This window comes from Bufo gargarizans, chromosome 3 (assembly GCF_014858855.1).
Source record: "Bufo gargarizans isolate SCDJY-AF-19 chromosome 3, ASM1485885v1, whole genome shotgun sequence".
NCBI lineage: Eukaryota > Metazoa > Chordata > Amphibia > Anura > Bufonidae > Bufo > Bufo gargarizans.
The window spans coordinates 236,285,034-236,573,391 of NC_058082.1; the positions used below are offsets into that span (position 1 = coordinate 236,285,034).

General features: G+C 42.7%; 1 protein-coding gene across 15 annotated transcripts; it reads right to left on the reverse strand.

Moving 5' to 3' along the window:
- Positions 1-22,630: 22,630 nt before the first annotated feature.
- On the reverse strand, positions 22,631-205,258 carry MBNL2 (muscleblind like splicing regulator 2). 15 transcript variants are annotated; one of them, XM_044284668.1, is made up of 11 exons: positions 205,131-205,258; positions 108,084-108,875; positions 78,773-78,937; positions 60,180-60,380; positions 59,421-59,684; positions 52,394-52,447; positions 51,602-51,755; positions 43,805-43,840; positions 42,165-42,259; positions 41,979-42,026; positions 26,060-26,164 (listed from the first exon to the last, which is right to left on the reverse strand). In XM_044284668.1, the coding sequence occupies exons 2-10, from the start codon at positions 108,255-108,257 to the stop codon at positions 42,015-42,017; spliced, it is 1,155 nt and encodes a 384-aa protein (XP_044140603.1). In that variant the 5' UTR covers positions 108,258-108,875; positions 205,131-205,258; the 3' UTR covers positions 26,060-26,164; positions 41,979-42,014. The 15 variants fall into 15 exon arrangements, with proteins under 15 accessions (XP_044140602.1, XP_044140598.1, XP_044140608.1 ...); XM_044284667.1 differs by lacking the exon at positions 41,979-42,026 and having other exon boundaries at positions 22,631-26,164; XM_044284663.1 differs by lacking the exons at positions 41,979-42,026; positions 42,165-42,259 and adding an exon at positions 159,006-159,093 and having other exon boundaries at positions 22,631-26,164; positions 205,131-205,148.
- Between the last annotated feature and the right edge of the window lie 83,100 nt (positions 205,259-288,358).

The window sequence follows — 288,358 nt, forward strand, 5'->3', positions numbered from 1 at the left end:
ATACTCTTTCTTCTAAGTGTGTTTTAGTAGTTGAATTGCTACGGCATTTTGTGCTTTGTTGTTTGAAGCTTAATATTTGGGTTAAGGCGAAGTATGTTCAAGGTAAATTTAATAATTTGGCGGATTCTCTGTCTCGTTTTCAGTTTGCCAGATTTCGGGAGCTAGCGCCAGAAGCGGAGTTGGAGGGATTGCCATGCCCTCAACATCTTTGGGACCTATTATGGGAGTGATTTCAGAATCAATCAGACAGTCAGTGGCTAATAAAACATGGGCTGCGTACGCAGCCGCATGGAGGGACTGGGTTTTATTCTCTAATGCGTTGCTCAATGATGTGGATGACCTTGCTTCTGGTATGTTATTTGTAGCAAGTTTATTTAATAGGAACTTGTCATTTTCGTCAGTCGCTAGAACAATAGCAGGGATTTCCTTTTTTCTTAAGATGGCAGGCAAGAAGCCGTTAGCAGCTTATTTTCCAATTAAACAGATGATGAAAGGTTACCGTAAGAAATTTTCAGGTATTGATACTAGGAGGCCAATTTCAGTGGAGTTATTAGGGAGTTTATATGATATTTTGCCGGTGGTTTGTTTTGATGGTTTTGAAGTTTTACTTTTTAGGACAAGCTTTATTTTAGCATTTTTTGCAGCATTAAGGATAAGTGAATTGGTGTCTGCTAGCCGTTTAGTATGTTCTGGTTTGAAAATGGAGGAGGTTGTGTTAAATGCCGGTTTTGTTGAAATTTTGTTGAGACGTTCAAAAACGGATCAGTATGGGAGGGGTAGAATTATAAGGTTGAATGAGTGGGCGGGTTCTTCTTGTGTCCAGTTGGTATAGTTCGCGCTTGGCTTGGAACTCGCCCGTCTGGTCATCCTTCCTTTTTAATTCATAAGGATGGGTCCCCCTTAACTAAATTTCAATTTAGTGCTGTACTTAAAAAATGCATGGCTGCACTTGGGCTGAGTTCTTTAAAAATTACTTCACATTCCTTTAGAATAGGGGCAGCAACTGAGGCGGCCAGGTTTGGCTTAGATGAGGCCGTCATCAAAAGGATAGGTCGTTGGGATTCGGATAGAGCTAGATTGTATGTTAGGCCTGAGTTATTATGACCAGACTAAATTATTTTCTATTTTTTCAGGGAGTCAGATAATTGTTTGGATTTTGGGCCATTCGTATATATTCTGGGCCCAGAAGAGAGCAGAAAGGAGAACTTACACTGAGAACTTATCATTTGATGGCTCATCCTTGCAGGTTTTGTGGCAGGGTATTAGAGGAATGGGATGGAGCAGTGTTTTACGGGAGATTCAAAAGCTACGCAATAATCTCCCTCATCCTAATATTTTAATTATTCATGCGGGTGGGAATGATTTGGGTAAAACGAAGACGTGTACGTTATTATGGGAAATGAAGAGGGATTTGTCACTGTTGAGATACATATTGCCAGACACTGTTTTGGTTTTTTTCTGAAATAGTGCCTCGCTTAGTCTGGTCTTTTAAAGAGCAGTCATTCTGCGAAAAGATTCGTAAAAGAGTCAATAGAGCCATGTGCAAATTCATGCCCCTGCTGGGTGGTTTCTCTTACAGGCATATTGATCTGGAAGGATGGGAGATAGGTCTGTTTAGGTCAGACAATGTGCACCTATCCGAAATTGGAATTGATATTTTTAATTTAGGTTTGCAGGGCGCTATTGAGAAAGGGCTGCAATGCTTGTGGGGGGCCTCGCCTTGTTAAGGCGTGGCATGTGGGATTTATCGCTCAGCTACAGCTGAGTGGATTGTGGTTTTTAATGATTATTGGACGGAATTTTAATGGTTAAATTATTTATTTATTTATGCTAATTTATTGAGTAATAATTTATGGTAATTTTTGGTAACCCATAATAAAGCATTGCGGCCTTTTCATCCAACTTTTGTGTTTGTGTGTTTTATTTATGTTAGGTATTGTTAGTTTATATTGGGGACTATTGTGTGTAGTGTGCCTCCATGGATGAGCCCCCCCAGAGCGTTTAGCTTGGGGGAGACATGGGGGCACATACACATAAAGGGTTAAATGTAGTTATAGGGGTATTTGGCGCCTTTTCTCTCCCCCCCCCCCCCCTTTCTTATTTCCTCAGGTGAATTTTACCTCAAGTTAAGCTTACCTGGAAACCGGTTTTGGCAGGTTGGAAGCAGTTTTGGACAAGTTGGCCAGATCTCTCCTGATTGGCTATGGCGGTTGCTGGGGGAGAAATCCATCACTCTGATTTGACAGGGAGCAAAACGGCGGGAAGCTGGCACCTTTATATTGCGGTGTTCCGCTGTATTGAGGTGCCAGTTTAAGAAGATTGTGACCTGCGCCCGCCCTCACTCCCTTTAAATTATTGTTCCCTGTTTATGTCGCGTGCTTTATTAGTGGGATTTATCGCTCAGCTACAGCTGAGTGGATTGTGGTTTTTAATGATTATTGGACGGAATTTTAATGGTTAAATTATTTATTTATTTATGCTAATTTATTGAGTAATAATTTATGGTAATTTTTGGTAACCCATAATAAAGCATTGCGGCCTTTTCATCCAACTTTTGTGTTTGTGTGTTTTATTTATGTTAGGTATTGTTAGTTTATATTGGGGACTATTGTGTGTAGTGTGCCTCCATGCCTATTGCCAAATTTTTGGGGCCTGTACTGGCCGACAGTTACATTTTTATCCTGTGACCGCCTAATGTACCTCCAGCCACAGAATCCAAAGTTCTGTGCTGTCAGGTGAATGCCTATTGGCTAATTTTTAGGGCCTGTACTGGCCGACAGTTACATTTTTATCCTGTGACCGCCTAATGTACCTCCAGCAACAGAATCCAAAGTTCTGTGCTGTTAGGCGAATGCCTATTGCCTAATTTTTAGGGCCTGTACTGGCTGACAGTTACATATTTATCCTGTGACCGCCTAATGTACCTCCAGCCACAGAATCCAAAGTTCTGCGCTGTCAGGTGAATGCCTATTGCCAAATTTTTGGGGCCTGTACTAGCCAACAGTTACATTTTTATCCTGTGACCGTCTAATGTACCTCCAGCCACAGAATCCAAAGTTCTTTGCTGTCAGGTGAATGCCTATTGCCTATTTTTTGGGGCCTGTACTGGCCGACAGTTACATATTTATCCTGTGACCCCCTAATGTACCTCCAGCCACAGAATCCAAAGTTCTGCGCTGTCAGGTGAATGCCTATTGCCAAATTTTTGGGGCCTGTACTAGCCAACAGTTACATTTTTATCCTGTGACTGTCTAATGTACCTCCAGCCACAGAATCCAAAGTTCTTTGCTGTCAGGTGAATGCCTATTGCCTATTTTTTGGGGCCTGTACTGGCCGACAGTTACATATTTATCCTGTGACCGCCTAATGTACCTCCAGCCACAGAATCCAAAGTTCTGTGCTGTCAGGTGAATGCCTATTGGCTAATTTTTAGGGCCTGTACTGGCCGACAGTTACATTTTTATCCTGTGACCGTCTAATGTACCTCCAGCCACAGAATCCAAAGTTCTTTGATGTCAGGTGAATGCCTATTGCCTATTTTTTGGGGCCTGTACTGGCCGACAGTTACATATTTATCCTGTGACCGCCTAATGTACAAACCGGATTCCAAAAAAGTTGGGACACTATACGAATCGTGAAAAAAAGACTGAATGCAATGATGTGGAGATGCCAACTTCTAATATTTTATTCAGAATAGAACATAAATCACGGAACAAAAGTTTAAACTGAGAAAATGTACAATTTTAAGGGAAAAATATGTTGAATCAGAATTTCATGGTGTCAACAAATCCCCAAAAAGTTGGGACAAGGCCATTTTCACCACTGTGTGGCATCTCCCCTTCTTCTTACAACACTCAACAGACGTCTAGGGACCGAGGAGACCAGTTTCTCAAGTTTAGAAATAGGAATGCTCTTCGATTCTTGTCTAATACAGGCCTCTAACTGTTCAATCGTCTTGGGCCTTCTTTGTTGCACCTTCCTCTTTATGATGTGCCAAATGTTCTCTATAGGTGAAAGATCTGGACCGCAGAATGGCCATTTCAGTACCCGGATCCTTCTCCTACGCAGCCATGATGTTGTGATTGATGCAGAATGTGGTCTTGTTAAAAAAATGCAGGGTCTTCCCTGAAAGAGATGACGTCTGGATGGGAGCATATGTTGTTCTAGAACCTGAATATATTTTTCTGCATTGATGGTGCCTTTCCAGACATGCAAGCTGCCCATGCCACACGCATTCATGCAACCCCATACCATCAGAGATGCAGGCTTCTGAACTGAGCGTTGATAACAACTTGGGTTGTCCTTGTCCTCTTTGGTCCGGATGACATGGCGTCCCAGATTTCCAAAAAGAACTTTGAATCGTGACTCGTCTGACCACAGAACAGTCTTCCATTTTGCCACACTCCATTTTAAATGATCCCTGGCCCAGTGAAAATGCCTGAGTTTGTGGATCTTGCTTAGAAATGGCTTCTTCTTTGCACTGTAGAGTTTCAGCTGGCAACGGCAGATGGCACGGTGGATTGTGTTCACTGACAATGGTTTCTGGAAGTATTCCTGAGCCCATTCTGTGATTTCCTTTAGAGTAGCATTCCTGTTTGTGGTGCAGTGTCGTTTAAGGGCCCGGAGATCACAGGCATCCAGTATGGTTTTACGGCCTTGACCCTTACGCACAGAGATTGTTCCAGATTCTCTGCATCTTCGGATAATGTTATGCACAGTTGATGATGATAGATGCAAAGTCTTTGCAATTGTTCGCTGGGTAACACCTTTCTGATATTGCTCCACTATCTTTCTGCGCAACATTGTGGGAATTGGTGATCCTCTACACATCTTGGCTTCTGAGAGACACTGCCACTCTGAGAAGCTCTTTTTATACCCAATCATGTTGCCAATTGACCTAATTTGTGTTAATTGGTCTTCCAGCTCTTCGTTATGCTCAAATTTACCTTTTCCAGCCTCTTATTGCTACTTGTCCCAACTTTTTGGGGATTTGCTGACACCGTGAAAATTTGAATCAACGTATTTTTCCTTTAAAATGATACATTTACTCGGATTAAACGTTTGATCTGTCATCTACGTTCTATTACAAATAAAATATTGACATTTTCCATCTCCACATCATTGCATTCAGTTTTCAGAGATCAAAAGGGCCTTGAGACACAATACCATCCATGTGTTAACCTGAAAAATAAAATATTTAATCTTTGTGACACTTAAATAGAATTTGCATAATAATTTAGAACAGGGTATATACTGTGCCCTGTATTTCCCAGTAGAAAATGATCCTTGGGAAACATAGTCCTCATCCCTGACCACCAGGACCAGGTAGCATGCTGTCAGTACATGGCGGCCAACCCTCTTCGCCATGCTGCTCCGCTGTGTACTGGTGCTTATTCTGACACTAGGGCTGGGTTCACATCCTATTTTTGCCATCCATTTAATGCATACCAAAAATGTATGTGTTAGCAGATGCCTTAGACTGATGCCGTACAGTGGCGTCCGTTTACCATACAGTTACAAGGTAGAAAATAAAATTATGTTAATGTATGCATTTTTTTTATGGACTCTGCAGGATACAAAAACATGGAGTGCTGCACATTTGTATACATCAAACCGATAGGAAATAAAAAATTTCTAGGCTCCAGCAGGGTACATTTTTGAGTTTCCCTTTAAGACATAAAAATGGCCCCTGATTATAATCCTTTTTTTTTGTGGGAATTTTTGCCAATGATCCCCCTCTGGTATCGCTGTCCATGTTGTTGGACTGTTTGTGTACTTCTGTGCTTGCTGACTGCAAATATGACCTGAAGGTTTTTCATGTTCGCCTGACATTACAGTGAATGGGGCCTGTGACGCTTTGTGATCTCGGCAATACGAAGAAATCGCGAATGCATCATGTCCTAAAAACACCAGAGCCCTCTCCTGCACACAAAGAGTTGAAACTTTCCATTTTAGCTCACAGAGCAAAGGTTAATTAGCAAACCCTGGCCAAAGATTCCTACTGACCCCCTGTAAGGTTATACATCCATCAATCTGATATCATCATGACAAAACCTCATAAACGTGCTTTCTCTCTAGTCTGAGCGGCCCCAACACAGCATGAGTTTTCTCACTCCTTAAGCCTGGTCAGACCTTCAAAAGAGAAGGACAGATCCTTATCACACATCTGGTTGGCACAAGAAGGAAGATGACCTTAAGGTCACCTCCAATCTATAGACTTCATACACAGGGCTGGGCTTGTACGTGTCATAGCCACTCCCAGCTACAGAGTGGTTAAAACACAGTGACCCACTCAGGTCCTGGCGCTTCACCTACCATCTGAAGTCGATTAACATCATGACCAGGTTGCAGATAACCGTTTTGTCCCTTTAGGATTAGCTATCCGGGGTCTCTTTGTCCGATTCAATATGAAGAGCGGTGGCAGAAAATTTATTTGATTTCCAGCACAAAATCGATTATTTTATTTTACCGATTGTATCAAGTATGGGCACACCAACCAATCTTAAACGTCTACTGTGCTCCCAGTGGATTTGCCTCCAGAAGTCTCTAGTAGACGAAACCTATATAGCAACTGTGGCATAGTATGGCGGGATTGGCCAGTGGATGTCACAGGGCCTGCCATGAACATGCAGTTTGCAAACATTTGATTGCAAATGTGCATTCGCGTATCTTTCCGGACAAGGTTCGTCCATCACTACTAGCAAGCAGAAAAAAATCATTGCTGGCTACTAGGGCAGTCCTGCGTACTCCCTCAACCTGTGGTGCGTACCTTTTGGTTTGTGTACTGCAGGTTGAGAGCCACTGGGTTATAGAAATGTAATTTGTGCATGAAATAGATGGAAATGGGTATACAATTAGATATAAGACTTTTTCAAACGTAAACATTTTTTTTAAACGCTTTATATTTGAAAATATGTATTTTTGTATATGTTAGTATACTTTTTTAAATTTTCTTATTACTATTGTATATATAATGATATCTATTTACATATATTTTTCACTATACTATTAACCTCATAGCTCCATCTTTTTTTTATTTTTATTTTTTATTATCTTTTTATTGTTATTTTCTTTAGAGAACAGGGGGATAACATGGCACCAAGGTACAGGCACGCAGGCCACTGTGTTATACTGGTAAGCACATTGTGAGTACATTTCAAATACATGGCTCATACAAGGTAGGTACAAGGAAATAAGTATGCGAATAGATGAAAAAATGAGTAAGTAAGTAAAGCATCCATAGGTAGCAATATTGAGGGAATGTAGTACAAGGGGGGTACATATTAACATCTTAGTGGGGGCCATCTTCATGTAGAAATGCCAATTATCAATAATGGAGAAGTGGGGTGAGAAACTTTCATTCTGCTAGTTGATAATGTCCTTGGAAGGACGGGATGTCATGTTTTATAATGGAGCTAATCTGGACTGCTGCTGTCCAACAGCTAACTCATGATATATGAAGGCTAGGTGCGGTTTTTGGGGGCTCTATAGGTTGACCACGGGAGCCATTTTTTAAGGAATGTAACGTGTGTGCGAGTCTCCCATGAGGACAGCTCCTCAAACCTATGGAGTTGGTCTATTTTGTTCCATTGGGGGGGGTTAGGATCTGCAACCAGAATCTAGGAAGCAAGAGGCGAGCAGCTATTAGCATCTGTGAGAAGATATAGGGTGGTTGGGTATGGCCCTTTTCTGAAGTGAGAGACAACAGGACCAATTGTGGGACGGTTGGATGGATGTGTGACAAATCTTGTTAGCGAGGGAAAATATCTCGGACCACCATTTAGCGATAAGGGGACAGGTCCACCAGATGTGGAGGAAGGTCCCTTTCTCCCGTAGGCACCTCCAGCAGATGTCCGAAGCTGTCTCAGAGAAAAGAGATGTCTTATCTGGTGTGTTATACCATCGAGTGAGAATTTTGTATCCATTCTCTTGGATTCGGACACAGCGGGAGGCCCTATGAGGGGATTCAAGGAGTCTGTGGAGGGAGGCAAAGGGAACTTTAATATTTAAGTCAAGTTCCCATTGTTTTATGAAAGATGGTTTGGCTAGAATAGGTGGAAGTCGTAGTCTGCTATATATTTGTGAGATGAGTCTTTTAGGGGTTGAGGGATAGGATATTATGGACTCGAGCCAAACCAGGGGACATTGGAGGTCACCTAGTTGGACATGTTGTCTTATGTAGGCTCTGAGGTATGAAACTGCGAAGAGGTCACACTGGTGAGGGCTGAGTTGAAGCGTTTGTAGCTTCTAAATCTATCATATCTCCGGTAGGGCTCGTCAGCGAGATAAAGGAAGTTAATGAGGATTTTAGCCCTTGAGAAGCAGACGCTCTCAAGGTAAGGGGGGCCGTGCCTATTACATCTTTTACTGTTAGAAATGGGGAGGGAAAGGGGATGGAACAATGAGATGTGGAGAGCCACTTCCATGCATCTAGGGTGGCTTTGACAATTGGATAGTGGGTTAACGGACCAGGCAGAACGTTTTGATGACCCAGCAAAAGTGCTCTGGCTGGTCTGTTTAGTATATCCAGTTCAATTTCTACTGCAGTAGATTGCGGTGAGGGGCGTAGCCAGGCTACAGCTCGGGAAAGGAGTATAGCCTTGCCATAAAGTTCTGGGTTCAGAAGACCTATACCCCCAGCTTGTCGAGGTTTAGCGAGAAGGGAGAGTGAGAGTCTCGCTTTGTTCCCATTCCAGACAAAGGTCAAACTTTTTTTGCATTGAGGCATAATAGTGCTTGTGTATGGGGATAGGGAGAACTTGCTGTAAGTGAGGCGGGGAGGATTAGAGATGAAAGCAAGTTTTTGCGGCCAAACCAAGACATTGTGGGATTGGATCGGGCAAGGTTGTTTATAGCATTAAAAATTGAGGATCTTAGTGGGATGTAGTTAAGAGAAAAGAGGTCTGTTATTTTGGGGCTTATTTTAACTCCCAGGTAGGTGATGATGGGAGAGGACCAATTGAAGGGTGAGTTCTCCATTAACTGTCGCTTGGTGGAGAGGGAAATTCCGGAGCATAGAACTAGGGATTTGTTGGCATTGATCTTAAAGTCTGAAACTGTGCTGTAAAGGTCGAGGTGAGTCTGAATGTGGGGCAGGGAGACTGTCGGGTTCACAGTCATCATCAGGACGTCATCAAAAAAATGCTGCAATTTTCTGTTCCCTACCTCCCAAACATAGACCTTCAATCTTTTGATCCATCCTTATAATGGATAAAAGTGGTTCCAAAGCTAATATGAATAGAAGTGGGGAGAGGGGACAGCCCTGGCGAGTTCCATTGCTTATAGTAAATGGGGAGGAAAGGTTCCCGTTGACTAGAACCAGGGCTGTTGCCTGCTCATACATGGCAAAGGTAGCTTGCACAAAGGGACCAGGAAGGCCAAACCCCAACAAGACATGCTTCAGATAAGTCCAATTGACCCTATCTAATGCTTTCTCAGCATCTGTGCTGAGGAGGAGTAGAGGGGAGGAGATATGTCTGGCATGACAAAGTGCATTAATCACTCTAGTTGTGTTATCTTTGCCCTCTCTGTTGCAGATAAAGCCAACCTGATCTCTGTGAACAAGATGGGGGAGAAGATTTGCCAGCCTGTTTGAGGTCTATGTTTAGGAGGGATATGGGCGTATAGTTGGAGCATTGTTTGGAATCTTTCCCTTCTTTAGGGATGAGTGTGATATGGGCCACTGTCGTGTCTCTAGATAGCGGGACTCCTTGAAGAGCAAGGTTACAGACTTTAAGAAGATGTGGGAGGAGGAGTTCATGAAAGGTTTTATAATATGAGACCGGGAGGCCGTCTGGACCTGGACTCTTCCCTTGGGGCATTTGTCGTAAGGCTTTGTTAAGTTCGGTTAAGGAGGAGGGGGCTTCCAATTTTGTATTTTGGTCAGGAGAGATGGAAGGTATATTGGTTGAGTCTAGAAAGGCTGAAATAATGGGGGCACGTGTTTCTGGAGTTGTGTTGGAGGGAAGGTTGTAGAGGATTTCATAAAAGGAGCGGAACTGAGCGGCAATCTGGAGGGCAGAGAAAACTGGTTTACCTTCAGGTGAGGTCAGCTGATGTATGTAGTTTGCGTCTCTCCTCCCCTTTATCCTGTGCATTAGGAATTTGGTGGCCTTGTCGCCATGGGCGAAAAATTTGTGCTGGGAGTTCATATAGTATTTTGCAGTTTTAGCTAATAAAAGGAGCTTAGGTTCTGCTCTAAGGTTTGAGAGTTCCTGCAAGTGGGAATCGTGGGGTTCTTTTTATGGCTGGATTCTAGTCTTTGAATGTTTTTGAGGGCTTCATCTATTGCTTTTTCCCTCAACTTTTTTTGGTAAGATCCAATATTAATGAATTGGCCTCTGATGAAGGGTTTGTGTGCATCCCATAGTGTGTTGGCAGAGAGATCGGGGGACTCGTTCAGGGAGAAATATTCCTTAATGTGCTTGGTGACTAAATCAATCGTGGTTTTGTGTCCCAATAGGGATTCATTTAGTCGCCAGTTATAGCCTGAGGGGTTACCATTTGGGGCCGCTACTGAGAGGAAAATTGGGGAATGGTCAGAGAGGTGTATGGAGCCAATCGAGACCTCTCTACAAAGATGTAGGTGGTCTTTGGAGATAAACAAGTAGTCTAGGCGATGATAGCTACCATGCACTGAGGAATAAAACGTATAGTCTAATGTATTGGGATGATAAGATCGCCAAACATCTATCTAAAAACTGTCGCGTATGGCTTTAAGAGACTTGCAGGAATGGGATGATTTATGGGATGACGTGTCTACTAGTGGATTTAAGGCAATGTTCAAATCTCCTCCCAGAATCACTATCCCTTCTTTGAAGGAGTCGATGAGCGGGTAAATCTTTGAAAACCAAAGGGATTGGTTAGAGTTGGGGGCATATCAATTTATGAAGGTGTAGGTTTGTGGGCCTATGGTACCTTTGACCAAAATAAATCTTCCATCTGGGTCTTGAGTGTGGTCTACATATTTAAAGGGAATTTTCCTCTGAAATCCTATACTAACTCTACCTGAGGCTGAAGTACTTCCCCCACAGTGATACCAATGGGAGTAGTGGGAAAATTGCATATTGGGCTAGTGGTTGAAACAAAAGTGCGTCTCCTGGAGGAACACAACACCGGTTCCAATTTTTCTTAGGACCGTAAAGATTTGACTCAGTTTTGAAGGAGAGTGGAAGCCTTTTACATTATAAGGGGCTACGTGTAAATAAGCCATTGCAAGCAGTGTGTGTGGGGGAACCTTGTGGCCATTGAAGTGTCCTCCAGGAGAGTGCACTAACAGTAGGGAACTCTGCCGTCTGACTCTGGATGTGGACCGAAGTACAAGGGATCTCACATTGTACTGAGATGGGGGTCAAGTACCTTGGGAAAAGGATAGGGTAGAAAACAAATACATAACAGGTTAAAACAACAGAACAAAAATAAACATGCATACAAGAATATGCTTTAGACATTTGGGGGATAATTGGTCAGTTGACCGGATAGGAGACCGTATAGCACCCTAATGAGAGATATAGGGTAAAGGGCAAGGATGGGTCTAGCAATTTGTAATCTATGGTTAGGGAAACCAATAGGCTAAACACATATTATGTCAAGTCCAGAAGCACCAGTAGATGACTGAGGCATGGAACTTTCACTTAAGGATCCTGAGAAAGGCTCCTGGGAGTGAGTTGATGGCCCCTTTTCTTGGATCTTGATGATTTCGGGGTTTGCTGGATTTCAAATGGAGCCACTTTGGGTAGGTCTGGTAATTCTCCTAGGTCTTGGTAAAGTTCCCAATTATCTATCTGCATAGGGGAAACGTCCAGGTGTTCAAAAATAGGCGCTAGTTCATAGTAGGTCGAGACATTGAGCCGCTTGCCTGCATATGAGAATGAGAGTCCCAATGGGTAGGACCAGTGGTAAAGAACCTTATTGGACGGAGCCAATCGGTCAGTGGTTTTAATGCTCTGCGTTTCTTGAGAGTAGAAGGGGCCAGATCCTGGTAGATCTCTAACCTGGAGTTCTCATAGGAGAGGTCAGAGTGATTACGTGCTGCATCCAAGATGGCCGCTTTAACTGGGAAATTTAGAAACTTGCAGATGATATCGCGGGGTGGCTCAGTTGGCTTAGGTTTGGGGCGTAACGCCCTGTAAGCGCGTTCAATGATTTCTTGGGGGAAATCGGGCCCCAACAGAGAGCCGCATATGGTGAGGATAGCTGCGGTAATCTCATCCGGTGGAACTGATTCTGGGATCCCCCTGAACCTTAAATTTTTGCAGCACCCTCTATTCTCCTGGTCTTCCAGGGCATTTTGCAGCTCGTTTAGGTTCGCTGTGCAGCGACGGAGGGAGACTGACACAGCTGATTGATGGTTCAAAGCTGCGATCTGGTGGGTTTCCACCCGTTCCCCAATTTGCCTCACCTCTTGTCTGAAGGCAGAGAATTCAACGAGAATTGGCTCCATGACTCTGCTAAGGGCTAAATCCAAGTATCGTCTGGTGAGCGGTAAGTCAGAGCTGGGTTGGTGTTCTTCTGAATCGCTGTCTCCCTCGGACTGTGCAGGGCCGCACTTTAGGGCCTTGGGCTGTTGAGCCGGCGCCATCTTTGGTTCTCGTGGCGCAATCGTTGCGGCTGCTTTTTTAAGGAATTTTTCCATGTCGCCGCTTGGAATCTGGCCTTTGGGGTTCGCAGGGAGTTCTCCTAGCTTGGGGTTCCCAATTTTCACCATCCTCGCTGGTTGGGGCTGATTATAGCTGGTGCTAGGGAAGATCTTCTGTGCAGAGCAGTGAACTAAGCGTCCATCTCAGTCCGGCGCTAGCTCCGCCCCCCATAGCTCCATCTTTTGTTGACTGCTTTAAATGTCACTTTATTATAAATTTTGTATAGATTTTATGATGAACTGGCTAGTTTTGACTGCAAAAAATTAAAACCTTGTTTCTGTTCACTATTTGGTATTTTTTATGTGTTTGACATTATATAGATTTACCAGTAAATACATTTTTTTTCATTTTGGATTCTAGGGATTTTTGCAATACATACATGCAAGTAACTACTGAAAAATGTATTGCATGGATAGGTTTGTATGTACTGGTTTCCATACTTAGGCCTCATGCACACGGCCATTGTTTGGGTCCGCATCCGAACCGTCGTTTTGGCAGCTCGGATGCGGACCTATTCACTTCAATGGGGCCTCAAAAGTTGCGGACAGCACTCCATGTGCTGTCGGCATCCGTGGCTCCATTCCGCGGCCCCGCAAAAAAATAAAATAACATGTCCTATTCTTGTCCGCGCTTTGCGGACAATAATAGGCATTTATATTGCTGGCGCCCCCGTATTGTTCCGCAAATTGAGGAAGGCAACATGGGCGGCTTCTGTTTTTTGCGGATCCGCGGTTTGTGAACTGCAAAAAACGGAACGGCCCTGTGCATGAGGCCTTAGCATCATCCTCAGATGACTTTATGAATTTCCATGTTTCTGAGCACTATAGAAGAAATTTAATCTTTCCAGACATACATGGTTTGTTTGTACTTACTTACTCGTCTCATATTTGTCTTGGTGAACATATGCTGATAAATGATCACACGTTATTATGTTCATAGGAAATTTAACAGCATGTAGGGTTATTTGTTAGACAGTGAAAAATTCTGGCTATTACAGCAAAGAAAATACAACGGAGTCTGTTCCATTTAGCTATTTAAACCCACCTCTGAAACCAATAAGCAATTAACTAGAAGTGGAATTCTGCTTTTGCTGTTAGATATGCAGAAAAAGAGCCTTCCATGTAAATGAGAGGAAGCTTGAAGAGTGCCTTTTAACATCATGCTTTCTGCAATAAAATAGCTCTCTTTAGATCTAATTGTTTTAAAGGTGTGCATGCATCATCTCATAAAAGTGCACTGCTGTGTACATGAAATAATAATGTGCCTGTAAAGGGGAACTGGCAACGCACGCTCTCCATGCAGTGCCGCCGGCATCCTGCTTGTGGGGAGCGAAGACGTGGCTGGCGTCCTCGTCTCCATGGTGACAGCGGGGAGGACCTGGCCTCACACACCTTCTCAGTGCGGCCAGCATCCTCCATACCCTGCCTAGACAATGAGCAGCAGGGGAGCTGAGCACCGATAGTGATGAATTGGCACTCAGCTGCATTGAGGTGCCTGATGCGAGTCACGTGACTCATCAGTTGGGGCTATTTAACAGACAGCCTGCTGGCCACAGGTTGCCTGTGATTGGTCTTCCCACGCTAGCGTATTGTATATCGTGACTACTGTGCTTTTGACTTTGGCTTGTTTTGGACTTCATCTCTGCGACTTCCCTGGTACTTACATGACCTCTTGGCTTCTGACCCTGTCTGGTATTTGACTTCGTTATTGTTATTTCTCTAGTAAGTACTGTTGTTACCTCTTGGTTCCTGGCTTGTGTTGACTTGGGTTTAGTATTTTCCTGTGTCCCTGCGTTCCTCCTGGCTTAGACCTTGGTTCCATTGATTCTTCCTTAGGCCCCTGTACGTTTTTAAGATAGGGACTGCCACCCAGTTGTACACCGTCGGGTAGGACGGACCGCGCAAGTAGGTTCTCCAAGTGGAGAATCATCCAGAGGAGCCCATGCAGCTCGGAATGACCAGGAGGGATTTGAGATGTCAAAAGGGTGCCTGCTTTTATTGCAGGGAATCGGATCATTGGTTATGGCAATGTCCTAAAGTTCCTCCTTCCAGGAGATCTTCACGTCCTGATGCCCAGAAGGATAAGGTACTTCCCAATGTGGTTAAAGATATTAGATAAATAGGGGTTGAAATGTGATTCTTGTTGTCTACCTGTTAATCAGGCTGGAGTCTCTGCACAGTCAAACTCTCTTTCCACATACATCAGCGACTTTTCTATGTTCGAGGATCATTTCCTTCCCCCTCATACACCTTATGACTGTGCCATCGACCTGTGCCAGGATCCAAGTACACTAGGGGTCGTATTTATAATTTGTCCGGTCCGGCAGTCTATGAGGGATTACCTGAAGGAAAGCGTACTAAAAGGGCATATTAGACCCTCGGTGTCTCCTGTGGGGCTGTGTTTTTCTTTGTTGCAAAAAAAGAACGGTGGATTGAGGCCATGCAATGATTATAGAGAATTAACTAAAATTACCATTAAGAATCAGTACTCTTTGCCCTTGATTCCAGACCTGTTTAACCAAATTCTTGGGGCTCATTGGTTCACTAAACTCTATCTCAGGGGGAGCTATAATCTTATTCGAATAAAGGAGGGGGATGACTCAAAAATGGCCTTTAATACCCCTGAGGGTCATTTTAAATATTTGGTGATGCCATTTGGTTTAAACAATGCTCTAGCGGTTTTCCAAAATTTTGTCAACAATATTTTTAGACAATTTATTGGAAAGTTCATGATTGTTTATTTGGATGATATTTTAATTTATTCACCTGACTGGGACTCTGACATTAGCCACACTAGACAGGTACTGGAAGTTTTTCGAGAGAACCAATATTCGCTAAGAGTGAAAAGTGTATCTTTGGAGTACAGGAAATTTCATTTTTGGGATATATTCTCACACCCCAATCCTTTAAGATGGATCCGGGGAAAGTGCAGACTATTCTGGAATGGATGAGGCCCTCCTCTCTTAAAGAATTATGTTTTCTGGGGTTTTCTAATTATTATCGAAAATTTATCAAAAATGTTTCTATTATTGCTAAGCCTCTCACCGACCTAACCAAGAAGGGGGCGGATCTAGCAAATTGGTCACCAGAGGGCATAGAGGCTTTTGAAACCCTCAAGTGGTGTTTTATTAACGCTCCAGCGTTAGTCCAACCAGACCAAGAAAGGCCTTTTGTGGTTGATGCCTCCGAGAATGGAGTTGGAGCTGTACTCTACCAGGGGTCATCAACTCTCACTAAACTGAGAACCAATTTTGCCGGCAGGTGTCATTGTGGCCTCCTCCGATTTGACGACCAAAATTACTATGGGACATTTGGCTCCGGTAGAGTCCCCTAAAAATAAATTGTTTTTCCATGGTCATTTGGATCTCGACTGTTGGGTGAGTGCCATAATTCTGTTTTTAGTGGACATCTGGGTATTAATGCCACCAAGGAGCTAATCTCCAGATATTACTGGTGGCCCACCCTGTCTAGAGATGTACACTCATATGTATCCTCATGTGAGGTTTGTGCCAGGTCCAAGACTCCTAGGTCCCGTACGGTGGGTGAATTACGACCATTGCCCATCCCTAGTAGACATTGGTCCCATATTTCCATGGATTTTATCACCGATCTACCGGTTTTGGATGTAAAGTCTTCTGTGTGGGTAATCGTTGACAAGTTTAGCAAAATGGTTCATTTAATTCCTCTGTCAAAATTTCACAGTGCTAAGACTTTGTCTTCTCTGTTTGTAGATCATGTAATACGTTTGCACGGGATTCCGGAGAATGTCATTTCGGATAGAGGCGTTTAATTCGTCTCAAGGTTTTGGAGGGCTTTTTGTCATAAATGTAATATCTCGTTTAAACTAATCTTTGGAACAGTATTTGAGGTGTTATGTCTCTGACAACCAGCATCTTTGGGTCAAATATCTGTCCTTCTGACCTGTTCTGGGTCTACCTTGGCTCCAGGTTCATAATCCAGTCATTAACTGGTCTAGTCTTGAGGTCACGTTGAGGCACTTAGTAACATCTGAAAAGCCACATCTGCACACTGCATTTTGATAACACTTTGTAAAATCAAAATCATGGTTGTGCCAAGTCTGCCAGAGTAAAAGCCGTTCCTGCAGCTCTTCTCTCTGGTTAATATAGGACTCCCCTCTATAACAGTGGTACTCAACCGTACTTCTTGTACCCTATATTTTGATTGCTGGTTGCTAGGGCCTCTCGATATTCAACTGTTTCGGCATCCTAAGGATGGCAATACTGTTAAATTCTGCAGCGGACCGATGTCTTTGTGCCCTTTGTTCACTCTGACAGGCTCCAGGCATAGTGTCTGTAGTCTATCAAAGGCCGATGCAGGCAAGCAGCTATGGGGACTTTGGTTCTCCTGGGGGGCAGTATAAGGGGACACTTATTCTACTGTCACGCCTTATAAGAGGGCTCTTATTTTTTTCTACTGGCACACATAAGGAGGCATTTTTTCTTCTGGCACACATTAAAAGGATGCATTAGTACTACTGGTAGTATTATTAGGGGACATTTTTTCTACAGGCACACATTATAGGGGGGATTTTTTTCTACTGGCTCATTATAAGGGGGTATTGTTTTTCTACTGGCACAGATTTTAACGGCTCATGCACACGACCGAATGCATCTTGCAGTCCGCAAAAAATACGGATGATGTCCGTGTGCATTGCATATTTTGTGGATCGGAACAGTTGGCCCCTAATAGAACAGTACTATGCTTGTCCGTAATGCGGACAATAATAGGACGTTTTATCTGCTTGTGGAACGGACATACAGAAACGCAATGCACACAAAGTAACTTCAGTTTTTTTGCAGACCCATTGAAAATACGTATGCATGAGCCCCAAGGGGGGATTTTTTTACTGGTACACATAAGGGGCATTTTTTCTACTGGCACATATAAGTGGACATTTTTCTCTACTGGCAAACATTATAAGGTGCCATTTTTTTCTATTGTCACACACTATATGGGAGCATTTTTTCTACTGCCACACATTTTAGGGGCATTTTTTTCTACTGGCACACATTATAAAGGGGATTTTTTCTCTACTGGCACACATTAAAAGGGGCATTAGTACTACTGGTGGTACTATAACCGGCATTAGTACTACTGGCAGCACTATAAGCTGGCTTCTTTTTTTTTTTTTTTTTTACTAGTACACATTATGGAGGCTTTATTACTACTGAGGCACTATAGCTGGGCATTGTTACCTCTGGAGCACATTAACATTAGTACTACTTGGGCATTACAAGCAGGCATTTTGGTGGGCTCTGCTACAACTGGTGGCACTACAGGGGGAATTACGATGAGCTTTATTACTACTGAGGGACCATGAGGTACATTATTACTTCTGGGGCACAATGGAGGACATTATTACTATTAGGGCACTGTAAGGGAACTATTACTTCTAAAGGCACTCTGGGAGAGAAGTATTACTATTGGTGGGTTTTTTGTGAGCATAGTATCAGCTTTGAACAATTTTGGGGGACATAGTGCTCCTGACAGAAATACTGCTGCTAAATTTGCTGGATACAATTATTTTTGAGCGCACTATGTGTCAATAGTTATTAAAAGAGGCACTATCTGTGTGGTACTAGGTCTTTTAAGGGGACAGTCTGTTTGTGCAGTACAGTATTGGCAAGAAAATCTGGCACAGTATTGGGAATGGCAGGATGGGATTTTCAGGAGAAGGGAGGATAATGGAGAAGTAGGAACCTAAGATGTCTGTGTGGGAAACTATGCGGAGACAAGATATGGCTGAAAAAAGTCATCATGGGAGTCTGGTCCGAATGGAGAAAGTGAGAAAGAGAACATGTACATAAGAGTAGACATTAATGGATGTAAGAGCAGGCTGCAACACCAATTAGGCAAGGTTAGGCACCTCAGACGGCGCGACCCTGGAGAAAGAAGGGGTGGCAACAGAGCCGTGGGAAATTAGCTCTTTCATTGTGGAAGCGCCTATCTCTCTATATTTAACCGTATCACCATCCTTAGGATGGCAATACAGTTTGATGCTGCACCGGGGCGCGGGAGCAACTGGGGGAACTAAGAGGGGGCAGAATTACTATTGGTAGGAGCACTATTACTGTGGGGGAACCTTGGCACAGTATTAGCTTAGCACAATTATTTTTGGGGGACATTATGTTTACAACACTATTAATGCCAGGGATTGGCTGAGCACAATTATCTTTTAGGGCACTATGTGCCAATAATTATTGAAGGGTGCACTCTGCATGGTACTAGTATTTTCAGGTGGACTGTTTCTGCAGTATACTATTGCGGAGCACAGCAGGCACAGTATTGGGAGTGGCAAAGACAAGAGAATTTGGCATTTGGGGGGGTTGTTTCAATTTTCGCCTCAAGTAGCAGAAAGGCTAGGTGCACCAATGTGTGAGCGGTATGTGGTTCTGTATCCTCCTGTATATTTGGTGGTGGTAAATGTAATTTCAAATGTAATAGTCACCCATCATGGCTGCTGCGATATTCTTTCAGCGAAAACTGAAAAAACTGCTGACAGAAGATTGCAACAGAGCCTAAGACTGGTGCGAGAATAACCTTATTTTGTTACCATTTATCAGTTCTCGCTTCTGGGGTACTCAGTTTGAAATTCATGTTACTAGGGGTTGAAAACCACTGCTCTATAACATCCATATATCCTAATAGGCCATACGGAAATGAATTGTCCAATTGAGTGAAACAGTTTACAGAAAATAGCAGCAATATTCTCCTGTAAACAGCTGCCTTTTTCTTGTTACCAGTCATTACGTTACTCATACACACACTGCAGAACTATTTTGAAACAATAACCACACATAATGTGACATTTGTTGCAGATTTGAAATCCAAAGCATGTCAATTTATGTTATTTATCTGCTGTAGATCTCACCCTTTGTAATGCAGAGTGTAAAATCTGTGTCAAACCTGCAGCATTTCCACAACAGTGTTCTCCAACAAAATCGGCACCATCTGCTGCAGAAAATCTACAGTGGACATGCCAGGTATGGCCGTACCCTTACAATGTAATGTAAAAAGTTAATGAAATACTTTACTAAAGATGGGTGGAAAAATAGTAAAAAGGCTCAACTTCGTAATTTTTAATGTGAACTAAAAGGGGGCACTCACTGTGCAAGAATATGGAACCCCTTAACCTACAAAAAATATCTTAGTGACCTCAGGCTTGCAGCATACTGTAAGGAATACAAATCCACATTCTTGCTAAGATTTCAAACCCCCAGAAATAAGGGGAGTAGGCTTGTGTCATGTAAAATTTGAAATCCACTAGTATTTGTGTCAGGTACACTGTCCCAGTTACACACTAACAGAAACTCTGGATTCATTACATCTTTAGTTAGTACAGAAAATGCATCACTGTTTTTTGTTAAGGGCAGGTTAGAATAGTATGATACACTGATAAGCAAAAGGGTAACAATGTTTTGAACTTTTGACTTTCGAGCTCCATATCTCACCATTGACTATAGCTTCAAACATGAGACTACCATTATTTTAAAGACAATCATCTTGGCTATGTCATACATAAATTGGATTTGCAGCTATTTAGCGTTGATTAGTTGTCATATAACTGCATTGTTACTGTTTTGCTCCTAAAATGCCAAATTTTAGGAGCAATATTAATATTTTGTTAATCCACCTTTAGCTTTCAACACTGCCTGAATCCTTCTGGGCATGCTCTTGATCAGATTGAAGCATCTCTCAACTGTAATTTGTTCCCAGGTTTCTTCTATACGTTTCCAAAGTCGGTGCATACTAGTCAACTCACTTGAGTACGAATACAGCTTTTTCTTCAACTCTATACACAACTGTTTGATTGGGTTAAGGTGTGGAGACTGTGGGGGCCGATCCAGCACCTCAACTTCAACTTCATTAAAACAATTCTTTGACAATCTCGATGTATGCTTTGGGTCATTGTCCTGCTAGAACACTTTGTTGTCCTTTTCATACCCATAGTACTGGAGTGTACGAAGTAACTAGTTTTGTAGGATACTTACATATAGCTCAGCATTGAGCCCACCATTGATCCTGGTCAAGTATCCAATGCCTTTGGCTGTGAAACAACCCCATATCATCATATCTTCTAATGAACTTGACAATTCCTTCAATTTTTTGATCCGTTAGCCCCATTTTCCCTGGTTTATTCCAGACCCTTTTGCATCCATCAGAGCCCAGTCTATTGACTCTTGTTTCCTCACTCCAAAACCCCCCTTTCCAATCTTCTACTGTCCACTGTTCATACTTTTTTGCAAACTCGAGCTGACGCTTCTTAGGACTATATTGTAGTCAAGGCTTCTTTGTCTTTTTACAGACCACCATTGCAGACTTGCAATGTATCGCATGGATGTCTATGATATCACTATTATGAAACATATGAGTCAGATCTTGCGATGAGCGGACTTGTTCACTCAGATATTTTGCATGACGTCCACCTCTTGGCTTTGGAATGGATGGACAGACTTAATTTCATATTCTTTCAACTGTCATGATGCAGTTTGGCAATTTTCTTAGCGGAGATACTGAGATACCACTATTGACGAGCTGGATGTCACTGTTTCTATTTTCTTGGGAAATCTTCTTTATGGCTTATTTTGGATTCGAACCAGTGACGTTTCACTTGGGAATCAACCTAATAACACACTGAGCTATTAGGGAATGTGAGAACAGGTTGTAATTTGTAGTATACAGGAAGAAAAAGATTATTCCACCACCACTAGCAAAACAGTAACAATGCAGTTACATGACAAGAATCTGCATAACTAATTATATGCTAAATAGTTGCAAGTCCAATTTATGTATTAGATAGACTACCATCATTTTATAGACAATCATCTTGGCTAACGGTCAAAGCTGTAGTGGATGATGAGCTATGGAGTCTGAAAGTCAAATGTTCAAAACTTTGTTACCCTTTTGTTCGTCAGTGTATATACTGAAATTAGGAGACCTCGCAATGATGGAAGCTTTGACTTGTGACATCATTATATGGTCACTTACTGGTGGCAGAAAATTACTAAATGAGTTTCCAGAATTGAAACAATGCAAGGAATAAACAGGCACCTGAGCTCAGATATATTCTATAACGTATGGTTTTCAGTCATGAACGCATGACAAAAATATTTAAGATCTGGATTAATGTCTAAAATAACTTGGCATACAGCAAATGCATTTTCTCCAAAGTCAGTACTTACCACAATCCAATAACAATGTGGGAAAACATCCATGTCTCCCTCTCTAGTAATTGCTGCAGATCATTGATTTGGCTGGCTAGCTGCAGCAGACCCTTTACACTGTGCTGGCTGTATGAGGAGAATAGGTATGCAAAGTCCTGCTCTTTACTGAAATTCCAGCTGAAAATGAAGAGAACTAGGATTTGAAGGGTCCTTGTTTCCAGTCTGAAGTCTTGTAGGCTGACAACGGGTTTAGTGTCCTTTTAAATGTAGGTCTCTACAGGTATGGGTTTCAAAGTTTGTTGGCAAATAAAGTATTTAAACACAAATCCAGAACAAATTAAGAAATTATTTTATCAACACTTACCAAGTAGTGTTTTTTTTATTTTCGGTGTGAATGTGGCTTATTATATTAGAACATCATAAGTCTGTGGTTCTGGGTGTCAGACCCCCACTGATCTTACAGTTTACCTTTTTCCCCTGCTGCTGGTAACATTTCACTGAAATAAATCTGTCAATTAGGATAAGTGGGTGAAGACTGGGTTTAGCTTCTGAATAGACTTGACTCTCACTCTTTAGCTTGACTCATAAAATACTTATTTTAATATCAAGCAGGAAAACTTTCATAAAGAATTATTCAGCCATTCTAACATGGATTTTCAAAGTAAGAACACCAGTCTCGTCAGGTCAAAGAGATCTATTTAATAATGTATGTTTTTTTGTTTATATTAGTATGTCATTTGTATTGTGAAATCTTTAGCTGCATTATGGCTGTAATTTCCATACTGGAAAAATATAAACAAGAAAAAAACTCCTGCACCAAAATAATTTATTCAACTTTGCAATATTTTACATCCCCATACAAAGAGAAGACCTTGAAGTAGGACAGTGCAGATGCAAAATGTTGTCTATTCTTCTTAACTTGCACAAGTAGCAACCTCTTGAAGTGTCAGAGGATTTTAGTGCTGGTCTTGGTATCATGTCATAAAATATAAATGCTTTGTCTTCAATAATTCTTTACCAATTGCCTTTAGAAGGTTCTGCAGTGGTGTGAAGAACTTAAAGAGCATCTGTGCAACGTAAATACCAGGGTGAACCAATAGAGATAATAATAGAGATAATAACAGGCAACCTTATTGATTATAATCATACGGCAGTTGGTTTCTAAATTTGATAGCACTTACATGGGATTAGAAAGCCATGACTGCTTTCTTCAAGAAACAGTACTACGGTGTCTTTTATTGAAGCTCAACCCAATTCATGTCAATGATGCTGGCTACAATACACACATCCCATAGACAAGAGTGGTGCTGTTTCTGGATGAATGCAGCCATATTTTTCTAATCTTTTACAAGCCCTCTAAAAATGTGTTGTGGTAAAAAAGCGGGTTGTAATTTATTTTCTTTACATATTTACCTGCGTCTTAACTGTTGCTAATATTATTTTTAACTGGTTGCAGATAGAATCAGGTTTCTATTAGTTATGGCACATTTAATTCAGTTTCTTGTGCACCACAAATATTCCTTTATGAACGGATATTACATAGTCTAGTGCAATGAAAATTATCTATATTAACCACAAAACTGTTGCTCTTAAAAAGCTCAAAGATGCTAAATGTAATCCAATTGACCAGAAAAGGTTAAAGCACAGATTTTCTTTGCACTAGTTTATTATGTGTCTAAACAGAACCATTGTCTATATTTTACAGGGGTGTTCCTGCTAGAATCTTCTCATCTTTGAGCTTTTAAGTGCATTTTTTGCATCAGTTTTCTAGAGAGTGTACATTGGACAACAAAAGATGCTAGTGTGAACATGCCATAGGGCTTGCTGTACTTTAACAAAAGCATTACATACCTTATGCTTTATTTAAGAGGATACTTTAATTATTGGACATTACAAAAACAAAAATACAAAAACAGAAATGTCATCCAAAATTAAATCTCCTTTAAAAATAATAAAATATAGGTATAAGTAAAAATTGAAACACAGGCCAGCCATTTACATCCTTACAATTTTAGACCCCATTTGCATTTTGGAGGGAACTGATATACTGTATAAGGATGAGTATGATGCTGTAACCTAAAAGTTGTTGATGAAAATATATTGCATGACAAATTTACATTCTTAAAATGATTACTATAAATATGTAAGTTGATCTTGTTACATTTAAAGCAATTTCCATTTTCAGTGAACTGATTTGGTACATGAGAAAGCTATATTTGCCAATACAGGGGCTATTATGAATCGCAAAATATTGGTATATTATATAACACACTCTAAAATGGTACTTCCTGTATTTTAAATATATATATGTGACAGGCTGCATTTGATTAAATGGCTGAAGTGACAAAAAATGATGGCTGGTCACTGCTCCCAAAAGTAATAAGAATAAAAAAACTCAGTATAGATTAGAGTATAGATTTGATTAGGTCACTTTTGCCTTTGAAGACACAGTGATATAAGCAATATTAAAATACGGTACTCACTTTCAAGTGGATTTCGATTTAGTTCTGCTTAGTAATCAGACCTGCTTCTTCAATATAAGAGCAGAAATCAAACATTGTACATATATTACAAAATAAAATAGAAATAAAGGCAGAATTTTTTTTCCTGATTACCGATTAAAGAATTACAGCGCCTTCTTTTAGAAGAGGCTGCCCACATTAAAAATAGCTTACATTCAACTCTTGAAATTGTTTTCTTAAAATACTGCAATCACTAATATTGTCTTTTTACAAGAGAAAAAAAATAACATATTTCTAACACTTAAGTATACTATTCATGTATAACAGCTGTTCTGTTTTCATATCCATAATTCAGCAACAACATACTTTGTGTGACAAATGTGCAACACAGAAACATGAAGTATTTGGTACAATAGTGCTTGAAATAAACTTTAACTAAATTACACATTATTGGTACAGACAATTACCATGTAAATCAACAGCCTACCATAAAAGTAAACATCAAAAATCTGCTTTATCCATAGTTTTTTTTTGTCTTCAATATTTCTCATATATGCAACAACTCTTCATTACTTTCAGACATAAAATATGCTTTTAAACACAATATTCTTTAATCTTGTGCTGTAATCCTGTTACAACTCTCTAAATCCAATTATAAAAATGTATAACATTATAGACCCTGCAGCTAACCATTTTCCTAAGAATTTTCCCCACTGCCTGCTGTTGTCACAAGATTCAGCATTGAAGGCCTGTAATGCATTGCTCTGCAGTGTTTTGCAGGCCTCTTGAGCACTGAACAGGGTCAAAATAAAACTTTTACTACATTTCAAAAATGTAATATGTTCTATAGATTAGAGTCACCTTTATGTCGTGACTGGCCAATATATATATATTTATATATATTTATATATATATACGTTTGTACATTCGATTATCTAAGAAAACTCCTCCTCCGATGCCTTGCTAACCTGTAATAACCTAGTACCCAACCTGCTATATTTCTTAACCTTGCACTTGCTGGTAACTGGGAGGTTGGCAGCAGTCATATACTTTTTGCGTTTGTTGTACTGTGGTGAAATTTAGGCACTTCTGCAAAGTCTTGGTTAAAAAACACTATATGCTCACAACTAAAATAAAGATATTCAAGACTTTCTTGTGTATGACAGTCATACTGTGCAAATGATCACTTTTTTTTCGCCCTTTTTGCTCTTTTGAATATACATCTATTTTAATACAAGTGTTTCTGTATCTCTTTTGTACACTGGGTGTGAAGCCGGTTTTATGCTTTGAATTTGTGCTTTAAAATAAGCCTTGTTTCCACATTTGAGAAAGTACTTTATCTTCTTGGTCTTCTATTCAAAGGGGAAGTTAATAAATCCCTATAATTATGGCTAAAATAATCTCTAATGTATTACTTATATTCACAATCCAATATTGCATGTTTGCCATCAGAACACAAAAATATTGATACATTTTAAATGTTTCCCAGCATTTACAATATACAGTAGGGTGGGGGATAAACTCTTGGTTTTGGATGTGATGGGAGATAAGACAGTTTTATCAAGTGGGAGCCAGGTATACAAATATTAAAAAGTAAACTTTACCCACTAACATCACAGCTGGTATCAGGTAGTTAACTATTTTATGTTGGAATATATTACGCATACCATATATATTATCAATTTAGAATATAGCAGCACTAGCTTTCTAAGAGTTTGTAGTTTGTCCATAAAGAGAACAAGATCCTTTTGTTTAGCATGCAGTTTGTGGCAACTCTATAGAGGAGGAGACTGGATAGTATGTACAATATGAATGCTTTGCTATCTTCTGTGAATCTTCTTGATGCTCTACTCCAGTCTTGGTTATTATTTCAGTATGATCTGGTAAAAAAAGACAAGATGAAAGTCAGTTCTTAAATCAGGATTTTAGGTTAAAAAATTGTAAAAAAAATATTACCGACAATGGTATTACAATCTCACATTTCTGTAATTTTTCTAAAGAGACGTCAAATAACACTGCACAATTTAATATTCATAGAATTAATCCACCTTGAATACTTTTAAGGAAGAAAAAGACAAGGTTATGGAGAATGGAAACACTAGTCTTTAAGACAATGACAACAAAAGTTTGCCAATGTGACTCATTTTTTATCAAAATGCCCAGTTGTTCACCAGAAACTAGGGCAATGTTGATCATGGTAATGGGTGACTCGATAAAATGAAAACATATAAAGATTCCCATGAAGTCTTGAAGCCAGTTTAACTCTTTAGTGTGAGAATACTTACTTATATGCTTAAATACAACATAATATTAATAACGTAATACAATACAAATGAATATACTTGCATAGTCTAACATTTTACCAGTATACAAATGTAACTAGCATCAAACAATGTTTATAATGCACTATGCTGTTAATGTAGCACACCTATGCTGTTTATGATGCACAGGATACATACACTTAATACTAAAATGGACAGCATAAAGAGCTGTGGTACTCTGCATTAAAGAGGTTATACCATGATTAATGTAAAAAAATTAAAATAAAATCAGACATTGTATAGTAAATAACAATCTCTTTCTAACAAAGCTAGAACCAGAACTGTCATAGCTTCTAAAAGAAGATCTAGTGGGTGGCAGTTGAAGGATGGAACTGAGAACGTGCGTCCACCTTAGCAATGTAAGTGAGGTGGACAGAGAAATAAGGAAAACAAACAACAGATGGCAGTATACAGATACATTTTAACTTGGCTATACTAAGTTTTAGCTACATGCAATTGTAAAAATATTTAGATCCTGGTTTAAAAAAGGCTGAATATTTTTCATGGGACAACCCTTTTTATAGCACCAAACATTCATTTGGCACTTGCTACATCTATACTTCAAAGCATTCAAAAGAAGGCTAACTCAAGTAAAATGATTGGGTAGTTTAGAATGCATGCTAGATTTGGTCAGCAAAAATAACCTACACAATACTGTCTTCCTGTACTCAGATTTAAGGCACTATTACATTACCCAATTTTTAGCCCAATTATCAGGAACAAGCATTCATAGAAATACTAGTTCAGGATAACTGGCCTGTATAGTTGTGCTGCAGATCAGCTGACAAACATGCAAACGTTCATTTGTAGGCTGATTGCCTCTTTAATAAAACATAAAAGATGTGCTGCCGGTAATCAATACAACCTGATACTTTTCATAAGATATGTTTATTGTCAATGAGTGCTTGTCCTTCCTGAACATTGTACACTTATGTACTGATTGAAGTCATCTTATGTAAATGTATCCCAGCTAGTGATGAACAAAGCGAGCTTCGGATGCTACGAGATCCGTCTTCGTACAGTATTAAAATGTATGGGCTCCGATGAACCGAAGTCAGTTATTCGCGAAGTCGTGCAAGACTTCATTGAATAACTCCTGTAGTTGATTTTTAAAGAGGAAAATGACTTGGAACTAAACTGTACTCGGAGACGAATCTCCGCACAGTATTAATCCAAAGTTTTGAAAGAAGCGACTTCGGATACAGCACCACAAGTATTCACAGCAATACCATTAATAACTTTTTTTTGCCTACTTTTTATTAACCCTTCAAGGACACAGCCAATTTTCACCTTAAAGACAGCACCTAATTTTGCAAATCTGACATGTCACTTACTTTATGTTAGTGGCAAATTTGGGTAAAAATGTTTTACCTTTTTTATTTAAAAAAATCTCACATTTATGGAAAATGTTCTGCTTTTAAGACACAAAATTCACCACATGTGTACTTTATATTGACACCATGTACATTTTATTTTATTTTTTAACATGTTAGAAGGCTTAGAATTTTAGAACCAATTTCAAATTTTCAAGAAAATTTCCAAAACCTACTTTTTAAAGGACCACTTCAGTTTTTAAGAGACGTTGAAGGGCTTACATAACAGAAACCACTCATAACCCATAAATGACCCCATGTTATAAACTATACTCCATAAATTCTTGAAAACTGACTTTAGAAACTATGCTAACCCTTTACGTGGTCCACAGGAATTAAAGCAAAAATGAAAGTGAAATAGAAAAATTTCTTTTTTTTGGGTGATTTTCCATTTTAATCCATATCTCCTGTAACACAGCAAGGGTTAACAGCAAAAAAAATAAAAAAAATGGGCCAGGCATTGTGTGTTATCATTGCAATGTAAATACTTCAGAATTGATTCAAATTGATTCTGGGCCATGGCATTATTGTAAACTCCAGTGTGGTACAAAACACCTGCACTTCAATAATTTCTAATATGTCTTTTTTTAACAAGACCCATATGCAGATACAAGCCCCCAAACGTCATAATCTATGCTGCATTTACTGGGGTCAACGTCTGGGATTGAGCAAATATCGATGTGGGATTCTGGCCAATAAATTGCTGTTTGGGCCACCATTTAATTTACAAAATCTTCAGAGAAAAATAATTTGTGTGAATTGCTGAGCTTATCACAAACTCAGGAATTTGAGGCTGATGATCCTCAGTGGGTGAGGTCCATAGGGGATCACTTTGGGGGGGCTGCCTCAGCTGTTGTCCTGGGACGCCATCTTGAGGGTCCCTCATCACTTGATGACGAGGAAGAGGAATAGAGGCTGTCTCAGTTGCAGAGGCAAGAATGCAGTATGCCCCCTCAGCTGAATACATTCTTTGGGATTAATGGTACATTTTTTTTATTGGAGTGTGTAAAGATTGTGATTGTAAACATGTGTTAAGTAGATATTAATTTTATTTATTCTCAAGGATGTGTATATTGTGCTTTCACATGTAAAGGGACTTGTAATAAATTAAGACAAAAATTTAGTAGCAAAAAAGGTCTTAATTACACCAAAAAAAAATCTTGCATGGAAAACTGAAGACAGATGCAATCAGTAAAGGATGGTACTGATTGGCGCTCAGCGGTTGCAGGATGTAAGCAAGCAAATGTCTGCATGCAAAAATGCTGTTTTTCTTTTGATGATCTGAGGCTCCATTTCTGAGTTATAAAACTTTTTCTTAATATGCATGTCTTAATATGGTAAAATCAGAATGTCATCATTGCTCTTGTTGCACCCAGGCTCCATTCCTTTCTGTGGTCAGCCCCTCCCTTGCTGCTTTACCACTGCCTGGCCCTGTCAATCAAAGCAGTGAGGAAGGGGCTGGCCATGTAAACGTGTGGAGCATGGGTACCACATGGGCAATGGTGACGCCCTCCATGCATCAAAAACCTAGCTTGCATATTAAGAAAAAGTTAAATAACTAGCGAACGGAGTCTCAGATCAACATACGAAAAACCACAGCTATGTGTCTACGCAAACAGATGGATAGGGATGTCGCTTGTGACAGATTCCCTTTAGGTAACTTTTCCTCAGCTCCTCTGAGTGTACAGAAGTCCATGATAGGAACAAAGAAAATAATTATTTAGTGTGCGGCATACAGAGCAAAGTCCACACAAACAGATTCACCTATGTCAGGGCATGTACCTTTTCTGGAATCCTTTAAACAGATGATAAGGGTCAGGGCTAAAATTAGGTCAGACAAGTGTCCGAAAGTTTATTCGTAATAATTTGCACTAAAAGAAGCTCTCAGATATGAATGAAATTAGCCATCCATATTAGATAAAAGTCAGTCAAACCAACCAATTTTGGCAGGATGGGCCAACTATATTATATGTGTAAGCTTCTCCCCAGAGATTTACCAAACCTTTCTGCTGCCTGAGGCAAAAAGTGAAATGTGCCCAACTTCTCCCCCGTCCCCAACAGCTTTAAAAAATATTACACATTCCCAATGTTGCAGATCTGGCCTTAGATTTTACACTTTATTAGTCAGTGCTTCCATCACGGAAGCGCTTACTAGTATGCAATAGGGGCAGGGAGCGGGGAGTGAAGCACTTTGAGTACTCACTCTTCCTGGTCTCCTTCCCTAGAGCCGCTCTGCACTGTCCTGACCGTGCACAGCGTCAGGACGTTGTGCGTGCACGATGACCTGACACTGTACGCAGTCAGGTCACAGACCAGTGCTGGCCCAGAGAAGATCAGGGAGCATGACTGCTGAAGACCGCTGGACCTGGAGAGGAGCAGCGGAGCAGGAAAGGTAAGTGAAGTTATTTATTTTAAGGTCCGATCTGGGGCCTGATGGGGGTCTGGCATGGGAGTCTTATCTGAGGTCTGCTGGGGGTCTGACATGGAGGTCTGATCTGAGGTCTAATGGGGGTCTGCATGGAGGTCTGAAATATAGGCCTGATCTAAGATCTGATGGGGGTCTGGCAGGGACATCTGACATGTAGGTCTGATGGGGGTCTGACATGGAGGTCTGTAAGGTCCTGATATAGGGGTATAATCTGATGTCCTGATATTGGGGTCTGATCTGAGTTCCTGATATGGGGTCTCATGTGAGGTCTTGATATGTGGGTCTGATCTGATATGGAGATCTGATCTGAGGATTTGATATGGGGGTTTGATCTGATATAATGTCTGATGAAAAATATTCTCCTCCTCTAAAACCATATTTTTCACTTATAAAGTTAAAAATACGGTATCTATCTATCTGCGTTGCACAGCACTGTTACTCATGTCATGTATGCATGGTGTAATGCTGTATATTGGCACACACCACTACTACTCATGTCCAGATACTGAGAATTAAAGCAGTGGGACATGATTAGTTGTGATGTGCAGTTCCCCTATTACAGAATAAGAGCAAATGTTGACACACATACACACAGATAGACTCCCCCCCGCAACACACAGATGCACACACTTATTTACTTACAGGCTGCTGCAGGTTCGCCTTCTTTTCCTCCACAGAGGTTCAAGGACCTCTGAACTTTGAGAATACGGTCATGTGACATGCACACATGATCCCAAAGGTTGTTTCCCTCTCCTACACACATATGCCTTGGGGTTATTGTACATCACAGTTTTGGTGTGAATCATAGCAAAAACCGCAATAAAACCGTGGTGTACAATAATCATCAAAGACCAAGTTGTGTGCAGGGATGTTCAGGAGTTACAGGGTTGGAGGCTAAACTGCCGCCCCGACAGTCCTAACACAGGGCCGCCTGAGGCCAGAGGCTGGGTTTGCCTTATAAATTGTGCATCCCTACTCTCCTCCAATGGAAGATGTCAGAAGAAAGAAAGATTGAGCATGCTCAATTTCAAATTGCCTGTTCCTTGTGAGTGAGGAGGAATAGTTGTTGGCTGAGCAAATGTCTACGCGACATTTTGAGTGCAACACAAACGTCATTTTCACATCTGCATCAGAGGCTCTGTTCGGGGTTTCCATTGCAGATTCTGTGAAAAATATGGGACAAAAGAGTGCAGAAAGCTGCACTATTTTATCTGGTAAAATGCTGGGACACATTATGTAAAACTCAACAGAGTCCATTATAGTCAATGAGATCCGTTTGTGTCTGTCATGTAATGGATCTGACGTGACTGTTATTCTCGTTATTCTACTCCCATAAAGTCCACTGGTGTGAATGCAGCCTTAGTTATCATGGCATACAACAGTCTGATGTTTAGTCCATTATAAAGAATTTGTTCTAGCTATTGTGGACCTTTAATATATATAATTCATAGATATTAACATGGATTATAAGATAAGTTTTTTTGATGCAAGCAATATAATCATATAAAATATAGATAGCAGCCATGCTTACTTCCATTGATACACCCATTAAAGGGTTTGTGCTACAAAGAATATTCTACAGTTTTCAAACCATTACCTGGATCTGAATACATTTGTATTTGCATGGAATTAAAAATTTAGCATAGCCACTGAGCTATCCAATAAAATGTATCTGTCTAGCACCACATGAAGTTTGCTTTTTTCTTATTTCTTTGTCCTGCTCACTGAGAAGGCCGCACATGCTCAGTTCCATCCTTCAACTGCCTCCTGAGCTGTGATAGGGAGAGCTGAAACACGCCCCCCTAGCTTCAGCAGAAAAGACACACCCCTTGAGCTTTTAGCTTGATATAATCTCGCAGAGCAATGAATGAGGAGATATCTGGATGCATGTGAGGCACAGGGCTGGTTCTAGCTTTGTTAGATAGAGATTGTCATGTACTGTATGATGTCTGATTTTAAATTTTTTACATTAGTCATAGGATAACCCCTGTAAGTACAATGCTGGAAAATTACAGGATGGTGTCTCAAAATGTGAACACAACCATAGCCAGAGAGTATGGTACCCATATTTACATCCTATCTTCATTCAGCCTGCTGGTAATAATACATAATAAGATTATGTATTATTATCATTAAGTAATGATACTCCCCTTATGACATCTTTCTCAACTAGTAGAGAATGCAAGCGGAGAAATTGAATAGCAGGATGTTTTTAAGACAAAGGGATTGAAAGCACATATAAAGCAGAGGCTTGTTAGCAAGTATGGTGTATGTTTCCATTGAGACATGTGACATCTACAGAAGGATGGGTTAACAGTAGAAATGTGGGGAATATATCCTGGTGAGATTTTTTGAAGTCACTTTTGCTTTGAGTTTGAGAAGGCAAAATGTAGGCCAAATTTATCAATCTGCCGATTTTGTTTGATAAACTTGGTGCATCTTTAAACTTAACACTTTTGTTTAGAAATGCCATTCCAATTATTACACCCTCCAATAAGGGTAATAAGAATAAAATGCAATACTCACATTATGGGTTTGTATTTATGGCATTGATTGGATGGTAAAATGACCTTTTTTTGACATTTCTGTCTACACAGCTTTGTGTCTTTTATTGCGGGGTGAGCTGTAGTTTTTATTGATAACATTTTTAGATGCGGCAATACGATTCTTTATATATATATATATTTAAAAATTTCTTTTTATTTGCCCTAGGGTACTTGAACACGTGGTCTTATATAGCTTATACAGTAGACTATAATCAAATAGTATTGCCGTTAGAGTCATTTTTATATCTTTTTGTGACTTTTTTTTTAAGTTGAAAAGTGAATTTCATGTGAGAATAATTAACATTCAGAGCTGTGTGAGCTAAGTTCTGCTGACTTCTCATGTGACTGAACTCACTTCAACCTGCAGCCCCCTGCTGGTTCTTTCTGTAAACAGCATGCTCTGCTAGAGTGCACCAAATACTCAATAGTATTTTACATACACTAAATTTCCATAATGAATTACAAATGAGAGGATTTTGGCGTGCTATCTCAACTAGTATCTCCTCAACATAATGATGGATTCAAAGAGGCAAGCAGTAGAATTCTGAATGCCTTGGATGTGCCTTGACAATGAGGTTCAATTTAACTCAAAATCGATAACAAATAATGAAACCAAAGTCTTTGTATTTTATTTTTAGTAGATTTAAACTAAAATAATGTATGTAGGAATTAAGTTTCAAATGTAAAATATTTTACTTGAAAATAACCTATAGTTTCTGGAACAACTCCATATCTCAGACAAGAGTCAGACTGAATTTCCCTGGGCCCACTGGAGAAAATTATTCTGAGTGCCCACCTTCTATGTATACAGGACATATGCACGCTCATGTCTAAGAAAAGTTTGTTATCATTGCACATTCAGGAATTACGGTATCATCAATAATGTTTAATATATTATCTGGTGGTTATTAGTTCCAATGGCAGTTCCAAATTATCTTCTGCTAGCCCTGGGGACTGTTTTATAAGGGGCCCATTATTATGGCAGAGTTTGGGCCCACTGCAGGATCCTCTGGTGTGAACTAAAACACACTGGTTTACCAGATTTACTAATCCTTTTGAAGATTGAGGCAGTGTAAGCTTAGCCTAAGCTGTCTAAAGATGCTCTACATTTATCACAATAGATGATGGTGGATAATAAATCTTACACACCCTTACATTTATATCGCCATTAGGTGGTTTACTTTTAGTGGTGAGAATTTTGTGCTAAAATTCAGGACCAATTCTTCAGCCATACGACTTTCACTCTAAACCAAGAGCTGGAGAACTGGAAAAAATGGCTAAAACCCTTAATAAATTAGATGTATAGCATGCGTGCCAGATTTATGGCTCAACCTGAGCTAGAATTTGGGTGAATTTGCAATAGTAAATCTGCCCAATCACTGCTGGGTCATGTGTCGCTTGGAGACATGTCACCACTTAGGCCAGTCATTGGCTCCAGCTGGAAGTAAAGAGGCCAAAGACCGTGAGATCAGGAACAAAGGCATGGAGAGCAGGCGAGTATTATTTTTAAGTTAGGTATCCCTTGCTTTTGGGCTAATTAAAAAGGGCCACAATCCTGTAAGTTCTCTAGGTTGCTCTCTAACTACAGACTGTCACGTTATTCTGCCATTTTATTAGTAACTCTGTAAGCTATATATGTCAGTGGCAGTCTGCAATCTACTACTAAGAGCAGCCTCCTAAAGTAGGCCTAATTGCAAACTATTAGAGAAAATGATTACTTTAGGAAAAAATTTGTGGGATACTAAAATTCGGCAGGATGGTTTAATCACTCTATAGCTGCAATAAACTAAAATATAAATATAAGTGTCTATTCTAAGAATTTTAACTCCTCGCTGCCATAAACATTTTTCTTTTTTTCTTTATCTCCTTCCATAATTTTTCCACTTTTCTGTTCATAAAGCCGTATGGTGGATTATTTATCATGGAACAAGCTGTCATTTCTAATTGCACTTTTAATATTCCATACAAGGAATTGGAATCTGAAAAAAAAAATACTAATGGAATGGAATAAGAATAAAATGCAATTCTCACATGGATGGGTTTGTATTTATGGCATTGACTGGTTGGTAAAATGACCTTTTTCTTTATTCTGAAGGTCGGAATGATTACAGTGATACCAAATTTAAACATTCACACCAATAATTTTTTTACATTTCTGTCTACAAAGCTTTGTGTCTTTAATTGCGGGGTGAGCTGTAGTTTTTATTGATAACATTTTTAGATGCGGCGATACGATTTTTTATATATATATTTAAAAAAACATTATTTTACTTTAGTATGAATATCTTTTTAGTCGCCCTAGGGTACTTGAACACGTCGTCTTATATAGCTTATACAGTAGACTATAATCAAATAGTATTGCAGTCTAAGGTAAACTCCTAATATCCTCCCTGTCTACTTTCAGAAGGCCCCAGGCTGCCATAGCAACCAAACTTCTCCTGTCATCCCATTACAGGGGTGACTAGGGGCTTTCAGTCTCCAGAGGGAGCACCCTCTCTCTAAATGACCACTCAGATGACTTTAAAGGGGTTACAGGCACTAATGCCTGTAATGGAATTTATTTGGGATGTATTTGATCATGGACACTGCCAGTGAATGTCTGCTTTGTAAAATAGCAAGCACCTGTTCAACTCCTGAGTGGGTGCCATGTTTAAAGTCTTGACATCCATTGTACATGTATGCCAGATTATGCAAAAGGATTAAATACTTTGTTAAATAATACCTATACTGTGTGTATAATTTATTAAAATACAATTTGATATATGTAGGCTATCATATGACATGTCTGTATACCTCGCACACAGCTGCAGCCAATTACTGGCCTCAGTGGTATATAATACAGCTGCAGTGGTCATTTGGAATATACAGGCCGGTCATTGCTGCAGGTAAATAAACGATGTTCGGTGGGGAGGATCGGTATAGCAGTGGTCGAAGTGTATGTTATTTTTTTTATTTTATGTCTTTTCCTGTCTAGGGGGACCTTATATCTCTGAAAAACCCTTTTTAAAGGGGTTCTGCAGTTTTTTTAAACTGATGATCTATCCTCTGGATACATCATCAGCATCTGATCGTAGGGAGTCACTGGGCCTGCGGTAAACAGCGAGAAGGCCGCGGCGCTACTGCCAGCGCCACTGCCTTCTCAAACAGCTGATCGGCAGGGGTGCCGGGTGTCGGACCCCCGCCGATCAGATGCTGATGATCTATCCAGAGGATAGATCATCAGTTTAAAAAAACTGCAGAACCCCTTTAAGATACACAAACCAAAGATAAACTGAGAATAAACTGGGTTTGGTAGAAAAATATAGATACAGTTGCAAGAAAAAGTATGTGAACCCTTTGGAATGTTATGGATTTCTGCACAAATTGGTCATAAAATGTGATCGGATCTTCATCTAAGTCACAACAATAGACAATCACAGTCTGCCTAAACTAATAACACACAAAGAATTAAATGTTACCATGTTTTTATTGAACACACCATGTAAACATTTACAGTGCAGGTGGAAAAAGTATGTGAACCCCTAGACTAATGACATCTCCAAGAGCTAATAGGAGTGAGGTGTCAGCCAACTGGAGTCTAATCAATGAGATGAGATTGGAGGTGTTGGTTACAGCTGCCCTGCCCTATAAAAAAAACACACACCAGTTCTGGGTGTGCTTTTCACAAGAAGCATTGCCTGATGTGGATGATGCCTCGCACAAAAGAGCTCTCAGAAGACCTACGATTAAGAATTGTTGACTTGCATAAAGCTGGTAAGGGTTATAAAAGTATCTCCAAAAGCCTTGCTGTTCATCAGTCCACAGTAAGACAAATTGTCTATAAATGGAGAAAGTTCAGCACTGCTGCTACTCTCCCTAGGAGTGGCCGTCCTGTAAAGATGACTGCAAGAGCACAGCGCAGAGTGCTCAATGAGGTGAAGAAGAATACTAGAGTGTCAGTAAAAACTTACAAAAGTCTCTGGCATATGCCAACATCCCTGTTAGCGAATCTACGATACGTAAAACACTAAACAAGAATGGAATTCATGGGAGGATACCACAGAGGAAGCCACTGCTGTCCAAAAAAAAAAACATTGCTGCACATTTACAGTTTGCACAAGAGCACCTGGATGTTCCACAGCAGTACTGGCGTTCTCTGGACAGATGAAATCAAAGTTGAGTTGTTTGGAAGAAACGCACAACACTATGTGTGGAGAAAAAGAGGCACAGCACACAAACATAAAAACCTCACCCCAACTGTGAAGTATGGTGGTGGGGGCATCATGGTTTGGGGCTGATTTGCTGCATCAGGGCCTGGAAGAACTGCTATCATCGAAGGAAAAATTAATTCCCAAGTTTATCAAGACATTTTGCAGGAGAACTTCAGGCTATCTGTCCACCAGCTGAAGCTCAACAGAAGACGGGTGTTGCAACAGGACAGCGACCCAAAGCATAGAAGTAAATCAACAACAGAATGGCTTAAACAGAAGAAAATACGCCTTCTGGAGTTGCCCAGTCAGAGTCCTGACCTCAACCCGATTGAGATGCTGTGGCATGACCTCAAAAAAAGCGATTCACACCAGACATCCCAAGAATATTTCTGAACTGAAACAGTTCTGTAAAGAGGAATGGTCAAGAATTACTCCTGACCGTAGTGCACATCTGATCTGCAACTACAGGAAACGTTTGGTTGAAGTTATTGCTGCAAAAAGAGGTTCAACCAGTTATTAAAGGGACACTGACATGCAAAATCAGCATATTTAGTTATATATATATGACATTACAGGTCTTATGCAGTCTATTAAAAGCATCTAAGTATCCCCCCTGTCCACCTTATAAATACCGAAAAATAACGTTTTATAACCTGCCTGTCTCATCACCAATCTGCCCAAGGGGCAGCATTTCATCTCAAAATGCGCCCAGCCAGCCGCTCCCAACGGCAGTTCTGAAGCCCCGCCCAGCTCATCAATATTCACTTCGCTGGGCGGCGGCTACAACTCCCCCCAATCACGATCCTGCGCATGGGCAATTGAATCCTGCTGGTATCGTTCACGTCTAATCTTCTGCGCTTGCGCCCGGCCGTGGTTACATCGCGCATGCGTACAGACTCAGGTAAAACTGATGTAACCACGGCCGGGCGCAAGCGCAGAATATTAGACGTGAACGATGCCAGGAGGATTCAATTGCCCATGCGCAGGATCGTGACTGGGGAGAATTGTAGCCGCCGCCCAGCAAAATGAATATTGATGAGCTGGGCGGGGCTTCAGAACGGCAGTTAGGAGCGGCTGGCTGGGCGCATTTTGAGACGAAACGCCGCCCCTTGGGCAGATTGGAGACGAGACAGGCAGGTTATAAAACTTTATTTTTCGGTATTTATAAGGTGGACAGGGGGGATACTTAGATGCTTTTAATAGACTGTATAAGACCTGTAATGTCATATATATAACTAAATATGCTGATTTTGCCTGTCAGTGTCCCTTTAAATCCAAGGGTTCACATACTTTTTCCACCTGCACTGTGAATGTTTACATGGTGTGTTCAATAAAAACATGGTAACAATTAATTCTTTGTGTGTTATTAGCTTAAGCAGACTGTGATTGTCTATTGTTGTGACTTATATGAAGATCAAATCACATTTTATGACCAATTTGTGCAGAAATCCATATAATTCCAAAGGGTTCACATACTTTTAATTGCAACTGTATACTTTATTCAATAAATATTATAAAATATTAGATGTAATACATCAGATAAAAAAGTGGACTACACCTGAGGGGACATAACACAATAGACCAGTAGGTGGAGGACAATAAAAAACAACCACAATTGGCTGGAATTCACACTAGGTACACTGACGTATACAAAAATCACACAAATACCCAACCACTTATACAAAAGCTTGGGGAACATCCCCCAGAGGAAGGCATTTTAGCCGAAACGAGCGTCGGTGTACGTGGCTCTCCTGAGGCAGACACTACTGATTTATGGGTATGTTACTCCATGGTGTGAGGCTTTTGTATAAGTGGTTGGTGCCTGCATATACTATATGTTTCTAGTACACTTGGCCATTTGCTTTATGTGATAGAGGGATTGGCCATTTGCTATATGTGATAGAGGGATTACTTGTTGCATTTACTTGTTGCGATCCCTTTCTTATAGAGTTTGTGTTCACTAACAGTGGACACGGCCATTTAAGTAACCAACTTATATGTATGTCTACATCTCTGCTTACGGCCCAATTCTAGGGTATTGATGGTCATTTCCTTCATGCTCACATTGATATGCACTTGCACTTTCATACGACTTGGATATTTGTGTGATTTTTGTATACATCAGTGTACCTAGTGTGAATTCCAGCCAATTGTGGTTGTTTTTTTTATTGTCCTCCACCTACTGGTCTATTGTGTTATGTCCCCTCAGGTGTAGTCCACTTTTTTATCCGATGTATTACATCTAATATTTTATGATAATTATTGAATAAAGTATATCTATATTTTGCTACCAAAACCTGTTTAGTTTCAGTTTATCTTTGGTTCGTGTATGTTGATGTACACTGAGTGGGTATGTTATTTTAGGGTACTCTTTTCACATAGGATCACTATATGTGAACGTAAATCTCTGTGTATTTTGCGACCGATATTGTTTAATTAAAAACCCCTTTAAGGAAGAATTGCATCCAAACTGATGGCAGAGTTGGTTTTAGGAGGCATAGCAAAATTACATTGTTCTCTATTTCTAACTGCCACATTTATCATGATAACCACCAGAGAAAAAATATGAACTGCAACATGCTCTTAAATCATGTACAGTCCCTTTAAACCTTGGAGATTTGTGCTACAGACCTCTCTTTCCTAATTCTCTAAATCAAGAAGCTATTATTATCTGCCTTGGTACAGAACCAGTGGAGTTGCAGCTCGGTATCGGTCACTTTTTCTACGGGACTGCTAGCTCACATTACAGTTCCTCCTCCTCCCCTCTCATGCTGCAGAGAAAGAGACTGCCTGGTTGGATCAGTGCCAATGCTGCTGTGATCAGATGGCTTTATTAGCATGTAAAGGCCCCTTTAGACTGTTTGATGGAGCATACGATTGTTGAGAAGGATGCGTTCCGCTTGTTCATCGGGTAATTGGTGGAACCTTTACATCGGCAGATTATCCCTTGTATGAATGCCTGTTAGCAATAATTTTCCCAAATATTGGGTAGCGTAAAGGGACCTTAAGTTACCTCTACAACACACACACAGCTTTTAATTTCCTGTTATGGTAAGATAAGCTAATTATTTTAACTGTATGTCTGTCTCTCAGAGTTTGTGGTGTGTCTTCACCTGCACAGGCAACCTACAAGTGAATTAGGGTTGCTGGAGGTCAGAAGTTATGTGCTGATCGATTCCAAAAGGTAAGCATAAAATGTCAACATTAAAGGGAACCTGTCACCGGGATTTTGGGTATAGAGCTGAGGACATGGGTTGCTAGATGGCCGCCAGCACATTCGCAATACCTCATAGCTCTGTGTGCTTTTATTGTGTATAAAAACCGATTTGGTACATATGCAAATTAACCTGAGATCAGAGCTTGAAAATATGACTCTTCTCTGGTCACACAAGTAAGATATGACTCTTTTATGTTAATTTGCATATGTATCAAATAGGTTTTTTTTACACAATAAAAGCACACAGTACTATGGGGACTGGGTATTGCGGATGTGCTAGCGGCCATCTAGCAACCCATGTCCTCAGCTCTATACCCAAAATACTGGTGACAGGTTCCGTTTAAACCAGCAGTACTTGTTTACACCGTATGAACTAATAGCCTTGGACAGAAACCTATATCGGTAGGCTTTCTGGAAACAAGTGTGTCATTGTCTATGCCATGGACTCATGGGAAAGTTAAAGGGATTATCCCATCATAGACAATGGGGGCCTATCGCTAGGATATGCCCCCATTGTCTGATAGGTGCGGGTCCCACCGCTGGGACCCGCACCTACAAGCAGAACGGAGCGGAGAAACTTGAGGAGGGCGCAGTGCGCATGTGCAGCCGCCCTCCATTCATTTCTATGGAGCCGCCGAAAATAGCCGAGCGCTGGCTCGGCTATTTCCGTCGGCCCCATAAAAATGAATGGAGAGCGGTGGCCGCGCAAGCGCGGTGCGCTCCCATTCACTTCAATGGGAGAGGCGGGGATCTGCGCCTGGTGGTGGACGGACCCCGGTAAACCCGGGGTCCTCCAGCCACAACTCTCCCCGGCTCCGTTCTCCTTGTAGGTGCGGGTCCCAGCGGTGGGACCCGCACCTATCAGACAATGGGGGCATATCCTAGCGATAGGCCCCCATTGTCTATGATGGGATAACCCCTTTAATTAGCTGACAGCCATGGAAGACAAAAAATTGTATTTAAAAAGGTAAACAGTTAAAGGGTAATGGTTATTTCAAGGCAAATATTACATTAGACGCATCATAAGACCTATAGGTCAATGTTCAAAAGCAGTCCAGAATCTACGCCTCCTGCTTTAGTGAAAAACCATATGAATAATTCTAAAGCTTCATTAAATTACGCATACCGTATGCATTTAAAGAAATATGATACTCGTGGGAGTGTCACAACATTTATTTTGCAGTAGACTGAGGACTGGGAATGATAATATTTGACTCAAATAATATATGATCAGAGACAGGAGTCACAAAAATTATATTGTGTTTTGTGGCCCTGCAATAAGAACTGGCGGAATACCAGGTAGCATATTTCTAGATGCAGTGGCTACCTGGCTTCAGTCCTGTAGAAAAGTAACATACACATCTAATCTAGGGAATCCTGCAATAGGTTCCATCACTTCGGCATGTCTTGTCTAGTCCCCTAGGCATGTGGTAGTAAATATTGTGATACTGAGGTTTACTACTGCTTTAAGGTCTTAAATGGCAAACCCGTATAATGCAGAGTACTCTTTATTACACATAGACAGAGGGTGTAGCTGGAGATGGATTATAATGCCTCTGGAGTAAGATTGTCAATCACTGCAAAACATTCAAGGAAACATAAAACAGAAAGACCAATACTTGCAAAAATGTTAACTCTGAATAAGTGCAAACTGCTCATGAACACATCTGTAAAAATAAAAATAACAAAATAAAAATTTGATGGGTAGACATTTATAAAAAAAATTCTTTAAAGAATTTTTTTTAACATATTAGCACTCATTTAGAGTTTGGGATTTGTGAAAGAAAGCTTTAAAAGGAGCAAACCTGATTGGCTGTGGCTGTTGCGGCGAAGGGGACACTTGTTGCAGGAGTTGTTGCTGCAGAGACAGTGGCGGACGTAGCGCTGTGCATCATGGGTACTTTCAGGAGGGGAACCATGGAAGCAATGAACAGGAGGGTGTAGCATTATGGTAATAGAAGTGGTTTGGCATGGTGAATATCACATAGCAGCAAGCCATCATGGGTTAAACCAGCAGATGGCATGCAATCACAATGCAAAGCAAGGAAGCGTGGGAGAGAAATAAAAAAGGGAAAATAAGCTTATTACAGGTACAATTAAAGGAAGTTTGTAAAAAAATATATTATCAGTGATTCCCAGAAAAAAGATTAAGGCCTCATGCACACGGCCATTGCCCGGCCGTGGCCGTATTGCGGACTAAATTCGGTGGTTCTGCAATACACGGGGCACTGGCAGTGTGCACCCCGCACCACAGATGCGGACCCATTCAAGTTGAATGGGTCTCAATCTGTCCTGGCCGCCGCACGGACATTGCCGTTCATTGGGGATTGCAAATTGTGGTCCCCAATGCACGGAACCGCCACACAACGGCCGTGTGCATGAGGCCTAAGGCTGTAGGCAGGTTACAATTGTATATGCCAATCTAAATTAATTACACTAGAAAATAATACCCAGTGAACAATAGACTGCATATTTTGTGTGTACCATTTAGTTTGTTATTTTCATCTATCCTATAAAAACACTACCACGTTACAGAAGATCTAAAGCTGGCCATACACATTAATGTTGGGTGAACCCGCCAATTTCAGCAGGACTAGCCAACCATGTCACATGTATGGGGGTGCCATAGACTTTCCCCTGGTGGCAGATAATGTGCATTTCAACAAGCCTGATCTTTTTGTTCTCTAGGAGACAAGCTGGTGCCAGTGCTGTCTGGTAGTGGCTTTCTTCTCTCTCCCAATTCAGAACACATGCACACTCGGCTGAGCCAAGTGTGGATGTGTATGGGAGGGTCTGAAGGAATAGATGTCAGCCATACGGGTGTTTGAACAACAGCCGTATAAAGTGCATGACCAGCTAAAGCTATGCAAAATGGTAGCATGCCAATAAGACGTGATTATGCAATAAGCTGCACAGTTGTAGATATGCCAATTGAATGAGTACACAGCATTGTCTTACAAGAATGTGTTGCAAGCTTGGATTTAATAGGTTACCTATTAAATCGTCCCACCCATTATTGGGATTGTGCTGCCTACTTTAAGTACTGGATGTGAGCACATTATATACTGTTATAGGTTTCTGGGAAACTCTGATGAAATATTCTACACATAGCAAAAAGGAGAAAAAAAGCACAACACTATGACACGTTAAGACACAGGTGATACTACTGTACTTACACTTCAATTTCATTAAACTCAACAGACATCATGAAATATAATAAAAGCACATTTCTTGTTCTCAACACAATATGTCATAGGTAAAAGTATAAAGCCACAGAGCAATAGAAGACATCTGCGATCTTATAGGTGAGTATTACAGACTGAATATTCTAAGCATTGAGTACTACAGTAACACATAATAGTTGGATATAGGCTATAACATTTTAGAAAACACTGAGAACCACAGAAGAAAAACTTAAGTAGCAAAAAAGTAGATAGAAACCTACCAATACTGGTAGCTGGTGTCATGCACAAAACTGACCCTGCACGGCATGCAACGAGAGGGGGAAAAATGAATAAAGGGAAAGAAACAGGTTAGGAACACAGAGTTAACAATTGGAGTGAAATTCAGGCACAGCTTTAGATCAGTAGCAGTTAGTACAAACATCATTGACTGAGGCCATTCATGGTTTCACACCCTGCATGTCAGTCTCACTGCCATAGTGATATTATCGGGAGCATCAAATCTGTTTCCATCATGTCTCTACAGCTTTGAATACACCGCTACATCTTGATGATGTTTTTTTTTTTTTTTAAACTAAGCCTTCAGCTTTTATGTCTTTGCTTTTTTTTACATATTTTAAATACATTTTTTTTTTTTTACAGAGATGGATACCTTTATGGAAACGAAATGTCATGCCTTGTTACATTCACCTGTACTATTTATTTATGCAAAGTTTGTTGAAATGACAGTGACCATTTAAGATAGCTGATGAACAAACAATCGGTTGGCCATCAGCTATTTGTTCTGACTTCAACATGAACAGCAAACTACTGCCAGACTGCTCTGGCAGCGACTTATGTCTCGCAGAAACAAATAATCAGACATGTTGAAACCAACATGCTCAATAGTTTGCAATTCCTAGATTACCTACACATATTAGATAAGTCAGGCAATTCCACCAAAAATGGTGGCTTTAGCCCGCATTCATCTAAAGTATATAGTCACCGTTACACTCTGTTCTGAAAAGTATAGTGATCATAAACACAGCAACCTCAAAGGACCACATGAAAGTCAATGGGGTCTGTCAATGTACGGTCGATCCTTAGAAAAACAGAAGTGTGTATTAAGAAGCTAGTGTGTATTAAGCTTTAAACTAAAAAAAAAAAAAAATTCTGATTACACACAGCTATTGCTACAACTGGGGTTGTTCTTTAGATTTTTTCACATGAGTTTGAGAGATGTTTAGGAATGCTTTTTTTTATTATAATGTAGTATTGTAAGTCTGGCTAAAAAAAACTTTTGGACTCTACACCTGCTGAATAGGGAGTATTATGATGGTCTTCTCAATATATAGATTTTAATGTTTTTCCAGTGTGGATTTTATTAAAGTGACTTTTAAATTGCTGACCTATTTATTGGTGGATGAGCACGTTACTATAGTGACACTCTTCTTTTAATTTGGTGTATCACAGCAATTCTTGTCAATTACAACACAGAATTTCAGGTTTCCTATGCATAGTAGTTATTGAAATCGCAGTGTGCACACGTAACCAATCTTATTAATGGGGGTGGTGAAGGAACACAAATTTGTTTTACAATTTCTAATTACAAAGTATATATTTAGGTTATTCTTTTTTAAAGAGGACCTATCATCAAACTAAAAAACTGTGCTGTAATTATCCACATTTCCCAGAGCATGGCATACTTTATTCTATGTGCCTGCAACACCTGGTCTTCAGTTATGTCCTCCTAAAGTTATGCCACCACATATATAAATCTGAAATGGTGAGCCACAGAGGTGTGGGTAACCACTTTGCAAGGGGAGGTTTATTCTCCTCTGTGACGATCTCCATCACTTACCCTTTAGCTGCAGTATGATCCTGCAAGACCTACCTATTCTCACGAGACTTTCTGATGGGACAGCATCTCACTCAGACAGGAGTCTCCTCTTGTTTGGTGCTGGCTCTGGTCTTCTCTTGGCAGTGACGTCTCACTCCAGGCTGTGTGAGATGCTGTGTCGGTGGAAGGTAGTATGTAGCACACTGCAGCTGAAGGGTGTGTGACAGAGATTGTCATGGCAGGGAGCAAAGTGGTTAACCACACCCCATGGCTAACTACTTTAGATTTACATATGTGCTGGCAGAACTTTAGAGGGACATAATTGAAGAACGAGGGGGAGGGAGAGCAGGAACATAAAATATGCCATGCTCAGGGAAGAGTGACTAGTTTGGTGACAAGTCCTCTTTAAACTGCAGGGAAATGGGTCTGTAAATTATCTGTAGGTGTAGAGATAGACCCTTATAATGTTTGAATAAGTTGGCCCTGGGGGCGTTGGTTATCTATGCTTTTCAGTATGGTTGCATGAAGTAGGCAGTAAGTACATGAAGAAGTCTACCAGTCGTCTACCACAGGCTAATACCCTGTAAATATGTATTTTCATGATACTGTTAGGATTAACATTTGCTGAGGAAACTGATGAATGGCCTCAAAGCTAAGGGCAACACATAGAAAATACATCACATTCACAGAGGAGCTGCTAAGACATTCTTTAAATAAACAGCTGCAAAGCGGAAAAATTCCAGCTAGCTGAAACACCGCGGCAGAGCAAATCAGTACCAGAACTGAACAGCCTGAATTCTGCATGTCACTTATGTGTAGGAGATCAAGAAAGCACTAGATCCTAGATCCTACAGAGATGAGAACAGAGTCAGTTTGGTGGCTGGTTTATTGGTTTGGAAAGCCACTAATTATTTGAGCGATTTTGATATACTAGACCTAATTATCTAGGCAGCCATTAATAAAGTATTTTGCCAACCAAAGAGCTGACCTGACAGAAAAGCCAGGTTATAAATGGTAGCTTGCCTTTCCAAACCGCACAAAGGAGACTCAAGACAGGCTGATTTAGTGAAAGAGAATCATTCTTGATATCCTGTGTTTTCCCTCTGATCCATCACTATAAAAACTCTTCTAATCTATGTCAATTTCAAATGAAGCTATCTACATGAAACTGCTGTATAGCAGTGCTCCTATGGGTCTGTATTACCGAGCTGTGAGCCATATTCTCCACTAGAAGCACTAGTACAATACCTGCGTAATATGGCATTTTATGGAACATGCCAGGATGATTTCCTCACAGATTCTATGATAATTCATGAAAAAAAATGTTTCTCCTTATAAAACCAGAGGCACACAGAGTTCCAGTATAGGCACGATATTACAGATCCATACCACAAAGATCTGTAATCCATGTGCATGAATCCATGTGCAGGAGTAGTAGACTTTCACAAGTTTGTCCATGCAACAAAATCATAACATGCGGCATGCAAAATCTCATATAAGACTCCATTGCTGTAACTTCAACAGCCACACTATGACCTGTCAATGCAGCTTTCACCTACTGTACTGAAACTCCTGATATAAAACATGTGCATATGGTGTGGCAAAGGGTCTGCCTCATAGCCTTAAGAAGCACCTGTCACCTCTCCTGGCATGTCTGTTTTAGTAACGACTTTCATTCAATGGCAATGACCATTCTGAACCATCTATTTTTATTACTGTATGTTGTAACCTGGATGTTACCAGTTGGGGTCTGCAAAGTATGACACTGGATAGTGTCAATGTTCATTCATAAACCAGTAGGAATAACAGGGGAATGGTTAGATTGTGAGCCCCATTGGGGACAGTTGGATGCTAACGTCTGTAAAGCGCTGCGGAATATAGTAGCGCTATATAAGTGCATAAAATAAAATAAATAAATGGAACAACATACAGTCATAACAATAGTTGCTCCAAAATTGTTATTATGTGTGGATTGCAAGTAATTACTGAAATAGACATGTTAGTAGAGGCGATAGGCCCTCCTTAAAGGGGTTATCTGGGAATTAGATATTGATGGCCTATCCTCAGGATAAGACATCAATTTCAGATCGGTGGGGGTCTGACTCCCAGCACCCCTGCCGATCAGCTCTTTGAAGAGGCTGCTGCACTAACCAGAGCTCCAGTGAGCGCTATGGCCTCAGCACTGCTTACCAAGCACAGTGCCATACATTGTATAGCAGCTGTGCTTGGCATTGCAGCTCAGACTCATTCACTTGAATGGGACTGGGCTGCTCCTGGGCCACAGAATGATATATGGTGACTTCATTGACCTAGGAAGAGGTCTAAATGCTCAAGGAGCGCCTGGCCTCTTCTAACAGCTGATCGTCAGGAGCGCTGTGAGTTAGACCACTGCCGATCTGATATTGATGAACTATCCTGAGGATAGGCTATCAATATCAAATTCCTGGATAACCCCTTTAACTCAAGCAAAGCCTCGCCTCAGACAATGTTGCTGTACAATAGGATCATTGCTCCCTAACTCTTCAGTGTAGGCATATAATGTACTTAGTCGCAATTCCGCTTTATAATGATGATAATAACATGCTTTATTTGAAAGTTTTTATGTGCGTGACTTTTATCTAGCATCATTTCTAACTATACCAAATGTCTCACAAAAATGTCCTGAGCGAAAAATTTAATTAGCATCTGTATATTACAACCAAGGGTATTTTACTTGATCCTTCTATTTAGGCCTCATGCACACGACCGTATGTATTTTGTGGTCGGCAAAAATAAACGGATGACGTCCGTGTGCATTCCTTATTTTGCAGAATGTAACAGCTGGCCCCTAATTGAACAGTACTATCATTATCCGTAATGTGGACAATAATAGGAAATGTTCTATTTTTTTGCGGAACGGAAATACAGACATACGCAAATGGAATGCGCACAGAATACCTTTAGTTTTTTTTGCGGATCCATTGAAATGAATGGTTCCGCGTACGGTCCGCAAAAAAACGGAACGGATACAGACACAAAATACGTTTGTGTGCATGAGCCTTTACAACCAAGGTTGCATTTTACTGCTTATGAATATCATATGTGTGTTAGACAGTACTGTCAACGGAAAACTAGATCTACGGTATGTAAAATCGCACGGACAACACTTGTTGTGCCTGCTCTCTGAATGTTCACTATTCTCATTCAGCTTCCTGGTAAACCATCAAAATCAACATTCATTTTTCAAGCATAAGCCAGGCCTTGCTCATTCAAAATGAGGCCACGTTTTAGCATCCATATTATCGCCCCAAGACCTGGATCACCTGCAGTTGAAGTGAATCATATGGAACCTTTTTTTTTTTTTTCATGCGGATTACACGCAGTTAAGTTTTTCTTAATGTTTAGCATCTGTAGGATGACCTAAACCATCTGATGTCCTGCCACATTGTATGAACACCAGTGTAACATCAGGCTATTACAGTAAAGTACTGTAGCAAACAAGCTACAGAAAAACAAGCAAATGTGAATGTGTCCTTTACTACAAATCATCTATTGGTTTCCATTTTATCTACTTATTTATCTTGGTGAATGTGTCGGTTAAGGCTACTTTCACACTTGCGCTTGATCGGATCCGCTCTGAACGGATCCGATCATATTAATGCAGACGGAGGCTCCGTTCAGTACGGATCCGTCTGCATTAATAACTTAGAAAAATTTCTAAGTGCGCAAGTAGCCTGAGCGGATCCGTTCAGACTTTCAATGTAAAGTCAATGGGGGACGGATCCGCTTGAAGATTGAGCCATATGGTGTCATCTTCAAGTGGATCCGTTCCCATTGACTTACATTGTAAGTCTGGACGGATCCGCACGCCTCCGCACGGCCAGGCGGACAGCTGAACGCTGCAAGCAGCGTTCAGCTGTCCGCCTGGCCGTGCGGAGGCGAGCGGAGAGGAGGCTGAACGCCGCCAGACTGATGCAGTCTGAGCGGATCCGCATCCATTCAGACTGCATCAGGGCTGGACGGAAGCGTTCTGCTCCGCTCGTGAGCCCCTTCAAACGGAGCTCACGAGCGGACAGCAGAACGCTAGTGTGAAAGTAGCCTTAAGCTGCTTTGTAATAAAACATCCTATATTTCAGCTATGCATGCAGGATAGTTAATAGTGTATGTGGCCTATTTTTTTTCCAGTGGGCGCACCAAACAGAAAGTCCATGCATGTATCCAGTTTCCATCCAGTGAGTCAGGAATCAATACACATGCTTGCTTTCCTTTAGTTTCTAAAATGTAATCTCACTTTAAAGAGGACCTTTCACTACTCTACAAACGAAAAACTAACTATACCTGTGGGCAGAGTGGCGCCCAGGGGTCCCCCTGCACTTACTAGTAAGTCTGGGCGCCGCTCCGTTCGCCCGGTATAGGCTCCGGTGTCTGCGCTCCCTCTGACTGTTTTCTTGTAGGAGGCGTGTCCCTTGCTGCACTGCTGGCCAATCGCAGCGCACAGCTCATAGCCTGGCTATGAGCTGTGCGCTGCGATTGGCCAGCAGTGCAGCAAGGGACACGCCTCCTACAAGAAAACAGTCAGAGGGAGCGCAGACACCGGAGCCTATACCGGGCGAACGGAGCGGCGCCCAGACTTACTAGTAAGTGCAGGGGGACCCCTGGGCGCCACTCTGCCCACAGGTATAGTTAGTTTTTCGTTTGTAGAGTAGTGAAAGGTCCTCTTTAATTCTGTTTTATTGCAATAGGCATACCGTATATGCGATATCTCTGTAAACCATGCCCGCCAAAGCAAAAATACTGTATGCAACTATATGCCTACAGAGTTACACACACTTGCCGCTGACTTTTATTAGATAAAAAATATACAAACTTTAAAGTGAGTATCCTCCCTTCAACACCATTTTGTGTTTATTTTTTATTTTTTTATCCAAGGTAGAAAATACTGCGTTAAATATATTTTTAATATATCTTTATAGAGATGATTTATTTTCTGATACATATCTCTTAATTCACTACATAGTTACAGAGTTAATAATAGATTCTGTCTCCCTGCAGCCATCACTAAGGGGAGCACAGGAGCTAAGTGCATACTGCTTATGTTAGGCACCTAAGCAGCGTGGTGGCTGCAGGCAGAATGATCTTTACTTTATGCAAGGAATTTGGAGCTTAGTATCAGAAAATGGAGTTCCAAAGACTATAAAGATATATTATAAAATAAATCATATTAGGAAATGTTGTTCACAACAGGTCGTTCAAATGTGAACATGCACTTTAGCAATGCTTTGTCACCTCTCCTGACAGATCTGTAAAAAATTGTGTTCCACAGGAGAGGACAATTCTGGAGCATCTCTTCCTCTGATCCCAAGTTGTGCCACTCCTCTACTAGAAGTTGACGAACAAAGGTACAATTAGATGTTACCAGTGTGTCCCTACACATGGTCATACTGTCCATTCGGAACTGCCAATGTGAGACTCTGCAGGGACACCCTCCCCCAACAGTTGTACCTTTATTAATAAACTTCTAGTAGATATAATAGAGTTAAAAGAAAACATGTTTCAGAATTCTTTTTGCACGGAGAGTGTGAGTAGTTACAAAAAAACAGACAAGTCGGCAGGGGCGACAGATCCTCTTCATGTTTCAGGTTACTTTATAGTAAGCTGTTGTGATGGAAACTTCGAAATTTCCCTGCCAAGCATATGCCAAACACAATGTGAACAGAACCTAAGACATGAATATTAACTAAAATGGCCTGCTCAGCTTGGAAGATTCTCATGACTTCCTTCAACTGATGAGTTGTTATAGGTAACAGGATATTACGTATTTATGTAAGTAAAATCTGACACTGGTTTGTGCGTAACATACAACATAGATAGGCAGACAGATAGGCTGATAGGTAGATAGACAGATCTAAACACTGCATAGAAGGGCTTTGAAATACTGCTGTTATCTGCATACAGTGGACGGTTTTTGTGAAAGGAACAATTTTCCAGTCCAACTAGTAAGATCATTGAGGCCTGATACACAATAACCTCATGCCTCAGCAATTTCCCTAAGCCAGATGACTACTGCTTTGACTGTGCACAACTTCTATACAATAGATATACGGTAAGTTGACTACAACATACAAGTATGCCTTACGACATAGAGTTTTTGAGCTTCTACAGAAATACATTTTAAATAGGTTTAAATAAATCATTTACATTTGTCAAGAAAATGGAAGAATTGATATTGTACTTTCAGCAGTGGAAAGATTATGAAACATACCTGCTGGAAAAAATGCCGTAGGCTGCTGCAACTGTGCATTTGCAAGGGCCTGTTGGTAGTGCAAGACACTAGGATTAAAAAATGCGCTGGCACCATTGCTTTTTTCTAGAGCTTGTCTCTTTGGTAAAGGGTGAAGGACGCCATGTGGAAAAGCCTGTCAACAGAGAATTAGACGACACTTGTAGAGGTCAGAAAGTCTATGCAAACCTGGAAACACACGTAAACATCAAATTACGGGGTGTGATAAAATTTAAAGAAAAATGTAACTAAAATAATGATGCCTTGCCATGCACCTTAACCCAAACTGAGGCAATGCAGAATGAGTGAGATTTGGTTATTGGTAGCAAAAGCATGGTTACCATAACATTAAGCCTGTAGTCACAAGACTACAGAAGTGACATCATTATAGCGTCTGTGCAGATCACAGTCTAGTCTTCATTTTAGATACAGACAAATATGCTATCAGATACGATTTGCTACTTTCAATATAAATTTGTAATTTTGCCAAACTTCTCCACTACTGTAATGAATGACACAGAACATGGGTTCAGCTATATCTTGTATACAAGTACTTCAAAATGAAGTCATGATAACGGCAATCTTAATTTGTAACGTATGAAAAAAATGAAGATGGCTAATTATGACTTTGATCATTTCCATACATTAGCTATATGCATTGGTTGTCTCAGATGATGTTTTAAAAAAAAATAATAAAGAAATAAAAAATATTAGTTGCTTCATAAAAAATAAAAAAAAGCTACATGCAAAGCAAAAGGTGAAAGGTCAAAGTACCAGATCTACAGTTGCTTCGAGAGGTCGCTTCATTGCTTTGGCAGTCGACTGCGTCTTTTAATAACAGGCAGCGAGCACATGATGGCAGTGGGCCAATGGGATTCAAGCGAATTAACATACAGGTAAACAGCAAGCAGAGGTGCATCATGGGAACGGCATTGCATTGTGGATAGGTGAGAAGGAAAAAAATATTCTGAATGCAATATACAACATATAAAACACTAGGCATGCACAACAACAAAAATGTTTCTTTAAAGAAATGAACATTACATCTTGAATTAGTACTAAAGCAAAATGCATCTACTGTACCTTAGTTAAAGCAGATAAGAGAGTAAAATACAGATGTTTCAGGTAAATCAAATTAATATAGCATCTCTAAAACTCCAGTAAGCATTTGCAAATTAAAGATCAATTCATAGCAAGATTAAATAGCTTCCACCATGGCAGACAAGAAGTTAGTCGCTTTTTAATATGTGCTGCCACCTGAGCACTGTCATTGTATTTTACTGCTCTTAAAAGTATATTGATGCCTAGTTACTTTAAAGCAAATGAAATAATAGATTATTTTTTGGGGATCATTTTAAGTTCTTGTATTGCAAGATGGGTTTAACCATTGTCTATTACAAAGATATTTCCAGCTAATGTCATCTGACACAGATACGTGATCAAATAGAAATACCAGCTAGCATAATGGCTCACTTATCAAAGTCTTCAGGCTGCGCATTAACAGTGAAGCCCCTCATTAATGATATCGGAGTAACACCGTAAATTCAGCTTCAAATAAGATACAACTGAATGAACGAAATGAATCATAATGCTGGGGGTACATATTGGAGAATCCAGAACCACAGCGGATAAAATCGCATCTTAGCATATAGGTTTTGATGCAATTTTTGGGTTGTCTATATGCTTCTAGAAAAATAAAAATATATCTTTGGTGCCACTTATAAAACAGTTTCTGTCTCATCACAGACGACCCATTTAAAGGTGTTTTCTCACAACAGAAATGTAAAACCTATTCAGTGATAAATATCTAATCAATGGCGGTCCTACTGTTGGGACTCCCACCAACCACAAGAATGGAGGTCTCAAGCCCCCCATACGTCCTCACTGCATAACCACAATGTGGAGAACTCTGAATAGAGTACGGTCAAGCATGCGTAGTGCCACTACTAAATTCAAACACCTCCTCACTGCATGACCACAGGGGTTACGCTGTACACTGCTGTCTCTTGGGGCATTAAACTCCCACTCTAGTGATTGGTGGGGGACCCAATGGTGGTCCTTTATCCTTAATCCTATGGATAGGTCATAAATGTCAGTTGTGGGAAAGCCCCTTTAATATGTAATGGGTTGACCTGATGGGATAACTATTGTCACAAAAATGTGACACACACACACAAAAATGAGGAAAAATTGTCTTAAAAAACAGGTCTGAAATAAACCAATATAGTAGTTAAACCGAATTAAAGTAAACCCCTTACAATCACTGTTAAGTCTGAAGCCCAGAGACTTTAATAAGTAGTATCTAAACACTGCAGATTAAAATACAGAAATATTGCAGCAACAGTGAGGCATACAGAAGTAGTTTTTCCTATAATGGAAAGCAAAAAAATGACTGAAATCACCCAGTTACATGACTTCACTCTGTTGCCAATCAGTTTAAGGCCCCACACACACAACCGGATCCGTTCTGCGGGCAAAATACGGATGCTCTCCATGTTGCATCCGTGTTTCTTGCAGACCCATTGACATGTCCACATTTTGGACATGTTCTATTTTGTGGACAAGTAAAGGACATGTTTTATCCTTTTGCAGAACGGACATACAGATGCGGAAAGCACACGGATCATCCTGAACCCAGATGCACCTGGACAGCATCTGTATTTAGTGGACCGCAAAATGGATACTGTCATGTGCATGGGTCCTAATGGATAGATATCTTTGTTCACATCTAACAGAGAAAACACTGCGCTGTTAATGTGAACATGATAAACCTTTTTAAAAAATAGCACCACGTATGTCACAAGTGCAGTCATTGCATGAAAATAAATGCATCATGAATGTGTATTTTACAAGTATTACAATCTATTAGACTAGAAACAACCACAAAGTGGTTAGACAATAAGCTTTTTTAGCAGACCCTCAGTCACGGCCCCGTCTATTAGGATGGAGAGTCCTACTGTCTGCAAGCGTCACTGTAGCTATAGCATTAACAAGTTCTTCACAAACAATAACGATGAGATTCGGAACTAACCATTGCATAGAAAGACAACTGATAACTAGGCAAAACAAATTCTATCTAGACTTTCATGTTACCCAAGTGATCTCATATGTTAAATGTCATGTTTGGAGGGAATGGATCTAGCAGGGAACTCAATGAAAAATGAAAAGCAACCTAAACAATGTTGTATTGTAATGTGTCTCCAACGCACATATAGAGCCTCATGAATAAAGTGCCTTTGTTTCTATTATAATTAGCATATCATATATTGTATGATCATCACAATCTGCTCGGCAGAACGGGTACGTAACAGCATAGTTACAGCTCTGCATCTATTATGTCACCACTTTTAATCCATTTGAATTCATGCTCATCAGCATCGCTATTATATATTCCATTTATAATCCACACCTTCCAATTGTACTTGAATGTGTTGCTTTCTTATTATTAATAAGAATGTGCACGTTGGTCAGAATAATTGAAAATCAACCCTCATGTACCCTCATAATAGCTTTAAAGGGGTTGTCCGCTTTATTTATATTGATGGCCTATTCTATCCTTCTCAATGAGGCCTCAGTGAGCCTTTCTTCAAACAGCTGATCGGTGGGGGTGCCAGGAATCGGCCCCCCACCAAGCTGATATTGATTACCTAAACTGAGGATATGTTATCAATATAAATAAAGCGGACAACCCCTTTAAGGCCCCATACACATTGGTATATTGTTGGCTGAACCTGCCAGTATTGGTGGGACCTGCTGATAACCTAATGTGTATGGGAGCTCCTGGCTCTCCCCTGAGAGATGAGAAGGATCAAGTGAGTTGAATTTTGTCACCCAATCTATTTGTTCTCCTGTGAGATAAGAAGCCGCCAGAGGTGACCAGCAGCAGCTCTCTCCCTATTGACAACACATACATGCTCGGCTGAAACGTGTAATGTGACTAGGGGAGCTGAGAGAGATAGCTGTCAAACAAACCATTGACCGACAGCTATTGAAGGTCTATGGGCACCTTTAGGCTTCTGTTCACCTCACACCATTGGTTTATATACATTATGTCATATGGATGCATACTTCCCCCATAGGCTCCTACGTTAAATAAGTGTTTACTGTATGGTACATGGATTTGGGGTGCTACAATTTTCAGTACAGCAAAAAAAAAAAAAAAGGTTTACCGCCTTAAAGGGGTTCTTACTTACCTGCTTCAGGCTCCTTCTCCTGGCCTGCGATGCTCCGCTGCGCTCCCTCTCTGTAAAGATCTGGTTTGACATCTCCTGCAGCCAATCACTGGCCGCGGTACTGACCAGCTCCCCTTACATCATGACAAACGGTCACATGATGTAAGGGGTTCTAGTCTCCTTTGCGGCCAGTGATTGGCTGAGGTGATGTCAAACCAGATGTTTTCAGAGAGGGAGCCCAGTGGAGCGGCCCAGGCCTGGAGGAGAAGGGGCAGGGAGACAGCGCCAGGAAGCAAGTATGTAAGCTTTCCTTTACAGGTCCGGCTAAGTCAGAGGGTTTGCCAAAACACCTGTTCAACCCATTAAGGTAAGCCAAATAGACTCTCCTTGGGCACACACTGGGTCAAAGGGTGCCTATGGCTGCGTTTGGTTTATGCTCCTGGAGCATTGATACTTGATCTATATGCTGACTGTAAACAAGATGTGACATGAACATATGCTAACGTACCTTTTAAAGAATAATTGGGTTTGGTTGTGGTGTTCATTTTTTTGACAGGAAAAATAGCGATATCTTATAGATACATGGGAGAGGCATGCAGTACACAGCTGCATCCGTCACCTGCAATATTCATCTAAACTAGAAAATACACGTCTGACGTGGAACACGTGAATACACCCTTGTTTTTATAAAATGTGCCCAATAATCCCCCTGACTGACAGCGAGGCATGTTCCTATTTAGGATTTGGAGTTCACTTGCTGTATTTTTTACATTCTTGTGGGCTTAAAATGTTCCATGTTATCCAGAAAAGAAATGTTTTCTTTAGCATGACTCAGAAACTGGCAGCCGCATGAGCAGAACAGCTTTACTCCTTCAGAGCTATGGGGACATGTGGTGTACTTTAAAGATCAAATCCTTTTCAAGAGTAGGAAAAGAATAATATGGATGTGTATGAAAACAAGATTAGAACACTGACTGGTGTACACCTACAGAAAAACTGCATTCACTAGAGACACATTATCCCACCAGGGTGTGCTCTTGAAGGTGCAGGATTACAGTGTACAGCTCAAGGTAATCCAGATACTTATGCACGATTAAGGATTAATTGATTTAACTCAATACTATCACATTCTATTATTTGTGCTCTCGTATTTAAATTGATAACCTTTTACTGTTCATATTCCAGTTTGTAAGGTAGTATAACCCGGGGCACTACCTGCTGTATCTACAATATATAATATCAAGAATAGGAATTATGTTCCCAAATCACTGCACCTTTATGCAAACACTAGCCATCATGAAATTATCCTAGGCCCTGCCATGGCAGCCTGTTCATCGTAAATCACAGATGGGTGCTCAGAAGCTTGTGAGTCGGTCTTTAGTTACTGCAGCGTAAAGTTGAATTCATAGCATTAAACTCATGCTAATAGAAAGCCACAGAACTGCCAATCTCCTACTGTCCCGGCACCTCATCTCAAGCAAGTACGTTTCTGCTGAGAGGTAGTAGGGTCACTCTGATGGGAGTGCTAATGAAGGTACATTAGTGGCACTGTAAATGGGGGCACTCTGATAGGTCTGCAATAGGACTGGTACGCACTTGATAACTATTGAGTCATGTAGTGCAATCTACAATGCAATGACCTCTAAGTAAAAGAAGTTATAAATAAAATAACAAACGTAGGAAAAAGCAGTGCAGTGCTACTTCTCAATGTCAGGAACGAAAGAGTTAATGTTTGCATTAGCTGATATGACAATGGACTGTATTCATCTCCCTCATTACAATGTGAGTGACAGCTTTGTGCTGATTACTTTCGTACAGTAGTACTTGTTGGGGTCGAATGCTTCTATTATTCACACATGTGATTCACTATGACAAGTTGCACTTATGTAAAATGTATTATTTGTCATTGTCTCTCACTACCAGTTTGGACAATGGCCCTTTCTATGCTAACAAAAGGCTATTTGACTATAAGGTACAATGGATCCATTGAAATGTATAACTGCTGATGAAGGCCTTGGCGCTTGGACTGACTGTACCAATCTTGCATTGAAATAACAAGGTAAAGATTATTCCTACAATTAAGGTGCATTTGCATGCGCCGAGGAGCAGACAATTGTCGGGAAGGAGGTGCTTCTTCCTGATAGCTGGCTGCTTGTTCAGTGGAGGCCACCTCCACAATATGGGGATGAGTAGTCACTATTGCTATCGCTCTTCCTCATACAGCTGCATTGCATTTACACGGGCAGATAGTCGGGAACCACCGCCAGCACAAGGGGTTGTTAAGGCGTTTAAAACGTCGGTCTTAATAAATGACCCCCTTAGCCTATGGATTTGCATATTCTAGCGATATCCATCCTTCTCAGTTTAGATTTAATTTTATCATTTTCTAATGACAAATAATTACTCCTACTGGATTAGGAAGGAGAAGTCTAAGTTAGGCTATTTTCACACTGGGTATGCAGTGCCAGTCCAAGGTTCCCGTTGGTAGGATTTCCCACCAAAAATTTCAGACGTATGCGTTTAACGCATGCCACTGACATCCGTCACCCTTATGTACACATGGTAAAAAACATAAACCATGCGCTATATGGTTCTTTACTGGATGCATAGGTATGGAATACAGCAGTTTATCGCGCTGTTCCTTACAGTAGAAATGGTATCCCTAACAGATACCAGCCCAATAGTGGCCAAAAGAGTGCCCTTTTGGCCTCTGTTGGATGAATGGGGGCCTATGGGTCCGTTTAGCATATGTGCCTGGAGCTTTCTTTGCACATTTGGAAAGTATGGAAAGACTTTAATGCACATGATTATTGGGAAGTTCGGGGAAACTCAGGTAAGCTTTAAAGGGAACCTGTCATCAACTTTATGCTGCCCATACTAACAGCAGAATAAAGAAGAGACAGGTAAGCTGATTTCATAGGTCTGTCATTTATAACTTAAAAGTAAGTGGTTCCCGAGAACCAACATCACAGTCATTGCAGACTGGGCCTGGAAAAGAGTCACGGCCACATGAGAAGAGTCATGGTTATTCATGAATTCCTGCTCTCCTGCCCACCTGCTGATGACTGACCGTCTCCTACCGAGTTTTCTCCCTTTGTCTCTAGGAGAGAACTGCCAACCATCAGCAGATGGGTGAGAGAGCAGGAGATTATGAATAACCAGGACTCTTCTCAGGTAGTTTTGACTCTTTTCCAGGACTGGGCTGCAATGATTATGATGCTGGTTCTCGGCAACCACTTACTTTTAGCTGATGAGTAACACACCGCTGAGATCAGCATTTCTGTCACTATTTTATGCTGCCCTCAGTGAGGTCAGTATAAAGTTGATAACAGGTTCCCTTTAAAATGGAATTACCAAATCAAAGCTAGCTGGATCAAAACCCTCTGTCTGTAACACAAAACAGAACATAGTAAATAGGTGGATATAAAATAAAGGATGTAAAAGTTGGTGACATCTTTAACATAAAGAGCTTCAATCAGATTACAGTACCTTTTCTGCTGAGTGTTGTACAGAACAAGAAGGCACCCTATAATATATAGCTGTGTGTATGATATAAAATCCTACATCATGTAAAATAAGCTTAACTGACAACCATACTGAAGGTGGGTGAACACTTTTCTTGCACTTACCATTACGGTTGCAGCTGCAGCAGCTGCTTGTGCTGCTACTGCAGCCTGGTTGACTTGATGTTGTGCAGCTTTGATTTTGGCCTGCAAATGTGCAGGAGGGTGAAAATATTTGCATTTCTCCCTCATGCAGCGACCCTTAATGTAATCCATACAAACGGTTACAGTGTTATCATTTGTATCAATCATCGTGCTGTCTGCCGGGTGTGCAAAGCGGCAATCAGTTTCTCCCCGTGCACAGTTTCCTCTCTGAAACTCCCTGCATACCTACATAAGACATACAAGGATATATCAGTGATGGTCTGCACATCTTATATAGCTGCAATAATAAATACAACGCTAGTAAAACAATGAAGTCCAGTTTGACATCCGTTGGACGCACAGCAAATTAATGTTTCATAATAACAGTGAGAAAAGCAATGTAATTAAATGTTATCTGTGTACAGCTAATTCCATATGGGCCTCTGGGTCTCAAATGTTACCAAAGGATCATCATGGCGGCCTTCACTGAGCTGCCAGCTAGAAAGCATGCATGAATTTGCTATGTACGTACAATGTTCAATGCAACTCCGGTTAGAGTTTTTACCTACACCCCATTCAGCTGATTTTGGGTGGATGACCAATGGAAGTAACTATCCCATCTAAGGGGCGTATAAATTCTAACAGGAAAGGCACAAATTAAACATTTAGTGACAAGGACTGTTGACTGACTTCCGCAACACCAGATGTAGTCATGAACATTTCAGGGTTATTAAACTGTACCTCCAATTTATCCGTCCTGAGAAGTTTCTGAGTAGCAGTAGAATTGGTGACTGATACAGGTGGACTTCCTGGAACAATGACAGGTGTAGAGGGCAGGATTTCTGTTGGGACTAATCCAACACCTGGTGTCATCGGAGTAAGATATGGAGCAAAACTAATAGCTGTATTAGTTCCTAATCCTGGGCCTACAGGAAAAGTGGGCTGAAAAAAAAGTACATTAGTAAGTGCATCAGATAAAGATATGTTTACTGAATTATGAAAACATGAGTAAAATCCAGCACTGAAATTGAGTGATATCAGAAAAAAATGCTTCTTTCTGTTATACATAGACTGTTTGGGCCATACAAGTACAGATTTAGGCTCACTAACGAATATAACAGTTTGTGTGTTATATATATATATATATATATATATATATACACAGTGGATATAAAAAGTCTACACACCCCTGTTAAAATGTCAGGTTTCTGTGATGTAAAAAAATTAGACAAAGATAAATAATTTCAGAACTTTGTCCACCTTTAATATGACCTATAAACTGTACCACTCAATTGAAAAACAAACTGAAATATTTTAGGTGGAGGGACGAAAACAGAAAAAAACTAAAATAATGTGGATGCATAAGTGTGCACACACTCTTATAACTGGGGATGTAGCTGTGTTCAGAATTAAGCAATCACATTCAAAATCATGTTAAATAAGGGTCAGCATACACCTGCCATCATTTAACCACCTCCGGACCGCCTAACGCGCCGATGCGTCCGGAAGGTGGTTGCTTTTCTCCTCCTGGACGCATCGGCGCGTCATCTCGCGAGACGCGAGATTTCCTGTGAACGCGCGCACACAGGCGCGCGCGCACACAGGAACGGAAGGTAAGCGAGTGGATCTCCAGCCTGCCAGCGGCGATCGCTCGCTGGCAGGCTGGAGATCCGAATTTTTTAACCCCTAACAGGTATATTAGACGCTGTTTTCATAACAGCGTCTAATATACCTCCTACCTGGTCCTCTGGTGGTCCCTTTTGTTAGGATCGACCACCAGAGGACTCAGGTAGGTCAGTACAGTCCCACCAAACACCACACCACACTACACTACACCCCCCCCCCCGGTCACTTATTAACCCCTTATAAACCCCTGATCACCCCATATAAACTCCCTGATCACCCCCCTGTCATTGATCACCGCCCTGTCATTGATCACCCCCCTGTCAGGCTCCGTTCAGACGTCCGCATGATTTTTACGGATCCGATCCATGTATCCATGGATCCGTAAAAATCATGCGGACGTCTGAATGGAGCCTTACAGGGGGGGTGATCAGTGACAGGGGGGTGATCACCCTGATTACCCTGATCACCCCCTGTCATTGATAACCCCCCTGTAAGGCTCCATTCAGACGTCCGCATGCGTTCTGTGGATCCGATCCATGTATCCATGGATCCGTAAAAAATCATGCGGACGTCTGAATGGAGCCTTACAGGGGGGGTGATTACCCTGATCACCCCCTGTCATTGATAACCCCCCTGTAAGGCTCCATTCAGACGTCCGCATGCGTTCTGTGGATCCGATCCATGTATCCATGGATCCGTAAAAAATCATGCGGATGTCTGAATGGAGCCTTACAGGGGGGTGATCAGTGACAGGGGGGTGATCACCCTGATTACCCTGATCACCCCCTGTCATTGATAACCCCCCTGTAAGGCTCCATTCAGACGTCCGCATGCGTTTTGTGGATCCGATCCATGTATCCATGGATCCGTAAAAAATCATGCGGATGTCTGAATGGAGCCTTACAGGGGGGGTGATCAGTGACAGGGGGGTGATCACCCTGATTACCCTGATCACCCCCTGTCATTGATAACCCCCCTGTAAGGCTCCATTCAGACGTCTGCATGCGTTCTGTGGATCCGATCCATGTATCCATGGATCCGTAAAAATCATGCGGACGTCTGAATGGAGCCTTACAGGGGGGGTGATCAGTGACAGGGGGGTGATTACCCTGATCACCCCCTGTCATTGATAACCCCCCTGTAAGGCTCCATTCAGACGTCCGCATGCGTTTTGTGGATCCGATCCATGTATCCATGGATCCGTAAAAAATCATGCGGATGTCTGAATGGAGCCTTACAGGGGGGGTGATCAGTGACAGGGGGGTGATCACCCTGATTACCCTGATCACCCCCTGTCATTGATAACCCCCCTGTAAGGCTCCATTCAGACGTCCGCATGCGTTCTGTGGATCCGATCCATGTATCCATGGATCCGTAAAAATCATGCGGACGTCTGAATGGAGCCTTACAGGGGGGGTGATCAGTGACAGGGGGGTGATTACCCTGATCACCCCCTGTCATTGATAACCCCCCTGTAAGGCTCCATTCAGACGTCCGCATGCGTTTTGTGGATCCGATCCATGTATCCATGGATCCGTAAAAAATCATGCGGATGTCTGAATGGAGCCTTACAGGGGGGGTGATCAGTGACAGGGGGGTGATCACCCTGATTACCCTGATCACCCCCTGTCATTGATAACCCCCCTGTAAGGCTCCATTCAGACGTCCGCATGCGTTTTGTGGATCCGATCCATGTATCCATGGATCCGTAAAAAATCATGCGGATGTCTGAATGGAGCCTTACAGGGGGGGTGATCAGTGACAGGGGGGTGATCACCCTGATTACCCTGATCACCCCCTGTCATTGATAACCCCCCTGTAAGGCTCCATTCAGACGTCCGCATGCGTTCTGTGGATCCGATCCATGTATCCATGGATCCGTAAAAATCATGCGGACGTCTGAATGGAGCCTTACAGGGGGGGTGATCAGTGACAGGGGGGTGATTACCCTGATCACCCCCTGTCATTGATAACCCCCCTGTAAGGCTCCATTCAGACGTCCGCATGCGTTTTGTGGATCCGATCCATGTATCCATGGATCCGTAAAAAATCATGCGGATGTCTGAATGGAGCCTTACAGGGGGGGTGATCAGTGACAGGGGGGTGATCACCCTGATTACCCTGATCACCCCCTGTCATTGATAACCCCCCTGTAAGGCTCCATTCAGACGTCCGCATGCGTTCTGTGGATCCGATCCATGTATCCATGGATCCGTAAAAATCATGCGGACGTCTGAATGGAGCCTTACAGGGGGGGTGATCAGTGACAGGGGGGTGATTACCCTGATCACCCCCTGTCATTGATAACCCCCCTGTAAGGCTCCATTCAGACGTCCGCATGCGTTCTGTGGATCCGATCCATGTATCCATGGATCCGTAAAAAATCATGCGGATGTCTGAATGGAGCCTTACAGGGGGGGTGATCAATGACAGGGGGGTGATCAGGGAGTCTATATGGGTGATCACCCCCCTGTCATTGATCACTCCCCCCCTGGTAAGGCTCCATTCAGACATTTTTTTTGGCACAAGTTAGCGGAAATTTTTTGTTTGTTTTTGTTTTCGTTTTTTCTTACAAAGTCTCATATTCCACTAACTTGTGTCAAAAAATAAAATCTCACATGGACGCACCATACCCCTCACGGAATCCAAATGCGTAAACATTTTTAGACATTTATATTCCAGACTTCTTCTCACGCTTTAGGGCCCCTAAAAAGCCAGGGCAGTATAAATACCCCACATGTGACCCCATTTCGGAAAGAAGACACCCCAAGGTATTCCGTGAGGGGCATATTGAGTCCATGAAAGATTGAAATTTTTGTCCTAAGTTAGCGGAAAGTGAGACTTTGTGAGAAAAAAAACAAAAAAAATCAATATCCGCTAACTTATGCAAAAAAAAAAAAAATTCTAGGAACTCGCCATGCCCCTCATTGAATACCTCGGGGTGTCTTCTTTCCAAAGTGGGGTCACATGTGGGGTATTTATACTGCCCTGGCTTTTTAGGGGCCCGAAAGTGTGAGAAGAAGTCTGGGATCCAAATGTCTAAAAATGCCCTCCTAAAAGGAATTTGGGCCCCTTTGCGCATCTAGGCTGCAAAAAAGTGTCACACATCTGGTATCGCCGTACTCAGGAGAAGTTGGGCAATGTGTTTTGGGGTGTCATTTTACATATACCCATGCTGGGTGAGAGAAATATCTTGGTCAAATGCCAACTTTGTATAAAAAAAATGGGAAAAGTTGTCTTTTGCCAAGATATTTCTCTCACCCAGCATGGGTATATGTAAAATGACACCCCAAAACACATTCCCCAACTTCTCCTGAGTACGGCGATACCAGATGTGTGACACTTTTTTGCAGCCAAGGTGGGCAAAGGGGCACCTTTCAGATTTCGCAGGCCATTTTTTACACATTTTGATTTCAAGGTACTTCTTACACATTTGGGCCCCTAAATTGCCAGGGCAGTATAACTACGCCACAAGTGACCCCATTTTGGAAAGAAGACACCCCAAGGTATTCCGTGGGGGGCACGGCGAGTTCCTAGAATTTTTTATTTTTTATCACAATTTAGCGGAAAATGATGATTTTTCTTTTTTTTTTCTTTTTTCCTTACAAAGTCTCATATTCCACTAACTTGCGACAAAAAATAAAAAATTCTAGGAACTCGCCATGCCCCTCACGGAATACCTTGGGGTGTCTTCTTTCCAAAATGGGGTCACTTGTGGCGTAGTTATACTGCCCTGGCAATTTAGGGGCCCTAATGTGTGAGAAGAACTTTGCAATCAAAATGTGTAAAAAATGCCCTGCAAAATCCGAAAGGTGCACTTTGGAATATGTGCCCCTTTGCCCACCTTGGCAGCAAAAAAGTGTCACACATCTGGTATCGCCGTACTCAGGAGAAGTTGGGCAATGTGTTTTGGGGTGTCATTTTACATATACCCATGCTGGGTGAGAAAAATATCTTGGTCAAATGCCAACTTTGTATAAAAAAATTGGAAAAGTTGTCTTTTGCCAAGATATTTCTCTCACCCAGCATGGGTATATGTAAAATGACAGCCCAAAACACATTCCCCAACTTCTCCTGAGTACGGCGATACCAGATGTGTGACACTTTTTTGATGCCAAGGTGGGCAAAGGGGCACATATTCCAAAGTGCACCTTTCGGATTTCACCGGTCATTTTTTACACATTTTGATTGCAAAGTACTTCTCACACATTTGGGCCCCTAAATTGCCAGGGCAGTATAACTACGCCACAAGTGACCCCATTTTGGAAAGAAGACACCCCATGGTATTCCGTGAGGGGCATGGCGAGTTCCTAGAATTTTTTATTTTTTGTCGCAAGTTAGTGGAATATGAGACTTTGTAAGGAAAAAAGAGAAAAAAAAAAAAATCATCATTTTCCGCTAACTTGTGACAAAAAATAAAAAATTCTAGGAACTCGCAGTGCCCCTCACGGAATACCTTAGGGTGTCTTCTTTCCAAAATGGGGTCACTTGTGGCGTAGTTATACTGCCCTGGCAATTTAGGGGCACAAATGTGTGAGAAGTACCTTGCAATCAAAATGTGTAAAAAATGGCCTGCAAAATCCGAAAGGTGCACTTTGGAATATGTGCCCCTTTGCCCACCTTGGCAGCAAAAAAGTGTCACACATCTGGTATCGCCGTACTCAGGAGAAGTTGGGCAATGTGTTTTGGGGTGTCATTTTACATATACCCATGCTGGGTGAGAAAAATATCTTGGTCAAATGCCAACTTTGTATAAAAAAATTGGAAAAGTTGTCTTTTGCCAAGATATTTCTCTCACCCAGCATGGGTATATGTAAAATGACAGCCCAAAACACATTCCCCAACTTCTCCTGAGTACGGCGATACCAGATGTGTGACACTTTTTTGATGCCAAGGTGGGCAAAGGGGCACATATTCCAAAGTGCACCTTTCGGATTTCACCGGTCATTTTTTACACATTTTGATTGCAAAGTACTTCTCACACATTTGGGCCCCTAAATTGCCAGGGCAGTATAACTACGCCACAAGTGACCCCATTTTGGAAAGAAGACACCCCATGGTATTCCGTGAGGGGCATGGCGAGTTCCTAGAATTTTTTATTTTTTGTCGCAAGTTAGTGGAATATGAGACTTTGTAAGGAAAAAAGAGAAAAAAAAAAAAATCATCATTTTCCGCTAACTTGTGACAAAAAATAAAAAATTCTAGGAACTCGCAGTGCCCCTCACGGAATACCTTAGGGTGTCTTCTTTCCAAAATGGGGTCACTTGTGGCGTAGTTATACTGCCCTGGCAATTTAGGGGCACAAATGTGTGAGAAGTACCTTGCAATCAAAATGTGTAAAAAATGGCCTGCAAAATCCGAAAGGTGCACTTTGGAATATGTGCCCCTTTGCCCACCTTGGCAGCAAAAAAGTGTGACACATCTGGTATCGCCGTACTCAGGAGAAGTTGGGCAATGTGTTTTGGGGTGTCATTTTACATATACCCATGCTGGGTGAGAAAAATATCTTGGTCAAATGCCAACTTTGTATAAAAAAATGGGAAAAGTTGTCTTTTGCCAAGATATTTCTCTCACCCAGCATGGGTATATGTAAAATGACACCCCAAAACACATTCCCCAACTTCTCCTGAGTACGGCGATACCACATGTGTGACACTTTTTTGCTGCCAAGGTGGGCAAAGGGGCGCATATTCCAAAGTGCACCTTTCGGATTTCACCGGTCATTTCTTACACATTTTGATTGCAAAGTTCTTCTCACACATTTGGGCCCCTAAATTGCCAGGGCAGTATAACTACCCCACAAGTGACCCCATTTTGGAAAGAAGACACCCCAAGGTATTCTGTGAGGGGCATGGTGAGTTCCTAGAATTTTTTTTTTTTGTCGCAAGTTAGTGGAATATGAGACTTTGTAAGAAAAAATAAAAATAAAAAATCATCATCATTTTCCGCTAACTTGTGACAAAAAATAAAAAGTTCTATGAACTCACTATGCCCATCAGCGAATACCTTAGGGTGTCTACTTTCCGAAATGGGGTCATTTGTGGGGTTTTTCTACTGTTTGGGCATTGTAGAACCTCAGGAAACATGACAGGTGCTCAGAAAATCAGAGCCGTTTCAAAAAGCGGAAATTCACATTTTTGTACCATAGTTTGTAAATGCTATAACTTTTACCCAAACCATTTTTTTTTTGCCCAAACATTTTTTTTTTATCAAAGACATGTAGAACTATAAATTTAGCGAAAAATTTATATATGGATGTCGTTTTTTTTGCAAAATTTCACAGCTGAAAGTGAAAAATGTCATTTTTTTGCAAAAAAATCGTTACATTTTGATTAATAACAAAAAAAGTAAAAATGTCAGCAGCAATAAAATACCACCAAATGAAAGCTCCATTAGTGAGAAGAAAAGGAGGTAAAATTCATTTGGGTGGTAAGTTGCATGACCGAGCGATAAACGGTGAAAGTAGTGTAGTGCCGAAGTGTAAAAAGTGGCCTGGTCATGAAGGGGGTTTCACCTAGCGGGGCTGAAGTGGTTAAAGTGCCTCCGATTAACCCCAAATAAAGTTCAGCTGCTCCAGTTGGTCTTTCCTGAAATTTTCTTAGTCGCATCTCACAGCAAAAGCCATGGTCCACAGAGAGCTTCCAAAGCATCAGAGGGATCTCATTGTTAGGCTAGTTTCACACCTTCGTTAGGTGCGAATCCGTCTGGTATCTGCACAGACGGATCTGCACCTATAATGCAAAAGCTTGTATCCGTTCAGAACGGATCCGTTTGCATTAGTCTTAAAAAAAAAACTGTCTAAGTCAAAACGGATCCGTCCTGACTTACATTGAAAGCAGCGTTTTGGTGTCCGCATCCAGAGTGGAATGGGGGTGGAATGGAGCCAAACTGATGCATTCTGAATGGATCCTTATCCATTCAGAATGCATTGGAGTTGAACTGATCCGTTTTGAACCGTTTGTGAGATCCCTGAAACAGATCTCACAAACGGAATTCAAAACGCCAGTGTGAAAGTAGCCTTAAAAGGTATCAGTCAGGAGTACTGACAAGGGTACAAAAGAATTTCCAAGGCATTAGACATACCATGGAACACAGTGAAGACAGTCATCATCAAGTGGAGATAATATGGGACAACACTGACATTACCAAGAACTGGATGACAAGAAAACTGGTCTAGGAGGCTACCAAGAGGCCTACAGCAACATTAAAGGAACTGCAGGAATATCTGGAAAGTACTAGCTGTGTGGTACATGTGACAACAATCTCCCGTATTCTTCATATGTCTGGGCTATGGGGTAGAGAGGCAAGACGAAAGCCTTTTCTTACGAAGAAAAACATCCAATTCAGGCTACATTTAAAACAAACAAAAAAAAAACACATCTGAAGTCTTCCAAAAGCATGTGGGAAAAGGTATTATGGTCTGATGAAACCAAGGTTGAACTTTTTGGCCATAATTCCAAAAGATATGTTTGGCGCAAAAACAACACTGCACATCACCAAAAGAAGTGAAGCATGGTGGTGGCAGCATCATGCTTTGGGGCTGTTTTTCTACAGCTAGAACTGGGGCCTTAGTTAAGCTAGAGGGAATTATGAACAGTTCCAAATACCAGTCAATATTGGCACAAAACCTTCAGGCTTCTGCTAGAAAGCTGAACATGAAGAGGAACTTCATCTTTCAGCATGATAACGACCCAAAGCATACATCCAAACCAACAAAGGAATGGCTTCACCAGAAGAAGATTGAAGTTTTGGAATGGCCCAGCCAGAACCCAGACCTGAATCCAATTGAAAATCTGTGGGGTGATCTGAAGAGGGCTGTGCACAGGAGATGCCCTCCCAATCTGACAGATTTGGAGTGTTTTTGCAAAGATGAGTGGGCAAATCTTGCCAAGTCAAAAGGTGCCAAGCTGATTGACTCATACCCAAAAAGACTGAGTGCTGTAATAAAATCAAAAGGTGCTTTAACAAAGTATTAGTGCAAACTTATGCAACCATAATTTTTTATTTTTTCTTCCCTCTACCTAAAAGATTTCAGTTTGTTTTTCAATTGAGTTGTACAGTTTATAGGTCGCATTAAAGGTGGAAAAAGTTCTGGAATGATTTATCTTTGTCTCATTTTTTTACATCACATGAACCTGACATTTTAACGGGGGTGTGTAGACTTTTTATATCCACTGTATATATATACGCCCTGTGTATTGCCGATCACCGCCACGCTGAAATCATTCAGCAGGAACTCTGTGACAATGCCGAGGATAATACACCACCAATCACCATCCTTAGATCCTAAAAGGTGTCAGTGACATCACCTCTCAGGATCGCATCCTATTGGCTGGACGGGTGGGCGGGGGTTAACTTCCCCCAGCTCTGCTCTCCTTCTCCACACTGCTTCCGCTTCAAGGGCAGCAGAGTGGGGCTGGCGCTGTCGGATTACGTGGTGAGGCATACACCAGCAGCACAGCACATCCTGGACCTAGTACCAGCACTGCCGTACAACATGGTGAAGTGGCGAGCACCAGAAGGGCAGTTGAAGCTGGTACGGTGGCACGTGCATTAGTTCCCCCGTCACAGCCGCCGCACAGACAGGCCCGTAGAGCCCCTAGAGTCCCTGAGGTGCTGGCAAACCCTGATTGGCAGCCCCCAACTTCAGCTGCACCAGTAGTTCCCCCTTTCACTGCCCAGTCTGGAGTTCAGGTTGAGACAGCTCAGATCGAATCGGCACTGGGGTTTTTTGAGCTGTTCTTGACTGCGGAGCTGTTGGACTTAGTCGTGGCAGAAACAAATCGATATGCCACTCAATTGATAGCCGCCAACCCGGGAAGCTTTTATGCCCAGTCTTTCCGGTGGAAACCCATCCAAGTTTCTGAAATTAAAACTTTTCTGGGCCTTCTCCTCAACATGGGCCTAACAAAAAAGCATGAATTGCGGTCATATTGGTCCACGAACCCAATTCATCACATGCCCATATTCTATGCTGCCATGTCCAGGACATGATTTGAGACCATCCTGCGTTTCCTGCACTTTAGCGATAACAGCACCTCTCGTCCCAGAGGCCACCCAGCTTTTGACCGGCTCCACAAAATTCGGCCCCTCATAGACCACTTTAGCACCAAATTTGCAAATTTGTATAGCCCTGAGCAAAACATCTGCGTAGACGAGTCCCTTATACATTTTACCGGGCACCTTGGCTTCAAACAATACATCCCAAGCAAGCGAGCCCGGTATGGGGTCAAATTATATAAACTCTGTGAAAGGGCCACAGGTTATACGCACAAATTTCGTGTCTATGAGGGTAAAGATCAGACCCTGGAGCCGGTCGGTTGCCCTGACTACCTGGGGAGCAGTGGGAAGACAGTCTGGGACTTGGTGTCACCCTTATTTGGCAAGCGGGACCATCTTTATGTGGACAATTTCTACACAAGTGTGCCCCTCTTCAGGCATTTGTTCCTAGAACAGATTGGCTGCTGTGGCACCGCGCTACCTAGTCGCCAGGGCTTCCCCCAACGGCTCGTTACCACCCGTCTTGCAAGGGGGGAGAGGGCTGCCTTGTGTAACGAAGAACTGCTCGTGGTGAAATGGAGAGACAAGCATGACGTTTACATGCTCTCCTCCATTCACACAGACACAACAATCCAAAGTGAACGAGCAACCAGTGTAATTGAAAAGCCCCTCTGTGTCCACAACTATAATTCGCTCATGGGAAGGGTGGACTTCAATGACCAGATGTTGGCTCCCTATTTACTTTCCCGCAGAACCAGATGCTGGTATAAGAAGGTTTCTGTATATTTAATTCAATTGGCTGTATATAATAGTTTTGTTCTCTACAGTAAGGCTGGGAGAACAAGATCCTTCGTCAAATTTCAGGAAGAGATCATCAAGAACCTCCTGTATCCAGGAGGTTCCGTGGCCCCAACCACCTGTGTAGTGAGCCGTCTACACGAGCGACATTTCCCTAATGTCGTTGCCGATACCTCAAACCAACCGCCACCCCGAAAAAAGTGTTGTGTCTGTAGCAGGAGTGGAATAAGACGTGATCGCTATTTCTGTCCTGACTGCCCTGACCACCCTGCCCTATGCTTAGGGGAGTGTTTCCGGAAGTACCACACACAGGTACACTTAGCATAGGGATTGCATCTCACAGGACAGGCACACAGGGCTATTAGGGCCCATTCACACAGAGCTGCTGCAAACCTCTCCTTTCACCTGGGACAAAGTGCATAATGTACTTCGCCACATCTCTGGGCGATTTGCGCTTTGCACATTGTCCCATGGGGAAGGAGAGGTTTGTCCTATAAAAGGTAAAAAAAAGCAAAACAAAAAAAAAAATCACCGGTAAGCAAAAAAGTTAATGTTCTGTTTCCAAAGTTCATAAAAGTTAATGTTCTGTTCAAATGTTATTATAAAGTTCATGTTAATAAATTTATTGTGTTGTGGCCTGGTTTTTTCTTTTTCTTTTTTACCTTCTAGGTGGACCAACCGATCGACCAGCTGCAGCACTGATGTGCATTCTGACAGAAGCATTGCGCTGCTGTCAGATTACACAAAAGTCGGTGTATGCGGCGCTGCAAGATGAGATTTCTCCTCTGCAGTAAAAAAGATATGTTTGCCGAGGTTTATGAGCTGAACAGGTGGAGTTCATATGCTTTGGCATATATATAAAAAAAAAAAACAAAAAAAAAAAAAACGGCAATGATTTATTCATCCACATCGATTGATGTGAATGGAGAAATCGGGTTTGCCAGGGCATACGAGCTAAGTGGGTATGGATGTTGGGCGGAGCTCCTATGTCCTGGCAGACGCCTTTCCCCTCCATTTTTTTTCTTACAGTTTTTCTTACAAAGTCTCATATTCCACTAACTTGTGATAAAAAATAAAAACTTCCATGAACTCACTATGCCCACTAGGCCTGCACAATATATCGCCAAAGCAATCGCAATTAATCACCATATCGCAATCGCCAATTTGCCAACCCAAAAATGCTGCAATTATATTACCATATTTTTCGCTTTATGAGACAAACTTTCCCCCCCCCAAAAGTGGGGGGAAAATTGCAGTGCGCCTTATAAAGCAATGGTTGACTTTTTACGTGGTTGACACAGATGTATCGCCGGCCGCTGTGCTGCACAGTGCGGCCGGCGATACATCAGTTACAGTATGGGGAGGGAGGAGGGGCTGGAGGCAAGTCGTTATTTTAATGAACAAATGTTCTTTTATTTATTCTATGTTATTTATCTGTTCTGTGCAGTGCTATTAAGAAAATGGCAAGTTTTGTATTTTGTACTTTTGCAGTAATGCAAATACGTTAATTTAGTAAAAGATGTTTTATTTTGAGAAAGACTGTGCATTTCAGTTCTTGAGTTAAGCATAACTACATTTCAGCATTATCAGTAATTTGTGTGCGCTTTTGCCTTGAAAATCCAAGCAAATAGACCTCGAGCACAATTCCCTTAAAATATCGCATCGCATACCGTTATCGCAATTTTTAGGGCCCTAATCGCAATCGCATAAAATTCCCATATCGTGCAGCCCTAATGCCCACCAAGAAATACCTTGGGGTGTCTTCTTTCCAAAATGGGGTCACATGTGGGGTATTTATACTGCCCTGGCATTTTAGGGGCCCTAAAGCGTGAGAAGAAGTCTGGAATCCAAATGTCTAAAAATGCCCTCCTAAAAGGAATTTGTGCCCCTTTGCGCACCTAGACTGCAAAAAAGAGTCACACGTGGTATTGCCGTATTCAGGAGAAGTTGGGCAATGTGTTTTGGGGTGTCTTTTTACATATACCCATGCTGGGGGAGAGAAATATCTCTCTAAAATGACAACTTTGTATAAAATTTTTTGAAAAGTTGACTTTTAGAGAGATATTTCTCTCACCCAGCATGGGTATATGTAAAAATACACCCCAAAACACGTTGCCCTACTCCTTCTGAGTATGGCGATACCACATGTGTGACACTTTTTTGCAGCCTAGGTGGGCAAAGGGGCAAAAATTCTAAAGAGCTCCTTTAGGATTTCACAGGGCATTTTTTACACATTTGGATTTCAAACTACTTCTCACGAATTAGGGCCCCTAAAATGCAAAGGCAGTATAACTACCCCACAAGTGACCCCATTTTGGAAAGAAGACACCCCAAGGTATTTCGTGATGGGCATAGTGAGTTCATGGAAGTTTTTATTTTTTGTCACAAGTTAGTGGAATATGAGACTTTGTAAGAAAAAAAAAAATCGTAATTTTCTGTTAACTTGTGACAAAAAATAAAACCTTCTATGAACTCACTATTCCCATCAGTGAATACCTTAGGGTGTCTACTTTACGAAATGGGGTCATTTGAGGGGTGTTTCTACTGTCTGGGCATTGTAGAACCTCAGGAAACATGACAGGTGCTCAGAAAGTCAGAGCTGCTTCAAAATGCGGAAATTCACATTTTTGTACCATAGTTTGTAAACGCTATAACTTTTGCGCAAACCAATAAATATACACTTATTGCATTTTTTTAATCAAAGACATGTATAACAATAAATTTAGATAAAAATGTATATAGAAATGTAGTTTTATTTGAAAAATTTTACAACTGAAAGTGAAAAATGACATTTTTTTGCAAATAAATTGGTAAATTTCGATTAATAACAAAAAAGTAAAAATGTCAGCAGCAATGAAATACCACCAAATGAAAGCTCTATTAGTGAGAAGAAAAGGAGGTAAAATTCATTTGGGTGGTAAGTTGTATGACCGAGCAATAAATCGTGAAAGTAGTGTAGTGCAGAAAAAGTGGTCTGGTCATTAAGGGTGTTTATGCTAGGGGGGCTGAGGTGGTTAAAGGGATTCTGTCACCAAGTTTTTGGCTATAGAGATGCGGACATGCACGGCTAGATCGCCGCTAGCATGTCTGCAATATACCTGTCCTATAGGGCTGTGTGCTTTTATTTTCTTTAAAAAAGGATTTTAGAGATATGTAAATTAGTCTTGTAGGTGCCCAAAAAAAAGTCCAGCAAAATCAGCCTTCCAAAAACCGTATGGCATTCCTTTCCTTCTGCGCCCTGCCGTGTGCCCGTACAGCGGTTTACGACCACATATGGGGTGTTTCTGTAAACTACAGAATCAGGGCCATAAATATTGAGTTTGGTTTGGCTGTTAACCCCTGCTTTCTAACTGGAAAAAAATTGGAAAATGGAAAATCTGCCAAAAAAGTGAAATTTTGAAATTCTATCTCTAGTTTTCATTCATTCTTGTGGAACACCTAAAGGGTTAACGACATTTGTAAAATCAGTTTTGAATACCTTGAGGGGTGTAGTTTCTAAAATGGGGTTATTTTTCGGTGGTTTCTATTATGTTAGCCTCACAAAGTGACTTAAGAACTGAACTGGTCCTTAAAAAGTGGGTTTTGGAAAATTTTAGAAAAATTTCAAGATTTGCTTCTAAACTTCTAAGCCTTGTAACGTCCCCAAAAAATAAAATGGAATTCCCAAAATGATCCAAACATGAAGTAGACACAATCTCACTGATGCAATGGTATATTCTAACCCCCAGGCAAGCGTTCCCGTCACCATGGGAACGTTTGGGGGTTGGAATATACAGGGCATTGTATATATTCCACTGCAAGGCGGCATGGCGGCAGGAGAGCGATCACCACTAACAACGCCACCAATACAAAGGGGGGCAGCCGGCCTGTAAGCCCACCATGATCGCCCCCTCAGCCTAGCCCTGTCCGATCTCACACCATCTTTCTCCCATTCTCCGCCGCTGCCAAACCTGCTGTGACAGCTGGTAAGCTGAGTCTGTAACTTTAACTTTAATCATCGCTCATCTCTTTACTTTGATACCTTACTCTCAGGTCCAGTAAAAGCAGGCAGTGCGGGCGGCGCTCACTCACTGACGTCACGTGTCACTGTTAAAGGAGTGGTCAATGTTAATGGGGAGGGCACTGTGGAGCTCGCTGTTAAAGGGGTGGGCACTCTGGAAGTCAATGTAAAAGGGGCGGGCACTGTGTAGCCACTATGAAGGTCACTGTTAAAGGGGTGGTTAATGTTAAAAGGGCAGGCACTGAGGAGGTCACTGTAAAAGAGGCGGGCACTGTGAAGGTCCCTGTTAAAGATGTAGCCACTATGAAGGTCACTGTTAAAGGGGTGGTCAATGTTAAAAGGGCAGGCACTGTGGAGGTTACTGTAAAAGAGGCAGGCACTGTTAAAGGGGTGGGCACTGTGGAGGTCACTGTTAAAGGGGCAGGCACTGTGGAGGTCACTGTTAAAGAGGCAGGCACTGTGCAGGTCACTGTTAAAGATGCAGTCACTTTTAAAGGGGCAGGCACTGTGGAGGTCACAGTTAAAGGGGCAGGCACTGTGGAGGTCAATGTTAAAGGGGCGGCCACTGTGAAGGTCAATGTTAAATGGGCAGCCACTGTGGAGGTCACTGTTAAATGGGGCAGGCAATGAGGAGGTCACTGTTAAAGGAGCGGGCACTGTGGAGGTCACTGTTAAAGGGGCGGGCACTGTGGAGGTCACTGTTAAAGAGGCAGGCACTGTGAAGGTCACTGTTAAAGATGTAGCCACTATGAAGGTCACTGTTAAAGGGGTGGTCAATGTTAAAAGGGCGGGCACCGTGGAGGTCACTCTAAAAGAGGCGGGCACTGTTAAAAGGGTGGGCACTGTGTAGGTCACTGTTAAAGGGGCAGGCACTGTGGAGGTCACTGTTAAAGGGGCAGGCACTGTGGAGGTCAATGTTAAAGGGGCGGCCACTGTGGAGGTCAATGTTAAATGGGCGTCCACTGTGGAGGTCACTGTTAAAGGGGCGGGCACTGTGAAGGTCATTGCTAAAGGGGCAGGTACTGTAGAGGTCACTATTATGGGAGAAACTGTTGATATCTTTTTACGACACACGGAAACATAAAATGAAATGGATGAAATATACCCGTGCAAAGCCGGGTCCTTCTGATAATATATATATATATATATATAGTATATCATATTTTATTATGGTTCCCGGTATAGTCACAGAGAAGAGAAATACAATAGAGTAATTGGAAAAAATGAAAACAGAAATATAAGAATGAGAACTACTTGAAGTGGATTGGTACACTGGACACTGGTTGTACCCATGTAAGTGGCCAAGCAGGACAAGATATGTTTGCTGGCTCGTCTTACCTTATGACTGGAGGCTTGGATCAGTGTTTTTTGTACTGAGATTTGCACCTCATATACACAATAATCATTTGACTACCACACAGTGAAAAAAGATGGCGCAATCCGCTAACTTTTGTGTATTTTATGAGGCACTTACTTAGATCCATATGCAAAGCTCACATATACTAATGCTGGCCACAGACATGAGATAAATGACAGTCAAACCCAAAATTATTGGTAGTTTTTTCCAAAAAGACCTACTACTGATAGGTAATATTTTTTGGGGCACTAGCTGTAGTTGCGCACAATGCTACAACCAGTGGATGTGGCACTGAAGCTGTATTGTTTTCATGTGGAAGAAAGCAGCACAACTGTTAACCTCCTAACCCCTGGGAAACCCAGTGACCAAATCCAAGGAGGGAGTCCCATTTGATTGTGCCACAGTCATGAACCATGGCAATCAAAGATTAGCAGCACTGACTCCAGCTTCCTCAGAGCTCTATGAACAGTAGCTGTTAGTAACAGCTCATTTGCTAAGAGAGAGGTTAAAGGGGATCAAGGGGGAGCACAGTGATTGGCTGCAGTGGGCATGTGTTGTATACCAGCATGTGCCCACTGCAGCTTGTAAACAAGCAGCAGCAGAAGAACTAGACCAACGAAACTGATAATGGCTCTGGAGAAAGGGGTGAGTATAAGATGACTTTTTATTTTAAGTAATTGCAGGACTTGATTCTGAATTGTTGGACAACTGCTCTAACACCTCTCCAAATGATAAATGAGAGCGAAGCTTGTTACCTTTCTTCTTCCCTCTGCTCTGTTTGCGATCCACAGTCTCCTTCTCCGTAGGAGCACTTAGTGACGTCACTATTAGAGCTACAGTGGCCTCACTAAGCCAAACTTCCTCCGATGCATTTCTGAAATAACTCTTTCCTTTATCAGGGATATCGTTCAACTCTTCATGGTGTCTTATTTAGGCTCCTGCAGTTAATCCTGGATTAACCTCTTCCATGCCAGCAGACATTAGCATTTCTTTAAATCTGGTTTTCATCCTGTTTTTTCTGTTGTTTTTTTCTGTTACAAATATTTGATTATTTCTTGTTATTTGGTTACATAATCAAATGCAAACAGTTTGATCTCCGAATTAAGGCCTCCTGGTACCAGTGAGTTAAGATTGAAGATCCACCTAGTTTTCTGCTTTTGACATAATTTTTATATAATCTCCACCTCTATCTATAATGCCCAGACCCTTCACACAGGTTGTACTTACCTTGCTATCCGGCACCCGTGTCGCTTCTGACGCCTGCACGGGTGCCTCTGCATCTCCCTGTCGCGCAGCTCAAAATATCAGGGTTCGCAGGTAGGCAATAGCTGGGATGGGGACGAGCCTTTCTAGCATCGCAGGTAATGCTAGGAAGTCTCATCCCTGTCATGGGCTGCTATTGACTGCACACGATGTTGTCGCTTCCCCCGACGTTGCCAGATGTTTTGTTCCATGGAAAGGCGATATGCAATGGCGGCTTTGTGGGCATCAGAAGCGATGTGGGTGCTGGGGAGCAAGGTAAGTACAACCTGTGTGAGGGGCCCGGGCATTAGAGGGGGCATTATACGGTTTGGGTAACCCCCTTTAAAATGCAGTGAAAGGCAAAGGAAATATGAGGGTCACCCCCTGTCACGGCATTTTAAGGACAAACATGGAGGCCAATATAAAGGATCCACATTTTGTGGCATAGAAAAGATAAAAGCAGGAGACAGAGGTGAAGATTATATTAAAATGATGTCAAAAGTTGAAATTATGAAGTGCGAGCTTTAACTTTAGATAGGACCACTGCAGCCGGCCACGGTAAGCTCCAATCGCCAGTATCAAGCACACTATCCTGGAGATACCGCTAAACGCAAGGAGGAGAAAAGGAGACAGGGTAAAGCGAACATAGCAGAGGGAACAAGAAAAGTAACGAGCTTCACTCTTATTCATATGCCAAACTAGCATCCGCGGATGTCCCTGCAATAGGAGTCAGTAGGACGTGGGGCGTATACATTCTCACGCGGTGTCCACAGTTCTTGTTTTATATATTAGTGTCTTTGATTGCAGCAGAGGCAGTACTGCTGCGGCACCAGAGCAATAGAAGAAATAGTGTGTATTCAGTTTACTGGTCTCCCAAATGATTCTCTGCACCCCTCCAAAAGATGTTGTTGCAGAACCAGATCACCCTCTATTAAAAGACAATAACATAAATGTCATTGTGTTCCATTTCACGTAGGTTCCGACCTGTGTTTTACATCCCACTACTTTCTATATTACCACAATACTGGTCATAACTGGCAAAAGGAAAATCATTCTCAAAATGTTCCACAATACTTCTGTCTGTAACTACCATTAATGACTAATAGAAAATCTAGCCAGTAATTTTGGTGACCATTATTTTGGAAATGATTACAGAGAACCATTCACAGACCTTCCCCTTCCAGTCACTCTTCATGTCAGAATACTGGTAATCTCTTATTAGAGGACCAGTCATCATGGTTAACCCTGAATAAAACAAATCCAGGCAGATGTTAACATACATGTAAGGGTGCACAGTGGAAATGTACTTACCACTGGCTGCAGCTGTGTACCCGGGAACATGAACTGCATTTGCTGGGCAAGCATAGCCGCAGCTGTTTTTTGCTGAATGAGATTGTTCCTGCCATTTATTTCTAGCTGGGTCTTTAGGTGTGTTGGCGGATGAAGATATTTGCAGTTCTCCCTTGAACAACGTCCCTGAAAAATGTAGAATAATTAGACTTAGTCATTGTTAGGAGCATGAAAAACAAGGTTTTCTAAACTCTATACAACATCAGGAAAATGAGTTAAAAGGGTTGTCCACTCCTTTACTATTGGTTGCCTATTCTAAGGATTGGCCATCAATATCTGTTCAGTGGGGGTTCCACACCCTGCACCCCCGGTGGTCAGCTGTTTCAGAGCAGCTCCAGCATCAGAAGTTGGCACCAGAACTACACAGATCCTACAACTGGATAGAGTGGTGGTTACTGCAGTGCTGGTCCCAATCACTTAAAAAAACTGATGATAGACAAACAGCTGTCTGACAATGGATATTTGGCTTGGCTATTTTCCCTTGTCATGTTCCAAAAGCTGGGCTTTGACTCATAGAGAGCCACTTAAAAAAGGTGGCACTAGAGAGACGGTTGGTTGTCTTTCTCTGGGATATAGTTCATTGCATATTATGTTCCCATGGAGCATTGCCACTAAGTCTTCATACACAGTTGGTCTCCTTAAGGAGAGCCAGTATCTCCGTAAGCTGCATTGAGAGAATAGTGAATGTGGGAACCTAAAGGAGGACTGTTCATCCTAGAGCCATCTCAGGCATCTTTTTCATGGCAGGTTCTACAATACTTTCCCGTACTGCTGAATGATGAAATGCCTTGTCTATATGCCAAAATGAGGTGCTGAACAACACAACATCCTGACAGATTGCAGCCTCGGCTTTATTTCAGTATATTAACAGATCTTCCTGTATCAGATAGCTAAGCTTCTCATGACCAGTCTGGTCTACTTTATCCTTCTGAGCAAATATCTTCTGAGTCAGCTTTGTGTCTGATCTGGTTGTGAGAAGTCTCATATTTCTCCTGAAGAATAATGCTCTAATTCCAAGAAAATAATCTGTCTAAATGTTAATCTATTAATCTATTAGAAATAATTATATTATCAAAGAGCAATATCGTACTTATGAATATTGGGTTGGATTTGGTAGAAAACCACAGTGTACACAATAATGTGAGATGGTTCTCAGTGCCAACAAGTGGCACTAATAAGGACAAGCCTTACTGCTTAAAATGGCTTATCATGCTGTTCACCCCCATGAAGTCTTATATACACATAATACAATATAAGTTGAAAAATCAGATTTCTTATTGTGTCTGGTACACCCACTAACACTTCAGAAGGAATAACATTGTTTGTGAGGTTGGAAAAAGGACATGCCCAGCCAGTTAAGCCTACTCATCTGCAAACTTGGTCTACAAAAAAGCAACAACACACATGAGGTTGAAGACGATGTTTTTCATTTTCGAGCGAAGGCTCCTTCCCATCTCCAAATCTGGCAATAAGTATAACTTCCTGGATCAACTGCCCTTTTCCAGTAACATAGTAATTATCATGTTTTGTAATATTGTTAAATTCAAGAAATACGTCCAATCTCCTCTAAAACTCTTAGAATGAGTTCACATCAGTGTTCAGCCTTTCCGTTCTTCTGCATGCAGGACTTTTGTCTCTGCTTCAAAAATCTTCCTCTGCTGCAAACCTAATGGACCCCATTATAGTCTATATGCTCCATTCGGCTCAATCCGTCCTTTCCGTTCTTCTGCTCCTATAACGGAAAGGCTGGATGCTGATGGGAATTCAGCCTAAAAGTGTGTTCACCATCACAACCTCCTATGGCAGAGAGCTCCATGGTCTCATCACTCTTATTGTAAAAAATATGATTCCATACTGTAGAAACCGTCTTTCCTTTAGATGTCGATGCTGCTCCCTTGTTATACCTACAGTCCTGGGTATAAACAGATCATTGGAAAGATCTTTGTAAGTCAAATACTCTAGTTGGTTGAAGACTTATCACATCACTTGTCTATGCTTTCTAAGGGCACTTTCACACTAGTGCCGCTGGAACTCCGGCCCGTCCCCATTATAGTCAATGGGGCTGGAGAGTCCGGGTGCACACGTGCACTAGCGGCAGCACGGAGCTGACAGGCTGTTCACCCGCCGGAACAGCCTGCCGGAGTTCCATGCCGCTAGTATGAAACTAGCCTAAACTGAAATAAAACCAATTTGCAAATAGATGGTACTGGCATGTAGCCCAAGAAAGGGTTGATGAGGACTACTTAGAAAGCCCATCCTCTAGGAAGAATGCTTATAACTCACTCTTTTGTGTCCTGAGGAAAGCCAAGAGAATCCTGGACCTGTCGAGACTTGCAGGTAATAGAAAAGAACTCCTTCAATCAGAGAGCTACTATAAAGAGGACTGCTGAGGTAATATATATCGACATGCTGATTTCAATGCTCTACTTTCCCAGTAGCATTGGTGCAGAGATGTGATCACTCTTCAAGCCGTTTCCCCAGTAGTAATTCATCATGGAGGGTAGTGATCTGTGACTTGCCTGGCTCACAGCTCAATGAAAAGTTGTCCCCAGAAAACCGAATAACATTTATTAATGGTCAAACATTTCCAGATTTATGAAACAATATATTTGGCCTGTTTTATACATATGATTCATACTCTCCAAGCTCCAGATGATTTTAATACAGACATCAAGAACACAGAACATAGAGTGATTAAGAAATGATCTTAGATATTGGATTTCTATTTCTGTGCCTGCCAGTCTTTTTTAGCATTACATTCTAGGAGGACCTCCACGCTATTTAAATCTATGACTCACATATACCCAATGTAAGAGAAGAGATTGGCAAAATCTTATTCTGGTGGAATAGCCATTATATTGTGTACATGTATATTATGTATATACTTTGAAGAAGCAAAAACATGAGTTATTTCTTTAAAATAACAGGTACATTATATGCATATTTGTAATTACTCATTCAGATAAAAATACTGCATCCATATTTACTAGGGCTAGTGTTCTTATGCCCGTCTAAGTAGAGGAGATAGTTGGAGTAATTTGTGCCATTTTATTAAAAGGTGCATGATTCTTAATAAATTTAGTATTTTGATCACATGAGCAGGAAATACAATTTGCATCTACTTTGATGCATGGGTGGGCAGGTTTCTGAAGTCTTTACAGTTCAGTTATATAGTAGGTAGAGCACCTGGTGAAGCTGCCTCGAGGCCTTTACCACCTTGGGGGATATAGGGGGCCTCGACCATCTAACCTTCATCTCAAGGCCTATTTTTCCAACCCAATTTTTAAAACTGGACACAAAGAACTGATTATCCAACAGATTCTAGGAAACCTTCACCTACCTGCCACATAATTCACCTTGTAGACCACAGGCTAATTTTGGGAATGGACATGATCTCAAAATTCGATGAGTAGCTAAAATATAACTACAATTGTAACTACAGCTTCTTCAGTCATGTTGTCACTTCCCAAACTATGCTAGCGTTAGCATCTTGATGGACTGCTGAGACCACCACATAATCCTCCTAATATTGAATTTTAGCACTTAACAGCCTCTTTAAATTGGTTATGACAAATTTCAAAGACAGATGGTGTTCCAAGAGCTGTGAATGTTACTATCTGTGAAGATTCACTGTACATATTGCTTTATACAAGGGAAAAATCATCAGTTTCAGCTAGTTGCATACATATATCTATACTGTAATGGTAAGTAATGGGACACCACGCGTTCAGTTTTAAGCAATAATCTGTGATTTTTATTTTGAATCCGTTTGCGCACAAATGATATTTGGGGCTTACATTGGATGTGCACTGAGTAGCCAGGGTGGTGTTACAGCAGACCTGCTAGTGCATAAAGCCGAACGAGTGCTGTACCAGTTCCATTACTCACAATTACAGCACCCATATCTCAGACCTTCTGGCAAAGTGGGGTTATTAGGGATGTGCACCATCAACCAGCAGATAGTGCTCTTGTCCAACATATTTAATGTATACCTATAACTATGTATGACTGCACAGTAATCCTCTCATTTCACACATCCAGCAACATTAAGATACAGCTGCACATCCATTCCCTGTGTTCAGGATGTGTCCCTTACTTCAGTAGGAGAGCAATGCAATTGAACAAACACATTTTTAATCATTTTGGTACATTTATTTCAGTGTTACATCAAGAATGTATATACTAATGGAGGTCAAGATTGAACTCATGTTTAGGAGGAGCTAGCATGGATGATCATTTCAAATATCAATGAGATGACTTTAACAGGGGGAACAGAGGACTTTATTACTATGGGGGGGGGGGGGGCACAGAGGACATTACTACTAATAAGGGGCACAGAGGTCTTTATTACTATGGAGGGGGAACAGAGGTCTTTATTACTATGGAGGGGGCACAGAGGGCATTTCTACTTTGGAGGGGGCACAGAGGGCATTACTACTCTGGAGGGGGCACAGAGGGCATTACAAATGTGAAGGGGGTACAATGGGCATTTCTACTATGAAGGGGGCACAGTGCAAGAGGGCATTACTACAATGAAGGGGGCACAGTGGGCATTATTATTGTGGAAGGGGCACAATGGGGATTTCTACTATGAAGGGGGCACAATGTGGATTATTACTATGAAGGGGGCACAGATAGGGAATTACAACAGTGAAAGGGGCACAGAGAGGGCATAACTACTGTAAGGTGGCACACATCTGTAAAAAAAAAAATACTGTGAAGGTTCACAATGAGGGAAATACTACTGTGAGGGGGTACAATTTATTTTAAAGTATTGGGAAGGGGGGGGTCTGGAAAAAGGACCCGCCCCGGGTGCCAAGCACCGTAGGCACGCCACTGAAGCAGGGAACTATTTACTCCCCGCTCCACCATTGAGCCGCCAGCCTCTGCTCCTCCTACACAGCAGCGCAATGTGTCACAGTATCCTGCTGCTGCTGATGGGAAGCGCAGATTGTGGGAGGAGCCAGGTGATTGAGGCGAAGAGTATTTATAGTTTTTTTTTGCACTTTGTGAGAGGGGACATATCTTGGCATATCAACTATGAGGGGGTACATATTTTGGGATATCTACTGTGAAGGGGGCACATATCTTGGCATACCTACTGTGAGGGGGGCACATATCTTGGCATATCTACTGAGAGGTGGCACATATCTTGGCATATTTACTATGAGGGGGCACATATCTTGGCATATCTACTGTGAGGGGGGCACATATTTTGGGATATCTACTGTGAGGGGCACATATCTGTGAGTAGACCTGAGGAACTGAAAAACTGGGTAGAAAATAAAAGTAGGCACATAAGGACTGATTCACATATATCCGCTCTGTAGCATGCTCTGTGTAAGGTATTTAATCTATATCGCTGTAAGCGCCGTGCAAAATGCCACAAGGGAGCCCACTGAGACTTTATCGCCCAAGGGCCAACATGAACCTGGAGCCGGCCCTGCTTTTATGCATGGTGCACCAAGGATAACTAATACAAGTCAAATCGCTAATCAAATCTAATATTCTGAGCAATATCCATGTCTGGTAAATGTGTTTTCAATGATACAAGGCTGAGTCATATCTGCTACCAAGCATGAAATAGGAGTTACTAAAGAGTACCTTCTCAAGCTAAATATATGAACAGACAGACATGTGAAGTCTCAAATGATACCAGCCAATTAATAAATCAGCTTTATACATAGCCATATGTACTTGTGGCCTGAACCATTACATATTTGTTGGTAGATCAGAACCTGTCACCACTCTGGACATGTCTGTTTAGTAATCTCCATGAAATTACAATTCTGTAGCGTAGTTTCGTATAATTCTGCCTTCCTATGTTATTCACTCTAGATGTTCACATTCACCTTTTCTGTAAGGGGTGACTTTAAAGGGAACCTGTCACCTGGATATTCGGTATAGAGCTGAGGACATGGGCTGCTAGATCGCCGCTAGGACATCCGCAATATCCATTCCCCACAGCTCGGTGTGCTTTTATTGTGTCAGAAAACGATTTTATATATATGTAAATGAGGCAAGTAAGAAGCCCAAGGCGCTGTTACTAACGCTTCCAGAGCACAGCCACGCCCACTGTGAAGGAACCCAGCACCGCCCCGCATCCTCCGAATCGCCTCCTTGCTCCCCGACGTCACAAAGCTAGAGCGCCGTAATCTTGCGATGCACGCGCTGGCGCATGCGTAGTGTCGGCATACTGTTCTTTCCCTGTGCTGGCATCAGCCTCGGGGAACGAACTGCGCATGCGCTAGCTCGCACATCGCCAGAGTACGGCGCTCTAGCTTTGTGACGTCAGGGAGCAAGGAGGAGATTTGGAGCATGCGGGGCGGTGCTGGGCTCCTTCACAGTGGGCGTGGCTGGGCTCAGAGTCAGAGAACGCTGGACTCCTCTCTGAAGCATGGAGGAGACAGGACTCATCTAAGGTTCATTTACATATATAAAATATTTTTTTTTTACACAATAAAAGCACAGAGAGCTATGGGGACTGGATACTGTGGATGTGCTAGCGGTGATCTAGCAGCCCATGTTCTTAGCTCTATACCCAAAATCTAGGTTACAGGTTCCCTTTAATATTAATCCCATCTCTGCCGTAAACTACATGTGATGCGTCATTAAAGGGCTTATCCAAGTTTAAAAAAGCCCCCCCCCCCCCACAATGCCCCTCGTATAGACCATACTTACCCTGCATCCTAGCACCCGCATAATTCTGGTTCCTTGCACCACCACCACTGCATCTCCTCTGTGATTCTAGGTAGGCTGGTTACTGTCTCGGCCTGCTATTGATTGCATTTCCCCCTGTATGTATTGATTTGCAAGACGGGGAGATGCAGTGGTGGTTCTGGAGTGACGCGGGTGTCGGGGAGTGGGATAAGTATGATCTATTGGAGGGGCCCGCTCATTGTGGGCAGCATTTTTAGAAGTGGATAACGCCTTCTCTGCCATAGATTACAAGGGATGCAGACACAACCCCCTTCAGTACACTAGAGATGTTGACATTGACCTTTTCAATACCCATGACTTCTAGGGATTTTTTTATTAACCCCTTAACTACCCTAGACCACAGGTATGTTTCATTTCCTTAGACCACGGGAATATCACCATTAAATACTTTACTGACTTAAGTGCCTTTCACACGGGAATTCCGTGAGGATGCAATGCGTGAGGTGAACGCATTGCACTAGCGCGGAAAAAACTGAACATCAGAACACAATCGCAGTCAAAACTGACTGCAATTGCGTGCCTACTAGCGTGGTTTTCCCGCAATGCACACGCGATGCATCCGGAGCAAATCTGGAACGCCCGTGTGAAAGAAGCCTTAGGATACCAGTGGAGGAAACTTGCAGTAAACCTTTCACTACCATAGTCTATTAAGCAGACATGAACCCTTCACTGCCAAAAACCTTAAAGATGATACTATAATATTTTTCCCTAGTCCATAGCACAATACCAGGTTATTACCATTAACCCCTTCACCTCATCAGACTTTGTCAACAGTCTCTGGACACACAAGTCTAAAGACCGATACGGAACATGGTCAAGAGAACAGCTGAGAAAAAAGGGTGTTACCTGATGAGACTAATTATTTTAATATGGCTACTAAAATCCTATAATGGGTATCCACTTTGACCACCGACAACTAATTCTAACAATCTACCCATGCAGAAAATTAAGATCTTAAAAGTTTAGGAGGACATGTCAAGAACAGAGAGAAAAGTTAAGGTACTTATTACAAATGAACTAACTTAGCTGGTAACAATCTCAAGTTCCCCATTCTAAAGGGCAAAGATTTTCATGTCACCAGAGCAGCAGTTCAGTGGGCTGTACTTGACCAGTGACTTCAAAAATTTCTAATTCAAGTAGCCCCATCAACATAAGTGTGCTAACAAAGTTCTTAACTAACAGACTTCCATATCAAAACCATTTCTCCAATTCAGTCAAATCTCTGGATGTAAGAAATTGACATATTAATGAACGAAAAATATAAAAAAGCAAGCAGATTAGCACTATCTAAGCTCCCAAAATATGTCCACAATATACACTCCAATGGTAGAAAAGGCTTATATTAAGTGCAGTCAAGTTACAATGGCTAAGATGACACAGACTGAACCATGTCCCTTTGTGCTTCATGGACTTAAAGGTTAATAAGTAATTAGACAGCGCAGTCTCATTCTTCAAACCTATTAATAAACTCCTCAGCTTATTAAACACATTCTGCATGCACCCTCAGCTGGCATGCTTAAAAATAGGATAAACCAGCTAGCTTCTTAAGAAACTCATCCTGCTAGAGAACACCATAGGAAGGCTATTAACATGATGCAAAACCTTCAGCTCCAATGTGAATACGAATGACAGAGAAGTAGTAGACTAGTTCTCAATGTTCCTAAGCCAAGTTTCATTACATTACTTTAACCTACCCCCAAAGCTATCATCATATACTGTGCAACCTATTAAAAGCACAGCATAAGCACTGTTTATGTACCATAATTACCAACATTTAGATTCCCTAACTTGGGTCATCTGAGGTTCACCCCAGGAACACCCCCAAAATGGAGACTTTTTGGCTACATCTGCATAAACACTTTCAATTTGTGTCCCCATTTCTGGTATGGACTGCTGGTATGTATGGCATACCTGCTAGGGCTTTGGTATGCACCTCCTGGGGTACATGTACCTTGGGTTGAGAAGCTATTTATTTGATCAAACATGCCTTATTACATGATCACCTGACATTGATTTTTAAAATGAACGCCCAAGGATCCAATTTTGCTCTTAGGTCCTATATTTTAAGGCTACTTTCACATCTACGCTGTGCTGTCCGGTTTTGAGATCCAAAACAGGCTCCTAAAACCGCAGCTGTCACAACCAGACAGCTGAGAAGCTCTGACAGAAGCCTTTCAGAACCTCCTCCTTGAGTTTCTTTGTTGTGATGTTCAGTTCCTCATCTCGTTAGCCTCTCTCAGCTGTCATGTGGTTGGACTGATTGCATCCCTTTAAATTCCGCCCCATAATGCATTACTGGGCGGCTTATACTACTTCCTGGAGTGTGTGTGCATGCTGATCTTGTTTTCCAGTCTGCTACAAAGTTAAGTGCTGAACATTTATCTGTTATTTTCTGTTTGCTGGATCCCAGGTGACCCTGACTCCCTCCGTGTCTGGTGTAGGGAGCCGGTGGTCGTGTCCCCTCACTATTGTAGGGTGTTCAGGGGTTATATAGTCGAGGTACGTGGATATGCAACCATCCACCTCTGGGATCGTTGCATAGGCTCAGCAGCCAGGGAAAGTCTCAGGTCTTGTGCAGGGGTCTCCCTTATGGTTCCTTAGCTTTGGATCCAGTGAGTCATATATGCATGTTGCTTTGTCTTGTTTCCTGTACACCGTCCGTGACAGCAGGACAACGTTTCAGTTTTGTCCCCATTCATTGTAAGTGGGGACAAAATTGAACAAACCAGAACGGAATGTGCCAGAATGCATTCCGTTCAGGTTTGTTGTGTCCCTTGAAGTACACAAAATCGATGCAAGCAGCGTTTTTGTGTGCAGCATGGTAAATTAAACATACCGGATCTGGCACCAAGAACCACGTAGGTCAATGGTGCCAGATCCGTTTTTCTCAGAAATTAAAAATCTGGATGCTGCGACCATTGACTTACAATAGTTTTAGTGCCGGTTTATTAATTTTCAATATAATACAACTGGATCTGTTCTGAACCGATGCAGCAGGTTGTATTATTCAAATGGATGCATTTTGCTATGGTTTTGAGATCCCATGCTGGATCTCAAAACCAGACAGCAAAATTAGAGATCCAAAAGTAGCCTAAGTTGATTAATAAAAAAATAAATTGCATCAGGCTCGGACTGGCGCACAGGGGTACAGGGGAATCCCCCAGTGGGCCCCTGAGCAAGGTGGGCCCCTAGTCTCCAAAATCCTGCACAAGTGGCACATAACACATTAGATTTACTGGACTACATACATATATTCAATGTACAGCACCTCAACCAGCTTATATAAAACTATATAAAAAACGTGTTAGATTATTTATTATATTGGAATGTATCCTTACGGTGGGCCCCAAAATAAATTTTACTGGTGGGCCCTAGGTACCCCAGTCCGACACTGAATTGCATATACGGTATATGGGGCAGAAAGATGCCCATGCATGTGTGGCCAGTCTACATTAGTTTAACTAGGAGATATTCTAGAAATAGGAGAGAGTGTATGAGAGTACCTACAGACTGGCCCCGGCAGGTGAGGGCCAAACATTTATACCATATGCTAGATTGTGGGTAAACACATTTAGAGTTCACTGCCACATATAATAGGGCTTTTCCTTAATTGGTTTTCGCAGGAAAATTATTTTAAAACTCAGTAACTTTGAATTCTAATGAATATTTATAATGTGCCAAATATGAATTTATTTGTCGTTGGATGTGAGCCAATAAAATATCTCAATCTTTTTTTATTTGTAGGATGGTGAGTCCAGATCTACTGTATACTGTGTAATTTGCCTTTAAATTAAAAAGCAAAGTGAAATTGGATCTGCTCTGGTTGTACCCGAGGTGATAATCCTGTGACTCTGGCCTCTCCATCTGCTGAAGAGGAAATGAGGAACTTGTACCACACAGAGTACCAGGATTACCAGCATGAGGGCCCAGCAAGAAAGATCCAAGAATAAGCAACTTCATCTTTTCAGCAAAGTAAGAAGAAGATTTGTACAAAGTGTATAATAAAAAATGTAAAATGCATTGGACAATATTACATTATGTCCAGCCTGATCATATAGCGAAGGGAGCAGAGGAAAACAAGAGTTAGGCTCAGCTCACCAGCAACGTGGTTCCCGTTTATAACAGAACAATGCCACAAGACGCTGCCGAATCAGCCACATGACGTACATCAGTGGCATCCAACAGACCCCATGAAGTCCACCTGGTTCCACGAGGAAAAATAATACTTCACATGGTGCTATTCTTCCATCAAACATGAAAAAAGTTAAAGTGAACTGAATATTATCCTCTTTTCCCAGACAAACTTATTAAATCACAGGGTCACATTTACCAAAACCCTTTTCTCAGACAATCAATAGAGATCAGTTCAAACACAGATGTCTTCAGCTGCCAAGTGCACATGTAACGGGTCAGCCAGTTTCACAGGTACAAATCTGCTGACAGATGCCCTTTAAAGAGTTTATTGTAAAGACAACAAAGACAGTTTTTTCTTTCAGACGGTTTCAGAAATCTTTCTCATTGTGATCTCATTAAATTGGAAAAATAAAACATTTAGCAGTGCCGTAATAAAAATGCCATATGGAGTCTACATAAAACCACAAAACCAATGTAGGGCTAGTTTCACACCTCTGGTTGTGAATTCCGGCAGGCTGTTTCGGCAGACAATGGCAAGAATCGGCTGGACACAAACCGAAGCATGCAGCGGTTTGTGTTTAGCCAATTCTCCGCATTGTCTGCGGGAATGTGGCTGGATCTCCACCGGACCCCATTATACTTAATGGGGCCGGTGGACAGTCCGTCTGCATCCGGCAGCCTCCCGGAAATTCACACTGCTTTTACATTATTAGGCAATGCATGATGTTATTCAAACTACAAAAAATAGCTCTACCAGAGGGGTCATAACACACATCAGGAGAGAGCGTGAAGCAGACCATTCCCACACGCTAACCATACCATTTGTCAGGGGGTAACATTTTTATATGCTGCACCAGGATGCCCCTGCTGCACGTGGACACAGCCAGTGACTAGGAATGGGGATCTTTGTACTCATGGTATGCATTAAAGTAAATGACAGACACTTTACATTTACATACCATGGGGTCTACTTCACTAATACATCCCGCTGTGACAGCTTCTTTAAGAATTATGGATTTTAAAGTTGATAATCTCTAAGTAGGGAACATTTTCAAGGTGTAAACTACAGAACAGTCAATTACAGGTTAATTAATCTATGAACGGTAGCTATTTTAGTCTCTTTTAAGTATGTCACTGTACTAATTATTTCACTTTGCACTTAACAGGAATTACACGCTCTTAATTAAATCCAGAAGTATAGTTTTCGTTCATTTTTTTGGTTGTGATCTCAATATGATATTCTGCTTCTTTACAACATTTTCAGTACAGCATAACATTTACCTCCATATATACCGTAATTAGATCCTTAAAATCATGTCACATTTAAAGACACTCCATTATGCACTATGCAAATGAGATTTAATGGTACTGACTTTCTCTTACAGAAAATTTGGTTTCCAAGTCTGTTAAGAACGAAGGAGGCCATTTATTACACGCTGGTCTTAATCTCTGCTGGCATCAGATGCACCACAGTTATTAAAGGGGTTATCCAGGTTCAGAGCTCAACCCGGACATGCCCCCAATTTCATCCATCTGGCCAACCTGATATGAGCATTAGAGCATTTCATGTTGCCGGTGACGTCACTGGCTCTGATGGGTGGGCTTTAGCCCTGTTCTAGTCGTTTTACAGGCTAGGGCAGTGCTAAAGCCCGCCCATTAGTGCTGGTGACCTCACCAGGCTCACTGTTGGGTGGAAGCCTCTGCCTAGCAGTGCCCATGAAGAGCTTGGTACGTTGCCGGATCTTCTAAAAAAAAAGCCTTTGCCCTGCGCAATACAGCACAGGGCAAAGGAGAGCATCGGAGCATTAAATGCTCCAATGCTCATGTTAGGGGGGCTGCCTGGGTGAAAATGGGGATATGTCCTTAAAGAACCCCTTTCATTTGCAGTCCATATAATAATTGTGGCACATCTGTACAGGTCTGTGCACCATTATGACTGGCTGCAGTAGTGACATGTATCCTATGTGTCATATCACTGGATCACATGACACATGGGGTACACATCACCGAAGGGAAGGGGGACGGCTGCTGGGGAGTGAGGGAGTCAAAACCCAGCGATGGGGATCAGGTAAATACTATTTCCTCTGAGGTCTAGCCACACTAGGGGACTTCTCAAAAGGCCCTGGGGAATGAACAGCCCCTTTAAGGGCACCACCTATTTTGAACTTCAGGATGTGACAATGTTTTTGTTTTATTATGTCCACATTTAAAAAAAGCCATAGCTTTTGTATTTTTCTGTTAAAATAGCCGAATCAGGGCTTGTTTTTTTGTCACTTTTTTGGGGATGACGATGTAAAAAAACAGCAATTCTATCATTGTTTTTTGGGTTTAGTTTTTTTTGTGTGTTTACAGTGCCATAAAAGTGACACAAGAATTTTACTCAGAGTGGGCTAGTAACTATTATGGCAATATCAAATTTATAGATTTTCTAATGATCGACAGAGCTACAGTATATCAGCTTGTTTTTTTTTTTAGGAACAGTTGTCATTTCAGTAGTGCCATTTTGCAGTACATAGTACTTTTTGATTGCTTTTTACTGCATTTTATAGGAAAATTTGCAATATTTTATTGTTAAGTTTACAACATAGGATAAAAACTGTGATCATTTTATTGTACGAGTGATTATGGATGTGACAATACCAGTCACGGGCAGTTAATTTTTTTTATGTTATCAACTTACATAAAGGATTTTTTACTTTATTTCTATTTTAGTAGTGGACTTCTACATGCGATCCTCTGACCTCTCATATACAGGGAGTGCAGAATTATTAGGCAAGTTGTATTTTTGAGGATTAATTTTATTATTGAACAACAACCATGTTCTCAATGAACCCAAAAAACTCATTAATATCAAAGCTGAATATTTTTGGAAGTAGTTTTTAGTTTGTTTTTAGTTTTAGCTATTTTAGGGGGATATCTGTGTGTGCAGGTGACTATTACTGTACATAATTATTAGACAACTTAACAAAAAACAAATATATACCCATTTCAATTATTTATTTTTACCAGTGAAACCAATATAACATCTCAACATTCACAAATATACATTTCTGACATTCAAAAACAAAACAAAAACAAATCAGTGACCAATATAGCCACCTTTCTTTGCAAGGACACTCAAAAGCCTGCCATCCATGGATTCTGTCAGTGTTTTGATCTGTTCACCATCAACATTGCGTGCAGCAGCAACCACAGCCTCCCAGACACTGTTCAGAGAGGTGTACTGTTTTCCCTCCTTGTAAATCTCACATTTGATGATGGACCACAGGTTCTCAATGGGGTTCAGATCAGGTGAACAAGGAGGCCATGTCATTAGATTTTCTTCTTTTATACCCTTTCTTGCCAGCCACGTTGTGGAGTACTTGGACGCGTGTGATGGAGCATTGTCCTGCATGAAAATCATGTTTTTCTTACCTTGCAGACTTCTTCCTGTACCACTGCTTGAAGAAGGTGTCTTCCAGAAACTGGCAGTAGGACTGGGAGTTGAGCTTGACTCCATCCTCAACCCAAAAAGGCCCCACAAGCTCATCTTTGATGATACCAGCCCAAACCAGTACTCCACCTCCACCTTGCTGGCGTCTGAGTCGGACTGGAGCTCTCTGCCCTTTACCAATCCAGCCATCTGGCCCATCAAGACTCACTCTCATTTCATCAGTCCATAAAACCTTAGAAAAGTCAGTCTTGAGATATTTCTTGGCCCAGTCTTGACGTTTCAGCTTGTGTGTCTTGTTCAGTGGTGGTCGTCTTTCAGCCTTTCTTACCTTGGCCATGTCTCTGAGTATTGCACACCTTGTGCTTTTGGGCACTCCAGTGATGTTGCAGCTCTGAAATATGGCCAAACTGGTGGCAAGTGGCATCTTGGCAGCTGCACGTTTGACTTTTCTCAGTTCATGGGCAGTTATTTTGCACCTTGGTTTTTCCACACGCTTCTTGCGACCCTGTTGACTATTTTGAATGAAACGCTTGATTGTTCGATGATCACGCTTCAGAAGCTTTGCAATTTTAAGAGTGCTGCATCCTTTTGCAAGATATCTCAATTTTTTTTGACTTTTCTGAGCCTGTCAAGTCCTTCTTTTGACCCATTTTGCCAAAGGAAAGGAAGTTGCCTAATAATTATGCACACCTGATATAGGGTGTTGATGTCATTAGACCACACCCCTTCTCATTACAGAGATGCACATCACCTAATATGCTTAATTGGTAGTAGGCTTTCGAGCCTATACAGCTTGGAGTAAGACAACATGCATAAAGAGGATGATGTGGTCAAAATACTCATTTGCCTAATAATTCTGCACGTAGTGTAATACGCTGAAATACTCTATTGCAGAGCATTATATCAGTTACTGACTGACATGAGGTTGGTACGGCAAGGCCCCAGAGGCTGTTGTTAAGCCCCTGGCTGCCAAAGTAAAACTGAAACTCTGCAAATGCATTGGTAGAGTAACCACTTAGATGAAGCTTGCAATTGATTGGGTTTCCAATGTAACGGACTACAGTTCCCATGAATCAGATATTGGGGAACATTTATCATGCCAGTTTTCTGGTATACAAAAGGCACAGTTTTTTTCACAAATGCCATTATGTCTTCATATGATTTGCTGCCTCTCTTGCCTTAAAAATAAAAAAATAAAGCAGGTAGAAAGCAAGGGTGCAGGGCCACCTCAGCATGACACATTTACAATAATTTATACCAGAAAACTAGTGTAAATTATAACTGAAATCTACACCAGATCATAGCTGGTGTATATAGAAACATAGAATGTGTCGGCAGATAAGAACCATTTGGCCCATCTAGTCTGCCCAATATATCTGAAATATATATAATTCCAGTTTGTGATGCGCGCACTGCAAAAGATACAACAAATTTATTAAGAGGTGTGTGTTCCGTAATAAATTTGGTGCATCCCACTCAAGAGGAAAGACTAGCATATGAAACATGGGCATTTACGGTAGTACTTGTCCTCCATTGCTTCTATTTACAGCTGCACGCATGCTCTTCTAGTTCAAATAAGGCAGCACTGTGATTCCTGTTGTCACACGTTATCGCAAATTTATCGCAAATTTATTGTGAATATCGGCACGTAACAACATCGCTAGCAACCAATAGGAAAGTTGCCTACCCCTTAGCGTTGATCGCGAATATTCTAATTGCAAATTTTTATCATGAATATATTACATTGCTCATTTTCACAATCAAGTAAATAATGAATGGAGATCACGAATTCTCAAATTTATGGCGAATATTCGGCCAAAAATTTGCGAAATATCGCGAATTCGGATATTGCCTATGCCGCTCATCACTAGAAGCGAGAATTAGGGAGCAGTGGAGATAAGATGCATGGTTATACTTGACATACCACAGGTAAGGGGAGAGAGAGGAGATAAAGATGTGTTCACTGAATGGGATGCCACAAAAGTAGGAGCTGCAAGAGCATGGTCTTGTGACTGCATGTACCACTAGTTACCAACACATCTCTGGTCTTGTGACTGAATGTACCACTAGTTACCGACACATCTCTGGTATTGTGACTGCATGTACCACTAGTTACCAACACATCTCTGGTCTTGTGACTGCATGTACCACTAGTTACCGACACATCTCTGGTCTTGTGACTGCATGTACCACAAGTTACCGACACATCTCTGGTCTTGTGACTGCATGTACCACTAGTTACCGACACATCTCTGGTCTTGTGACTGCATGTACCACTAGTTACCGACACATCTCTGGTCTTGTGACTGCATGTACCACTAGTTACCGACACATCTCTGGTCTTGTGACTGCATGTACCACTAGTTACCGACACATCTCTGGTTTTGTGACTGCATGTACCACTAGTTACCAACACATCTCTGGTCTTGTGACTGCATGTACAACTAGTTACTGACACATCTCTGGTCTTGTGACTGCATGTACCACTAGTTACCGACACATCTCTGGTCTTGTGACTGCATGTACCACAAGTTACCGACCCATCTCTGGTCTTGTGACTGCATGTACCACTAGTTACCGACACATCTCTGGTCTTGTGACTGCATGTACCACTAGTTACCGACACATCTCTGGTCTTGTGACTGCATGTACCACTAGTTACCAACACATCTCTGGTCTTGTGACTGCATGTACAACTAGTTACCGACACATCTCTGGTCTTGTGACTGCATTTACCACAAGTTACCGACCCATCTCTGGTCTTGTGACTGCATGTACCACTAGTTACAGACACATCTCAGAGGCACACAGTAAAAACATTTGCACACAAATTTAAAGAGCAGAAAACGACTTAATAGTTATTTAATATGGTAATTCTGACAAATATGTTTCAAGTGTACAAAATTCCCTATTCTTGGCTTGTGCAATCTGTGTTTTCACCATTGAGTCTAAGGAGACTGAAAATGGACCATGGTTTTATACAGATTAAAATGCATTTCTAAATTCTTTGAGCCTTTACAGTGTACCCTAATATGTATTGGAGACATGTCAGAAGCTCTCTTTGGTGGAGATCACAGCAGACGTACATGATTGGAACATAGTGTTTTGCAGAGGGTCTAGCCCCGCTAGTTTCTCTTGGCTTTATTCTTGAAAGATTCATTCATCCAGTTGGTGGTCTACATTCATCTCTCCAGAAGCCACTGAAAGAAGAAGAAGCATGATGCTCCTCAAAACATCATACCATAGCTATTTGAATGTCATCTCTTTTTGTTTTTTAATGGTGGGGGTCCAGCAAAAATGATCTAAAGTGAGAAATCATTGAAATGTTTCACTAAAACCACAACCGAGTTGCTTATTTTTTTTTCTAAATCCTTTTTACAGAAACGCCTCTATAATTCCAATCATGTCCTAAATGGTCCCACATCTGCAGGAAATATTTGTAACTTTGTCTGTTAAAGTATATGTTTGCAGAAAGCACCAATGTGGTTTGGGCTAAAACGTGTAATTGGTCAGAGCACTCATCTTCCCAGTACCGACATTAGTCTAATCACTATATTTATCCCATCTATCCGTCCAATGACACCCGTTACATACTGAAGCTGCAGAAGGCACTGCCATAGAGACTGCCCTACTTCTCCTAAAGGAGAGAGTATAAAAACTGACAACTGCTCCCTCAGAATTTCCTGTCGTGAAAGAGATGCACATCTAGCCAAGGTGAGGATTTGTGAGTCCTGTAGAATTAACATGATTGCTGTTTAGTCTGACGGGGCTGCGTGAATTCAGATAGATGGAATTTGATGAACTCAACACCCCACATCGTTTTGTACATTTTTATGTCTTTATTGGATGCAATGGCCCAGGGAAAGTATTTCTTGGAACAAGAGAATGCTATTATCACGTAAAAAATGTTATTTAGCTGTTTCAATAATTAAATGGTAATGCCTGTGCCAATTTTTGCTTTTAATAATGTGCCAACACTGCACCGTAAGTTATTGCTGAACTAATATGTTAAAATAAGGCCCACGATTAGAGTGAAGTAAAAAAGGGTCAGTCAGCACATCCCAATGCGCAAGTGCATTGGGATGTTTAAACCTAAGGTGTGGCTGACTCTATTAAGTCGTGCACTCCTGTGACCAGCCTGTCTGCCCCATAGGCTGATTTTAATTAGTGTATGTATAAGGGTTTGCTTACACGACCATGCTATGTTTTGCGGTCCGCATATTGCGGATCTGCAAAACACGGATGCCGTCCGTGTGGCTTACGCAATTTGCAGAACGGAACGGACAGCCCTTTATAGAAATGCCTATTCTTGTCCGCAAAACGGACAAGAATAGGACCAGACTCATAATTTTTGTGGGGCCATGGAACGGAGCAGCGGATGCGGACAGCACACGGACTGCTGTCCCCATCTTTTGCGGCCCCATTGAAGTGAATGGGTCCGCACCCGAGGCGCAAAAAATGCGGCTTGGATGTGGAACCAAACCATGGTCGTGTGAATGAGCCCTAAGGCCTCTTGCACAGGACCGTATGTATTTTGCGGTCCGCAAAAAATACGGATGACATCCATGTGCATTCCGTATTTTGCAGAGCGGAACAGCTGGCCCCTAATAGAACAGTACTATCCTTATCTGTAATGCGGACAATAATAGGCCATCTTCAATTTTTTTGCGGAATGGAAACAAAATGCACACAGAATACCTTCCGTTTTTTTGCGGACCCAATGAAATGAATGGTTCCATATATGGTCCACAGAAAAAACAGAACGGACACAGAATGAAAATATGTTTGTGTGCAAGAGGCCTAAAGCTGTAGCCTGCTATCCCTGCGCTCACTGGAAGCCTTTTGGCACCAGGAGAGGTATAGAGTGGACTTTCGTTGCATTCATTGGAGGCCATCTGGCACCAGGAGAGGTATGGATTGGGCTCGGCATGCATGTTGGTACCTCCATTCCCTGAATTTAATGGAGGCCATCCGGATCTGTCTCACAAATGCTTTCAGTCAGCGGAAGATCGGCGGATCCGGCGGGCAGTTCCGACGACGGAACTGCCCGCCGGATCACACTGCCGCAAGTGTGAAAGTAACCTTAGTTGACATTTTGAGGCTTTAGAACCAATTACTAGTTTTCCATGGATCTATGATCTTAGGTTACAACTTACAATGGTTGTCCTGGAAAGTAATATTGTAACTTGAGGGACCCCTTTATCATAAGGAAATGCAAAAGTATCATATGATGAGTGAATTACCAAATGGGTGAAGAAAACTATACTGACATACAACCATAGGAGGTGGCTAACAGAGGCTGGGATTGATCATAGAGAAACCTATAAGGTGTATCTCAGAGCTTTGAAAAAGGACAAAACAAATAAAAGTATAAGTAATGCTGACATGATAATCTCGCGTTTTGTGCAGATGGACGGATCCGTTCAGATAATGCATCCGTTCAAAACGGATCCGTTTGTATTATACAGACGTGGACAAAATTGTTGGTACCCTTTGGTCAATGAAAGAAAAAGTCACAATGGTCACAGAAATAACTTTAATCTGACAAAAGTAATAATAAATTAAAATTCTATAAATGTTAACCAATGAAAGTCAGACATTGTTTTTCAACCATGCTTCAACAGAATTATGTAAAAAAATAAACTCATGAAACAGGCATGGACAAAAATGATGGTACCCCTAACTTAATATTTTGTTGCGCAACCTTTTGAGGCAATCACTGCAATCAAACGCTTCCTGTAACTGTCAATGAGACATCTGCACCTCTCAGCAGGTATTTTGGCCCACTCCTCATGAGCAAACTGCTCCAGTTGTGTCCGGTTTGAAGGGTGCCTTTTCCAGACTGCATGTTTCAGCTCCTTCCAAAGATGCTCAATAGGATTGAGGTCAGGGCTCATAGAAGGCCACTTTAGAATAGTCCAATTTTTTCCTCTTAGCCATTCTTGGGTGTTTTTAGCGGTGTGTTTTGGGTCATTGTCCTGTTGCAAGACCCATGACCTGCGACTGAGACCAAGCTTTCTGACACTGGCTAGTACATTTCTCTCTAGAATTCCTTGATAGTCTTGAGATTTCATTGTACCCTGCACAGATTCAAGACACCCTGTGCCAGACGCAGCAAAGCAGCCCCAGAACATAACAGAGCCTCCTCCATGTTTCACAGTAGGGACAGTGTTCTTTTCTTGATATGCTTCATTTTTTCGTCTGTGAACATACAGCTGATGTGCCTTGGCAAAAACTTCGATTTTTGTCTCATCTGTCCACAGGACATTCTCCCAGAAGCTTTGTGGCTTGTCAACATGTAGTTTGGCATATTCCAGTCTTGCTTTTTTATGATTCGTTTTCAACAATGGTGTCCTCCTTGGTCGTCTCCCATGTAGTCCACTTTGGCTCAAACAACGACGGATGGTGCGATCTGACACTGATGTTCCTTGAGCATGAAGTTCACCTTGAATCTCTTTAGAAGTCTTTCTAGGCTCTTTTGTTACCATTCGGATTATCCGTCTCTTAGATTTGTCATCAATTTTCCTCCTGCGGCCACGTCCAGGGAGGTTGGCTACAGTCCCATGGATCTTAAACTTATGAATAATATGTGCAACTGTACTCACAGGAACATCTAGTTGCTTGGAGATGGTCTTATAGCCTTTACCTTTAACATGCTTGTCTATAATTTTCTTTCTGATCTCTTGAGACAGCTCTTTCCTTTGCTTCCTCTGGTCCATGTCGAGTGTGGTACACACCATATCACCAAACAACACAGTGATTACCTGGAGCCATATATATAGGCCCAATGGCTGATTACAAGGTTGTAGACACCTGTGATGCTAATTAGTGGACACACCTTGAATTAACATGTCCCTTTGGTCACATTATGTTCTGTGTTTTCTAGGGGTACCATCATTTTTGTCCATGCCTGTTTCATGAGTTTATTTTTTTACATAATTCTGTTGAAGCATGGTTGAAAAACAATGTCTGACTTTCATTGGTTAACATTTATAGAATTTTAATTTATTATTACTTTTGTCAGATTAAAGTTATTTCTGTGACCATTGTGACTTTTTCTTTCATTGACCAAAGGGTACCAACAATTTTGTCCACGTCTGTATATAACATAGCCAAGGCGGATCCGTCTTGAACACTATTGAAAGTTAATGGAGGACGGATCCGTTTTCTATTGTGCCAGAGAAAACTGATCTGTCACCATTGACTTACATTGTGTGCCAGGACGGATCCGTTTGGCTCAATTTCAGCAGACGGACAGCAAAATGCTGCAAGCAGTGTTTTGGTGTCCGCCTCCAAAGCGGAATAGAGACTGAACTGATGCAAACTGATGCATTCTGAGCGGCTCCTTTTCCATTCAGAATGCATTAGAATGCAAACTGATCCTTTCTGGACCGCTTGTGAGAGCCCTGAACGGATCTTACAAACGGAAAGCCAAAACGCCAGTGTGAAAGTAGCCTTACCCACTTCCTTCCTCCATAGAGGAGCTAGAAACAACAAGTGGAAACAAGGGGGAGAAGAAGTTTTGCAGTTTCACATGCTTTCCCCCATGGGTATTCCGGAGGACACTATCATGTTCTGTAGAGGAAGCAGAAGACTGCAGCAATACTCAATACCTGTGTATCAAAGCTACATTTGCAAGTATTGTGAGACCCAGTACATGACCACACAACACAACTCCTGCTGAAGGCCATAGATGCCATGGATAACCAACATTTTACCAGAGGTGTCAAACCATGTACAAAGAGGAACTTTTATCAGCATAAGAGCTGTATCATATGAATATTAGGCTTTGTTCACACTGCATAGAGTTGCTGTAGGCAAGTCTACACAGGATTTGGCAAAGAATCCGCATCAGAAATCGCTGAAATTCAGACTTCTGCTGAAGACTGGCCAGCGGATTCGCATGTGGATTAACCCGGTTGTAATTCAAAGGGGATAAGCCATGGCTTTTATGTGTAGAATCTGAAGCAAAAATGGACACACAACACATTATTATAAGATCGACAGCACGTTCATCATTCAATGTACCGTAGATTTTTTTAAAGTATAAAATACCCTATTCACATGCACTGGCGGCAGGATGTCAGCAGCCATTATTCAATTCATTCTTGATAAAATATCCAGCACAGACACAAGAGCCAATGCTTACGCATTTCAGGCCTATGTGGCCCTTAGGCATTGCTAATGATAGGGCTGAAATGTGTAAGCAGCGGCTACTGTCTACGGGAAGGATATTTTATCAAGATTTCAATAAAGGCTCTGATTTTATGGATGCTGGATGCCCTCCAATTTTCTGCAGCTTTGCTAGTGCTACCGAGATCCTCTGTACGCCCACCTGGTTGGGGTGAGCTGGACTATCTCTCCTTTCTATGTCAGGATTTAGGCATAAAATTCATGTCTAATTCCTAACAAAATCCTGAATGTGTGAAGAATGCATTACAAGGACTAATGCATCAAAGAGGACTTTTCACGGGTCCTGACATTACAATATAAGTACCTGGCACTGTAGGGCATGTTGAGGGAGGAGGAGACGGTTGTGACGCGGTCCGCTGCAAGTGGACTGCTCACAGCCAGGGAAAAGGAGACACCCCTGAGAAACACGGCCGTCTCCTCCTCCCTACACCAATGGTATGGATTAGCATACAGGGCGGGAAACCAGAATGGGGGACACAGCGGGGGAACGGAGCAGCCTATCGGGAAAAAATAAATAGAATAATCCAGCCTTGACCCTGATGATCATACATCATTTTCCTCATGCCACCCATAGGCACATGTCTTTTTTTTTACTAACAGTTAATCTGGCTCTGTGTGGCAGATTCAACTATGTGATCAAGGCTTATGAGAAGAAACAAGACATATCATATACTCCCAACTTTGCACCAAATGACAAAATGTAGATGATGTAAAAGCAACAGAAATATGACAGAATTGCGTAAAATAAATAGAATAAACAAGTGAGAAGTGGTAATATAAATATACACGATGCAAACTGAATTTCTTCAATTAACAACGCATTCACTTCAGCATTACCTGGTAAGGATAATGCACATCACTGGGCGTGTAGCACACTATTATTAAGCTGTGGATGCAGTTTCAATCACATTCCATCTGCTCCACTAAGCCACAGATTATAGTTACATTTCTGTCAAATAAATCCCATCGGGCGTTGTGCCAGAAAGGCCTAGAAGCTGTTATGGTGCATTTGCCTAAGGGCTCGTGCACACAAACGTATTTTCTTTCCGCTTCCGCTTCCGTTCCGTTTTTTTGCAGACCGTATGCAGAACCATTCACTTAAATGGGGCTGTAGAAAATACTGAAGTTACTCCGTGTGCATTCCGTTTGTCCGCATGGCCGTTCGTCAAAAATGTAGTGAATGTCCTTTTATTAATCTGCAAATCACGGTCCGAGGCCCCATTCAAGTCAATGGGTCTGCAAAAAAAAAAAACGGAACGCAAACGGAACACATCCGTATGTCATCCGTATTTCATGGATCCATACTGTAGAAATGCTAAGCCCAGCCCATATTGCTCATGTGTTTGCTGATTAATAAATTACTGTTTCCGTTCCGCAAAAAAACTGATCAAATACGGAAACCATACGGATAATGTTTTGTGCAATAACGGAACGGAAGAGGACTTAAAGCGGATTGAGTGATGTCATCTCATGAAAACAGTCATAAAATCCAATAAATCTGTGGGCTTCTTGCATGTGATGTGGGCCTGGGTTATATCTATTATCGTGGGCATGGACAATAACTAGGGCTTGTTGAATAATATTCCCATGAATTCCCATCCATTCACAGGTAACATCTGCTGCTGTGCCTGGGGGGAAGCTGGCCTTACAAAGTTGAACCTTTATTTTTATGGCGGGCCATTCATGACCACTGAAAATGTCATGGCATGTAAATATGCAAGCGGACTAATATATATATATATATACATATATATATATATACGTGATCACACCTTCTTACGTTACTAGCAATGGTCAGAACATGCAACTTTCTCTAACAGCTGCCTCTCTTCTCCCAGGAAAAGACATATTGTATGATAAGAAAAAGCCAATGCCACCTGCCCTTCATTTCCAGCAATGTAAATAAAGCCATAGCAAATAATCTTATTGTACGTTCCATGATCTGGGTATTGCTAGGTCAATTTAATATCGATGTATTAGTCAAATACCGTATTCTTTTACACTAGACGCACCCCAGGTTTTATTACAGAAAATTAGTAAAAACTATTTCCTACTTATTAAAGGGTTTCTGTCACTCCACTAAACTCATTTATTTATTTTTTCTCCTTAAAATCCTTATGCTGCGATTTCTCAATATATAGGGCTATTACTCCGTTTGGTTCAGTAGTTATATAAAAAAACAGACTTTTATAATATGCATATTACCTCTCTAGCAGCAGGTAGGGCGCCGATGACGTCACATGTACACCCGGCGCAGGCTCACTGAGGATGGAGCGGCCAAGCGAGCGTCCTCCACTGAGTGCGCCTGCGCCAACTGAAGACCGGCGCGAGATTTAAAACGCAGACAGGGCCAGTCAGAGAACTAGCGCGTCCGCTGGCCCTGTCAATCAACATGAGGATAGGGCGTCATTATGAATGGAGGATGCGGCTGCTAGCAGCAGGTAGCCGTCCTACCTGCTGCTAGAGAGGTAATTTGCATATTATAAAAGTTCTTTTTTTTATATAACTACTGAACCAAACGGAGTAATAGCCCTATATATTGAGAAATCGCAGCATAAGGATTTTAAGGAGACAAAAATAAATAAATGAGTTTAGGGTGACAGAAGCCCTTTAAAGCTTCCCTAGTGGTTGCACTACATATATGCAGGTCTACACTATATGGCACTACATATAAACAGATATACACTATACATGGCACTATTATATATTGCATCACATATACACAGGTACAGTATACACCATACATAGCACTACATATACACAGGTATACATTATATACTGCACTACATAAGCACCTACTTGCTATGACATGCCATGTAAATTTCCCCATCTATCTTAACGCAATACCTCAAAATGAGAAAGTGAAAAATGAATTTTAGACATTTTTGCTAATTTATTAAAAAAGAAAAACTAAAATTCTGCATAGACGTAAGTATTCAGACCCTTTATTATGACACTTGACATTTAGCTCTGGGGCCTCCCACTTCTCTTGATCAACATGGAGATGTTTCTACATCAGGGATGGACAAACTGCTGCTCTGCGGCTGTTGCAAAACTACAACTCCCAGCATGCCCAGGCTGTCTACAACTATCAGCCTACAGCAGGGCATTGGTGGGAGTTGTAGTTTTACAACAGCTGGAGAGCCACAGGTTGGCCATCCCTTTTCTACACCTTGATTTGAGTCCACCTGTGGTAAGTTCAGTTGATTGGACAGGATTTGGAAAGACGTATCTCTGTCTATATAAGGTCTCACAGCTGACAATGGATATCAGAACAAAATCCAAGCCACGAGGAGGAAAGAACTGCCTCTAGAGTTCAGAGAGAGGATTGTGTGGAGGCACAGAAGGTTATAAAAAATTCTGCTGCACTGAAAGTTCCCAAGAACACAGTGACTTCCATTATTGTTAAATAGAAAAAAGTTTAGAACAATCAGGGCTCTTCCTAGAGCTGGTTGCCCCACCACTGGGAGAGTAGGACTTTGGCAAGAGAGGCGAACAAGAACCCAATGGTCACTCTGGCTGAGTTCCAAAGATCCTGTGTGCAGATTGGAGAAACTTCCAGAAGGTCAACCATCACTGCAGCACACCACCAATATGGGCTTTATGGCAGAGAGGCTAAAAAGAAGCCCCATCCTTAGTAAAATACATATAATAAGTCCGCCTGTAGTTTGCAAAAAAAACTTAAAAAAATGAAAAACACGATTCTCTGGTCTAATGAAACCAAGTTTGAACTTTTTGCCCTCAATTTTAAAAATTATGTCTGAAGGAAACCAGGCACTGCTAATCACCTGCCCAATACGATCCCTACAGTGATGCATGGTTGTGGCAGCACCATGTTGTAGGAGTGTTCTTCAGTGGCTGGAGCAGGGTGAATGGTTAGGGTTTGGGAAAAACTGAATGGAGCAAAGTAGAGGGATATTCTTAATGAAAACCTGAACCAGAGTGTGCTGGACCTCAGACTGTGCTTAAAGAAAATGTGTCAAAAGAAAATGACCTACTGTCATTTTTGATGATATTTTTAATTTTTCATGTCACTATTTTTAAACACTAAGGCCACTAAGCCTAATAATAGGTGCCACTTATTGATCTGTACCGATCACTTTACTGCTTATCTATACACAGAGGTGGTATGATTACAGGCAGGATTAGAATGACAGATAAGACAGGATTCACCATTCACAATAGGTTATCAGTAGTATAAACCAGTATAACCTGGTAATAATCAGTATAAAATTCTTAGAAAACCCTTATAAGGTTCACCTTCCAACAGAACTATGACTAAGCACACAGTCAAGACAACATATCCCCATATCTAGGCGTACAAACCTTGTAGCCTCATACCCAAGAAGACTGGAGGCTGTAATTACTGTCAAAGGTGCTTTAATTAAGTCCCGAGTAAAGGATCTAAATATTTATGTCAATGCAAGATTTTCGTTTTTCCCCTTTCAATAAATTAGTAAAGATTTTGAACATTCTGTTTTCACTTTGTCATTAATGAGTGCAGAATGATGGGGGAAGTTGCAGGAAATAGTCGGGCATGGTTCTATGGAAATAAGGGCTTGTCTAGGCACCTAAGGGAGTGGTGTGGCCGCATAATATGTTCAACAAAGATATGCTTATATTACAAGCACACATTCCAGTACAATGAGAGTAAGTTACTGAGAAGTTATCAGAAGCATAATGAATTTTGCAAAGTCAGACGCAGTCTACAAGAAGAGGTCCATTACATGACTGGTCATTTTTAGAGACAGGATATCATTAATGACAAAAAAATTGTAAAGTAAATTTAATTTTGAACAATATACCACAATCCAGTGAACAATTGTGTATCAGTCATGAAACATGTATTCCTCTGCTTTTCACAAAGACCCAAATGTGGCATTACCATATAATGACTGGACCAATTCCATACACTCTTCAGACAGTCTGTGCTCTATATACAAGATATGAGTACCTAAGGCATATGTCCACTTTTGATAACTATTTTAAAGGGGTTAATCATTGGCTGCAGTGGTCACATGTCCTGCGTCAAACCGGATGTTGACATGGGGAGACCTGGGATCTGCAGGGCAGCAGTGGAGCATCAGGGCTTAAAGAAACACTCACCAAGGGTGGGCAACCCCTTTAAAGTTACTTAAAATCTGCATAAAATGTGCATTTCTTATCTTAAACCAGACTTGTAGCCTGTTTTCTAACTGCATTCACAATTCTTCTAGTTGCTACTGGAAACAGTCAACAAACTAGATGCATCTCTGACAGCGTAGCTGATATCCTATAATGCAGTGGTGAAGTTTGTTTTCCAGTGTCAGATTACTGCACAGTGCCAACCATAAAACAACAAGGGGTACTGAGAAATGTCCAAAGCATTCAGAATTTGGACTGGAGCTCTGGACTACAATACAAGTTCTAAAAATGTCTGTAATCAGGAGACCAACATGTTGAGGAGGGTGCAATGCCTGTGTGAGTGCAAGGTATAGCAGCATTGTTCAGTTCACTTTAATGCAAGCATCCTCAAACTGCGGCCCTCCAGCCATTGTAAAACTACAACTCCCACAATGCCCTGCTGTAGGCTGATACCTGTAGGCTGTTCGGGCATGCTGGGAGTTGTAGTTTTGCAACAGCTGGAGGGCCGCAGTTTGAGGATGCCTGCTTTAATGGGATCATCAATATTCTGAATCTGGAAAACCCTTTTAAACCAATGTATGCCCAGATTTGCAACACTTTTTAGGTATTTTTTCAAATCTGTTTAAGGTTACATTCACATCTCCAGTAGGCAAATACAGCAGTTCCTTCCACCAGAGGAACAGACCACTGGAGTTACCGTATCCGGCACAGTCAGACACTGCCGGATCCCTATTGACTACAGCGGAATTTGTCCAGCCGAAAGCCAGAATTTATGACGGAAACCTGTCGGATCCTCACACTGATACATATTTAGGGCTCATTCAGACGGCCGTATGCTGTCCGCAAAAATGCGGACCCGCACTGACAAGTATAGGACATGTTTCATTTTTTTGCTGAGCCATGCAATGGAAGAAAAAGGCCCCACAGAACTGAATGGGACAGCATTTAATCCGCAAAATAATGGATCTGCATTTTTGCAGACAGCATACGGCCATCTGAATGAGCCCTTAGTATGTATCTTAATTAGGGACAGACTGGGAACCTAAAGTGACCCTGGTTAAAAACCTAAAATTGGCCCCATGTTGTAGGAGAGTCCAAATTGACAGAAAGCGGGGCAACACAAGCCACAAGTAGGCAGGGACAACAGAAATAAGAAGGGCCAGCAGTACCGTAGTGCAGCACAGAATACTGCCCCAGCAAAACAAAATACCACAGTTCAATATAAAATACTGCCCTATCATCATATTGAGGACGGTGATACAGTTGAATTCAGGAGGGCACCGGGCTGCTGGCCAAGACATAAGTACCTGATGCTCCTAGCATTAATTAATGCTGAGAGCATTAGATCGATATGTACCTGGCCAGCAGCTGTGAAGGGGGCTCGGGGGCCACCCGGGCATTGGCCCACTGGGAAATTTCCCTGAACAGTCTATGGCAGTCTGCTCCTGATCTTAATGCATAAATTATTACAAAATCTCAGTTGTTAGGCTTACAATATAACATAGTTTTTTTTAAATTAAGGATCATTAGACAATTCGAAGAATGACCCTTGTCCCAAAAATACATTGAGCATGAACTGCGCCGAGGAATAGCCTTTGGGAGTATAATTAACGACATTTCTTTAGATACATTAATGAACTTTATTGAAATAATAAAATACTCTCTTACCTTCAGGGAATCAAAGCAGGCAATAACACGTCCATTTTCAACCTGACAACTTTTAGGTGGATGTGCAAATTTGCATTCCTCATCAGATCTTGAACATGTCCCCCTCTGGAACTGCCTGCATACTTCAAGGGTCAGCCATTTAGTGTCTCTTACTGGAGCTACATTCAAAGCCATGCTGTAGAAACGGCACAGAAGCTGAAGTCTGCCTGGTGACTTTGTAACTTAAGTCAGCTGGAGCTTGGAGCCTTCCTCAGCAAGCTTCAGTGCAATAAAAATGTAATTGCGTTAGATGGACTGAACTGCTGAATAGAGTCCAAAACACGCAAAGCTGCATGAGAAAAGCCAATTAATCTGCATTTAGTCAGTCATCAATCAAAATGCACTACTTCAGAAAATTTGGCTGAGAAGACAACATACTCTGAGACCTCCAGGGATGGAAATATCAGGGTGGGATTACCACTTAGCTGCTCTCCATAAAGTGCTTCCAGCCTAATGGTGGTCCTGTCTGGAATATATATGTCTTCTCTTGGTTACTCTTCAGTAAGATGAAATTGAATATTGGCCTTTTTAGGAAATCCACACTCTTCACTGGAAAGAGCCTACGTCCCCTATGCCGCAGATATTTAGTCCATTTCTCGGTGAGTCATTGGCAACAACACAGTAGACATACAAGGTAATTTTAGATAAACTTCATGGCAGGATCTTGGGTGTTTGGCATTTAACGTGACTTCGTTGAGCACTTACTGGCAGATGTAACTTTGGAAGCAGGCACTTTCCAAATAAGTAGTAAATCTAAAAGACAAACAGAGCATACACAAGGTTAATAATGACAAAAAAGATAGGTTAAAATAAAATCAGATCAACAACTAACCCCACCTATCCAACGAGGCAGTGTCACTGAAACCAACTGCATAATACAAGTCTCTGTTCAGATAAAAAATAAAAAAAGTCGGCCTTCCCCGAGAAGATTTGCACGACAGCAGAAGAACCAATTGGAGCACATATTGCTGTAATATTCTAGGCATCCATCCAGCACATGGGAGTGACTCAGAAATGGATGAATGTTGCAGACACAATAATTAGACAAGCCACCTCGAAAACAATTCACTCTAATGTGCTTAGCCTCCTAACCAATATAGTAAGACTCCCATTAATAGCAGATTTTAGTCTTAGGGAATATATTTTCTGTACATAAGAACCACTCTGCTTGCTAATATTAACCACCATGAAGTTATCAAGGCAGGAGAGATTAGCTTGACAGTAATGCATGTAAAGAGCAAGGAAACTAGAAACGATGGATAACAGAATTTGCTATAGTTCCTGACTTTTAGCTGTCTTTAAACGCCCACTATGTCACGAAAAGGAACTCTTAATGACATTCATGAGCAAATAAGGCTACTTTCACACTAGCGTTTTAGTTTTCCAGTATTGAGATCTGTCATAGGGGCTCAATAGCGGAAAAAAATGCTTCAGTTTTGTCCCCATTTATTGTCAATGAGGACAAAACTGAACTGAACAGAACGGGATGCTCCTAAATGCATTCCGTTTTGTTTAGTTGCGTCCCCATACCGGAGAGAAAACCGCAACATGTTGTAGTTTGCTTTCCATCCTGCGATGCGGAGCAAGACGGATCCGGCATGACCCCCAATGCAAGTCAATGGGGACGTATTTGTTTTCTCTGCCACAATAGAAAACGGAGAGGAAAATCAACAGCTCACGATCCTTATTCACGCTGCACGGGAAGGGACAATCCCCATATCAAATCCAACGAAAAAAATCCCAGCAAGTGTTCTTGTCTTTAATATATGTTATACTCTTTATTTCAACTACAAAATTTACAGGACGCGTTTCAGCCTGTCCAGCCTTTCTCAACTGCATGGATCCGTCCTCCATTGACTGATCCGTCTTGGCTATGTTAGAGATAATACAACCGGATCCGTTCATAACAGATGCAGATGGTTGTATTATCAGTTAACGAAAGCGTTTTTGCTGAATCCTTCCGGATGTGAAAGTAGCCTAAGTAGAAGATCTAAAACCAGAGATAATAAAGATAAGACTGGTTACTGGAGGAAGACATTTTTCAGCACACCTCAGACATCCTATTTAACCCCATAAGGACCCGCGGCGTACATGTACGGTGGACTGATCGGGAGGGTGCAGGAGCTGCACCTGCCTGATCAGCAGCAGGGGTCTGGCAGTCATTAATAGCCGGACCCCTGCTGTAGCGCCGGCATCAGTGAAAACACAGATGCCGGCGCATTAATCCTCGCACTGCCAAGGTCAGCATTGACCGCAGCACGTGCGGGATCCTGCCGGGTGTCCATTGGGTTCCCACGCTGCCGTGACGAGGAGCCGATGGCAGGGAAGGCAGCCCGATGCCTTCCTTAGGCCCCTTTCACACGGGGCGAGTTTTCCGCGCGGATGCAATGCGTGAGGTGAACGCACTGTACCCGCACTGAATCCGGACCCATTCACGTCAATGGGACTGTGCAGAAGAGCAGTGATTTTCACGCATCACTTGTGCGTTGCGTAAAAATCGCAGCATGTTCTGGATGGTGTGCGATTTTCATGCATAGTTGCTAGGAGATGATAGGGATGAGCAACCCCGGACCCAATTAAAGTAAATTCACTGTATTATTTTCACTTATAACATGGTTTTAAGGGAAAATAATAGCGTTCTTAAAACAGAATGCTTACTAAAATGTTGATTTTAATGGGTTAAAAAAGAAAAAAAATTACCTCACCTTATCCACTTGATCGCGCACCTGGCATCGCCTTCTTTCTTCTTCTTTCAGGACCTGCAAAAGGACCTTTGATGACGTAATCGCGCTCACCACGTGGTGAGCGTGGCAACGTCAGCGCAGGTACTGCTGAATGAAGATAGAAGGATCTTCTATCTTCATTCAGCAGGACCTGCGGTGACATCACGGTGCTCACCACGTGGTGAGCACGATTACGTCATCAAAGGTCCTTTTGCAGGTCCTGAAAGAAGAAGATGATGCCGACTGTGCGAACAAGTGGATGAGGTGAGTTATTTTTTTATTTTTTTTAATCCCTCAATCGACATTTTAGTAAGCATTCTGCATTAATAATAACATTCTTAAAGGGGTTGCCCGGGTTCAGAGCTGAACCCGGACATACCTCCATTTTCACCCAGGCAGCCCCTGACTTGAGCATCGGAGCAGTTCATGCTCCGATGCTCTCCTTTGACCTGCGCTAAATAGCACAGGGCAAAGGCATTTTCAGGAGTTCCGATGACGAACGGGGCTCTCCATGGGGCTGCCAGGAAGCCCGGTGATGTCACCGGCTCTGATGGCCGTGCTTTAGCGCTGCCCAAGCCATTTTATTGCCTTCTGCACGGCAGTGTGTTATTGTAAACAAAAGAGCCCTTGCCCTGCGCGATCTAGCGCAGGGCAAGGGAGCACATCGGAGCATGAGATGCTCCGATGCTAACATCAGGGGGTCTGCCTGGGTGAAATTAAGGGTATGTCCGGGTTCAGCTCTGAACCCGGACAACCCCTTTAAGAATGTTATAATTTTCCCTTATAACCATGTTATAAGGGAAAATAATAAAAATCTACAGAACACCTAACCCAAACCCGAACTTCAGTGAAGAAGTCCGGGCACCACATTCAGTTCTTTATTATGCGCGTGCAAAACGCATTGCACCTGCACGATAAAAACTGAACAACACAACGCAATCGCAGTAAAAATTGACTGAAATTGCATACGCACTCCCGTGGGTTTCCCGTAATGCGCACTCTACACATCCGGAGGAAATCTGGGACGCCCATGTGAAAGAGGCCTTAGGCATCGTGGCTGCCTTCCGTGACAGCCTGTGAGATCCATCCCCCTGAATCTCACAGGCAAGCTGGCTGTAAGTGTATTACAATACACTTACAGCCAATGTATTATAATACAGAGGTATTGTAATGCATTGTAAAGAATTTCAGACCTCAAAAGTTGAAATCCCAGAGTGGGACAAAAAATAGAGTGAAAAAAAGAAAAAAATATAACATTTTACAAAACAAATTAAAAGTTTCAAGTAAAAAAAAAAAAGCGTCCTTTTCCCAAAATAAAGTACTGATTGTAAACAATAGGGGAAAAAAAGAAAAGTAGACATATTAGGTATCGCTGCGTCCATATCGACCGGTTCTATAAAAATATCACATGACCTAACCCCTCAGGGGAACAAAGTCAAAAAAATAAAATAAAAGCTGTCACATTACATCACTAAAAGTGCAACACCAAGCGATCGCAAAGGCGTAAGCCCCCCAAAATAGTACCAATCTGTCACCTCATCCTGCAAAAAAAGACAATTGCCCAAAAAATAAAAAAACTATGGCTGCCAGAATATGGAGATACTAAAACAAAATACCACATGACCTAACCCCTCAGGTGACTACGGTAAAAATAAAAAAAAATAAAACGGTGTTAAAAAGCCATTATTTGTCACCTTACATCACAAAAAGTGTAATAGCAAGCAATAAAAAATTCATATGCACCCCAAATTAGTGCCAATCAAACGATACCCTACCTAAGACAATCGCCCAAAAAATAATAGAGTTTTATTGTGTAACACTTAAATAAATAAAAAAAAACTATATATTTTAGGTATCGCCACATCCGTAAGGCCCCTTTCAAACGAGCGAGTATTCTGAGCGGGTGCAATACGTGACGTGAACGCATAGCACCCGCACTGAATCCTGACTCATTAATTTCAATGGGTCTGTGTACATGAGCGTTTTTTTTCACACATCACTTCTGCGCTGCGTGAAAAACGCAGCATGTTCTATATTCAGCGTTTTTCACGCAGCCCTGACCCCATAGAAGTGAATGGGGCTTCAGTGAAAAACGCATTGCATCCGGAAGCAAGTGCAGATGCAATGCGTTTTTCACTGATGGTTGTTAGAAGATGTTGTTTGTAAACCTTTAGTTTTTTATCACGTGCGTTAAAAACGCATCAAATCGCATTACACCGTATGGAAAAAAAGTAACAACTGAAAGCAATCGCAGACAAAACTGACTAAACTTGCTTGCAAAATGGTGCGAGTTTCACTTAATGCATCCTGAACGCATCTGGACCTAATCCGTCACACTCGTGTGAAAGAGGCCTAAGAACCTGCTGTATAAAAATATCACATGACCTAACCCCTCAGGTGAACACCGGTAAAAAATAAATAATATATAAAGTGTGTCAAAAAAGCCATTTTATGTCCCCTTACATTACAAAAAGTGTAAGACCAAGCGATCAAAAAGTCATATGCTCCCTAAATTAGTACCAATCAAACCGTCATCTCATAACGAAAATAAAAATAAAATAAGCCCCTACATAAGACAGTCGCCCAAAAAATAAAAAAACTATGGCTTTCAGAATATGGAGACACAAAATAATTTTTTTGTTTAAATGCTTTATTATGTAAAACTGAAACAAACAACCAAAGAAAGTAGTCATATTTGGTATTGTCATGTCTGTAGCAACCTGCTCTATAAAAATACCACATGATCTAACCTGTCAGATGAATATTGTAAATAACAAAAAATAAAAACGGTGCCAAAACAGCTATTTTTTGTTACCTTGCTTCACAAAAAGTGTAATATAGAGCAACCAAAAATCATATGTACCCTAAAATAGTACCAACAAAACTGCCACCTTATCCCGTAGTATCCAAAATGGGGTCTTTTTTTGGTGTTTCTAATCTAGGGGTGCATAAGGGGGTCTTCAAATGTGACATGGCAACTTAAAATGATCTCAGTGAAATCTGCCCTCCAAAAACCATATGTTGTTCCTTTCCTTTTGCGCTCTGCCCTGTGCCCTGTGCCCGTACAGCAGTTTACGACCATATATGGGGTGTTTCTGTAAACTACAGAATCAGGGCAATAAATATTGAGTTTTTTTTTTGGCTGTTACTAAATAATGGTACCATGCTTGGACTCTGCTTGTAGCCAGAACCCAGGCGGGTCGGTTGGTCCCAGAACCATCTCCCTGTGACCTTCTGGTCTGGAGCTATGAACCCTAAAGTGTTTTGTAGGTCATTGAGCTGCCAGGATCAGCAGGGAGGAGGGACCCTTCCCAGAGGCGGGAAGATGAGGGGCCAGCTACAGTTTAAAAGGCTTGTGCCAGAAAGCGGGCGTGTCTTTTCTCTGAAGGAGGGTCACATCGTGCCATGTGTTTACAGGGACCTGCAACCTGCTGACATCACTGCCCTCCATGAGAATACAGCTAAGAACTCATCACAACACAAAAGGACTCATCCATCTGCAGTTTACAACCACATATGGGGTGTTTCTGTAAACTACAGAATCGAGGTAATAAATATTGAGTTTTTTTGGCTTTTAACCCTTGCTTTGTTACTGAATTTTTTTTATTAAAATGGAAAATCTTCCAAAAAAGTGAAATTCAGAAATTTTATCTACATTTTCCTTTAATTCTTGTGGAACACCTAAAGGGTTAAGAAAGTTTGTAAAATCAGTTTTGAATACATTGAGGGGTGTAGTTTCTAAAATGGCCATTTATGGGTGGTTTCTATTATGTAAGCCTCACAAAGTGACTTCAGACCTGAACTGGTCCTTAAAAAGTTGGTTTTGGAAATTTTCAGAAAGATTTGCTTCTAAACTTCTAAGCCTACTAGGTTATACTAACATCCCAAAAAAAGAAAATGTCATTCTACAAAATGATCCAAACATGAAGTAGACATATGGGAAATGTAAAGAAATAACTATTTTAGGAGGTATCACTATCTGTTTTAAAAGCATAGAAATTGACATTTAGAAAATTGCTAATTTTTCAAAATCTTTGGTAAATTTTGTATTTTTTTTATAAATAAAAATGAAATATTTTGACTCAAATTTACCACTGTCATGAAGAACAATATGTGACGAGAAAACAGTCTCAGAATGGCTTGGATAAGTAAAAGAGTTTTAAAGTTATTACAACATGAAGTGACACATGTCAGATTAGCAAAAAATGGCCTGGTCCTTAAGGTGAAAAATGGCAGGGTCGTGAATTGTTAATAATCCTTTGCAAGGCCGCCACAGGCAGCCTCCTCCAGCCATATATCTGACATTTGGCTACATAGAGAATTTAATGCAATGTGAAAAGTCTAATTTCCTGATAAATAAAACATTAAAGCAGCACTTGGTAAAATAAAAGAAGATTGGTGGAAGCGATCCAAACCAAGATCAAGGGTCCAGACTTAGGCCTCTTTCACACGACCGTTTTTTTTTTCCGTTTTGCGGGCCGTTTTTTGCGGTCCGTATACGGTCCGTATACGGAACCATTCATTTCAATGGTTCCGCAAAAAACTCTGTGTGCATTCCGTTTCCGTATTTCCGTTTTTCCGTTCCGTTTAAAGATAGAACATGTCCTATATTTGGCCGCAAATCACGTTCCGTGGCTCCATTAAAGTCTATGGGTCCGCAAAAAAACGGAATGCATACGGAAATACATCCGTATGTCTTCCGTATCCGTTCCGTTTTTTGCGGAACCATCTATTGAAAATGTTATGCCCAGCCCAATTTTTTATATGAAATTACTGTATACTGTATTTGCCATACGGAAAAACGGAACGGAACAACGGAACGGAAACGGAAACACAACGGAAGCAAAAAACGGAACAACGGATCCGTGAAAAACGGACCGCAAAACACTGAAATGGACATACTGTCGTGTGAAAGAGGCCTTAGTAGTAGCAGAAGGGACTGCAGTATTCCGACTGATAGTTTTAGCTCCCACTAGGGCTACAGCTAACAATTATTTGAACAATCGATAACATTCGATAATGAATCCCGTTATCGAATATTATCGATAACTTTGATTAATTGTTGCAGCCCTAGCTCCCACCTACTACTACCAGGTCAGTTTATTTATCCCGAATCAGTGACATCATAATTACAATTAAGTGTCATATAAGAAATGTGCATGAAATATATGATAAAAAACTTTAACGTGATTACAAGATCAGTATATGACATATTTAAAAATACATCATCCAAGAACAAATCATCATAGTCATATAGTGTACAATTGATTAGAATGGCCAGTGTATAATGCTTCATTTCCCCTGTGGTGGCACTGCAGGAAAACTGAACACTTACAGCCAGTTACCCCACAAATAAATGCTGATTGCTGGGGTCCTCACTGGGAGACTGTGATTTGCTTATTTTCAAGGGACTCTTCTAACATGGACAGTTCAAAGTGGAGAACCCCTTTAAAATACATGCTAATAGCCATATACATAGTAATGTTTGAGAGATGACAGTGTAATCAAGCCGTAGTCAACATACTCGCTCAGTCCATCTAATGAACGTTTTACATTATTTGTTATCACTCATGCGGGGAAGGATGAAATTACTTTTCCCAGACCAAAGGCCCAAGGCATTTTTTGTCTTTCGTGTTTAGTGAATGATTGCAATAGCAGACCGACATTTATCACAGGCCAGTGTTCCTTAACCAGTGGCTTGGACATGTCAATTGTGGGCTTCCTTACATAGCTCCCCAGCTATTGGCACCTGCAGACACATAACATTAATCTGAAACTAATGTCTAAACCATGTTACTGGTAGTAACATATAGTAAGTTCCATTACTTGTTCATATCTTTAATAGGTGGTTCAGTACCACCTGTCACATCTGAAAGTGTCTTGTGACCTACAGATGGGTTGAGAGTCGAAACCTCTGCAATATAAAAATATAATATAAAAATATAATGCTACCATCGTCGTAGTGTATATAAGATGATATTTCAGACTCAAAGCAACAAGTGATATATTCCGACGTCATAAATGAAAGTCATGCATGACAGCAACTTCCTTTTACAAATGTAAGAAGAATCTGTAACCACAGACGCTAACCAGCCATGACTGCCCTTGGGTGATCACAACGTGCAATCATGGATATCGTATGACAGGGCTGGATAAATCCCAGAAGCCATTTAGCTAATGTGGCTAGAATGTTTTTCTGTCTAGGAAAGATTTTATTTCTGGGCCACTAAAAAAACACTATTTCCTGAAAGGTTTTTGCTGGGAGGTTACGCTAACATTAGTGGCTTATACCAACCATCACTTAGTAAAGGACCAAGTGTCTGAAATTTTGCCATCACGTTTTTGCTGCAAATCTGATTAATAAAATCTCCTCTATGTCTGGACACAGGGACTCATTCATTTCTATGGGTTCCACAAATAACAGAACATGTCCTATTTTTGCCCCCGTTGTGAACGAGAATAGTAATTTCTAGTGATGGGAGTGAGAAAAATTCAACTGTATTTTACAGATCCATGGTTTGTGTTGGAGTTGGAACTATTTCACATATCTTCTGGGAGTGTGGGAAGATTAATAAGTTTTGGTCGAATATAGAAGAGGCAGTACGCCAGATTTGCCCCAAGTCAGGGGCTATCCTAGATGAAAAATTTGTCCTCCTCTGGCTCTGAAGGAGGCCTTTCTGCCCTGCTAAACAAGACCTAACTACAACTTTTATAACAGCAGCCAAGTTGCTTGTTCCTCTGCATTGCAGGTCGACCTCTACATCCACCCTTGAGCAGTGGGTCAGTAAAGTGCACCAAATCTGTAGGTTTGAGGAGCTGGCAAGTTGGGAAACTCACTCCAGATCAAGATTTCTTCAGGTGTGGACCCCATGGCTAGGCTTTTTTAACAAAAAGGGTTTTCTTGGGATGATTAGGAGTCTCACCTAATCTAGTGCGCTATCATTGAGTGGCATCCAATATATTCTAATCTAAATCCTCTCTTTTATACCCCCCCTTCCTTCCTTAACCCTTATATATCCCACTGTATCAACAGATAGGTCATCACCGGAGCAATTTGTTCTTTGTTTATGTACCTTATAGAGTTAATTGGAGGATGTAACGATCTCTAGATGCACAATATTCCTCCTCTAGTTACATTATTGTTATTTGCCTTATTAGCTATATTTTGCAATGTCAGTACCTACTTTTATATAAACAAAGGTTTGCACGCCAGAATCTGTAAGGATTGTCCGTACCTTCTTCTAATAATGAGTGTTACTACTACAAGTGTACATTTATTCTTGTTGTTCTTGACTGTTGAATGTACCTTTCAATAAAAACAGATTTTAAACAAAAACAGATCCATGGTTTGCAGACTGCAATACAGACATGGTCGTGTGCATGAGGCCTTAAGCCTCATTCACTTGTCAGTGTTCGGTCAGTGATTTCCATCAGTGATTGTGAGCCAAAACCAGGACTGGAGCCTCCACAGACATAATGGGAAAGATCTGCTCCTGTTCTGTGTTTAGAGCCACACCTGGTTTTGGCTTTAAATCACTGATTGAAATCACTGACCAAACACTGACGTGAATGAGGTGAATGAGGCATAACTCACGAAAAGCTGGTCAATAGCTGTTCTGTAAATACACCAGTTCTTCAGCACTTCTTCATTTTGCTGTCATCTCACATATGAATATATTTGTTGCAAATTTGCAGAACACTAATTGTAGTAAAAATTTACAAAACGTTGGTTTAATTCTGATAGATTCCGTTATTAGCAAGCAATCCCTCCTCATGTTCAAATCCTCACTCGCTGATGCAAAACATGCCTACTTCTCATCTATCATATCTTCCCTAGCCCACGGCCCTAAACAACTTTTTAACACTTTTAACTCCCTTCTCCGTCCCCCAGCACCCCACCCTCTCCTCTCATCTTAGGACTTTGCCAAATACTTCAAACAAAAGATAGTCAACATCAGAGACAGCTTTAGTACACAATTCCCACAGACCCTCTACACAACTGCTCGGTCCACTTCTCCCAAAACCCGCTTCTCCACCATTACAGAAGAAAAACTCTTCACTCTACTCTCCAGATCACATCTCACCATCTGTGCACTTGACCCAATCCCATCCTACCTCATCCCTAACCTCACCACAGTGTTTATTCCAGCCCTAACTCATCTCTTCAACCTATCACTAACCTCTGGTGTCTTCCCCTCTGCTTTTAAACATGCTACCATTACACCCATCCTCAAAAAGCCTTCACTTGACCCATCTTCTTTGTCCAGTTATCGCCCCATATCACTTCTTCCGTATGCCTCAAAGCTACTTGAACAACATTTTCATTCAACACTGTCCTCTCACCTCTCCTCCTGCTCCCTCTTTGACTGGCTACAATCTGGCTTCCGACCCCATCACTCGACTGAGACTGCCCTTAACAAATTCACCAATGACCTAACAGCCAAAACCAAAAAAACATTATTCTGTCCTCCTTCTCCTTGACCTATCCTCTGCGTTCAACACTGTCGACCACTCCCTTCTGTTGCAAACTCTCTCATCTCTAGGCATCACTGACCTGGCCCTCTCCTGGATCACATCATACCTCACAGACCGGACGTTTAGCGTCTTCCAGTCTCACACCACCTCCTCGTCTAATTCCCTCTCTGTTGGTGTCCCGCAAGGCTCTGTCCTAGGACCCCTGCTCTTCTCTATCTAAACTTTTGGCCTGGGACATCTCAAAGAGTCCCATGGCTTTCAGTATCACTCTTAGGCCTCATGCACACGCCCGTGCCGTTTTTTGCGGTCCGCAAAAAACGGAAGCCGCCTGTGTTGCCTTCCGCAAGGCAAGGACAAGAATTGGACATGTTATATTTTTTTAGCGGGGCCGCGGAACGGAGCCACGGATGCGGACAGCACATGGAGTGCTGTCCGCATCTTTTGCAGCCTCATTGAAGTGAATGGGTCCGCATCCAAGCCGCGGACCCATGCGGACCCAAACAACGGCCGTGTGCATGAGGCCTTATGCTGACGACACACAAATCTACCTCTCTGGTTCAGACATCACCACCTTACTATCCAGAATCCCACAATGTCTATCTTCTATATCATCCTTCTTCTCCCTTCGCTTTTTAAAACTTAACATGGATAAAACAGAATTCATCATCTTTCCCCCATCTTGCTCAAACCCCCAACAGACCTATCTATCATGATCAATGGCTGCACACGGCCCCGGTCAACCAAGTCTGCTGCCTTGAAGTGACCTTGGATTCTGCCCTCTCCTGTCCACACATCCAAGTCCTTTCTACCACCTGCCACCTCCAACTCAAAAACATCTCCCACATCTGCGCTTTCCTTAACTTTGAATCTGCAAAAATGCTTGTACATGCCCTCATCACCTCCCGCCTAGACTACTGCAACATTCTCCTCTGTGGCCTTCCATCTAGAACTCTCGCACCCCTCCAATCTATCATCAACTCTGCTGCCCAACTAATCCACCTCTCACCCTGTTACTCCTCTGCCTCTCTCCTCTGCCAATCCATTCACTGGCTCCCCATTGCCCAGCAAATTCACTTCAAAATACTAACAAATATATACAAGGCCATCCACAACCTGGCCCCTCCCTACATCTCTGAGCTACTTTCCCGATACATCCCCACACACATTCTCCGATCCTCACAAGACCTCCTTCTCTCCCCTCCTCTTATCTCCTCTTCCTACAATCGCCTCCAAGATTTCTCCCATGCATCCCCCACACTCTGGAACTTGCTACCCCAACATATCAGACTCTCACCTACAGTGGAATCACCTACCAGTGACCCTGCTGCCTCTATACTGCCATGACCAACTTCACCCTCACCTACTGTGTCCTTTTCCTATACCAAGTAGATTGTAAGCCCTCACAGGTAGGTCCCGCTCTCCTTCTGTACCAGTTTGTTACGCGTCTTGTTTATGCTTAGTGCAATTGTCTGTATTATGTATGTATAGCCCTTTTCATATATACAGTGCTATGGAATGAATGGCGCTTTGATAATAAATAACAATAATAATTATAATTAAATAATTAGCTGCATAAGAAAAGCTTATTATAACTGCTAGTCCTTGCCGTGAATATACATTAATACCCTGTCCATTTTGTAGCATTAGTTACCTCAAAACACTGCTAGAAGAGGTGAATACTATAGGAATAGAGGAAAGAGTTGGTATTAGTTGTAATTTGTGTTTATGAAGTGTGAGACAATGGTTTATGCCAGCTTTCTGTGACTAGGATGAGTTATTGCCTCCCTGGAGCTGAGGCACCTAGCCATACATGGAGAACTATTTAGCCAAGTCCAAGTAAACAAGTAAAAGCCTAAAACAGACACTAGTCTACAGCCATGTAATGTTCTATTTTTGTGTAAAATAAAATCAAGGGAGAACTGCCACAAGTCTACTGAAAGGCGATTTAGCGTCCATAAATGTCCCTTTTACTTGTCCCTTTTTTTTTGCTGAGTTTCCAAGCTTGATTGTAGAGGCTTAGAACCTGTTCTATACTCCTTTATCCTCGTGACAACACTTCTGCCTTCTGTGCCAGTAAAATGTTCTTACTTGTCCCTTAGTAACAACAGACTGTCACTTTGTGAGCATGTAATATCCCTAACGAAGTGGCATTTTGTACTCTGTTAAGGGCCATCTGAGATAAATTTAAACTGAATGCTCTAAATCAGGGAAATACAACACTTTCTGGACCAAGGGCCACTCTGCCAGACTAAACCAATCTCACAGGGCTCAATAAAACTTAAAAGGTTAATACCATGTGACACATTTATAATATATTGGAAGTATATGCCATAAATGTTAAACAGGTGACGGTTCCAGGACTCCCACCTATCTAGAGAATGGGAGCTCCCTTTCACCCATTCACACTTTAGAAAGAAAGAGACCATGCATGGATGCAACTCTCTCCAAGCCCATGCCCATATAGTGCCAGAATGAGGGTCTCTCGCTCGTGTGACATCTAAAAAGAATTGAGGTGGTGAGGTGACCATGTGGCTATTTTTGTAGATTATTTGAGTTCCTACTCCCATACACTACGGTGAAAATAGCCACACATATGTATGGCCACCTCATCTGGTCCTCTTCGGAGTGTCACATAGGAGTCAGATTCCAGAGATGGTCACAAAGTCAACCATTAATGCTTGCTCATCACTGCTCCCATGCTGTGTGAAACTCCTCTTATCTCTGATATGTGAGCAGCCACCAGACTCCGAGAAGTATGTCAGTGACCAGATGGTTGGGGGCCACACAGAACAGCACACCTGCTCTGTATATAGGCCTGCTTAAAAGGCTTTTCCAAATTTTAAAAACTGTAAGGCCAATTTATGAAAATGACTAAAAGAAAAAAAAAACTGTCTTTGTTAACCATAGCAACCAATCACAGCACAGCTTTTATTTCTTATAAACCTTAATAAATTAAACTTGTTCTGTGATCAGTTGCTGTGGGCAATAAAGACACTTTTTCTTTAAAGGTATATTTTTAATAATTTTTTCCCCATGTGTATAAACAGTAAAAACGTATTATTTATTTATTTTTTAAAAGGACACAAACATATCAAAGTGTATGCCAATACCTTAAAAATATACAGTAAGTTTTAAAAACAGAAACAAATGCATAAAATTGCATTAATTTGTACCATGATTTTTCTGTATATGTTTAATGCACATGCTAGATGTACAAATCATCTAAAACAAGCTGTAGGCAGCCCCTTATGTCCACCGCTTCCTGGCTCTTAGGCCTCATGCACATGACCGTATGTATTTTGTTGTCCACAAAAAACAGATCTGCCAAAAATACGGATGACTTCCGTGTGCATTCTGTATTTTGTGAAACGGAACAGCTGGCCCCTGATAGAACAGTACTATCCTTGTCCGTAATGCGGACATGTTCTATTTTTTTGCGGAACGGATGCACGCGGTGTACCTTCCGTTTTTTGGGCAGACCCATTTACAGTGGCATGCGAAAGTTTGGGCAACCTTGTTAATCGTCATGATTTTCCTGTATAAATCGTTGGTTGTTACGATAAAAAATGTCAGTTAAATATATCATATAGGAGACACACAAAGTGATATTTGAGAAGCAAAATGAAGTTTATTAGATTTACAGAAAGCGTGCTATAATTGTTTAAACAAAATTAGGCAGGTGCATACATTTGGGCACCACAAAAAAGAAATGAAATCAATGTTTAGTAGATCCTCCTTTTGCAGAAATTACAGCCTCTAAACGCTTCCTGTAGGTTCCAATGAGAGTCTGGATTCTGGTTGAAGGTATTTTGGACCATTCCTCTTTACAAAACATCTTTAGTTCATTCAGGTTTGATGGCTTCCGAGCATGGACAGCTCTCTTTAAGTCACACCACAGATACTGAGTGGAATCCATGCGTCCCTCAACTTTGACAAGATTCCCAGTCCCTGCACTGGTCACACAGCCCCACAGCATGATGGAACCACCTCCATATTTTACTGTAGGTAGCAGGTGTTTTTTTTGGAATGCTGTGTTCTTTTTCCTCCATGCATAACGCCACTTGTTATGCCAAATAACTCAATTTTAGTTTCATCAGTCCACAGCACCTTATTCCAAAATGAAGCTGGCTTGTCCAAATGTACTTTAGCCCACCTCAAGCGGCACTTTTTGTGCTGTGGGCAGAGAAAAGGCTTCCTCTGCATCACTCTTGCATACAGCATCTCCTTGTGTAAAGTGCGCCGAATGGTTGAACGATGCACAGTGACTCCATCTGCAGCAAGATGATGTTGTAGGTCTTTGGTGCTGGTCTGTGGGTTGACTCTGACTGTTTTCACCATTCGTCGCTTCTGTCTATCCGAGATTTTTCTTGGTCTGCCACTTCGAACCTTAACTTGAACTGAGCCTGTGGTCTTCCATTTCCTCAATATGTTCCTAACTGTGGAAACAGACAGCTGAAATCTCTGAGACAGCTTTCTGTATCCTTCCCCTAAACCATGATGGTGAACAATCTTTGTCTTCAGGTCATTTGAGGGTTGTTTTGAGACCCCCATGTTGCTACTCTTCAGAGAAAATTAAAAGAGGAGGGAAACTTATAAATGATGACAAATTTATACAGGAAAATCATGACGATTAACAAGGTTGCCCAAACTTTTGCATCCCACTGTAAATGAATGGTTGCACATACGGTCCGCAAAAAAAGAACGGAACGGACACGGAAAGAAAACAAGTTTGTGTGCATGAGGACTTAGGCGATGAATAAAGAGAACGCATAGTACCTGCGCTGAATCCTGACCCATTAATTTCAATGAAAAACGCAGCATGTTCTATATTCAGCGTTTTTCACGCAGTCCTGGCCCCATAAAAGTGAATGGGGCTTCAGTGAAAAACACATTGCACCAGCTTGGAAAAAACTGAACAACTGAACACAATCACACACATAACTGACTGAACTTGCTTGCAGAATGGTGCGAGTTTCACTGAACTCACCCTGAACGCATCTGGAGCCAATCCGTCATGCTTGTGTAAAAGAGGCCTTACTCTCCCTGTCTGGAGGGAGTGTGTTTCTCATGCTGGGCAGCAGATTGTTCAGTGTCCAGTTTCTCAATAGTAGATCTGTGTCGTGTATAAAGATGGTGAGTAATTATAGCATTGCCTTTCGCCTTGTAACAGAGGGACATATGTGTAGCTGTGAATAGAGACAATGGGCCAGATTTATCATTAGCTCAGGTCAGAATAATGGAGTGAAAAAGTCCCAAACGCTAAAACTGTGCAAAAATTTGTGACTTTTTTCTGCTCTGCACTATGCTCGCCAGTTTTCTTAAAGTGGGCGTGTTTTCTTATGTAAATGAATCTCTAGACAGATTTACTATTGGGACTATTTAAAAAGTCGCAAAAAAGTCGCAATTTCACTCCAGTGAGGACCATGCTTATCTTATGAGACTTTTTAATAGAACATGCAACTTTTTTTATAAAAATTGCAACTTTTTCGTAAAGATGTGTGACTTTTGTAAAGCTGCTTACTGACGGATAAACTGCTACAGTCAAACCACATTTATTACAGTCTTAAAGGGCCGATCATAAATCTGACTTGGCTAAAACTGACTTTAGCCATATGTTAAAGTGGAGTGAGCTGTCAGAGAAATGATAAATCTGGCCCAATGTCTATGAAAGAGAAGCAGAAACACTGGAACTAAAGTCCTTCACTTTGGTAACCCCACCAACAACAAGCCCTGGAAGTATCAAAGCTGTGAAGATAATGAAAATGAAAAATAACTACTTCTAAGCTATGGTGTCTACGTCTGGTAAACATTCAGACACAAGAATGTAAATAAAGCTTGGAACCTATTTTATTTTGGGAATTATTTGGAGTATGTTTTGCCACAAATGTATATATGTCACATGGCATTACATCTCCTGCATTTTAAATTGGAGGTGTTTTGATTTTGCTTTAAATATTTTTTTATTTTTTATTTTTATTTTTGGACATGTTATACCAGCCTCCTGGTGGTGTGAATGCAACTTTTCAAAAAAGTCCCAGTTCACTTTTTACTCTGTTAGGCTACTTTCACACTAGCGTTCGGGCGGATCCGTTCTGAACGGATCCGCTCATAATAATGCAGACGGAGGCTCCGTTCAGAACGGATCCGTCTGCATTATTTTTAGCATAGAACAGCTAAGTGTGAAAATAGCCTAGTACGGATCCGTCCAGACTTTCAATGTAAAGTCAATGGGGGACGGATCCGCTTGAAGATTGAGCCACATTGTGGCATCTTCAAACGGATCCGTCCCCATTGACTTACATTGAAAGTCTGGACGGATCCGCACGGATCCGCACGCCTCCGCACGGCCAGGCGGACACCCGAACGCTGCAAGCAGCGTTCAGCTGTCCGCCTGTCCGTGCGGAGGCGAGCGGAGCGGAGGCTGAACGCCGCCAGACTGATGCAGTCTGAGCGGATCCGCCTCCATTCAGACTGCATCAGGGCTGGACGGCTGCGTTCGGGTCCGCTCGTGAGCTCCTTCAAACGGAGCTCACGAGCGGAAACCCGAACGCTAGTGTGAAAGTAGCCTTACTGTCTCCTGAAGCCAGATCGATGGCAAAACGCGCTTTGAGGTTCTCGGTGTTTGTACCAATTGGACTAGACATATTTCGCTGTGGGTATACTTTGAATTTTTTATTCCTATCGGTTCATGTCTTTTTATATCTAGCCACGTAATGATACTTATTATAGGTTCCTCCTAACTCAGTGAGATTGCTACTGATGTTTGACGGCCCGCACAAACTCCAACATTGCTATATATGCCAATTGGCATTAATATATATATATATGTTATTTACTGTATGATTCTAGTGGGAATTTTTTCGGGCTATTATTTCTGGGGACAACTTAATTTTAGTTTACTGACTAGAGTGGCATCTTACTAATATTGTCCCGGTATGGATTATTCTCTGTATAATCCTATGTCCAATTGGTTTGCTTCCTATCCTGTAGCAGTAATGTGTGGCTATTCCTACTTGCGCCCGTTTTCACCAGTTTACTTTTTGTATTTGTGTAATAAATATAGATTTGTTTTAAATATTATTTTTGTATATTTATTGTGGGTGGTTGTAGGTTTAATACCAGTTCATAAATATGCCTAAGGTCCATCCATAACCACCCCCACTTCACAGAAACCAGATTTTAGCTTTTTTGCAGGTTGGGGTTAAAAATGATCTGATAAGATGCAAAACACTGCAGTAAAAACAGTGAGTGTTACAATAGCTTAAATCCAGGAGGCCTAATGCCAGAGGAGAAAAGTATTGACATGTAGCCATAGGGTGTAACTTGTGTGATCATGAGTGAATTATGCATAAACACACACTTCCTGCCCTCGACCCCCCACCTTTTTAGAAAGTGACGAGGGCAGCATACAAACATCACATGTGCCTAATTTTAGATACAGTAGTGCTCAAAAAGTCGCAAACCTGCGGTGTGTGACTTTTGTTACGCCAATATAGTACAGAAAGTGACAAAACTGCTGTCCTCTATATAAAATATATGAAAGCTGTCCACACTGGAAATAAGGCTACTTTCAAACTTGCGGCAGAGAGATCCAGCAAGCAGTTCCGTCGCCGGAAAAACGTATGCCAACTGATGGCATTAGTAAGACTGATCAAGATCATGATCAGTCTTAAAAATGCCTGATCAGTCAAAACAAATGCATTGAAATGCCGGATCCGTCTTTCCAGTGTCATCCGGCAAAACGGATCCGGCATTTATTTTTTTCATCTTTTTTTCGGTCTGCGCATGCTACGGTTTTCTCTTTTCCCTGATCAGTCAAAATGACTGAACTGAAGACATCCTGATGCATCGTGAACGGATTGCTCTCCATTCAGAATGCATAGGGATAAAACTGATCAGTTATTTTCCGGTATAGAGCCCCTAGGACGGAACTCTATGCCGGAAAAGAAAAACGCTATTGTGAAAGTACCCTAAGCCTAGTGGCAAAAATAAATCAATGTCAAAAAATGACAAAGCAACAAACCAAATTTTAAGCAACCTAAACAATAGAGGTTGGAGTCATTTTTGGGTGGAGTTGGAGTCTGTAGAAATGTGCCAACTCCAACTCTGGCTAAAAATAATAATATGACATGATGAAAAGCTGGATGTAAATGTGCTATTACGGGCAAGTTTTCTGCGCGGGTGCAATGCGTTAGGTGAACGCATTGCACCTGCACTGAATCCGGACCCATTTATTTCTATAGGGCTGTGCACATGAGCAGTGATTTTCACGCATCACTTGTGCGTTGCGTGAAGATCGCAGCATGATCTATATTGTCCGTTTTTCACGCAACGCAGGACCCATAGAAGTGAATGGGGCTGCATGAAAATCGCAAGCATCTACAAGCAAGTGCGGATGCGGTGCGACTTTCACGCATGGTTGCTAGGATGAAAGTCTATTCACTGTATTATTTTCCCTTATAACATGGTGTGAGACAGTCACAGGTCTCACACAGGGTAGAGGAAAGGAAGGAGTGGATAGTGCGGTCCACACCCCTATTCCACCACAGGTGAGACCAGCTGAAAGTAATCAGGCTGGCTAAAGCACCTCCCAGGGTGTCAGCAAGGGGGGAGAGTGTTGCCTGTGAACAGACGCCTGGAGGCTCTGTGTGGTCCAAGCCAGGAGGGCTGAGAGACCACTATTCCCCAAGAGACACTGGACAGGAGACATTGGGTGTACTCTGCTCTGTACAGCCAGGAGGGTGGGGACATTAGCTGAGAAAGCCGCATGTGATCACAGGGTGTGAACAGGGACTTAGGTGAGTCAGGAAAATTATGTTTAGTTAGAGCCTGAACCGCAAGTGTTTATTATTTTACTCATTTTGCTTGTGCTGGTGTATCACAATAAATGAACTGTTTGGACCTGAACCTGGTGTCCTGAAGCCGTACCTGTGAGGATGATCCCCTGAAAGAAAGCTATCCCTCACAATGGTTATAAGGGAAAATAATAGCATTCTTTAATACAGAATGCTTAGTAGAAAAAAATAAAATAAAAATTTACTCACCTCCTCCAACGTAGCGTAGCTGCCAATCTCCTGTTTTTTCTTCAGGACCTGTCAAAGGACCTGTGGTGATATCACTGTGCTCATCACATGGTCCATCACATGATCCATCACCAGGGTGATGGACCATGTGATGAGCTCAGTGACGTCACCACAGGTCCTTTGACAGGTCCTGAAGAAAGAACAGGAGACGGCAGCTATGCGATCAATTTGAGGAGGTGAGTTAATTATTTTTTATTTTTTTTAACCCTCAATTGACCTTCTACTAAGCATTCTGTATTAAAGAATGCTATTATTTTCCTTTATAATCTGTTATAAGGGAAAATAATACAATTTACAGAATACTGAACCCAAACCCGAACTTCTGTGAAGAAGTCTGGGTTCGGGTCTGGGTACCAAACATGCCGATTTTTCTAACGTGCGTGCAAAACGCATTAAAGTGCTTTGCACTCGCGGGGAAAAATCGTGCATGCTCCCGCAATGCACCCGCATCTTTTCCCGCAACGGCCGTATGAAACCAGCCTTAGGCTACATGCACACGACCGTATGTGTTTTTTGCGGTCCGCAAATTGTGGATCAGCAATAAAAACGGATGACATCCCTATGCCATTCGGGTTTTTTTTTGCGGATCCATTGTAACAATGTCTAAAACGGACAAGAATAGGAAATGTTCTATTTTTTTTGCGAGGCTACGGAACGGACATACTGATGCAGACAGCACACGGTGTGCTGTCCGCATTTTTTGCGGACCCATTGAAATGAATGGGTCCGCATCCTATCTGCAGAAAAAAGCGGAACTGACACGGAAACAAACAACGTTCGTGTGCATGTAGCCTTATACAAAGAGTTGTAGTGTGGAAAACTAAAAGAATCAGAAGTTTGCCTTTGTAACTCCACAGCCCAACTACATTCAACCAATAAACAAATAAAAAAATTCAAGGAAAGGAAAATATTGCTGTATATTTTATCTAGTAACTGACACTGTTGGTTTTATTATCTCTCTAAAAACAGTATTTAACAATGTGGAAGATAAAAAGGGTGGGGCCTTTTGGCTAATAAATACTTGCTGACAGCCGCATTACGTGCCTCGGGCAATACACACCTAGAACTGCGTTGTTTCCCACACAGCATCTCCTTTAAGCTTGCACATGGCAAATCCGTGTGCATGAAGTCTGTACAGTGGGACACAAAGTTCCTACAAATTTGTATTATGGAGCCGAAGGCAGTCCATTGCTGCCATGTGCTCTCTAAGGGACTATTCTTTCCCTCAGCAAGAAATGTTTCTAGGGGAGAGTACTTCCACAATACACTGTCTGACAGAACCAACTACATGTTCTGCACTGCTCTTTAGGCTACTTTCACACTAGCGTTTTTTTTCCGGATCCGTCATGGATCTGCAAAAATGCTTCTGTTACAATAATACAACTGCATGCATCCGTCATGAATGGATCCGGTTGTATTATGTCTTCTATAGCCATGACGGATCCGTCTTGAACACCATTGAAAGTTAGATTGTGTCATAGAAACGGATCCGTCCCCATTGACTTACATTGTGTGCCAGGACGGATCCGTTTGGCTCCGCTTCGTCAGGCGGACACCAAAACACTGCAGGCAGTGTTTGGTGTTCGCCTCCAGAGCGGAATGGAGACTGAATGGAGGCAAACTGATGCATTCTGAGCGGATCCTTTTCCATTCAGAATGCATTAGGGCAAAACTGATCTGTTTTGGACCACTTGTGAGAGCCTAAAGGGATCTCACAAATGGAAAGGCAAACGCTAGTGTGAAAGTAGCCTTACCTGTACCTAGAGTCTAGACAAACTGCTCCTTTGGATACTGGGTGTGGCTCCTGCCTTCAATATGGAAAGTGATTAAAGGCTTCCAGAAGCTTTTTCTGCATGTTGTATGTAAGGACTTGCATCTGTATTAGTTATATGCTTTTTGTCAAGTACATAATTTGAGTTAAGGCTACTTTCACACTGGCGTTTTGGATTTTCGTATGTGAGATCCGTTCAGGGCTCTCACAAGCGGTCCAGAACGGATCAGTTTTGCCCTAATGCATTCTGAATGGAAAAGGATAAGCTCAGAATACATTAGTTTGGCTCCGTTATTAGTGCAACATCAGGACAGAAGAAGACTAGGGAGCGGTGAGTCCTGGATCTGGAGAATGGCAGTGCAGTCCGGAACAGGCGAGGTAAGTATATTTTTTGTCAGTATATTTTTTTAAATGTCTGATCTGAGGCTGATGGAGGTCTGATCTGAGGCTGATGGGGGTCTGATCTGAGGTTGATGGGAGTCTCATCTAAGGCTGATGGGAGTCTCATCTGAGGCTGATGGAGGTTGGGGGGGGTCTGACCTGCGGCTGATAGGGGTCTGATCTGAGGCTAATGGTGGCTGGGGGCGTCTGATCGGAGTCTGATGGAGCTTGGGGATCTTATTCCCCCCCCCCCCCCCCAAAAAAAAAAAAATCTTAAATCCTAGGTGCATCTTATAGTAAGAAAAATATGGTACATTTAAAATAACTGTAATTTAGCAAGAAAATGCATTCTGCAGTGATCCTCACCACTATGGTAAAATTTCTAGACAATTTTAGATTCTACAGAAGTTCCATTATGCTAATGATTGCTCAAACATTATGCTGATGTCCATCATCACAATTGTGAACCTTGGGAGCATCATTTTATAAAGTATTATCCTGTAATATCAGTAGTCTATGTAGTTTAGTGCAGCATATTCATTAGCATAGCAAGCATAGCAAGAGCTTGAGACACAAGTTCAACAGATTGAAATAAGACGATTACTTCACTGCTAAAGAAGTAGATCTGGAACGATGCTAAACTTTGCCTAGTGCATTTTAGGTCTGCATACCGTGCATGCATGTCTCCCATGTCATGCTATCAACTTATTAAAGCCGAAGGGTGCAGCCCATGTGACCTCCAATTTACTCTGAAACTCAGAATGTATGATCTGCCAGTGGCTCCATGTACTGACTGACTATTTCTGCAGTTCTTTCAAACTGATGATCTATCCTAACGTTAGGGATTCCGTTATGGCTTTCTGTTATAACATGGTTATAACGGAAAATAACGGAATCCATAGGGTGGAATGCAAAACGGAAGCCTTTAAAAGGCATTCCGTTTGCTCTCCGTCCTAATAGAAGTCTATGGGAAAGCATAATGGATCCGTCTGGGTCCCGTTATGTTTTCCCATAGACTTCTATTAGGACAGAGCAAAAGGCAATGCAAGTCTATAGGCAGCAAAACGGATCCGTCCTTCCGTCTTATGGATTCCGTTATTTTCCATAACGGACTCCATAACGCTAGTGTGAACCCACCCTAAAAATGTTTTTATTGTGTAAAACGTAAAAAAAAAAGACGAAAAAGAAAAAAAAAAACATATTTGTTATTGTTGCGTCCATAATGACCAGATCTATAAAAATATCACATGATCTAGCCCAACAAGTAAACAGTATTACATTTTTTTTTACCATGATACCACTTTTTTTTCTGACTTCACCTTCCAAAAAATTAGATAAAAAGCAACCAGAAAGCCAAATGTACACCAAAATGTTGCCAATAAAAACTACAGCTTGTCCCGCACAAAATCAGTCCTCACGCAGCTCAAAAAAAAAGTTATCGTTCTTAAAAACCCAGACAGAAGGAGGGGGGTATTATCCTGTTATCTCCTTATTTTCTTGTAAAATAAAATAATTTTTTTTTCATTTTCACAACCAAGTATTATTCTATGAACACCTGTTGAGTAAAGTGCTTGCTACACCCCTTTAAAATTCCTTGGGTGGTGTAGTTTACAAAATGTGGTCACTTTTTGGGGATTTTGACTATTGGGGGGACCTCAGGGTCTCTTCAAATGCAACATGGTGCCCAAAGACCATTCCAGCAAAATCTGCCCTCCAAAGACCATATGGCGCTCCTTGCCTTCTGTGCCCTGTTGTGTGTCCAAACAGCGGTATACGACCACATATGGGGTGTTTCTGCAAACTGCAGACTCAGGGTAATAAATATTGAGGTTTGTTTTGTTGTTAACCCTTGCTGTGTTCCAGGAAGAAATTGATTAAAATGGAAAATCTGCGGTCACCAGGAGCAGCCCGATGAAGGCTGTAATCGTAACTGCCTGCTCCCGGTGACCGCATGTGTTTCAGAGCGGCTTGCGGCGCAGGCAAGGACTTACCTCTGCATCGCCGGGCTTGAGAATAAAGATGGCAGATCGCATGTGTTCATCGGCGAACACTGTGAACTGGCCATCACTACTGATTTACCCTGTTAGATCATACAAAACATAAGTATTCAATTGGAATAATTTTTCAAAAAAGCTCGTGTCAAGCTATGTTACATGCTTGTTATGGAGCTTTGCTGTTTGATTCCCTCTTAGAATGTCCACCAAATTTGTCCAGTGCTAGCGGTCACACATGCTCAGTAGCGCAGTCGCAGTGTCTAGATCCTCTTGCAAATAAACGGTGGGTTAATTTCTGATGTTTTGCAGGCCAGCCAATAGGAATGAGTGCACAAGAAGCGGCTTCTCACTGGCACTGACCACATTAAGTGGATATTTTGAAATGCACTCAAAAGGACAAGGGGAGCCGTACCAACTATGCATTTTATTATTATTTATTATTATTCATTCCATGGCGCTGTATATATGATAAGGGGTGCACATACATAATACAGACAATTTAACTAAGCATTGAACAGGAACAGGAACACACAGCATTTTAAATCATTATAATGCTGTGAGTTCTTGTCACAGGAGCAACGTTCAGCTCCAGAAATACTGCTGTCACACGGAGCATATTTCCTGTACTGAAAATTCTCATATGAAATGGCCCTAATGCAGAGCAGGAGATTAATTATATCCCCTAGAGGTAGAACATTCCCGGCCTTGAGGTACATGCATCTTGCATTGAAAATTTCTAGAACCTTTTGATAAATTAAGGACAAATATATTACGGCTTCCAGTTCTGTGCTGACCACAATGCTGTCAGTTCAGGTTACTATACCCTTGGCTAGTCTTGGATTTTTAGCTGCAATATGGGCACACAAATACACCTGCATTACCCTTTTGTGAAGCTGATTTAAATAGGGTCCGTGTTGTAACCAATTCTCATTACTGATTTGAGTGTGCCAGCCAATTAGTGCTAAGGCACTAATTCATTTACACCCATGTCTTTGTTATGCGATTATGTCATACAATCCTCACTAAGCATTACAAGAATAAGTGTCCATATGTCAACGTCTAATGTTTGAGTCGGCCACTTAGTAATCAGAAATATTGCAATGCGTTTATAAAGCACTAGGCTGATTTTATTCAATCCGATGAATTAGGAGTGGAAAATCAGATGGAGGTTAAATCATCAATTTATCATTATTAAACTTTGTGTGCACATCACTTACTGTAGTTACCACAATTGTTACAAAAAGATAAATAATCACAATAATCATAATTATCATAAAGCATCCTCCCAAAAGCCCAGCACAGATCATACTTTGTCTTTCTAATAGCTTTTTACGCTCTTCCCCGCTGCTCGGAGATCATCATCCCATCATTCCTTCTATTTCTTTTTGGATTTCTGACCTTTGAAGTATTATTAAGAACAGTTGGTGATTTTGGACTAACATAAAAGCCAGGAATGGACCATAAAAACACAGAATAGGCACAAACCTTTCCAATATACTTTTTTTCCACTCCTGGTTTTGGCTCACATACTGATGTGAAATACTGACCATGTCATAATGGCCTAATACAGACTAAGCAAGAAGAAAAAGCTGGTATAGAAGTGGCTGTTATTCAGCTAAGCACATTCGACATATCCCTCTCACTTAAATACTTTTGGTGAATATGGACAACCAAAGTAGCACACACTGCTGCTTTAGGACCCTGCGGATACAGTGCACCTCCTAGATTGGCCTGCTCCTATTTTCTACCGGATGATCAGAACTTGCTTAAGATCTTGACCCCATCCACAGACACAGCAATGAAAGGAAGAAGTCAATCAAAGGTCACTGAAAATGGGTTACAAGCAAACAAGGCCCCAATCTTCAGTGGTTAATGGTGTGGTATATAAATCAGCATGAGGCTGTAAAATACTAATACTGGTCATTGTGTTCTGGTGCCATGATAGGTGAAACTGTATCTAAAAAGGAGGGATAATGAGCATCTGTGGTCATGTTCTACGTCAGCCATGTCCTGAATGATAGATTCAAGAGGAATGGCTAGGAAAGTGCAAACACTAAAAAGCATACACTGACTAGGTTATCGATTTAAGCAATTCTTTCTATATTGGGTTATGTTGTTTACCAAAGATAAATGTACGCTTTAAACACCAATAGTAAAGTGATCTCAACTGTAGGACTATTAGGAAGGGTTGTCTCATCACGATCAATCATTTTCTCAATGAGGAGCCCCTGGCAAAAAGCTGATATCTGTAGGTCTGCCAGCGAAAACCCCAGCCAATCAGGTGATACTAGAAAACTCTGGGCAGCTTGTCTATTTAAATAACGCACTCTAGAGGGGTACTTTAATAGGGCATATGGACAGTGGCTGTCCTAATGGGACAACTCTTTTAGACCCGACTGATTCCCCTACAAACATCCCACTGAAATACGACGTCACAAACAGCATTAACTGTTACTGTGTGATAGAGGGAGAACTGATGTCACAAAGTAATAAAATTTCTGTGATTAGCAAAACAGAGGCTTTGCGGCATAAAAGCACATAAAAATAATAAATAAAAAAAAGACTACGGTATTTTAGCATCCAAATCCCTGCAGAAGGTAACTATGGTATTTGGTCTATGTCACAGACAGGCACAGGAAAAACTAAAGCAGGCTACGGTATACAGCGCCACATATCTCGGAGCATAGAAGAACATACATATTTTGTGACACAGTTCTACGAATGGGTCTATGGAAACCTGCATGTGAGTAAAGTTGTTCTTATGGGAATGAATCAAAAATAAATAATAATGTAGATTGCAAATATTTATAACTTTTTATTTGGAATTAACTGAACTCTGATAAATGTTATGGGAAAAGGCAATAAAACATAATGTACACAAGAGCCTTGAATATTGTGCAGCTTATTAGTTGTATGGTGTATGACGCATGCTGAAAGCATTTTATGGCACTGCATATTTTTTCTTCCTAAATTGCAGGCATACCAATTAAGACATACACACTGCAGAGGTGCTGCAGTCAACGGCTCCGACTACTATAAATGGACTCTTTAGGACTGCAGATAAGAATATAGATATATTAGAAGAGCGTGATTATCTGTCCTTATAAATTGTAGTCCAAATACAATTGCAGAAGCAGCACACCTTAAAGCTCTTTTTCAGCTTAGATACCTTCAAGCAAAGTGAGTTCAGAGTGTTTCAGAGGAGGTCTCTGCTGTGTCCAGTACCAGTCATGGCTGCACTTGAGGCCTAGCCTTCCTGGACGGGCTATGGGCAGGGTAGTACCAGCCTCCTGCTCTTAATATGTCCCTTGCTACAGACACGCCAGTTGCAAACAAATATTTCTTATCCGAGGCTGAAAGAAAGCTGGAAAGTTGAAAGGGAGCTAAAAGCAAAAGCATGGTATTTCTGGGAAAGAAAAAGCTCATGCCATTAATTTATTCTGCTGGCTGTGTGTTCTCATTAATATTGCATGAGCACGGCATAATTGAAGTAGGCGTTATTAAGATAGCAAATCCAATATACACTTACAACCTATAGAGTCCAAATACTCCAAATCAATACAAGCAAGCTAGATTATGCAACACTTTCATCTGAACCACAGGGAAAACGCAGTCTCTTTGAGGCTTGCATATGCACTTAGCATAAGGTGTGAGCTGTCAGAGCCTACCATGAACTGAAGGATGAATCTGCAAGATGACATGTCACATGAAGTGGTGTGCTGGCCATAGGTTGGGAAGCTCTCCTGGGTTACTGCAACATACAGTATGCAGCAGACTGCAGTAAACTCTTCTGACATGGAGGAGCCCTCCAACAATCCTCTTACCTTCCACAGCACTTGTTATATGTCTGCACTGGCCGGCCGCCCCTGTCTGACATGCAGCAGCATCCTTCTCACTACATTGAGGAATTAGCTGTCTTGCCGCTGTCTTGTTGGCACCCTCACAGAGGCTTTGCCCTTCCAGGGGTTTCCCATCAGATGATGAAGCAGAGAGAGATGGCTTGTACAGTGTCGCTGGAAATCTGCAGCCCTTCCTTTCTATCCCTCCCAGTCTACAGGAACCAATAAGAGGCAGGTTCCTCATCTCTGGTGTCTCCGCACTGGCTCCAGGATCCTGATTGACACTGCAATACAGCAGAACTAGTGTGCAAAAACAACCATGCATCCATACTGATGAAGATGGTATTTCCTTTCCAGAATCTCAGCGTCACCCACATCAGGATCTGATAAGAGCATCTGCATCACTCTACTGCAGGGGTAAGCAACCTTCAACAGCCCAGCTGCTGCTGAAATACAACTCCCAGAAACCTCAGCGGCTGCTTGAAGGTGACAGGAACTGTAACTCAGCAACAGCTGCAGTGAAAAGCTTCCCCGTCCTGCTGAGTAAACAGGAGCGCTTTCTGCACCACAACCAACATCACCAGCACCTCACCATCCCTGCTGCAGTGACACTGCAGTCTATGTGCCTCCTCCAATACATTGCTGTGCCATTCTATCACTGTATCAAGTGACGTACTAATATAGTAAAATCATACAGAATATAGCTTATGTTTTCCACTGCTAACATCTGCCCCATACTGTACCCATAAGCCCCCTAAGGGGGTTGAGTTTAAAGGACCATGAAATGCAGTACAATCTGCAGGCAACATATTATAGAGCAGGAGGAGCTGAGCTGACTGATACGTAGGGAAAGGATTATTTATAATTTGTAACTTATTCATCGAAATTCTGAGCTAAGGTGTCATGAGTGTGGTCCTATCAGTGGCTGACAGCTAGATGTGCACACACACTCACTATAGGAAGGCTGTCAGCCGCTAAGTAGGGCCATTCATATTTCCTCAGCCCAGAAGGAGCAGAGATGCTCTAATTCATGGTGGTGGGTGTGATGGCAGTGAAAGGCTAAATGTACCATCAACACTACTGATAAATGTAGTAATAACTAAACTGCTATCTGCTTTAGGTCTCATGCAAACGACCGTAGCCTGTTTTGCGGCCCACAAATTGTCAGTAGAATTGTCTTATTTCATCTGCAATGATCCCTCACGGCAATATTAATTTGTTTCAGTGAGAACATAATTTTATGAAAGGTTTTAATACATTCTGCAGCATGCTATTCCTCCAGAGGGTAACAGGAAAAATGACATACCAAAATTGTGTTTTTTTGCCTCATTTTCCTTTGGAAAACATAAGCATTCAAAAGGCCATGTTCCCACCTCCAGTCCTCTTGAGAGATAGCAGCCACTATATATGCTTAGCAGCAATGGTGATATCACAGTCACCTCCCAGCACAAACAAGTAGGAAAGTCAACATCCAATAGGTACAAGTATATTGCAAAGTTTGTTGTCAGCAACTAAAATACTGATGAGCCACTGATCAGATATGGATGACTTATTGTAAGGGTACGTCATCAATATCCTAAGTCTGACACAAACTATTTATGTTTTGAGCCCATTTTATAGATTTTTAAATTTTTTAACCTTTAAAAAAATTAAAAAATAAAATATTAATGAAATACACTACAATACCATGTCAGAGATATTGGGCATGTGAAGAATGATGCCCCATACAATGCAGCATTACTGTGAGACCTGGCGCTTATTTTCTGTTCTTTGCCTCCCTGATGGCAGCTCATTAAACCAGCTGTAAAGCACAAATGAACCTCTCCAGACTATGTGCAAAATGTCCCTGGCTGTTCCTGCTGTACACCTGCCAAGCTACTGAGCCACCTTTTCCAAAACACAGGAGAAACATATACAGAGTAGAGGCGGCAGAAAAAGACCATGAAGTCCATCCCGTCTGCCTGTTTATTATTTTTATATTTTTATGTTTTGAGCATTCATCTTTTCATAGGCTAGACCTATGTATATCCCAGGCATGCTACGACAACCCCTTTTAGGCCTCTTGCACACAACCGTATGGCTTTTTCAGTAGTGTTTCAGTTTCATTTTGCCGTTTGTTTTTTTTGCGGAACCATTGACTTGAATGGAGCCATGGAACAAGATTTGCGGGCAATAATAGGACATGTTCTATCTTTGAACGGAAATACGGGAACGGAATGCATACGGAGTACCTTCCGTTGTTATTGCGGACCCATTGAAGTGAATGGTTCCGCATAGGGACCACAGACGGAACACAAAAAAAGAACGGTAATGGGAAAACGTTTGTGTGCAATAGGCCTAACCCTGATATAACTTCCAGCTCCCAGGAACTGCTCTTGACTAGAGAGCTGGATAAACACATGCTGTCCCTCTCCATAGATTTGAATGGAGGAGTATGACTCACCTAAATCATTTCTAACGGCCTCATTACAATGATCTCTACCTTTCCTAGTGTTAGATTGTGCCCCCTCATTCTTAAAGGAGTTGTCTCACTTCAGTAAGTGACATTTATCATGTAGAGAAAGTTAACACAAGACACTTACTAATGTCTTGTGATTTTCCATATTGCTTCCTTAGCTGGCTGGATTCATTTTTCCATCACCTTATACACTGCTCGTTTCCATGGTTACAGACCACCCTGCAATCCATCAGTGATGGTCGTGCTTGCACACTATAGGAAAAAGCATCAGCCTCTCTAGTGGCCAGGACCATGGGATCGAACATAGAATGTGTTTTTTCCTATATTGTGCAAGTACGACCACCACTGATGGATTGCAGGGTGGTCTGTAACCATGGAAACAAGCAGTGTATAATGTGATAGAAAAATGAATCCATCCAGCAACGGAAGCAATATGGGTAATAACAATATACAAATTCTAACAGTCTATTCAGTAGGACTATCAGCTGTGTATCCACCTGACTTCTCCACAAGACAACTGATGGTCCCAACCCCATTTATAAGGCAAGAAATCTGACTTATTAAACCTGACAGGGCACACCTGTGAAGTGAAAACCATTTCAGGTAGTGACTACCTCTTAAAGCTCATCAAGAGAATGCCAAGAGTGTGCAAAGCAGTAATCAAAGCAAAAGGTGGCTACTTTGAAGAACCTAGAATATGACATATTTTCAGTTGTTTCACAGGTTTTTGTTATGTATATAATTCCACATGTGTTAATTCATAGTTTTGATGCCTTCAGTGTGAATCTACAATTTTCATAGTCATGAAAATAAAGAAAACTCTTTGTATGAGAAGGTGTGTCCAAACTTTTGGTCTGTACTGTGTGTATGTATATATATATATATATATATATATATATATATATAGGAAAAATCAGTTACAGGTGGTTTCTGACCCTTTTAAAGATTTTTGTCATGTCGCCCTTTTCTCTTCTTTCCTTGTTGTAGAGTATGTTCCTGAACTCTGCTAAAGATCTGCCGTACCAGTGAGCCCATCACTGACTATATACTTCACAATGGTCAAAGTGCAGTCATTGAAAAGTTGTAATTTTCAGACTGCTGCATTCTGTCATGCGTCAGTCTAGGTGTACAGCGTGAAACGACAGAGACATCATTGCAACCGTCACATGTGAATTTTACATGGTAATATGATGCAACTTTTGTTAGTTCTGGTTGGAGGCTCAGTCTAAAACCTACACTGCATATGTAGGTATCACAGTGTGAACCACGATGGGACCCATTAAAAGTGAATGGCATCTTCCATTGGTGCATCCATGACACAGCCGTGGTTTTTGTAGCTCCATTTTCAGTCTTCAAAAGATGCAACAGTATTAATAGCCAAATGATATTTCTTGAGAAAAAGTGTTGTTTCTACGCCGGGCCGCCCTCGCCACATTCAGAAAAACGCATGGCAAGGGTACAAGGGAGCATGTCTAGTGGGCCTAACACATTCATCTTCATTTCTGGTGTAAATGAAAACAGACATCTCCTGCTGTTTAGGCACACGGACTGCTGGAGGATGCACCTAATGTACGACAAGGCCTGTTGCTTGTTATAAATTAGGCACATTCTCTGGCAGCTCAACATAAAATGCCAGTCTATGATAAACTCCCTCCCTAATTCTTTCTATCATTCATTGTAAAAATGCCTCCCTTTACATGTTCAGGCTTTCTGAAGCTTGGAAGCTAAAACCAGGAGCGGATTCACAATAGAGGAGAAGAAGAATCCACCCTTTAGCTTCTCTCCCTACAGTCCTGATTATGCCAAGACAATCCTACTGAGACATGAAAGGGGTGGGGCTTGCACAAGAGGGCAGTCCAGGGTGTTTTGGGGTGTTTCTTGGTGTCCGAGGGCAGGGTTTAAATGTCCCAAATTTTACTTTTTACATGTTGGTAAGTATGCTCCAATTATGTTTACTGGCTCCCGGAGGGCCCGTTCACAAGCAGAATTGGTGGCATTTTGTACCATGTGATGACCGCCTCCCACTGTCTGCAGTGGAAGACAACACTACTGTTCAATCAGCAACTTGCCAAGAAGGGAGATGTTCCCTCTTGACGTGGTGTCTGGACAGACATCGCTGGAAGCCGCAGTGGATGTCCACTTGAAACTTAGCTTCACTGAATGGGACTAAACCACAACCAGGTCGTCAGCATTCAAAGTGAAAAAAACACTGCAATTTCTGCCACGGAATATGCAGTTCATTTAGACACCATCAAAATCTGCCTTGTGAACATACCATAAAGGTAGACACAGCCTCAGGCCTCCTGCACACGACCGTAAGGCTTTTTCAGTATTTTGCGGTCCATTTTTAACGGATCTGTTGTACAGTTTTTTGTTTCCGTTATGTTTCTGTTTTCGTTCCGTAGTTCCGCAAAAAATCTCCGGATGGTTTCTGTATGTGATCCATTGTTTGCGGATCGCAAACAGAAACATACAATTTTTAATCATTAATGTAATGTACAGTAATGTGTTTTAACAGTATACACATGGGTAAAGTGGGCATGGATCTGCAAAAAGGATGACATACGGATATGTTCCATATGCATTCCGTATTTTTTGCGGACCTACTGACTTGAATAGAGCAACGGATTGTTATTTGTGGGCTATTTTTTTTTGCGGAACCATTGAAATGAATGGTTCCGCATACGGACCGCAAACGAAATCCGCAAAAACGGAACGGAAACGGAAAAAAACAACTTTCGTGTGCAAGAGGCCTAAGAGTCGTATTCCTGCTATACACTTCTCGGTACAGAGATACACGACTAAGTTCACATAAGAGGTGAAATTTTGTTTTTCTCTTACATATGCCACTGACTAGGTGGTTCGTCATGTTTCCATTATGGATTCTGGCATTCTGCCGGACAAAATACTGCTGCATGCATCTGCATGAATCTGCAACACAGACTCCTGCCCAAATCTTCTCTGCAGATATGAACCTAGCCTAGTACAGTTGTGTGAAAAGTGCCAGTCAGCAGAAAGAATAGTGACTTCTCGACTCTGTAGTTAAACAAATATAGTTGCAATCAAAACTATTTAAAGGGGTTGTCCAGGTTCAGAGCTGAACCCGGACATTCCTCTATTTTCACCCAGGCAGCCCCCCTGACTTGAGTATCGGAGCAGTTCATGCTCCGATACTCTCCTAAAGGCATTTTCAGGAGTTCCGGTGACAAACCGGGCTCTCCATGGGGCTGCCAGGAAGCCCGGTGACGTCACCGGCACTGATGGGCGGGCTTTAGCACTAGGGCAGCGCTAAAGCCGTTCAGAGCCGGTGACATCACCGAACACACTGCCGGCCGGAAACCTCCACCCGGCAGTGTGTTATTGTATACAAAAGAGCCCTTGCCCTGCGCGATCTAGCGCAGGGCAAGGGAGCGCATAGGAGCATGAGATGCTCCGATGTTAACATCAGCTGGGCTGCCTGGGTGAAAATATGGGTATGTCCGGGTTCAGCTCTGAACCCGGACAACCCCTTTAACTTCCATTGTAAATTATGTTTATTTGCCAAATTTACTAACTTTCTGCTATTTGCAATAAAACAAGTGGTCCAAAACGGATCAGTTTTGCCCTAATGCATTCAGAGTGGAAAAGGATCCGCTCAGAATGCATCAGTTTGCATCAGTTCAGTCTCCATTCCACTTTGGAGACGGACACCAAAACACTGCTTACAGCGTTTTGGTGTCCATCTGACAAAACTGAGCCAAACGGATCCGTTCTGACATACAATGTAAGTCAATGGGGATGGATCCGTTTTCTATAACACAATCTGGCAAAATAAAAAACTGATCCGTCCTCCATTGACTTTCAGTCTGGGCTATGTTAAAAATAATATAAACTGATCCGTTCTGAACGGATGCAGACGGTTGTATTATCTGAACGGCTTAGTTTTCTCCAAATTCATCACAAAATGCCACTTTTAATGACTACTACAGTTCCAGAATTGTTCAACCCTCTGAGAGTGCAGCCACATGTTCAGGTTTTTTATGCAGTTTTTGAAGCCAAAACCAGTAGATTCAAAAATGTGGAGAAGTAGGATCTGAACTTAATACATTCTCTCCTTTTATGATCCAAACTGAACACGTGGCCAAACCCTGAATACAATTCATCAAATAAATTAAAATTAAACTCGTTAGGGGTTTGCTGATTGTGACATTAGAAACACAGAAATGGGTCCGGAGCGGTAGTCCAGGGGCACGCCTGCACTAGCGGCAGAACGGATCCGACAGGCTGTTCACCCGCCAGAAAATCCTGCTGGAGTTCCTTGCCGTTAGTGTGAAACTAGCCTAAGTTAAGTGAAGAGATTGTTGCCTTCAACAAACAAGGAAAAGGATTTAAAAAAAATAGCAAAGGCACTGAATATTCCAAGGAACAATGGGAAACATAGTTATAGTTCGCAAGTTCAAAGTTAAAAGAACACTTGCTAAAGTACCTGGATGTGGCAAAAAGAAGAAGCTATCACCTGCTGCCACCACATCCCGAGGAAGCAGATGGTCAATAACCCTTGTGTGACTGTAAACGACCTGCAGCAATATTTGCTGGTTTAGATGGGGCAGCAAAAGATACGGACAAAAATAGGCATTTTCTGTATAGGGCTGGCTGATGTGCGGCACGCGACCGGTATCTGTGTTTTGCGGATCCACAATTTGCGGACCGCAAAACACTCATGGCCGTTCGAATGAGCCCTAAGGCACAGATTATACACTAACAGTCTCCATGCTGGAATTCCAAGACATATACCTCTACTAACCCAAAAACACAGGAAAAGTTGATCTAAAAAGGGTTTAGATGAATTCTTAAAAGTAAATGACATTAATGCTTATCAAAATGTGTAGAAATATAAGTTTCACTCCCTTCTGGGATTCACGTCCCCACCTATCCCTTTGTTAAACTTGATGGACTTTTTTTTAACCGTATTAACTATGTAACTATATGTAAGTTGGATACAATATGCTCAAAACCATACAGAAAAGCCAGAACTTTTGGAATTCTATTCTGTGAAGTTTCCGAATCTATGGATCAGCAGTATGTCTAGAGGAAGAAGAACGAGACTCTTCCTATAGTGAAGTATGGTGGCTCACTGATCCTCTAGGGCTGGTTTGCTTCCTCTGGAACTGGAAACCTGCAGATTGTGGAGGGCAAGATTAAATTAATTAAAGGGGTTGTCCCATCTTGGACATACATTGGGGACATTTCACTATGATATGCCCCGGGTCCCACCTCTGGGACCTGAACCTATCCTTAGAACGGAGCCTGCAAAGTGCAGGCTCCGTTCTCAGGATAGGTTCAGGCCCCAGAGGTGGAACCTACAGATATGAGACATTGTGGGCATAGCTTAGCGCTATACCCCCAATTTGCAAATTGGCACAACCTATTTAAGTATCAGGAAACCCTAGGAGAAAATGTAATGTCTTCTGTGAGGAAGCTGAAGCGTCATTGGACCTTCCAACAGAAAAATGATCCCAAGGATACCCTCAAAGTCCACCAAGGCTTGGTCTCCGAACAAGTTTTGTAAGAGTCTGGAGTGGTTATCACTGTCACCTGACTTGAAATAGAACTCTTTGGGTGAAATTTGAAGAAGGCAGTGGGATCACACAAACCCAAGAATATTAGCGAAATTAAGGTCTGTCAGGAATGGGCTAACATTCTTCAGGAAGCTGCACCACATTTGTAGTAGGTCATAACAGTCTGCACACTCAACAGAAATAATTCCTTGTCTGCACCAGTAGTGCTTTTTGTGTAAACAGTTGGCTCCTGGACAAAAATCAGGTAGCACAATGTGAATAACAAGCTTTGCTGTGTGTATGGCATGTCACTTAAGATATGTCAATCTTTTGAATAAAAGAACACCTGCTGAACATCTATTAAATATACAAGTGGTCAGCAGAGTGCAGAAGAAGATGACATCACTGTATAATGTAATTCTAGTTATATTAGATAACGCAGTCCTAGTTGGTTCTAAACTCTTGGAGGTACTTTGAGAGGTGCTAATGTCTGCTTTCGAAAGGAACTGGATTGTCCAAGTGTCTCATCTGGAAAATATCTTACAAGAAACAGTTGAAGCAGAAAAGCATTACAGATAGCTGAAACAATTCTATCAGGTAAATAGATCATTCGTCTACCCTTTTTAAGGTGTTCTGATGACATTTATTTTACATTAACCCACAGCATGTTGTAGAAGAGGCACAGTCGTTCCCTAGTGGCTCCATGAAACCCACATTTAATGATACTGCCCTTAATACACAAAGACAAATACTGCAGTTCACGGAGTGGAAACGGGATTGAGCTTGACTGTGACACAGATGTAGAACAGAAAATTGATTTTTGAGATACATACTATATATATATATATATATATATATATACACACAGGCCATGAAAAAAGTATTCATACCCATTGAACTTTTTCAAATTTTTTCACGTTACACCCACAAACTTAAATGTATTTGATTGGGATTTTATGTGATAGACCAACACAAAGAAAATGATACATGGTTTTAAAAATGTTTCATAAATAAAAATCTGAAAAGTGTAGCATGCATCAGTATTCAGCCCCCTGTACTCTGATCCCCCTAAATAAAATCCAGTGTGACCAGATGCCCGTAGAAGTCACCTAATTATTAAATAGAGTCCATCTGTGTGCAGTTTATTCTCAGTTCAACTACAGCTGTTCTGTGAAGGCCTCAGAGACTCAGACGCTGTGCTTCAAAACATGTAAGGAATTTGTTAGACAGGTTCTTGCTATTGTCTGATTGCAAATTATATAGGAAAGACAGAGAAGACAAGAAAGGAGGAGGGGTTGCCCTGTATGTGAAAGATAGCTTAAAATCGAATTTAATACAAGTTAGCAAGACCAATTTAGAGTCAGTTTGGGTTACCTTGCAGCTTGATAATCATAAGGTAACTTGTGTAGGTGTGATATATAGACCACCTAGCTAAGTCAAAGAATTAGATGATCTACTAGAGGAAATAGCTAAAATGACATTGAAAGGGGAAGTTATCATTATGGGAGACTTTAATCTTCCTGATGTAAACTGGAAAACCAAAATAGCTACTTCTGCCAGGAGTACTGATATTCTAAATTCCCTACTGGGATTATCTCTACAGCAAGTAGTTGAGGAGCCAACCCAGAAGGAGGCCATTTTAGATTTAGTATTCACAAAAGGGAATTTGGTATCTGATTTTAATGTAGGGGAAAGCTTGGGATCTAGTGATCACCATTCAGTGTGGTTTACTATAAGTACAGTGACTGAGTCACACCACACAAAAACTAAAGTTTTATATTTTAGAAAAAAACTGAATAAATTAATTATTAAAATAGTGGTATACTATTCCCTATCAGCTTGGAACAGTTTCAATGGAGTCCAGGAGAAATGGGCATACTTAAAAGTGGCACTATTGAAATCAACAGATAATTGCATTAGGCATATCAGTAAAAGCAAAAAAAAAGGAAGAGACCACTGTGGTACTCAGCAGAAGTGACCAAAATCATTTAAAACAAAAAGATAGCATTTAGGAATTATAAAAAAATAAAAAATAATGAGGATGACAGGCAAATTTATAAGATTAGGCAGAGAAAGGCAAAACAACTTATAAGAGCCTCTAAAGCACAGGCAGAAGAGAAATTAGCTCAATCAGTAAAAAAAAGTCGATAAGACATTCTTCAGATATATAAAAGGAAACGAAAACAAGGAATTACCAAATTAAAAACAAAAGAAGGAAGGTATATGGAAGAAGATAAAGAACTAGCTGACTGCCTCAATGAATACTTCTGTTCAGTTTTTACAAAGGAAAAGGACCTCAGTTAGGAAGGAAGACTAATGAATCTTTTGATGCATGTGTCTTTACAGAGGAAGAGGTTCTAAGTCAGCTGTCTAAAATTAATACAAATAAGTCACAGGGGCCTGATGGGATACACCCAAAGCTATTAAAAGAGCTTAGCGGTGAACTAGCAAAACCATTAACAGATTTATTTAACCAATCACTGGTAACAGGAGTCATCCCAGAAGATTGAAAATTAGCAAATGTTGTGCCGATTCACAAGAAAGGTAGTAGGAAGGAATCGGGCAACTATAGGCCAGTAAGCCTGACATAAATAGAGCGGAAATTAATGGAAACCATACTCAAGTAGAGGATTGTGGAATATCTAAAATCCCATAGATTGAAAGATGAAAAACAGTATGGGTTTACTTCAGGGAGATCATGTCAAACTAATCTTATTGAATTTTGGGATTAGGTGCAGTAGACATCGCTTATCTAGACTTTAGTAAGGCTTTTGATACTGTCCCACATAGAAGGCTTATCAATAAATTGCAGTCTTTGTGCTTGCACTCCCATATTGTTGAATGGATTAGGCAATGGCTGAGGGACAGACAACAGAGGGTTGTAGTCAATGGAGTATATTCAGACCAAGGTCTTGTTACCAGTGGGGTACCTCAGGGATCTGTTCTGGGACCCATATTGTTTAATATCTTTATCAGCGAAATTGCAGAAGGCTTTGATGGAAAGGTGTGTCTTTTTGCTGATGACACAAAGATTTGTAACAGGGTTTCAGGATTTAGGAAAACTAGAGGAATGGTCAAAAATCTGGCAACTAAAATTTAATTTTGATAAGTGCAAGATAATGCACCTGGGATGTAAAAACCCAAGAGCAGAATATAAAATCAGTGATACAGTCCTAACCTCAGTATCTGAGGAAAGGGATTTAGGGGTCATTATTTCAGAAGACTTAAAGGGATTCTGTCACCTCCCCTAACCCAAAAAACGATTTTAAAGCAGCCATGAAGCACAGCTTACCTTTTATCGCTCTATATCTTTTATCTTGTAATCCGTCCAGCAGTTTCTGCAAAAAACGACTTTTATTGATATGTAAATGAGTCCTGAATGTGCCCAGAGGGGCGTTTTGTTCCTCTTAGAGAGCCCAGTACCGCCCCTCTTACAGTGCCCAGCCCGCCTTCCTTGTACTGTCTAACCGCCGCCTCCAGCCTGCCACAGCCTCTCCTCCCTCTCCTCCCCCTCCCTCACGCCGAACGAACTCTCGCACAGGCGCAGTACCCACTGAGGGCTGCGCCTGTGTGATCAGCAGGAGACTGAGGGCAGGAGCTTCATCCTCGTCACTGGGCATGCGCCGAGCCCAGTGACGTCCGATGCTCGCTCTTCCCTCAGTCAGCAGGGAAGTAGCGCCATAATGCTTCTGAAGTGACGTAAATAACATTACATCTGGACATACATCGAAGGTACCCACATGCCTGTCTAATGTTGTCACATATTGAACGACTGGGGCAACTTCGGCTTCTTCAACTTCTGCCACACAATACTGAGCAATCCGTTTAGCTGCTTGCTAATTTGGGGCTGCTATACACAAAACACAATCCACTAGAACAATATCGGAAGTGGACAGTCAAACTGCTGTTAGCGGAAACAGGGAGTGGTCATGTTGGATGGCAATATAACCAAATATATGCTGCTTGAGGATATGTATTACGAACTTTCCCCTACAACAGCCATTGCCCAGGTCTACCCAGTGATAACAGCGCCCTGTCTCTCCATCATGTGATCCTGCAGCCAATCTCTGCCGACAATGGTGATATTCCTTACTGACAGACGTCACACCTGTGGACAGAGATTGGTTGAATAGTCATGTGATGGAAGATTAGATATCATTTGGGGCGAGATGAAGAATAAAAGGTGACCATAGACGAGTAAAATTATGTGTACCTACACAATCTGAAAATGGCAGCACTGATTGGATAGTGTCAGACTGTGCAGGTACACAACCCCCCAAACTGGTTACCTCCTTTCTGTACCCTTACTGAAGGCTAATAGTAATTTATTCATAACTTCTAGTAGAAATGATAAAGGAATGGCACAACATAGAGCCACAAGAATAGAGGCTCCAGAATTGTTATTACATGAGGAATGCATGAAGCTATTAAAACAGGAATGTCAGGAGCGGTGAAAGATTACTGAATATGGAAAAGTGCCCATTCCGTGTGCCGTGTTTAACATGCTTAACATGACAGACCTGCCAGGTTTTTGATATTGATCGAGCGAGGCAGTAATGCGCTCAGAATGTGCTCGGTAAGGACACTTCACTGATGCCTGTTCACACTTCACTTGTACAACAATGACTTCCTCTTGGTGGGAACAAGAAATAACGATTGGCCTACATTTATTCCTGAGTACAAATGCTGATTGTCTACGGCAAGAAAAATAACTCACCTGGACATAAGGAGAACAGATAAAATACCCAGCCCCACACAATGTGTTAGGGGAACATCGAGGAATTTAAGATGATCAGTATCTTCATACTTTATATATGAAGGATGATGTGGAAACAACATGGAAAATGTTACTATAGTTATTACAGAAGTGGTCTCAATAAAGATAACCTCCATGTGCAATCCCCCATATACACAGCATCCCTCCCTGCCATAGACATACAATGTCCCATAAAACCCTCTTCCTGCTCTGCTACATACATGTACAGTGCAGTGACACCATCAGCTGTTGGTGTCAGCTGTAACATACCTTAGGATCAGGGGTGCATGACCTTTTTTGGTCTGAGGGCCACATTGTCACATCGCTCTATATCAAGGGGCCGCAATAAAATAAAAAAAGTTGATCGCCGCTCATTTGCATCGGCCTATTACACAGGCCAATGTAAAGTGACTTGGGAGGAGTGACCACTATCACAGTCATTCCTCCTTCATTTAGTTGTATTGATTATCAGTAGCACATCCCTGATTACACAGAGAGATTATACTGGCCAATTATCATAAATGAGCGTTCCTATGAACTGGGGCTGCACGATATATCGAAAAAATTATCGAATCGCGATAATCGCCAAATGCGATATGGGGATTTGGCCGACCCGAAAATGCCGCAATTATATATGAAGGGGCCCCGCGCACATAACTGGCTTTGTGTGTAAAGTATTTTACTACTGTGTGAAACAAGCACTCTCCTATTGATAATATGGCCAGCCTCTGTACTCACTTTCACGATGAATGCACTGCAGGGAACGGCAGCGGGCCGGCCGGCGCGTGACTGACGTCACTTAGTAACGCTCCTGCTCCCTGAAGTCGGAGGTGCCTTACTAAGTGACGTCAGTCACGCGCCGGCAGGCCAGCTCGCTGCCGCTCGCTGCAGTGCATTCATAGTGAAAGTGAGTACAGAGGCTGGCCATTTTATCAATAGGAGAGAGCTTGTTTCACACAGCAGTAAAATACTTTACACACAAAGCCAGTTACTGTTTTCACCTGACAGTATATGGCCGTGGTCACATGCACCTTTCAAGCCAAGGACTGGCTTCAGCAGTAATGTCACCTCTGAAGCCAATCATTGACTGGAGTGGTGTATGTGACCATGGCCATCAACTGCCAGGTGTAAACAGCGCAGGAACCGGAATATGGAGGCCGGTGACATTTCCTTCCATCCTGCCTCCTATTTATAAATCAGCGCTTTCCTTCACTGCAGAGGACGGTGGTCATTGGTTTTTACCACCTCCTGCCCCCCAGTTACAGGTGTCCTACCAGTAAGCACTAGTGGGGAAAGCACTCATTTGTTAATACGTTAATACCCAGGGCTAACAGACACTTTTTCTGTGATTTAGCGCATGTTGTGGGTTAAACGGTTGTAACTTTTTTATGTTGGGACTAACAAAATAATTTTTGCTACAATTTTTTACTTGACACAGGGCCTTAAAATTAATTTTTTTGTTTTATTTGGGAGAAACTGTACAAAACATTTTTTTTATAGCTCCCTATTCTTTAAATATGCAAACTGACACCAAAATAAATTATTATAATTAGTTCCCAATTTTGTGTCAGTTGTTTTGTTATATAATATAAACGTTTGGGAGACAGCTGACACTTTGGTAATTTTTCACTTTTCCCTTTTTATTTTATTAATATTTTAGTGTATTATTTTAAATTTTTTTGCCACATAATATGTCCCCCAAGAGGTTATAAAAAGACTGTTGGGGGACAATGAACACTCTATTTTTCCTTTTTTTCTTTTCTTGATGGACCATGTGATGAGCGCAGTGACGTCACCAAAGGTCCTTTTCATCCCAGGTCATCAAAGAAGAAGAAAGAAGACGAGCCAGGCAGTGCGAACAAATGGATGAGGTCAGTTTATATTTTTTTTAACCCCTCCATCCCTATTTTACTAAGCATTCTGTATTAAGAATGCTATTATTTTCTCTTATAACCATGTTATAAGGGAAGATAATAAAGATCGGGTCCCATCCCGAGCGTCACCTAGCAACCATGCGTGAAAATCGCACCGCATCGGCACTTGCTTGCGGATGCTTGAGATTTTCACACAGCCTCATTCACTTCTATGGGACCTGCTTTGCGTGAAAAACGCACAATATAGCGCTTGCTGCGATTTTCACGCAACGCACAAGTGATGCGTGAAAATCACCTCTCATGTGCACAGCCCCATAGAAATTAATGGGTCCGGATTCAGTGCGGGTGCAATGCGTTCACCTCACGCATTGGACCCGTGCGGAAAACTCGCCCATGTGAAAGGGGCCTAAGGGTCTCAAAACCTGAGGTAAACTGATCAATTTTGTCCCCATTCATTGTCAATGGGGGACAAAACTGATCTGGATGTACCAGTATGCATCAGTTCAGTTGCTTTTTGCAGCCGGACACAAAACTGTTGCAAGCAGCGCTTTTGTGTCAGGTTTGTTAAACTGAACAAACCTAATTAGGCATGAAAATCAATGTGAGTCAATGGTGCCTGATCAGTTTTTTTCATTACATTAGGCTATTTTCACACTAGCGTTTCCGTTTTGTCCCCAGTCATTGTCAAAGGGGACAAAACCTAATTGAACAGCTCCAAAATGCATTCCATTCCGTTCTCATACCGGAGAGCAAACCTCAGCATGCTGCAGTTTTCTTTACATCATGGGATGTGGCGCAAAACTGATCCGTCCCTATTGACTTGCATTGTGGGTCATGATGGATCCGTTTTGCTCCGCATCCCATGACGTTTTCTCTGACACAATCTGACACAATAGAAAACGGATCCGTCCTCCATTAACTTTCAATGGAGTTCATGACGGATCTGTCTTGGCTATGATAAAGATAATACAACTGGGTCCGTTCATAACGGATACTGATGGTTGTATTATCAGTAATGGAAGCGTTTTTGCTGAACCCTGCCGGATCCAGTAATACCGCTAGTGTGAAAGTAGCCTAACTCAGGTTTTGAGATCCTCTGCCGGATCTCAAAACCTGAGCTAAAAATGCAGATTTAAAACACACTCGCGTTTTGGCTTTCCGTTTGTGAGATCCGTCATGGGCTCTCACAAGCGGTCCAAAACGGATCAGTTTTGCCCTAAAACATTCTGAATAGAAAAGGATCCGCTCAGAATGCATCAGTTTGCCTCCGATCAGTCTCCATTCCGCTCTGGAGGCGGACACCAAAACGCTGCCTGCAGTGTTTTGCTGTCCTCTTGGCAAAACTGAGCCGAACGGATCCATCCTGGCACACAATGTAAGTCAATGGGGACGGATCCGTTTTCTCTGACACAATAGAAAATTGATCTGTCTCCCATTGACTTTCAATGGAGTTCATGATGGATCCGTCTTGGCTATGTTACAGATAATACAAACGGACCTGTTCATGACGGATGCATGCGGTTGTATTATTGTAACGGATCTGTTTTTGCAGATCCATGACGGATCCACCCAAAACACGACTGTGAAAGGATACATGCACATGACCGTGACATTTTTTGCGGAAGCCGCCCGTGTGCCTTCCACAATTTGCGGAACGGAACGGGCGGCCCATTGTAGAAATGCCTATTCTTGTCCGCAAAACGGACAAGAATAGGACATGCTATGTTTTTTGGGTGGGGCCACAGATCGGTGCAACGGATGCGGACAGCACACGGAGTGTTGTCCTCATCTTTTGCTGCCCCATTGAAGTGATTGGGTCCGCATCCGAGCCGCAAAAACAGCAGCTCGGATGCGGACCAAAACAACGGTCGTGTGCATGAGTGTATTTCAAAATATGCTTGATAAACCAGACAACCCATTTAACATTGGGTAGCATTACTATTAGGGATGAGCGAATCGACTTCGGATGAAACATCCGAAGTCGATTTGCATAAAACTTTGTTCCAATACTGTACATATCACAAATGAGCTCCGTACAGTATTAGAATGTATTGGCTCAGATGAGCCGAAGTTATTGCTTCGCGAAGTCTCGCGAGACTTTGGGTAATAACTTCATAAATTAATTTGTACTGTAAACCATTTCCCGAACTTGGGTTCGGTTCCGTGGTAATTTGGAACCGAACCTGAGTTCGGTAAATGTTTTTTTGACAGTAGAAATCAATTCATGAAGTTATTACCCGAAGTCTCGTGAGACTTCACAAAGCAATAACTTCGGCTCATCGGAGCCAATACATTCTAATATTGTACGGAGCTCATGCTCTGTACAGTATTGGAACGAAGTTTTATGAGAATCGACTTGCTCATCCCTAATTACTATGTATTTTATTATTACTATTATTATTACTAGTACTACAGTGTTCTACAATTCTTTTGCGTTCTATTATGTTAATTAAGTAGATGGGCATACAGGGTGTAAAAAAAAACTTGAAATAACCACGGAAGTTTTTCAATAAGAATATTGTGCTTGAGAATGTGCCACAAAGAATCCAGCAATAACAAAATTGCCCAGCCAAGTTTCCATGGCAAAATTGTACAAAAAGAAGAAGTAGTAGAATTTAGGATGTGTCACTGGGAATAATGTCCTATGGAAGGATAATTTATCTACTGGAAAAACTGAGTAGAAAGACTTTCAAAAGTTTACTTTTATGATTCTTCTTTTACTTAATTCACATTCATCCGGTAGGAAAGGCTGATGGTTCATGTTTCTTTTCAGCCAAAAATAAATGTAAAATCGAAATTTAGTTCCTAGTCACGGTTTTCAATTTATTGTATGCAAGACCAGACTTCAGGATTAATATAGGGGTCTGCTTTGTTCCAGAAAGAGCGCCATTTCTTGTTCATGGTTTGTGCTTGGTACTGCAGCTCAGCCCCATTTAAACTAATAACTGGAATGGCGCTGTTTTTGGAACAGGAATAGCTTTTATTTTCTAATCCTATACAACTTTATTATTTATACAAGACTACCTTTCCTTATACTGACACTTTTTTTTTTACAAGAAAAAGGGATGGGTGGGGTGTTTGCTATAATGTGTAGGTGTACGTACAGTAGATACATAAAGTGCTCAGTACGTTATTACCCACCTTTGTGGAGGAGAGGCATCAGCGCTGGGGAAGAAAGAGGATGGCTTGGTGGAATGACAAGCCTAAAAATAGAATTCTTTTATTGTAAATATTAATTCCAGGAAAAATAGACACAATATAACAATTCCCTATGGCTGACAACACGTCTGGCCACATAAACAAGCTGAGTAAACGAAGACTGCTTCCTGCAGATTAATGTTGTGGTCACAAGAAGGTGACACGTTTGATTAATAAGGAATATGTGGTAAAACTGGGAGGATATGATACAAGTCATGAAAAGAATGAAGCACAGTAAACAATGCACAGCGACATGACCACTCCGCCAAGGCTGCAAAACCCATAGCTTATCCTGAGAAATGACAGAGACATCAAGGTGACTACAACAGAAACATTAAAGACTTGCCTATAAAAAAACAACCCTATCCGCCATTCATAACAAATATTTGGGGGGAATATTACTAATATAGGGACATGACTGGTGAGACAGACAAGTGCAAAACGTCATCCAGTCTAGACAGTCCTACATCATCACAGGGGCTCAGGCTGGTTGAGAAATGTGGTGCAGAAATTGACACTTTTCTCTGAGGCTAAAAATGCTTCTGTTCTAATAATACAACCACCTGCATCCGTTATGAACGGATCCGGCTGTATTATCTTTTACATACCCAAGACGGATCCGTCATGAACACCACTGAAAGTCAATGGAGGACGGATCAGTTTTCTATTGTGTCAGAGAAAACTGATTCAGCGTTTTGGTGTCCGCTTGACGAAACTGAGCCAACCGGATCCATCCTGACACACAATGTGAGTCAATGGGGACGGATCCATTTTCTCTGACACAATGGATTTCATGACGGATCCGTCTTGGCTAGTTTAAAGATAATACAACCGGATCGGTTCATAACGGATGCAGGCGGCTGTATTATCAGAACGGAAGTTTTTTGCTCCGTACCACATTGTGGACAGAAAAACGCTGGTGCATTCCGTTTCGTTCAGTTCAGTTTTGTCTCCATTGACAATGAATGTGGACAAAACAGAAGTGTTTTCCCCGCTATTGAGATCCTATGACGGATCTCAATAGCGGAAAGGGAAGACGCTGGTATGGAAGTACTGTAACTCTATACCAACTATTGGTTGGCTTACTTTGAGATTTTTGGGTGGCGTTATTTTAGTATAAAACATTGCATCTTAGGCTGAAACACCTTTCCTACAAAACGACACCCTTTCCCATTAAGCCATGCCCTCTTTTGGATGCGCTACAGAAGCTCTGAAACTGGATGCACCAATTAAGCTAACAGAGATAACTGGGCAGAGCTGTCAGTGCTATCAACAAGTCAGATAGGCAGGGACACAGGCAGTGACCATTAAAGCACATACAGGGAGCTAGGGGCCGGGGCAGTAAGATAAGAGGCAGGCTGAGAAGCCTGCCTCTCTATGTTCCAAATAGTCGTCTTCAGCATTCAGCAGACACTGAAGACAGGCTGTCAAGAGTGTAGCCTAGGAGACTCTTTGCAGCCTGTTTTCTAGTAAAAATAAACATCTCCATAAAAAAAGTATGTTACAACCATGCTTAAAAATCAGTAAAACCACTGAGAGAAATTTATCAAAAGTGGTACAAAGGAAAAGTGATTTAGTTGCCCCTAACAACCAATCAGATTGATCCTATCATTTTCGAAAGGAACTATGAAAAATGAAAGGCGGAATCTGATTACTAAGGGCAACTAAGCCAGTTTTCCTTTGCCCCAGTTTGAAAAAAGTCAGGAGGAGATGGTCGAACACATAGGGGAGAATGTATTACACAATTTATGTTGCTCCACACGATGCAGTAAAATATTGAACAGTGACAAGAAAAGTTAGAGCTTACAGGACCGATGGACAGTAAACGTAACTTCAGTGATCAATGCCAGGCAGCTGCTGCAAAGGGAAATAAAAAAAGCAAAAAGGCATATACACCCATGTCAACATCATAGGGGGTCATTTAGCAAAGTGTTGTAAAGTACAACTGGCTTAGTTGCCCTTAACAACCAATCAGATTCCACCTTTCATTTTTCACAACTCCTTTGGAAAATGAAAGGTGGAATCTGATTGGTTGCTATAGGCAACTAAGCCAGTTCTACTTTACAACAGTTTGATAAATGACCCCCATAAATCACTAATCAGACTACACATTTAATACTGTGTGCAGTTTTGGGCATAACTGAAGTAGAGCAGGTGCAGAGGAGGGCAACCAGGGTATTTAAGGGCATGGTGGACTGCAGTACAAAGACAGGTTAACAAACTTGGGTTTATTTAGTCTGGAAAATAAGACAGCTTAGGGGCGATCTAATAACAGTGTCTAAATATGTGTAAGGACAGCACAGAGATCTTTCTAATTATCTTTTTATTCCCAGGCCTGTAACTATGACAAGAGGACATCCTCTACTCCGGAGGAATGAAAGTATCATCATCATAGACGCTGCTTCTTTACTGTAAAAGCAGTGAGACTGCGGAACTCTCTGCCATAAGAGGCTGATTCATCAAACAAGTTCAAAAGGGGGAGGCTGGGTGCCTTATTGGCGAGTAAAACTATCCCAAGTTATATCTCCTAGATTCAGGCATGTATTCTAGTCGGGGAAGAATTCTCCCACAATGCAGGGTAATTGGAGACCACCTCAGTAGCTCTGTAAACTGGACTTAATGGACCTGTCTTTTTCAATCCTATCTACTATGTCTATACAGTTTATGATGGTTCTCAATTTATTAGGAATGTTTTAGTCATCTCTCACCTGTACCTTTAAGGAAATCTTGTGGTGTTATTAAAAAGGCTGTGGAGAAAGAGGATTGGTGGGGCTTACATTGTAATTGCTACAAGTACTATAGCAACTCCTGTCGGTTTAACACTATTATCCTCCATAGGAAAGCATGAGCAGCATAAGGTGCCCTCACCCCCACCACCGCAGCTGACTGGGAGACACGCACAGTCAGCAATCACTTTCACCATGTCTGGCTGTCACCGCTCTACACTGTGCTCTGAGTCAATGAATCCGACTGTAAGCATTATTCTGTCATAGTAGTCATCTGCACAGGGGCCAGCTGGAAAGGGGCCCTTCCCCACCTTAAACATATAGTGCATGTAAAGGATCCGCTCAGTGTAGAGACGCTGTACGCGGCCTATCTATATGTAGTGCAGTCTGTCTACTGTATCACATGCCACTTGTTCAGGGTATGGGGGCTCGGGCCCAATTTACTTCACCTGTTCCCTTGTGGGCCAGTACGAATCTGATTGCGGAAATGAATTTCATAGCTCACAATTATCGCTAGAGTCTTGGAGAGACATTAGGGGGATATTAACTGATAAGTAGATGGTCTATTATTGGAGAGCAAGGGGCCCTCTGCTAAGTGAATTAATCCGTACAATAGTTTTAAAGGTAACCAGTCAGCTCCCATTTGCTGCACTCACTCGGGACAGCAGAGTGTAATGGCAGACCTGCTGATATCAGCGATCTGTCACTCCTGTGATGGCATTTAGTACTTTTAGAGTACTGATCTACCAAAGCCAACACTGGTCACCAGCTCTGCGACAGAAATGTAGACGAAGCCTATGCACACAGAAAAGAAAGCTGTCACTCATCGTCCAGAGGCGAGGGAGGGCGGGGGCAGCGTGCTTCACTGGTATCATCTCTCGTAATGCTGGCACGTGCTGCGGGCTTTTGTGAGTCATGAGGGCAGCATATGGGAGCTGACAAGTGCCCTTTAATAATGAACTTTCAGTTCATATGCCGTCATCCCTTGTATATAGATGATACATATATGCCCTGAGCTTCGGGCTCTGAAGACCTGCTTCTGTTCCTGATTTCATACTCCATGACCACAAACATAGAATGGCCAATGTTACAGGACCATTTCCAGTTTGCATCTGATGTTTTGCTAAGATCCATCATTCGCTTCCAGACAATATCCCAATAAAAACCAGCAGGGAGGATGAAAGATCTGAACCATTTAGAGATCAAAAAAGGTTTCACAAAAGTTAAATAATGCAACCTTAAGGCTGTATCACACCTGCTAATTACGATCTGCCGCCAGCAAACACCTAGACAGCATAGGGAAGAGTGATGGCATAACGATCATTCCTCCCCATGCTGCGGAGGAGATCGCTGCATGTAATAGCAGCGGTCTCCTCCACTAGCTAGCAGGCGATGGCTGAGAAATCTAACGATTGTCCGTTGTCGCTCTATCGTTCATTGCTTGTACACTGCTCAATAATCGCATAGTTTCGCTCGATTTACCGATAAATTACACGATTTTCGGCTTGTGTAAAGGTACCTTCAAAATTTTAGCCCCATGGTATTTTTATTTTTTTGCCCGTAAAAGCCTAAACACTAAGCAAATGCTAAAATGCTAAACACCTTACACAGAACAGAGGAGCTAGCAAGATACAAACTCAAGGCTCGTAACAAGCATCCTTGCCAATTACCCTAAGAAACCTCGCACTTGATCATGCAGCTATCTATTTTAAGACGTTGCCATCAAAGGCCACATATGCAACCTTTCTGGACCTTATCGTGTAAATCCAGAAATCACAGATCAAGTGGATACATCCCTTAAATAATTCCTGCATACAGCATATCTGCAGCATACAAAATGTGTTCCCATAGTAACAAGGGAAACGGTTCCTCAATATCTTTTCCAGAATGAATATTCAAAATACTAATAGACCAAAACCAAACAGATAACTAAAACCAGTGCCGCTGTCTATCTTGTGTGGAGGCTATCATAAAAGACAAAGGAGGGTAAAACACACATACAAAAAGGCAGCATGCATACAACTACTGAAAGGGATCTGACCCGTCATACGAGTAAAGCTCATCAGACCTGCTGAAGAACTGACCGCAGGGACTGTGACTGGAGGTAGGTGTTTGTTTTATTCACTGTGCTCAGCTCTTCTGTGGCGGCTCTTCTCCTGCGAGGACAAAAGGGCAAAAAAAATCTGTTTGTCTGATCCTTCTCTTCCATGACATCTGTTGGGGGACCGTCGGAAGTTCCCCATACAACTTAGGCTACTTTCACATTTGCGTTCAGAGCGGATCCGTCTGAGATGGCTCCGCTCATATAATGCAGACGATGGATCCGTTCAGAACGGATCCGTCTGCATTATATTGTAAAAAAAATTCTAAGTGTGAAAGTAGCCGCAGACGGATCCGTCCAGACTTTACAATGAAAGTCAATGGGGGACGGATCCGTTTGAAAATTGAGCCATACTGTGTCAAATTCAAACGGATCCGCCCCCCATTGACTTCCATTGTAAGTCTGGACGGATCCGTTTGCCTCCGCATGGCCAGGCGGACACCCAAAAGCTGCAAGCAGCGTTCAGGTGTCCGCCTGCTGAGCGGAGCGGAGGCCAAACGCTGCCAGACTGATGCTTTCTGAGCAGATCCGCATCCACTCAGAATGCATTAGGGCAGGACGGATGCGTTCGGGGCCGCTTGCGAGAGCCTTCAAACGGAACTCACAAGCGGAGCCCCGAACGCTAATGTGAAAGTAGCCTAACAATGTTGACCGAAACTGCCTTTTGCTGACAATTCACACTAATTCATATTGTGGCCTTAAAGGGGTTGTCTCACTTCAGCAAATGGCATTTATCACGTAGACAAAGTTAATATATGGTACTTACTAATGTATTGTGATTGTCTATGTTGCCTCATTGCTGGCTTCATTCATTTTTCCATCATATTATACACTGCTCGTTTCAATGGTTACGACCACCCTGCAATCTATCAGCGGTGGCCGTGTTTGCATACCATGGGAAAAAAGGCTGACCATGGGAGCACAAAGCTATGCATATATAGCAGCTCCTATCCCAGCCACCTAGTATCTGCTCTGCAGTGGTGGTCCTAACCCCTGGAAATGAGCAGTGTGTAATATGATGGAAAAATGAATCCAGCCAGCAGAGGAAACAATATGGACAATCACAATAGATTAGTAAGTGCCTTGTATTAACTTTCTCTACATGATAAATGCCGTTTGCTGAAGTGAGGCAACCTGTTTAAAGAGGGCCTGTCACCTCTCCAGACATTTCCCATGTAATAACAATTCGGTGTTGTACCAATCATTTACTATTCCTAGAACTTTATGAATGAATGCTAGCAGCTTGTAATTAAGGTCTAGATGGCTGGTACCAATTGAGGGGTGTGTTCCTGTACAGTCTGACAATGGGCAGCACCGATTGGGTTATGTCAGACTGTGAATGGACACACCCCATATGGTAACACCCATCTAGACCTTCACTGCAAAGGAATGGTACACCATAAAGCCAAACTGAACACGTATGTGTATGGAGGAGTTGGGAGAGAAAGCTATTGCCAAAAGATTATTCACTATTGAATGTGTATGGGAAGTTTTAGGGACCAAACTGTGCTTGGAGCATGGCTAATTTAGATGAGTCATATTTAAAGTGTAACTGCCATTTCACTACCATAAATTAAATTCCTAGCATATGTGATGCTGAAGGGAAGATATTCATGAAGCTTTATTATTCAGGTAATTTTATCTTTCTGATGTCTCTGTATTCAGCCCTTAGCAACCATATTTCTCTGAACCTCTATTTCAGCATCTTCCTAAGATGGCCCCTGCTGCACTTCCTGTGGTGATCTTTGCTGTGTCCTAAAGGCCATCCTGTACTTCTCTCACTTCCCATAACCCCTTGCTCTCCTCACATGAACTAGCAGGACCAATCAGAATGCAGATAACCTTTCCCACTACCCCAGAGCAGTGTGGATCCTCTCACATACAGCTAACCAGAGACAGACAAGAACAATCAGAATGCAAATAACGCCAATAATGCCCACACTACCCAAGAGCAGTGTGTATTCTCTCACATACAGCTAACCAGAGACAGACAAGACCAACCAGAATGCAGATAACCTCCCCCACTACCCCAGAGCAGTGTATATCCTGTCACATACAGCTAACCAGAGATAGACACAACCAATCAGAATGCAGATAGCCTCCCCCACTACCCCAGAGTAGTGTGTATCCTCTCACATACAGCTAACCAGAGACAGCAGACAAGACCAACCAGAATGCAGATAACCTCCCCCACTACCCCAGAGCAGTGTGCATCCTCTCACATACTCAAGTAACTGATCCACTGCCTTCATTTCAGGCCCCTGCTGACTTCTAAACACAGGAAATGCCCCCTGTGCCACTGACAGGTCACCACTGCTAGGTTTTGTTCAATGGCAATCTGATAAGATTCTTTCTGGGTCATATTATGTGATTTAGTATTCATTCATTATTTCTTCTAAAAAAAAAAAAAACTTACAGAGGTTTTCCCACGAAAAACATTCTACAGTTTTCAAACCAGCACGTGGATCTAAATACTTTCGTAATTGCCTGTAATAAAAAATTATTGAATGAAATATATCTGTATAGTGCCACCTGCTGTTTGTTTTTTTCTTATTTCTTTGTCCGCTCACTGAGAAGGCCACACATGCTCAGTTTCATCCTTCAACTGCTTCCTGAGCGGTGATAGGGAGAGCTGAGACACGCTCCCTTAGCTGCAGCAGAAAAGCAATGAAAGGGGAGATCTGTGGATCCATGTAAGATACAGGGCTGGTTCTAGCTTTGTTAGAAAGAGATTGCCATGATATTTTTGATTTTTGTTTTTTTACATTAGTCATGGGATAATACCGTTAATCTCCAGGCGAAAAAACAAACAAAAAACTGCTGCCACTAGAGAGATGGAGATACAGTCAGGTCCATAAATTTTGGGACATCAACACAATTCTAACATTTTTGGCTCTATACACTACTGAAATGAAACAAACAAGATGTGCTTTAACTACAAACTGTCAGCTTTAATTTGAGGGTATTTACATCCAAATCAGGTGAACGATGTAGGAATTGCAACAGTTTGCATATGTCCCTCCCACTTGTTAAGGAACCAAAAGTAATGGGATGGAATAATAATCGTAAATCAATCTTTCACTTTTTAATACTGGGTTGCAAATCCTTTGCAGTCAATTACAGCCTGAAATCTGGAACGCATAGACATCACCAGACTCTGGGTTTAATCCCTGGTGATGCTCTGCCAGGCCTCTACTGCAACTGTCTTCAGTTCCTGCTTGTTCTTGGGGCATTTTCCCTTCAGTTTTATCTTCAAAAAGTGCATGCTCAATCGGATTCAGATCAGGTGATTGACTTGGCCATTGCATAACATTCCACTTCTTTCCCTTAAAAAACTCTGTGGTTGCTTTTGCAGTATGCTTTGGGTCATTGTCCATCTGCACTGTGAAGCGCCGTCCAATGAGTTCTGAAGCATTTGGCTGAATATGAGCAGATGATATTGTCCGAAACACTTCAGAATTCATCCTGCTGCTTTTGTCAGCAGTCACATCATCAATAAATACAAGAGAACCAGTTCCACTGGCAGTCATACATGCCCATGCATGATACTACCACCACCATGCTTCACTGATGAGGTGGTATGCTTAGGATCATGAGCAGTTCCTTTCCTTCTCCATTCTCTTCTCTTCCCATCACTCTGGTACAAGTTGATCTTGGTCTCATCTGGCCATAGGATGTTGTTCCAGAACTGTGAAGGCTTTTTTAGATGTTGTTTGGCAAACTCTAATCTGGCCTTCCTGTTTTTGAGGCTCACCAATGGTTCACATCTTGTGGTGAACCCTCTGTCTTCTCTTGATTGTTGACTTTGACACACATACACCTACCTCCTGGAGAGTGTTCTTGATTTGGCCAACTGTTGTGAAGGGTGTTTTCTTCACCAAGGAAAGAAATCTTCGGTCATTCACCACAGTTGTTTTTCATGGTCTTCCGGGTCTTTTGGTGTTGTTGAGCTCAGCGGTGCGTTCCTTCTTTTTAAGAATGTTCCAAACAGTTGTTTTGGCCACACCTAATGTTTTTGCTATCTCTCTGATTGGTTTGTTTTGTTTTTTTCAGCCTAATGATGGCTTGCTTCACTGATAGTGACAGCTCTTTGGATCTCATCTTGAGAGTTGACAGCAACAGATTCCCAATGCAAATAGCACACTTGAAATGAACTCTGGACCTTTTATCTGTTCATTGTAATTGGGATAATGAGGGGATAACACACGCCTGGCCATGGAAGAGCTGAGAAGCCAATTCCCCCATTTCTTTTGGTTCCTTAACAAGTGGGAGACACATATGCAAACTGTTGTAATTCCTACACCCCGTGTACACCGTTCACCTGATTTGGATGTAAATACCCTCAAATTTAAGCTGACAGTCTGCAGTTAAAGCACATCTTGTTTGTTTCATTTCAAATCCAGTGTGGTGGTGTATAGAGCCAGAAATGTTAGAATTGTGTCGATGTCCTAATATTTATGGACCTGACTGTATGTAAATAAGGTCAAATAAATGAGTGTGGTTAACAGGATATGTAATCCCATGGGAGTGAGCCTGACTAATCAGGTATTTACACTGTGCACTTACTCAAGCTCTTTGACCACAATGTATATACGGTTTCATATACCCGCCCAGGAGTTGATTCAGCAGGATTATTTTGAGGCCTGAAGTGGACATGTAGCCAAGGACAACAGACATACCATTCCTGGAGTGTCCCTGCCAGAGAGGAATACTTTACAGCAGGGGTACTCAACTTTCGGACCGTAGTTGCCAGCTGTCTGGACCCCTGTGTAGTGGTGTGCTAAGGAAGGGGGCGGTCCGGGGTCACAGGGTACCAGAGCCTAGAAGCAATGAGTGCTTCCATCTGTATCATTGCTGTCACTCACCACTCAGCTCCCTGCGCTTCTCCCCTCCTTCAAACCGGCAGCGCTCTGAATGGTGAAGCAGGAAGACTTCTCCCCGCTCTACCATTCAGCCTGCAGGCAAAGATCGCGCTGCAGGCCTGTGTGGGCGGAGCCAGCTTCCTGGAAATCTGCATAAGCTCAGCCCACACAGTGCTGCAGCGCAATCTGTGTCTGCAGGGGAGAGAGGACTGTGAGCTTTAGGAGGACAAGGTGAGTAGATACTGTGTTTTTATTTTATTTTATTTTTTTATTTCTACTCTGGAGGGAGCACAATGGACATTGCTAATGTTAAGGGTGCACAATGGGCATTTCTACTATGGGGGGCACAATGGGCATTTCTACCATGGAGGGTGCACAATGGGCATTTGTACTCTGGAGGGGGTACAATATGCATTTGTACTCTGGAGGGGGCACAATGGGCATTTTTACTGTGGAGGGGGGACTATGGGCATTTTTACTCTGGAGGGGGGACCATGGGCATTTCTACTATGGAGGGGGCACAATGAGCATTTCTACTATGGAGGGGCAACAATGGGCATTGCTAATGTGAAGGGGGCACAATTGGCATTTCTACTATGAAGGGGGCACAATGGGCATTTCTACTATGAAGGGGGCACAATGGGCATTACTAGCACAGAGGGCATTACTACTATTAATGGGGCACAATGGGGATTTCTACTATGGAGGGGGCACAATGGGCATTTCTACTCTGGAGGGGGCACAAAGATCATTGCCAATGTGAAGGGGGAACAATGGGCAATTCTACTATTGAGGGGGCACAGTCACAGCGGGCATTACTATGAAGGGGCACAGTGCACCGAGGGCATTACTACTATGAAGGGGGCAAACAGGGCATTATTACTGTGACAGGGCACAATGGGCCTTACTACTATTAAGGGGGCACGATGGGGATTTCTACTATTCAGGCAGCACAGTGGGCATTATTACTATTAAGGAGGCACAATGGGCATTATTACTGTGAAGGGGGTACAATGGGCATTACTACTATTCAGGCAGCACGGTGGGCATTATTACTATTAAGGAGGCACAATGGGCATTATTACTGTGAAGGGGTACAATGGGCATTACTACTATAAAGGGTCAGTATTACTGTGAAGGAGGCACGAGGGGATTATTAATATGAAGGAGGCACAATGGGGATTATTACTATTAAGGAGGCACAATGGGCATTATTATTGTGAAGGGGGTACAATGGGCATTACTACTATAAAGGGTCAGTATTACTGTGAAGGAGGCACAATGGGGATTATTCATATGAAGGAGGCACAATGGGGATTATGACTATGAAGGGGGCACAATGGGGATTATTACTATGAAGGGGGCACAAAGAGGACATTACAACTGTGAAGGGGCACAGATAGGGCATTACTACTGTGAGGGGGCACTTAGGGTATTCATACTCTGTGGGGAGGAACTAAGGAGGCATCACAATGTGTCAGGGGAACTAAGGAGCACCATAATGTGTGGGGGCACCAAGGGATCACCATGCTGTGAGGGTGCACTTAGGGGTATCATTCTCTGTTGAGCACTAAAGGGATATCATACTGTCTGAGGGGCATTAAAGGGGCATCATTACTGTCAGGGGGCACGAAAGGACATTCTCACTGTTTGGTCAGCAGAAAGGAGATTAGGTGGGCTTGGAGGTGTGGATTATGGTGAAAAAATAATAATAAAGCAGCACTATACGCCAATGGTGTTGTCCCTTTTTATATATCTTGTTTTGCAGTTCGGACCTTCATCCTACAGCAGACGCAGGTATGTGGACCTTTACCAAAAGTACTTGAGTACCCCTGGTTTACAGCATATCTGCATCTTCTTGCCTGGACGGGATGAGCATCATAAGCTGTAAATACACCACATACAGGCTAAACAAGCCATCTTTACCTCTCCTGACACATCTGTTGTAGTCAGGGGTGGAATGGGAACTAAGAAAGTGGCCCTGAAAAAAAAATCATAAAAGTGGCCCCATGTTGTAGGGGTCCAGATTGACAGAAGGTGGGGCAACAGAATTAGGCAGGCTCCGTTCCCCCGCTGTGCCCTCATGTTCTGATTTCCCACCTGTTATGTAAATTCATATCAGAGATACATGGAGGACGAGATGGCCGTGTTTCTCAAGGGACGTCTCCTTCTCCCTGGCTGTGGTGCGGAGAGCGTCACAGGGAGAAGGTGAGTTTTTTCCCTCCTGACTGTGACAAATGTGTCTCTAAAACATCCATATGACATATTAGTGTCTATGACTCCATTACTAAATCTTAAAGAGGACCTTTCATGGGTCCAGACAGTATAAAATAAGTAGCATGTTATGTAGAGCATAAAGCAGGGATCTAATAGCGCTTACTATTTTTCCTGGGCGTCGCTCCATTCGCTCGCTGTGCCCCTGTTGAATTGTCCGGCCTGGTATGCAAATTAATAGCATCGGAACAGGGAGGAGGAGACGCGTGGGTTTCTCAATGGGCGTCTCCTTCTCCCTGGCTGTAGCGCGGTCCAATCACAGCGGAGAGCGTCACAGCCAGGGAGAAAAAAAAAATCACCTTCTCCCTGACTGTGACGCTCTTCGCTGTGATTGGACTGCGGTACAGTCAGGAAGAAGGAGACGCCCATTGAGAAACAGGGCAGTCTCCTCCTCCCTGTACCGATGCTATTAATTAGCATACATGGCGGGAGAATTTAACAGGGGCACAGCGGGTAAACGGAGCGGCGCCCAGGAAAAATAGTAAGCCCTATTAGATCCCTGCTATATGCCTTACATAACGTGATGCTTATTGTATAATGTCTGGACCCATGAAAGGCCCTCTTTTAATAATACTCCTTTTCCTCCTGCTATCCAGACTGAATTATACAAATACAGTTAAATACAGTCAGGGTACCGGTGACATTATCCATGGCATTCACCTAGAGGTATTTAACTCATTTATATCTGGATTAACATCAGATTTTGCTCAGACCTCAAATGCATCATGTTGGTGGTTACTATGACAACCCCAATCACTACTGATTCCCCCAGCAAGATAAGCACAGGTTGGCACTAGTGTTCTGCATAATGGCCTTGAAAGCAACATTGGGCTTATTTGGAGCATGCTAACTGTCTCTTATAGCTGTATGTGGGAAAACAGCTGGGTTCTGTTTCCTGACAACACAGGAGTCATCATTTGGGTCTGGTCACAGCGCTGACAGTCAAGGGCTGAGGTTTTAGCTGCTATATATAGAGCCAGAGCCACCAGATCATGTTTATTATGTGATATTCTCCCCTCTGTGCTGCATCACATTTCATTATCTGCAAAGGCAGACAGAATAATGTCGGTCCTTTCCCTAAAAGACAACTAGCCCAAAATAGCCATAGTGAGAAAAGGTCAGGAATAAAATGCAGCTGCTAAGTTCAAATGCTTCATTTCTATGGTGGTCGAGTGAAGTTATAGTGGTCTGGTTAACAACAGCAAGCAAAGCAACTACATCCTTAAACGGGTATTCAAGTTCAATGGTCTCTTCTACTGGGACCCCTGCTAATTATAAAAACAGGTGTCTGTACCCTGCAGAACCCCAAAATGAAGGGCTGCAGGTCAAACATGCTGCTCCATTCATGTCTACCTGACTGCTGGAGTACAGCTCTTTCAGCTATTTCACATAGGTCCCACAGAGATGCACATGCTCAATTTACTGATCTCTTCATTTCAAAGGGGGGCGGCTGAAGGGTACGCTCGCCCATTCTCGTGATCAGTAGGGAGGGGGGTCCCAGCAGTAGGACCCAAACTGATCTAGTAGTTTTCCCTTATCCTATTACACTTAGGCCTCTTTCACACGGGCATCGAGTGTAAGAGCCGGAGAGGATCCGGTTCCGTCACAGGAAAATGCACGATTTTTCTGTGCGAGTACAAAGCGTTTTAATGCGTTTTGCACGCGCGTGAGAAAAATCGGCATGTTTGGTACCCAGACCCGAACCCGGACTTCTTCACAGAAGTTTGGGTTAGGTGTTCTCTAGATTTTATTATTTTCCCTTATAACATGGTTATAAGGGAAAATAATAGCATTCTGAATACAGAGTGCTTAGTAAAATGTCCATTGAGGGGTTAAAAATAATAAATAAATTTAACTCACCCAATCCACTTGGTGACGTAGCGGATCTCCTCTTCCTTCTTCTTTCTTCAGGACCTGGGTAAAGGACCTTTGATGATGTCACTGCGCTCATCACATGGGCCATCACCATGGTGATGGACCATGTGATGGATCATGTGATGGACCATGTGATGGACCATGTGATGAGCGCCGTGACATCATCAAAGGTCCTTTACCCAGGTCCTGAAGAAAGAAGACGAGATCCGCTACCCGACCAAGTAGATGGGGTGGGTTAAATTTGTTTAATTTTTTTTTAACCCCCTCCATCCCTAATTTACTTAGCATGCTGTATTAAGAATGCTATTATTTTCCCTTATAACCATGTTATAAGGAAAAATAATAAAGATGGGGTCCCTATCCCGATCATCTCCTTAGCAACCATGCGTGAAAATCGCACCGCTTCCGCGCTTGCTTGCGATTTTAACACAGTCCCATTCACTTCCAATATAGAGCATACTGCGATTTTCACACAACGTACAAGTGATGCGTGAAAATCACTGCTCATGTGCACAGCCCCATATAAATGAATGGGTCCGGATTCAGTGCGGGTGCAATGCGTTCACCTCACGCATTGCACCCGCGAGGAAAACTCGCCCGTGTGAAGTCTGTCAGATGTGCAATCTGCAGGCAACATGTCATAGAGAAGGAGGAGCTGAGCAGATTGATACATGGTTTTGTGGGAAAAGATGTAGCACAATGTGTAACTTATTCATTACAATCTCTGCTATTTCTGAGCTCAGCTGCCTCAGTGGGCGGTCCTATAAGTGACTGACAGCCTTCTCTGTATAAGTATCGGATACTATCCAGGGACCCCCCCCCCCATCCTCCTCCCAACTGTTAGACTTTATCGCAAACTGCTGGCAATTCATTCATAACGAGCGTAAAAATTATTTTTGTGGAATGCAAGTAGTTACTAAAACAGAGATATCAGGAGAAGTTATGGGTCCTTTTTTGGACTACCTGAGTAGGACTACAGATAAGGAGTCTGGATCAGTACTTTATATATTTTTTATATTCATATTGCCTCTCATTTCCCCACTGTGCGCTGGCAAAGCTCTGCTGAATGACACTGTCTGGACACAGATAATGGAGAGGTCCTCCTGAGCGCAAGCTCAGCAGTCCAGACAATGCATTTCAGTGGAGTTTTGTCAGCACACAGTCATGAAATTGGGTAGCATGGAAATATACAGTCCCGATGCAGTACTATTCATTCAGGACTGCAGATGATAGGTAGAGTTGAGCGATCCTGCCTTTTGGCAGGTTCAAGTTCGAGGTTTAAGTGAATTAGGTAATGGATTCCGTTCTCACGGAATCCATAACGTAATTCAATGCTGGCATGCCAAACAGAATGCCTCTAGAGATATTCCGTTTTGCATGCCATCATAATACCAGTGTATAGCCAACAGAATAGAACCCTCGGTGCTGGCCTTACACGTCGTGTTTTATGCGGCGTGCCGGCTTTGAATTAAGTGATGGATTCTGTGAGAACGGAATCCATTACGTAATTCACTTAAACCCTGAACCCAAACTCAAACTTGCCAAAAGGCAGGTTCACTCAACTCTAACAATAGTATTCAATCCAAGTGACAGATTACCTTTAACCCTTTTGCTACCAGAAGGACATTTTTCACCTCTGGTAGACAGGACAATTTTTGGAGTTTTGAAATCTAAAAATAAAACCTAAATGACCCAAAAAAAAAATCATGCTAATCCCCATACCCATATATTTTCTGAAAGTAGACACCTAACACATTGTCAAAATGCCACTCAGCACTTTATACACGCAGACACCTTCATGTAACTGTGCACCAAATTGCAACTTTTCATAACATAAGTTTATATTTGTGAGTAAAAGTGTAAGTTATATGGACCACACCTCTTAAAAATAAACTTGCAACATGTGCAGAGTACAATTTATGTAAAACCGTCTATTAAGGTGGGCAAACGGGTGGACTAGGAACCCCCATGTTGTAGGTAAGTCAAAATTGAAAGAAGGTGGGTGAACACAAGTAGATAAGGCCAACACAAGTAGGTGGATTCAGCAATACCACAGTGCAGTACAAAATAATATCCTAGCAGAACCAAATACCACAGCACTACACAAAATATCTCCCCCAAAGCTGTACCTCTGTGGTGGCCATTAATAGCTGCCATGTTCGGTCCTCCTCCACTTGTCTCTAATTAAGGCTACTTTCACACTGGTGTTTTGGCTTTCCGTTTGTGACATCTGTCTTGGGCTCTCACAAGCGGTCCAAAACAGATCATTTTTGCCCTAATGCATTCTGAATGGAAAAGGATCCGCTCAGAATGCATCAGTTTGGCTCCGTTCTGTCTCCATTCCACTCTGGAGGCGGACACCAAAACGCTGCTGACAAAACTGTGCCAAACAAATCCGTCCTGGCACACAATGTAAGTCAATAGGGACGGATCCGTTTTCTCTGACACGATCTGGCACAATAAAAGACGGATCCGTCTCCCATTGACTTTTAATGGAGTTCATGACGGATCCGTCTTGGCTATGTTACAGATAATACAAACGGATCTGTTTACGACGGGTGCAGACGGTTGTATTACTGTAACGGATCAGTTTTTGCAGATCCATGACGGATCCGCCCAAAACGCGAGCGTGAAAGTAGCCTAAGATATGGAGCAGGAGCTTAGGAGGTGAGATGTGCGCAACAGCTCTGGGCCAGCCTTACCACAGCATGCTGCTTGGACTTCCCCTAGTAATGACACCTTCAGCAATCAGAAAACGACTTCTGTCCATGCAGCAATAACGCAATCTGTACTCTCTGGCTACACTAATTTTAATTGATTACATTGATAATGGTAGCAGCTAAAAGCATTTTCGCTTACAGCTTTCCAAGACGAGACAGGTCAAAGACCAGTTGTGATTATGGCAATAATTACTTCATTAATAAATAATTATTTAAATGTCAGCAAAATGCCAAAAAAAGCTCCTATGAATAGAAAGCTAAATGGTCTCCAAGGAAACATCATTATTAGATACTTGTAGTAAACAAAGGTGAAATATTTCTCATGCTCGTTACTCTTAAAGCGTGATGTTAAATTTTGCTGTGGACATATTGTGACCTCTTGAAATTAGGTCACCCATGTATTCAACAAGAAATTAATGAGCTTTGATAAATCATCTTAGTAAAAGCCTGCTGTCCTTTACTCAACACCAAAGAAAGCAGATGTCATCTGACTATAACACAAGTATACAGCACAAACACACCAGACACCAGAACGGCAATGGGCTTACCTTACTTTTTGAAAAACTCATAGCGCTAAATTAAAGGGAACCTGTCAGATCTTTGCACCGAAACCGCCACACAACCTAATAATTTTATTTCTGAACATGCCCATGTGCACTAAATCTGACCTAGACAGAGAAATCAGTTTATAAACTGCTACATGCTACAGTATTGTAAATTACCACAGAATGGTCATCTGGGTGGCATCCAGGTCAAGAACAGTTATCAGTGAGCACGCCTGTTCATCCTGGTACAGCTTGGTACAGGCTGCTGATGACATACAGCGCGCAGGGAGAAGTCAATCAAGCCTAAAGTTGGGACAGAAGTTGCTGTGTGGACAAGTGGTGGCATTTCATTAGATTATTCTTTTTTATTTTGTGTCTATTTTTTACATTTTGTATTTGACATTCGTTCCTCATTAATTACAAGACCATTGGGAAGCATTATAACAACATTTTTTTCTTGCTGATTTTTACTGGAACTGGGGCTGGCATATTAGCTCAGTTGAAAGGATAATACAGCCCTAGAGGTTTAAATGGGGTTTTCCTCAGGATAGGTCATCCATATCAGATTGGCAGGGTTGGACTCCCGTCTCTCTTCCTGCTGCTGCTATTTCTATGGCAAAGCAGCAACTAACAGGATGAGAGAAGGGAGATGGCACCTGCATGGTGATGGTCCCCGAGTTGGGACCTCTTCTACTGGGGGCGAAAACTTGGTCAGGACTCTACCCTCTAAAAGAACGACTTTTAGCAAATGAGGAGGTGGAAAAAATGGCCCAAGGGTCATTGAAAAGGGTTTAGGCGGTAACCCTTCTGTCCTGTGTGGGGGGCCTGGTTTGATGATTGCTATGGGGCCCTTACTTTTCTATGTATGGCACTGGTTGATCGGCGGGAGTGCGGGGTGTCAGACCCTCGCTGATCTGATATAGATGACCTATCCTGACTGACATCAATATTAAAAGTCCAGTGAACCTCTTTAACAAGGCCATTGAGCCTCACTGCACTGATCTCAATCTGCAAGGTTGTGTGGTTAAAATATAATAAAATGTATACAGAACTTCTCAGTGGCGCTACTCTTCAGCCTTACAGCCACCAACAAGCAACCAATGGATAGTACATAAAATGTTTTATTAGTTGCTATAAAAATACACATCAATATAAATGCATAAATATCAATTCAAAATAAAAAATAGCATATTCTCCATATTTTCTTTGTGAACTAGTAAACTGGTGCTTACAATTCAAGACCATTATTACCCTCCCCAGGACTTGTCTTACGCCAAGAGCATTGTCTGTAACAGTTTGTGAGGTCCCAAACAAATCCGAAGTAACCTGTAAGCAACCAAAGACCTTTCTCATGCTAATGTTAACCATCAGGAGGACACTGCTATCCAAAAAGAATACTGCTGCCTGTCTGCAGTTTGCTAAAGATCACCTGGACCAGTCAGAAGAGTATTAGAACAATGTTTTGTGAATGGATGAGACCAAAATAGAACGCAAAACACAGAGGTGGTAGTATCATGGTTTTAGGCCTGTTTTGCTGCATCTGGGCCAGGACTGCTTGCCAACATTGATGGAACATGATTTCTGGGTCATGCAGCAAGACAATCACCCTATTAACAAAAGTTTTGTAACAAAGAAGAATAATGTTGAAGTTTTGGAATGGCCAAGTCAAGGTCATGACCATAAAGGTTTTTTTCTGAGATTTTGATACTGAAGACTTATCCACATGATAGGTCTTCAGTATCTAATAGGTGGTCCCACACTCAGTACCCTTGCTGATCAGCTGTTTGAGAAGGCACCGGTGCTACTGTGAGGGGAAGGTATCTATATAAATTACATACCCTCCTCCAGACCTCAATCCATATACATTAGATATCCTTCTCCACTCCTCCATCCATATACATTAGATATCCTCCTCTAGTCTTCCATCCATATACATTAGATATCCTCCTCCAGTCATATAAATTATTGTCCTCCATCCATATACATTAGATATCCTCCTACAGTCCTCCACCCATATACATTAGATATCCTCCTACCAGGCCTACCGGGAAAATTTCCATTAGGCCGTTAGCCTTCACTGCTGCACGGCCGGCTTTGCCGACAGTGAGGAGGGTCCTGCCACAAACACCACATACTCGTAAGTGGCTGCCGAGAACCAGCATCATAATCATTGTAGCCCAGTCCTGGAAAAGAGTCAAATCTACCTGAGAAGAGTCATGGTTATTCATAATCTTCTGCTCTCCCACCCATCTGCTGATGATTGGCAGTTCTCTCCTAGAGAGATAGGGAGAAAACTAGGAAGAAGACGGTCAGTCATCAGCAGGTGGGCAGGGAGAGCAGGAAGTCATGAATAACCATGAATCTTCTCAGGTAGCCGTGACTCTTTTCCAGGTCTAGTCTGCAATGTTTGTGATGTTAGTTCTTGGCAACCACCTACTTTTAACTATTACATGACAGGCCGCTGAAATCAACTTACCTGTCTCTACTTTATATTGCCTTTAGTATGGGCAGCATAAAGTTGATGACAGGTTCCCTTTAAATTTCTCTACCTGATAAATGGCATTTGCTGAAGTGAGGCAACCCCTTTAAATGAGGCTACTTTCACACCAGCGTTTTGGTTTCCGTTTGTGAGATCCGTTTCAGGGCTCTCACAAGCGGTCCAAAACGGATCAGCAAGCGCTCCGTACATTATTAGAATGTAGTGGCTCCTATGAGCCGAAGTCATTACTTTGCGAAGTCTCGTGAGGCTTTGGGTAATAACTTCATAAATTGATTTCTACTGTAAAAAAAACATTTCCCGAACTTAAGTTCAGTTTCAAGTGGTATCTTGGAACCGAACCCGAGTTCAGGAAACGTCTCGCGAGACTTCGCAAAGTAATGACTTCTGCTCATAGGAGCCAATACATTCTAATACTGTACGGAGTGCTCGCGCCGTACAGTATTCAAACAAAGTATTATGTGAATGGACTTGTTTCATCCGAAGTGGATTCGCTCATCCCTAGTGCCTGCATGTGATCATTTCTTTATTACAACTGGGAAGGATCACCGAATCCTATGCATACAAATAGAATTGTCAAAGTCTGAGAACTTTTGTACATTTATCAGAAGATTTAGGTTGTCACACGCTGCAATATGTGTTATCTACAGCTAATTAGGACCTCCAGACGGCAGGGTTGTATGAGATCAGAAAAAAACATTGCTACTTTATTCCAGAACTGATGGAATGGAAAGTGACTGACAAATGATTGAGTCTCTTGGGAGATAATATGGCTGACAGTTGGGGCCAGCGGAAAACTAAAGCCTGTATTACACAAGGTGATTGCCGGGCCAATTATCGCTAACAAGTGTTCGCAGTTACACTCGTTAGTCTAAAACTGCTCGGTCGTCGGGCAATCAGGATTTTTCTGCATTTTGCGTTTGTCGGTGGCAGATTGTGCTATCTAATAGCAATCTGCTGCCAGCAAACAATTAGACAGTATGGGGACAAGCGATGGCACAACGATCGCTTCCTCCACACACTGCATGCAATATCAGCGGTCTTCTTCAAATGCTTCCTTCCCCACAGTCGCCTGCAGAATCGGGCTGTATAATACAGCCTTTACTGCTACCCATTTATAAAATGATCACCCACAAATTTGGTCACCTCTACATACACAAAAATACACTAAAATTAAATTATGGGGAAACCTGAAGGAGTTTTGCCACAGTAATACTACTTTCACACTAGCGTTTTTGCTGGATCCAGCAGGTTCAGCAAAAACGCTTCCGTTACTGATAATACAACCATCTGCATCCGTTATGAACGGATCTGGTTGTATTATCTGTAACATGGCCAAGATGGATCCGTCATGAACTCCATTGAAAGTCAATGGAGGACGGATTAATTTTCTATTGTGTCAGAGAAAACGGATCCGTCCCCATTGACTTGCATTGTGGGTTATGTCTTGCTGCGGTTTGCTCTCCAGTATGAGAACAGAATGCATTTTGGAGCATTCCGTTCTGTTCAGTTACATTTTGTCCCCATTGAAAATTAAAATGAAAATATTAAAGCTAGTGTGAAAGTAGCCTTAAATGTAATTTTAATATAATTCAGTATGAAAAACTAGTTACTTTTGTAATTTACTTTCTGTTACAAAATTGCACCAGTTGTGAGATATTCGCTATACTTAATTATAATAATGCCTCCTGGTGTTTAATCTGTATAGTAATGTTCACGTCCACCTACTGAGGTGGTCACACATGCTCAGTTTCATCCTTCAACTGCTACCAGCCATATATACAGTTAGAAGCTTTCAGTCTGAAGAGAATGTAGCAGAGCAATTGGAGCAATGATCAGGAAGATCTCTGGATCCATGTGAGGTACAGGGAAGGTTCTAGCTTTGTTAGAAAGAGACTATCATGTACTTAAGACCAAGAAAAATCCAGCTTCCAAGAGGCAAAAGGTGGAATCTTTATTGTGCGTTTAAAATCCAATGCAAGACATCACAGGTTACAGTAACGCGTTTCAGACCGCAAGTAAATCAGGGTCCTTCATCATTACAAAAAACTTGTGTACAAAACTCTGTTTAATAAGTCCAATCCACACCTGACATCCCAATCATTGAGTCACATGTCCTGATTAAACTGACTCAGTTTAATCAGGACATGTGACTCAATGATTGGGATGTCAGGTGTGGATTAGACTTTTTAAACAGAGTTTTGTACACAAGTTTTTTCTTGGAAGCTGGATTTTTCTTGGTCTTGAATATTTCACAGCAATCAAGTCCGGAGGTTGCCATCCGTGCTCCAGGCAGGTGGACGGTGGGTGAGAGCTGCTTTACTTTCACTCTTTTAATGGCCCTAAAAAAAAGAACTCTATATATCACATGACATTTTTTGGCACAGTTTTTCACGCATGTTTTGTGTGGATTTTGCGCCAAAAAACGCCTCTAAGTAGCCTCCCTTTCATTTCAATGAGAGGCAAAACTTGCCTTATTTCAACACTGAAAAAACTGCATGGAAAAAAGAAGCAGCAGGCTCTATTTTGGAACAGAATACACACTGATTCTTCCATTGAAATGAACAGAAAGCTGGGGGAAAACGCACAGATTCTGTGCAGATTTTTTCAGTGTGTTATCAACATATGTCGTGTGAACATGCCCTTACAGACATCAGGAAGAAATATAAAGACATAGGATCTAGCAACAATTTGCCATCCACTTGTTGACTGGGAATTGTCCATTGCAGTTCATTATGTCAATGTAATCAGATCCGTTCTAGACCGTGGGCATATAATCACCACACACGTGGGAGAAGACAGTCTAGTGTATTATTTCCTTACTAAGTGCATCATATCAGCCCGACAAGTTCCTTGTTTACTCCTCAAAGAAGCCGCAAAGAGCTGTTGTTCCAGGCATTACAAGAGGCATGTTTGGAGCGGACAACTCCCCTGATTCCTGATGATAGACATTCATACTTCATGCAATTAAAAACCTGTCTGCCACCAAGTGCGCTGTGTTGTTATGATCCCTCTGAGTGCTCTGTGGCATACAGTCATTATCAGGGGACAGAATCAAGATGATGCATCTGTTTACGCCTTGGTAAACTGTAATATACACTTTAACCTCTGAATACACAGGGGCATACTGGCATTCATCCAGAATTTGCTTTATTACCCAAGCATGCCACTATAGTTACATGCTTCCTATACTAGTCGCTAATATTCTTGTATTAGTAAGACCCCCCCGCCCCCCTCGCCCTGCACCTGTCATATAAGAAAAGCCTCCAATGGCTATCAGTGCCATCTGTGGTACTAATTTATACTGTGCAGCGCAATTCCTCAGCATATTTCACAAGCAAATTTCTCTTAGGCTACAGTATGCAACCACATGTGCTATAGGGGTTATCAGCTCTTCTCACTTCTGTTTCCCCAGAAGTAGTAGAAAACCAGAGAAAGTAGTGCGAATCATCAGCATCTATGAGCACGGGCGGACTGGAAACTTAAAGTGGCCCTGGAAAAAATACTAAGGCTACTTTCACACTAGCGGCAGGACGGATCCGACAGGCTGTTCACCCTGTCGGATCCATCCTGCCGCTATTTCGCCGTGCCGCCGGACTTCCGCTCCGTCCCCATTGACTATAATGGGGACGGGGCGGAGCTCCGGCGCAGCACGGCAGTGCGCGGTGAGAGGCAGCCGGACTAAAATGTCAGACATGCACTACTTTTAGTCCGGCAGCCTTTTGCCCATAGTCAATGGGGACGGAGCGGCAGTCCGGCGGCATGGCGTAATAGCGGCAGGACGGATCCGACAGGGTGAACAGCCTGTCAGGTCTGTCCTGCCACTAGTGTGAAAGTACTAAAAGTGGCCCTGTTTTGTAGTTGGGTCCAAATGGATGGAAGGCAAGGCCAGTAATACCATATTGAGGCACATTATACCACCCCAACAGAGCCAAATACCACAGTCCATCACAAAATACATCCCAAAAAACCCACTGGCCAGCCGCGGGGAGGGCTCAGACGGCCCCCTGGGAAATTTTCCTGTAAGTTCTATGGCCAATCCACCCCTGCCTATGAGTAAGACCTAAATTTATAACATGTGGAACTCTGCCAGCCCAAACCACAGGAAAATATTCCGATGTGTATGCCGATAAGCCTATACTGTCTAATGGATGAATGTATGCCAAAAAGGTGTCCTGTTCAGTGCATGCTGGGATCTGCATTGGACTGTATCCTAATATTTTTAGTAATCTCCTGAAACAAAAAATTGTGTAAATTCAGAGATAAGACTTTATAAGTCAGAGATAAGAATACAGCAGAGACAGACTGTGACGTACCTACTGCTGCTGACCACATGCAAGCATGTGTGACCTACACAGTTTGCATTGCTAAGCTATATATAAAAGTCAGTGGACACTTACTGTGGTTACAAAGAAGAAAATTATTACAATTAAACATCACATTTTTGAGATGAGGAGGCCTATGTGTCATGATGAAGAGTAGGTATCTGGCATGAAGATCACCTATTTTCTGCTTTACAAACTATCCACCAAACCATGAACAATAAATTAGACCTCTATCCAGACATTTAAAGGATAACTGTTATATTTTCACTCAAAATTCAATTTCCCTATATGTTGTTGCTGCTGTGGTGATAATCCATAATCACTAATTATTGTGTTCACATACCACTTGTTTAAAGGGATTCTGTTATAAGATTTTAGCCCTATAAGCTAAACATATGGCCATGTCCGTACTAATAACATGAATCCTAAAGCCCAAAAAACAGGTTTTTATAACCTACAATCAATCACCTACCTATGGTGCCCAAGGGGACGTCCGTTAATACAGGGTGCCTGGCTGTCTGGTGCCCAGCGCCTCCTTCCCAGTATTAATCGCCGCCCTCCGCAATCCTCCCGTCCCTCTGCCAGATCCTGCGCACTAGGCGGCTCTGAGGTGAGGAAGGCGGCACTGTAGACAGGGATGGCGGCGATTAAGACTGGGAAGGCGGTGCTGGGCACCAGACGGCGATTGGTGCGGCCAGGCACTCGGTATTAACGGAAAACCCCTTGGGCACCTTAGGTAGGTGATTGACAGGTTATAAAAAACAGTTTTTTGGGCTAATAGAGCCACAAGCAGGTTTAATAAGGCCAGTTTAGGATTCATGTTATTAGTACGGACATGGGCATATGTTTAGCTTGTAGGGCTAAAATCTCATGATAGAATCCCTTTAATAAGATTCTGTCCATAGCAACCGCTCCTCACAAGACTTCTTTCTGATAATCTTCTAAAGGTGGCCGCCGATGCCCTTACCCTGAGGCTAAGACCGCCCTCCCTAACTACCCAGAATGACTTAGGATCATCTTGGGAACGCGCAGCCTCATCCCAACCAATCGGCTTCTCTCACTGTTAAACACGCCCCCTTCCTCCTTAGTGCTTTATTAGGCCCTAGAGCGGGAATTACATTGCTCTAGAAGCAAGTCACTTCAGCGCTCGAACGGTAGCACGCACGCAGCGTTGAGGATTGCCCACTGCTAAGTCCTCCGTCTTCTGTATATAGAAGATAGGACACGGAGGACACCTAGCAACGCTGTTTTACCTGCACCACTGAAATGCTGCAATTACTAGTTAATTCAATACCTATTGAAAAGTATTGACTAGGGAACTAAGGTAAACTTAGTGAGACCAAGCCAATTACATACAAAAAAATTATATGACAGTTACCCTTTAATAAAGATAAATGACAAAAAAGAGGAGAGATACCTATGCTGAATTTTATGTCTTCAGAATCAATACCTCGGGCGTGGTGATGCTACTTCCAGTACTGTCCTAATAGCTTATTAAATGTATAATGCAAGAGACCTGCAACTATTCTCGACAATTTCTTATTACTGGAATAAGGATGGAGAACTAAATCAAGCTTGTGCTAAACGTGTTCTTCCCATAAAAAATATATATATATATATATGTGGTCATTTACTATCAGATATACGCCAGTTTTCGGGTGTATGTCTGACGCAAACTGCGGTGCATAGCTCCTTTATGCTGCAGTCTGTGACTTTTACCTGATCACTCCAGGTCTTAAAAAGTGGGAGTGGCATGGGTGGGGTAGGGGAAGCCTGTTTTAGGCTTAGAATATGGTCTAAATGTAAGACAGCTAGGAAGCTGGCTTACATTTAGACCAGCAGTGGATGCACCGAAGTTATATAGATGCCTGACACCTCTATATAACTTTGGCAGATCCAAGGCCAACACAAGGGGTTATTAAAGAGGACCTTTCAGGATTATTACACTGTGAACTAAGTATACAGACATGTAGAGCGGCGCCCGGGGATCTCACTGCACTTACTATTATCCCCGGTATGTCCGCTCACTAAGTTATGGTAGGCGGATTCTGCCATTGTTCTGCTGTAGCGCTGGCCAATCGCATTGCAGAGCTCACAGCCTGGGAGAAAATAACCTCCCAGGCTGTGAGCTCTGCGCTGCTATTGGCCAGCGCTAGAGCAGAACAAGGGAAGACTCCGCCTACCATAACTTAGTGACTGAAATCTCCGCCTACTATAACTTAGTGGCCGGAGATACCGGAGGGCATAGCGGGAGAACGGAGCGGTGCCCGTTATACATTCAATATAGCCACATCCTACTCACAGGGCTCACAGGGCTGTTATCTTAATGCTGGCCGGCCGGGCAGACGAGCGGCAGCGTCACAACTGACGTCACATGCCTGCGCCGCCTCCTTCATTCAGAAAGTAGGCCGGGCACATGACGTCAGTTGTGACGCTGCCGCTCGTCTGCCCGGCCGGCCAGCATTAAGATAACAGCCCTGTGAGTAGGATGTGGCTATATTGAATGTTCTACTGCAGAGGGGGCCTCATGAATAAAATGCTTATTAATTGCACACATTTTATAACTACTGGAGCTGGGGGCTGGAGAACAGTGAACGCACCGGCCCCCAGCTCCTCCTCCCAGTCCCTCCCCGCTATTTTCTATTAATTGTACACATTTTATAATAACTAGTCTGTACTGGAGCGGCAATGGGGGGGGGGGGGTTCTGTGGATGGCACTGTTATGGGGTGGGTGGGGGTCTGTGGATGGCACTGTTATGGGGTGGGTGGGGGTCTGTGGATGGCACTGTTATGAGGTGGGGGGGTCTGTGGATGGCACTGTTATGGGGTGGGTGGGGGTCTGTGGATGGCACTGTTATGAGGTGGGGGGGTCTGTGGATGGCACTGTTATGGGGTGGGTGGGGGTCTGTGGATGGCACTGTTATGGGGTGGGTGGGTAATATGATTTATTAAATTCATGAAAAAGAATTATTAATAAAATCATTTAAAAAAAAGTATTTTAAAAGTATTTGGGCAAAAAGGCAGTTTCGGTTTCGGTCTCGGTCAAGGGGTATCCTGAATTTTCGGTTTCAGTTTCGGACCAGAATTTTCATTTCGGTGCACCCCTATTAGTCAACTAAGGCAAAAAAAGGCTATACTCTTTTGGTCGCCATCATGTTTTACATGATGCCCTATTACATACACTGATGAGCAAAAGGGTAACAATGTTTTGAACTTTTGACTTTCAGGCTCGATATCTCACCATCCACTACAGCTTAGAACGTACGACTACCATTATTGTATAGACAATCATCTTGGCTCAATTCTGAGCTATATGTGAGTATCCTACAAGACGAGTTACTTTGTACACTCGAGTACTATGGGTATGAAAAGGACAACATAGTGTACCAGTAGGACAACGACCCGAAGCATTTGTCGAGATTGGCAAAGAAGCGGTTCAATGACAATTAAATAGAGGTGCTGGGTTGGCCCCCACAGGCCCCAGACCTTAACCCAATCGAACACTTGTATGTAGAGTTTAAGAAAAAGCTATATTGATATCCAAGTGAGTCGACCAGTGTGCACCAACACTGACATTGTGTAGAAGAGACCTGGAAACAGATTTTGGTCAAGACGTGGTTGAATCTGATCGAGATCATGTCCAGAAGGATTCAGGCAGTGTTGAAAACCAAAGCTGGATTTACAAAATACGAACAAAATAATAAAAATTTAAATCTAGAATTTTAGGAGCAAAATCGTAACAATGCAGTTACATGACAAAAATCTGCATAACTAATCATATGCTAAATACATGCAAGTCCAATTTATGTATGAGATAGCTAAAAGGATTGTCTATAAAAATATGGTAGTCTAACGTTCAAAGTAGGGCTGCAGTAAACGATTATTTTAGTAATCGAATATTCTATCGATTATTTTTACGATTAATCGAGTATTCTAATAAGGAAAACCTTCTTAAAATAACATATTGCTTTATAAAAATAACATTTTTATTTATTAAAGTGGTATAGCAAATAATTACACACATAAGGCTTCTTTCACAGCTGCAATATACATTCTGTCAGAAGAACAGCCGGCTAGAATGTACCATATCAGGTATAGCTGGACACTGCCGACTGCTGCAGCGATTGACTGTAATGGGGTCTGGCCTTGTTACAGCATTCAAGCTGGGTTTTCGCCGGATAAAAAAAAAAAAAAAAGCTTTGGATGATACCCAGCATGTATGCCGGAACATGGCCAGATGGCATTGGACCACATTATAGTCAATGAGAGCATATAGCTGGCTGTATCCGGCTATACCCAATATGGTATAACAGGCTGTTCTTCTGCCACAATGTGTATCTGATTGACTTAACTGCTGCTCCTTATCCTCTTCAGCACTGGAGCTGGACAGTATATTTTGGAGGAATGATGTGGCTGTTGCGTGATCATTGGCATGCTTTGCTGCAGCAGGGTTATCTTCTTGTCCTCTTCTAGAAGAAGATCCATCATGTTCACTAGGCCGTGTCATTACATTTTTGGCAACAAGTGCCATGCTCTGTACTGTGCTTTGGACCTTGAATGATTCATCCGCAGACAAGAATTTAAGTTTCTTAAATCTGGGATCCAGAGCAGAGGCAATTAGGGCAGTGTTTGAAGAGTCATTTAGAAACATAGACAGTTCTTGACATCTTTTTGTGATCTGTTCTACCACATGAGCCTGGTATGACCTTAATGGTGCAGTCTCAAAAGCTAAACCGCGCATGAACTTCTTTAGGGTCTGAACTACCTGTGGAAGTGCAGAGAGGGTAATGTACTTCTGACCACTTAGAGACAACGTAGCTCCTTCAAATGGCTCAAGGGACTGGGTTAGCTCCTCAGGCTCCAGTGTTCAGGCTCAGATCACAGTAGTAATGTTTTCCTCTTGGAGTCACTTCTGGGTCTGAGAGAGCAGCAGTCACTGGCCATCTTAGCTCCAGCAGTCTTGATATCATGTGATAAGTGCTATTCCAGCGCGCACTTACATCATGCACCAGCATGTGTTGTGGTGTGCCCATCTGCTGTTGCTTCTCCTTTAGCTTGGTGCATGCCAACTTACTCTTCCTAAAATGCTCAATAAGGCATCTTACACAAGCCACATACTTAGAGATAGCTTGGTGGTTCTTCAGAGCGCTTTGCACAACCAAGTTCAGGGTGTGGCCTGCACTTTGCACCGATGCCAATGCCCATCCAGGTTTTTCTTTTAAAATCTTCACTGCTGCTACAACATTAGCACCATTGTCATGGGCAACAGCTTTGACTTTCTCTGCTGGAATGTCAAATACGGCAATAACATCCTCAAGCCACTCTGCAATATTTGCAGCTGTGTGTCTTTCTTCAAGGGGCATCGTTGTTAGGCTGTAGGACCCCATTTCCCAATCCTTCCCAAGAAAATGACACGTCACCCCCAGATAAGCTTCTGTAGCAACGCTCGTCCAAATATCAGTTGTAAGTGCAATGCTGGCAGTCTCCTTAAGAGTGTTCTTTAACTTGCCTTTGATTTCTTCATACTTTTTCTCCATAATTTTCATGAAGTAGGTTCTTGAAGGAAGAGTGTATCTTGGATTGAAAGTGGAAATCATCCTCTGAAAACCTTCATCCTCCACCATGGCGCATGTCTGTGACAATCATGTTCAGAATGCTGTCTGTAAGCTCAGCTGCTTCAGTTGAACTTGATGCAGCTGTCCACACATAGCTGTCCATACATCGCTGTGATGGTGATTGTAATGTACTGAAAAAGAGGTCAAATAAACAATTATTCTTACAATTGTTGTGTGTGTCACCAAGATTATATAAAATGTTTGCTTTACTTACCTTGGGTCCGGTCCGCTCGGTGAACTAAATGCGAAAACTGGGTGTTTTCTGGTGAGATGTTGAAGCATTGATGTTGTGATATTATGGTAGTGTAGTTCGGTTTTACAACAGACACACTGTACAGAGCTTTTGTTTTTTTTCATCTTGAAATGAACCAAAACTTTTGGACACTCTGTGCCGTTTTCTCTGTCCTGTCTCTTCTGTTCGCCCCTCGGCCTCACTATTTTCTCTCTCTCTCTCCATTTCGCAGTTGAAGTAAAGTAATACTTCTTTAGGTCTTCCCTCTTGCTTTGTACATCAATAAAAGAGTCACACCTTAATAGGAATTTCTGAAACAAAATATTTTTCCTCAGAACACACAGATCATCAGATCAAACTGTACCCCCCAAATCACATCTCAACTACAATAACCCCCCAAGTCAGTCAGCCTTGCCCTCAAATCAGTCACCCCCCATGCCGCAAGCAGACCCCCATGCCAGTGCCACAATGATCAGACCCCCAGGCTGCTACGACCACCATGAGAACGTCCCTTGATGCAATCAGAGCCAGACCCCCATACTATCCATTGCCATTTTGCCGGCCCCAACCCATTCCCCCAGTGCCTCCATGCCATGCCATCCATTGTGATGTCCCCCAGTGCTATCAGATCAGCCCCTCCATGCCATTTCCCTCACTCCCCCAGTGCCATCAGATATCATCATCAGCCCGTCTACTTCCTGTCCCTTACCCCCCCCCCAGTGCCATCAGATATCATCATCATCATCCCCTCCATGTCATGTCCCTCACTCCCCCAGTGTCATCAGATATCATCATCATCATCATCAGCCCCTCCATGTCATGTCCCTCACTCCCCCAGTGCCATCAGATATCATCAGCCCCTCTATGCCATTTCCAATGATCCATGTCCCCCAGTGCCATCAGATATCATCAGCTCCTCCATGCCACTGACAATTTGCCATCCATGTCCCCCAGTGCCATCAATTCAAATCACAGGTTCCCCCTTCAAATCTTCAGGCCTCAACACCCCCCAGATTCGGGCCCCTGCTAGTGCTATCTTATACTTACCTTTCCTGGCAGTGCGCTGACATGGAGTCCGCAGGAGACAAATGCATCTTCTTCCCAGCATGCACTGGGAAGGACCTGACATCACACACAGCGTCATTCAGATTTCCGTGGTAATGTGATTTAAACGAATCCTCGATGCGCGAAAACTGCATCGAGGATTTTTCTGAATCAATTACATTGATGAATCGTTTCAGCCCTAGTTCAAAGCTGTAGTGGATGGTGAGACATGGAGCCTGAAAGTCAAAAGTTCAAAACATTGCTACCCTTTTGCTCATCAGTGTATTTCTTATAGGATAAAGACTCCATATGGAGGCACCATATAGCTCCTATGCTATATGTGACACCACTATGTACATGAGACTTTAGCCTAACAGAACATTAAAGATGTTCTCTCACTTCAGCAAATGGCATTTATCATGTAGAGAAAGTTAATACAGCAGATCCAGCAGAGGTGGCTGTGCTTGCACACTATAGTAAAAAGTGCCAGCCTTCCTCAAGTGTGTAGATTGCAGGGTTGTTGTAACTACAGAAACGAGCAGTGTATAATGAGATGGAAGAATGAATGAAGCCAGCAAAGGAGGCAATTTGGACAATCACAATACATTAGTAAGTGCCTTGCAGTAACTTTCTCTTCATGATAAATGCCATTTGCTGAAGTGAGACAACCCCTTTAATATTTTACTACCATCCCACTTAAAAGAACACTAATCACACAAAATCCTTAGTCCTATTTTTTTGTCATAGCACAGTTAATACTTCAACCCCTTGGTCACCAGCCGAAGGAACAACAGGTCAACAGGACATTATTCCCTTAGCTCTCTGAAGGATTTCTACATTATGTCAGGATCACGGAGAAAGTGCTGCAGACTAAAAGCCTTTTATGTGGGCAAAGCATTAGAGCAATTAAGGCTACTTCCACACTAGCGTTCATGGGTCCGTTCGTGAGCTCCGTTTGAAGGAGCTCACGAGCGGACCCAAACGCCTCCGTCCAGCCCTGATGCAGTCTGAATGGAGCGGATCCGCTCAGACTGCATCAGTCTGGCGGCATTCAGCCTCCGCTCCGCTCGCCTCCGCACGGACAGGCGGACAGCTGAACGCTGCTTGCAGCGTTCAGCTGTCCGCCTGGCCGTGCGGAGGCGAGCGGATCCGTTCAGACTTACAATGTAAGTCAATGGGAACGGATCCGCTTGAAGAGGTCACCATATGGCTCAATCTTCAAGCGGATCCGTCCCCCATTGACTTTACATTGAAAGTCTGAACGGATCCGCTCAGGCATCTTGCGCACTTCGAATTTTTTCTAAGTTATTAATGCAGACGGATCCGTACTGAACGGAGCCTCCGTCTGCATTAATATGATCGGATCCGTTCAGAACGGATCCGATCAAGCGCAAGTGTGAAAGTAGCCTAATTGGGATTAGAGTTTGTACAAGTGCTCATTCCCAATAATTGCCCAGTGTAAATGTGCCATTGATCACCTGAAGCAATGCTTGCTCATCTGGTTATAGCATCTTTTATGACCACATTATTTATTTATTTTATGCACTTATATAGCGCTACTATATTCCGCAGTACTTTACAGACATTAGCAACCAACTGTCCCCAATGGGGCTCACAATCTAAGGTCTCTATCAGTATGTCTTTGTTGTGTGGGAGGAAACCAGAATACCCGGAGGAAACCCACACAAACACAGGGAGAACATACAAACTCCATGCAGATGTTGTCCTTGGTCGGATTCAAACCTTGAATCCTAGGACCCCAGCGCTGCAAGGCACCAGTGCTAACCACTGAGCCACCATGCTGCCCAGTTTAGATTATCATTTGCTGGTAGCACATAGTCCTTTTTAAACAGGTACCGTATATTTCACCCCATAAGATGCACCTAGGTTTTAGAGGAGGACAATAAGAAAAAAAAATGTTTTCATTAGACCTCAGGTCAGGCCACCAATCAGACCCCCAATGTTAATCAGTCCTTAGCTCACAGCCCAAATCAGACCTTCAATGTTAATAAGACCCCAAGGCCTCATATAAAAACCCCAATCAGACCCCAATGTGAATGACCCCCCAATCAGACCTCAGATAAGAGCCTTATGCCTCTCATCAGCCCCCATATGCTTCTTATCAGCCCCCATATGCCTCTCTTCAGCCCCCATATGCCTCTCATTAGCCCCCATTGCCTCATATCAGTTCTCAGTAGCCCCCATTGCTTCTCATATTAGCCCCAGCAATCCCCATTGCCTCATATCAGCCCCCATTGCCTCTCATATTAGCCCCCAGCAGCCCCCATTGCCTCATATATTAGCCCCCAGCAGCCCCCATTGCCTCATATCAACCCCCTAGTAGCCCCCATTGCCTCTCATGTTAGCCCCCGACAGCCCCATTGCCTCAGATCAGCCCCCAGCAGCCCCCATTGCCTCATGTTTAATCAAATTTAAAAAACACCTCTCCTCCTCCAGACGCCGCTGCTCCAGCGCTCTTCTTCCTCCTCCTCCGTCGGCTGTGCTGTGATCTGACACGCACAGCGTGAGGTCACAGAGCGCCCTCACGCTGCACGCAGCCACAGCACAGCTGACAGCCGAGGACAAGGAAGAGGTGAGTACAGAGCACGGGCAGCGCTGCATTCACCGCTTCCAGGCCCTCCGGTACTAATGAGCACTTTCATAATGGAAGCGCTCATTAGTATTTGCCCCATTAGACACAGGGACATTTCCCCCCCACTTTTTGGGGGGAAAAATGCGTCATATGGGGCGAAAAATAAGTTATGTGCTTCCGGCAAATAATGAATCTGTATGTAGACTAGCAATCACAGTTGCAATCATTCATCCCCATATAGATCCTGCATGTGAATGCAGTTATCACCTCAACTCACAACATTCAGTTTGTTCCCAATTATTGCCTGGGCACTGGCGCATGTGAAATGGCCTTAAAGGGGTTTTCCAGGACTTTCATATTGATCCTCAGGTTAAATTTCATTAGTGCGGATCCAACATTCAGCACCCCCACCAATCAGTTGCTTAATCAGCTGTTTCCTCGCAGCTTACCAAGCACAGGTCATTCATTGCATGGTGGCTGTGCTTGTTATTGCAGCTCAGGCCGTTTGATTTGAATGGGATTGAGCTGTGTCTAGGTCTTTTGATCAAGAAACATAATGCCAAAGGCCTAGTAAGAGCTTTAGGTGAGCGCCGCAGTCTCTTCAACAGCTGATTGGCGGAACTGAGCTGATTTGCAGGGCTGCTGGGAGTCAGACCCCCACCAATCATATACTGTTGACCTATTCTGATGATAGGTGATCAATATTAAACATCCGGAAATAGATCTAAAAATAACAGCTTTAAGGCATACCTAACCATTTAACAAACTTTGAATTACAGAGAAGCACTGACATGTATGGTTTTGATTAAAGCACTTAGGTTGAGATACAAACTTTCTATTTAGCTGCAGCACTCTATTTGTTGTTTCTCCTAGCGTCCTCTATCACTCTGTTACTGCTCACTCCTCCCTCTCCCCTCTCCATAGAATTGTATTGACATGTGTAAGCATGTTTCAATGAGAAAGCATTTAGCAAGGAGGGGGAGAGGTAAACATCTGATAACATCAGAACTGGACATTTCTCTCTGATAAAACATGTTAAGTTTCTTATGGTTATTTGGCAATGATTTATGCAAAGTTGTGTGAAAATGTAATGACCATTTAAGACAGTTTTCTCACTTTCTTTTTGAGCTGCACCTCCGTAGTACCAGTTAATGGCTCCTTGTTCCAGATGCATCACATTCTAAATTATGCTATTAATAATAACAAGAATATGTATTGAGATATGGGACTGTTACCTCCTGCACCCATCCCTGGTGAGCTCATTACCTAACCAGAATAGATCACTGCACGGTGCTGCCAGAACACCAGAGCAGAAAATGCACAATGATAAGATCATACATCTCACTTCCATTGTCAGGGTGTAACCTAATGCTGCAGTGTAACATCCAAACTAAAATACCAATGCCTGTTCTTATTATTTGGTTATACAGAACAGGTGACATACTATATAAAAACAGAAGAAATATAATATACACTAAGGCCTCATGTATGATCCACATTATGCATATCCTAAATATGCAGTCCATAGCAACTAAGAAGATGGTGTGCAGGTAGATGGCCTCATGTAAACAATGAAGAGGCTGCGACTCCTTCTAGCAGCTGATGGACAGGGGTGCACAGAGTCCCAGCCCATCGATCTGTTATTGATGACCTATCCTGAACCTGGAAAACCTCTTGAAAGAAATCACAGGTGTTTATCGATAAGTATTAACTGTGTGATGCTATGTGCTTTTTACCATGAGTCATTCATGTATCCACTATAATGTGAAGTATTTTTGATAAAGAAACATAAAGAAGAACTTTTTACTTTGAGTCTGGAGGATATTTCCACCACATGTGAAGGCACCCTTATGACTACGAGTTTATCCTAACATGATCAGTACTGTTGGTCAATGCCTAAACGTGTCCATACAGTGGTTGGCTGAACGTCCGTTCTGCTGACAGCTATATATTCCAACTCCCCTATACACATACAGTTTAGCTGAGTGTATATGTGTTCTTAATGGGGAGAGAGGAGACAGCAGCTGATAGACACCTTTGGCCATGGCTTACCTCCTGGGAGAACAAAAGGATTGGGTGAAAAAAAAATCTGTTCGCCCCATCTTTCTTGCCCGCAACATTATCTGTGTGGGAGCTCCTTTTATGCATTAGATTGTGGCTGATCCTGCTGTAAATAGCAGGTTCGATGGACAACTCATTAAGGTATGAAGCTAGGATCAGAAATGCCCCATTTTTCTGTTCCGGTATAGGAACATAAAACAGGGGGGGGGGGGGGATCACCCAGTGCTTTCCACTGACTATAATGAGGTCTGTCGGGTTTTGATTAGATTTCCATCATTCTGCCAAAAATAATACAGCAGGGATACTAAAAGGGGTGCAACACCAATTAGGCCAAGTGAGGTGATTGCCTAAGGCAGCACCAGGTGAGGGCAAGAGGGGGGCAGAGGAGGGGCCATGGGCAATGAGCACTTTCATTGTGGCAAAGGGATTAGGTTAAGAAATTGGCATGGGGGGGTCGTTTCAGTTTTCGCCTCAGGCAGCAGAAAGGCTAGGTGCATCCCTGGATACTAACTTAGCTAGTGGCCGGCATTTCAGTATTCTGAATATTCAGTATAATGGGGTCTGTTGTCTTTCCGGTATGAAACCTGGCTATCTGCCAGAAAAATATTGCCGGTACGTCAGTTCCGGTATTCTGTTCCTCTGCCGGACCAAACACCACCCAAAGATGTGAATGTAGCCTAAGCTACTTAAATGGCTATGTTAAACATACATTCACATGTGATCTCTCGACTGAAAAAGAGTGTCAGACAGTCACAACATTTCGCCTCAATTTAATGTGGAGTAGCGTTACAAATCCCCTCGCAGTCCCCCGTGTTCTAGACTGTACCGTGAAGTCAAGGAATAAAATCCATCATAAACCCAACAGAAGGGTAGTATAAGAAGAGACATTAGTGTTTGCGGATTTAATGTACGGCGTGACAACATCCTGAGAGATCAAAGCTGCCGTAAATGGAAAAAAAAGCAGAATGCAATTTACAGTGACACTTTCATAAGTAGCTAAACAGCAGTCATTATTGACTATATCCAGCTTGTCACACCACACACAGGTCTGCTTCTTCACAAAATCCATGCATCCAAGTCTTTAGGCTTTTAGCTGTAGAGATGAATATACGGTATTCATCAGTGTGCAGTAGAATGGAGATGCTAGACTGTACAATGGAAGAGGAAGTTGACCCGGCAGAAAGCCGTTCGACCATGGAAAATGAGGCATCCGTGATATATTTTACCTGTATTGGATCGCCTGAAAACAACCTGTATTAGGGTCTCACTCATGTTTGAGAATAATTGTCAGGAAATGCTCCCCATGTATACATACCTATTGTTTCATAAAACTTTTGATATGTCATAGTGATATGTCAGGAGTTTTAACTGGCAGGTTTGGGCCCTTTAACACCCCCAAAATCAATAAAACACAGGGACATAAATGCTCAGATAAGCCCTGTGCCCCTTCATCTGATTGGTTATGTTCCCCTCTCCTTAGAGAGCCAAGCCTGCGGTGTACAGACTAATTTCTATACAGGGTGGGCCATTTATATGGATACACCTTAATAAAATGGGAATGGTTGGTGATATCAACTTCCTGTTTGTGGCACATTAGTATATGTGAGGGGGGAAACTTTTCAAGATGGGTGGTGACCATGGCGGCCATTTTGAAGTCGGCCATTTTGAATCCAACTTTAGTTTTTTCAATAGGAAGAGGGCCATGTGACACATCAAACTTATTGGGAATTCCACAAGAAAAACAATGGTGTGTTTGGTTTTAACGTAACTTTATTCTTTCATGAGTTATTTACAAGTTTCTGACCACTTATAAAATGTGTTCAATGTGCTGCCCATTGTGTTGGATTGTCAATGCAACCCTTTCTCCCACTCTTCACACACTGATAGCAACACCGCAGGAGAAATGCTAGCACAGGCTTCCAGTATCCGTAGTTTCAGGTGCTGCACATCTCGTATCTTCACAGCATATGCTGTAAAGTGAATAAATGTGGTGCACGTCGGGCTACCGGTGCTCCAGAACTGAAACATGCTCCAGTCAGGAGTTAAATGAGTCGGGCCACGGAGATCCAGCCAGCGCTCCGCCTCCTCCCACCCATTTTTTGTGTGGATCCACGAGGCTGTTCCGCAACTTATAGAATATGTCCTATTCTTGTTCGTTTTGCAGACGAGAATAGTCATTTCTATTGAGTGAGAACAATATGGAATGCACACAGCAAGGTATCCTTAATTTGTAAATCTGTTGTTTGCAGAGTGTAAAAGGAACAATGACACCTTAGGGTGTTGCCACAAATTCAGGATTTGTGATGCAATTTCTGAACCCAAACTGCATTAAAACACTTGGACATGTGAGGGGACATGTAGATGCAATGGCTGTGTTTCACCTGCATCACTACAGCCCTATGTGGCAGCAGCCGTGCAGTGGCCAAGATTTCTGATGTAACTTTTTATCATACAAAGATGAAATCAAAGCTGTAAAACCTTTCTCTGGCTGCAGCTCTCGTCCAACTTGTATAAGCAATATGCTGAGCTGGCAGAACCATAATTATCAGCCGACCGGACGTAACTGGGGAAGCGTTCACCACACTGAGCACTCTGAGTGACACAAACACGTCATCACAACTTTCCAGCTATATTCCAACCAGGGATAATACTGTAGCTCAGCGTATACAGGATATACTTGTCGCTTATATATATAAAAATGAGTTTCTGTCTGTCTAGATGTCTGTCTGGACGTTCTTTATGCGCGACCAAACGACTGGACCGATCTTCACCAAATTTGGCACACAGGTACATCAAGTGTCCAGGAAGGTTTTAGACCGGCTCTCTAGGACTTACAGGTCCTGAGATATTCCCCCCCAAAATTAACTGCATTAGCCAATAGAAGCCAGCAAGCCTTTCACTTAAATTCGAACTGCATTTACACGGTCACATGTTCCTTATTAACCAATAGAAGCTCGCAGGTACTACTCCAGGTTGCCATAACAACTGAACACAGGTTTTAGCAGTTCGCAGGTCCTTAAATATTCAGTCATATGACAGCAGAACCACACTGCTACATGCACCGGGGGCAGGGGCCACTATTAAACAGACGGCCGCTGTGGAGTACACTGTTAAAGGGGTGGGCACTGTGGAAGTCACTGTTAAAGGGGTGGGTACTGTGGAGGCCACTGTTAAAGTCGTAGCCACTATGAAGGTCACTGTTAAAGGGGTGGTCAATGCTAAAGGGGCGGGCACTGTGGAGGTCACTGTTAAAGGGGCAGGTACTGTGGAAGTCACTGTTAAAGGGGCAGGCACTGTGAAGATCATTGTTAAAGGGCAGCCACTATTAAAGGGACAGGCAATGTGGAGGTCAATGTTAAAGGGGCGACTACTATGAAGGTCACTGTTAAAGGCATAGTCAATGTTAAAAGGGTGGGCACTGTGGAGGTCATTGTTAAAGGGGCGGGTACTGTGGAGGTCACTGTTAAAGGGGTAGACACTGTGGAGATCACTGTTAAATGGACGGGCAATGTGGAGGTCACTGTTAAAGGGGCGGGCACTGTAGAGGTCACTATTAAAGGGGCAGGCAGTGCGGAGGTCACTGTTAAAGGGGAGGGCACTATGGCAGTCACCGTTAAAGGGACGGGTACTGTGGAGGTCACAGTTAAAGGGGTGAGCACTATGAAGGTTACTGTTAAAGGGGTGATCAATGTTAAAGGGGGAGACACTGTGGAGATCACTGTTAAATGGACGGGCAATGTGGAGGTCACTGTTAAAGGGGCGGGCACTGTGAAGGTCACTATTAAAGGGGCAGGCAGTGCGGAGGTCACTGTTAAAGGAGTGGACACTGTGAAAGTCAATGTTAAAGGGGTAAGCACTGTGAAGGTCACTGTTAAAGGGGCGGGAACTGTTAAAGGGGCGGGCATTGTGGAGGTCACTGTTAAAGGGATGGGCACTGTGAAGGTCACTGTTAAAGGGGCAGAAACTGTGGAGGTTACTGTTAAAGGGGCAAACACTGTTAAAGGAGCGGGCACTGTGGAGGTCACTGTTAAAGGGGCAGTCACGGGTAAAGGTACGGGCACTGTGGAGGTTACTGTTAAAGGGGCAGGCACTGTGCAGGTCACTGCTAAAGGGTGGCCAATATGGAGGTCACTGTTAAAGGGGCAGGCACTGTTGAGATCACTGTTAAAGGGGCGGGCACCATGGAGGTCATTGTTAAAGGGGCGGGTACTGTAGAGGTCACTGTTATGGGGGAAACTGTTGATATCTTTTTACGACACACAGAAACATAAATGAAATAGATGAAATATACTCTGATGCGAAGCCGGGTCCTTCTGCTAGTATGGTATAAAACACCAAATAAAGCCTCATTGCTTACAGCCAGACTACCTACTAAACGCAGACGCATTGTGAAAAGTTTATATTACAGCCACCTGCCTGGTGGAAGGAAGTTACAGCATTGCAACTGGATACATTGGAGATGAATGCCAAAAGTATTAAACATCACATAGTTGTTCAAATGCCAACATGAAAAGTAGAACTGGGAATTGGTCCCTGAGCTATTAGATTTTTCTCCAGAGCTAAAATATAACCTTATTTAGTAAATTCAGAATAATCAGAGAGGGCGAATGAGACGGGGACTAGAATCTTGAATGTAGAATGTGTGTATACCTGTACATAGCAAGTAAAGTCAGTGCTCTGCATACGTGATCTGATAAAATGCAAGTATCCATCATATTCTACTGGAGCTTGCTGGGAGTTGTAGTTTCACCACAGCTGGAGTGCCGGAGGTTATAGTCTATAGGTCCATGAAAACCACAGGCACAACACAAATGGCATCCATGTTTGGTCAGTGGTTGGTCTGATGGTTCTTGTTTCAAAGGTCTTTTTTTAAAATAAAAGGTGGGATCTGATTGATTGCTTTGGGCAACTAAGCTAATTTCCCTTTATACCAGTTTTGATAAATTTCCCCCACAACCTGCAGGCAGATGCTGTCCTTGGTTGGAGTTGAACCTAGGACCCCAATGCTAAGCACTAAGCCACCATGCTGCCTTGAGGACTTACTTTGGATATACTTAGACCACTGGTTCTCCTTACAGCCAATACAAGGTTCCATCAAGCATAAGAATATGCAGAAAGAGTATCTAAATGAGTTATACCTCTGATCATCTTGAATGTTCAGTGTGAAAAGGTTTCTATCATCAGGCTCTTTAAAGACAATCTGCAACCACGATCTTGGACTATTACCTGCAGTAATGCATTAGTAGTACTGCAGAGAAGAAATCTAGACATTTTTTTCAATTTTCCTACTGCCCTCCATTCCCCTGCTGTCTGAAATACATTGTGAGGATTGCTGTGCATGCGCACAGAAGTCCCCTCCATTGTGTTAGCACAGCAGACTGAACAGTGTATTTCAGTGCAGCTTTGTGAGCTGAGAGAGTTGGAACAGCGAGGCAGCCAGAAAAAAAAAATATGGTGAACTGGGCCCCTTATATGCAGAACTGCGCATGTATTATAGTCCTGAACAGATGATCCACCGACTAATCTTAATTTCGAATGCCTTTTTTTGCATGCAATGCAATCAGATTGTTGAGACATCTGATATTAAAAGGGTTCTCTGAGACTTAAATACTGATGACCTATCATCTGGATAGGTGATCAGTATCTGATCGGTGGAGGTCTGACACCTGGGACCCCCTCCGATCAGCTGTTCGAGAAGGGAGTGGCACTTGAAGTAGTGCCGCGGCCTTCTCCAGCTTTTCCTAGGCCAGTGACGATACGTTCATCAGTCACATGGCCTAGGAGCAGCTCAGTTGTATAGAAGTGAATGGGGCTCAGTGCGATACCAATCTCAGCGAGGGTTCCAAGTGTCAGACCCCCATCGATCAGATACTGATGACCTTCTGGTCATGGTACATTGTAAAGTGGCTGTGCTTGGTGTTGCAGCTCCTAGGCCACGTGATCGATGAACGTGTCGTCAATGGCCTAGGAAAAGCAGAGAGAAGGTCATGGTGCTCACAGGAGAGCCGCTGCTATCTCAAACAGCTGATCGGCGGGTATACCAGTTGTCGGACTGCTACCGATCAGATACTAAGGACCTAGCCAGAGGAAAGTTCATCAGTAAAAAAAAATCTCAGAAAACCCCTTTAAGTGTTTTAACAATCCAGGGATGTGTATTAGCAAGAAAGGGATGTGGTTGTCCGAAAGAAAGCATGATTTATGATGTGATACTGTGTACCAAAAATGCACCAAAATGTTTCCGTAAATCTCAAGCACAAAAGTAAACTAGCCAATAGGAGGCACACACTTAGACAAAAGTGTCTTAAAATCCACCAAATTTACCATCCATCATCTATAAACCACTGATAAATTTCTCTAGTCCAGGTTTACATTGTCTGAGGGCTTATTGACACGTCAGCGATTCACGTCCGTGTTTTGTCTATGTTCCCCACAGACAGCTCACAGAGTCATTAAATTGTATATGTGTACATATGTAGACGTCCGTCTTTTTCTGAGGACTGCTAGTCCATAGCAAAAGCAAAGGAGCATGCACTACCGTGGCCCGTTTTCTGGCCATAAGCATGGATACCATCTGTGTGAGATTCACTGATCCACGACTTAGGCTTATTGCACACGAACGTGTGCGCTCCGTGGCCATATTGCGGACCGCATTCGCGGATTCGCAATACACGGCACGGTTCCGTGTGCATTCCGCATCACGGATGCGGACCCATTCACTTCAATGGGTCCGCAAATCTGGAGATGCGGAATGGTGCGGAACGGAAGCACGGAACGGAAACCTACGGAAGCACTACGGAGTGGCGTTTCGTCCTGTGCTTCCATTCCTCAAAAAGATAGAACAAGTCCTATCTTTTTGCGGAACGGCCAGACCGCGGACCCATTAAAGTGAATAGGTCCGCGATCCTCTGCGGCTGCCCCACGGTGGGTGTTCGTGCATTGCGGCCCGCAAATTGTGGGCCACAGAACGGCCACGGGGCGCACACGTTCGTGTGCAAGAGGCCTAAAAGTTTATAAAAAAAACGGATCAACCAGGTGAAAAAAAACATTGCAACATGTCCTGAACTCGAACCTTTGTGGATGCAAAACTCAGATACAAAACAGTCCAGCAAAATGAACACGGATGTGTGAACAAGGCCTTAATCTTAGACAGTATTGTGAGTGAAAGCTGCTGATGTCGCAGCAATGTGACGCTGATATTACTTAGTTCAATAAACTCAACATCTTACATGTTATTTAATGTTAATAATAGGACCCACGCTGTTCACTAGCGCTATTCACAAAAGGGGCCGACATTCTTTTACAGGAATGCAAACCGTGACCCTGGAAGCAACAGAGCAGAACTTACAAAAGCCAGGTTTTCCAAACCAGCTTCATGGCTGTCATTTTTAGCAAACACCATAATGGAGGATAATTTCTTATGTGGAGGGAATGGATAGGGAAGAGAGGATTTATTCTTTGCTTTTGCTATAAATTACATACATTTACTGTATTATTATATGTCCGTTCATCAACAAATGTTATCAGCAATCAAAGCCAAATATCATAATAGGGGAAACTAGTTTAGAGAAAAAACAATCATTTATCTTAGGCTTCTTTCACATCTGAATCTCAAACCCTGACCAAAATGGATGCATCCGTTCCGTTAGGATGCGGTTGTGTGAAATCGAAACGGAACAAACCGGATCTGTCACTAAAAACATTGAAAGTCATTGGGTGACGGATCAGTTTTTTTTAGGATCCTAAAAAACCTAGATCCGTCACCATAGACTTACATTGTTTTTAGTTACAGATCCGTTACAGTTTCGATGACCGGACACAAAATGAATGCATGGGGACAAAACTGAACCATTTTGGGACGGTTTTGAGATCCTCTGAAGGATCTTTAAACCAGAATGCAAAAATGCATACATGAAAGTAGCCTAAAGAGCATCTGTCAGCATGATCAACCCTATTATGTCAGGCATACTACATGGTAGGGTGATCATGGTAAATTAAAGAGGACCTGTCACTACAAAATGTAGTGTAATCTGCAGGCAGTATGTCATAGAGCAGGAGGAGCTGAGTAGATTGATATATAGTTTTGAGAAAAGATTCAGTAATTTATACATTTATATGTTTGCTTTTTCTTTACATGTGGGAGGTGATTGATAGTATTCTCTGTTTAAGTGTGTATACAGAGATAGCGGTCAGTCACTGATACCTGTACACAGGGGAGGTGTTATCAGTGATTGATAGTATTCTCTGTGTAAGTGTGTATACAGAGATAAGTGTCAGTCACTGATAGTTGTACACAGGGGGGGTGTTATCAGTGATTTATAGTATTCTCTGTGTAAGTGTGTATACAGAGATAAGTGTCAGCCACTGATAGTTGTTCACGGGGGAGGTGTTATCAGTGATTGATAGCATTCTCTGTGTAAGTGTGTATACAGAGGTGTCAGTCACTGATACCTGTACACAGGGGAGGTGTTATCAGTGACTGATAGCATTCTCTGTGTAAGTGTGTATGCAGAGATAGCTGTCAGTCACTGATAGTTGTACAAGGGGGAGGTGTTATCAGTGACTGATAGCATTCTCTGTGTAAGTGTGTATGCAGAGATACGTGTCAGTCACTGATAGTTGTAAACAGGGGAGGTGTTATCAGTGATTGATAGCATTCTCTGTGTAAGTGTGTATACAGAGATAAGTGCCAGTCATTGATAGTTGTACACGGGGGAGGTGTTATCAGTGATTTATAGTATTCTCTGTGTAAGTGTGTATACAGAGATAAGTGTCAGTCATTGATAGTTGTACACAGGGGAGGTGTTTATCTGTGATTTATAGTATTATCTGTGTAAGTGTGTATACAGAGATAGCTGTCAGTCACTGATAGTTGTACAAGGGGGAGATGTTATCAGTGATTGATAGCATTCTTTGTGTAAATGTGTATATAGAGATAGCTGTCAGTCACTGATAGTTGTACAAGGGGGAGGTGTTATCAGTGACTGATAGGATTCTCTGTGTAAGTGTGTATGCAGAGATACGTGTCAGTCACTGATAGTTGCACACAGGGGAGGTGTTATCAGTGATTGATAGCATTCTCTGTGTAAGTGTGTATACAGAGATAAGTGCCAGTCACTGATAGTTGTACACGGGGGAGGTGTTATCAGTGATTTATAGTATTCTCTGTGTAAGTGTGTATACAGAGATAAGTGTCAGTCATTGATAGTTGTACACAGGGGAGGTGTTTATCTGTGATTTATAGTATCTGTGTAAGTGTGTATACAGAGATAGCTGTCAGTCACTGATAGTTGTACAAGGGGGAGATGTTATCAGTGATTGATAGCATTCTTTGTGTAAATGTGTATATAGAGATAGCTCTCAGTCACTGATAGTTGTACATGGGGGAGGTGTTATCAGTGACTGATAGCATTATCTAGTCACTGATAGTTGTACACAGGGGAGGTGTTATCAGTGATTGATGGCATCCTCTGTATAAGTGTTCCAGCAGAGAAGAGGCCGCCCAAGTTCTCTGGATCCAGCATATGTTGGGGAGTGCCCATATTTCTGCCAGATCCCATTACAGTCAATGGGGCCAATGGGCAGGTGGCACTTTCCAGCTATGCCAGATCCAGGGAACTCCAGTAGGCTCCATCTCTGCCAGAACAGCATGCCAGATGTCTCCAACACTGGCGTGTCTCTACCTTTACTCTAATTCTTTTAATTCCATTTGCAATAAAAAAAATATGAGAAATTATAGTCCTGTTACTCTACTCTTCTTACATGTTTCCCTGTAGGAGTTATGCATTTTTGTATATCGTCTCACTTGTCTGTTTTTACATGCTTTTCAGCAATTTCTGTTATGACAATAAAAATTTGTATTTTTGTATATGCTCTGTAATTACCTGTGCCTTTTCTAGGTGTTGCTTTGATGCTATCGGAGCACATATAAAACTTCAGTATGTGTAGTGCCAATATATAGTTACATGGAAGAATAGAAAAAAAGAAAGAAAGATGATTGATAGATAGATAGATATAATAGATAGATACGATAGATATAGTTAGATTGTTAGATAGATAGATAGATAGATACAATAGATACGATAGATAGATACAATAGATATTAGATAGATACAGGGAGTGCAGAATTATTAAGCAAGTTGTATTTTTGAGGATTAATTTTATTATTGAACAACAACCATGTTCTCAATGAACCGAAAAAACTCATTAATATCAAAGCTGAATATTTTTGGAAGTAGTTTTTAGTTTGTTTTTAGTTTTAGCTATTTTAGGGGGATATCTGTGTGTGCAGGTGACTATTACTGTACATAATTATTAGGCAACTTAACAAAAAACAAATATATACCCATTTCAATTATTTATTTTTACCAGTGAAACCAATATAACATCTCAACATTCACAAATATACATTTCTGACATTCAAAAACAAAACAAAAACAAATCAGTGACCAATATAGCCACCTTTCTTTGCAAGGACACTCAAAAGCCTGCCATCCATGGATTCTGTCAGTGTTTTGATCTGTTCACCATCAACATTGCGTGCAGCAGCAACCACAGCCTCCCAGACACTGTTCAGAGATGTACTGTTTTCCCTCCTTGTAAATCTCACATTTGATGATGGACCACAGGTTCTCAATGGGGTTCAGATCAGGTGAACAAGGAGGCCATGTCATTAGATTTTCTTCTTTTATACCCTTTCTTGCCAGCCACGTTGTGGAGTACTTGGACGCGTGTGATGGAGCATTGTCCTGCATGAAAATCATGTTTTTCTTACCTTGCAGACTTCTTCCTGTACCACTGCTTGAAGAAGGTGTTTTCCAGAAACTGGCAGTAGGACTGGGAGTTGAGCTTGACTCCATCCTCAACCCAAAAAGGCCCCACAAGCTCATCTTTGATGATACCAGCCCAAACCAGTACTCCACCTCCACCTTGCTGGCGTCTGAGTCGGACTGGAGCTCTCTGCCCTTTACCAATCCAGCCATCTGGCCCATCAAGACTCACTCTCATTTCATCAGTCCATAAAACCTTAGAAAAATCAGTCTTGAGATATTTCTTGGCCCAGTCTTGACGTTTCAGCTTGTGTGTCTTGTTCAGTGGTGGTCGTCTTTCAGCCTTTCTTACCTTGGCCATGTCTCTGAGTATTGCACACCTTGTGCTTTTGGGCACTCCAGTGATGTTGCAGCTCTGAAATATGGCCAAACTGGTGGCAAGTGGCATCTTGGCAGCTGCACGCTTGACTTTTCTCAGTTCATGGGCAGTTATTTTGCGCCTTGGTTTTTCCACACGCTTCTTGCGACCCTGTTGACTATTTTGAATGAAACGCTTGATTGTTCGATGATCATGCTTCAAAAGCTTTGCAATTTTAAGAGTGCTGCATCCCTCTGCAAGATATCTCACTATTTTTTACTTTTCTGAGCCTGTCAAGTCCTTCTTTTGACCCATTTTGCCAAAAGAAAGGAAGTTGCCTAATAATTATGCACACCTGATATAGGGTGTTGATGTCATTAGACCACACCCCTTCTCATTACAGAGATGCACATCACCTAATATGCTTAATTGGTAGTAGGCTTTCGAGCCTATACAGCTTGGAGTAAGACAACATGCATAAAGAGGATGATGTGGTCAAAATACTCATTTGCCTAATAATTCTGCACGTAGTGTAGATAGATAGATAGATACAATAGATATAGTTAGATTGTTGGATAGATAGATAGATAGATAGATAGATACAATAGATACGATAGATAGATACAATAGATATTAGATAGATAGATAGATAGATAGATACAATAGATAGATAATAGATAGATAGAATAGATATTAGATATATTATAGATAGATAGATCATAGATAGATAGATTATAGATAAATGGTAGATCTGACCTGGCAGCCACATTTTAAAAGGGGTTGTTTCTGCTGATACAACTCCTACATATCTATTCAGTATCTGTAGTAGGGCTCTTGTACACGACCGTTACCATTTTTTCGGTCCGCAAGTTGCAGAACCACAAAACACGGATACAGGCCATGCGCGTTCCACATTCTGCGGAACGGAAAGTCCTGCCAGAACTGTCCTATCCTTGTCCGTAAAACCTGTGATGTCCGGATCGGATGCGGACAAAACCACGTCCGTGTGAATAAGGCCTGAATTACACGGACAGCGGGTCCATGCTTTGCAGCAGCTATACGGTCTGGCCAATAGAATAAACCTGTCAGATGGACTCTTCCTAATCAAGCATGTAGACTACCCCCTTAACAGAAGACAATGGCACAGAGACTTGGCTGAACAATCGTTCATACAAACGTTCCCTTATATTGCCAATGTAAAGGTGCCCATCACCTGAGTGACCAAAGATGAAATGCTCGTCTCGTTGTTTGTTGCATCTTGTGGGTTTGCACACGTTATATCATTGATGGTTGATGTAATATTCTTCTTTATACTGTACACCCTATGACTTTCCAAACGGAGCTTCTCCACTAGTCTAACCATAAGTGATATGCCAATATGGTCATCAGAATTTTTCTCTTTTTACATAGCAGCCATACCAGTTCTGTATTGTGCAATAATTGGAAACAATTTATATAAAACATTAATGAATAAAAATAGGGACAACTAATATATATATATCTCTCTGGATACGCAGAATATGTCTAAGCCCCAGGGTTGCTGGCCTTGGCCACATCACATATCTAAACTAAAAGGTTAAAAATACATTGCTGGAATATTCATCTTCTCAAATACCTGTAGTGACACGCACACCACCTCCAACTATCATTTTATGCTGGAAGATGACATATGAAGAGAATGAGTCAAGAGTATGAGGAGAACTGTATGGCCAAACCCGGAGTCATAAAAGCAAGGGGGGTGACAATGTTTACTTGTGTGACACTACTGTGCAAGGAACTGTCTGCCGTGGACATCTGCTGACGGCAGGAGCTTTGTGCACAGGCTACACAGAGCTGTATACGTAGGACACATTCCTAATCTGAGATCAATGGAACAAATATGAGATAAATCAAGAGATTATCAAATGGATGTAGGAAGATACATACAGGGGAACCTCCAGGACGGGACCATCAAACATTGCTTTGAAAGGTGGTCTTCTCAGAGAGGATACCCAGTATGCAGGACATATGGAACCGAAATTTGTGGTATGGATAAAGGGGCTGGTCTGGTTTTATGGAGAGGTTTCACTGTACATAACTTGTCATGATCAGGAACCTCCATGAAGGAAGACCAAAATAAAATCTAGGGCTTCATCGTGACCTAAAGACACATGTGCCATCACATGAGACCTCTATTACTCCCCATGGGGAAAAACGGGTACACAATCTTTTATTACTGAAGAAAATACAACTAGATTTGCATTTTTTCCAAGTGTTTTTCTCCCTAAAAAGTCAACAGAAGCTATGGTTGTGCAATTCTGAATTTCCTTGACCTTGTTAGAGAAGGCGGCTGCGGTGGGATTTTCCCACTGCTCAGGGCAAATCTGGAGCAACGGGAAGAGCATGTGCTGCCTGTGGATGAGTCTGGTCTGGCTTTATACATTGAACGGTTATAATCCACTGCCCTTCCATCACAGAATGACCTACAGATTTGAAAATTGGCAGCATGCTTCATTTTCCATATACAAAATGTCACTACATGTGTATGGATTTTACTGCGATTTTCTACAGAATCTTCAAAATCCCAGAATCCCTTTGCAAATCCGGATTACCATTAAAAAGGTTATTCATCTATTTTCTGGGGGTATTTTGACATACTCCCCACCCGCCTTGTTGCCTTACCTGCCTCTCTGCCACTTGGCCTCAGCCCCTTCAAAACCCTGCACAAGGAGGGGGGGGGGGGGCAGACACCGGCTGCAGGGGCATCAAAGTGGATGGCTACAGTGGCAGCGGAGGAGTGATGGAGCAGGTTCCTCTGCAGGTATGCCCAAGAGTAAGGGGGGAGGTCTGCTGAAAGACCCCCAGAAGATAAACAACCCCTCTAAGGCTGGGATCTATATGGCAATCTCGGCCACAACACTTGTTGCTCATTGAACTAAATCACTAAAAACCTTGGGGTTGTGGCAATTTCTTGAGCTGTGACCCCCATTCAGTTCATAGACTGCAGAGTTACCCAGCGACTGCTGGTGATGTGATGAGATCACCATGTAGCCCTAGCCTAAACTGGGCTTTAATCACAGAATTTTCCTAACCAGTTTGGCACTTGGTCTTCTTGCAGATTATCACACCATCTGGGTGATCAAATGCCAGATTAAAGGAAAACTCTTTAAAGAGAATATATTTGGGACAACCATCACGTTCTGCAGCCGTTCCCCTCCTTAGAATCTGCGCCAGTTCCACAACACACCCGGCTGTTCCCACTGGGCGAATACATCATGCACAGCTTCCAGAGGTGAGAGGTCTGCAGCACACAGCTGTCACAAGCTGAGACATTCTCACACACTGAGAGTCACACACTGAGAGACATTCTCACTCACTGAGAGACATTCTCACACACTGAGAGATATTCTCACTCACTGAGAGTCATTCTCACACACTGAGAGATATTCTCACTCACTGACAGTCATTCTCACTCACTGAGAGACATTCTCACTCACTGAGAGTCATTCTCACACACTGAGAGACATTTTCACACACTGAGAGACATTCTCACTCACTGAGAGACATTCTCACTCACTGAGAGTCATTCTCACACACTGAGAGTCATTCTCACACACTGAGAGACATTCTCACTCACTGTGAGACATTCTCACTCACTGAGAGTCATTCTCACACACTGAGAGTCATTCTCACTCACTGAGAGTCATTCTCACACACTGAGAGACATTCTCACTCACTGAGAGTCATTCTCACACACTGAGAGTCATTCTCACACACTGAGAGACATTCTCACTCACTGAGAGTCATTCTCACACACTGAGAGTCATTCTCACTCACTGAGAGTCATTCTCACCCACTGAGAGATGTTCTATACTTATGTGACAGCAGCACAGCAATAAGTAATAGTATAAAGCCCATGACCCAGTATTAACACCATGACCCCTGCATACACAGTACCCAGGGAAATGGTATAGTTTACCACAAAGAACCGCCTTGTCAGCCAGGTCATACATGTCCAGTACATGCAGAGACATGGGGCTCCCACAACAGCCCTCCATCTTCTGCCTACAAGTCTATGTCCAGAGAAGTCTAGGGGGCATACATGACACAGAGTGCTCCCGGCCATACAGGACCCTGTGACAGGATGGGCCCCCTCCCCCAACACCCTGAGGAAGCAGTGACACCCAGCCGGCAGAGCACTGGGACAGGGAGCGGCTGACACATGGAAATCCCTGCTGCACACAGCAGACGCAGGCCTGGCATCGCACCGCCCCGCCAGTGAGTGCCACCTCTCCCCATAACCAGGTGCTGGCGAGGCCTGGGCCGCGGCTTCACCTCGCTCTTACCTTCCAGCAGATGCCTGCAGGGTGACAGCTCTGAGGGGACAGGGAGAAGCCGAGGAGTGCAGCCTATGGATGTGCTGAGAGTGAGGAAGAAGGCGGATCTGGCGGCGCCGCTGTGTCACTGAGCCAGAACAGGGGGAGGAGAGCGGGAGGGACGGCGAAACTTGTCAACTCTGTGCCATGAGGAAACCGCACACCCCTGCACAGTGTGTCCTGCCCCTAATCATTGCCCCGGACTGACGGCGCAAAATGAGGCAGATTTATTAACACTTTTCACCCAGATTATAGAGATTTATAATCTTCCTATGCCAGTTTCCTGCCAGAAAAAAGTTGCAAACCCCATGTTTGCGATTTTTTTAAGTGCCAACACGACTAAATTTAGTCGCAAGTGCCATTTGTAGTTTAGGGCAGGATTACCAACCGTCCAGAAATTTCTGGACAGTCCGTAAAAATAGTGGTTATTTTCATCATCTTACGGCTCACAGTAAACGCTGGTGATGAGTTATCATCAGTATATTGATCTATAAACCTGTATTACTTGTCATTTTTATCATTCATTATGGTTTTCCAACATGTCCGTAAGAAATATGACAATGGGACAAGTTGTCCAGAAAAAAAAAATTCTGGTTGGCAATCCCGGTTAAGGCCTCTTGCACACGAACGTTGTGCATCCGCTCCGTGCATTGCGGTCCCCAATGCACGGGCAACGTCCGTGCGGCGGCCCATACGGATCAAGACCCATTCAACATGAATGGGTCCGTGATCCGTCCGCACCGCAAAAAAATAGAACAAGTTCTATTTTTTTGCGGTGCGGAGGCACGGACAGAAACACCACGGAAGCACTCCGTACTGCTTCCGTGGGGTTCCGATCCATGCTTCCGTTCTGTTTCTCTGTGATTTCAGACCCATTCAAGTGAACGGGTCCGCATCCGTGATGCGGAGTGCACACGGGCGGGTGCCCATGTATTGCGGACCCGCCGTATGCGGGCCGCAATACGGCCACAGGCACACAACGTTCGTGTCTTTCCCCATTTAACTCACCTAAACTTGATATTTCAATTTCGGTCCGCAGCGCTATCATAACTCCTGTGCTACATGCCTGCTGTTTTGGGGCCACATTTGACTCTGATCTTTCCTTTGTTCCCCATATTCAATCACTTGCACTCTCTTGTCGTCTGCACCTCAAGAATATCGCCAGAATCCGCCCTTTTCTTACGGTGGAAACGGCAAAAACTCTTGTTGCCTTGATTCATTCTCGTCTTGACTTCTGCAACGCATTACTAATCAGTCTCCCTCTCACTAATCTCTCCCCCCTTCAGTCTGTCCTAAATGCTGCAGCCAGGCTCATCTATCCATCCAACCACTACACTGATGCTACTGGTCTGTGCCAGTCACTTCACTGGTTGCCCATCCACCACAGAATACAGTTCAAACTTCTCACCCACAAAGCTCTCCTCAGTTCAGCACCTCCATACATCTCCTCCCTCATCGCCATCTACCACCCTACTCGTGCTCTCCGTTCTGTTAGCGACCTAAGATTAATAACCTCCATAATTCGTACCTCTCACTCCCTTCTTCAAGACTTTTCTCGAGCTGCACCTTCTCTCTGGAATACTTTGCCCCCGAATACTAGGTCAATCCACAACTGCTCCACTTTCAAACGTGCCTTAAAAACACATCTTTTCAGGCAGGCTTATCATGCTTCCTAAACTGACTATTCCCAGACTAAACCTGCCCACTAACTCCTCTGGCCTAAACTTGATCCTCTAGTAGTCCCAAACCCGAAGCAGATCGGCTGGTACCACTCCTGTCAGTTCAATAATGGCTCAAGTCCTACTTATCATAATCAAATACCTTATGTGTCACCCCCATTTCCTCATAGATTGTAAGCTCTTGCGAGCAGGGCCCTGACTCCTAGAGTTTCAGTTGCATATTATCCAGATACTTTTGTTTTGTATATTAACCCTATGAACTTGTAAAGCGCTGCGGAATATGGTGGCGCTATATAAATACATTTTATTATTATTAAAAGGCCTAAGGTGTATGGATTGCAGGGGATGCGCCTCGCCATAAATGAACACATCCTCCGGCAGCGCAGGGGATATCAAGACTAGTGTACCTCACGCTGGTCTTGATAAATCTCTCCCTATATTCCAGGTTTCTAGCATACAGTTGCAAATTTTAGTGTAATTGCCATTCATTGCCAAAATTTTTCCGCTACACTTGCTACATTTGAAAAGTGGTTTGTGGCTAGTTATGGTAATCTAAGTCAGGGCAGATTTATCAAAGCATTTATAAAAAAAAAAAAAAAAACGGAAAACAAAAGTTGCAAAATCACACCCCGGGGGAAATCAGATCGCATTTCTAGACAGTGGTGTAGCGTGTGTGGGGGGGGGGGGGGGGGGGGGGCGTTGCCTCGGGTGCAAAACTTCAGGGGGCACCAGCAGGGCCGCAACAACCAATTAGGCAAAGTAAGGCGATCACCCGAGGTGGCGTGGCTTTGCTGAAAAGGGGGCAGCAGCAGGGCACAGAGAGATAAGCGCTTCCATTGTGGAAGCGCTCATCTCCATAGTCATCTGATACAGATGGATGCTGCGGGGCAGGGGAGAGGCGTCTACCTTCCCCCTGCCTGCAGCCTATCAGAGGCCGATGCAGGCGGCGCGATTACGTCATCGCGCCGCCTGAGCCGTACTGTGCGGGACACAGGCCGGGAGAGGCCTGCATCGCATTGCTGCCAGCCTGATGGAGGTAAGTATTAGTGTTTATTTTTTTATATAGTATAATACTTGTTAATAACATATGATTGGGGGGGCACTTCTCACTGGCACATGATTGTGGGGCATCTATGGGGCACTTCTTACTGGCACAATATTGGGGGGCATCTATGGGGCACTTCTTACTGGCACATTATAGGAGGCATCTATAGGGGCACACCTTACTGGCACATTATTGGGGGGTACTATGGGGGCACTTACTGGCACATGATTGGGGGGCACTTTATACTGGCACATGATTTGTAGGGCATCTATGGGGCACTTCTTACTAGCACATTATAGGAGGCATCTATAGGAGCATATCTTACTGGTAGTGTTGATCACGAATATTCGAATTTCAAATTTTTATCGCGAATATAGGTACTTCGAAAATTTGCGAATATTTCGAATATAGTTATATATATTCGCAATTTCGAATATTCGATTTTTTTTCCGATTTCTTTTTTTTCCGATTTTTTATTTTTATTTTTTAATCAGTACACATGATCCCTTCCTGCTTCTAGCTTGTGGGCCAATAAGAAGGCTGCAATATACTTGACTTTAGGAGTAGTGATGAGCGGCAGGGGTCATATTCGAAAATGCACAATTTTTTTTTTCTTGAAAAAATCGGCAAGGTAATGATTGTGTAATATGCGAATTTTCGGATTCGAATTTTTATTGCAAATTTTTCAACTTTTAGACAAAGAAGATTATAGCACTATATTAGCTAAATTGCTCTATATTCGTTTTTTTCAAATATTCGCTATATTGCTATATATTACGAATATTCGAAAAAACTGTTATAGCAATATAGCGAATATTCAAAAAATCGAATATAGAGCAATTTAGCTAATATAGTGCTATAATCTTCTTTGTCTAATAGTTGTAAGTTGAAAAATTCGCAATAAAAATTCGAATCCGAAAATTCGAATTACGAAAATTCGCATATTACACAATCATTACCCTGCCGATTTTTTTCAAGAAAAAAAATCGCGAATTTTCGAATATTCGACGAATATTCTAAAAATATTCGCGAAATATCGCGAATTCGAATATGATCCCTGCCGCTCATCACTACTTACTGGCACATTATTGGGGGGTACTATGGGGCACTTCTTACTGGCACATTATTGGGGGTACTTTTTACTGGCACATTATTGGGTGGCACTATTGGGGCACTTCTTACTTGCACATTCTTGGGGGCATCTACTGAGGCCACAAAGAAGGGGTATTTTATATGGGGGCTCTGTATGGTATACTAGGACACATTATGGTGGTTACTATGGGGAAGAGGAGTACTATGGGGTCATACATGGGGGCACTAAGAAGGGGTATTTTATACTTGCAAATTATGGGGGACACTGAGGCCATCTACTGGGGCTCTATATATGGGGCATTTTATACCTGTACATTATGGGGGGCACTAGGAGGAAGGGGGGAGAGGGGCACTATGGGGGCATTTACTGGTGGCACTATATAGTGGTATTTTATACTCGCACATTATGGGGGCACTATGGGGACATTAGCTCAACTGGGGGCATTAAAAAGGGTATTTTTTTGCACTGGCACACATTCTAAGGGGACATTTTTTTATACTGTCACATTATAAGGAGAATTATTACTACTGGGGAGCATTATGGTGGGCTTTATTACTACTAGGGGTCTAGGGGGAACATGATTACTAGTATGGGCACTATGAGAGCATTATTACTTCTGGGTCACAGTGGGGACATGTTGGGGGCACTGTAAAAGCACTATTACTACCATGTGTGCTCTAGCAGAGAATTATTACTATTGGTCAGACTTTTGGGAGCACTATTAGTGTGGGGGCACCTTGGCACAGTATCAGCTTACCACAATCAGTTTTTGGGGGACGTTATGTTTACGCTATTAGTGTCAGGGGCACTATTTGCTGGGCTCAGTTATTATAGGGCAGTGTGGCACTAGTATTTTCAGGGGGTTTATCTGTTTCTGCAGTATAATATTGGGGAACATTGGAGGCAGTAGGATGATTTGTCCAGAAGATGGGAAAATGATGGAAAAGTAGTAAGTTTTTTTTTGTCAAACTGCAGAGACGAGAAATGGCTGAAAAAGGGTGGTCTGGTCTGAAGGTCTGAAAGGAGAAGATGAGGAAAGAGAACATCTACATCAAAGGAGACGTCACTGGGTGTAAGAGGTATGTGTGCTGTATTACCCTGTATGTTCTGTAGTGATGAGAGGGTGGATACAGAATTTGACCCACCCTGCCGCATCCTGGCCCCAGACTCCAGGTCACATTGTGCGTGTTCTGAATTCTGGGGGCTCACACCCATCTACTACATTATCTGTACTCAGAGAGTTATCACTGTTATCTGTGGAGTTAAGTAGGACTGCAGATGACATCTACTACATTTTCTGTAAAAAAGGGTGTGGCAACAGGTTGGGGGGGCGCAATACTTGGCTTGCCGGCAACCAACGCTAACGCCACTGTTTCTAGACAAAGTGTAAGGTTTACAGATGCAGCAAATTTAGGCTACTTTCACACTAGCGTTCAGAGCGGATCCGTTCTGAACGGATCCGCTCATATAATGCAGACGGTGGCTCCGTTCAGAACGGATCCGTCTGCATTATATTGTATAACATTTTCTAAGTGTGAAAGTAGCCTGAGCGGATCCGTCCAGACTTTTACATTGAAAGTCAATGGGGGGCGGATCCGTTTGAAGATTGAGCCATAGTGTGTCATCTTCAAACGGATCCGTCCCCATTGACTTACATTGTAAGTCTGGACGGATCCGCACGCCTCCGCACGGCCAGGCAGACACCCGAACGCTGCAAGCAGCTTTCAGGTGTCCGCCTGCTGAGCGGAGCGGAGGCTGAACGCCGCCAGACTGATGCATTCTGAGCGGATCCGCATCCACTCAGAATGCATTAGGGCTGGACGGAAGCGTTCGGGTCCGCTTGTGAGCCCCTTCAAACGGAGCTCACAAGCGGACAGCCGAACGCTAGTGTGAAAGTAGCCTTAACAACATGTGACTTTTTATACAGTTGGCACACTTTTCGTCAACTCGCAATATCATTTATGCCAGAAAACCAAAAACCCAGCCAGGAGCTAGAGTAGATTTCACTTTCTGGTCCACAGATAGCAGAAGATGCAACAAATATTTATAGAGGCAGACACCTCTTAACAAATTGGTTGGATCTTCCTCCAGAGTTTTTTTTTTTTACTAAGGGGGACGGGTTTTAATCTGTGCTTCTCTTCGTGAGATGCGCCATAATTATTAAGAGGCGCACACCGCTTAACAATTGTTTTACATCTTGCGCCACTCAGTTCCCAAAACAGAGTAGATCTTAGGGTGCATTCACACCACCATTTAGCTTTTCATTCTTCTGATCCGTCAGAAGAAGAGAGAGAGGGGAAAAAACAGGATCCTGTAAAAAAAATGGATCCTGTTGCATCAGTTGTCATTTGTTTGAGTCATCTCTGTCTGAGATTCCTTTTTTTTTAGAAAAAAGTCCTACATGCAGTGGCGTACATAGAGAAGTAAGGGCCCCATAGCAAGAATCAAACCAGGCCCCCACACAGGACAGAAGGGTTTCTGCCTAAACCCTCTTCAATGACCCTAACCCTGGGTTCAGACCTGAGCGTTCTGAAACGAGCGCTCTGTATGCGCGATTGTACGGGCGTTTACAATCGCGCATACAGAGACAGGCGTGCACACATTGTCGCGCGTTCCCGAATATCTATGTGCGGGAACGCGCGACAAACGCCCAAAAAAAAGCTCAAGCACTTGTTTGAGCGTCGGGCGTTTTACAGCGCGATCGTACGCGCTGTAAAACGCCCAGGTGAAAACCATTCCCATAGGGAATCATTGGTTCTTGCCTGTTGTGCATTTTACAGCGCGTAGGAACGCGCTGTAAAACGCTCAGGTCTGAACCCAGGGTTAGGCCGTTTTTTCCACTGCCTCATTTGCTAAAAGTAGTTCCTTTAGAGGGTAGAGTCCTGACCAAGTTTTCACCTCCAGTAGAAGAGATAATCCCAACTAAGACTGGGCCCCCTCTTGCCCTGGGTCTCATAGCAGTTGCATAGTCTGCTGCTATGGTAGTTGGGCCCCTGCCTGCATGCAGTACTTTTGTTTCTCTCTTCTCTCTAAAAAAAAAATGATCTCAGATGGAAATGGCTCAAACGGATGACAACTCATGCCACAGGATCCGTTTTTTTACTGGATCCTGTAAAAAAACGGATCCGTTGCAATCCAATGCATAACTGATGCAACAGGATACGTTTCTTTACTGGATCCTGTTCTTTTCTCCTTTTCTTTTGATGGATCAGAAGAACGGAAAGCTAAACAGTGATATGAACTCACCCTTAGGTGTTAACCGGCCTGCACCCTCTGGCACACACTTTGTGCTCATTTTACATAAAAAAGTGTCGGAAAGGGCAAAAGTCGTAAATTTTGACAGATACCAACTTTTCTATGCCCAAAAACTGGAGTAAAAGCTTAAGAACTCTCCCCCTATGAGTGGCTTGTGAATCTTTCGACTTTAGTAAAATGCCCTCTTTGGTTTTTGTCATACAAAAGTCAAAATGTGGCACATGTGCTGTTATGCTCCAAAATGTGCAACTTTTAGCTGTTTTACGTCAGCCCTTTGAAAAGTGGTATAAAAGTGGGTGGAATTGTTAGCCAATAGATCACTGCAAATGGTGCACCACACTAATATGCAACTGACAGTACAAGGCTAAACCCTTACACTGATGTTAAAAAATTCGATTTTATCCAATATATTCCTGTCAGGAACATATCGGAGCCCACACACCCCGCCAAGGTATCTCATTGTAGCGTGGGACCTACCTAGTGTGTGAACTTAGTGTTAGTGATCTTACTTTGGATGTATGTGGGAGTTTGGCTGTGAGTCGGACTTTGGCATCTATCGGACAGTGATCTCACACTATAGGTAGGTGAGCGGTAGGTCCCGCACTACACTGAGATACCTTGGTGGGGTGCGCGGGCTCCGATATGTTCCTGACAGGAATATATTGGCTAAAATCAAATTTTTTTATATCAGTGTGAGGGTTTAGCCTTGTATTGTCAGTTGCATATTAGTGTGGTTCACCATTTGCAGTGATCTATTTACTCTTATATTTTCATCCACACATTATTTCATCTTGTGTAGGATGTTTTTGTGGTACATGTGGTTAGTAACTGATCACATGTGGAGGATCTGCTCCCCCGGTTATAAATACGCTACAGTATTTGCGGTTTGAGCATTTCCTCCCAGTAAGGCCACTCTATTCTGTGAGTTTTCTGGAATTGTTAGCCAGATTTATCTTTATCAAAGACTAGCATGTTAGGTCAGTCTTTGATACACCCTGCGCTGCTGGAGGATGCTCTTAATTTATGACAATGTTATAGTGATGGAGCTCCGCACACTAGGTTTGCTAATGCCAGCAAGGACTTGGTAGTCGTAATCAGAGAAAAGAAGATTGCAGCACACAGATTCTTCTTTTGCAATTTATACCATTTATTAGTTTTCTTGCAACTGTATGATGATGTCAAAAGTATGTGAACCCTTTGGAATGATATGGATTTCTGCACAAATTGGTCATAAAATGTGATCTGATCTTCATCTAAGTCACAACAATAGACAATCACAGTCTGCTTAAACTAATAACACACAAAGAATTAAATGTTGCCATGTTTTTATTGAACACACCATGTAAACATTCACAGTGCAGGTGGAAAAAGTATGTGAACCCCTACACTAATGACATCTCCAAGAGCTAATTGGAGTGAGGTGTCAGCCAACTGGAGCCCAATCAATGAGATGAGATTGGAGGTGTTGGTTACAGCTGCCCTGCCCTATAAAAAACACACCAGTTCTGGGTTCGCTTTTTACAAGAAGCATTGCCTGATGTGAATGATGCCTCGCACAAAAGACCTACGATTAAGAATTGTTGACTTGCATAAAGCTGGAAAGGGTTATAAAAGTATCTCCAAAAGCCTTGCTGTTTATCAGTCCACGGTAAGACAAATCGTCTATGAATGGAGAAAGTTCAGCACTGCTGCTACTCTCCCTAGGAGTGGCCGTCCTGTAAAGATGACTGCAAGAGCACAGCGCATACTGCTCAATGAGGTGAAGAAGAATCCTAGAGAGTCAGCTAAAGACTTACAAAAGTCTCTGGCATATTCCAACATCCCTGTTAGCGAATCTACGATACGTAAAACACTAGACAAGAATGGATTTCATGGGAGGATACCACAGAGAAACCAATGCTGTCCCAAAAAAATATTGCTGCACGTTTACAGTTTGTACAAGAGCACCTGGATGTTCCACAGCAGTACTGGCAAAATATTCTGTGGACAGATGAAACCAAAGTTGAGTTTGGAAGAAACACACAACACTATGTGTGGAGAAAAAGAGGCACAGCACACCAACATCAAAACCTCATCCCAACTGTGAAGTATGGTGATGGGGGCATCATGGTTTGGGGCTGCTTTGCTGAGTCAGGGCCTGGACGGATTGCTATCGTCAAAGGAAAAATGAATTCCAAGTTTATCAAGACATTTTGCAGGAGAACTTAAGGCCATCTGTCCACCAGCTGAAACTCAACAGAAGATGGGTGTTGCAACAGGACAACGACCCAAAGCATAGAAGTAAATCAACAACAGAATGGCTTAAACAGAAGAAAATACGCCTTCTGGAGTGGCCCAGTCAGAGTCCTGACCTCAACCCAATTGAGATGCTGTGGCATGACATCAAGAAAGCGATTCACACCAGACATCCCAAGAATATTGCTGAACTGAAACAGTTCTGTAAAGAGGGATGGTCAAGAATTACTCCCGACCGTTGTGCACGTCTGATCTGCAACTACAGGAAACGTTTGGTTGAAGTTATTGCTGCCAAAGGAGGTTCAACCAGTTATTAAATCCAAGGGTCCACATACTTTTTCCACCTGCACTGTGAATGTTTATATGTGTTCAATAAAAACATGGCAACATTTCATTCAGACTCTGATTGTCTATTGTCACTTAGATGAAGATCAGATCACATTTTATGACCAATTTGTGCAGAAATCCATATAATTCCACAGGGTTCACATACTTTTTCTTGCAACTGTATATGAATAATGATCAAGTTACATCATGCAATATTGTAGCCACTTTTGATAATCGCGCTGACCGGACGTTTCTGTATTGTAGGGGGAGGAAAGACTGTAGTGTGGATTTAATAGTAGTGGGTAGTATATGGTGGAACCATACCTATAGTGGAAAATCGTGTTGGAAGGAGAACAAAGTGAGGTCCCATCAGTGCAGTATATGCAATATGTACATCAAAATGTCATGAAGGGTTGGCAATAGTACTCACTTATGTGTTAGCGCTGATATAATTATATGTAATATGTGTATAAAATTACATAAAAACTGTATGGTAAGTGCATACCAGGTTGCTACATATTGTATAAAAGGGAAGAAAAGAAAGAGTGGAGGTGTTAAGGACCCATATGAGGATGGTAGGGGAGAATGATATGGACATTGGGTAACGAATTTAGAAGAAAATAAAATTGAAATAAACCAGAATTTTACAAAGAATTTTACATAAGTATATTACTAGCAACATCATTATTATCATAGGCGAACCATTGTTAGCATTGTAGGCACCTGGTTATAAAGAGGGGGGGAGGGACGGTAAGAGGTAAGTATAGGAGAGGGAGGGAAAAGGGTAAAATTAGGGGCGGGGAGTTTTCTCACCCTCACCAGATGCGACAAGAAATTCAACGGGTCTAAAAGAGAAATAAACTTTGTGTTAGAGTCACAAATTAGTGGAAAAAACAGTCAATTTATAAATGTATAAAAAAAAGTCGCATTCACGGCTTAGACCGTTAGGCGACAATGTTCCAAGCTTGTGGCTCCACTGGGCCTCTCTCTGTTTCAAAAGTAATGTCCGATTTCCGCCCCGTCTGGGTGGATTCGTTTGTTCCAGTATTTGAAAGCGTAGCTCAGACGCTTGATGTTTCTTCTCGGAAAAATTATGGGGTTTGGCAACATAGTGTGTCCAAGTCTGATGGTTGATCTCGAATGTGTTGCGTGGTCTCAAGGGTATAAGCGAGGCCACAAGGGTATTTCAACTGGTACACCACGAAACTTGAATCACATGTAAAGAATCCTATGGCGGGAAAGAGTAGTCCTGTGCGTGGGTGGGTACATATTCGCCTTTGATGACATTTGAGCATTGAGCACAGTTCAGGCAGGGAAATGTTTCCTGTCGTTGGCTCTGTAAGAATAATTGTTTGGGCAATCAGCTTTGATGAATTTGTCTCTGATGTTTTAGGGTCTTTTATAACTTGTTAATGGAGGTTGATGGAATTCTTCAATATTTGGGTATGCCTTAGTGATTAATGACCAGTGTTTCCTTAAGGCCTGGTGAATTTTTAGTATTATAGGATGGTAAGTTGTAACGCCTGCTATCCTCTTTAGGTTGCTATTTTGCGGTGGTGTAGCTTCTCCCAAGTTGGTTAATGCAGTGTCAAGGAGGAATTGTGGATAGCTCCTTGTGAGGAACTTTTGTGTCATGTCTTCAAGTCTTTCTTTCTTAGTGTCATGATCTGATACAATACGGTTGACTCGCGAGTATTGTGATCTGGCTAAAAAAATTTTGACTCTCTGGGGTGGAAGCTTTTGTAGTGCAGCAGGCTATTACGGTCGGTGGGTTTATTGTAGAGGTCTGTTGTGATGTTTCCCCTTTGGTCAATCTTGACCATAGTGTCTAGGAAACTAATTTCATCCTGACTGGTATGGATGGTGAAACTTAACTGACTGTGTATCCGATTGAGATCTTGGACAAAATCATAATTTGTGGATTCGGGGCCCATCCATATGCAAAAAATATCATCGATAAACCGAAGCCAAATGGTGGCAAATTGGAAAAAACAAGGGGTATGTACACGTGGTCTTCTTCAAATGCCATCATATATATGCATTAGCATAAGGAGGGGCCACATTAGATCCCATAGCGGTCCCCCTCTTCTCGCCATAGTATGTATCACTGAACAGATTTTTTTTTTTGTGAGTGTGATGTTAATAATTCGAGGCAGAATTCTTGTTGCCTATCTTGTAATTACAAGTACAAGAAAATCACGGAACAGAACAAGCAACAAAAATGTATCCGCAACGCAGAGGATTACCGTCTGGAAACGGTCTACAAGTGGAAAGGAAATCCACAACAGAGTCTCTGGGACAATCAATACACCTATCACTCTGGTCCGGGATCATCCTCCGACAGTGACAGATCAACAGGCTAAAGACATCCACCTCGTTTTTTAGGATATTGGAGGAGAAGAGGCAGACCGGGAAGAGGTGCACCAGGAGAGGTGTCAGAAAGCAACCAAGGAGAACGAATCCAGACGAGATCCAAGGTAAGGAGGCCAAATTAGTAATCAATATTTCTTCGTTGAACTTGTCCCCAACACAGACTAGTGTACTACAGAAGGGTTTGTAATTTTGTCCTACACCGAACTTAAATACATTTACACTAGAACAAGAACTTCAGAGATTCTATCGAACTCTACGACTTAAAGTCCATTTCAGTGAAGTGAGCTCTAACCCACAAACCACCACTGACCCACTGAGCACACTATTGATAGAGACTTTAGGCCTTTAGGCCTCCGGAAGAGCTCTTTCATGCCCCCACGGAACAATCATCCAATCGAAACCTATATCTCCTTTTCTCATAATACAATACAAGAAATCCTGACTAAGAATACACTAGACCATTTTAGACACTAATAATTTATCCGTGGAAGAGATAATAGCCCTTAATACCCCACAGACTAATACCGACATCACTATCAAGCCGGCCAATAAAGGCGGAGCCTTGGTAGTAATGGACAAAATGACCTTCGGGATATCAAAAGACAATTAGCAGACACCACAACATATGAAATCCTTTCAAATGACCCCACCAGACACATTCATGGATTAATATCCCACACGTTGATGACATTTACTAACCAAGAGGTGATTGATTCTAAAACAGCTACATTTCTCACTAAACAGGACCCTATTACATTGTTTCTTTACACATTACCTAAAATCCATAAGAGACTCAATAACCTCCCAAGACGTCCAATAGTAACTTCTAGTGTTGGTCAAGCACCAAAATGCTCAGGTGCTCGAGTAGAACACCTCGGGATGCTTGGGTGCACAGTGGGAGAACTGGAGCAATAAACCAGGCACCACCCCTGCTCTGAAGAGGGGAGTGTGTCCGGCTCATAGGAAAAGGTCAGAAATTGATGGAAATAGTTCAGGAACAGCATGTGGAGGATGTCTGGTTGTATATTGGACTCCCAGGTTGCTGCTGGGAACAATGTTGTCTGAGTAGTATGCCACTTTTATAGACTGACAATAATACACACCAAGCTGAAGATAAAATCGATTTTTGGTGAAAAATTTTTAGGAAACATTCCGGCACTCCAATACACCCTTTATTACACATAAAGGAGGGCATCATACACACCCTTGAAAAATTATCATTTATGGCCTGCTGGTGGCCCTCAGAAACATTAGGAGCAAGGGCCTGCTGGTAACCACTAAAACATTAGGGGCGAGGGCCTGCTCCTGAGCTGACCATCTAAAACATTAGGGGTGAGGGCCTGCTGCCGAGCTGACCATCTAAAAAATTTTGTGGGCGGGGGCCTGCTGCCGAGCTGAGCATCTAAAAAAGTTTGTGGGCGAGTGCCTGCTGCTGAGCTGACCATCTGAAAATTTAGGGGTAAGGATCTGCTGCTGAGCTGACCCTCTAAAACATTATGGTTGAGGGCCTGCTGTGACCGTCAAAAACATTACGGTTGAGGGCCTGCTGGTGCCCTCAAAAACATCATGGGTGAGGTCCCACTGCTGAGCTGACCCTCTAAAACATTAGAAGCGAGGGCAGCCTAATAAGCATGTTGATATGATGGAGGACGAGAAAAGGGAGATTGAACCATATACCCTTTTTAGTGGTGGAAAGGGTGCATGGGAATTCAGTGTATTCAATAAACCATAAAAGCCACATTTAGAGTGCCTTTATGTTCAGCCGCTTTCCTCTGGTGCGCTTATCAGTTATTATGCCCCCAGCAGCACTAAATACACGCTGTGACAAAACTCTGGTGGCAGGGCAGACCAGCACCTCCAAGGCGTAGAGAGCCAGTTCGTGCCATGTGTCCAGCTTGGACACCCAATAGTTGTACACACATGGATCGCTGAGGACGCTGACACGGTCTGCTATGTACTCTTTCACAATCTTCCCAAATTTTTCCCTCCTTGTGACTGCGCATCAGGTTGAGGGTGCTGGCGGGGTGTCATAAAACTGTCCCAGGCCTTGGAAAGTGTTGCCCTACCTCTGTTGGAACTGCTGTGTGTTCCCCTCGTCTCCCCTCCTCAGTTGGCCACGGAACTACGTACTCTGCAGCCAACGTTGTCAGCTGGAATTTTTGGAGCAATTTTTCCACAAGGACCTTCTGGTATTGCACCATTTTGCTCATCCTCTCCACCAAAGGAATGAGAGATGAGAAGTTCTCTTTGTAGCGGGGGTCGAGAAGGGTGAACAACCAGTAATCGGTGTTGGCCAAAATGCGTACAACGCAAGAGGAACGGGAAAGGCAACCAAACATAAAGTCAGCCATGTGTGCCAGAGTCCCAACAGACGAGACTTCGCTGTCCTCATTGGGAGGGTGACTCTCAATCGCCTCATTCTTTTCCTCCTCTTCTATCCATTCACGCTGAACAGATGGAATAAAACTTCCATGTGTACTACCCTCTGTAGTGGAGGCAACCGTCTCCTGCTCCTCATCATCATCCAATTTGCGCTGAGAAAACAAACTGATGGTGGTCTTGTTATCACCCTGTGTATATTCTTCCCCCATCTCCACCTCTTCCACATGCAAAGCATCCGCCTTAATTGTGAGCAGCGAGTGTTTGAGTAGAGACAGAAGTGGGATGGTTACGCTGATAATAGCGTTATCTCCTCTCACCATCTGTGTTAATTCCTCAAAGTTGCGTAAAACCCTACAGAGGTCATACATCAATGCCCACTTGTCGCTTTTGTGAAGTGCGGAAGCTGACTGAAAAGGCGAAGACCATGTTGTAGCTGGTATTCCGCTACTGCCCTTTGCTGCTCACAAAGCCTGGCCAACATGTGGAACGTCGAGTTCCAGTGAGTGCTCGCGTCGCACAACAGTCAGTGAGCTGGCAATTGCAAGCGCTGCTGCAGCGTTGCCAGACCGGCGAAAGCTTTAAATGACTTGCGGAAATGTACACACCTTCACCAGTAGCTCAGGCAAATTGGGGTAGGTTTTGAGAAACCGCTAAACCACTAGGTTGAACACATGGGCGCTACCAAGTTACGGCCATTATCAGACACAACCATGCCTGGTTGTAGGTCGAGTGGCGACAGCCAATGCTCAGTCTGGTCCCTTTTCCTCTGCCACAGCTCTGCGGCGGTGTGCTGTTTGTCACCTAAGCAGATCAGTTTAAGCACAGCCTGTTGCCGCTTCCCCACTGCAGTGGTACACTGCTTGCAGCTACTGACTGATGGCTGACTGGTTCTGCAAGATGATAATTCAGAGGTGGAAGTGGAGGAGGAGAAGGGGGGTTGCAGCCACTAATGTAGGTGGCGGCGGAAACCCTGATGGAAGTAGGGCCTGCAATCCTTGGCGTCGGTAACACCTGTGCCATCCCAGAGTATGACTCGCTCCCAGCCTCCACAATGTTAACCCAGTGTGCTGTCAGGGAAATGTAGTGTCTCTGACCAAAAGCACTCGTGGACCTTCCCAATAATTGCGTTGGTCAGGGCACGGGTGATGTTAAGGGACACATGCTGTGGTAAGGCTGGGACTGCACACCATGAAAAATATTGGTGGCTTGGGACAGAGTACCATGGGACAGCCGCCGCCATCCAGCTGCGGAAAGCCTCATTCTCCACAAGCCTAAATGGAAACATTTCCAGGGCCAGCAATTTGGAAAGGTGCGCATTTAGTGCTATATGGTCTGTGGGTGTGTGGCTGGGTATTTGCACTTTCGTTCAAAGGCCTGGGGTGTAGACATCTGTACGCTGTGCTGGGACACAGAAGTCAATGCGCTAGCTGATGGTGCTTGTGAAGGTCCAGGTGCATGGCGGGAGGCATCCAGGCCTGTGTCTTGGACAGGGGATCGGCCAGAATGTAACACAGGGGAAGAGGAGGCAGTGGTGTGAAACGCAGACACTGGTTGTGGACCCAGGCGTTCGGCCCACATAGGGTGCTTTGATGCCATGTGGCGGATCATGCTGGTGGTGGTTAGGTTGCTAGTGTTCACACCCCTGCTCATTTTGGTATGGCACAGGTTGCAAATGACAATTCTTTTATCGTTCGCACTTTCCTCAAAAAAGCGTCAGACCTTCCTCAAAAAAGCGTCAGACCTACCCCTTGGCAAGGGAGTTTGACGCAGGTGGGTGCTCTGGGGAACAGTTGCGGGCCTGTTTGGTGTGCCCCACCTTCTCCCTTTTGCCACCCCACTGTCTCTTTCAGCCTGTTGCGGTGCTGCGGATCAGATTCTATTGATCAGACTCTTGGCTACGGAGACTGGACTTTGTCGAAGACAGGGTGGTGCTTAACCGACTGGAAGCATTATCTGCTGCAATCCAACCAACCACCTGGTTGCACTGGTGTGACCAGGAGTGGTGTCCTGCACTGCCCTGCAAACTGGGACATGAAGCTAGGTATCGTGGATGAGTGTGTTTTTTTGTGCTCTGGCAGCAGGCATTATTTCACAGCGCCCAGGGCCATGGCCTCTGCGTGCACCATCAGCAGCACAGCCACTTCCCTTGCCTTGCGCATATTAAATGGTATATATTCTTGCAAGTATGTCGCACGTACAGTAGTACAGGTTTTGTAAGTGTATGCGCAAATAAAGTACACAGAATGTCACAGATATTTTTAGGATGCGCACACGTTAAACATGAGGTATAGTGCCAGTAATGTCGCTGCCACCACCGCCTAATAAAAAATTACACTGAATGAATGTCACTGATATTTAGGATGCGCACTAGTTATACAGGAGGTATAGCGCAAGTAATGTCGCTTTCACCACCGCCTAATAAAAATTTACACTGAATGAATGTCACTGATATTAAGGATGTACACACGTTAAACAGGAGGTATAGCTCAAGTAATGTCGCTGTCACCACTGCCTAATAAAAAATTATGTGGGGGGTTCAGCCCGCACAACCCAGTATGCAGGTGCACATTGCTATGGCGAAATACAGATACAAACGCAAAAACACAAATGCAATCGCACTCTGCAAACCAGCACTGTGCTTGGCGTACAGCATGCATGCCAAGCACACACTGAATGAATGTCACTGATATTTAGGATGCGCACTCGTTATACAGGAGGTATAGCGCAAGTAATGTCGCTTTCACCACCGCCTAATAAAAAATTACACTGAATGAATTTCACTGATATTAAGGATGCACACACATTAAACAGGAGGTATAGCTCAAGTAATGTCGCTGTCACCACTGTCTAATAAAAAATGATGTGGTCAGGTGTGCATGACTGTTTGGAGATCGCCACACCTCCAATATATACTACAAAGAAAAAAATGTGGGGGGTTCAGCCCGCACAACCCAGTATGCAGGTGCACATTGCTATGGCGAAATGCAGATACAAACGCAAAAATACAAATGCAATCGCACTCTGCAAACCAGCACTCTGCCCTGCCTTTATGCTGGATGTTGAATAAGGCATTGGTGTACATTTTGGCCAAAGCGTAAAAAGGCACTCATCACGTCAAGGTCGCCTTCATGAGTGGTCCCTAACACTAGTTCCTACCTGTTATGGGCCATGACAGCCACAAAAAGTCCAGGGAGCGCAGGTACAGCATGCACGCCAAGCACACTCTGCTTTTAACCCTGTCCGGTGCCATTACAGCTTTCATCGGATCCAGGGATGCAAGTACCAACATGCATGCTGAACCCACTATATACTTCTCCTGGAGCCAAATGGCTACTAGTAGGTGCTATATAAGCAGACTCAGTTTTATGCTGACTTTAAAACCAGCCTCCAAGGCAGACTAACTGGTCAGATGTGCATGACTGTTTGGAGATCGCCACGCCTCCAATATATACTACAAAGAAAAAAATGTGGGGGGTTCAGCCCGTACAACCCAGTATGCAGGTGCACATTGCTATAGCGAAATACATACAATACAGATACAAACGCAAAAACACAAATGCAATCGCACTCTGCAAACCAGCACTCTGCCCTGCCTTTATGCTGGATGTTGAATAAGGCATTGGTGTACATTTTGGCCAAAGTGTAATAAGCCACTCACCACGTCAAGGTTGCCTTCATGAGTGGTCCCTAACACTAGTTCCTACCTGTTATGGGCCATGACAGCCACACAAAGTCCAGGGAGCGCAGGTACAGCATGCACGTTAAGCTGTACCTGTGCTCCCTGGACTTTGTGTGGCTGTCATGGCCCATAACAGGTAGGAACTAGTGTTAGGGACCACTCATGCAGGCGACCTTGACGTGGTGAGTGGCTTATTACGCTTTGGCCAAAATGTACACCAATGCCTTATTCAACATCCAGCATAAAGGCAGGGCAGAGTGCTGGTTTGCAGAGTGCAATTGCATTTGTGTTAATAAAAAATTACACTGAATGAACGTCACTGATATTTAGGATGGGCAAACGTTATACAGGAGATGTAGCGCAGATAATGTCGCTGACACCAGCAGCAAAAAAATTAGACTGAATGTCACTGATATTTCGGATACACAAACGTTATACAGGAGATGTAGCGTAGGTAATGTAACTGTCTGCAGCGGGCACCGTCTACAGAAAAAGTACACTGGATGTCACAGATATTTTTAGGCTGCGCACACGTTACACAGGAGATGTAGAGCAGATTATTATCGCTGTCACCAGCGCTGAAAAAAATTACACTGAGTGTCACTGATATTTCGGATGCGCTAACGTTATACTAGAGATGTAGCGCAGGTCATGTAACTGTCTGCAGCGGACACAATCTATGGAAAAACGACACATGATGTCACAGATATTTTTAGGCTGCGCACACATTAGACAGAAGATTTAGCGCAGATAATGTCGCTGTCTGCAGCGGCCAAACAATTGCAAGCTATTTAGCGCAGGTTGCACTAAAAATATATATTACTGCCAGATACAACTATAGTCCTTAAAAGGACTCTTGGGTCTCTAACAAGTTTTAGCAATTTAGTGCAGGTTACACTATAAATATACATTGCTGCCACACACAATAGTCCTTAAAAGGACTTTTGGGTCTCTAACGAGTTTTAGCAATTTAGCGCAGGTTGCGCTAAAAATATATATTGCTGCCACAAACAACAACAGTCCTTAAAAGGACTTTTGGGTCTATAACAAGTATGAAAGCTAAAATATTCCTATTTCACTCCCTACACTATCTGTCACGCCCTACCCTGTCGGTGGTTTGAGGAGATCTGTCAGAATTTCTGCACGTAACTCGTTCTGATAGTTTGTTGTGGGTTTGAGCACAGTTCCACCTTCTTCCAGGTGGTGTTCTTTTAGTGATTAGTAAAGCTATTTGTGCCTCCCTTTTTTCCTATAGCCTTTGCAGGTTATAGTTCTACCTTGTGTGAGCTTTGGATGCTTGGTGGATCGTCTTCTCCTTCTCATATCAGATAAGTCTTTTCCCTTTTGGTTTCTGTTTGGTCTAGGCCTCTAGTGTGGACGCTAGTGCCTTCGGTGGTAGAAGCCGCTGGGTGTCTCTTATCCTTTTTCCCTATTGCTGAGGGTCTGTTTAGTGTTTTATAATCTTAGGCACAGGGGCATGTGTATATCTACCATTGAGGTATGCACATGGGCTTAGCAGCCTAGGGAAAGTGTGTCAGGGATTGCTAGGAGGTGACCTTGTTTTTCCCTAGCTTGTGGGGCCTATTCCGTTGTTTAGTTGGTCTTTCAGTTTGCTGTTCCCTTCCCTACCTATCGTGACACTATCTCTCCCTTCTGCTCTCCAGCTCTCCCTGACTAAGACTGAGCCGAACACATGTCATCGGATGCTATATAGCACCCGATGACGCGTTCCAGCCAGCCAATCACTGTAATGCCAGTAGCCAGCATGACTACGGCATTACAGTGAATGGCAGTACTTACACGTACCTGCACGTTTATTGGCTACAGAGCATCGCGATGCTCGAGTAAATCTAGTGTTCCCGAGCATGCTCGCCCAACACTAGTAGCCTCCACAGACTCCGTCTTCTCTCCCCTTGCATTCTACGGTATGTAGAAAAAATTCTCACACTGCTGATCACGTCATCCAGATCCTTTCTCCTTGACACAACTGACTTTCTTACTAAGTTACAAAAATTCATCTTGATACCCAATTGAACGTTACTGACATTAGATGTTAATAGTTTATATACGTCAATTGAACACGATAAGGGCATATAGGCAACAGCCAGATTACTTTACACTCACTCCAAATTACAAGATAGGAAACAAGAATATACACAGTGGGTGTGGCTAAAGAGCCTGTCTTAGCATAATTAATCCTTTTAAAACAGGAGTTGATCATGTGGAGTAATATGGTATCTTATCTTTGTAGGTTGCAATGTACCTTAGATATGAGGATTTTTATTTCTATGAAAATCAGGCAGTTGGAGCACCAAGGGGCGGGCTGTAGCACTTTGTCCATGCTCCTAGTGCTCATTGCACTCCCGTCTCCCTTTTGCTTGACAGGGCTATTAGCTCTATCTAATGGCGACTGCTCTGTGACTCACTAATAATCATTTGTGGTCCAGTGTTAATATGTTATATATGGAGTCATTGGTTTCAGTGGATTTTATTAAGCATTCCCCAAATAATACATGATTTTGATAATGTGCTATGTCTTATAGATGCAGTCATTGGTAGAAGTGGAGCCTCTGCATAGAGGGGCAAGCGCTGTGCAGGGATGAGAGCTTACCTTTGCAACCTGCCAGCAGGTTCCCTCTTCTGCCATGTTTGAAGTCACAGTCAACTTCAGTCCACCCAGAAGTGAAGGTGCCGGTGTCTTCACACATAGCAGAGGAGCGCAGATGCTGGCAGAATGGAAAGGTAAGTATTGCTCCTTTCTGCAGTCACATGTGACTACGGCATCTCAACGGTACAGAAGTGGAATCCTCACACTTCTGCACCAGTAACAGCGTTCCCGGGCTGAAATTGGAGAACCTGTCATGGTATCGTAATAGCTCTGTATTGTTATACTGTAAATGGAGTGTCCTATTATGGTTATTTAGCCTGGGAAAATTGTCTTGCATGAAACTGGTCCTTGGTGCAAAAAAGGTTGGGGACCACTGCTCTAAGGGTTATTTCAAGTCTCTAAAACTCATAATTAGGGTCCATTCACACGTCCGTTTTTTCTTTCCTGATCTGTTCCGTTTTTTGCGGCACAGATCAGGACCAGTTCTGGACCCATTCATTTTCAATGGGTCCTGGAAAAAATCGGACAACACAATGTGTGCTGTCCGTTTCCGTTGTTCCGTTCCGCATGTCCGATTAAATATAAAACTTGTCCTATTCTTTTCAGCAAAAATCGGATCCTGGTGCAATACAAAGTCAATGGTTCTGCAAAAAACGGAAGACATTCATTTGTCATTACGTATGTCATCCGTTTTATGCGGAATCCGTTCCTGGAAATTAAATCATGCCCACAGAAATCACTTATTCACTTTTTTTTTTCAATTTTTTTTCAAAGAAATCCAAACAACTTTATTTGCTTTGTCAAATTTATACATGTTTCCGTTTTTTGCGGATCTGCAAAAAACGGATGACATACGGAAACATTTTCAGGAACAACGGATCCGCAAAAAACGGACCGAAATTCGGGATATTGAAAAATACTGACGTGTGAATGTAGCCTAAATCTGTTGCAAGGCATGTACACAGTTTTTTTGGGTCCACTAAACCTACTAGATCCTTTACAAACAAACCCCTTCTCTGAAGTTAGCTATAAAAGTAAAAAGTTGTGGAATGACAGTGGTATGCTGTAAAAGAGCAACACATAGAAGGCTCTTTTTCCACACATTATATAATATGCACATAAACTCGTCTGTATCTGCAGTCAGCTATCAGGACTATCCTTATAGGACATGTGACATGTGACAAAAATACAAAGTAACGCAGTAGCGCACGTCTGTCACCAATTTCTGGAATGAAGAGTGAAATGTGTTTTGCTGTTTTCAGGATTCCAGCAGGCAAAATTGCTCTCCTCCAGAGATAAGAAAACTCTAGTGCCACCTATAGTTAGCTACCCTGTAAGCCAATGTGTAACCCATTATAGTCCCATAAAACCTGACTAGTGATATGAGCCAAACCAGAGAGGGTGACACCCCCTGAAATATTGCAGATGCTCCTGGTTTGCTTCAGTCTGCTGCTGTTTTCCATTCACCATATGGACTGATTTGTCTTTAGGATTTCAGTCACCGATTTGGATTTTTTTGGACTTGTGTACAACTGTATATGTGCATGTATTTGTGTATGTGTATATGTGTATCTGTGCATCTGTATTTGTGTATATGTGTATCTGTATCTGTGCATTGGTATTTGTGTATATGTGTATCTGTATCTTTGTATTTGTGTATGTGTATATATATATATATATATATATATATATATGTATCTGTATGTATTTGTGTATGTATATATATGTATCTGTATGTGTATTTGTGTATGTATATATATGTATCTGTATGTGTATTTGTGTATATGTGCATCTGTATTTGTGTATGTGTATATATGTATCTGTATGTGTATCTGTATATGTGTATGTATTTGTGTATGTGTTTATGTGTATCTGTATTTGTGTATATGTGTATCTGTATTTGTGTATATGTGTATCTGTATATGTGCATCTGTATTTGTGTATGTGTATATATGTATCTGTATGTGTATCTGTATATGTGTATGTATTTGTGTTTATGTGTATCTGTATTTGTGTATCTGTATATGTGTATATGTGTATCTGTATTAGTGCATTTGTGTATGTGTACCTGTATATGTGTATCTGTATTTGTGCATATGTGTATGTGGATATGTGCATCTGTATTTATGTGTATCTGTATACATTGCACAAAGTGTGGATGGCGTAGTGTTTATCATTCCAGTTCATGTAAAAGGGATTTGCAGAAATTGGAGCGTCCGTCCTATTTGTTGCCTAGGAAGGTATTTTACCAGGAAGATTACATTTTGTTATTGGTAATAATGCAAATTAATATTAGTAGGTGTATTTGTTCCAAACTTTTAACCGTTGTATGTTATTTTTATTGTCTGCATTTTTGAAGCTCGAAAAGCATCCAGAAGTTTGGAGTAAAAATAATAACGAGGCAGTGTTCAGCCATGTTGAATACTGTAGGTAAAGTAATGACTTTGATGCCTTATGCCCTGATGATTATTATTATTGCGATTTGATATGGTGATTAAAAATCCTATGTAAGAGGCCTCATGCACACGACCATGTCCATATTGCGTTCCACAAAACATGGATCCATAAGATACGGACCCCTTCCATGTGCACTCACAATTCTCTCATTACTGAGAAATGACTATTCTCAACCACAAAACGGACAAGAATAGGACATGTTTTATAATTTATGTAACAGACATACGGATGCGTATGGCACACGGATGACATACTGGTGCTTTTCGTTTTATGGTTTTTTTTTGTGGACCCGTAGAAATGGGCGTGGTTGCCATCTGCAAAAAATGTGTATCGGACGCAGATGCAAAATACAGTCATGTGCATCACAATTCTGCTAAATAGTAACCAATTCAGGGTGTTAAAAGTAATATTTCTTGGCAATAAAAAAACAAACAAAACATAACAATGCAAAATAATAATTATTTATAAAGCTGCATGTTGATTATGATTGCACTGCAAATAATATCCTGTACTGTGATACACAGTCAGACTGCCAATAAACAGAAAGTAGTAATAAAGGCCGTTCAATGGGGAAGAAAGTTGATCCAATATGAAGTATAACTGGAGTTGTCAGGCTGCACTTTGAATAACAAAAGGAAGGTTGAAATCTCTGCTACAAAGTCATAAAACTTGCTGCTAATCATAGGGAGACAGGTCATGGTAATGCATGGTACCATCTGTGGAGGGTTAAAAAATGGGAAGATATCAAGTGGCTAGCGGTACGTACAATGCACTGAAAATGCCACACTAAGGCTACTTTCACACTCGCGTTTTGGGCGGATCGGTCATGGATCTGCAAAAACGGATCTGTTACAATAATACAACTGCATGCATCCGTCATGAACGGATCCGTTTGTATTATCTGTAACATAGCCAAGATGGATCCGTCATGAACTCCATTGAAAGTCAACGGGAGACGGATCAGTTTTCTATTGTGTCAGAGAAAACTGATCTGTCCCCATTGACTTACATTGTGTGCCAGGAGGGATCCGTTTGCCTCAGTTTCGTCAAGCGGACAGCAAAACGCTGCAGGCAGCATTTTGGTGTCCGCCTCCAGAGCGGAATGGAGACTAATCTGAGGCAAACTGATGCATTCTGAGCGGATCCTTTTCCATTCAGAATGCATTAGGGCAAAACTGATCCGTTTTGGACCGCTTGTGAGAGCCCTGAACGGATCTCACAAACAGAAAGTCAAAACGCGAGTGTGAAAGTAGCATAAGAAGCAAAATTATCTGTATTAAAAGGGTTATTCTACTAATTTATAACAGTTTTTTATCACATATTTGGAGGACTTTCCTCCCTTTCTGTCAGTAGGCAGCAGCTCATCAAACACCTGCAACTCCCAGGATGCCTTGCAATCAGTTCTTGTTAATCTCTTCCTCATCTGCATAGAAATAACTAACTTACATATAGCCTCAGATATACAGGGAGTGCAGAATTATTAGGCAAATGAGTATTTTGACCACATCATCCTCTTTATGCATGTTGTCTTACTCCAAGCTGTATAGGCTCGAAAGCCTACTACCAATTAAGCATATTAGGTAATGTGCATCTCTGTAATGAGAAGGGGTGTGGTCTAATGACATCAACACCCTATATCAGGTGTGCATAATTATTAGGCAACTTGCTTTCCTTTGGCAAAATGGGTCAAAAGAAGGACTTGACAGGCTCAGAAAAGTCAAAAAAATAGTGAGATATCTTGCAGAGGGATGCAGCACTCTTAAAATTGCAAAGCTTCTGAAGCGTGATCATCGAACAATCAAGCGTTTCATTCAAAATAGTCAACAGGGTCGCAAGAAGCGTGTGGAAAAACCAAGGCGCAAAATAACTGCCCATGAACTGAGAAAAGTCAAGCGCGCAGATGCCAAGATGCCACTTGCCACCAGTTTGGCCATATTTCAGAGCTGCAACATCACTGGAGTGCCTAAAAGCACAAGGTGTGCAATACTCAGAGACATGGCCAAGGTAAGAAAGGCTGAAAGACGACCACCACTGAACAAGACACACAAGCTGAAACGTCAAGACTGGGCCAAGAAATATCTCAAGACTGATTTTTCTAAGGTTTTATGGACTGATGAAATGAGAGTGAGTCTTGATGGGCCAGGTGGATGGGCCCGTGGCTGGATTGGTAAAGGGCAGAGAGCTCCAGTCCAACTCAGACGCCAGCAAGGTGGAGGTGGAGTACTGGTTTGGGCTGGTATCATCAAAGATGAGCTTGTGGGGCCTTTTCGGGTTGAGGATGGAGTCAAGCTCAACTCCCAGTCCTACTGCCAGTTTCTGGAAGACACCTTCTTCAAGCAGTGGTACAGGAAGAAGTCTGCATCCTTCAAGAAAAACATGATTTTCATGCAGGACAATGCTCCATCACACGCGTCCAAGTACTCCACAGCGTGGCTGGCAAGAAAGGGTATAAAAGAAGAAAATCTAATGACATGGCCTCCTTGTTCACCTGATCTGAACCCCATTGAGAACCTGTGGTCCATCATCAAATGTGAGATTTACAAGGAGGGAAAACAGTACACCTCTCTGAACAGTGTCTGGGAGGCTGTGGTTGCTGCTGCACGCAATGTTGATGGTGAACAGATCAAAACACTGACAGAATCCATGGATGGCAGGCTTTTGAGTGTCCTTGCAAAGAAAGGTGGCTATATTGGTCACTGATTTGTTTTTGTTTTGTTTTTGAATGTCAGAAATGTATATTTGTGAATGTTGAGATGTTATATTGGTTTCACTGGTAAAAATAAATAATTGAAATGGGTATATATTTGTTTTTTTGTTAAGTTGCCTAATAATTATGCACAGTAATAGTCACCTGCACACACAGATATCCCCCTAAAATAGCTAAAACTAAAAACAAACTAAAAACTACTTCCAAAAATATTCAGCTTTGATATTAATGAGTTTTTTGGGTTCATTGAGAACATGGTTGTTGTTCAATAATAAAATTAATCCTCAAAAATACAACTTGCCTAATAATTCTGCACTCCCTGTACATATGATATGTAATGCCCCCACAATTTCCTTCTTCACCATCTAGAGAGAAATATAGCTCTATTATTATTGCTATTTGTTACTCATTTTCTCCTGAATATGGCAACACCTCATTGGTGGTCATAAACTGCTGTATAGGCACACTGCAGGGCTTAGAAGGGAAGGAGCACCATATGGCTTTTGAAGGGTAAAATTTGCTGTAATGGTTTTCACATTTGAAGAGACTTCTACATCTACGTAGAGGTGACGTTTTGCCGATGGTCTTGTGTGAGGCCTTATATTTTGTAGGATGAGATGACGTTTTCATTGGTACCATTTTGGTACCAATGAGTGATCAACTTTTTGATCACTCAATATTATGCTTTTTGTGAGGTGACCAAATAATGGCTGTTCTGGCACATGAGGGGAAAGGGTGCTTTTTTTTTTACTTGAAATGTATTTATTTTTTTATAAAAACACTCTTTACATTTCTTTTTTACTTTTGATTTTTGTCCTCCTATGAGACTTTAACTTTTAAAGGGCTGATCCTTGTTATATGTTATATATAACTGAACTGTCAGTATTATACTGACAGGTCACCTATGATACCCAGCCTCTGTAGCTGGCAGGTCCCAAGTCCTTTTCCATTAAATGTGTGCCTGTAAAAGATGTTTACAGTGGCACCCATAGCAGCCATCAAATTGTGGAGAGCTGATAGGGTGAGAGCGGGAGCCCCTCCCTCTGTAAATCTCCTTAGACGTGGCAGTCGGCATTCAGTAGGGTATCTAAGGGGTTAATGCAGCATCAGAGTTTTCACCAATGTCGACAGAAACAGCAGGTGCCCGGTTATCAGTAAGGGCTCATGCACACAACTGTATGTATTTTACGGGCTGCAAAAATGGATCCTTAAAAAACACAGATGACGTCCGTGTGCATTTTGTTTTTAAAGGAACAGCTGCCCCCTAATAGAACCGTACTATCCTTGTCCGTAATGCGGACAATAATAAAGGCATGTTGTATTTTTTTACGGACATACGGAAATGGAATGCACACGGAGTAACTTCCGTTTTCTTTTAACGGACCCTTTGAAATGAATGGTTCCGCGTACGGTCCTAGAAAGTACGGATCGGTCATGGAAAGAAAATACGTTCGTGTGCATGAGCCCTAACAGCTAGGCCCCTGCCTGCCTGATCAGCGTGCTGTGCTATTACGACGTGTGTTGGACCTCACTTTTTGCTGTGCTGTGCATGTATGCTGCATGGCAAGGGGTTAAAGGGTTATTTCCTAAATTGGCTAAGTTGCTCATATCAATCAATCAGATTCCACCTTTCATTACTCACAGCTTCTTTGGAAATGAAAGCTGTGCATGCCCAGTTGCCTCTCCCTATGGCCCTATTATCGATATAGGAGCAGGTCCTAAAGGTGGGACCCGCATATATTGAACATTTATGGCATATCATATGGATATACTAGAAATGTCCCACATGGGAATACCCTGTTAAGTGAAATACCTTATAATTTAGCTATTTTTGTCTTTGCGGGTTCACATGTGGGTTTCAGTGGCTGGATTGCAAGTGGGCAGCAGTTCCATACCACATCCTCTCTGCCTGCAAGCTTGACTCTGATCCAGAATGGGTCTGTTTTTACTCCTGCAAGTTTCAAACAAAGTACTGTGTATACCCACATAATTCAAGAGAGCTGCTCTGTACTCAGTGCCTGTGTAGAAATTCTCTGCTCCTTAGAGGAGGAAAATGCGCTTATGCTTGCTCAGCATCTGCCCTTATTTAAGGAAGGAAGGCAGCAAATGTTGTACATGCTGGTTACAGTGCATTTCTCTCTGAAATTCTGAGTAAAATGGGTTGTTCCAGACATTGTACAGAAGAACAGCGTACCTTGATAAAAAAGCTGATTGAAGAGGGCAAAACATATAAAGAAGTGCAGAAAATGATAGGCTGCTCAGCTAAAATGATCGCAAATGCTTTAAAATGGCAACAAAAACCTGAAAGACGTGGAAGAAAGCGAAAAACTACCAATCGAATGGATAGAAGAACTCAGCCAACAATCAGCTCCAGGAAGATCAAAGAAGGTCTGAAGTTACCTGTGAGTACTGTTACAATTAGAAGACGCCTATGTGAAGCCAAGCTATCTGCAAGAAGCTCCCACAAAGTCCCACTGTTGAAAAAAATACATGTGCTGAAGAGGTTACAATTTGCCAAAGAGCACATTGACTGGCCTAAAGAGACATTTTGTGAACTGATGAAAGTAAGATTGTTCTTTTTGGGTCTAGTGGCCGGACACAGTTTGTCAGATGACCCCCAAACACTGAATTCAAGCCACAGTACACTGTGAAGACAGTGAAACATGGTGGCGCAAGCATCATGATATGGGGTTGTTTCTCATACTAAGGTGTTGGGCCTATTTATCACATACCAGGGATCATGGATCAGTTTGAATACATCAGAATACTTGAAGAGGTCATGCTGCCTTATGCTGAAGAGGAAATGCCCTTGAAATGGGTGTTCCAACAAGACAACAACCCCAAACACACCAGTAAACGTGCAACATCTTGGTTCCAGGCCAACAAGATTGACGTTATCCCTGAATCTTAATCCAATAGAACACTTGTGGGGTGACATAAAAAATGCAGTTTCTGAGGCAAAACTAAGAAATAGAGAAGGACTGTGGAATGTAGTCCAATCATCCTGGGCTGGAATACCTGTTCACAGTGCCAGAAGTTGGTTTACTCCATGCAACACAGATGTACAGCAGTTCTCAGAAACAGTGCTTATACAACTAAATATTAGGTAAGTGATTCAAAGGAAAGCAAAATCTTCAAACATTTTTTAGTTTATATAGTGAATGTTTGAGTTTATAAAGAAGAATACAAACACTGCTATTTTTTTGAACAGTCTAATATTCACTTTTCTTCAATTTTTTTTAGAGGAACAACACAAATTTGATATATTTTTCTTCATGTTTTGATTTGGAATAGAATGTGTAGTGTTCCCAATGCATTTGTGTTTATGGAAATAAAAACTATTAGAAGGATTTTGAGCTTTATAAATTTTTTTAAACACACTGCTATTATTTTGAACACAACTGTAGGTTACTATGATACTGTGTGCATTGGGCCGCCCGCAGGGCTATTGTCCCGCACTCACATGATCATACGGTCGTGTGCATGAGCCCTCAAGCAGAGAAAATGCTAAAGATTATGGGACAAGCTGTCTCTGCACCACCAAATAGACTAGAGGCAGCACACACATCTGAACACTTAGCAAGATTGATCGCTAGATAAGGTAGGTAAAAGAGTTACTGTACATAGTTACATAGTTAATACGGTTGAAAAAAAATACATACGTCCATCAAGTTCAACCAAGGAATAGGTGGGGATGGGAATCCCAAAAGGAATTGAGACTCAGACTTCTACACATTTTCATAAGCATTAATGTTTTTTACCTTAACCACTTCAGCCCCCCTAGCTTAAACCCCCTTAATGACCAGACCACTTTTTACAATTCTGTACTACACTACTTTCACAGTTTATTGCTCGGTCATACAACTTACCACCCGAATGAATTTTACCTCCTTTTCTTCTCACTAATAGAGCTTTCATTTGGTGGTATTTTATTGCTGCTGACATTTTGACTTTTTTTATATTAATTGAAATTGAGCAAAATTTTTGCAAAAAAAAGGCATTTTTCACTTTCGGTTGTAACATTTTTCAATTAAAACTGCATTTTTATATAAATTTTTCTCTAAATGTATTGTTCTACATGTCTTTGATAAAAAAAAATTCAATAAGTGTATATTTATTGGTTTGGGTAAAAGTTATAGCGTTTACAAACTATGGTGCAAAAATGTGAATTTACGCACTTTGACTTTCTGAGCACCTGTCATGTTTCCTGAGGTTCTACAATGCCCAGACAGTAGAAACACCCCACAAATGACCCCATTTCTAAAAGTAGACACCCTAAGGTATTTGCTCATGGGCATAGTGAGTTCATGGAAGTTTTTATTTTTTGTCACAAGTTAGCGGAAAATGTTTTTTTTTTCTTCTTACAAAGTCTCATATTCCACTAACTTATGACAAAAAAATAAATTTTACATGAACTCACCATTCTCCTCACGGAATACCTTGGGGTGTCTTTTTTCCAAAATGGGGTCACTTGTAGGGTATTTATACTGCCCGGACATTTTAGGGGCCCTAAAGCATTAGAAGTAGTTTGGAATCCAAATGCATAAAAATGCCCTGTGAAATCCTGAAAGTACTCATTGGAATTTTGGCCCCTTTGCATCTTGGCTGCAAAAAAGTGTCACACATGTGGTATCCCCGTACTCAGAAGAAGTAGGGCAATGTGTTTTGGGGTGTCTTTTTACATATACCCATGCTGGGTGAGATAAATATCTCTCTAAAAGACAACTTTTCCCATTTTTTTTTATACAAAGTTGTCATTTGGCAGAGATATTTCTCTCACCTAGCATGGGTATATGTAAAAATACACCCCAAAACACATTGCCCTACTTCTTCTGAGTACGGCGATACCACATGTGTGACACTTTTTTGCAGCCTAGGTGCGCGAAGGGGCCCAAATTCCAATGAGTATCTTTTAGGAGGGCATTTTTAGGCATTTGAATTCTCACGCTTTAGGGCCCATAAAATGCCAGGGCAGTATAAATACCCCACATGTGACCCCATTTTGGAAAGAAGACACCCCAAGGTATTCCATGAGGGGCATGGCGAGTTCATAGAAGTTTTTTTTTTTGGCACAAGTTAGCGGAAATTGATTTTTTTGTTTTTTCTCACAAAGTCTCCCTTTCCGCTAACTTGTGACAAAAAGTTCAATCTTTCATGGACTCAATATGCCCCTCAGCGAATACCTTGGGGTGTCTACTTTCCGAAATGGGGTCATTTGTGAGGTGTGTTTACTGTTCTGGCATTTTGAGCGGGGCTAAATTGTCGCTCCTGGTCCCGCACTGCTGCAGCTACTTCTCCCTGTACACGGATGAAAACATCTGGTGTCGGGGGGGGGGGGAGCAGCCAATGGCAGGTGGTGACAGGGGAAGCCTTCCTAGCATCACAGGGTCCTCTTTAAAGAGGACCTTTCACCAGTTTTTACTTTATAAAAGCGATGCCTCACACTGTAGCCCATGTTCCCTAGATGTCATATTGCAATTTTTTTTCATGATATGCGGCGCTGTGACCCTCGTTCTGTTTAGGCGCCCTGTATGCTAATTAGGGAGGAGGAGACATCTGCTTTTCTCAGTGGTCGTCTCTTCTATCTGGCTGTGGCGCTGTCCAATCACAGCAGAGCGCGTCACAGCCATTGAGAAAAAACAACTCACCTTCTCCCTGGCTGTCACGCGCTCTGCTATGATTGGACAGCGCCACAGCCAGATGGAAGAGACACCCACTGAGAAAAGCTGATGTCTCCTCCTCCCTCTTCTGATGCTATTAATTAGCATACAGGGCGCCTAAACAGAACGAGGGGCACAGTGGCGCAATGTAGGAGCATATCATGAAAGAAATTAGCGATATGACATCTAGGGAACATGGGCTACAGTGTGAGGTATCGCTTTCATAATGTAAAAACTGATGTAAAGTCCTCTTTAAGGTCCCCTTAGGTTTAGAAAAAAATGTTTTTGCATTGCTGCTTCCCAAGACCCATAACTTTTTTTTTTTTCTATGGAGTTGTGTTAGGGCTTCATTTTTGCGGGACGACTTGTATTTTTCATTGGTATCATTGTGGAGTAAATGGCACTTTTTGATTGCTTGTTATTAAGCTTTTTGGTGGAAACTAAGATTAAATTATCAATTCTTTCTTTTTTTTCCTTTTTTTTTTTTTACAGCGTTCACTGGAGGGGATAATTTACATGATTTTTATGTAGTCTGGGTCATTATGGACGCGGCAATACCAAACATCGGGCGGGGGAAAAAATATGGAAAATTCAATGGAAAAAAACACGTAATTTTTTTTAATGTGATTTTTTTATTGAATAAATGAGTTTTTTTTTACTTTTCTTTACCACTTAATTGTCCCACAAGGGGACTATAACAAACACATTTTTGATTGCTTTTAAAATGCAATGCACTATCCCTATAGTTCATTGCATTTTAATGTCAGTGCTATTCTAACATTGACCAGCAGGCTGTGCCAGAGAGGCGCAGTCTGCTGAAAATTACTGAAGGCTAGTCTGGTGCCTACATCAGAAGCCAGGCAGCCTTCACACACATCGGCACCCCGCGATCACATTTGCGGGGTGCCAATGTGAGACAGAGGGCCTTACGTGTGGCTGGCGCCATTGCCTGCGGCGTGTAAAGTGTTAAACAGCTCGGATCGGCACTCGTACTGGTCCAGGCTGTTAGAGCAGGGCCGCAGCTCTCATGTGAAAAAGCAGCGGCTGAGCATAAGGCCCCTTAGTGACGGTCGTAAAAACATGTATGGGTGGTCACTGAGGGGTTAAGGTGGATTGAACAGATTTTCAGTCACAGAATTTTCTCCCACAAAATCTGCCGCATGTGAACGCATCCTTACATAGGCTGAAACAGCATAATTGCCGGTTACATGAAGGGAAATCTGCATTTACATACAGCAAACACCTCCACTAAATGGGGAGAAGGGATCGCTACTCAGATCGCTTGTCCCCAGACACATTCATTGTTTTTGGGCAGCAGATGGCTATCTACACAGCACCATCTTTTAAGCACTTATTGCAGCACGCCAGACCTGCAGGGTATAGCGATAGTGAGGTCACGGTTATGGGCAATCGAGGGTCACTCACTTTTTAGAGGAGAATCCTGGGCAGGCATGCGGCAGTGAAGGAGAGGAAGACACAAGTTCCTCTGGGGCACACTCTGTAAATAGGGACCAGGCCTGATGGTGTATGAGGTGCACTGGATGTTGCAGGTATTTTGAGTGCCTGAGGCAAAGTCCCTTTAAGGATCGTGACACCAGTGCCTGTAACGGTGGCACACCGATTTGTAGGAGTAGTAATAGAGTACACAGATGGTAAACCAAACGTTGCTCTACTTTGGAAGAACAGTCCAACTTTGTACAGACAGTTACAGTTGATAATGATGCAGTCCCTTATGTCACAAATGCACAGCAGGTTCACTTCACAATATGGCAGGTATAAATCTTGCAAGATACTTGGAGGGTAAACAGTTAATGCTTCGGAGTACTTTGCGGCACTATCCCCTCAGCTATTCTAGCTGGCTGGATCCCAAGGCCTGGATGCCTAATTGCTGGCTTGAATCCTTGGTATATAAATCTTCCTCCAGTATTGACCCTTGCTTTATATTTAAGTACCTCTTCCCCTCAGCTTACTTCTCTGAGCTGGGTGTTCTGTCTCTGTTGGGTTTGAAGGTGGCTGCAGGTTGCTCCCAGGAGGTAGATTCTTCTTCTGGGGTGACTCTACTGAGCTAAGCTTAGCCTCAGGATAGTCAGGCTGACTAGGTGGTACTTCTAGTCCCCTGGCATACACTAACTCTCCCCTGTCTGGGCCTACCTATATATACCTAGGGCTCTCTAGCTCCCTCTAACATCTGGGAGGCTAAACTACACCCTGACAGGCCTGACACCCAGATAATACAGGGAAATGCACATTAAACATCACATTAATGCAATAAACATATTAACCCTTGTGTAGTGCCCACCTTTACCTAGTGGGACACTACATACCCCCACGCTATGACGTTGCCCATCCTCGGCGCAACATAAAGGGGTCCGCCCAGCTGGAAACTGCAGCCTGAAAGACAAAATGGAGAGCAGGCATACACAGCAATCACCACATTAGCAATATAAATTTAACAAACAGTGTCACTGAAAAGTGCAGTGAAAAGGGGCATTGTTCTCTTCTCTCAGGATAATGTAAGGGAACAGGGGCGCTGACCTGGTGCAGCGTATCAATAATACCAGGATAGTCCATAATAAAACAGTAGTAGTCCATAGGAAAAATATAAAACAGTTATAAGTTCTTGAAGGCTCAAAGTACAACATGAGTCCGTACCCAAATCTCACAGGTGGGTGCCCCTTAGTGGACCGTGTGGACCTCCTTACTGACAGAGGTTCTTCCTGCCTGGACTCAGGAGGGTCAGAGGAGTTCACCGTCTCTGGAGCTACTTCAGGAGCTCTCTGGGACAAGGTGTCCTGAGGTTGAGAACTAGCAGGAACTGGAGCTGGTACCATCAAGTTCAACCAGGGTGTGAGAAACCAATGAAGCGGTTCTTTGTCATGGAGTAAGTTCTCAACAGCCTGCATAGGTGTAACAGTCCTACAGGCTCACCTGTGTCAGAGGACCGCTGGCTGGAGGTAGGAGTGGAGCCCAGTGGCAAGGACTGCAGGCAGGTAGTAAGCGTGGTCAGACAATCCGGATGGCAACGGTGGTAGCAGTTCAGTAGGTAGGGATAAGGCAGAAGAGTAGTCGGTAGGCAGGCGGTGGGTCAGGGCAGGCGGCAGTAAGCGTGGTCAGACAATCCGGATGGCAACGGTGGTAGCAGTTCAGTAGGTAGGGATAAGGCAGAAGAGTAGTCGGTAGGCAATTCCTGGTCAGCAGTGGACTTCCAGCAGTAGCAAGAGCAACAGATGAGGAGAAGCTTGATCAAGGCTCAGGAGCTCAATAATCAGCAAGCTAGAGTGCAAGGGGCTGGACTTATATAGGGAAGTACCAGGTGTGGGGAATCAAGGGTGATGAGCAAGGCTTGGCAAGACTGAGGTTAACTAATAGGTTTCAGGGAGGAATGTCCAGAGAGGATGGTAGCCTAGTAAGCAGGGCTACTGCCTGGGATGTGGCTGGTCACGGGTTCGAATCCCGACAATAGGATCAACAGGTGGAGCTGGTAATTCATGTTCAGGAGACTCCGGCTCAATGTCCTCTGCCGCCGGTTCACCTTCTATGCAGGGCTTTAAACGATTTCTATGTACAACTTGGGAGCCCTTCCCTTCTCTGGAGATTTGATAAATGTGAGCCTCAGCATTAGGGATGGCAGAAATGACATAGGGAATTCTTTCCTACTTACTGTCCAATTTGCTGGTTCGATGGTTGTTCTTCAACCACATCTTGTCTCCTAGAGTTAGGGGTTCCGCATGAGCAGCCAGGTTATAGTCTCTTTGCTGTCATTCCCGAGCATGCTCCATGCGTTCCCGAACGATCTCTTTGGCAGTGCCGAAGGAGTACAGCCTGATCCTGATAAACTTGCTGCTGGCCTACTCCTACCACCGTGAAAGAGGTGAGAAGCTTTCTCAGTTTTGCAGGGTATTACAGGTGTTTCATCCCGCATTTCGCACACATTGCAGATCCAATCCAGGAACTCCTGAGGGGGCATCCAAAGAAGAGCCCAAAAACTCCTATTCCTGTTGAATGGAATGAAGAATGGGAAATTGTCTTTCAGCTCCTAAAGAAGAAGCTGACCGAACCCCCTGTTCTGGGTTACCCAGATTATCAGCAGCCATTCCACCTCTACACAGATGCCAGTAAGAGAGGCCTGGGGCCTGTGTGGGCTCAAGTGCACGATAACAAAGAGAGGGTAATTGCCTACGCCAGCAGATCCCTGAAGGGAGCTGAGAAGAACGATCAGAAATACAGTTCCTTCAAGCTGGAGTTTCTTGCCTTAGTGTGGGCTGTGACCGAAAAGTTTAAAGACTATCTCGCTGCCACACCATTTGTTGCCTTCATGGACAATAACCCCCTGGCGCATCTGAATACAGCCAAATTGGGGGCACTGGAGCAAAGATGGGCCTCCCACCTTGCCAACTATGACTTCACTGTGAAATACCGGGCAGGCCGCTCCAACGAAAACAATGATGCCCTGTCGTGGCTTCCCACTACAGAAGCCCCAGATGAACCAAAGGATGCCTGGGAAGAAGTGGAAATGCCAGCGTTCTACAATAAATTTGCCCAGCAGGAGCACGTCTTTGGTGCTCCACTACCCAATCAGTCTTTGGTAGTGGGTTAATGACATCCGGCACTTGCACATCTAGGGAGTGATCCGCAGGCAACCTCCCTTGTCGGCCAAACATCAAATAGAAAGGTGTATAACCGGTGGAACAATGAATTGTGTTGTTATAGGTATACATGAGTTGTGGCAACAGAGTAGGCCAATCACCCCTTGTCTCAGGGGGTACTGCTCTCAGCATTTCAATGAGAGTTTGAGTAATCTTTTCACAGAGTCCGTTACCTTGCAGATGGTAGGCAGTGGTCCGGACTTTCTGGCAATTATGCAGCAGGCACATCTCTTGGAACAGCTGTGACTCAAATGCAGACCCTTGGTCAGTGAGGATTCTCTCTGGGCAGCCTTAGGGCAGAAGGAAATGCTTCCAGAAAGCTTCTGCTGTAGTCTTAGCTGTCAGGTCTTTCACAGGCACTGCTACGACAAACTTAGTGAAGTGATCAATAATAGTCATGGCATAAGTATACCCTGAGCGATTCGGCTCCAACTTCACATGATCAATAGCAACAAGTTCTAAAGGAGTTTTACTTACGATAGGATGGAGAGGCGCCCTCTGGTCATGGCGTTCAGTTCGCCCCACAGCACAGGCAGTGCATTCTCGGCACCATTTTTCTTATATATCTTCTCTCATCCCAATCCAATAGAATCTTCTGCGAATGGTGGCCTCATTCTTCTGCACTCCGAAGTGTCCGGACTGGTCGTGATACATTTCTAACACCAGACTGGTATCTCGACGTGGTATGAGGATTTGATATATCCTATCACAGTACACTGGATCCAGACTCCTTCTGAGCAACAGGCCTCTTTGAAGGAATAGTTGGTGGCGATGTCTCCACAGTCTCGCTAGTTCTGGGTCTGCACTCTTCCGGCGGATTCTCTCAGGGGTTTTCCCACTGGTAAGGAAGTCTAGCAGTTCACTGAGGACTCTACTTTCGGACTGGAGCTTAATCCACCTTTCTTGGTCGCCTCTGGACTCCAGAATATCTGATGAGGGAGGATCAGCAGCAGGGAGGTTTTCAGTGCGGATATTATCCTGCTGGGCAAATTTATTGTAGAACGCTGGCATTTCCACTTCTTCCCAGGCATCCTTTGGTTCATCTGGGGCTTCTGTAGTGGGAAGCCACGACAGGGCATCATTGTTTTCGTTGGAGCGGCCTGCCCGGTATTTCACAGTGAAGTCATAGTTGGCAAGGCGGGAGGCCCATCTTTGCTCCAGTGCCCCCAATTTGGCTGTATTCAGATGCGCCAGGGGGTTATTGTCCATGAAGGCAACAAATGGTGTGGCAGCGAGATAGTCTTTAAACTTTTCGGTCACAGCCCACACTAAGGCAAGAAACTCCAGCTTGAAGGAACTGTATTTCTGATCGTTCTTCTCAGCTCCCTTCAGGGATCTGCTGGCGTAGGCAATTACCCTCTCTTTGTTATCGTGCACTTGAGCCCACACAGGCCCCAGGCCTCTCTTACTGGCATCTGTGTAGAGGTGGAATGGCTGCTGATAATCTGGGTAACCCAGAACAGGGGGTTCGGTCAGCTTCTTCTTTAGGAGCTGAAAGACAATTTCCCATTCTTCATTCCATTCAACAGGAATAGGAGTTTTTGGGCTCTTCTTTGGATGCCCCCTCAGGAGTTCCTGGATTGGATCTGCAATGTGTGCGAAATGCGGGATGAAACACCTGTAATACCCTGCAAAACTGAGAAAGCTTCTCACCTCTTTCACGGTGGTAGGAGTAGGCCAATTGCGGACAGCAGCAAGTTTATCAGGATCAGGCTGTACTCCTTCGGCACTGACAACGTGCCCTAGGTATTTTACCACTGGTTTCAGCAGGTGGCACTTGGATGGCTTGATTTTGAGGCCATATTTAGTAAGAACTTGAAGCACTTCAGCCAGGTGTTTTAAATGGCCCTCATACGTCTTGGAGTATATAATGACGTCATCCAGGTATAGTAGTACAGTCTCAAAATTTCTATGGCCTAAACAACGCTCCATCAGCCGCTGGAACGTCCATGGAGCGTTACACAGTCCAAACGGCATATAATTGAATTCAAACAGGCCCATAGGTGCAGTGAAAGCAGTATTTTCTCGATCTCCCAGGGCCATGGGTACTTGCCAGTACCCACTAGTTAAGTCCAAGGTAGAGAAATAGGCTGATGACCCCAGGGCAGTCAAGGACTCCTCAATGCGTGGCAATGGATATGCATCTTTGTGGGTGATTTGATTGATTTTCCTGTAATCCACGCAGAACCTTATGCTGCCATCTTTTTTTCGGACAAGAACTAGGGGCGCAGCCCAGGGACTATGACTGTCCCGGATTATATTAGAGTCTTTCATCTCTTGTATCATCTCTTTCACAGACTGATAGGTAGTAGGCGGCACGGGCCTGTGTCTCTCCTTGATAGGAGGATGAGAGCCAGTGGGTATGGTGTGTTTGATTACACTGACCTCTCCGTAGTCCGTGGAGTGCTTGCTGAAAGCCTTGTGGTGCTCTTTCACCAGATTCAGAACTCCCTCTATTTGCTCCTTCGGGGTGGATTCCTTCCCCACATGAAGTTCTTCCCACCAGGATGTTGTAGGGATGCTGTCGGTGTTGGTGCTGCTGCTCTGTGTGGTCTGGAATGCCTCCATGGCAGGCAGACGGATCACATCCTGGAAAGACACCTGGAAAAGCTGAGCAACGGGGCAGTGTTTAAAATGAGTAACGGGGTGATCACCAAAGTTATTTAAACGGACAGGCACTTTACCTTGAGACACGGTCACCAGACTCGAGTCTTGGCCGTCCGTACGAAGGGATGATTCTCAATTTGAATAGGTTCCACCAGGGCTTCATAGTCCTGACCCTGGATCCCTAACACAGCACGGCACCACAGGATCATCTGGGAATTTGGAGGCAGAGTTACCGGCCGGTTATCCCAGATCCGGACAGTACAAATTTCTCCTTTTTTGTTGGCGAACCTTTGTTGCGCACTCAGCACGCTGATAGTCTTTTGATTGACTCTTCTGGAAGCAGGCAAGGCTGAAGATATAGTTTGATCCAATGCTTCAAGCACTTCGGAGTAACAATTTTTAAGGACATTAGTCCCTAGGATCACATGGTGTCCTCCTTTATCTCCTGCTTGTATCACAATCACGCCTTGCGGTCGCCAGGTGGCTTCTCCCACCTGAAGAGTAGGTTCCCAATACCCATGGACTTTCACTGGCTTACCGTTGCTGGCAATGATATCTAGCCAGGACTCTGGTGGCTTGGTGAGGAGACTTGGATCCCAGAACTTGTCAAAGGCAGGTCGTTGAATGGTGGTGACCTGTGACCCAGTATCCAGCAGAGCTTCAAAGGGTATCCCGTTGATACATATTTTAATTTTTGGACGGGATCCTACATATTTAGGCATCCAGCTTGGATCCTTTGGACCTACTGTTCTACCTCCCAAGGGAAGGTCCTCTGCCTCAGGGGTTGCCCGTTTAACTGCCAGCACATTGATTCAGTATGTCCATATTTCTTACAATAGTGGCAGACAGGCTGCTTTTTACTTCTAGACCGGTAACTCGGTCGCCCATCAGGTTCTTTTGGATATACATTTCTATATGTAGGTGGGAGTCTTGGAGGAAAAGGGCCTTCATCTTCCAGTAACAATGGTCTCTCCCACTCCTCTATTTTCTTGCATACTTTCTCTAAGCTTAGAGTGAGATGGTTCACTTGCTCCATTAGTGCTGCCACTACATCTGTGACTGGAGTCTGGGTGGCTTGACTGACTCCAGCGGGCCCCACATTGACAGTCTTTGGCTGACAAGCCTGAGGTCCAGGGGAGGGTGCTGGCCCTGCGGCAGGGTTCTGGCCTAGTATGCTGATGGCCAATTCTTTAATGCTACTTTCTGCTGAAGAATCGCATTTTAACTTCGGACACCGTTCTGGTCTCAAATGTGGTGCCGAGGCGATCAAAAATCTGCTCCAGGCTACTCTTTTCAGAATGGGGCCATGACATGACTTCCCTGCGGGCGGCCCCTTCTAACTGGGCTATGAGGATCTCCATTTGTTGTTCAGCAGATATAGGGTAAAGCCGGAACAAGGCTAGTATCTGGTCCCTAAAGTCCTTTAATTTATGGGCTTCCCCTGAATACCGTGGGAATCAGGGGGCCCCAAAATAATACGGCATGGTTAGTGGCATCAGGCTTAATAGTGCCGCGGTGGCAGGTGCCCTATGGTCGGTTGCGGGCACTTCAGAAGGCATGACTGGGGCCACCTACCCGGTTTCTTCAGGTGCGGACATGGTGTTACTAGGTGGGTATGGCCCTTTAAATGTCAGCGGAGCGGACCAGAGCTTTTTTTGTCAAGTCTTTTGTCGCTATTAGGGGACCCTCTCCGGTACCCTGGCAGGATTCGGGAACGTTCCGGTATAGTAATCAGCAGGGGGCCGGTGAAGGATTAAGTTAGTACTTACTCCAGCGGTGCTCGCTCCAAGTATCGCGAGATGCGTGGCTACGTCAGATGGGAGTCCCACACACAGCGTCAGCAGGTAGGCGCGGCCTCTCACAGCTCCGGGATCCAGGTAGGCGGTACCTTTTTCCATACATTGCCTATACCTGCTGGGACCCAAGACTACTGCTGTAACTCATGTGGATTAATGCTGCTATTCAGTAAAGACAAGTTGGATTATATCTCCAGTCTGGATCTCATTTACTATTACCAAGGTTCCTCAATTATTCCTACTAGCAAAGCACTCAATTTATTGCAAGTGAGCCAGGATCCAGGAGTCCAGCCGTACCCAGGTAGGATACACCATTGAGATTACACAGAGACACTATCCCCACTCTGGCATTCCTCACCTGGTACGTGAGTTATTACATCTTAAAGGGCCCTGCAACAGTACCTGCGCAAGCTGCAATTGGCATCACGAACAAACCATAGACTTATATACATCTATCCTGACCCAGTGCGTCATCTGCACCGTACTACGGTCCTTGCTCTATTGCATAAGTGGCGTCACGAACAGGATCGGATTGAATTGCGTGCCATGCCTGACAACGGGATCAGATCCAATTGTGTGTGTGAACGGATCCAACCGCACGTTCCACAGTGCTTCAAGTTCTGAAAATTGTGCAAAAAACCCTGAAAAGCGACTTTATTGCTGTATTACCATGCCAGAAAGCGCTAGACGTGCACTCCAGCATTCCAAGGGTTAATTTGCCATTGTTAATTCGCCATATTCATAAAATGGCGCTTCTTCTTCATGGCCAGAAGCGGGGAAAGACAGGAACGCCCCCTCAAGAGCGTGAAGTTGTCGAATACGCCCCCCTGGAAGCGGGAAAACTAAAGACTGCCCCAGTGAACTTTCTATTGTGAGCAGAGGGGATAAAGACTCCTCCTTCTGGGCTCCACCCTCAGATCTGGCAGTTTGCTTATTCGAGGAGGAAGGAAAGATGGCGTACCCTTGTCCCAAGTGGAACCAGATGTCCATCGGAGGAGAGCCAGTCTATCCGGAATATCCGTTGGAGATCCAGGTCTCCCAGCTGCTAAAGAGACGTGGTCCCTCTATCTTTGGTACCGGCCCAGAGGCAGTGGATCCCTCTGTGGTCAAAGAGCCTGTGCCCCCTATCTTGGCCAGCATCTCTGAGGTTCCAAAGAAGGCCGCTGCTGATGTCCCGGTCCCTGCTGTAGAGAACCAGGACTTAATCAAGTTCTCGGAGGCTGTGGATCCCTCCGCCACGACAAGTGGCACCGCGGAAGGCAACGTACCAGTCAAGATGGATGTGTACGTCATGCCTGTTCCCGCGGAGGACGCCGCTGACGTCGCTACCCCAGCCATTGACAAGCCGGTGTTACAGATGAATATGGTAGGAGCTGCTGCACTCTCTGAGGCCCCGGCCCGATCCGCGTCTGCCCCTGCATCACATCCTGCGGCCCCAGCAACTGCCACCAGGCCTAGGCCTGCTCCGCAGAAGTCACCTTCTGGTGTGGCGGAGGCGGCTGGCGTTTCCACATCGCCGCCCAGTGCTACTCCCACCAAGCTCGCAAGCCTGAACTCTGAGGTGCCCCACGAGATCACCACTTTTGCCCAGACGGCCTGGGAATACAAGTCCGCCATTGAGGAGTGGGTCAAGCAGGTGGTGGATGATCCCCAGCCAGGGGATCCCAAGTTAGTCCGACGGACCGGAACCGTACTGTGGTTCTCGGTAGAACGGGGAATTGGCTTTCTCCAAGACAACTATTCCGGGACTGAAATCTTCGTGGGCCTGCGCTCTGTAAAACGGCACTACCTGCCGTAGGCCCGTCACAATTTATACGTGGGAGACCAGGTGGAGTACGCCCCCATGCGCTCCGTACAGGGCCCCTTTGCTGTGGGCGTGACCCTGCTAGATAAGCCACTGCCGTCATACCAGAGTCCTGGCAGGAAGAACCAGGCTCTGCGGGCAAGGTGAGATATTTGCAGGAGGCTCCTGATGGCAGGCATACGTTTCAGGGAGCAACCCCAGCCAGAGCCTGCACCTCTCATCCCCAGGTACCTGCTGCATCCCTGCCTGAGCCCCTTCAGCCAGAGGTTCTGAGCCCCTCTGTACCGGCTAGGGATTCCGGATTACAGCAGGTTACTGCAGCGTTCTCTAGGTTGTCAGCACAGCCAACCTTAACAGCTACCACAAGAGGGCAGTGGCGCACCACAACCGCAGCTACCATGAGCTACCAGAGACAGGAGCGCCCTCTTATGCACTTTAGCAGCTCCAGTAGCGATGAGGACGTGGATGCCCTCTTCTATAGTGTCTTCTAAAAAAATTGTGACATTTGGGAGCCACCTCGTGGACTGATTCCTGACGGGTGAGGACCTGTTGGATTTGTGTGTTTTAACGTTTTTATTTCAGGTTGCCTGGTTAGTCCTCACCCTGATGGTCATGCTCAGTAAGGACTTAACCTCTTCACGTCCAAGTTCAGTGTTTTATCCCCTTTCTCAGGTTACTTGATAGCCTTTTGCTCTTATGACTTTTTATACCTTGTGGATTACAATTAACTTTTATCCCTGTGGATTACAAATTGACTTTTATCAGTTTCCAGAGGATTATACAACTTTAAACACTTAGAGAAAATAGGACTCAAGTTATTGTTGAGCTGCATCCAGCACTAATAATTTGCACTATTTTTTAAAAATGTTTTATTGCAACATAAAAGCTTGCACCCAAGGAAAAGACTCAAATGCTACATGAGCTCTTTGTGATTTTCATGCTATTTAACATTTTGCACTATTGTACCAGTTTTCCTGTTATGCATCGTTAAAGATAACATGCCCATTGTGTGTATTCTCCTTCTAGATGCCACAATAGCAATTTACTTAAGTGTGCCTTAACTTAACAGCTCTTGTTCTCTCCCCTCCTTATATGGACTGTCTTCATGTGGACGTTGAAAACGAATGGCCTACACCCGGTATTATATACACCCATGGGTAGGACCAAGTGGTAAGTCCAGGCAGATCCAGTTACTACACAGGTACCCCGCTGCTTCGGGAATCCTTAGAGGCCCCAGGCTGCTCCTTCCCGCTTGTTAAATGTTCAGGATTGTTCCCATCCTGAGGTGTCTCATTTGCGGGAGAGCGACAGGATTATAATACCCTCCTCCTGTGACAGTGCCAGAAGATATGGAGATGATAAATACCTCCCCTTCTGAGCCTTTTGCCTAAGGTATGATACCTCAAGCCTTAGAGCCTTACTTTAGCTTCCCCTCAGTCATCATAGTGATCGTGCTACAAGCCAAATTTCTTCCGGCTATGGTGCAGGGAAGGGAATACAGGATAAAGCCACCCTTCCATTTGCGGGCATTTCATTACACAATGGCGGGATTATGGAGTAAAGACACCCCCATGCTTTCTTTGATGTTTACAGCGCTTAAGACATACAAAGTCAGTCAGTGATGTTTTGCATTGTGAAGTATTTAGGTTACCTGGTTATACCAAGAGAAGGAAACTGTGTGTTGGACACCTTACTCTAGCGGGCAGGAACCTGGGGAAAGCCATTATATGTTTTGTCTAAGTATGTCATTATATGTATTCACGCAGCACTTTGTATTTATTGGGTACCCAGAGCTGATTCCTTCTCCCCCTCCTAAACGTAAGCCGAGGACGGCTTAGCTTAAAGTAAAGAGGAATGTAACATCCCGGAGTATGTTACCAAACTCTTTATCCCCGCTACAACATGTTAAGTGTAATTTTATTGTCCGTCTATATAATTATATTGTCATTGATGTCATTTTATGTATTTCTAGGCCTGTTTCATACATTATGCTGTAGTTTCCCTGTACACCAGCAGACCGCTCCATCCTCAATGCGCCTGCACCGATGATGTCACATCTACACCCGGCGCAGGCGCATTGAGGATGGAGTGTCACGAGGGTGTCAAGAGCCACGCCTGACTCCGTTGTACCCGGGGTCAGGAGGTCGCAGCAGTTGGCTGCACGCTCTATGTCAGATAGGGAAGTTTCCTTATTGTAGCTTTCTGGGTTTGCTTTACAAACCCTTTTGGCTCACTCAGGGATCCGTAGCTCCTTCTCTCAGCTGTTCCTTGTCCAGCACTCCCAATCCTCCTTATATTCCCCTCTCACACTTCTCTGGTTGCCAGATATAGAGCTTCCTGCCTGGACATCTATTCTGACCCACTGGAGCTGTGTTGCTGCGTTCTCTGAGTGTTGCCTTAGAACGCTACCCTCCGGCTCCCTGTTGGACCTTTGTGGACAATTGTTGCCGTCCACCTGGGTGTTTGTGTTTGTGTTTGTCTGTCCTCTCCCTGGTGTTTCCCTCTTAGTGCAGTGGTGAGGACTAGCGATCCCACCGGCCCGTTCATTATCTAGGGCTCATTTCAGGGAAAGCCAGGGTTAGGCACGTGATCGCCGCACGGGTGAGGAACCCGTCTAGGGACGTCAGGGCAGTCAGGTGCCAGCTGCAAGGTGAGTTAGGGGTCACCACCTTTCCCTCTCCCTTGGGCAGGGCTTTCCCTGTTTTCCTCCCTGTGCGTGTTGCTGGTCATTACATGGAGTGGCTGAGTGAGCGTCCGCCTCTCAGTGCGCCTGCGCCAATTGAAGACAGGTACGGTGCAGGCGCCAGATTTTGAATGCAAACAGGGCCAGCAGAGAACGATCCCGTTCGCTGGCCCTGTCAATCAACATGCGGAGGGGGCGTCATTATGATAGGAGGATGCGGCTGCTACCAGCAAGTACCCGACCTACTTGCTGGTAGACAGGTAATTTACATATTATAAAAGTAAGTTTTTAGCAAAATCTACTGAACCAAAATGATTAATCACATTATGTATGGATAAATCGCAGTATAGGGATTATAAATACACAAAAAAAAAAATATAACAGTTTAGTGGGGTGAACCACTTCAGCCCCGCTAGCTGAAACCCCCTTCATGACCAGAGCACTTTTTACACTTCGGCACTACACTCCTTTCACCGTTTATCGCTCGGTCATGCAACTTACCACCCAAATGAATTTTGCCTCCTTTTCTTCTCACTAATAGAGCTTTCATTTGGTGGTATTTTATTGCTGCTGACATTTTTACATTTTTTGTTATTAATCAACATGTAACGATTTTTTTGCAAAAAAATGACATTTTTCACTTTCAGCTGTAAAATTTTGCAAAAAAAAACGACATCCATATATAAATTTTTCACCAAATGTATTGTTCTACATATCTTTGATAAAAAAAAAAATGTTTGGGCAAAAAAAAAAATGGTTTGAGTAAAAGTTATAGCGTTTACACACTATGGTACAAAAATGTGAATTTCCGCTTTTTTAATCGGCTCTGATTTTCTGAGCACCTGTCATGATTCCTGAGGTTCTACAATGCCCAAACAGTAGAAAACCCCCACAAATGACCCCATTTCGGAAAGTAGACACCCTAAGGTATTCGCTGATGGGCATAGTGAGTTCATAGAACTTTTTATTTTTTGTCACAAGTTAGCGGAAAATGATGATGATTTTTATTTTTTTATTTTTTCTTACAAAGTCTCATATTCCACTAACTTGCGACAAAAAATAAAAAATTCTAGGAACTCACCATGCCCCTCACAGAATACCTTGGGGTGTCTTCTTTCCAAAATGGGGTCACTTGTGGGGTAGTTATACTGCCCTGGCAATTTAGGGGCCCAAATGTGTGAGAAGAACTTTGCAATCAAAATGTGTAAAAAATGACCGGTGAAATCCGAAAGGTGCACTTTGGAATATGTGCCCCTTTGCCCACCTTGGCAGCAAAAAAGTCTCACACATCTGGTATCGCCGTACTCAGGAGAAGTTGGGGAATGTGTTTTGGGGTGTCATTTTACATATACCCATGCTGGGTGAGAGAAATATCTTGGCAAAAGACAACTTTGCCCATTTTTTTATACAAAGTTGGCATTTGACCAAGATATTTTTCTCACCCAGCATGGGTATATGTAAAATGACACCCCAAAACACATTCCCCAACTTATCCTGAGTACGGCAATACCAGATGTGTCACACTTTTTTGCTGCCAAGGTGGGCAAAGGGGCACATATTCCAAAGTGCACCTTTCGGATTTTGCAGGCCATTTTTTACACATTTTGATTGCAATGTACTTCTCACACATTTGGGCCCCTAAATTGCCAGGGCAGTATAACTACACCACAAGTGACCCCATTTTGGAAAGAAGACACCCCAAGATATTCCGTGAGGGGCACTGCGAGTTCCTAGAATTTATTTATTTTTGTCACAAGTTAGCGGAAAATGATGATTTGTTTTTTTCTCTTTTTTCCTTACAAAGTCTCATATTCCACTAACTTGCGACAAAAAATAAAAAATTCTAGGAACTCGCCATGCCCCTCACGGAATACCTTTGGGTGTCTTCTTTCCAAAATGGGGTCACTTGTGGCGTAGTTATACTGCCCTGGCAATTTAGGGGCCCATATGTGTGAGAAGTACTTTGCAATCAAAATCTGTAAAAAATGACCGGTGAAATCCGAAAGGTGCACTTTGGAATATGTGCCCCTTTGCCCACCTTGGCATCAAAAAAGTGTCACACATCTGGTATCGCCGTACTCAGGAGAAGTTGGGGAATGTGTTTTGGGGTGTCATTTTACATATACCCATGCTGGGTGAGAGAAATATCTTGGCAAAAGACAACTTTTCCCATTTTTTTATACAAAGTTGGCATTTGACCAAGATATTTTTTTCACCCAGCATGGGTATATGTAAAATGACATTCCAAAACACATTCCCCAACTTCTCCTGAGTACGGCGATACCAGATGTGTCACACTTTTTTGCTGCCAAGGTGGGCAAAGGGGCACATATTCCAAAGTGCACCTTTCGGATTTTGCAGGCCATTTTTTACACATTTTGATTGCAAGGTACTTCTCACACATTTGTGCCCCTAAATTGCCAGGGCAGTATAACTACGCCACAAATGACCCCATTTTGGAAAGAAGACACCCCAAGGTATTCCGTGAGGGGCACTGCGAGTTCCTAGAATAATTTTTTTTGGTCACAAGTTAGCGGAAAATGATGATTTTTTTTTTCTCTTTTTTCCTTACAAAGTCTCATATTCCACTAACTTGCGACAAAAATTTAAACATTCTAGGAACTCGCCATGCCCCTCACGGAATACCTTGGGGTGTCTTCTTTCCAAAATGGGGTCACTTGTGGCGTAGTTATACTGCCCTGGCAATTTAGGGGCCCATATGTGTGAGAAGTACTTTGCAATCAAAATCTGTAAGAAATGACCGGTGAAATCCGAAAGGTGCACTTTGGAATATGTGCCCCTTTGCCCACCTTGGCAGCAAAAAAGTGTGACACATCTGGTATCGCCGTACTCAGGAGAAGTTGGGGAATGTGTTTTGGAATGTCATTTTACATATACCCATGCTGGGTGAAAAAAATATCTTGGTCAAATGCCAACTTTGTATAAAAAAATGGGAAAAGTTGTCTTTTGCCAAGATATTTCTCTCACCCAGCATGGGTATATGTAAAATGACACCCCAAAACACATTCCCCAACTTCTCCTGAGTACGGAGATACCAGATGTGTCACACTTTTTTGCTGCCAAGGTGGGCAAAGGGGCACATATTCCAAAGTGCACCTTTCGGATTTTGCAGGCCATTTTTTACACATTTTGATTGCAAGGTACTTCTCACACATTTGGGCCCCTAAATTGCCAGGGCAGTATAACTACGCCACAAGTGACCACATTTTGGAAAGAAGACACCCCAAGGTATTCTGTGAGGGGCACTGCGAGTTCCTAGATTTTTTTTTTTTTGTCACAAGTTAGCGGAAAATGATGATTTTTTTTTTTTCTCTTTTTTCCTTACAAAGTCTCATATTCCACTAACTTGCGACAAAAATTTAAAAATTCTAGGAACTCGCCATGCCCCTCACGGAATACCTTGGGGTGTCTTCTTTCCAAAATGGGGTCACTTGTGGCGTAGTTATACTGCCCTGGCAATTTAGGGGCCCAAATGTGTGAGAAGTACTTTGCAATCAAAATGTGTAAAAAATGGCCTGCGAAATCCGAAAGGTGCACTTTGGAATATGTACCCCTTTGCCCACCTTGGCTGCAAAAAAGTGTCACACATCTGGTATCGCCGTACTCAGGAGAAGTTGGGGAATGTGTTTTGGGGTGTCATTTTACATATACCCATGCTGGGTGAGAGAAATATCCTGGCAAAAGACAACTTTTCCAATTTTTTTATACAAAGTTGGCATTTGATCAAGATATTTATCTCACCCAGCATGGGTATATGTAAAATGACACCCCAAAACACATTCCCCAGCTTCTCCTGAGTACGGCGATACCAGATGTGTGACACTTTTGCGCATCTAGGCTGCAAAAGTGCCCAAATTCCTTTTAGGAGGGCATTTTTAGACATTTGGATCCCAGACTTCTTCTCACGCTTTAGGGCCCCTAAAAAGCCAGGGCAGTATAAATACCCCACATGTGACCCCACTTTGGAAAGAAGACACCCCAAGGTATCCAATGAGGGGCCTGGCAAGTTCATAGAATTTTTTTTTTTTTCGCATAAGTTAGCGGAAATTGATTTTTATTTTATTTTTTTCTCACAAAGTCTCACTTTCCGCTAACTTAGGACAAAAATTTAAATCTTTCATGGACTCAATATGCCCCTCAGCAAATACCTTGGGGTGTCTTCTTTCCAAAATGGGGTCAGTTGTGGGGTGTTTGTACTGCCCTGGCATTTGAGGGTCTCCGCAATCATTACATGTATGGCCAGCATTAGGAGTTTCTGCTATTCTCCTTATATTGAGCATACAGGTAATGAGATTTTTTTTTTCCGTTCAGCCTCTGGGCTGAAAGAAAAAAATGAACGGCACAGATTTCTTCATTCGCATCGATCAATGTGGATGAAAAAAATCTCTGCCAAAAAAAAAAAATGGAGGGGAAAGGCGTCTGCCAGGACATAGGAGCTCCGCCCTACATCCATACCCACTTAGCTCGTATGCCCTGGAAAACCAGATTTCTCCATTCACATCAATCGATGTGGATGAATAAATCATTGCCGGGATTTATTTTTATATACAGACGTGGACAAAATTGTTGGTACCCTTTGGTCAATGAAAGAAAAAGTCACAATGGTCACAGAAATAACTTTAATCTGACAAAAGTAATAATAAATTAAAATTCTATAAATGTTAACCAATGAAAGTCAGACATTGTTTTTCAACCATGCTTCAACAGAATTATGTAAAAAAATAAACTCATGAAACAGGCATGGACAAAAATGATGGTACCCCTAGAAAACACAGAACATAATGTGACCAAAGGGACATGTTAATTCAAGGTGTGTCCACTAATTAGCATCACAGGTGTCTACAACCTTGTAATCAGCCATTGGGCCTATATATATGGCTCCAGGTAATCACTGTGTTGTTTGGTGATATGGTGTGTACCACACTCGACATGGACCAGAGGAAGCAAAGGAAAGAGCTGTCTCAAGAGATCAGAAAGAAAATTATAGACAAGCATGTTAAAGGTAAAGGCTATAAGACCATCTCCAAGCAACTAGATGTTCCTGTGAGTACAGTTGCACATATTATTCATAAGTTTAAGATCCATGGGACTGTAGCCAACCTCCCTGGACGTGGCCGCAGGAGGAAAATTGATGACAAATCTAAGAGACGGATAATCCGAATGGTAACAAAAGAGCCTAGAAAGACTTCTAAAGAGATTCAAGGTGAACTTCATGCTCAAGGAACATCAGTGTCAGATCGCACCATCCGTCGTTGTTTGAGCCAAAGTGGACTACATGGGAGACGACCAAGGAGGACACCATTGTTGAAAACGAATCATAAAAAAGCAAGACTGGAATATGCCAAACTACATGTTGACAAGCCACAAAGCTTCTGGGAGAATGTCCTGTGGACAGATGAGACAAAAATCGAAGTTTTTGCCAAGGCACATCAGCTGTATGTTCACAGACGAAAAAATGAAGCATATCAAGAAAAGAACACTGTCCCTACTGTGAAACATGGAGGAGGCTCTGTTATGTTCTGGGGCTGCTTTGCTGCGTCTGGCACAGGGTGTCTTGAATCTGTGCAGGGTACAATGAAATCTCAAGACTATCAAGGAATTCTAGAGAGAAATGTACTAGCCAGTGTCAGAAAGCTTGGTCTCAGTCGCAGGTCATGGGTCTTGCAACAGGACAATGACCCAAAACACACCGCTAAAAACACCCAAGAATGGCTAAGAGGAAAAAATTGGACTATTCTAAAGTGGCCTTCTATGAGCCCTGACCTCAATCCTATTGAGCATCTTTGGAAGGAGCTGAAACATGCAGTCTGGAAAAGGCACCCTTCAAACCGGACACAACTGGAGCAGTTTGCTCATGAGGAGTGGGCCAAAATACCTGCTGAGAGGTGCAGATGTCTCATTGACAGTTACAGGAAGCGTTTGATTGCAGTGATTGCCTCAAAAGGTTGCGCAACAAAATATTAAGTTAGGGGTACCATCATTTTTGTCCATGCCTGTTTCATGAGTTTATTTTTTTACATAATTCTGTTGAAGCATGGTTGAAAAACAATGTCTGACTTTCATTGGTTAACATTTATAGAATTTTAATTTATTATTACTTTTGTCAGATTAAAGTTATTTCTGTGACCATTGTGACTTTTTCTTTCATTGACCAAAGGGTACCAACAATTTTGTCCACGTCTGTATATACAAAGTGTTTGCCAAAGCATAGGAACGCCGCCTCCTCCTCAGCTCGTATGCATCGGCAAACTCTCTCCAAAGCATAGGGCAGGGTGGTCAGGACAGTCAGGACAGAAATAGCGGGTGTCACGCCTTATTCCTCTCCTGCTACAGACACGACATCTTTTTCGGGGTGACGGTTGGGTTGAGGTACCAGGAACGACATTGGGGAAATGTCGCTCGTGTAGACGGCTAACTACACTGGTGGATGGGGCCACGGAACCTCCTGGGTACAGGAGGTTCTCGATGATCTCTTCCTGAAATTTGAGGAAGGATCCAGTTCTCCCAGCCTTACTGTAGAGAACAAAACTATTGTACAGAGCCAATTGAATTAAATATACAGACACCTTCTTATACCAGCGTCTGGTTCTGCGGGAAACTAAATACGGAGACAACATCTGGTCATTGAAGTCCACCCCTCCCATGTGAAGGTTATAGTCGTGGACTGAGAGGGGCTTTTCAATGACACGGGTTGCTCGCTCAATTTGTATTGTAGTGTCTGCTTGAATGGAGGTGAGCATGTAAACGTCACGCTTGTCTCTCCATTTCACCGCGAGCAGTTCTTCGTTACACAGTGCGGCCCTCTGCCCCCTTGCAAGACGGGTGGTAACGAGCCGTTGGGGGAAGCCCGCGCGACTAGTTCGCGCAGTACCACAGGCGCCAATCCGTTCTAGAAACAAATGCCTAAAGAGGGCCACACTTGTGTAAAAATTGTCCACATAAAGATGGTACCCCTTGCCGAATAAGGGTGACACCAAGTCCCAAACTGTCTTCCCACTGCTCCCCAGGTAGTCAGGGCAACCGACCGGCTCCAGGGTCTGATCTTTTCCCTCATAGATCCGAAATTTGTGGGTATAGCCTGTGGCCCTTTCACAGAGCTTATACAATTTGACCCCATACCGGGCGCGCTTGCTTGGGATGTATTGTTTGAAGCCAAGGCGCCCAGTAAAATGTATCAGGGACTCGTCTATGCAGATGTTTTGCTCTGGGGTATACAAATCTGCAAATTTCAGGTTGAAATGGTCTATGAGGGGCCGAATTTTGTGGAGCCGGTCAAAAGCAGGGTGGCCTCTGGGACGGGAGGCGGTGTTGTCACTAAAGTGCAGGAAACGCAGGATGGTCTCAAATCGTGTCCTGGACATAGCAGCAGAGAACATGGGCATGTGATGAATCGGGTTCGTGGACCAATATGACCGCAATTCATGCTTTTTTGTCAGGCCCATGTTGAGGAGGAGGCCCAGAAAAGTTTTAATTTAGGAAACTTGGACTGGTTTCCACCGGAAAGGCTGGGCATAATAGCTTCCCGGGTTAGCGGTTATAAATTGTGTGGCATACCGATTTGTTTCTGCCACAACTAAGTCTAAGAGCTCCGCAGTCAAGAACAGCTCAAAAAATCCCAGGGCCAAACCGATCTGAGCTGTCTCAACCCGAACTCCAGACTGGGCGGTGAAAGGGAAAACTACAGGTGCGGCTGAAGTTGGGGACTGCCAATCAGGGTTTGCCAGCACCTCAGGGACTCTAGGGGCTCTACGGGCACGTCTTTGCGGTGGCTGCGACGGGGTCACTACTGCACGTGCCACCGTACCAGCTTCAACTGCCCTTCTGGTGCTCGCTACTTCACCAGGTTGTACGGCAGTGCTGGTACTAGGTCCAGGAAGGGCTGGGCTGCTGGTGTATGCCTCACCACGTAATCCGACAGCACCAGCCCCACTCTGCTGCTCTTGAAGCGGATCCTGTGCAACCTGCGGTCTAGCGACACGGGGCCGGGTACGCCTGGTGCTATCAGGGACCTCAGCCTCCTCGTCCGAACTTTGGGTCAGAGAGCCACTGCTTTCTACAGGTTCGTATTCTGACCCGCTGGATTCATCAGATAAGGGTTCCCACTCCTCATCCGACTGGGTCAGAAGCCTGTAGGCCTCTTCAGAGGAATACCCCCTGTTAGACATGTGGGCAACTAAATTTAGGGGTATTCCCTGAGACTACCCAAGAAAAAAAAGCAAGCCTGTCTTACAAAGGGGAGGCTAGCGAAGTACCGGAGGCCGCTGCGGTTGATAAAAAATATCAAAACTGATTTTTTTATCGCCGCAGTGCGTGTAAAGTGAATGTGCAGCGATCAAAAAAAATTTTTTTTTTGTCACTGCGGTGGGGCGGGTGTGGGCAAACGCACGTGTGGGCGAGCGATCAGGCCTGATCGGGCAAACACAGCGTTTTGGGTGGAGGGAGAACTAAAGTGACACTAGTACTATTATAGATCTGACCGTGATCAGTTTTGATCACTTCCAGATACTATAAAAGTACAAATGCTGATTAGCGATACGCTAATCAGCGAATAACGGACTGTGGTGCGGTGGGCTGGGCGCTAACCGATCCCTAAACTACCTAACCAAGGGGCCTAAACTATACTGAAACCTAACGGTCAATACCAGTGAAAAAAAAAAGTGACAGTTTGCACTGATCACTTTTTTCTTTTCACTTGTGATTGACAGGGGTGATCAAAGGGTTAATTGGGGTTCAGGGGGGTGATCTGGGGCTAAAGTGTAGTGTTTGGTGTACTCACTGTGAAGCCTGCTCCTCTGCTGGATCCAACCGACGAAAAGAACCAGCAGAGGAGCAGGCAGCCATATAACAGATCATATTTACAAATATGATCTGTTATTCGGCTCTCTGATTGGATTTTTTAAAAATCAGCAACCTGCCAGCCAATGATCGCGGCTGGCAGGTTGCTGACGAAATACTCCTGTACGAAATGCCGGCCCGAACTGCGCATGCGCGGGCCAGCAAAGCGCGTCATCTCGTGTCTCGCGAGATGACGCGTATATGCGTGACTCTGCGCAGCGCTGCCACCTCCGGACCGCACATCTGCGTTAGGCGGTCCGGAGGTGGTTAAAGCTCTAGACTTTGATGCAGAAGCTGTGAGTTCAAATCCTGTCATAAATTCTTTCTGAAATAGAGGCTAAACTTAATTTAACTCTTTAAGGATCCATGATGTATCTTTACCTCATGGTACCGATCCCTAAATATGGCGCCCGCTCGCTTAGCAGCGGGCGCCTTAGCCGCAGTTTTTTTTTTTTTATAGCAGAGACCTGCGGAACATGTATGCGATCAGCCATAATTGCTCATCCCTAGTTACATACTTTTGCTTTTTATTTGAATTAATCTGTACATATTTATCTACTTATGAAATTGCCCAATGCTTCCATTTGAAAGTTATAGAAATACAGGGTTTAACTTCCTGCCCATTTTTCGAAAACCATAGATGGCATTTTCACCCACTAATCCAGTCTCTGTTACATTTTCTTGCATTACATTTAAAGTTATGACTATGCGCAGCTGTCATAGCTTCAGCCATCATCTTCATTAATTCTCTGTATGGAGAAGTACTGCAGTTGGCACTCTGTTGACCACAATAATTTATTACCCAAAGTTCACCCTTATATAAGCTCCTCTTTTAAATAGAAAATAACTTTCAAATAGACTAATTCTTTAATGAGGGAAGAGGCACATACAACGACTGCATTTTTCTTTTAAATGTTCTATGATTTTCTGAAATCCTCTTTTCTGCCTTACTCCCATCTGTGTCTGCCACGCTTTTATTCATAAGTCTCTGCTTGCTTTCTATTCATTTTATATACAATAAAATGTTATTTCTATGTCCATTAAAGTGCACTGCAGTGTGTCATGCTGCGTCTTGCAGTTTTGGAGGCCAAAATCAGGAATATATCATAAAAGGAGAGAAAGTACAAAGGACAGATATTTTTTTATTTTATTCACTTCTGGTCTTGGCCTCCAAAACTGCATCCGGAAACCTGAATGTGTGGTCGTACCCTTAGATGCCTGTTCCAATCTACATTTATTTGAAGTTTTATAAAATACACATCATCATATTCTGTATCTCATCTACTGCATTCATATTAAATTGTTCTATATTAAAATACTGGATGTTTTCTGCAAGAGGAATTCTGAGAAATAAGTTTTACCTCTGGGCTACAACACTTGAGGAAACAGCCAAAAGGATACAGAGCTTTGGCTATTGAAGGGATTGTCCAGCTTTGATGAAATGTTGGCCTATCCTCAGAATATGCCATCACTGATCAGCGGGGGTTCATCACCACACATCCCCTCCGTTCAGCTGTACTGGTATAGTTCCGGCACCTGAAGTCGGAACTACATATCACCATCAGGGGAGCTCATTACTATGAACATACAAAGCAGCCCAGCAATCACTGTAAAGTGGGTGGGGAACACTTCCTTAATCAATATACTGGACTGATAACTATAGGACCACATTTACTAATACCGTCTAAAAGTAAAGGTGGGTTTACACTGCCCGATAGTGCGACAACTGCCTGTTTGAGAGTTATGTTGAAGCGCGGCATTTACATGCAACCATCCCCTCCACTTTATGGGGATGAAAGATGACTACTGCTATCACTCATTCCTATTTAGAGTCATTGTTTCTGGGAAGCAAAGTGCTATTTAGACAGCATGATCTGCTGCCCAGAAACAATGATTTAGGTGTCCGCTTGAAAGATTAATTCACCCAATAAATGAGCATTCCTTCCCATCAATCGCCTCCTCGTTAGCAGAGGAGACCACTGCTATTACATGCAGCGATCTTCTCCACAGTATAGGGAGGACCAATCTCTTATGCCATCACTCATTCCCATACTGATGACTGATTGTCAGCAGCAGCAGCATTTGCCGCTGGCGAACGATTTTATAAACCTGTTAAAAAACTCCAATTGCCTGATGAACAAGCTTGCTCGTTCAATGGGTAATCGGTGGCAGTATTACACTGCGATATCATCGATAACGAGCGTTACTATGAATTCTCATTAGCAAACATCTGGCAGACTATCTGCCTGTCTAATATAGGCTTTACCTCGGCAGCTTTGTACGAACATTTGTACAACTTTTCATATATGGCCCTAAAGTCTCTCTGGGGTGCATTCGGCACATGCACAGAAAAGAGTTGAAGACCACTGGGCACTTGGGCAATCTCCATCCCTTTACTGCATATGTGCCGAATGCGCTCCAACAAGAATTCAGGGGGAGGTGTGAATATGTTTTTACTGCCTGGCCTGTCTGTCACAGCAGTGGGGGCACCGAATAGTAGACAGGGAGCAGAGCCTCTGGGTGCAACAAGGTGTAACAGTATCATCCTCCACCTAGGGGGTAATTTGCAAGTTATAAATAGCCTTTCTTTTTCTACAGATTACCCGTATACACAGAGATACTCAAGATATCATTAGAGTCTGCAGGCAAACCATTTTACCTACTGGTAAGTGATGACATGTGCTCTTTAACCCTTTTGCTATGATCTGCTGGGTCACTGCATTTCATTCAGACATGACGCTTACAGTTCAGGCCAAAATCTTGGTTTCATCAGACCAGTATATTTACAGAGGAGAGGCTTCTTTCTGGCCACTCTGCCATAAAGCTTAGATTGGTGAAGTATTGCAGTGATTGTTGATCTTCTAGAAAGGTTCTCCCACCTTCTCCTAAATTACTTAGTTTGGTGGGGCGGCCAGTTCCTTCCATTTAAGAATTATGGAAGCCACTGTGCTCTTGGGAACTTTCAGTGCAGAAGAAATGTTTATATCCTTCTCTAGAGCTGTGCCTCTTTATTTTCCTGTCTCTGAACTCTACAGGCGGTTCTCTCCTCCTCATGGCTTGGTTTATGCTCTGCTATGCATTGTCAGCTGTGAGACCTTATATGGAGAGGGATGTGTCTTAACAAATGATGTCCAATCAACTGAATTTCTCACAGTTAGACTCCAATCAGGGTGAAAAAAACATCTCAAAGATGATCAAGAAAAGTGTAAGGCCCAAGAATAAATTTCTATTGTCATAGCAAAACATCTGAATACTTATGTCCATGCAAAATTTTTGTTTTTCTTTTTAAATAAATTTGCAGGGTCTTGCCTGAAGACTGAGGTGGAGAAAACCATGATTTTTTTTTTAATTTTAGTACAAGGCCTCAACATACCAAAATGTAAAAAAAAAGTAAAAGGGTTTAAAGACTTCCTGTATGCATTCTATATACAAGGGATTATAATATTAGAGTGAAAGGATAAGTTTATTGGGGAAAACTGTACAATTAAATCGAGGCCCTAGTACCCTGTTTGGCCACTTCTAGCCTGGATACAAGAGAAGATATGGTTGGGAATGGAGGTATACAGATTTCATATGGTATCCTGTGGAACGTATATACACAGATGTTGCAGGTGAGGCTGCACACTCATAGGTTGCTGAAGCTAGGATCCCATCTGGTCCTATAAATGCTCAGTTGACGATAAGTCTGGCACTCGGGCAAACCAAGGAAGTGTTGCAGTCTGGCAGAGACATTCCTGGGAAACCCCTTCTGTGTGTAGGTGAGCATTATCCTGCTGAAAAATACTAGTTCGAAGCCCTGCCATGAGAGACAACACATGTGGCTGCAGGATGTTCTGCACATATTGATGCACTGTTAGTGTCCCTAATATCACTAATAGAGATGGCACCACTGTCATATGCAATGGCTGCTCAGATCGTCAACACCAACAGTTGGGGCAATGTGCTGCTTCACAGCAAAGGCAGGATTGAAGTGCTCACCACGAGGCCTCCATACTCAACCCCAACCATCGTGGAACCTGAAATAGAACCTGGATTCATTGCTAAAGACTTCCCATGTTCACCTCCTCATACTGTGGAGGTGATCATTGCATTATAAATGCAGTGCTTCACCTAAAACTAACGAGCAGGCAGCTGTCGGGAAGGAACAATTTCTTCTCAACAATTGCGTTCTCAATTGCTGCATGTAAATGCAGCAGCCTAGGGAAATAAGCATAAAGAAAATGTCCTACTGTCTTTGGAAAACTGGGATACATGCAGGGATTGTCTAACAAACACAAATGCTGGCTTTCCTGCGATTATATACTACAGCGGTGTACTCTTCTATAATATCACATCACTGTGGTTTAGACGGAGAAGATTACCAGTAAATAATAGTATGTAATAGAATTATGAAGGTATTTTCACATTTTCTTGTGAATAAATACTTTAAGGCATTTCCAATGTGTAAGAAAGTACTTCATTGTGGGAACACTAAAAAATACTATTTAAAATGTAACACACGTCTATGTATTTTAACCCTTTAAGGACATAGCTCAATTTGGCCTTAAGGGGAATCTGTCACCAAAATTCTTGATTAATATCTACAGTAATACATGAGTAGTACTTCAGTTAAGGAGTCCAGCTTGACATTTTTTATTTTCATACTGCCTCCCATTCCCCAATTACCTGGACTCAGCTGTGCTGAAATACTCAGTCCAGATTGTTGTGCTGTGCTAACACAATGGAGAGGACTTTGACACACAATAACAGCAATCCTGACAGTGTATTTAAGCACAGCTTTAATCCTTCCAGGACCTTGCAATTTTCCATTTTTGCATTAAAATTTTTTGCTTCCGGCCTTCCTGGAGCCATAACTTTTTTATTTTTTAGTTCATATAGCCTTATGAGGGCTTTTTTTTTTTGTGTGGCACAAGTCATACTTTCTAATAGCACCATTTACTGTTGCATACAATGTAGTGGGAAGCTGGAAAAAAATAGCAAATTGGTGGAATTGGAAACAAAACATAATTCCACCACAGTTTTATGTTTTTTTGTTTTTTTTTGGTATTACCTATGTGGTAAAACTGACCTGTGCCCTTCATTCATTCATGGGTTAGTATGATTACAATAATACCATATTTATATAATTTTTCTTGTGTCTTAGGACTGAAAAAAGAAGTAAAAACTTTGGAAAATTATTTATTTATTTTCATCGCCATATTCTGAACCAAATAACTTTTTAAAAGTTAGGTCAATGAAGCTATGTGTGCTATATTTTGCAGAGCAACTAGTAGTTTTGATTGATACTAATTTCGAGTTTGTATGAGGTTTTGATCACTTTTTATTAAATTGGATATTAATTGGGAAATAAAGCAACAAAAAAATCGGGTGAATCGGGCCATTTTGATTTTTTTCCATTACACTGTTCGCCATATGGGATAAATATTTCAATATTTTAATACGATACATGGGCATGTGGTGATACATGCCCATGATTTTTTATTTTTTATTTTTGTAGGTGACTATAACATGCAATCTTTAGATTGCCACTTGTATTCTGTAATGGATTTCTATACAGGATTCGGTATATTCTAAAGCAGTGCTGGTTCCTAAAGGCCCAGAATTTGAATATACTAATTATCAGCCTGAAAGCTTAATCCATGGCCTGGTACTAGCCACAGCCCGGTGGTTGGGAACCTCTGGGGCAAGGGAGATAATTAAAGCGGTTCTACGGGAATTAAGAAAATGAAAATATTATATTTAAATATTACTTTATAAAAAATAAATTTCCGAATATCTTCATTATTTATATTTGTTCCTTTTGTCTAGGGAGCAATCATTAGGAGAAATAAAATGACCACCATCCTATTAGTATAAACAAAATCTGTCCTAATCACATAGCAAGACAAGATACTTTAGACCACTGAGCTAAATAGTTGCCTCATACTCATCTCTGCTTCTCAGGGATTATGATTCTGAATTGTATTGCTTGCAGGTAGGGACAGACACGAACAGTGAGCCCCGACCTAGAACCCAGCTCACACCAAGAGACAAAAAAACACAAAAAACAGGTCGTTCCTAAATTGGTGATAACCAGACAGGATATGCAGTACCAAACGAGAGACAGAGAGAGGTCAGAAGACAAGCCGGGTTCAGAACCACACGGACAACGCAGTACCATACGAGAGACAGAGTGTGGTCAGAAGACAAACCTGGGTCAGAGGAATGAGCAATCCAACAATTACAGGAACCAGGAATGCAGCTAGTAAGTCAGAGACTATCATTGGCACTGAACAATCATCCCACTTCTAATCTCCTCCAGCAAACGCCCGCTGTGGGGAGAAAAAAAGCATTGTATCCTGTTGCTAAGAATGCTGTAGCATCACCAGAGGGAGTGGTTTAGCAGCCTATCTCTCCCGGTGCCACCACATTGAAGCCAGATATTGTGCCGCTGGCAGCCCAGACAGGTGAGTTTGTGACATTACCCCCCACTCTTAAGAGGGGCCACTGGACCCTCAACCCGGGGAGCAGGCTTTGAGGGAAATTTGAGACAAAACTTTCTTATTATCCTCTCTAAGAGTCAAGACTGTTCTCCACATCATTACCACTGGATCAGGAGGTTTAGGTGGGGGAATCACAGGAGGAATGTATTTCTTAAGCAATGAGTTATGAAAAATGTCATGTATCTTGAACAAGGATGGTAATTGAAAATGAAAAGATACTGGTTTTATAACTGACGTGATGTTATATGGTCCAATGAATTTAGGAGCTAGTTTACCAGATGGTACTTTGAGAGGATTTTTTTTTTTAGAAAGCCAGACAAGTTCTCCCAAGATGAAGTTTGGGCCCAAAGAATGCTATTTATTAGCTTGTTTAAATTGGATTCTTTGAGCTTTTTCCAGGCTTTTGTGCACAGATGATTTACAATAACATCCAACGAAGGATTCACAGAATTTGACCAAGAGACTGAAGAGAAGTGTGGATTAAAGCCATAATTACAATAAAAAGTTGAGATGCCACTAGAGGAGCTGACATGGTTGTTAAAAGAGTTTTCCGGGATTTTACTACTGATGACCTATCTTCAGGATAGGTCATCAGTGTCTGATCAGTGGGTGTCTGACACTCGGGATCCCAGTGATCGGCTGTTTGAGAAGGCACTGGAACTCCTGTAAGCACTATGGTGTTCTCTGTGCTTACCAAGCACAGTGCCGTACAATGTATAGCTGCTGTGCTTGGTATCGCGCCCAGCCCCATTCACTTCTACGATAGAATCACAAGCCACAAAACCATGTGATAAGGCACCCGCCTTCACATTACCGGACCCAGGACGAAAAGTAACAATAAAATTAAACCAGGTAAAGAAGAAGGCCTATCGTGCTTACCTAGCATTCAGGTGTTTAGCAGTATCCAGATAAATTAAGTTCTTGTGATCTGTAAGAACCGTGATTTGGTGCTGAAGCCCTCTTTAAAAAGTGTCGCTGCTGCTCAAATGCCCATTTGATGGCCAACAGTTCCTGATACCAATATCATAATTCATCTTTCCAGAGGAAAATTTTGTGGATAAAAATGCAGATGGATGCAAATTAGTTAGGAAAGACGACCCCTGAGATAATACAGCACCGACTCCTACCTCAGAAGCATTCACCTCAACAATGAAAGGGGGGAAAAAAACTAAATATAATCAAGATATTGACCCAGGTACTCTCAGAAAATATAATTAACAAGGTTTTGGAACACAACTGGGCCATTATGTAGCCCAAAGGGCATCACCAGATTTTTAAAATGCCCTTCAGGGGAACGCTGTCTTCCATTTCACCCCCCTCCCATATTCTGATTAAATTGTAGGCTCCTCTAAGGTCCTTTTTAGTGAACCACTGAGCACCAACAATTTGATTAAACAGAACAGGAACTAGAGGAAGGGGATAATGGTTTCGAAATATGATGTTTTAAATAAGTTTCCTGTAATCAATACAGAGGCACAATTCACCATCTTTTTATTCACAAAAAAGAAACCAGCACCTACAGAAGATACAGATGGTTGAATATGCCCTTTTCTCAGGCTATCCTGAATATACTCCTTCATAGCCTGTCTTTCAGGCTTGAAAAGATTAAAATGTTGGCCCTTGAGAAGGTTTCACACCACGGAAAGGTTCAGGGCCGCAATCATAGTTGTAATAAGGGGGCAAAGCTTTTGAGGCCCTCTCCTAAAAGTCCTTGATGAACTCAGGTAAAGATCCCTCCTCCAGTTCCAGACCAGAGAGTTAGATAAAGGGACAATGGTTAGAGCATTGGGGACCCCATTTAGTAAAATGTGCTGTCAACCAGGGTAATCCCAAAATGATATCCACTGACAAATTTTTCACAACATATAATGAACGTTTCTCAAAATCGATTCGCTGTGCCTTGGTACCTGAGCAATGAGGTCAAAAGTGAAAATAGAGTTTGCACCTGTCCCTAAAAGTAACAAAACCATTATGGTCACCAGAGAAACTGTCAGGAAGCTTAATCTTAGGCTCCATTTTTAACTGGGTTGCGGATGCAAGAGGACTGGTCTGGTTGGATTCCTGCTGCTGAACTTTCTTTGCTAAATCCTGCACCAAGCAATGCCACCCATTTGTGAGGCAAAGACTGGCGTCCATAATAGTGCAGGTACCAGTATTTTTAGGTCAGTGATAATATAATGTCTGTAGGTACGGACAGCGAGCCCTAACCTAGAACCCATCCGGCATTCCCTAGCTACCTGCAGTACAAGCCCTAGGTAGCAAGACAGCAACTGGTCGACAGTCCCTATACTACTAAGGTGCAGACACAGACAAACACCAAGAGACAGATAAACAAGGTCGTACGTAAATGGGTCAGAACCAGGCAGGCTATGCAGTATTATACCTTATTATCAAAGGAAAAATATAAAGTTATGGTTCTTGGATTGGCACGAAGAACGAAAAAAAGGTTGGTACTGTCCTTAAAGGGAGCTTGTCACCCTAGTTTCAAAGTATAAAGCCATGTAGGGTGGGTGTCCTGAAATGATACCGTTCTTGTGAAAATCAAGTGATCTAATAAGATTTTCGGTGCAATATGGGCAAGACTGCTCCATTTTCTGTACCTGGCATTGCCTATGTCATAGCTACTGGTCTTGAATTCTCAAGGACTGTCAATCAACAAGAGGGGAGGGGCTGGCAGAGCAACAGTGCACCAAACAGAGCAGCCCATGGAGCACCAAAACTTTGTTTTCTTAAAAAAAAAAGGAGCATTTCTCAGAATTTCTGGACTGGATTTTTACAAGAAAGGTGTGGCCGTTTTGGCTATTTTGGAGGTGACAGACTCATTCTAAGGGATTAACAACATAGTGGCAAGATATGCCATACATGGTTGCCCCCCCCCATTCCTTTTACCTTGCAGAGAGCTGGCAGCACATCTTAGAATCTTTTGCACCCTGCAACCAGACATTTATTGCTCATTCTATTCATATGCCATAAATGTCTATAATAGGAAAAAACCTTTGTATTGCTCAAAGGCTAATTGAAAGCAGTGAAAATTAAATGTACAAGCTGCCCTAAGATTACTCCACACTGTACACAACATAATGTGGGACAGATGAATGTATTCATAAAAAAGTAACCAACGCAGAGTTAATGCTTAATGCCGTACATGTATGGCATTATGAGCCAGCATTTATATGGAGTGGGCTGTTGTGGTGAGCCTACTCTATGTGCGGCGGGTTCATACAGCAGGCACCCGACCGCTATGATGGGGAACAGCGATCGCTCCGCACCCCGTCATTCCTCAGAGGCTGTGGTCATTGGTCAATGCTGATCACAGCTACTGTGAGGTAAGGCAGAGAGATCCGGCTTGATTTCACTGTGGGGTTCTGATTGGTTACCATGGCAGGCTGGATGCTGCTGAAGCTTTCCAGGCCTGTCATGGTAAGCTCCCTAAGGGGGCTAATAGTTATTAAAGGCTATGTACACCTTTGGGGGCTATTTTTTATTATCACATTTTGAGCTAAAACATTTTTAAATTGGTTTTTATTACAAATATTGAACTTTTTTTGGTATAGAAGGATCTGAATTTTCTCTCTGCTCTGTCAGCCATCTAATCTGATGGCCTACTTATCTCTGCTCTCTGACCTTATAAGTACTCATTATAGCTCAGTTCTTATCTTACTGATAGATATAAGGGTTATTGGATGACAGCACAAAGTGAAAGTGAAATTACCATTCACACAGCTAGACAGTTAACCCTTTGTAACAGAACAGCTCAATATTTTTAATAAAAAACAATTGAGAAAATGATTTTTAGCCCAAAATGAGTAAAATGCAATCATAAAAAAATTGCCTCCGGGGGTGTACAAACATAACCTTTAAGTAGAAAAAACATAACCTTTAAGTAAAAAAAGTTTTAAAAAAAATCACCCCCCTTTCCCAATTTTACATACAAAAATATATCATGAATATAAAAATGTATTTCTTTCTGTCGTCTGTCTGTCTGTTCTTTATGCATGGCCAGACGACTAGACTGATATCCACCAAATAGGGGGCATAGGTACATCAGGTTTCCAGGAAGGTTTTAGACCAGTTCTCAGCTCTCTAGGACATACTGTTCCTGAGATATTCCCAAGAAATGTATTATCCAATATGAGCTTCACTCACATTCTAACTGCCATTCACACAGTCACATGACCCTTATTATCAAATAGAAGCTCGCAGGTCCTTCAGTCTTGACATACACAGTTACACCAGGTTTCCATAACAACTCCACCATTTCCATAACAACCATTTTTTTTTACTGTTAGAGGCCACTGTTAAAAGGTTGTGGTGCTATGGAGGTCACTGTTAAGTGGCGAGGTCCTATGGCTGTCACATTTTAAGGGGACATGGTGCTGTGTAAGTCTTATATTAATGGGACGGGGTGCTATTAAGGTCACTGTTAAGGGGGTGGGCTGCTGTAGGGGGGTCAATATTAAAGGGTAGATCGCTGTGGAGGGTCATTGTAAAGGGGGTGGGGTACTGTAGAGTTAACTGTTAAGGGGATTGCACTGTGGAGGTCACAGTTAAGGTGGCAGGGTACTGTGGAGGTCCATGTTAAAGGTCGAGGTGCTGTTAAGGTCACTGTTAAGGGGATGGGCTGCTGTGGAGGTAAATTTTAAGGGGCAGGGTGCTGTGGAGGGTCAGTGTTAAGGGGATGGGCTGCTGTGGAGAACACTGTTTTAGGGGCGGGGTTGTGAAGGTCACAGTTAACGAGGTGGGGCACTGAGGAGTTCACTGTTAAAGGAACGGGCTGCTGTGAAGATCAAAGTTGAGGGGGTGGGCTGCTGTGAAGGTAACTATTAAGGGGGAGGGGTGCTGTAGAGGTCACTGTTATGGGGAACACTGGGAATATCTTTTATCCTCACAAACATGAAATTAAATAATCAAAATATACCTATGTAAAGCTGGGTCATCCTACTAGTAAACAAAAAATATATAAACATATTAGGTATCACCACGTCTGAAAATGTCTGAATTATTAAGATATGGAAAAAAAAATCCGGTGCAGTAAAGGTCGTAATGGAAAAAAAAAATTATAATTTGATTCAACATTTTTTAGTTATCTTTTTCCCCAAAAATATTTCATATGACTTTTGTCTCAAGTCATACATACCATTATGGTACCAATAACAACTGCAGTTTATTATGCAGAAAAGAAGCCCTAATACAGCTCTATAGATCGAAAGTTATGGCTGTCAGAAAGTGGTGCTGCAATATCTTTGTACATGCAACTCATCTACATTTGATTGGGTGTTGTATGTGATATGTACATTGTACCCCTCCCCCTTTTTACCTATTTCTGCTTCCCATTCCTTTTTACCCCCCCCCCCCACCTCCCTCCCCATCTCCCTTCATCTCTTCATATAGGATCTCTCTTAGGCAATGGAATATATACCTGATGTTATTATGACCTCATCATATTGTCATTTGCATTCTGTATGCTTTATTTACTTCCTTAAATAAAAAGAGATTTGTTAAAAAAAAAGAAAGTGGTGCTGCAAAGAAGATTAAATTTTTTTTCCAAATGTTTTTTTTTTAAAGTAATTAAACAAAAGTTTGGTATCGCAGTAATTGTATTGAGCTGCAGAATAATGATGTCATGTCATTTTTAGTGCACATTAAATTTGTTGCACAAATATTTTTTTCCCATTTTACAATACAAGACATGGAAAATTAACTGGTGGCATTAATATATGAAAATAGGCCTTTATATGGTTAAAGTAGTGGGGAAAAATTGTAATTTTTCATTTCTGGTGAACCATTAGGTGTCCAAATACATTAGATAAACTTTGGGCAAACACACAGTCTATCGGAACAGTTAAGTGTCTAATGTGCTTGGGGTATTCATGACTCCTCCGATGGCTGATGTTGGAAGTAAGAAAGTTTGGAATGGTTGGATTAGGTAAAGCCCTTTTTTTGTTCTGGCATAATTTATGCCAATCCCATTTGGACCGCCTTTCAGAGATATATAGCCCTCATGTACATCTTCCCCAAACTTTTTTTCCAGTTTGGACTGTCCTCTTTTACCATTAAAACAAATTACTCTGGTTTGTATCCCTACTGTATGTATCACTTCCTGTTCCTCTATCCAACAAAAATAAATGATTTACTTCTTTCTCTACCACAACTCCAACACTAAAAACGCCCATCTAGTTTGCAGCTCCTCCCACCAAACTAGTTACATAAACAGTCCCCTATCACTGACACGGCCATCGACACATCACCGGAAATAAGAAAGGGCCACATGGTCATGTAACCACAACCTAGAATGGAAGACAGGAGCAATAAAAATAAAAGAAATACATGACAGCTACCTTCATAAATGTTGATGAAAACCAGAAAACCCTTTAAAGCTAACCATGCACTTTAGATAGATGCAGTTTGATGGTTACACAACTATTGAGTGAACAATCTCCTGGTGAACCATTGTTTCCCAGATACAACAGTACACATTTTAGTTCGCCTTGGCCATCAAAGTTGCTCAAACTGGCCATACATGCTCAATGAAACTGGGATGAACTATTTTTCTTGGAGCGTTTTTGAAAGAATAAACTTTAGTCCATGAAAGACCATTGGACGAAAATTTCAAACACTACTGACCTCTTTCCATATGATGACTGTCATTGGTTAGCTAAAAGATCATTCATTGTTAACCCCTTAAAGGGGATAACTGGGTTCAGAGCTGAACCCTGACATAAACTCCCTTTCACTCATTTACCATGTCTGAGTGGAGCATCAGAGCAGTTCTTGCTCCGATGCTCCTCCTTGATCTGTTTTGCATTGCGCAGGGCAAGGCCTTTTTATTTACTACTAGTGACGTACCAGGCTTTACATGGGTATTCTAGGCGTAGAGTTCACAGGCTAAAGATTACCCATTAGTGCTGGTGACGTCACCAGAATCACTGCTAAGCTGAGGCCTCTGCCTAGCATACTGAGAAAGATCTGGTTACGTCACCGACAGTAAACAAACAGTCCTTGTCCTGCAGGGCAAGGAGGAGCTTTGGAGCTGGAAATGCTCAGATTCTCCACTCATACGTGGTAAATGAGTTAAGGTAAGCTTATAGGGGTTTTCCAGGCTTTTACTATTGATGACCTATCCTCAGGATAGGTCATCAATATCTGATCGGAAGGGGTTGGACAGCCAGCACCCCCGACCATCAGATGGATGGAGAGACGGCGCCCGCAGTGTGCATGTGCAGTCTCCCTTCTCTCCTCCTGTCCTCTGCTGCTGTCTATGGTCTTTGTCATAGACAGCAGCAGTGCACAGGAAGAGAGAAGGGAGACAGCACATGCACACTGAGATCGCTGTCTTCTCATACAGCTGATTGGCGGGGGTGCTGGGTGTTGGACCCCCACCGTTCTGATATAGGTAATCAATAGTAAAAGCCTGGAAAACCTTTTTTTTTTTCAGGTTCAGCTCTGAACCTGGACAACCACTTTAAAGGATAACTGTCACATTTAGACCCTAATTTCAATTTTCATATATGCAGTTACTAATAACATGATATTCCAGAATCAGTTACTATTAGACTGACTTAGCCCATATTTAATAAGATTCAGCCCTTAGCAACCAGTCTGCATAAAACTGCAATTTTACTATTCAGTTAAGATGGCCGCCACTGCCCTCACCCTGAGGCTAATCCCGCCTGCCCTCACTAGCCAGTAACAATTGCCCCCCCAAAAGTGTCAGTAACCAGAGCCCTCCCCCTAAAGGGTTAATATCCTGCAGCACAAAGGGGTCCTCTTACCACATGTTGCTTTCATTTATACACTGAGCAGATGGCAGATCTCCCTTCCCTGTTGTGCGCTGCTTCAACTCTGCATTCTCCAAGTCTGCTGAGTGAGGGAGCGTCTGCCAAGCTCAGGGAAAGGGAGAAGTGCACAGAGCCCAGGCACTGTTATCAGCTGCTGGGGAGGACCTGGCTTTAATCATTTACTTACAGTCCCTGGCTGTCAGTAATCTGACCTTGCACGCAGCCTGCTTCTGCGTCCTCCGTCCTTCAACACATAGATGGACCATGCCTAGCAACCTGATTTTAAGCACAGGTAAAAGTAGGCAGTACAGGGAACAAAACTGTGGAATTAAAGGGTAATTGAGTACACAGTTTTTTACTCCCAGCCTTCCCAAAGCCATAGCTTTTTTATTTTTCCATTCACATAGCCTTATGATGGGTTGTTTTCTGCAGGACAAGTGGCACCATTTACGGCTGCATACAATGAAGAATTATTAGAAAAACACAAATTGGGTTTATTTTTTACAGCGTTTCCTGTGCGGTAAAACTGACCTGTTACTTCCTTTCTCTGGGTTAGTATGATTACAACAATACCACATATAGTTTTATTGCATTTTAATGCTGAAAAAAACCTTTAGAATAAAACCATTTTTTCTTTACATCGCCATATTCTGATCACCATAACTTTTTTACTTTTATGTATGCGGAGGTTTGTGTGAATTGGACATTTTGATTTTTTTTTTCTGTTTCACCGTTTGTGTATGCAATAAATATTTTAATTTTAATAATACAGGCATTTTCGCACACGGTGATGCCCATGATGTTTAATTATTTGTTTATGTATTTTTATTTTCATTTTGATTTCAGGGGGATGATTTGAATTTTTATATTTTTTATAATTCCCCTATAGGGAACTGTAACAAGCAATCATTTTACACTAAGTTCCTATGAAGCCTTGCCATAGGCCGGGTCTCCATAGGAACTAATGTGCGGCAGTCTCGTGTTACTCAGGAGGACTGAGGCTGCCGCACACTACATCCGGCTCCCATGATCCTCGCAAGGGGGAGCTGGTGCATGGCCAGCAGCATGTGCTCCTGGTTTTTATCAACACAGATGCCGTGGTTACATTTAACCACGACATCTAAGGGGTTAAATGTATGTGATCAATGTTATAGTTAATCGCACACATTAGCCCTGGGTGCCTGCTATTTAAAACAGCAGGCACCCAGTGGCTATGGCACCCGCTGCACTCATGAGCAGGCACTATATTTAAAGTCCCAACTATAGTTGTAAGGATATACATTACTAAGAAGGTGTGAAGTACTGTAACTAACTAGAGGGAGTACCATACATCTCTTTGTATTGTGTACAGTATACAGAGAATGTGCCAATGATACATTGATTAAATATATTATTTATCCCTATAATTATTACGTCATAGTCATTATTTTTCTATTGGAAATTACATAGAAATATCAATAAATATATGCACATACTGAAAGGTTGCTGTTCTGAAGCAAGCAGAAGTCATTTGTTGAAAGCAATGGTTGCCACCTAGCAACTACTAGTGGGTGGCTGCCAGTCTCTTGAGGAAACAATGAAGCAATAAAACATTCCAGTGAAGCAGTGGTACACCCACACATTCTTCACTGTGGATCGACACCTCAGACGAGATCAGCTAGCAAGACCGAAAGAACTGAAACAGGACGGTAGTGACTGCAAATTTTCCCCTACAAACAGTCTGCATGTTCGAAATCAGATCATATTATGCACAAATTATTTTAATATGATGCCGTTAGTCTTGACTGACATTTTGGAATGAACAAAAAAAGTCTCTGTTCAAAATCTTAGAGAAGGAAACAGTTCTCAAAACGAAAACTTGGCATGCCATTTTACAAACCTGGCATTTCATCCAAGAAAACAAGAGGGTAAATATTTATTAAAGTAATGGTTTTTAGCTTCAATAGATGTGGAAACCCTCTATTCATCAATTCCACACGATATCGGCATCATGGCCGTTGAATTTTCTTGAGGGCCAGAGAGCAACAATTTTTACCCCACAATGCATTCGTACTGAAACTCTTAAGATTTATTCTCACCAGAAACTTATTTCTCTTTAATAACATACACTTCCACCAGCTCAGGGGAACAGCGATGGGCAGTTCGTGTGCGCCGTCATATGCGAATTTGCATCTTGGCTGGTCGGAGGAGACTTTAGTTTTTGGTGAGACCCCGTTAAAAGAACTGGAGAATGTTGTCCTGTGGTCCTGCTTCATAGATGACATTTTTGTCATATGGAGCAGGACCAAGGCTGATTTTGAAGATCTTGTGACAAAACTTAATGTCAATCAGATCAATCTTCACTTCCTCTGTAATAGTGGAGGACAAACGACCTTTTCTTGATGTCTTAATTTCAAAAAAATAGTCGGGGAGGACTCAATACCACTATCTATCGAAAACCCACTGCTACAAATTCATTACTTAGGTGGGAGAGTAACCATCCAACTTCACTGAAGCATGGGATCCTAACTGGACAGTATCTAAGATTGAGACGGAATTGTACCGACCTAAGAGAATTTAAAAAACAAGCTGGGGACCTGAGAAATAGATTCCGGGCTTGGGGTTACCCAGACAGAACTTTATGTGTTGCGTTTCAACGTGCACTATCACAAACGCGCACAATACTACATCCAAGAAGTGAGTCTAGAACTGAGAGGTCTAACATAATCAGAGTAATTGGGACCTATGATGCTGCAGCGGATGAGGTTAGGATAATTTTTGGTCATCATTGGGAGATATTGCTAATGGGCCCTGATCTCAAGGAGGTCCTTAGCCCCCGACCAGCGATTACGTACAGAAGGGGGAAAAACCCGAGAGATCATATGGTACTTAGCCACTATGTCCCACTTGAGAGACCAGGCAACTGGCTGGAGAACATGATCAGGAGTTGTTTTTGATGTGGGAATTGCAGTTTTGGGGAATTTATAAGATCAGGAAAAAACTTTACTAGCACGAATACACAGAAACAACATGTTATACGTGATTTCATTACTTGCCAGACCCGGGGGGTTGTCTACCTGGTCACCTGCATCTGTGGATTACAGTATGTGGGTAAGACAGGTAGAGAACTGCGCCGTCGCGTAGGCGAACATCTTGGTGATGTCCGGAATAATAGAGACACGCCGATAGCCAAACACGTAAACACGGTTCATAGTGGACGATTGATGGTGCTCAAATTTTCAGGTATTGAACGAGTCCAAAAACCCAAACGAGGAGGTGACTGGGATAGACGTATTTTGCAAAGAGAATTCCGTTGGATCTTTGAGCTTGATAAGTCTAACCCCAACAGCCTCAATGAACAAATGAATTTTAGTTATTTATTTAAAATATTATATCTCTTTAGTCATGTGCTTCTTGATATGACATGGTGAAAAGCCAGCCTTAAATATCTATCTACAATTGTTCCTTGTATCTAGGAAGATGCTGCTATATATGTGTCATCCACAGATCCCCCCCGGCCCACCATAACAGTGCCATCCACAGATATCCTCTTAATAGACTGTTAAGGGGATATCTGTATATGACACTGTTATGGGGGCATCTGTGGAATATGACACTGTTATGGGGGATCTGTGGATTACACTGTTATGGGGGGATCTGTGGATGACACTGTTATGGGGGCATCTGTGGAATATGACACTGTTATGGGGGATCTGTGGATGACACTGTTATGGGGGCATCTGTGTGGAATATGACACTGTTATGGGGGATCTGTGGATGACACTGTTATGGGGGGGTCTGTAGATGATACTGTTATGGGGGGATCTGTGGATGACGCACTGTTAATAACAGTGCGTCATCCATAGATGCCCCCATAACAGTGCCATCCACAGATATCCCGTTAACAGTGCATCATCCACAGATGCCCCATAACAGTGTCATCCACAGAAGCCCCCATAACTATGTGTCATCCACTGATGCCCATAACAGTGGAGTGTCATCCACAGATGCCCATAACAGTGCGTCATCCACAGATGCGCTTATAACAGTGCCATCCACAGATATCCCCTTAACAGTGCATCATCCACAGATATCCCCTTAACAGTGCATCATTCACCGATGCCCCAACAACCGTGCGTCATCCACTGATGCCCATAACAGTGGAGTGTCATCCACAGATGCCCATAACAGTGCATCATCCACAGATGCCCATAACAGTGCATCATCCACAGATGCCCCCATAACAGTGTCATCCACAGATGCCCCCATAACAGTGTCATCCACAGATGCCCCCATAACAGTGTCACCCACAGATGCCCCCATAACAGTGTCATCCACAGATGCCCCCATAACAGTGTCATCCACAGATGCCCCCATGACAGTGTCATCCACAGATCCCCCATAACAGTATTATCCACAGATGCCTCATAACAGTGTGTAATCCACTGATGCCCATAACAGTGTCATCCACAGATCCCCCATAACAGTGCATCATCCACAGATGCCCCCATAACAGTGTCATCCACAGATGCTTACATAACTGTGTGTCATCCACTGATGCCCATAACAGTGGAGTGTCATCCACAGATGCCCATAACAGTGCGTCATCCACAGATGCCCCCATAACAGTGCCATCCACAGATATCCCCTTAACAGTGCATCATCCACAGATATCCCCTTAACAGTGCATCATTCACAGATGCCCCATAACAGTGTCATCCACAGATTCCCCCATAACCGTGTGTCATCAACTGTTTCCCATAACAGTGGAGTGTCATCCACAGATGCCCATAACAGTGCGTCATCCACAGATGCCCCCATAACAGTGTCATCCACAGATTCCCCATAACAGTATTATCCACAGATGCCTCATAACAGTGTGTCATCCACTGATGCCCATAACAGTGTCATCCACAGATCGCCCATAACAGTGTCATCCACAGATCCCCCATAACAGTGTGTCATCCACAGGTCCCCCATAACAGTGTGTCATCCACAGATCCCCCATAACACTGTTTCATCCACAGATCCCCCATAACACTGTGCCATCCACAGATCCCACATAACAGTGCACCTGCGCACTGAGGAGAGACTAAAAGGAGGGGAAGATCCGCGGAAGCAAGCAGGGGACAGCACAGCAGACAACTGAATAGCTTCTTTTGTAAGTAAATTATTTTATTATAGTGCTGAAACTGCTTTAAACTGTAAAGAAAAGTTTTAGAGAGTGTTTCTCTCTTTTTCAAGTCTGAAGCAATACCGAGGAAGAAAGGAAAACTCTTGAAAGCTTGTCTTTTAAGTATTACTATAGTACAATAAAAAGGTATCCATGCATAACGCAATACTCTCGTATTTTGTAATCTTATTTATATATACTTATTTTGTTTTTTTCAGTAGTATGATTAAGTGGTGAAAATGATTAGTGCCCCCCCATTTTTGACTGTGATATCTTATGTGCCCCCCTATATATTGTTCCTAGAGTCGCCACTACGCAGAGGCCGAGTCATGGCAACGCTAGGGTGAGGCCCGGCCCGTGTGTGTATGTATATAATATATATATATATATATATATATATATATACATACATACATACATACACATGTGCGCAGGGCGTGTGTGTTTGTACTTTAGGGTGGGTGCTCACTCTAATGCAATAGGCTGTGCAAGCCTATGGCTTATCACATAACATTGTCTTTGTAAATAGAATATCTTAATAGAAGTCATTGGTCTGAATGACTACTATTAAGCATATTAAGGTTCTTTGCCCAGGACTCTATTACTATATCAGTTGTCTCTATACAAGTAATGCAATATCTGCAATATCTGCAGCCACCAGGCAGCAGGGCTGTATGTGTATGAGTGTGGCCGGATGGGGGTTGTAGTTGTAGTATTAGTAATAGTTCTGATGCTCCCTGGGCTGGTGTACAGTGATGGGAAAGGTGCACTTTTTCTTGCCTTTGGGACACACTCCAGTTTTAGTGTTCTCTTGCCTAAACACAGTTGAGGTGCTCCTTGTATTGATGGTCTTCAGGCTCAAGGCAGGGTCCTGGTTTGTGTAGTAGTGCAGGAAGCAATAAAGAGGGAGCTGTGCAGTAGAACTTTTCAGAGCAGTGTAAAACAGTTTGTAGTATGCAATGTACTGGCAGTTGTTCACAAAGGCACTTGTCCACAGTTCCTTACAAAAGACACAGCTAAACAGGTAGTTAAAGTGTCTCTTTAAAATAGTCTTCCTTACTCTGCACTTTTGAACTAGTTGCTGTACTTAGAGTTCACATCCACAAAATCCACTTTGGCATGTGGAGGTTTCTCACAGTGGAGCAAAATGTTATTTAGTATTCTAAGGCACCAGATGCAACTCCTGAACACATGTGAAATTGAACAGGTTATAGCAATGCCGCCTCCACATGGTCATGTCAAGAAAACTGTGCAAGCACTTCAGCCACTCTAAGGCTAGGTCTACACGACAACATTTGTCACGCAACATTTTGTTGCACTAATGTCGCGTGACAATTTTTATAATGGCAGTCTATGGTGTCGCACTGCAACATGCAACATGCTGCGACTGCGACGCAACAGTCGCAGAAAATCCATTTGAGATGGATTTTTCTGCGACTGTTGCGTTGCAGTCGCAGCATGTCGCATGTTGCAGTGCGACACCATAGACTGCCATTATAAAAATTGTCGCGCGACATTAGTGCAACAAAATGTTGCGCCCTACGACAAATGTCGTCGTGTAGACCTAGCCTTATCATGCAAAACAAGCCCTCCTTGAGCTGCAAAGGCAGAATGGTGTACTCCTACATCGCTTCATATGCAACATTTCCACATGTTGTATGAGAAAAGGAAACCTGTGATGATTTCTTGATGATGCAGACTGACAGAACTACTCCCCAATGTAACTTTGATGTTAGACAGTGGCAGCTCATATGTGACACCTGCCGTTTGCTCAGGCCGTTTGAGGAGACCACTTTGTTTGTCAGTCGCCAGGACTACGGGATGAATAATGTCATTTCACTCCTTCATGTCCTGGAGGGGATGCTGATAAATCGGACTAGTGACGGGACAGAAGACATGGCCACCTGAGCCCTGTGGAGGCTGAACTGGCACAGATGGAGGAGGTGGACATAAACCCCAAAGAATTCTTTACAGAACTAGGTGGTTTATCTGCCCAAGTAACTGGAGAGGAGCAGGAGAAGCATGAGGAGCTAGAGGACTAGGACAAAGACAACGCAGACAACCCTGACAGTATGCAGTGGAGATGAAGGCATGAAGTCCCTTTGAGTCCCTTGTGCAAATGGCCAGATGCATGCTGAGTTGGTTGTGTAGTGACACATTATGACCATTTAGCACACGGATGAATACTGGCTCTCCATAATGTTAGACCCTTGCTATTGGTCCAAAACAGAGGCCTTTTTTACACCTTCTGAGAAGGATAAAAACTCAACTACAGTCAAGACATCCTTTGTAGTCAGTTGGTTGATGCCTATATTCCCCATCTCCCATCCTCATGAAGATCTAACCTGGGGGACCCTTCAAGCTCACGCTCCACTGCCATGAGTGCTGGGGGGGGTGAAGGGGGGGGGCGCAGAAGCAGCACCAGCTCCATCAGCAGCAACTTAAGTATTGAGCAGCAGCAGGACATGGAGCAGAACCTGAAACATCAGGTGGTGGTATACTTTGACTGCACCCTGTTACCCTCAGATCAAAATCCCCTGGACTACTAGGCAGACAAACTTGAATTGTGGCCTGCAACTGGCCGAGTTTGCCCAGAGCAAGCTTTTCTGCCCAGGCCAGTAGTGTGGCATCAAAGTGGGTGTTTAGTGTGGCTGGTGGCATAGTTACATCAAAGAGAACTCGCCTTTCAACACAAAATGTTGAGAGACTAACATTTATAAAGATGAATCAGACCTGGATCAACGAGGATTTCCAGACAGTGGTGCCAAATACAACAGACTAAATCATTCTGCCAGTAATGACATGACTATAGTGTTCTGCTACACCAAAACATTGTGACAAGTGGCCTGTTACTTCTGCCCAGGTCCTGCTGCCACTATTCATGATGCTGTTACCCCCCTGATGCCACACACCTGCCACCTCTGTTGCCATCTGCCCCTATTGTGATTTGCTATCATCTTGTGCTGTTACTGCCAATGATGTTGCCCCCCTCCCCACTCTGTTCTGGGGCCACTATTGTGACTCTTCATGTTGTTGCCACCCACACTAGTCTGTTCCAGGGCCAATATTGTGACTCTTCATTCCATTGCCACCTTCCCCACTCTGTTTTGGGGGCCACTATTGTGAGTCTTCATCCTGTTGCCACCCTCACCAGTCTGTTACAGGGCCACTAGTGTCCCTGTTTGGCCATGTTGACATCACCATTTATTTTTCCTTCTTCTGATCCGTTTGAAAAGCAACAGGTCTTGTCATTTCAGCGTCCTGGAAGGCCTCTATCATACGGTCAGTATTTTGCATTAGGATTTGATCATGATTTAGAAGCCAAAAAGAGGAGTGGGTCTGTAGGGCAATATACGGACCCCTTTACCTTATTGTGTCCCTGTAAATGATCTCGGTAGTAAGCTTGGATTAAGTCTTGTACTGGAACCAGGAGGGTGAATAAGAATGAAGACCAGACATGTGCCTTGTTCCAATTCACTACTGCTTTATTTGCAGGGGGGCAACAGTTGATATAGGAGGGGTTGAACTTTCTTTACATCCAATCATATGTTAGTATGTGTACACATGAGCCCTGCATTAACATAATCAGGTATGGACACATAGGCTACCATGCATCAGAGATATGATGACCCTATAAGATGAAACTGTTCATGACCCTATAAACTTTTAACTTTTAGAATGTATGGGTAATCTTGAAACCGCTCAGGAAGTTTCTCACATTCCAAAGGGGGTAAGGGGGAAGGGAGATCTTGAGACAATGTACTGGTCAGATGTAATTATAATACACGTTTGCTTAGGGAGACAAAATGGAGTTACCTATATCCCATCAATCCTCTCTTTAGAACCTTATATATATCTTATACTATATGGTTCTTTCTCTGTTCTCCCTTGGTTTGCTTGTAAGCCTTTAGATATTCCATATACCCTTCAGGAGTATAATCCTCAGGCTTTGTTGAGGCTGTGTTTACCTCTTCTACCTCTACCGGAGTATAGAGGAATGTTGAGTGTACCCCTCTTTCGGCCACATTTTTACATATGGCAAAAAGGGAGGGCACACACTGTAAACATTAGCAGAGAGACACTATTGCAGCAATCACGGCGAATACCACTCCTAAAACATACCTTATTTGACCAAAGTCAGGTATCCAGCCAAAAAGCCAGTCCCATCAACCTTGATCAACATTTTGTTTTATATGTTTTATCATCTCTTCTAATTGGCCTATTTTATCTTTTATTCCACTGGAGTGATCTGATAAATTGAAACAACACATCCCTGCGAATGCTGAGCATCCTATACCATGTTGAAGCAATAAATAGTCACTAGTTGCCCTATTCTGCAAGATAGCTTTTTTATATGATTGTATATCCAGCAGCATATCTTGCAGAATTGCACTAGTGACATTTATTTGTCTCACCATATAAAACAGGCAAGTTTTGATATTGTCCTGTGGTTATATATGGCCAACCCTGGTACCCCTATCAAAGACATCCCTAAACTCATGTATTCTGATCTAGAGAGGAGATGCACATTATAATCACAATTTTCTGGCAGCTGTAGGGAAGTGTCTCTTGTGTGTCGTGTCTGCATTGCTGGGAATAGTGGTAACATTGCTAATGTCAACCTAGCTATTGTACAGGGTCCCTCTGTAATATTGGCCGGTATGTACGTGTAACTAGAATTTCCACAGGCCAATACCCATCCTGTTGGTAGAGGTACATGTTTATCTAGGGATGGTACTGTTTTGGTAATATTACATTGCATATTTTTTCCTGTTACTATCTTTTTACAACTATCTAGATCTCTATCACAAATACTTGGCTTAGTCTTATTCTGCATTTTTGCTTGTATGCAGGGAGGCAATAGTGTCTCAACACAGGTGAAATTATAACATATTTCTGCCGATGTAACAAGACCTGTAATTATTTCTATCATATTACTTTGCAGAGTCTCATATGTATGACAGTTATAGCAAGCATGATAAGGATTTATATATCCATATCTAACATCGTGACCCTCCAAGTCTGTGTCATTCCATTGGGCTGTAGGAGCCCCGTCCATACATCTACTGGGGTGGGGACTGCTACCAGACATGTCTCCAAAATGTTAGATGCAGATAAAGTGGTTCGGAGACAGAAATCAGTTAAGTTCAGAGTTTTGGCCAGGTACAGCCATAAGTTCTCCTTTGTCTTCCACAGATTGTCTTCCCCTCTGCATTCCGTTTTCAAGTATGTCTGTCTGTTCCACAGTCGTGGGACAGTAAGTAGGAGACACAAAATTGCAAGTATTAAGGCACTGTATCTCAGCCATCTCGAGGAATGTCCTGACTGCGTCATCCCGTTGGGGGTCAAGGCTGTCTGCCTCCGTTAGCACCCCTTCTGTATCTTCTTCGAGGTCAAGGCTGTCTGCCTCCGTTAGTACCTCTGGGCCTTGTTGGAGGTCAGGGCTGTCTGCCCCCGTTAGTACCTCTCTTTTCTTCACCAACTTAATCCTTGTGGCGTGGATCCACGTGGGCAACTGTTCAGTGAGGACTGCTGTTCTGGTGATCGCGACTACCTCGGTAGGTGGTCCATAGGTGAAGCTTCCTGGTTCCTTTCCCTTCTTTAAGATCTTGATCATCACCTGGTCGCCTACCCGGAATGGATGGGTTGGTTCCTGTGAAAGAGAAGGAGACTTACAAGCAACTTTTTCTTCAGTTTTACTGAGGACCTTGATCAGATTAGTAACATACTCCTCTCTGATCAGGTCCAAGTCCCCTTCCTGTACTACCAGGGGGCGTCTTGCCCATGGTGTGGGGAAAGGCCTACCCATCAGAATTTCAAATGGTGACATCCCTAACTTCTTATTAGGCGTCATTCTGATTTCTGCAAGTATTATGGGTAGGATTTGTTTCCATTTTTCAAATGTGCCAGCAGTGGCCTTTCTAAGTTTGTCTTTAACTGTCCTGTTCATTCTTTCCACAATGCCTGAGCTTTGTAGGTGGTATGGAATATGAAATTTCCATTCCACTTGTAACAGTCTAGCTACCTCCTTGTTTTGAGGTGAAAGCCCCTGGTCTGATTCAATAACCAGAGGACAGCCCCACCTTGGGATTATTTGCTGAGTCAGGATTTTGGCTGTAGTTTTAGCATCTTCTGCCTTTGTATTAAAAACTTCTGGCCACCTTGAGAACATATCCACTATCACTAATGCATACTCTTGTTTCCCTTTTGTTTTAGGTATATGCGTGTAATCCACCTGCAAGTGGGTAAATGGTGTAGTGGGGTAGTCAAGGTGTTGGCGAGGTATTTTCAGTGGGTTGTTAGGGTTGTTTCTCAAGCACGTAATACATCTGTGTATGTAATCTGTGACTAGCTGTTTGCTATCAGTGATGTAAAAACTTTGGCTCAACAACATGTGGGTAGTTTGTATGCTGTTGTGTCCTACCCCATGAAAGTGTGCAAGTAAAGATGGATGCACTATGCTTAGGTATGCATGGCCTCCCCTCCTTGCAGACCAATCCAGATTTTGGATTTTTCTGCAAGATTGGATAGCACCAATCCTTCTCCTCTGTTTCAGTGGCATACCTTTGTAAGTCTGTTAGCATGTGTGTCAAATCAGGTGAGGGTGGGTGTAAGACTGCCATTTCCCAATTGTCATGATTCATTCTATTTGGATTTTTCTTGGCTGTGTCTTTAGCTACACTATCTGCAAATGCATTTCCCCTTGAAATTCTGTCTTTTCCATTTGTGTGTGCCCTGCAATGTACTATAGCTAGATCTGAAGGCAATCTGATTGCGGCCAAGAGGTCCGTGACTAGCTGCGCATGTGAGATTCTCTTACCGTCTGCTGCAGTGAATCCTCTCCTCTGCCAAATCATTCCATGATCCCATACTACTCCATGAGCATATCTGCTGTCTGTGTAAATAGTGACAGGTTTATTGATGTGTAGTATGCAAGCCCTTGTGAGTGCAATAAGTTCAGCTGCCTGTGCAGACTGGATGGGAATTGGGCTTGCTTCCAAGACTATATCTGGCAGCATGACAATAGCATATGCTGCACAGAATATAGTGTCAGTGGGACGAGAGCATGATCCATCAACAAAAACTTCTGGTGCGTCAGGTATGGGAACAGTTGATAAGTCAGCCCTGGGTGACGTCTCACGATTGAGCACCTGTAGGCAATCCTGTGTGTCAGGAAGGGCATCTTCTGTTCCCTTCAGCCCTAGTAATGCATTCAAAATAGGTGCTGGTCCTGTAATGTTGGATGCATATTTAATCTGGAGTGAAGGATTACTGAGCAACAGGATCTCATATCCAGATAATCTTTGTGCTGACATGTGTTGTGTATGTACACATCTGAGTAAACCTACAACATCATGTGTAGTGTGCAAAAAGGTTAAATGTCCCAGGGTAAAAGTAGTTGCTAATTCTACCATCATTGCACAGGCTGCAAGGGAACGCAGACATGCCGGCATCCCCTGGACAGAGGTGGGCATAACCTTTGAGAAAAACGCACAAGGACGCAACTTGCCTCCGTGTTCTTGTGTCAGTACCCCCGCCATGGTTTTACAATTTTGGCGTGCAAACATGTGGAAGGGCATATTATAGTCAGGGAGGCCCAGCCCTGGACTCGACATAAGTGAACATTTCAAATAATCAAATGCATTGTACATTTCAGAAGACCATTTAATCAAATCTGGATTTTCATCCAGAGTGGCTTGCCTCAAAACATTGTCATAGTAGGAGCAATCAGGAATCCATTGTCTACAGTAGTTTATCATACCAAGGAAAGACAACATTTCTTTCTTGGTGTGCGGGGTGACCAAACCCGCAATAGACTGGACTCTTTCTGCGCTGATTCTCTTTTCACCTTTTTTGAGGACAAAGCCCAAGTATTCAACCTGCATTTTACACCATTGCATTTTCTTAAGTGTCACTTTGTGACCACATCCTGACAACCATTTTAACAGTGATAAACCATCCTGAATGCTGGCCTACGCTGACATGCTACACAGTAACAAATCATTGACATATTGCAGCAGCACAGAACCTTGGGGGGGGGGGGGGTACCATGGTTTTAATGTGGCTTGGAGGACTATGCTGTATACTACAGGTCAATCAGCATATCCCTAAGGCATTCTGCACCAGGTCAGTTGTCGTCCGTCAAAGGAAAAAGCAAAAAGTAGTCTGGTTGCCTTATCAACTGGGATAGAAAAGAAAGCATTCTTCAGATCTATCACACTGAAATAGACAGCGTCTGCAGGAATTGCAGAAAGAAGTGAGGTGACATCTGGAACAATAGGAAGCAATAGGCACAATGATATTATTTATTGCCCTTAAATCCTGTACAAAGCGAATAGTACCATCTGCCTTTGTCACTGGATTCACAGGCGTACTGTAGGGTGAAATCACCTCTTCCAGGATTCCCTTTTGTAGGAATTCCTCAATCATTGGCCTAAGTCCATCAAGTTTTTCTTTTGACAGTGGGTATTGTTTCTGATATACAGGTGTACTGCCCTCTTTGATGGTTGCTTTGTATGGTGTGCAGTCAATGAATCCTGTATCATAGTCCCCCTTTGCCCATAATGATGGGTCTATATCCTCTAATTCTGAGTGATCTTGTAAGTTTGTAAGGATCAGAGGTGTGGGGGTTATTATGGGCAAAGCATCAGAGTATACACTGATGCCATTGTTCTCAACAGTTATTTGTAATTCTAACTTAATGAATAAGTCTCTTCCCAGAAGACTCACAGGACATTCCGGTATGATGCTAAAAGCATGATCTGTAATGTATTCCCTATCAATGGTTTCTACTGGTAAGGAATCTGTTCTGTATGTCCCTTGTCAGTACCCCATTTATTCCCATAGAGGGCGCACTCTTCCTTAAAGGCCCTTTGTACATTGAGCTGTTTAACACACTAGAAGTAGCTCCACTGTCTATCAGAAACCCCACTTTTCGTCCTCCTATTCTAAGTAGAATTACTGGTGTGTCCTTCCAATGTGTTGTGACCTGTGTGAAAGTTGGGGCGTGTCCCTCCGGGCATCCTCAGTATGAGTTTTGCTGATGCCAATCTAATGGGAATCTGGGCTGGCTCTGTGAACCTTGTCTGTGGTTTATCTGACGTGGTTGATTATTTTGTGACTGAGTGTCAGGTTTCTGTGTGTTGTAGTCTTGACCTCCAACCTTTCTTGGAGCGCGGCATTGCCGTGCCCAATGTCCTTCCTTTCCGCAGTTATAACAACAATTATTTGGCAATGAGTCCTGTCTTTCATTATAGGGTCTGGTATTATTTCTACCCCTCCTCCCCCTCCCCCTGCCTCTACCACTATATGCGTGTGTGGGGGCTGTTGCTTTCCTTTTCAAAGAGATGTTTCTCAAAATCGTCAGTTGTATCTGAAGTCCATGAGGACACATTTGTTTCACAGTTAAAATCAACTTGTCTGACAAATTGTTTATAAATGTGGAGATAATCAAACTATCATTGTTACGTACAGGTAGCCCGGCCTCAGTCTTCCAGCAATCAATTAATCTTTTCCAGAATTCAGTGACTGTTTCAGCAGATTTCTGTTTGCAGGCCACTGCTACGGGCAATAAAGATTTTTGTTTGAATACCTCATTCATATGGACCTCAATCTCCTCCCATATTCTTTTCTGACCCTCTTCTGTATTGCATATATAATCTGGAGCATCACCGCGTTGTGCAATCATAGATATGGATTTGACCTTCTCCCAATCCCATGTTGTGTGTGTTCCTATAATACCATCCAGGATAAGCCTTAAATCTTCCTGTGTATAGTTGCGCCCTCTACAGGCCTTTTTTAGGTATGTAATAGTCCCCAGTGGGGCTATAGAAGGTTTGGGACAATATTTAATAATTTTGTTGAGATCGTCTATTTCTATGGGCTTTTTTACTA

Coding starts and splice junctions, on each gene's coding strand:
- MBNL2 (XM_044284660.1), bottom strand. CDS start 108,257: ATGGCTTTGAATGTAGCTCCAGTAAGAGACACTAAATGGCTGACCCTT. Junction 78,938..108,083: donor CCTGCTTTGATTCCCTGAAG/GTAAGAGAGTAT, acceptor TACATTTTTCAG/GGACGTTGTTCAAGGGAGAA. Junction 59,685..60,179: donor TCAGGACGGATAAATTGGAG/GTACAGTTTAAT, acceptor TGTCTTATGTAG/GTATGCAGGGAGTTTCAGAG.